The sequence below is a fragment of the Vespula vulgaris genome, chromosome 21 (genome assembly GCF_905475345.1).
Source record: "Vespula vulgaris chromosome 21, iyVesVulg1.1, whole genome shotgun sequence".
NCBI lineage: Eukaryota > Metazoa > Arthropoda > Insecta > Hymenoptera > Vespidae > Vespula > Vespula vulgaris.
In genome coordinates this window covers 3,370,414-3,594,944 of record NC_066606.1, presented here as the reverse complement: position 1 = coordinate 3,594,944, position 224,531 = coordinate 3,370,414, and the positions used below count along the sequence as shown (strand labels likewise).

At 29.0% G+C, this 224,531-nt stretch overlaps 11 long non-coding RNA genes across 24 annotated transcripts; 6 read left to right on the top strand and 5 right to left on the bottom strand.

The window, feature by feature from the left end:
- Nucleotides 1-10,334: 10,334 nt before the first annotated feature.
- LOC127071401 (uncharacterized) lies at nt 10,335-220,867 on the bottom strand. Of its 5 annotated transcripts, none has more exons than XR_007785015.1 (5): nt 202,351-202,853; nt 193,751-194,347; nt 186,442-187,036; nt 170,564-171,155; nt 10,335-10,354 (listed from the first exon to the last, which is right to left on the bottom strand). It is a non-coding gene; the product is annotated as an uncharacterized LOC127071401 (long non-coding RNA). The 5 variants fall into 5 exon arrangements; XR_007785016.1 differs by lacking the exon at nt 10,335-10,354 and adding an exon at nt 53,880-53,892; XR_007785014.1 differs by lacking the exons at nt 10,335-10,354; nt 202,351-202,853 and adding an exon at nt 220,255-220,867 and having other exon boundaries at nt 170,936-171,155.
- LOC127071406 (uncharacterized) lies at nt 11,303-22,297 on the bottom strand. The gene is made up of 3 exons (XR_007785033.1): nt 21,732-22,297; nt 14,271-16,661; nt 11,303-14,206 (listed from the first exon to the last, which is right to left on the bottom strand). It is a non-coding gene; the product is annotated as an uncharacterized LOC127071406 (long non-coding RNA).
- LOC127071404 (uncharacterized) lies at nt 27,943-39,595 on the bottom strand. 4 transcript variants are annotated; one of them, XR_007785026.1, is made up of 3 exons: nt 38,944-39,595; nt 37,962-38,224; nt 27,943-29,276 (listed from the first exon to the last, which is right to left on the bottom strand). It is a non-coding gene; the product is annotated as an uncharacterized LOC127071404 (long non-coding RNA). The 4 variants fall into 4 exon arrangements; XR_007785027.1 differs by lacking the exon at nt 37,962-38,224 and adding an exon at nt 29,355-29,617 and having other exon boundaries at nt 38,944-39,537; XR_007785025.1 differs by lacking the exons at nt 37,962-38,224; nt 38,944-39,595 and adding exons at nt 29,355-29,617; nt 30,337-30,888.
- LOC127071413 (uncharacterized) lies at nt 40,869-42,286 on the bottom strand. The gene is made up of 3 exons (XR_007785042.1): nt 42,136-42,286; nt 41,147-41,342; nt 40,869-40,986 (listed from the first exon to the last, which is right to left on the bottom strand). It is a non-coding gene; the product is annotated as an uncharacterized LOC127071413 (long non-coding RNA).
- LOC127071409 (uncharacterized) lies at nt 45,605-53,004 on the top strand. Its single transcript, XR_007785037.1, has 4 exons — nt 45,605-45,857; nt 46,863-47,186; nt 47,383-47,662; nt 52,866-53,004. It is a non-coding gene; the product is annotated as an uncharacterized LOC127071409 (long non-coding RNA).
- On the bottom strand, nt 67,153-70,280 carry LOC127071407 (uncharacterized). 2 transcript variants are annotated; one of them, XR_007785035.1, is made up of 3 exons: nt 69,172-70,280; nt 68,609-69,093; nt 67,153-68,501 (listed from the first exon to the last, which is right to left on the bottom strand). It is a non-coding gene; the product is annotated as an uncharacterized LOC127071407 (long non-coding RNA). The 2 variants fall into 2 exon arrangements; XR_007785034.1 differs by having other exon boundaries at nt 67,153-68,471.
- On the top strand, nt 115,169-121,737 carry LOC127071405 (uncharacterized). 5 transcript variants are annotated; one of them, XR_007785030.1, is made up of 5 exons: nt 115,169-115,523; nt 115,580-115,678; nt 115,748-116,121; nt 116,407-116,614; nt 116,684-121,737. It is a non-coding gene; the product is annotated as an uncharacterized LOC127071405 (long non-coding RNA). The 5 variants fall into 5 exon arrangements; XR_007785032.1 differs by having other exon boundaries at nt 115,169-115,678; nt 116,684-119,625; nt 120,944-121,737; XR_007785031.1 differs by having other exon boundaries at nt 115,169-115,678; nt 116,684-119,952; nt 120,944-121,737.
- LOC127071408 (uncharacterized) lies at nt 121,872-126,657 on the top strand. Its single transcript, XR_007785036.1, has 3 exons — nt 121,872-124,069; nt 124,128-124,466; nt 124,531-126,657. It is a non-coding gene; the product is annotated as an uncharacterized LOC127071408 (long non-coding RNA).
- On the top strand, nt 145,028-154,973 carry LOC127071410 (uncharacterized). Of its 2 annotated transcripts, none has more exons than XR_007785039.1 (3): nt 145,028-145,164; nt 145,299-145,999; nt 153,916-154,973. It is a non-coding gene; the product is annotated as an uncharacterized LOC127071410 (long non-coding RNA). The 2 variants fall into 2 exon arrangements; XR_007785038.1 differs by lacking the exon at nt 153,916-154,973 and adding an exon at nt 146,064-148,080.
- Nucleotides 176,315-207,252, top strand: LOC127071412 (uncharacterized). Its single transcript, XR_007785041.1, has 2 exons — nt 176,315-176,470; nt 206,958-207,252. It is a non-coding gene; the product is annotated as an uncharacterized LOC127071412 (long non-coding RNA).
- On the top strand, nt 212,914-214,166 carry LOC127071411 (uncharacterized). The gene is made up of 3 exons (XR_007785040.1): nt 212,914-213,074; nt 213,316-213,592; nt 213,834-214,166. It is a non-coding gene; the product is annotated as an uncharacterized LOC127071411 (long non-coding RNA).
- Nucleotides 220,868-224,531: the final 3,664 nt, after the last annotated feature.

Here is a 224,531-nt window from a genome sequence, read left to right as displayed (position 1 = left end):
TTTCGTTTTCATTCATTTTTCTATAAGACTACCAATAAATATTCTTGAAAAATTTAATATAGGCTGGGCCAAATATTCCTAAACGATTTTTCAAATAAATTACTCTTCGTCGAGATTTTTGTAACCTGATTTTAGTTCTCACATCACGGAAAGTTTATTAGACTCGTATTTTTACATATTAAAGAAAAGAAAATTAATATTACGTTTAGAACCTCGGAAAAGAGTAATAGATTTTTAATTTAGAGACTTGTTCCATCGTAAATTTATAATTCTTACATTTCTCATAGATCGAAGCAATATGTTTTTTTCATTTATTAATTAATAACAATTTGAATGAAATCGTGAGTTTCATTCGATCCAACTTAAAACAAAATAAAAAAAAAATAATTTCTACATCCAAAGAACAAGTAACAAATAATAAGACAATAGAGTTATACAGATATATTTAATTGAAAGCATTTGTTTCGATACGATACACTATTTTCGAATTCCCGATTGTTTGTATTTTAAATTCATAAAATATTTAATTCTCTGGATTTGATTATTGCCACGTATTATGAAATTCTACACAATAGTTACGTTCGTTTTTCACTTTTATACATTGGTCTCTATCATCACCGAATGTCCGATTTTTTGCGTCAGAACTAAGAAAAATAAACTTTACATTTTGAATCAATTTAAAATTGTAATGTGCGTCGCACTATGTATATATCATATGAAAGTTCATTATAAAATCTTTTTTTTTTGACAAGTTCAGACATTTCGGTAAAGTTAAATATATAATATTGAGAAATTATCCGTGAAAATAAGTCATAATAAATTTGTTAAGAATAATATATCCATACGCAGAGTTCGTTCCTGTACCTTGTAGAGAAATTTAGAGTAACCAAATTTTCAATGTAAATTTTCATGAAACATCGTAACTCATAGAAAATTTGAGAATGAGTTGAAAAATGCAATTTTCATCGATTATATGCCTTGATTGGCGGTTATAACTAAAAAGAAAAACCCAGAAGAACAGAGAGAAATAGCAGAGAGAGAGAGAGAGAGAGAAATAGAAGAGAGAGAGAGAGAAAGAGAGAAATAGAAGAGAGAGAGAGAGAGAGAGAGAGAGAGAACAGAAACAGACATGAAATTGCAAAATCGCTTGAATCAATATTTAAAGAACTCATACAAATAGGATGAGTGACTTTCCCGCGTTTATTTCTTTTCTCCTCTCTTGTTCTTTCATTTTACTTTATTTATCTAAATAGGATACCCTGCAACAATATTTTAAGACAAATCGATTAAAAATGCATATCCTTTATGATACCGTCTTTAAAATCTCACAAACATTCTTGATACAAATCCGTTGTATATCATTCTTCTTCATAATTTATCTCTTACTTGTACAAATTTCTCAACTAATATCTGACAATTTATTAAATGTTTACAATTTTTTTTCTGTATTTTTTACATACTATTTGATGAAAATATATAAATTATGTTAAAGAAACATATATTAATTAATTTTATATCACTTAATATTTTATATTAATAGATATTTAATATTTTATTATTGATTGCTTAATTGCTCCTTTTATAATACTTTAGAACACACCGTCGAATTTGGAATTGTGATGTTGACATGTTTGAAATTTTTTTTACATTAATTACATCACATTATTTGATAAAAATTTGTAAATTATGTTGAAAAAGTTAATGAATTATTTTATAACAATATTTTGGAAAATCAATAAACAAAAATCTTTCGTAATAATATTTATTCTTTATAATCTTATTCTTCTATTTTTTTTTTCTTTAAAAAGACATCGCTTATTTTCTTCTTTTGTTTCTACAGAAGAATCTCAATGAATCATTCTCTCATCTTAATTTTCGGCTTATTTGTTTTATTTGAACAAAGAATAGCATTTAATTATTCTTAAGCTAGCTCATTTACGTTCTCGTTTCTTTCTATTAGTCGTTTATTTTACATAATTCAAATGAAAATGGCTATTGAGTGAAGAAATATAAGTAAATATTGTTAAAAGGAATATAAATAAAATATTACAATATTTATACATATCTCTCTCTGTTAGTTATTAATAACGATGTTATCGAGCTTGCTATAAGACAAATAATGTATCTATAATTTCAAAATTTTATAGATCTTTAATAAAAGCACACAGTTCTTTCGATAAATTTCTGACTGTTCGTATTGTTAATAAACAATTAATAAAATATGAAAGACAGGTTAACTTTCAATCGAAGAGACCAAAGACAAGTCAGCTATTGGGCATTTCAAAAATTCCGCTCTACCGATATTGGTATTATACTCCATATCAAAGCTTACTAAAATCTACTTACTATGAAAACGCGACCATTAAAATCAATTTTAGCTAACGTGTCTACACAATGTATATTACTATGGATATGTATATTGCGATGGAACCTTAATTTAGTGAATTATAGAGTTGTAAAAACTTATCTTTGATTTTGTACCCTTACAAAAATGCGAGTGATAACAACGAGTGACGATTTGAAATGGAATGAAAGAGTGTGTGTTATGAACCAAAGGATTTAAGGGGAAATGCATCGCGAGGAAATGAACTTCTCGAGACTTGTGCCAGTAACGAAAGTCAGAAAATAAGATTATTGGTGTAAATATTTTCTCGGTTTTATTAACAATATTTGACTTTACAATCGAAGAATTGGATTATTTCAAATTGCCTGTGGTTGTTTTGTAAGTCATTCTACGTTTTGATTATTAATGTAGAATTTGCAATTGGACATCGAATTTATTCGAAGACGAAACCGGAGAGAAGGGACAAGATGATCAACTATGTTACGGTAAGCATGCATGCGGATAACTCGAAGGGTAATATGCTTTTCTATGAATCCAGATGGCCCGAGTTCGAAACTCGGTCAAGTAGAGACATATTTTATTTCCTAAATTTCAATTTCAAAAGGATTGAAAAAACTCACAAACAGAATTTTTTAAATACATAGGTGTAAACAAATTAAATTGAGTGTCTATAAGCGACATTATTGGATGTTTCAGAAAATATAACTTTAATATATATCGAAATTAAAGTAATAACATCATTAAAGACGAAAAATAGCATAAGTAATAATAAACAAATCTTTCATATCATGTTAAATTAATTCTTAATAAAACAATAATTCATTATGTATACATCATTTATAAAATGGGAATTGTTGAGGTTTCTCAATTAATGTATAACAGAACGTCATTTATGATTTGGAGTGAAACGAATGCTTGAATCATTCTTCAAAACTAATACAAAAATGTTTTTTTAATCATAAGATCCATTTTATTCCACGGAAAGCAATTTAGTAAATAATAATCCAATAATTACGTTATAACACATAATTTTAAAATGTCAGTTCTTAGAAATTCATTAGAGAAAAATTAAAAAATCCTAACAACATCAAGGTACGATACCATAAAAAAGTTCAAATCAGATTAAGATGCATATGTTGCATGATTATGATTAATTTTAAACGAAAGTGGGATTCGATATCAGTACAAATGGCATATCTCAGGAAAAAAAGGAGAATTAATTACTTAAAAGTTTAGTTATTATTTGCGAATATGAAACCAGTTCATAATATTATAGGTCAAGCTAACTGTGTTTTCAATGATTCACAAAATGCTTTACTATCATTACCTCCTTCATAAATGAATTAGAAGAGAAAAGCATTAAATATCATTGAGACAAAGTACAGAAGAAAACATTTCAATATACGTGGGGTCATTTATCCGATTCTGAAAAATTATGTACCATAGAAAATCTGTAACTTTTTGACAGATACTGAAATACAATCAGATATATGTAGAAATTGAATAGGAAGGGCGTCGTTGCGAGAAGATGTTGACAGTTGTTTGCTCTTAATTTTATAGATTAACAAGAAAACAACCAAGGAGAGTCAAATTATCGCTTATATGAATTGAAGGCATTGGCAATTGGTTGAAGGACGAAACATTTTCATGTCAGCTATATCGATTTTTATATTATGATTAAACATGTCTGTAATTCGCTTGAACTGTTTACATAAAAAAGAAATATGAATCTACGAGTAGGCCTTTGGTTCATTGAATTTAACGATTCAATGAATTCAACTATGATATAGATTAGTAGAAGGATAATGAAAGTTTCATTGATGAAGGATCAATGATAATCACGCTCAGAGTTAAATTGTAACTACATTGGTTTGTCTATCTGTGTTAAAAACAAGTATTAGTGCCGACATGGTTCGCTGCTACGCTGCGAATTAGTGATAAAATATTGAATTTTCACAATACTTGTGAAAAGAGACGAAGACGAACCAAATGAAAATTTTTAATGTATAATACCAGAGTATATCGTCTAGCTAAAGGTCATAAGAAGCTATACCAATCTGAATATTTGCTTCCCAAAATAATTTAAGAATTCTACAAAAATTTATGTCACGTTGAAATCAATGAGAATTCGATCAGTTTTATAAATATAAGGACAAAAAACATGCAATGACTGATATAGTAATATCGAGAATATACGAACAGTTTGACATACTACACCATATTTTGTTAAATTGCATGTCAAATATTTATGATTTAAATGGTAGCAATAGGGACATGCACGTTCGATTAACGGTTATTAACAAAGTAGATAGTCTAACAATGTATGATATTATTAATTACTCGATAATCGAAAGTCGTTCACATGAATTTCTTTCTTGACCACTTTAAAAGATAGTGATAATGAAGATTCACTTTTTTCCATGATGTTGGCTTTCCTCAGTTGCTGTATTATTTCCTCTTCCTCGTGATTTGCTTTATTTCAGTGGAATGTCGATAATCTTTTATTATCTAGAATTTCCAGAATTTACTGTACTTTCCTGCAGAAAAAAAATTATGTTTGTGTTAGTCATGTATATTTGCTCACCTTCGTTCGATCCTTACCATAATTTTTTGTGTTTTGAAGTGTTGTTCCCTTCCTTTGTTCGGTATACTTATAGCTTTGTCGCTATTTTTTGACACACTGCCTATTGATTCGTGTCCTCTAATGTTATTGACATTTGTTTGTTCATAGATTTCATTTGCTTACTTTGTTTATTCCTTGGCGTGTTCCTGTTGTCAAAAAGTTTCTTCCACATCGTTCACTTCTCTTATTTACAATTATTTAACCAGTACTTTACCAATATTTATACGTTTTTTACGACTCTTCTAATGTCAATACACCGTACTATTAACAATACGATGTACTAATAACCAACGAAATGATTTTACCATTCCGATCATTATCTTGTACACTATATTCATATATGTAATATAATGAGTTTCGCAGAATTTGCACTTCTGATAATTTGTTAAACTTTTCTTAAAATATAAAAAATCCTTGGAATATAATGGGAGATATAATGATTAATAGTTTAGTGTGTCTGTTTGGAGTGCCTAGTCACGACTGACTTCATCCTAAACGCTACACAGTATATTAGTTTTATCGCTACTCGCGGTTTTTGTATTGTCGCTACTTGCGGTTTTTGTTTGTAACTACTCGTGGTTTTTGTATTGTCGCTACCCGCATAATTTGATTATTACATATATAGAAATGAAAAAATTATAAAAAAAGTATATTCAATAAGAATCTACATCTTGTTTATTTATTATGCTGTATTCTCCCTCCCATATCATATTTATTGTTGTATTAGTATACTTCCTCGACAGACATAATAAACTGGTAATGTTTAAAAAACATTTCGTACTTTTTTTAAAAATAATATATCAAGCATTTGCACTACTTCATCATGTGTGATATTTGATGATACAAAGGGTAAAATAAAAATTTTGCCATTTGTTGGATCGGAGAAAGTGAACAAATTAAATAAAAACTGAACGTTCGAAAATCAAGAATTGCTGGAAATTAGAAAACGAATTTTTTTTTCAAGGTTAGCTGTTAAACCGAGATCGCCTTATCCATAAGATGTACATTGGCGTTGCACTATTCATATACATCTCGTTATCAGTCCCACAATTACCTTCTTCCGCACGTGCTGCTATTTTCTCGTTAGTTGTACATTAATCTAATGTTCATGCAAATTAAATAGCCTAAACTATCAGTTATAGCATAAGAAGTAATTATGCGAAAGTTCTTCGAGATAGGACAAAAAAAATAGTTTGAGAAAAATTATAAAGGCGTAGATTAAAACTTTCTATTAATAATAATATTACATCGTCAATTGATCATTGATTTTCTAGACTCGTTTGTTAATTTCTCATACGAATACATGCTGAGAAGAATTTCATTATTAGATTTTTCTCGATGTTCTGCCTTCACGTTCTAAGGCGGTAAGAACATTCCTGCAGAAGATTTCTTGAATGTTCTTATCTGGGATGATAAAACCTTTTTCTGATGTGCGAAATTTTAGTTCAAATTTTTCATGCACACTCTACCATATATCCTTATTATAGATCATTAGAGATTTATACTTGCCCTGTCCATGTGTTGTTCCTATAGTGATCACTGGTATCATCGCTGGGACCTACGCAGACAATATTTTCTTACAGTCGGCGTTAAACGATTCAGCATTTTTTATTAAGTTGAAGATCTAGCTTTGCGTATCCATCACTATATGTACTTCATTATACTATATATGTCCTGCTTTTAAATCGTTTTTGTTCATTTAACCAAAAAAACAACCAAATCAAAACTGGTGTGTCTTTTGTTATATTCAAACGTGGCGAAAATGCAGAAAAGATAAGATATCCCCATAAATGTCGACGTATTTTATTAAATCTCTATTACATCTTGTTGAAGGAATTAGATAAATGGCATTTTCAAAACAAATTTTCATTATCCTATTATATTTTCGACATTGTTGATATAATTCTTAGACCTTTAGGTCATTCGTGAGCTTGCTATAGGCTCTAGAAACATGAACAATCTAGGCCTTCAATTTCTTGTCTTATAAACATGCATTTCACGGAATTATACAAATTTTGAAGTCAGCCAAAGCTTGCTGGCAATAGACCTTTTGTTAATATATGGACCAATCAGCATTTTTGTGATAAAATTGTTATTTAGTAGCAAGTAAACTTTTACTCTCATTTCGTCTTTTTTGTAATAGATCTTTCAATTTACTATTTGCTTGGTTGTCTTGTCCTATTTATGGGTTTTCTTTGCTGCTATCTTTCTCAAAATGTTGTTTTGTATGTTAATATTTTCTTTTTTTGTTTCGTTAAAATAGCATATAGATGTTCTACAATTTTTCGGTGAAGGAGTAGATTCCCAAGCCGCTGTTTATATTGAGTGAGTGAAATGATCGATTGCATTATCTATTTTCTTTTGTTTTCAATGTTCTTTTTATTTTGAATTACATTTTCAAGATTTTTCTATATATTATTTACTTTACATAATTATCCAGTTATGTGTTTCCGTTATTGACAAGTTCTTTGTAGGTGAAATTCGACTGACAATAATCATTAAGTTCTAAATTTATTAGCATTATTTCTGTTATTATAGCTCTTCGGTCCCCCAATTATTATTATTATTTTTATTATTGTAACGTGATATTATATTATTATTATTATCACAATCGACGTTATCATCAATATTATTATTGATATGATTGTAAGAAGATTACTTCCTGTATAATCGTTTACATACCCCCATAACGCAGATATAAAATAAGAAGGCATTATAGGTACATTATTTTTATAACGGAGAATCATCAAATTTATCGATAATTATTAATTAATATATTTATTTAATTGTAAATATGAATACCTTAACCTGCGTGTTTATGATTTCTCTACAGAACTCGTACGTAAAAATTTCTTTTTTTACGAACACAAAGTCTTAATTAAATGAAAGGAAGAGATCAGATTACTGTGTTATTGAGGTGAAGATGAAGCGAGAGAAAGGAAGAGATAGTCAAGTATGTTAACACAGATACGAAGGATAATGCGGTTTTCTATGAATTTGAGGGTTTGAGTTCGAAACTTGGTCAGATAGAGATACATTTGATTTTCTAAATTTTAACGGTTTCTCAGTCGATAGACGACAGAATGTCACCTATTATCTAGAGTAATGCGAATGCTTGATCCCTTCTTTGAAAAAAGATAGTATAAAAATGTCTTTTTTAAACATAAGCTGTTCTTCGTATTTTATGGGAAATTTTTAGCAAGTAATAATCCAGTAATTGCATTACAAAATCAAGATATCAATCGATTAATTAAAAACGAAGATAATGTAGGATTTAAAATCAGTACAAATGGCATAGCTCAGGGAAAAGGGAAGCTTAATTGTTTAAAAGTTTAGTCATTATTTACGGATACGAAACTAGTTCGTAATGTCATAGATAGAACTAACTATTTTCAATGATTCATAAAATGCTTTACTGTCATTAGTTTCAAACGAATTAAAAAAAAAACCATCAAATATCATTGAGACAAAGTACAGGAGAAAACATTTCAACATATGTAACATTGAAAAATTATGTATCATATATTGAAAATTTATAACTCTTGGATGGGTACTAAATACACACAAATACGTATCAGGAATGAATAAGAAATCGCGGTGTTGCGATAAGATGTTGGCGATCATTTGTTCTCAATTCCATACATTAACAAGAGAATAATCAAGTAGAATAAAATTACCGCTTGTACGAATTGAAAACATTGGTAATCGGTTGTATCGGAACAATTCCGCGTCAATTAAATTTATTTTTATATTACGATTAAAACGTACTATCATAGTCTTGAATTGTTTGCATGAAAAATAAATACGAGAATACGAATATGCCGTTGGTTCAAACGATTATGTGAATTTAACTATTATATATATTATCAGAAAAATAAGGTACCTGATATTAATTATAAGCATAAATGCATCATTTCTAAAAAAATAAAATACTGTCATTGATTTTACTATTGCAACATAGAATGCATGTAATGTACATAAAAATTAAATATTTATTAATATTATTATTATAGTCATATTATTATATTATTACATTATATACATAATGGATCTAATAATTAAGTTTTTATTGAAATTATTATTATAACAGAGTTATCATTATAATATTACATTATATATTAGATTTTTTGTGCGGATGTATCTCGGAGTCTCTAATGTAGAAGATACGGAGAAAATCACGCTCGTTTAATTTATATCGAATATGATTAATTTTTCTTCATTTCGGTTTTCTTCTTCATTTCTTTTGCAGCGATAAAAATAAAACGGAATTTATAAATATACAACACCATTGGATTGAATTAAAAGTATAAAGGATATGTTTGTTTTCTAAGTACGTAGCGAATTAATATAAAGAAAGAAATTCTATTGTCGACATCAAGAATTATAAATATATCGATATATCGATCTATTGATCTCGTTGCTGTGTACCGTTACTGCAATAATTAATGTGTAATGCATTGTAATCGTGATTGCACATTCGCCATGTTACGTAATATAAAAAAAATTTATTAGAAATCATTTGAAAGAATCAAATAACAAATAGAAAAAAAAAGCAGATAAAAATCCGTGTATCTACTTATTAGCAAGCATGCAGATAAGATAGAAATGATAAGATATGTCTATATGAAGTTTATTGGAATTATTTAAATTTGAATCTTCCTTAAAGAATATATAGCAAAAATGACAAAACAAAAAAAAAATTAGATCTTCGCTTGATTCATACAAAGATTTTCGGGTGAATGCTCCTACCATCTGAGCTATCGAGGAACTTTCTCAACTAAATTTATCTATAGACAACTTCTATATTTATTCTAATTTGAGATGAAAGGATTGATCCCAATTTGTCGCTATTAATAAAGGACGAAGACGGATTGGAGATACGATATGAATGGTCTAAAGTAGAACTTTTCCATACTTCAACTATCTTTTTGGCTTTAAACCATTGTGGTTTCTTAAATCTTATTGCGTTGTTTTAATAACCCATTTTCTCTCTTTTTTTTTTGTTTACCTCCACAAACAGTCAAAGTCAAGTCCACCATTATTTTTTCTTTATTTTTTAATTAAAGGGTTGGTGTTTAAAAAATCCTTTCCATTATCAGATGCAAGGGTATTTTTAAATTCACGTTAGTAATATATAACTCTTATCAGGAATGCATTTTTGAAAATGACGATTATTTCAAAGAAGGAGTGGGGATGATAGAAAACGTTATATCAAAGGTGTGGGAGAGAGGGAAAGCTCTTCACATTTTAATCCGAGAAAAATCACTCGGATAAATCGGTTGCATGAGCACCAATTAAGGGAAAACGGGATGGCGAAGGGGGTGTCCTCCTTTGTGTTTCCCCCTGTTCTTTGTTCCTCGACCGGGACTCGAACCCGGGACCTTTCACTTGCCGAACAAACGCTGTACCATTTGAGCAACGAGACCTATATTTATATCTATACATAATCAAGTTTATATACCACATATATATATATATATATATATATATATATATATATATATATACATACAAAAGTATATAAAGTTCTATATAATTTCGAGAAAAATTATTTTTTTACAATCACGACTCTACATAATAATATATTCAACTTAGTAGTACATGTTTATCTTTTAACAATAAATTTTTAATCAATAATTTAGTAATGTAGAGTTACGTATACACTGTAAGAAGATTTGATTTAACTCAGGTACCAATTACGAACTCTTACGAAAAAAACCGAGTGCTTCCAAAGATTTCTGATATAAATCTATGGAAGGGATAAAGTCGTAGTTAGTTATCTTTTACGAAACTTGTTATATTTAGTGGAATTTTTAAGTCTTGTTTCTTTAATTTATTCTTAACAACATTAATCAATAATTAATTTACATCAAAATATTACATACAAAAAAAAAATATTCCTCCTCAACTTATTTATAAAATTCGAACCGTTAAATCTTCGAAAAGCGAGTTACTATCTCCTCGGTCATACAAATGAGCAGTTTAATTTACTTCATAATTCCTTCATTTTTCTTTCACCATACACGTTACGTCGTCGTAAGTACGTTGGCTTCCTCTCTCTTTTTCACTTATCTAAATTCTTGCAGATCGTTTTATAGTTGATACTTCCGCAAATTAAGTAGCCTAAGATGTCAATTATGACATAAGGAATAATTATACGGGATAAGACAAAAAAATAATTTAAAAAAAATTATGAACACATATATTAAAACTTTATATAAATAATGAGGATCTTCCATCGTCAATCGATCATAGATTTCCTAGATTCGTTTATTTATTTCTCATACGAATATGCAGAAACATGCATGCTCGAATATTTGAATAAGAATAAATAGAGATTCATACACATAAAATTAATATTTTGTACTTTTTGCACACAGAATGAAAAATTTCTTCTAATACAGATATAGTCTTGAGAATTAAATTTATTAGCGCAAAATATACATTTTTTATATATCGCTTATGACTCTGTTCTTATCATTAATTGTCGTGAGTTATCGACATTTTTTAAATTTCAAAAATGTAAAAATATATTGTTAATTAAATAAACACTTCTGTAAATATCAGAAGTCGTCAAGGTTACATTTTTTGAGAAACGCAACGCGATATGTGAACATTCCGAAAACTGAGCTTTACCTATATTCGTGTCATGTTCCATGTCAGAAACTTATTGAAATCCTTCTTATTATGAAAACACGACTTTTAAAGTGATAAATTTTAACCAACGTGTCTACATAACGTATATTACTATGGATATGTATATTGCGATGGAACCTTAATTCGGCGAATTATAGAGTTGTAAAAACTTATCTTTGATTTTGTATCCTTACAAAAATGCGCGTGATAACAACGAGCGACGATTTGAAATGGAATGAAAGAGTTCGTGTTATGAACCAAAGAATTTAAGGAGAAATGCATCGCGAGGAAATGAACTTCTCGAGACTCGTGCCAGTAACGAAAGCCAGAAAATAAGATTATTGGTGTAAATATTTTCTCGGTTTTATTAACAATATTTGGCTTTACAATCGAAGAAATGGATTATTTCAAATTGCCTGTGGTTGTTTTGTAAGTCATTCTACGTTTCGATTATTAATGTAGAATTTGCAATTGGACATCGAATTTATTCGAAGACGAAACCGGAGAGAAGGGACAAGATGATCAACTATGTTACGGTAAGCATGCATGCGGATAACTCGAAGGGTAATGTGCTTTTCTATGAATCCAGATGGCCTGAGTTTGAAACTCGGTCAAGTAGAGACATATTCTATTTCCTAAATTTCAATTTCAAACGATTTAAAAAACTCCTAAACACAACTTTTTAAATACATAAGTGTAACCAAATTAAATTGAGTGTCAACAAGCGACATTATTGGCTGTTGCAGAAAATATAACTTTAATACATATCGAAATTAAAGTAATAACATCATTAATGATGAGAAATAGCAGAAGTAATAATAAACAAATTTTTCATATCATGTTAAATTAATTCTTAATAAAACAATAATTCATTACGCATACACCATTTATGAAATGGGAATTGTCAAGGATTCTTAATTAATGGATAACAGAACGTCACCTATGATTCGGAGTAAAGCGAATGCTTGATCCATTCTTCGAAAAATGAAAGTACAAAAATGTTTTTTTTAAACTATCCGTTAAGCTGTCCGTTTTACTCCCAAGGAAATACTTCAGTAAGTAATAATCCAGTAATTGCATTACAAGAGTTGATTTCAAAATATCAGCTCTTACCACAAATTCATCCCGGTAAATTAAAAAATGCTGACAACATTAAGGTGCGATATTACAATGAAGCTTAAACAACTAAAAGGCATATCTTACAATTGAGAATGATGCAGTTTGAATGACTAGTTGAGAACAAAGATAGGACTTGAAATCAGTGCAGAGGGCTCTATGAGAATGAAAGTTTAATTATTTAAGAGTTTAACCATTATTTGGGGATACGAAATCAATTCGTACTGTCATTGATCTAGCTAACTCTTTTCAATGATTCATAAAATACTTTACTGTCTTTAACTTCAAACGAATTAGAAAAGAAAAAAATTAAATATCATTGAGACAAAGCACAGAAGAAAATATTTCAATATACGTGGGGTCATTTATCCGATTCTGAAAAATTATGTACCATAGAAAATCTGTAACTTTTTGACAGATACTGAAATACAATCAGATATATGTAGAAATTGAATAGGAAGGGCGTCGTTGCGAGAAGATGTTGACAGTTGTTTGCTCTTAATTTAATAGATTAACAAGAAAACAACCAAGGAGAGTCAAATTATCGCTTATATGAATTGAAGGCATTGGCAATTGGTTGAAGGACGAAACATTTTCATGTCAGCTATATCGATTTTTATATTATGATTAAACCTGTCTGTAATTCGCTTGAACTGTTTACATAAAAAAGAAATATGAATCTACGAGTAGGCCTTTGGTTCATTGAATTTAACGATTCAATGAATTCAACTATGATATAGATTAGTAGAAGGATAATGAAAGTTTCATTGATGAAGGATCAATGATAATCACGCTCAGAGTTAAATTGAAACTACATTGGTTTGTCTATCTGTGTTAAAAACAAGTATTAGTGCCGACATGGTTCGCTGCTACGCTGCGAATTAGTGATAAAATATTGAATTTTCACAATACTTGTGAAAAGAGACGAAGACGAACCAAATGAAAATTTTTAATGTATAATACCAGAGTATATCGTCTAGCTAAAGGTCATAAGAAGCTATAGCAATTTGAATATTTGCTTCCCGAAATAATTTAAGAATTCTACAAAAATTTATGTCACGTTGAAATCAATGAGAATTCGATCAGTTTTATAAATATAAGGACAAAAAACATGCAATGACTAATATGGTAATATCGAGAATATACGAACAGTTTGACATACTACACCATATTTTGTTAAATTGCATGTCAAATATTTATGATTTAAATGGTAGCAATAGGGACATGCACGTTCGATTAACGGTTATTAACAAAGTAGATAGTCTAACAATGTATGATATTATTAATTACTCGATAATCGAAAGTCGTTCACATGAATTTCTTTCTTGACCACTTTAAAAGATAGTGATAATGGAGATTCACTTTTTTCCATGATGTTGGCTTTCCTCAGTTGCTGTATTATTTCCTGTTCCTCGTGATTTGCTTTATTTCAGTGGAATGTCGATAATCTTTTATTATCTAGAATTTCCAGAATTTACTGTACTTTCCTGCAGAAAAAAAATTATGTTTGTGTTAGTCATGTATATTTGCTCACCTTCGTTCGATCCTTACCATAATTTTTTGTGTTTTGAAGTGTTGTTCCCTTCCTTTGTTCGGTATACTTATAGCTTTGTCGCTATTTTTTGACACACTGCCTATTGATTCGTGTCCTCTAATGTTATTGACATTTGTTTGTTCATAGATTTCATTTGCTTACTTTGTTTATTCCTTGGCGTGTTCCTGTTGTCAAAAAGTTTCTTCCACATCGTTCACTTCTCTTATTTACAATTATTTAACCAGTATTTTACCAATATCTATACGCTTTTTACGGCTTTCCGAATGTCAATACACCATACTATTAACAATACGATGTACTAATAACCGGCGAAATGATTTTACCATTCCAATCATTTTCTTGCACACTATACTCATATATGTAATATAATGAGTTTTGCTGAATTTGCATCCGTTTCAAACACACGTTCGTTTTCTTATGTAATATTCCACTTCTGATAATTTGTTAAACTTTTCTTAAAATATAAAAGATCCTTGGAATATAATGGAAGGTATAACGATTAATAGTTTAGTGTGCCTGTATCAAATGCCTAGTCACGACTGACTTTATCCTAAATGCTAGACAGTATATTCGTTTTATCGCTACTCGCGGGGTTCGTATTTTCCAGCATAATTCGATTAATATATATAGAAATGAGAAAATTATAAAAAAAGTATATTCAACAAGAATCTACATCTTGTTTATTCATTAGGACGCGTGTTATGATGTATTCTCCAACCCATATCATACTTATTGTTGTACTGGTATACTTCCTCGACAGACATAATAAATTGGTAATGCTTATAAAATATTTTGTACTTTTTTTAAAAATAATATATCAAGCATTTGCATTGCCTCATCATGTGTGATGTTTGATGATACGAAGTGTAAAATAAGAATTTTGCCAATTGTTGGATCGGAGAGAGTGAACAAATTAAATAAAAACTTGAACGTTCTAAAATAAAGAAATGTTGCAGATTAGGAAACGAATTTTTTTTTCAAGGTTAACTATTAAACCGAGATTGCTTTATCGATAAGATGTACATTAGCCTTGCACTATTCGTATACATCTCATTAGTGTTATCAGTTCCACAATTATCTCCTTTCGCACGCGCTGCTATTTTCTCGTTAATTGTACATCGATTTAATGTTCACGCAAATCAAATAGCCTAAACTATCAGTTGTAGCATAAGAAGTAATTATGCGAAAGTTTTTCGAGATAGTATAAAAAAAATAGTTTGAGAAAAATTATAAAGACGTAGACTAAAACTTTCTATTAATATTAATGATATTACCTCGTCAATTGATCGTTGATTTTCTAGATTCGTTTATTAATTTCTCATACGAATGCATGCATACTCGCATGGATGAGAATGAGTAGGAAATAATAAAGACTAATCATTATTTTATATTTTTTGCACAGTAATGCACAAATCATGAAAATTAAATTTATTAGCGTAAAATATACATTTTTTTATATATCTTTTACGACTCTGTTCTTATCTTTAAAAGTTGTGCTTTCAACATGTTTTAAATTTCAAAAATGTAAAAATATTTTGTTAATTCAACGAACTCTTCTGTAAATATCACGAATCCTCAATGTCGCATCTCTCGAGAAACAGAACATGACAATTCAACTATTGAGCATTCCAAAAACTGAGCTGCAGTTATACTTGTGTCATGTTCCATGTCAAAGACTTATTGAAGTCTATTTATAATGAAAAACACAGCCATTAAAATAGCATAATTTGGTCGCGATGTCTACGCAATGTATATCGAGATGGACTCTTAGATTAGGAAATTACAGAGTTGTGCAGATTTACCTTTGATTTTATACTCTTACAAAAGTGCGAGAGATGGCGAAGAGCGACGTTTTAAAATAGAATGAAAGAGTTTATGTCATGAATCGAAGGATTCGAGAAGCATAAGGAAATGAACTTTTGAAGATTCGTGTCTGTAACGGAAACCAGAAGACAATAGTGTGATTAGTGTAATAGCAACTAATAGCAATATTTTCTTGCTTTTATTAATAATGTATGGTTTTAAAATTGAGGAGTTGGATTATTTCAAATTGCCTCTGACTCTTGCAATTCACTATAGATTTAGATTATTAATGCAGAATTAATTATTGAACATCGAATTTGCTCCCGAATATATGAATCAGTTAATGGTTTGTAAACAGACCACACAGATCTATTGTTCGCTTTATGATACTAAAAATCTCGTTATTAGATTTTTCTCGATGTTCTGCCTCCACATTTTGACGGCGGTAAGAACATTCTTCCAGATCTCTCATACGTCCTTATTTTGGATGATAAAACACTTTTTTCTGATTGCGAAATTTTAGTTCAAACTTTCCACGCACGTAGCCTGTCCGTGTGTTGTTGGAAATAATTATGCCAGAGCAACTAAAGCAAAAAGTTTTTGTTTTATTTAAAAATAACGCCTGTAGCATAATGTACACAAGTTTCTAAACAAAAACAATATTATTCTTTGAAAGAGACAACAGAATGCACAATGATGTTGGATGGATTAAACACACTATTTCATTTATTCGTGCACGTGAACAAGCTCATGACTGAGTTGATATTCCACTTTTAAATCGTGTTAATCGGTCAAAAATCTACTGAGAAACAAACAAAATCTCACACAGTAAAATAAAAATTTAAAAATTCAAAAAGATCACACAGATGCGAATTTTGATAATTTAATATATGATATAAAACAAATAAATATATTATAACAATTAGAATAAGTAATTGGCAAAATAATATTATAAACAACAAAGAGCACCCTTTTTATATAATTCTGAGTACATTTACAATAAAAAAAAGATAGTATTTTAGATACAAAATATAAAAAAAAAACAAACGCGGAAGAGCATGTTCTTGGATAAATATAAATAATAGACAAGCGATAGTAGTTAGACAAGTGTTACTTTTTATACAATAATATTAAATATCTAGGATTTGAAAATAGTGATGACACAGTTGTAGGAAAAAGAAAACTGTTTTACTGCTTCTTAGCTATTTAAAAATTAATCAGTATTTTCACATACAAAACCCATTTGTAGTTTTAAAGATCTAGCTAATTATTTCCGAAGATTCATAAAATACTTTCCACCATTAACTTCAACCGAATTGTTAAAAAAAGAAATATTAAATATGGCTCATACGATTAAGTGAATTTATTCATTCACGTTATAACGTATTAAAAAGGTAATGAAAATACGATCGAATAAGTATTACATTCAGTAATTGATCATGGCGATAGAATCCTGATAGAATTTTCGACTTATTGATATCTCCGTCGTTGTTAATTATATCTATATCTTTTTTGCTGCTTCTCAGGAGTACAACATTGTTCTCTAATGCTATTAATGTTTATCATTCCTTAATAGATATAATTTACTTTATTTTCCTCCTTCTCGGTGTATTCAAATTGTTGGAATGTCCCGATACCATTTCTTTTACTCTTCGTATATACCATAGTTTAATCAACACTTTTCATATATTAATATTCTTTTTAAAACTATCGTATTATCGGTACACCACGTAATTAACAGTATTTTAACTACAGAAATAATTACATTTCCAACCATTTTAGCAACCTATATATTACATATTATGTAGCTTGCTATGTAAAATTTTTAATATGTTCCAACTACGCGTGTACTTTATTTGATATTTCACTTCCGATAATTTGTTAGATTTTAGTAGAAAAAGAATTGATATATTGAATATAATGATATATATGATAGAAGATAGACATATTTGTTTTGACTACTAATTACAACTTACTTGAACTCTTATGGATATGTCTACTTGTATTGTATTAAAATTATAAAGTGTTTCCTAATTACGAAATTAAATAATATTTAAACAAAGAAAATCTAATTTCGATATGAAGAATTATCAATATATCGATATATCGACTTCGTTGTCATATACAGCCACTTCGACTTGTATTTGTCATACATTTTTATCGTGATTACACATTTCCCATGTTATATAACGTAAAAAAAAAATTGTCGGGAACTATTTAAAAAAATTAAGTGACAAATGGAAAAAAAGTCACATAAAAATCTGTGCATCAGTAATTATTAACAATCATACAGAACAGACAGAAACGATAAAATATGTCAATAAGTACATCAACATATTTTATTAAACTCGTATATATTTTAAATATGATTGTTTCGAAAGAGAATACCACGGAAATGAAAAAACTGAAAAAAAATTAAGTCTTTGCTTCATTCTTACAAAGAATTTCGATTGAATGCTCTGCCATCTAAGCTATCGACAAAGTTTTAGCAAATTTCACGAACAATATCTATTTGCTACGATTCAAGATGAAAAAATTGATCCAATTTTCATCATTCAGCACAAGTTTAAATAAAACAAATAGTATTTGATTGTGGTTTTTCACCTGCAAAGCGTGACTTTTCTTTGCCAGAGGAAAATATATGTTAAAAGAGAATATGGTATGGTAACTGCGATAGGGGAAAATGAGCGATAGGGAATACAGTTTCACCATTTCATTTCATCCGAGAATGACATTGAGGTAAATGTTTAGGATGTTAAAATATATATATGTATATGATGTACTAAATAAATCAGTCGAAAAACACCTAGCTGAATTGAATGAAACAGAAGAAAAAAAAATGAAACAGATAAAAATCAGTGAATTTCTAATTATTAATCAACATATAGAACATATAAAAGATAAGTTACACCAAAATTATTTTACGTATTTTGTTAAATGCTGAAATATTTTAAATGTTAATATCATAAAAGATATCGTGGAAACTAAAAAATGGAAAGAAAAAAAATGTCTCCGCTTGATTTTCAAATCGGGCAATTTCTCTGACCATCTGAGATATCCAAGTTTCCTTAGGATATTTTTTTGTTACAGGAGAGTACACCGTCTGTCTAAAAAGTTCCAAGACTGGATTAATAAAAAATAGAAAAATTTAAGTTATTAGAGCAAACCAGAAAAACTAGTGATAATCCGTAAAAAATAAACATCTTTCATATCATATTCCAATTATATTTAAATTATTTTCGAAAAAATAAGGGGGCATTACGGTTACAGCAGTTTTAAAACGGGATTCGGTTAAATTATTGCATACAGATAATGTATTAATAACTATTAAATAATATAATAATTATTAATAAAAAAGCTTATTTTGTTATGTCCAAAAAGAATTCTTATCTATTTGGATGAAATTATATTCATGCTTGACAAGAAAATACCTTACGAACTACATAAATCCGATAATTATCTTACTACACAAAAACTCGGAAATACAAGCCCGTGAAAAAATAAGTCATGAAAATTATTGATACTGTAACTATTCGCATATTAGAACGATTTCTTCTTTATTGAAATTCATTTTTTGGAGGAAACAAGGAAATATATAAGAACTTCATGATGTATGAAATTAGATTACATAGTGGCGCTAAAAATAGTTACAGGCTAAACATTCATGAAAATTCAACTTGCATAATAATTACTATAATATGTTTAAATATTATATGCTAAATATAATATGCTAAACATTCATGAAAATTCAACTTGCATAATAATTACTATAATTACTGAAGAATTTATGTCCCATTTAAATCAAGAAGATTTTAATGGCAACAAAAGAAGGATGCTATTTGAGGAATAAACCGATGTATAAATTGCTTATATTATAAAACTCCATTGAATAAACAGTCAGGGTTGCAATATTCTCTAGAAAAGATAATAAAGCCTTTGCAGTTATTCATCTAAATTATTAGAGATCATTTATCACACCCAATCCGAAAACTAATATCACCTGAGATTATTTATCACATCCAAATGAAAATAAATATTTTATTGCCTCAATATGGAGCTATAACATTTATTCTGCGATCAAGGTAGTCAATTACCCTACCTTCAATAAAACTTCACTTTTCTTAAAAGAGATATTTCATATTATGGTCAACCTAAATGTATCATTAATAACTAATATCATTAATAACCTAAATATCATTAATAAAATAAACGAACGATCTAAGAAATCCAACCGATTGTTTTAAATTGCACAATAACTACTTATAATTTAAATGATGACGATTGGGATATGTATTTATCACAAACTCAGATTAATTTTGTGGAAAATAGTATAACAGAGGTATGTTGTCTAAAATTTAATATTCCTGTTTAGATGGTCTTTAAAGGGATAATGGAATATTAGACAAGAAAACTGATAAAAAATATTACAAATGACTCGGAAGTAAACTAGAGACAGAAAATTATTACATCACCGTATTGCCACTCCTTCACATTCGATATATTTTTCAATTAATTTCTCAAGATCAAAACCTGCTATAACGGGAATGAATAATATTGCTTCATCTATTAAAAATTTTGTGTTCCTACTGCATCTTCCTGCAAATAAAAAGATACATTTGGTCATGCTTATTATTGTTTGCTCAGCTTGGCTTCATTCCAACAATATTTTTTACTCTTAATATTGTTCTCTCTATTGTTATTGGTCGTATTTTTTTTTGATCAATACTGTTATTCAACATAGTTGTCTTTTAATGTTATTGACATTTGTTGTTCGTTTATAGATTTAATTTTTTTACATTTCTATCCAATTGGTGTGTTCAAGGAATATTTCTTAACCACCTCTATTGCTCCTCATATACATAAGTATTAAGATATGTTTAATACACGAACAAATTGATTTTCCTGATGAATGGTTATGCAAAAAGAAAAGAAAATCAAAGTAAATACTACCAAGTGCAAACATATCTCAAGGAAAAGTCAAATGTTGAAATTCAAGTTGAATAATAGGGAAAATCAAGTTAAATAATACGGAAATTCCGCAAACAAAAAAGGTTAAATATTTTAGGTTTCACCTGGATTCTAAATTAACATGTAAACAGTATACAAAATTACTAAAATCAGAAAAATCGATTAAAAAGAAAACAAATCACATACTAACTGGTAAGAAATCCTAAGTAGAGAAAAAAATTACAAATCTATATAACAAGAATCAAATTCATCTTGACATATAAAACATAGCCAAACTTGAACCACAACAATCTATTGTAATTCGCACAATCGTAAACGTTCCACGGTAGATGAAGTAATAAAGAAATAAGGAAGGATAAAAATATTTCTATAATACAAGAAGATAAAATTAAGGCAATAAGAGGTTATAAAAGAGGAATCGAAACACATATTAACCCGTTAAGTAATAATACTTCTAGACAATATATCCTGCGAAGACTCAAAACAATATACCTTGAAGAATTAATAAAAAATTAAATAATACGAATATATTGATTAATCTTACCACTAAAAACGTTGTTCTAATAAAGAGACGGTCGACATGTTACTTTTCATCAACACAACAATTTAACTAATGTTTATTATTGACAAATCATACAGAATATGGGATATATATAAAACAGTCATACTTATTACTTTTTGTTTACCTTTGCTCGATTTCAGCCATACTTCTCTGCTCTCTTTCAGGTTTTGTCAGTACATCATACTACTTTCGTATCGATTGCTTTGTCCTCTAATGTTATTCACGTTTCTGTTGGTCGCTCGTAGATCTATTTGTTTACTTTTCTTTCTCCTTGGTGTGTCCAAGAATTTTTCGAATGTTATTTCATTACACTCTTTATTACTCGTATTTATAAATGTTTAATCGCATTTCTCGAATATCGATGCTCTTTTTACGATTATCGGACTATCAATATACGACACAATTAACATTGCGTTATTTTAACAACTCTAGTAGTGATTACATGTTCCAACTATATTTATGCTATCTATATATATTATATAGCGATTTATATGGTCGTAAAATTTTTTTGCATTCCAACCACGAATCTATCTTCTTGTTTGGCATCATAATGCAGATAATTTGTTAGACTTTTATTAGGATGGAATTAATACAAAAAATGAATAATGAAACGTATAACGATCAATACAGAACTGCTTCTCTTCACTGTCGAATCGCGACTAACTTCGACTCTGGCTTTTATTGTACTTATTAGTTCTACGTGTCGCTACCAGGGATACTCATAGTGCCCCGCGTAACTTAGTCATTAGAATATAGTTATCAAAAAACTGTAAACATCTACGCTTAATGAGAATTTCTTGTTCTTTCATAAGGGGATTTATTACGATGATCTTCAACATCTACACCATTATTATATAACAAGCATGATGGATAACTAAGGTTTAAAACAACATTTTTATATTTACGTATTACGTATTGTACTTTCGTATTACGAAATAAAATTTTTATCCCAAGTCGGATATCGTACTCGTGCAATTGAATCGATAAGAAAACGTTTTTGCTTTGTAAACATATATACTTGATAATAACAGTAGTTGTATACATATATATACATAGGATTAACGAAGTATAAAATTATTTACGTTTATGTACTTATAGTATATATCGTAATAATAACTTCGTACTTATCTTATATGTAAGCTTAATCCAACGGTTGATACTTCTTATAAAATTAGGCAGTCTTATATTTATCCATAATTAGTTGTAGAAGTATCATATCGATATCTTTTATTTATGAGAAATATATTTATTATATATCTTATGAAATACACTGATCTTCTGTTTATTAGAAATATGTTTATGTATTTATAATATATTATATTATAAAAATATCTATAATATATTTCATAAATATATTTATGAAAATTACTGGTCTCAGTTTTTTTTAGATGAGTTATAGGCAACAAATTTAATTATTCAATTAAGTTTTATACGTTTTTGAGTTCTTTCTAAAAAACTCTTATTTTTGATAAGAAAATTTATGCTGAATTGGGAATAGTGCATTATTTCTTATTATGTTTAAGTTGTTTCTCCTTAAAACTAATGGATAGTTGTTTGATATATTCATCTATTGATCTGTAAGAAATTAATGTTGGTTTTGAATTTTCAAACTTTGATGTTTATGTTTGATGTAATAACTCAGTTATCTGTTTATTTATAATGCTATTTTATATATAATGCCACTCTCTATATATTAGTAAGTATGCTCTCTTTTTACTGTTAATTTGTATTTAATTCAAACTATTGACTTCAAGATGAGCAGGAAGCAAATTCCTATCATTTTCTTATATGAGTATAAACTTGGTCATAAAGTTATGGAAACAATTCTTGATATTAATCATGAATTTGGACAAAGTACAGAATAAACACAAAGTGCAACGTTGGTTTAAAAAATTTTGAAACGGAGGAGAGCCTTGAAGATGAACAAGCTTTCTGCCTTTAATAACAACATATTGGTTGATGTTGATTCATGCAAAATAATTTTAGCAACTTGCACAGGAAGTAGGTGTACGTCATCCAATTCACCACTTGAGACAGATAGGAAAGTTGAAGAAGCTTGACAAATGGAGTTTGCTCGACCATACATCGTACTACAAAAGTTGTACTTGAATTGAATTATGAAACTCTGTTTTATCCATCATATTCCCTAGACCTACTGTCAAACTGACTATCATCTTTTCCAACGCCTCGACCATTACTTACAATGGTAGATCTTCATCAACTAAGTTACTATCGAAAATATGAATGAATTAACAAATTCTATAACATTAGAATTTTACGCTAATGAGATCAAAAAACTTATTTCACGTTGGTAAAAATATATAGAATCAAATGGATCTTATTTTGATTAAAATTGATTATTTTGAGTTGAGATACATGATTTTAAAAATAAAGTTTGAAAATTGACATTAATTTCTTACCAACTTAACATATATGATATATTTGGTATGAATTTGTATCATTTTGAGGTTTGTTTGAACACATTATATTAATTGGGTCAACATGTGTAAGTGTTAGACTAATTATGATCTTGTATATCAACTTTTTGTTGGATACAAATAATTTAGATTCTGTCGCCGCTGAATACAATTTCTTTGTATATTCTATTTTATTTTCTGAATTCTATAATTAGTACATTTGTGGTTTTTCTTGAAAAATGTTATGGCTTTAGTTTTGTTTGTGTTAAAAATTATTCTATTTAGTGTAATAAAGTTCTATATAGTACAAGACTGTTTGGATTTGGCAGTCACTGTTACGTAGTATGAATGAGCATAAAATGATATATCATCTGCAAGGAGTGCTGATTAGTTTTTTCAAATATTGGAAAATCACTTATGTGCATAATACGAATAACATGAGTTTTCTATCGTTTAAATATGAATGTATAATTTTTATTAATATAGTCAGACATTTGTATTTGATTACATCTTCATCATTATAGTTTAGGAAATGTATTATATTTGGATTTTTTTTGAAAATTCTGATCATTTTTCATAGTGCATTGTCTTCAACGTTCAGTTTTCTTAGTTTTTCTATCCATTCTTTATTTTTGTCATTTGAGAATACAATTCTTATTGTTCTAATTAAGTTATTGTTATAATTAGGAGATATTATATTTAATCTTATTCTTTGCCAAGTTTTACTTAATCTATTTTTAGATTTCATTATATGTCTGATGCGATTGGTCTGCCTATCATCTTCTTATTAGTCTATCATCCTCAAATTAGTTTTCTGATGATTTGTTATATGTTGTTTTGTATTAAAGTGATATATTTAACCATTCTGTTCCATATGTTTTGATCAGTGCTGTTTATTACTTCTTATACTTCTTTGTTCTATAATTTATTATTAAATTTTAGTGCTAATTATATATCTAGTATTAGCACTAAAATGTAGTATTAGCTGCTACAAATTCAAATTGATTAGTATTTTCTATGCTTTGATGGTTTTGCATAGTTTTTATATGTTATCATAGCTACACATAGTGTGTTGGTGCACAGACAGAACTATTGTTTACTGAGTGTATTGCTTTGAAATATTCTAGTTAATTTTGATTTTGTTCTTGTTATTATTATTATTTTCATTACTATTATATTTGTAGAAAGACTGTATTCTGTATATTTGCATACACACGAACAAAATATACACTACTCAATCTAACTTTCACCATTCAAAATTGATTTTTTACAAAATAATTACTACGATGTTATTTTTGGTCGCAAATTTATATATCTTGTATACAATTGCAATCAAACAGATTTGTAGCGTTGCTACAAAAATATAATCTTTTCTACATAATACAGATCACTCTAATAGGGACGTTATCCTTAAAGAAAATAAATATGAAAAATAGAATAGCATAAGTTTATTCTAGCAACGTCTTAATAAACAAAGGAAGAACTTTTAAACAATTTTAACTTCCTATGTAAGAAATATGTAAAAATCTTACGCACTTCTTATTGTTTATTAACTTAAAATTTACAGCTTCATTGCTATATTTTACCACAATTTTAAAAAACTGAAAAAGATTTCTTTTTTAATTTTGGAATTATATAATATATAATTATATCCATCATAAATACCTAAAATTATTTTTCATCGAGTTTTGAAATTTTAATGATTTCATGTCTGTTTTGAACATGTTCCTGATATATTTTTAAGAAATTAATAAGATTACACACATTATTATTATTACTAAGATGTACAATAATAATATTTTTTTTATATACATAAATTTCACATAAATTTGATATTTTTAAATATATATGACCAGTATAGGGAATATGCCGTTCGTAATTTTGTCTTTAGCTTTTTTTTACCACTAATAAAATAGAAATACTAAGGAAAGATAAAATAAGAAGTGTAGTTTGTTAAGAAGAGCAAACATATTATCGTTAGGAAAACAATTATATATATATCATAATATCATTTACAGAGAATCATTGTTTTACATTTCTTTTGTATAAAATAGAGATTAAGTCTGCTTTTAAAACGGAAAGAAATCGATCGGTATATCGATCCATGACAAATGGACAAAAAAACAAATCAAAATCTGTGGATTTCTAATCATTAATCAACATATAAAGGATAAGATGCGCCAAAATAATTTTATGTATTTTATTAAATGTTGAAGTATTTTAAATTTTAATATCGTAAAAGATATTGTTGAAACTAAAATATAAAAACAAAAAATATAGATTTCCACTTCATTTTCAAATTGTTATTCTATTCATCTGATATTGAGAAACTTTCAGCAAATCTTCTTATTGGCACCCATTTGCTGTGACTTGAAATGAACAAATTGATCCAATATGAATGAAATACAGAGGCAATATTTTCTTTGAATTAACAAATCCGATTAACTTTTTGGCAAGAATCTTGTTAGAATATAATATTCTTAAGAAAAGTAAGGATAAACGATGTATAAGGTAACGCATGTATAAGGAATGGTTAAATGGCGTTTGAATGTACAATGTTTTGTTAATTTTAAGAAAATACGTTACCGGATTATTTTTTTAGTATTTATGACACAGGTGATTAACATAATCATACTTACAATCAGAAAACAGTTGATGGTTACATGTGACTACATACTAAAATCAATGGATTAAAGAAAAATTTATGATAAATGAGTATTCAAAATGCAGCATTACAAATTTTCTAAATAAAAGACATGGTATCTTTAAAAAAAATTATTGGGATTATAAATTTTTATTTTCCAAAAAGGAAAATATTATGGCTGTTCCACTAAAATCCACTACATTATTATTATTATTACATTTATTTATTATTTTATTATTATTATATAATATTATATATATTGTTATCATTATTATTATTTTTATTATTATTCTAATCATTTTCGCCATCATTTTCATTATTATTACAATTTTAAAAAGATTATATCCTCTATAATCATATACATACACACATACATAGAACATACATTACTATTATCCAAGGCCTAAGTTTCTCTAAAACTCGCCACTGTGACAAAACCTATAATAATCTCTCCTCCAGAATCCTACATCAATCACAATGTTTTTTATTTTTTGGAACCTTCGAGTTACGAAGAATGATCCTTAAAGAAGTCTTCTACTTCAACTTCAAAATCTATTCTCAGCACTTAAGAATTACTTTCCGATCTTACAACATCTCTGCATTAACACATAGTGAAATAAACAGAAATCATTTTATTAATTCAATGAAGAAAACATAAATGTCATGCAAGAAAGATCATCGTGTAGAAGTTGAAATAAAATCCACTCATTGCAAACAGTTTAATCATAATATTGTATCTACCTCAGTGAGTCGAAACAAAGGAAAAACACATAAAATTATCTTGCAGCTTTTATAAACAACAATGACCACATTTTTCATATCGTTCCGAATACATTTCTGCTACAACTTTTAATTCTTATAAGACGAAAGTAAGATAGTACATTTTTCACAAAATTATTTAAAAACTAGTAATAGTATAATAAAAATCTAATTAAATCTAATTAAACTAAGTGCTATAAAATTTATGACATTAGCCGGAAATTCTAAGAAAAAATAGAACCAGTAAATATCACGTTTAAAGTACATCATTAGAGCAAACCAGTAAAACTAGTGATAATCCGTGAAAAATAAACACATCTTTCATATCATATTCAAATTATATTTAAATTATTTTTGAAAAAATAAGGAGGCATTACAGTTACAGCAGTTTTAAAATGGGATTCTGAAATTATTGTATACGGATAATGCATTGATAACTATTATATATATATATATATATATATATATATATATATATATATATATATATATATATATATAAAAGGGAGAGAAAGTCCATTGACCACATTGTATTTAATTTCGTAAATTCCTACAGTCATTTTATGCTTTGCAAAAAAAAAACGTTATATATCAGATAAAACAATGCTAATCTTTGATATACTATTGCAAAAAAATAAGCACAAAAATGTTTTTAAACCATTAGTACAAATTAATAATACTGATAATAATCTGTAAGTATAAACATATCTTTCCTATCGTATTCAAAATATTTTCTATAAAATGAAGGGGCATTACAATTACACCATCTGTTCATCATGTTTGACAAGGGAATATCTTACAAACTACATAAATCCAATAATTATTTTATCAAACCAAAACTCAGAAATACAAGCTCGTGAAAAAATAACTCATGAAAATTGTAGATATTGACAACTATTCGCATATTAGAACGATTTCTTCTTTATTGAAATTCATTTTTTGGAGGAAATATATAAGAACTTCATGATGTATGAAATTAGACTACATAGTGTAGCTAAAAATAGTTACAGACAAAACATTCATGAAAATTCAACTTGCATAATAATTACTATAATTACTGAAGAATTTATGTCCCATTTAAATCAAGAAGATTTTAATGGCAACAAAAGAAGGATGCTATTTGAGGAATAAACCGATGTATAAATTGCTTATATTATAAAACTCCATTGAATAAACAGTCAGGGTTGCAATATTCTCTAGAAAAGATAATAAAGCCTTTGCAGTTATTCATCTAAATTATTAGAGATCATTTATCACACCCAATCCGAAAACTAATATCACCTGAGATTATTTATCACATCCAAATGAAAATAAATATTTTATTGCCTCAATATGGAGCTATAACATTTATTCTGCGATCAAGGTAGTCAATTACCCTACCTTCAATAAAACTTCACTTTTCTTAAAAGAGATATTTCATATTATGGTCAACCTAAATGTATCATTAATAACAGAGATATGGAAAAACTGTAACCAAATAAAAATCTAAGAAATCCAACTAATTGTTTTAAATTGCACAATAACTACTTGTAATTTAAATAATGACGATTGGGATATGTACTTATCACAAATTCAGATTAATTATGTGGAAAATAGTATAATGGAGGTATGTTGTCTAAAATTCCTTTTTAGATGGTTTTTAAAGGGATAATGGAATGTCAGAGAAGAAAGCTGCTAAAAAATATTGTAAATGACTCGGAAGTAAACTAGAGACAGAAAATTATTACATCACCGTATTGCCACTCCTTCACATTCGACATATTTTTCAATTAATTTCTCAAAATTGAATTTTGCTTTAATGGGATTAAATGTTGATAATATTTCTTCATCTCTTACAAATTTCATGTTCCTACAATTAAAATGATATGTTTATTTATGCTTATTATTATTTGCTCACCTTGGCTTCATTCCAACAATATTTTTTTACCTTTAATATTGTTCTCTCTATTGTTATTGGTTATATCTTTTCTCATCAATACTGTTATTCAACATAGTTGTCCTCTAATGTTATTGACACTTGTTGTTCGTTTATAGATTTAATTTTTTTACATTTCTATCCTCTTGATGTGTCCATATTGTGCCCATTATGTGTCCATATAGAATATTTCTTAACCACTTCTATTACTCCTCATATTCATAAGCATTAATATATATTCCATACAGGAACAAATCGACTCTCTTGATGAATTGCTATGCAAAGAGAAAAGAAAATCAAAGTAAATATTACCAAGTGCAAACATATCTCAAGTAAAAGTCAAATGCCGAAACTCAAGTTGAATAATATGAAAAATCATGTTAAGTAATACGGAAATTCTGCAGAGATAAAAGATATTTTAGGTTTAATCTGGATTCTAAACTAACATGTAAATGGTACATAAAACTACTAATATCAGAAAAGATTGATTAAAAAGAAACAAATGACATAACTAGCTGATAAAAAAAATACAAATCTATATAACAAGAATCAAATTCATCTTGACATATAAAACATAGCCAAACTTGAACCACAACAATCTATTGTAATTCGCACAATCGTAAACGTTCCACGGTAGATGAAGTAATAAAGAAATAAGGAAGGATAAAAATATTTCTATAATACAAGAAGATAAAATTAAGGCAATAAGAGGTTATAAAAGAGGAATCGAAACACATATTAACCCGTTAAGTAATAATACTTCTAGACAATATATCCTGCGAAGACTCAAAACAATATACCTTGAAGAATTAATAAAAAATTAAATAATACGAATATATTGATTAATCTTACCACTAAAAACGTTGTTCTAATAAAGAGACGGTCGACATGTTACTTTTCATCAACACAACAATTTAACTAATGTTTATTATTGACAAATCATACAGAATATGGGATATATATAAAACAGTCATACTTATTACTTTTTGTTTACCTTTGCTCGATTTCAGCCATACTTCTCTGCTCTCTTTCAGGTTTTGTCAGTACATCATACTACTTTCGTATCGATTGCTTTGTCCTCTAATGTTATTCACGTTTCTGTTGGTCGCTCGTAGATCTATTTGTTTACTTTTCTTTCTCCTTGGTGTGTCCAAGAATTTTTCGAATGTTATTTCATTACACTCTTTATTACTCGTATTTATAAATGTTTAATCGCATTTCTCGAATATCGATGCTCTTTTTACGATTATCGGACTATCAATATACGACACAATTAACATTGCGTTATTTTAACAACTCTAGTAGTGATTACATGTTCCAACTATATTTATGCTATCTATATATATTATATAGCGATTTATATGGTCGTAAAATTTTTTTGCATTCCAACCACGAATCTATCTTCTTGTTTGGCATCATAATGCAGATAATTTGTTAGACTTTTATTAGGATGGAATTAATACAAAAAATGAATAATGAAACGTATAACGATCAATACAGAACTGCTTCTCTTCACTGTCGAATCGCGACTAACTTCGACTCTGGCTTTTATTGTACTTATTAGTTCTACGTGTCGCTACCAGGGATACTCATAGTGCCCCGCGTAACTTAGTCATTAGAATATAGTTATCAAAAAACTGTAAACATCTACGCTTAATGAGAATTTCTTGTTCTTTCATAAGGGGATTTATTACGATGATCTTCAACATCTACACCATTATTATATAACAAGCATGATGGATAACTAAGGTTTAAAACAACATTTTTATATTTACGTATTACGTATTGTACTTTCGTATTACGAAATAAAATTTTTATCCCAAGTCGGATATCGTACTCGTGCAATTGAATCGATAAGAAAACGTTTTTGCTTTGTAAACATATATACTTGATAATAACAGTAGTTGTATACATATATATACATAGGATTAACGAAGTATAAAATTATTTACGTTTATGTACTTATAGTATATATCGTAATAATAACTTCGTACTTATCTTATATGTAAGCTTAATCCAACGGTTGATACTTCTTATAAAATTAGGCAGTCTTATATTTATCCATAATTAGTTGTAGAAGTATCATATCGATATCTTTTATTTATGAGAAATATATTTATTATATATCTTATGAAATACACTGATCTTCTGTTTATTAGAAATATGTTTATGTATTTATAATATATTATATTATAAAAATATCTATAATATATTTCATAAATATATTTATGAAAATTACTGGTCTCAGTTTTTTTTAGATGAGTTATAGGCAACAAATTTAATTATTCAATTAAGTTTTATACGTTTTTGAGTTCTTTCTAAAAAACTCTTATTTTTGATAAGAAAATTTATGCTGAATTGGGAATAGTGCATTATTTCTTATTATGTTTAAGTTGTTTCTCCTTAAAACTAATGGATAGTTGTTTGATATATTCATCTATTGATCTGTAAGAAATTAATGTTGGTTTTGAATTTTCAAACTTTGATGTTTATGTTTGATGTAATAACTCAGTTATCTGTTTATTTATAATGCTATTTTATATATAATGCCACTCTCTATATATTAGTAAGTATGCTCTCTTTTTACTGTTAATTTGTATTTAATTCAAACTATTGACTTCAAGATGAGCAGGAAGCAAATTCCTATCATTTTCTTATATGAGTATAAACTTGGTCATAAAGTTATGGAAACAATTCTTGATATTAATCATGAATTTGGACAAAGTACAGAATAAACACAAAGTGCAACGTTGGTTTAAAAAATTTTGAAACGGAGGAGAGCCTTGAAGATGAACAAGCTTTCTGCCTTTAATAACAACATATTGGTTGATGTTGATTCATGCAAAATAATTTTAGCAACTTGCACAGGAAGTAGGTGTACGTCATCCAATTCACCACTTGAGACAGATAGGAAAGTTGAAGAAGCTTGACAAATGGAGTTTGCTCGACCATACATCGTACTACAAAAGTTGTACTTGAATTGAATTATGAAACTCTGTTTTATCCATCATATTCCCTAGACCTACTGTCAAACTGACTATCATCTTTTCCAACGCCTCGACCATTACTTACAATGGTAGATCTTCATCAACTAAGTTACTATCGAAAATATGAATGAATTAACAAATTCTATAACATTAGAATTTTACGCTAATGAGATCAAAAAACTTATTTCACGTTGGTAAAAATATATAGAATCAAATGGATCTTATTTTGATTAAAATTGATTATTTTGAGTTGAGATACATGATTTTAAAAATAAAGTTTGAAAATTGACATTAATTTCTTACCAACTTAACATATATGATATATTTGGTATGAATTTGTATCATTTTGAGGTTTGTTTGAACACATTATATTAATTGGGTCAACATGTGTAAGTGTTAGACTAATTATGATCTTGTATATCAACTTTTTGTTGGATACAAATAATTTAGATTCTGTCGCCGCTGAATACAATTTCTTTGTATATTCTATTTTATTTTCTGAATTCTATAATTAGTACATTTGTGGTTTTTCTTGAAAAATGTTATGGCTTTAGTTTTGTTTGTGTTAAAAATTATTCTATTTAGTGTAATAAAGTTCTATATAGTACAAGACTGTTTGGATTTGGCAGTCACTGTTACGTAGTATGAATGAGCATAAAATGATATATCATCTGCAAGGAGTGCTGATTAGTTTTTTCAAATATTGGAAAATCACTTATGTGCATAATACGAATAACATGAGTTTTCTATCGTTTAAATATGAATGTATAATTTTTATTAATATAGTCAGACATTTGTATTTGATTACATCTTCATCATTATAGTTTAGGAAATGTATTATATTTGGATTTTTTTTGAAAATTCTGATCATTTTTCATAGTGCATTGTCTTCAACGTTCAGTTTTCTTAGTTTTTCTATCCATTCTTTATTTTTGTCATTTGAGAATACAATTCTTATTGTTCTAATTAAGTTATTGTTATAATTAGGAGATATTATATTTAATCTTATTCTTTGCCAAGTTTTACTTAATCTATTTTTAGATTTCATTATATGTCTGATGCGATTGGTCTGCCTATCATCTTCTTATTAGTCTATCATCCTCAAATTAGTTTTCTGATGATTTGTTATATGTTGTTTTGTATTAAAGTGATATATTTAACCATTCTGTTCCATATGTTTTGATCAGTGCTGTTTATTACTTCTTATACTTCTTTGTTCTATAATTTATTATTAAATTTTAGTGCTAATTATATATCTAGTATTAGCACTAAAATGTAGTATTAGCTGCTACAAATTCAAATTGATTAGTATTTTCTATGCTTTGATGGTTTTGCATAGTTTTTATATGTTATCATAGCTACACATAGTGTGTTGGTGCACAGACAGAACTATTGTTTACTGAGTGTATTGCTTTGAAATATTCTAGTTAATTTTGATTTTGTTCTTGTTATTATTATTATTTTCATTACTATTATATTTGTAGAAAGACTGTATTCTGTATATTTGCATACACACGAACAAAATATACACTACTCAATCTAACTTTCACCATTCAAAATTGATTTTTTACAAAATAATTACTACGATGTTATTTTTGGTCGCAAATTTATATATCTTGTATACAATTGCAATCAAACAGATTTGTAGCGTTGCTACAAAAATATAATCTTTTCTACATAATACAGATCACTCTAATAGGGACGTTATCCTTAAAGAAAATAAATATGAAAAATAGAATAGCATAAGTTTATTCTAGCAACGTCTTAATAAACAAAGGAAGAACTTTTAAACAATTTTAACTTCCTATGTAAGAAATATGTAAAAATCTTACGCACTTCTTATTGTTTATTAACTTAAAATTTACAGCTTCATTGCTATATTTTACCACAATTTTAAAAAACTGAAAAAGATTTCTTTTTTAATTTTGGAATTATATAATATATAATTATATCCATCATAAATACCTAAAATTATTTTTCATCGAGTTTTGAAATTTTAATGATTTCATGTCTGTTTTGAACATGTTCCTGATATATTTTTAAGAAATTAATAAGATTACACACATTATTATTATTACTAAGATGTACAATAATAATATTTTTTTTATATACATAAATTTCACATAAATTTGATATTTTTAAATATATATGACCAGTATAGGGAATATGCCGTTCGTAATTTTGTCTTTAGCTTTTTTTTACCACTAATAAAATAGAAATACTAAGGAAAGATAAAATAAGAAGTGTAGTTTGTTAAGAAGAGCAAACATATTATCGTTAGGAAAACAATTATATATATATCATAATATCATTTACAGAGAATCATTGTTTTACATTTCTTTTGTATAAAATAGAGATTAAGTCTGCTTTTAAAACGGAAAGAAATCGATCGGTATATCGATCCATGACAAATGGACAAAAAAACAAATCAAAATCTGTGGATTTCTAATCATTAATCAACATATAAAGGATAAGATGCGCCAAAATAATTTTATGTATTTTATTAAATGTTGAAGTATTTTAAATTTTAATATCGTAAAAGATATTGTTGAAACTAAAATATAAAAACAAAAAATATAGATTTCCACTTCATTTTCAAATTGTTATTCTATTCATCTGATATTGAGAAACTTTCAGCAAATCTTCTTATTGGCACCCATTTGCTGTGACTTGAAATGAACAAATTGATCCAATATGAATGAAATACAGAGGCAATATTTTCTTTGAATTAACAAATCCGATTAACTTTTTGGCAAGAATCTTGTTAGAATATAATATTCTTAAGAAAAGTAAGGATAAACGATGTATAAGGTAACGCATGTATAAGGAATGGTTAAATGGCGTTTGAATGTACAATGTTTTGTTAATTTTAAGAAAATACGTTACCGGATTATTTTTTTAGTATTTATGACACAGGTGATTAACATAATCATACTTACAATCAGAAAACAGTTGATGGTTACATGTGACTACATACTAAAATCAATGGATTAAAGAAAAATTTATGATAAATGAGTATTCAAAATGCAGCATTACAAATTTTCTAAATAAAAGACATGGTATCTTTAAAAAAAATTATTGGGATTATAAATTTTTATTTTCCAAAAAGGAAAATATTATGGCTGTTCCACTAAAATCCACTACATTATTATTATTATTACATTTATTTATTATTTTATTATTATTATATAATATTATATATATTGTTATCATTATTATTATTTTTATTATTATTCTAATCATTTTCGCCATCATTTTCATTATTATTACAATTTTAAAAAGATTATATCCTCTATAATCATATACATACACACATACATAGAACATACATTACTATTATCCAAGGCCTAAGTTTCTCTAAAACTCGCCACTGTGACAAAACCTATAATAATCTCTCCTCCAGAATCCTACATCAATCACAATGTTTTTTATTTTTTGGAACCTTCGAGTTACGAAGAATGATCCTTAAAGAAGTCTTCTACTTCAACTTCAAAATCTATTCTCAGCACTTAAGAATTACTTTCCGATCTTACAACATCTCTGCATTAACACATAGTGAAATAAACAGAAATCATTTTATTAATTCAATGAAGAAAACATAAATGTCATGCAAGAAAGATCATCGTGTAGAAGTTGAAATAAAATCCACTCATTGCAAACAGTTTAATCATAATATTGTATCTACCTCAGTGAGTCGAAACAAAGGAAAAACACATAAAATTATCTTGCAGCTTTTATAAACAACAATGACCACATTTTTCATATCGTTCCGAATACATTTCTGCTACAACTTTTAATTCTTATAAGACGAAAGTAAGATAGTACATTTTTCACAAAATTATTTAAAAACTAGTAATAGTATAATAAAAATCTAATTAAATCTAATTAAACTAAGTGCTATAAAATTTATGACATTAGCCGGAAATTCTAAGAAAAAATAGAACCAGTAAATATCACGTTTAAAGTACATCATTAGAGCAAACCAGTAAAACTAGTGATAATCCGTGAAAAATAAACACATCTTTCATATCATATTCAAATTATATTTAAATTATTTTTGAAAAAATAAGGAGGCATTACAGTTACAGCAGTTTTAAAATGGGATTCTGAAATTATTGTATACGGATAATGCATTGATAACTATTATATATATATATATATATATATATATATATATATATATATATATATATATATATATATATAAAAGGGAGAGAAAGTCCATTGACCACATTGTATTTAATTTCGTAAATTCCTACAGTCATTTTATGCTTTGCAAAAAAAAAACGTTATATATCAGATAAAACAATGCTAATCTTTGATATACTATTGCAAAAAAATAAGCACAAAAATGTTTTTAAACCATTAGTACAAATTAATAATACTGATAATAATCTGTAAGTATAAACATATCTTTCCTATCGTATTCAAAATATTTTCTATAAAATGAAGGGGCATTACAATTACACCATCTGTTCATCATGTTTGACAAGGGAATATCTTACAAACTACATAAATCCAATAATTATTTTATCAAACCAAAACTCAGAAATACAAGCTCGTGAAAAAATAACTCATGAAAATTGTAGATATTGACAACTATTCGCATATTAGAACGATTTCTTCTTTATTGAAATTCATTTTTTGGAGGAAATATATAAGAACTTCATGATGTATGAAATTAGACTACATAGTGTAGCTAAAAATAGTTACAGACAAAACATTCATGAAAATTCAACTTGCATAATAATTACTATAATTACTGAAGAATTTATGTCCCATTTAAATCAAGAAGATTTTAATGGCAACAAAAGAAGGATGCTATTTGAGGAATAAACCGATGTATAAATTGCTTATATTATAAAACTCCATTGAATAAACAGTCAGGGTTGCAATATTCTCTAGAAAAGATAATAAAGCCTTTGCAGTTATTCATCTAAATTATTAGAGATCATTTATCACACCCAATCCGAAAACTAATATCACCTGAGATTATTTATCACATCCAAATGAAAATAAATATTTTATTGCCTCAATATGGAGCTATAACATTTATTCTGCGATCAAGGTAGTCAATTACCCTACCTTCAATAAAACTTCACTTTTCTTAAAAGAGATATTTCATATTATGGTCAACCTAAATGTATCATTAATAACAGAGATATGGAAAAACTGTAACCAAATAAAAATCTAAGAAATCCAACTAATTGTTTTAAATTGCACAATAACTACTTGTAATTTAAATAATGACGATTGGGATATGTACTTATCACAAATTCAGATTAATTATGTGGAAAATAGTATAATGGAGGTATGTTGTCTAAAATTCCTTTTTAGATGGTTTTTAAAGGGATAATGGAATGTCAGAGAAGAAAGCTGCTAAAAAATATTGTAAATGACTCGGAAGTAAACTAGAGACAGAAAATTATTACATCACCGTATTGCCACTCCTTCACATTCGACATATTTTTCAATTAATTTCTCAAAATTGAATTTTGCTTTAATGGGATTAAATGTTGATAATATTTCTTCATCTCTTACAAATTTCATGTTCCTACAATTAAAATGATATGTTTATTTATGCTTATTATTATTTGCTCACCTTGGCTTCATTCCAACAATATTTTTTTACCTTTAATATTGTTCTCTCTATTGTTATTGGTTATATCTTTTCTCATCAATACTGTTATTCAACATAGTTGTCCTCTAATGTTATTGACACTTGTTGTTCGTTTATAGATTTAATTTTTTTACATTTCTATCCTCTTGATGTGTCCATATTGTGCCCATTATGTGTCCATATAGAATATTTCTTAACCACTTCTATTACTCCTCATATTCATAAGCATTAATATATATTCCATACAGGAACAAATCGACTCTCTTGATGAATTGCTATGCAAAGAGAAAAGAAAATCAAAGTAAATATTACCAAGTGCAAACATATCTCAAGTAAAAGTCAAATGCCGAAACTCAAGTTGAATAATATGAAAAATCATGTTAAGTAATACGGAAATTCTGCAGAGATAAAAGATATTTTAGGTTTAATCTGGATTCTAAACTAACATGTAAATGGTACATAAAACTACTAATATCAGAAAAGATTGATTAAAAAGAAACAAATGACATAACTAGCTGATAAAAAAAATACAAATCTATATAACAAGAATCAAATTCATCTTGACATATAAAACATAGCCAAACTTGAACCACAACAATCTATTGTAATTCGCACAATCGTAAACGTTCCACGGTAGATGAAGTAATAAAGAAATAAGGAAGGATAAAAATATTTCTATAATACAAGAAGATAAAATTAAGGCAATAAGAGGTTATAAAAGAGGAATCGAAACACATATTAACCCGTTAAGTAATAATACTTCTAGACAATATATCCTGCGAAGACTCAAAACAATATACCTTGAAGAATTAATAAAAAATTAAATAATACGAATATATTGATTAATCTTACCACTAAAAACGTTGTTCTAATAAAGAGACGGTCGACATGTTACTTTTCATCAACACAACAATTTAACTAATGTTTATTATTGACAAATCATACAGAATATGGGATATATATAAAACAGTCATACTTATTACTTTTTGTTTACCTTTGCTCGATTTCAGCCATACTTCTCTGCTCTCTTTCAGGTTTTGTCAGTACATCATACTACTTTCGTATCGATTGCTTTGTCCTCTAATGTTATTCACGTTTCTGTTGGTCGCTCGTAGATCTATTTGTTTACTTTTCTTTCTCCTTGGTGTGTCCAAGAATTTTTCGAATGTTATTTCATTACACTCTTTATTACTCGTATTTATAAATGTTTAATCGCATTTCTCGAATATCGATGCTCTTTTTACGATTATCGGACTATCAATATACGACACAATTAACATTGCGTTATTTTAACAACTCTAGTAGTGATTACATGTTCCAACTATATTTATGCTATCTATATATATTATATAGCGAGTTATATGGCCGTAAAATTTTTTTGCATTCCAACCACGAATCTATCTTCTTGTTTGGCATCGTAATTCAGATAATTTGTTAGACTTTTATAAGAATGATCAATAGAGAACTGTTTCCTTTTACTGTCGAATCGCGACTAACTTCGACTCTGGCTTTTATTGTACTTATTAGCTCTACGTATCGCTGCTAACGATACTCAGTGTCTCACGTAATTTGGTCATTAGAGATAACTTTATAAAAAAACTGTAAACATCTATGTTTAGTGAGAATTTTTTGTTCTTTCTTAAGGGGATTTATTACGATGATCTTCAACATCTACACCATTATTATATAACAAGCATGATGGATAACTAAGGTTTAAAACAACATTTTTATATTTACATATTACGTATTGTGCTTTCGTATTACGAAATATAAATGTGCTAATATAAAAAATTATATATATATATATATATATATATATATATATATATATATATACACAGTTGTGTACACATTATATACATACATATATTATATACATACATAGGTGTATGTATATATATAATTAATTTACCTTAATTTTTAACATAAATCTAACTACATAAGTTGTCTTTCTTTTAGTTTACAATATAATCAAAAATAATAGACATATATTAGAATGTTGTCTTATATAATTCTCCTAAAACAAAAGAAATATATATAATTTAATATTTGTAAGTTTATATACAAATAAAATATGTGTAATAATTATATATAATTGTATACAATATGTATACAATTTTTTAAATAGTATTATCAAATCCATAATCTATTATCTTCATAATCTATCTTATTAATATTTTGTAAGATATTAAACAAAAGACAAAGGAAATAAAAACGTATTTTAATTCGGACCAGTAGAATGCGAGCCTTTTTATATTTTATTATCTTTTTTTATATATATAATAATCTTTATTAATAATATAACAATAAAATTCACCTTGTTTATTCTTTTAGGACCACTGACTCGAAACTAAGTAAATGTTATGGGTATAGAATCTACGAATAAAATTTTAAAACCAATTGTCTTAGATACTAGAGATTGTGGCCTAAAAATTCCACTACTCTCAGAATAAATCTATAATATATAATATGTATTATCTATAATATAATTAAGACGCATCAAAATTTGTTTGTGATGGATGATGAGTCACATGACTCTTTTCCATAAATATTTAAGTGTTTTAAAAAAGGGTACAGTGTACAGTTTATACTATAATCAAAGGTAATATTTGATTCATAATCTGAACTAGAAATTTAATTTGTAATATTCTATGTGATATTTTGAAAGTTTTTTTATTTACAAAATTCCTGTTTTCTTCATGTTACATAATTTATCAAGAAATTGATAAATTGTTTAATTTTGAATTTTCAAAAAGTTACACGTGATTGAAGCTTGTTTCGTTATATGTTTTATCCTACGTATTTATACTATTTATACTAATTCTTTTTTCTATTTTGATCCTTTTCTTCCTTAATCTGGGAAAATATTCAAACTAGAAACACGAAAAATGCAAATCATATATTAGAGAAAATTTTATTAGCTCTGGTAGGTATATCTGAGAGTTTTTCTGAAGGAATGTTTTCACCAACTAACACTCAATACTGTACTGTATATGTAGAGTATCAAAGAAATCCGACGTTCTATCAACTAAACAACCTGAGAGATGACAAGAAATTTTCAGTTGTCAGTTTAAAAAGATAGCAAAATTGTACGTACATTTCTCCTAGGAAATGTTTCAAATCATAAAAATATTTTAGTTTGTATTTTTTATTAGAAATAAGGATTGTAAAGGTATTGTGAAAACAGATTAGCTTACCACATCTACTGTAAAGACAATGACTGTAAGTAAAATTGAGAATATATCTTATTTTAATCATGCGATTAGTCTCGTTTTAGACTCGGAGGAACGTTATCTACACCAATCTTGACAAGTTCATTCCTTCATCTTTCCCTTCTTCACGTTTAAGAAGTCTTTACAAATTTGTATTTTACCTCTATATTTTAAGGATTACCTACAATAAACGTTATGTAAGCAGTATGAACAAAATAAGTCGTTTTTTTAAAGGAAAAAGACTTAAAGAGTAAGTCTCTGACCTAGGACATGATGTAACAATTAGACCAAATAGATCTACTCGATAAATCTAGATATAACAAAGTGCTTAGCCAGGAGTATGAAACCTCAGATGCTTTAAAAAATATATAATTCATTAAATATTGATAGGTACCAGTTTATATATCTACAACAACGTTAGCTTTATAAAATTCATTACTTTGTTGTTCTCCATTCACATCTTGTATCATAAATTTATTGTTATCTACCTTCACACCTTTGCATGGTTCTTTATATTTCGATAAATTCTTACTTTAAGCTTGATTAATGTCAGTTAATCAAAATTAAGTCATCTGGTTATTAGAATTGAGAAATGCTTTTATCACTAATGCCCTATTAATAATATAAAACATAGAGTAATAAAGCAAAAATAATGAAATTATCTATATCTCTTTCGATAGTTTACGATGGAATAATGATATTGGTCAAATATATCATTGCAATAGTATATCGCATCTAAAACTATATTAACAGTCATTATCAACATTAGGCTCATTACAGAGTCCGAATACTATTCTAATAAATTGATTATATTGCATGTGCTAAACACTGTAATATGATAAAACCATCGCTATCTGATAATATCAACTGTAATATTCTACTTTATATCTCACAGTTTGTTTAATTAATCCTCTACTCTCACTGTAGGATATTATTGTTCAACTATTTTAGGATTTATGCTGGTTAGATCTTACCTATTCATTTGCCGCCTGTCTTTCTTTCTGATTCAATATCACTTGGATTGAAGACTTAAAAATCATTCTCTTGCATAATATCACTTTCCATTAGGTGCTATATTATTTATTGTCATTGCTGTTCTTGATGGAATACTCCATACAGTTAATAATGTACAAATATTGAATCCATCAATATTATATTTATTTCGGCTGTATGGGTATAATTTACTTGTTGAAAAGATTTGGCAATTAGATCTCCATATTTGCTCAGAATAATTACGATTCTATTACCTTATTCTTCAGAAAATTCGATGTTAACATCTTTCAATAAAATGGTATTTTATTCGTTCCACATTTTTAACAACTGTCTCTTCGTTGATCGGTTATTAATAAACATCTAGAAATTAATTATCATTATTCGGTTTATATGTTGTCGTATTTTCTTACTTTCTTATTTTTTTCACTATTGTGCTCATCAATAGTGAGATTTACAATAAAAATTCCCATAAGTATAATATAGTCGAACCTGCATTATAATAAAATCAACTACTTTCCAGATACATCAATTCTGCTTCATTGGCAATATTTTGCCTTAAAATTAGCTTTTTTATTTTTTAATTTTAAAATCAATGCAACACTTGAAACGAATGCCATTAATATATGTATCCTTATAAAATTTAAAGAGTATGTGTCATGATTTTCAATGCATAAAATACAATTTGAAAACTTGTCCCTCTCATGAAACTGTTGTTCTTGTTCTAACATTCATGTTCTAGTATCCTTCGCATAACGACCTAGTTGATTGAATTAAAAACATAAATTAATTTTTGTTTTTGCTCACTTATTAGTTATATTATCTTCTCATTTATATATGAAGTAAATCATTGTCATATCAATTCTGGTTTCATAGGATTGATCTTCTTTATTATGAGTAATTCTTATGAGTAATTTGCATAATAAATTAGTTAGTCTTTTTTCAATTGTTTAGCTGATTTTTTTGTATAACTGATTTTGCATACCTTGGGCAAAGCCACAAATAGTCTCGAAATTATTTCTTAAGCCTTAACTATCCATTCCTTGTCTAACATGCTTGCTGAAGACAATGATGTCATCATATTACTATTCCTTAAAAAATCTAGAGAGTGTTTGTTCTGATTCAATGCTATTGTTATATTTGTTTGCAACAATGATGTTATTGATGAGTCACATATTGATCGTACTTTTCAATTAATCTCTCAAGATTCAGATCTGCTCTAACTGAGTCGAATGTCAATAATATTTCTTTATTTCTTTTATAATTTCATACTACAACTTCGTCTTCATACGAATAAAAAGGTACGTTTGATCAATTATGCTGATTATCGTTTCTTCACCTTGACTCCATTCCAACCATATTTTTTTATTCTCAGTATTGTTATCTTTTTCATTGTTAATCACATCTTTATTTTCGTTATTACTTTTCTCGCCAACACTGCTTTTGTGTCGAATGTTTAGACCTCTAATGTTTTTCACGTATCTTGTTATCGTTCGTAAATACACTTTGTTTACTTTTCTTTCTGCTCCAAGAATTGCTTGAATGTTTTTCCAGCAACTCCTTTTTTTTCTCATATAATAATTGTTTAACAGAACCTTTCCGAATTTCGATGTTTCTTTTACAACTATTCAACTATCGATATATTATGTAGTTAAGAGTGTATTATTCTAACCATCGGATTCTAACTGTAAAGATCATATTGCTACGAGGATATTCTTAGAATCAGTATAGATATTGAATAGCGGAATTTGTAAAATATTTATGTGTTCCATCCATGCATGTGCTTTCTTGATTCATATTTCACTTCTGATAATTTGTAGAACTTCCATTAAAAAAAAATTGATACATAGAATATGATGACATATATAATGATTAATAAAAGTAAAATATACTTTCTTTGATTGCCTAGTCATAATTGACTTTAATCCTAATGGTTACACATTATGTTAATTTAATATATCGTTACTCGCTGTCTTCGTAGTGACGCATATAATTTGATTGTTGCACGTATAGCTACAAGAAGATTTTAAAAGATGCACCATTAGTAGGAGCTTCTGTCCTGGTTTTTCAAGGAGTAGCATGTTATCTTTTGCAACTTTTATCTCATTGGTGAAACTAATAATTAAAAAAATATATAATAATGTAAATTGGTGAAACTAATAATTAAAAAAAAGGCATCTTGACAATATATAATTTGTAAGTGCTATAGTAATATATTTAAACATAATATCTGTAATATACGTATATAATTTTATTGTTAAAAATATAACAAAATATATATAGAAGATTTCCTCTTCATAAAATGCCTGAAAGGTACCTGGAAAGGACTAAAAGAAAAAGGCTGTTTTTTTATTAATGTAAAAAATAGATTCAACTTTTTCATAAATCTCGTTAAAATAAAGATTGTCAAAAAAATAGGGAAAGAAAAAATCTCGTTCTCATTACTTTAGTAACACACGTACACAGAGTAAACAGTGATAGAATTTACAATGTTTTCTTCATTTTAAGAAAATATTTTGACAAACTAATGAATCCAAAAACAAGCTTTTTCTCCTATAATCGTCGTCATATTATTTGTTCTATGAATATAACGATGGTGTGAAAAGTGAGGATAATAGCATACCCAGTAATACCGTAAAATCCAGCGAATATATTCTAATTCGTTTGTTTACTGTTTATTGTGAAGCAAAAAGGAGAGTCTCGAGGAAGTCGGCTTATTGTAGACATTATTCTTACAATTCTTCTTTCTACTCTTCAAACATTTTTTTCATAATCCCATATTTACTTTTAGATAAAGTACATGACTTTTTTTCTTAAGCTCACAATTGTTTTTATAAAGGATGTATTAAATTTATGCTATAAATAGAAGTAATGTTCATTGTGTCATAATAATATTTTCATATATATTGTGATAAGAAATTAATTTTAAATTTATATTATTCTACATGTCTTATTGAAATCTCTAAAATTAACTACATATTGTCATATCATATATAAAGAGATGTTCTCTTATTTTTTTTTTTTTAGTTTATTGACAATAAAAGTCACTTGATAAGTCCATGATAAGTACATGAAGATAATTCAATAAAGTAGAATGACATATTTGCATTTAAAAGTATAAAAGTTTTGTCTAAATTCAAAAGAAAGTTGGTAACCAAACGGATTTCTTTCCAGGTTTGGTTTTAGCAAAATACCAAGTTGTTCAAATACAGTATAGAATGAGTAGATGTAGACAAGACAAAACATTAAAAAAGGAAACAGAAGTGAGAGGAAAAAACTGACATGGAAGAATGTGACATTTACAGGTCACAAGATCAGAGAGAATGAGATAATATATGTATATAACATTCCTTTTCATTTTGTTTGTGCGTAAGAAACAGAGAGGGCGTATGACAAAGAGTAAGAGAGAGTATAAGAAAAGAACAATCTTTGTACTCAGAAATAGATAGAGAGTTTAGTTTAGCACAAATAGCATTAGTATAGCGCAAGTTTATTACTTTCTATTTTGTTTTTTTTTTTTTGGATAAGAAAGTGATTGATAGTGAGAGAAAGAAAGATAGTGCATAAGCTACTGGTTTTTATGTTTTTTGAGAAAGAAAAGAATAGTAAGAGAAAGATAGATAAAAAAAGTAAGAAATGGAAATAGTATGTCGTCATATTATATAGTATGCGGTGTTCGTGAAGAAAAAAGATGATATTCTAAAAGGTATGTTTTAATGGTTTTATTTTGTAGTGATTGTTGTTTACTATCTGTGAAAATCATAAAAAATTTTTAAGCCCTTAATGTCTCTACGCTCACACATAATGAAATAAACATTAGTTATTTCTAAACAATAGAAACTATTTGTTCCCATACAAAATATTTTTTCTTCTCATGTATTATTTATTACTATTACAAGATGTAACAAAGCATTTATTGTTTTTCATTTAGTGTAAGGTTTCAAGATCATTTCGAGGTCAGCTTCATTTTTGTTTTTTTTAATTGGAACCAATATTTCATACAATGTGTCAAATAATAATTCTAACTAGATATTTCCATGATTTTATTTACTCACAAGATTACAATCTTTTAATCTTGTAATTGCCTAGACGGTATATTTACTCTTTTTCTTCTGCATATACAATAATGTTTATTAACTAATTATATATTTCAATTCGATCTTATCGGTAACTTCTTCCATTAATATTTAAAAGAAGGAGGTACTATATAGCGAATTTGCAATCACTTGTTTCATAAACATTTCTATTTTTCCTTTTAAGTACATTCCATGTACTCAAAATATAACATTTCTACTGTAATGAAATAAATAGAATTCTTTTGATCTGTGTAATAAAGACGAAATAAATATCATAGAATACAATAAATATCATAGATCGTTGCTTTCAGATCTTAGTAAGAAAATAAAAAAGAATTAATCAAATTAGTGACTCGTGTTAATTGTAGGCATTGGCAACCGTTTGAACGTTGGAACAATTTCCGATTTATTTCATTGATATTAATTTGACGATTTAAAACGGACTATAAATTTTAAATAGTTTTTATTAAAAAGAAATGTGGGTCTATAGATATGTCGTTGATTGGTAGAACTTAAGTGAATTCATCTATATGATAGAATAATGAAAATTCAATCTCTGACTTTCTAAGTTGTAATTTCCTTAAGAGTTCGGAAGAGAATTCACTGTTCCTTATTGATTAATTTAACTGTTTCAGTAATGATCTTTAAGAACTGGATTCAAGGATTGGAGAATAAATTTTAAACATTAGAGCAAAACTAGAAAAAACTACCTTTAAGTGGTCTACAATGTATAAATCCGAAGTATATCGTATAATGGAACGTCGTAGGATGTTATGTTCCTGAAGATTCACATTTCGAAATAGTTGTCAAAAATATTACACAATACTATACAATAGTAGTAAAATGATTATTTTTTCCAAGAATTTACGTCACGTTTGAATCGATGTGCATAAAACTCTAGCAGCAATAAATGAAGGATGCTAATATTGATGCACAAAATATTATATTATGAAACATCAGTAAGTAAACAGTCAGGATAGCTATATTCTTTAGAAAAGCTAGAGGATACTGTTATACATTTGAGTCATCTGAAATCATTTAGAACAAAAATACCATGAGATATATAATTGTCTTAATGTACAGCAAGTATTCTATGACCAAGTAATTTGTCATATTACCTATATAATATTTTTAAGAAAGTTTATCTAACATTAGGGTCCGCTTAAACGAATTATTCGTGAGAGAGAACGTCTATAGATGGATACATGTCGTGAGAAGTTTGCAACTGCTACTCTGAGAATAAAGAGACAAGAAGAGAGACTACATTGATTTTTGTCAACTTGTACACCAACAACAAATAATCTATATGGTGACGATTTGGATATGTACTTATTACAAGCTCAATGGACCATCAATAATGTGGAAAATGGTGTAATAGAGTGAACGTCGTAAAAAATTAACTACTCATTCTTCGACAATTTTTGATGAGATAATGGTATGTCAAAATATACCGTTGTAGCTAGTTATTGCAATTTATCTTTTTGAATCATCATAGAAACACTATGTATGTTACACTACCATACCAGAATAACATTCTAGTAATGTCCATTGGATAAGCTACACATGGTAAAAGACTTTTACAGTTATATTTATAAACCATGCCTACTTGATAATATCCACTACAGTAGTAGAATACTTGATATTTCACAAACCATTCAATGGGTCCTTTACTTCTGAAGGATATTGTTGTTTAACAGTTTTATGATTTTCTGCCATTCTGTAGTATATTTTGCTCGTTTTTTTCTTAACAAATATCATTGAATTACGGAATTGTGATTAATTTTCTTTGATGATGTTGATTTTCATCAGGTTTTTCACTATTTCTAGCTGTTATTGCTATTCGTGTTGAAATACTCAATACGGTTGATAATCTATAGGTCCTGAATCCATCAGTGTAATATTCATCTGGACCCTATCGGTATAAGATGTCGAAGAGATTTGGCTATTAGATATCCATATTTATTAGGAATACTTATGGTTCTATCGCTTTTTTCTTCAGAGAGTTCAGTATTAACACCTTTCAGTAGAATGGTTTATTTATTCACTTACCTCTTTACTTCTTATTTATTAGATATCTTCTCTTATGTTTAATTTGTTTACTTTTTTCTCCTTGGTGTGTTTGAGAATTACTCGAATGTTTCTTCACTACCTCTTCTACTTCTTTTATTCATAATTATTTTATTGAAATTTTTCATACAGCCATGGTCTTCTTACGAGTATCAGACTATTGGTAAATGAACATAATTAGCACTGCAGTTTTCTAACTGCAGGAAGAGTGATTACATCTTTCCAATTATATTTATGTCATCTATATATATTTCATAACGAGCAATACAGCCATGAAATGTTCATACCGCACATTTATCTTTCCATTTGATATACCACTTCTTATAATTTGTATGAACTTTATTATAAAATAATTGATAGATAGAGTATAAAATATGCAATTATTAATAGAAGTTATATTTGCTTGCTTTTACTAATCACGACTGAATTCGATTTTAACCGATACGTCTTATAAGTCAATACTAAGGTTAATGTATTGAAAGTTCGTATTAAATTGGTTGATATTTTTGGAACTCTAATTTTTTGTGGTCCTATCTCTTGTTACTACTCACTATTTACTCTCTATTTACTTTTCACTACTTAATCATCTTCATCGTCATCAATATATTATTATTATTATTATTATTATTATTATTATTATTATTATTATTATTATTATTATTATTATTATTATTATTATTATTATTATTATTATTATTATTATTATTATTATTATTATTATTATTATTATTATTATTATTATTATTATTATTATTATTATTATTATTATTATTATTATTATTATTATTATTATTATTATTATTATTATTATTATTATTATTATTATTATTATTATTATTATTATTATTATTATTATTATTATTATTATTATTATTATTATTATTATTATTATTATTATTATTATTATTATTATTATTATTATTATTATTATTATTATTATTATTATTATTATTATTATTATTATTATTATTATTATTATTATTATTATTATTATTATTATTATTATTATTATTATTATTATTATTATTATTATTATTATTATTATTATTATTATTATTATTATTATTATTATTATTATTATTATTATTATTATTATTATTATTATTATTATTATTATTATTATTATTATTATTATTATTATTATTATTATTATTATTATTATTATTATTATTATTATTATTATTATTATTATTATTATTATTATTATTATTATTATTATTATTATTATTATTATTATTATTATTATTATTATTATTATTATTATTATTATTATTATTATTATTATTATTATTATTATTATTATTATTATTATTATTATTATTATTATTATTATTATTATTATTATTATTATTATTATTATTATTATTATTATTATTATTATTATTATTATTATTATTATTATTATTATTATTATTATTATTATTATTATTATTATTATTATTATTATTATTATTATTATTATTATTATTATTATTATTATTATTATTATTATTATTATTATTATTATTATTATTATTATTATTATTATTATTATTATTATTATTATTATTATTATTATTATTATTATTATTATTATTATTATTATTATTATTATTATTATTATTATTATTATTATTATTATTATTATTATTATTATTATTATTATTATTATTATTATTATTATTATTATTATTATTATTATTATTATTATTATTATTATTATTATTATTATTATTATTATTATTATTATTATTATTATTATTATTATTATTATTATTATTATTATTATTATTATTATTATTATTATTATTATTATTATTATTATTATTATTATTATTATTATTATTATTATTATTATTATTATTATTATTATTATTATTATTATTATTATTATTATTATTATTATTATTATTATTATTATTATTATTATTATTATTATTATTATTATTATTATTATTATTATTATTATTATTATTATTATTATTATTATTATTATTATTATTATTATTATTATTATTATTATTATTATTATTATTATTATTATTATTATTATTATTATTATTATTATTATTATTATTATTATTATTATTATTATTATTATTATTATTATTATTATTATTATTATTATTATTATTATTATTATTATTATTATTATTATTATTATTATTATTATTATTATTATTATTATTATTATTATTATTATTATTATTATTATTATTATTATTATTATTATTATTATTATTATTATTATTATTATTATTATTATTATTATTATTATTATTATTATTATTATTATTATTATTATTATTATTATTATTATTATTATTATTATTATTATTATTATTATTATTATTATTATTATTATTATTATTATTATTATTATTATTATTATTATTATTATTATTATTATTATTATTATTATTATTATTATTATTATTATTATTATTATTATTATTATTATTATTATTATTATTATTATTATTATTATTATTATTATTATTATTATTATTATTATTATTATTATTATTATTATTATTATTATTATTATTATTATTATTATTATTATTATTATTATTATTATTATTATTATTATTATTATTATTATTATTATTATTATTATTATTATTATTATTATTATTATTATTATTATTATTATTATTATTATTATTATTATTATTATTATTATTATTATTATTATTATTATTATTATTATTATTATTATTATTATTATTATTATTATTATTATTATTATTATTATTATTATTATTATTATTATTATTATTATTATTATTATTATTATTATTATTATTATTATTATTATTATTATTATTATTATTATTATTATTATTATTATTATTATTATTATTATTATTATTATTATTATTATTATTATTATTATTATTATTATTATTATTATTATTATTATTATTATTATTATTATTATTATTATTATTATTATTATTATTATTATTATTATTATTATTATTATTATTATTATTATTATTATTATTATTATTATTATTATTATTATTATTATTATTATTATTATTATTATTATTATTATTATTATTATTATTATTATTATTATTATTATTATTATTTTTATTTTTTTTATTTTTATTTTTATTTTTATTGTCGTTATTTGATTTTAACATTTTATTTGTAATATTTATCATTTTATTTTTTATATATTTTTATTATTATATTATATTGCTATTATTCTTAGATATTACTCTCATTATTATTAGAATTATAAGAATATTGTTTCATGTAAATCGTAAATATACTCATACGTACAGACATATGGTATATAACATTTCATTTCGACCTGCTTTAAGCTGTAAGTTCCAGCATTTCAACCTCTGTTATGAGACTTACAATTGAACAAAATTGCTATCTCAATTATTTGTTTTTCATTTTTCCCAAATTTGTAATTACGAAACAAGATTCTCGAAGAAGACTTCCAAATCTATAATATTATCGACTCTTTAAAGATCACTTTTCGATCACACATATTTACTCCAATATCTCCTTTTTCATAGGGCATTAATTATTACGCATGCAAGATATAGTACAATAGTCTCCTGTATTCTGATAATTTTTTAGGAAATTGTCCGTCGATTTTAATTTGATATTGAAATTTGTAAGCAGAACTCTTAACTATTACCGGGCATAGTTGATGGTGGATAGTGGAACAATTTTATAAGATTGTATGGGATGTGATTGTATAAGATGCGGAAATCGTGTAATTCTAATAAGAATGCACTCAAAAATTTAGATTGCTTTCTTCTAAGAGAAAATACATCATTATTGAGAATATCCAATCCCTTGGGAATTTATTATTAAAAAATTGCTAAGAAAACTTGTGGATAAAGAATATATTGTTACTTTTATGCGGACTTTAGAATTTTTTGTCAAGCAAATAGTTTTTAACAATATGTTGAGCAGTGCAATAAATCAACGATGAAAGCAAACAAAAGAAGCCGTAGGTATTTTTGAGATTTCAAAGCAAAATTCAGAATTGTAAAATTCAAGAGTTCATAAAATCATTATGCAAAAGACCATGCGAAAGATTGTTTAAACATTTTGAAGGACCTATCCTCACATGATCAATAAGGATCTTGCTTTCCCTTTCATTCGCCATGAATTTTTTTCTTAAACTCCTTTTCTATTTTCTTTTCCTAATTCAATATTGCCTTTGCGAATAATTCGAGAAAAGTCATCAGTTAGTTGATATGAAGCGTTTGTATTCAACAGTAAGATAACTGATTTTTACCAACATCACTGGCCACGTCTCAATGGAAAGTATCTAGAAAAGTGTAATCGATATACTATCGTACTAAATCGATATTTTTCGTATTAAAATCAAGACCTTCGTTTCTTGCTAACGACACTGGGCATCCCTCCTTTTGAGATAGTTAACACGGCTAATGAAACACGCATATCACGATAACTGCATTTATTTTCTTTAAATTACATTGTTATCATTTCCATTTGCGTAGAATTCTTTATCGTGCATCTAGATCGCGAGCTCCTTTAAAGGAGGATCCACGAGATCCTTTAAAGAAATCACGTTCTCTTATTTATTGCAGGAACTGCACTTGTGGATCTACAATTCTGATGATTAGAAAAAAAGGTGCTAGATTCTCCATGCGAATTCATCATCATCACTAGCTTGGCGTAAGGAACGCAATTAAACGCTCTCTCGTACTTACTCTCTTTACAATACAACATCGGTCCAGTGGATTTTTAATTATTACGGGATATGCAAATCAGACGTTTTGTATGTGTATATATATATATATATATATATATATATATATATATATATATAGGATAAAGAATAAGAAGAAATATCTTAGAAATTAAAAGAGAGCGGATAGGGAAAAAAATTAGGTCTTCGCTTAATTTTCAAATATTTTCGGGCGAATGCTCTAACCATCTGAGCTACCGAGGAACTTCCAACTCAAATCTTTCTATGAATACAAGCTCTACCTATCTCTTATATTCAACTTATTAATTACGAAATAATTACGAGGTGAAAGAATCAATTCAATTCCGACATTTCCGTTAAAAGTACTCGGTCTCTTTGCAGTGTATATATAGTACACTTTGAACAAAGAAACTAGAAAGAAATAATACGAACATTGCACATGTGGCCAATAAATGGGTGAAGGGAGTCCGTCACACATCGTCAGAAGACTAAGGGGGTTTTTATACTCCACCACTTCCTTTTGTGTGTATAGCTGTTTTCTTATCTAAGATATATATCTAAGAAAATATATTAAATTTTGATAAGATTTTACACATTTTTCATGCAATTAAACACACGTAATAAATAAACAGTGTATTTACAATGCGAGGTTAGCGAGTAGTGTTATTTAGTAAATATTTTCACTATAGTTAAAAACAAACACAACTATTACAGGATGAAAGAGAGATTATTTTACAATAGATAAAGTTGGATAGAGAAAATACAAAGATTAGATTAAACGAGGAGAAGTTAAATAACATGCAGATCTCAAAAAATCCTATCGTCTCATTGATAGAATAATGTCTGCAAGAAAACTTTTGAAATCTTTTAGTTCCTCGACCGGGAATCGAACCTGGGACCTTTCACTTTCCAAACGAATGCTCTACCATCTGAGCTACGAAGACCTACGTTTAAATTGCATGTAAATATGTTTATATATATATATATATATATAATATATATATATAATATATATATATAATATATATATATATATATATATATATATATATATATATATATAATACAATTTCTTAATATCTATATTAAGTCGTATAGAATTAATTGAAATATTATTTTTCTTCGATTATGACTTAACGTAATAATATATATTTAATTTAGGATACACGTATTTATCTCATAAGAATTAATTTTTAATTAACATTAAATTAATATGTATAGTTACACGATACACTGTAAGATATACTTATGTTGAATCGTGTGCCTTTTACGAATAGTTACGGAAGAACTCGAGTTTTCAAAAATTTTGGTATGACGCGCGCAAAAATTATAAAGACACAGTTAGTGAATGATCTTTTACGATACACGTTATGTTAATTTAAATTCTTTAGTTATGTTTTTCTAATATGTTCTCATATATATATATATATATATATATATATAAGTACATCTATTTATATATTATAATCTACCGTTTAATTAATTTATATGATTTCTATAATGCTTCATTTTCATATCGTCAAAAGTATACTTCTCATACATATTTTTGATTTTATATTTCTGAACATATTTCTGAATTGATCTCATGTGATTTATCGAAAATCAACATAACATCAATTTAACATTTTTAATAATCAAATAAACATTTATAATATAGCGTCTATAAATATTATAAAAATGCATTCAAATAAAATATGTGTAATATATATATATATATATATATATATATATATATATATATATATGTAATTTTATTGTTGTAAATGTTACAGTTCAAGAGTAACTAGAATGAGTTCGTCTCTGAATACAATGATTATATCGGGGATTAATATGTTGAGATGTGTGTTTTATTATGTATCTATAGGTAATCATTGAAAAGATAGAGTAATCAAGATTAGAATTTGAAGTAATTTCTTATAATAGTAATTTAATTATATCGGAAATAGAAATGTATCTTTTGTGGGTTTATGGAAAATATGAGTAGAAAGCGTCCTTTGATGACAAAAGGGCAAAGAGGCGGTAGTAAAGGAGTCTTGCAGTATTGGAGAAGTATTTAGATTTAACAATTTTACAGCGATATGTACTACAGTAATAACAATAGTAATGATAATAATAATAATAATAATAATAATAATAATAATAATAATAATAATAATAATAATAATAATAATAATAATAATAATATTAGTAATAACGATAATAATACTAACATAATAATGATGATAATAATAATATAATAATGGTAATAGTATTAGTCATAAGAAAAGTGATAGTAGTAACAAAAGGAGGGTGACATTGAGTGGAATATAACAAAAGTATAAAAAATCGTATATAGAAATTTTTTTCTCCATACAATGTAGAAAAAGATAAGTGACTAAAACACTAAGGCAATCTTTTCTTTGATATAGAAAGTCGGTTCAAGTTTTTTGTAACAGTCTGTGTTAAAATAGAACGTTGTCAACAGAAATAATGAAATAAGAAAGATTCGTATCTTTTGTTTATACTCTTGGTAAAACGCGTATAAGAAGTAAACGTTCGATAGTTTTGTTTTGTTAATTTTGTGTATATACTTTGAACTTTTTCAATCACACGAATTCAGATGCACTATTTGCTTTCGAAGTTTGTTTCGCGACATAATTCATTTTATATATTTATAGTGCATATCGTGATCATTTGCGAAGAGATCTTTTTCTTAATTTCTTGTTTACTTTATTAAAGATAAAAATCGATATTTCTATAATAACTACTTTCAATAAAGTAAAAATAACACATTGGAAATATTTACATTTAATAAATATAAAAATGTATCAGTTTTGTTTAAATTAAAAAGAAAATTAATAACTAAATGGTTTTAAGAATAATATCAAACGTATCAAGTTATTTAAATGCAATATAAGACAGGTAAATTGTTGATAATATAAGACGTTAAAAGGTGAAATAGAAGTGAGAGGAAAAAATAATGAATATGATGAATTTCAGAACATGAAAGAGAGAGATGTATACAGACGTAAGATCGGAAAGAGTATAAGCTGCGTGTTTTTATTTTCCTCTTCGTCTTCCTTATGCGAAAGAGAGAAATAGAATGTTATTTTGAGCGAGATATAATCTAAGAAGAGAAAGAGATATATACTTAAAAATAGGAGAAGAGTGAGCGAGATAAATATTTATAAATTGTTTCTCTTGAACGTAAGATACAAAGAAGTAAGAACGTAAAGATAGTTACACAAAGAAAGAGACAGAGGACTATAGAACGAGAAGCCGTTTGCATAATATTGTAGTAATATAATCCTTGGTCGTAATTTCTTTAAGAATTCGATAGAAATTTCACTCTTATATCATGTCGTGCGCAACCTTAACAATTCCCTGTATTTTCTCCTAAGGGCCAGATATCATTACTTCGAATATTTGTCGGACTGAATTCATTGGATAATCGCTAAGAAAATATGTGGACAAAGAACACATCGCTACTTTTGTCGGCGCTCAGGTAGTTTTTGTCAAGTAGGTGATCTTTAACAATATGCTGCGCCGTACAATAAATCAACGGTGAAAGTAGATTGAAAAAAGGAGCAGTGGGTTTCTTTGGGGATACCCTTCAAAGATTAATGCAACACTTAGGAGTTCATAGGGTCGTTAGGACAAAAGACCACATAAAAGATTGTTCAAACATTTCAAACGACCTATTTTCACACGTCTACGACCAATAAGGTTCTTGCTTTTCCTTTCCATGTACTTTTTACCTAAACTCCTCCCTTTCCATTTCCCTTTCCTACTTTAATATTGCCTTCGCGGATAATTCCAGAGAAATCATCAGTCAGTTGACAAGAAGAGTTCAATAGTAAGGCAACCGAGTATTGCTAACATCACTAGTTATCCCTCCTTCTGAGGTAACCAATACAACTAACGAAACACGCAAATTGCAACAACTGTATTTTTTTTTCTTCAAAATACATTGTTATAATTTTCTTGTTTTTCATTGTCACAAAGCATTCCTCATCGCGCATTTACTTTACGAGTTGCATGGGATCCTTTAAAGAAATCGTATTCTCCTATTAATTTGCAGGATATAATAGGGTATGCTGTTGAGTAAACGTTCATGCACCCCCATTTCATGATGATTGTTCGCAACGAACAAATAATATGTATTAATTTTGTCAAAAACTCGGCTGTTCGTGTTCTGAAACCATCTACAAGATTCATAAAATATATGGCGATGAATCCATGAGTGATACACAGATTAAGGAGTGGTTTAAGCGATTTGAAAGTGGAAGTACATCGGTTGAAAGCAATCCTCCTTTTGGTAGTTCCGTAATACCTAAAACACCTGAAAATGTGGAATGAGTTTGAGTTTTAATTAATCGGAATCATCTTTTAATTGTTCAAGTGATAGAAGAAGACCTTGGAATTCCAAAAACAGTTATTTCAGAAATTATTAGTCAAGATTTGGGTATGAGTCATGTAGTAAAATTCGGTTCATGGCTCCTGACAGATAAATCAAAGAATTATCGGATGGAAACTTAGAACAATTTGGAACAAGCCGGAAATGTTCAGAAAGGTTATTACTGGATGTGAATTATGAATTTATGGTTTTCTAGGCAAAAGCTCATTCTTTGCTGTGGAAGATACCCAAAGAGCAACGACAAAATTAAGCGCTTCAGAGTCGAAACAACCAAGAAAAAGTTATTTATTGTGAATACACTCCAAAATGTCAGATGGTGAATAAAGAGGATTACAAAATAGTTTAGAAACGATTGTTTGACATAATGAAAAAAAAAACGACCAAATTTATGGAAATATGGGTACTGCACCATGATAACGCATCTGCCTATTCATTGCAACTTATCCAGCAATTTTTTGTGAAACGGCATTATTCAGCTTCGTCAACATTTATGTATAGTCCTGACCTGACTCGCTGTTCTGCCTGCTCCTCAAATTGAAAAATCCATTTAAGAGAAGAATATTCGATGACACGGAGGAAATAAAATGGAATACGACGAAGCAGCTGTTAGTTATTCCGAAAGCAATAAAGTAAGTGTTTTCAAAACGCTAAAAATGAATGTAGATCCCAAAGGGTAATATTTTGAAAGAGTATCCATCAGATTTAGCTTTTTCTTCTGATGTAGCATAAGGTCGGATATTTTTTTGGGCAAACTTCGTATAATAATTCGAATATTATGTTACAAGATCGCGTCGATAAAATTAGGTATATTATATGGTGCGTATGAATGAGGACATATAAAGTACTAATTGGTAAATCCAAGGGAAAAGAAGTAATTGGTTTTAGATCAATACGTAATGTAAATAATGTAAATAATTACATTATTTTTAAAATATAAATAATGAATTCATAATTAATATTTCTATTAAAGTTAAAAACAACTATTACAGATGAAAGATATTATTGTATAATAGATAAGCTTAGATAGAAAACACAAAGATGAGTGAGAATGGAAGAACAAAAGTCTTTCTGCTTTCATCTCGGAGATAGTATATGTTTATATGTAATATTCAATTTATTATTTATAAGAGATCGAGAGAAAAGGATCGTTACGATTTCGACATCCCTGCTAAAAGCACTCGGTCTCCTTGCAGTGTATATATAAATTTTGAACAAAGAAACTAGGAAGAAATAATATGAATATTGCACATATGGCTAATAAATGGATGAAGGGAGTCCGTCACACATCATCAAAAGACTATGGTTTTTTACTCCACCACTCTTCTGTATGTATAGATGTTTTCTTATTTAAGATATATATCTAAGAGAATATATTAAATTTTGATAAGATTTTACACATTTTTCATGCAATTAAATATACGTAATAAATAAACAGTGTATTTACAATGCGAGGTTAGGGAGTAAAGTGTTATTATTTAATAAATATTTTTACTAAAATTAAAAACAAACAAGTATTATAGATGAAAGAAAGATTATTTTACAATAGATAAAGTTGGATAATGAAAACGCAAAGATTAAACGAGGAGAAGTTAGAAAACATGTAGATCTCAAAAAATCTTTTCATCTCAGAGATACAATATGTCTGCAAGAAAACTTTTGAATCTTTTAAAAATTCCTCGATCGGGAATCGGATCTGGGATCTGTCGCTTTCCGAATGAATGATCTACCACCTGAGCTACGAAGACATACTTTTAAGCTTATGTCTAAACGCAAAAAAGTGTTAACATACATATTAATACAAAAAAGTTTTCTAATATGTATGTTAAATTCCATATAATTTAATAAAAAATTATTTTTCTGCTATCATAATTTAACTTAATTATACATTTCATTCAGCATTGCACGTCTATTTTTTAAGAATAAATTTTTAATGAATGTCACATTAATGAGCTCTGTTATAAATTGTACATTTGACTTGTCCCTTTTAACTCTTCCTTGAAAATCATATCTAGGGTAGATTCATGACCTTGACCACGTCCGCCTTCCCTCTTTTCGATTTTTTTCTTTTTGTTATTCTATTTTTCTTTTTTTTTCTTCCTGATTATAATATTCTTAGTTGCAAAAAAGACATATGAACCAGTCGATTTTTCCAAACAGTATATTCTGAAAGTATTTGTTTGAGTGAATTTATTATTAACATATTTGTTTCGTTTATTTTAATGATAAAATCGAATCACTTTGAATCTGATTCTCCCTCTTAAAAGTCTTGATCGTCAATTTATGTGTTTCAAAGATTTGAGAATTTCGATAGATTTTGAATGATTGATGAGTATTCAATATCTTTATCTTACAAACTTTTTAATTATTTTAATTAAAGCATTATCATTAATAATAAATATTTTAGAAAATCCATATTAGTAAAGTTGCATTTATTTACATTATTCGTTTTTTAATTTGTAATACAAATTAGGAATGTTGAAATGTAGGAAATGAGAGAAGGAAAATCAAATAAAGTGGAAAAAATAAGTTTATTACTTATGCATATTATTTGCTCAGTAACAAAATAAATGTAATATGTACAATAAAGTATAATATAATAAAATGTAATATAATATATATAAAATACAGAATATAGTAATTACATTTAAAGTTAAATAAGTTTTAAGACGATTTAAAAAATTCACAGGCTTTTTCATTTTTGACTTTTATGTTTCACTTTGACAATGAGATTTGTATATAGAAAAAAATTATTAGAATAAAAGATCCGAAATTGGATATTAAAATACTCGGATTCAAGTGCGAGTTTTCGGATACTCAGATATGGATTCTGAGCTATAATGAGTAATTCGAGTCCGCGGATAGTAGAGGCATTAATTATTAAAACATATCATTTAGAATATAATCTTGTTACTAAACAAATGATTCTGTTAAATTTTGTAGCACTATAAGATTCTGTTACATGATAGTTTTTTTATGAACATAGTCAAAAACAATGTCAAGGATTAGAAAATTATTAGTTAAGAATTAGAAAATATCGAAAGTTAGAAATCATTTCGAAATTTTTATTTGTTCTTAATGTATAAATTGTGTCAAGAGGATAGTTCTTTCTGAATGTGCTTTCTGGTTTTTATTTCTCTTTTTGTTAGATTTTTGCATAAAACAGAGAGAAGGACAGGTTTGAAGCTTCAACAATTACTCTATTCTTCAGAATCTTCAACATTTTCTCTGTTTTACTATCCCTGCAGATATTACTCGTTCACCCAGCAGAATCAACTAGAATGTATTACTGATATAAAATCTTAGATTTACTTTAACTATATACGTGAAAGTGTATAAAAAAAATGTGAATATTAAAGTTTGTGCTTTATTCCTTTTTTTTCACTAGAATATTTGAAATTTCAACTCTAAATGGAAGGCAAATTTCACGAAAGTATATTTCAATCGCTTTAAAATTTTGCTCTAAACATGAATAACATAACACTATTCTATATATATATATAATATATAACAATTAATATATAACAATAAATTCTTTATCACGAAAAATTTCATTGTAAATTCCGTTTCCAAGAAAATTTTACATTTTCTGTTAAATGCTGGAATACTAAAAATTTTAGTATCATAAGAGATATCATAAGAGAAACTAAGAAACAGAAAGAAAGAAAGTTAGGTCTTTGCTTGATTTTCAAATTGGACGATTGCTCTGTCTATTGGAGTTATCGGGAGAACTTTCATTTTAAGTTTTCTTAGGACTTTGTTACGGGAAAGTATATATTGGGAAAAAGAGTTGAAGGGCCATAGACGATAGAAGAAGATACAAAATCCGCTCATGATTTTGTTCACTGTTTTTTCGTCTCTCTATGGCGTGACTTCTGTTTGTTATAGAAGAGTTTATGTTGTGAAAGAGTATGGAATGGTGTTTTCGTAAATAGGAATTTTTTCGGGCGATAGAAAGAGGGAATATAAGTCGTTTTTCTTTTTATGCGAGAATGATATTGAGGTAACTGCTTTCAAAAAAACTTGGAAAAAGTTTCTCGTCCGGAACTCGACAATACGGAACTTTTCTCTTTTTAGAACAAACGCTTTGCTACTTGTGCTATGAAGACTTGTATTTTTATTTGTAATATGTAAACGTGTTTATATATGATAAAGAATTTCCTCGTATGCTTAATAAATTCTATGTAATTTAATGAAAAATTCTTTTTTTGCTATCATAACTTAACGTAATGATATATTTCATTATTATTACATGTTTATCTTTCAAGAATAAATTTATAATCAATATTATATTAATATTTATAGTTATACGGTATAAGATTGAGTCGTGTATCGTTTACGAATAGTTGTGGAAAAACTCGGTTGCTTCTAAACTGGAGAAAGAGATTTTCCAAGTTGAATTCAGCTTGTATTGATATCTCGGACAGTATAGTTAGATGCTTGCACTAATATAGTCTGAAAATCAAAAAAAGTACTATTCTTTTGATATATATCGTTTTCTGATTTTGTAATATATAATTGAAGATTTCCAATCCATTTATTCTTCCATTTTTTTATTAGAACAATGGCTAAATGTCCAAACACAAGTGAGTTTCATCATATAAACAGTAATGAAGACAAATTCCAAATAGACAGTTATATAGACGTGTTAGAAAAAATAAATATTAATCCGGAAGAAAACGATAGTAATGATAGCGATGAAAACGGTATAAAAGAGTTGCTTCAAAATTTATTATACTGCAGAAAATTATAAGGAATACAATTTCGATTTTTTTGCAAAAGAATATGTTTTTCGATGTTTACAAATTCATATAAATAAGATATCAAATAAATTATAATAATATATAATATGACGCGATTTGTAGATATTCACAATGATGTTTCATTGGTGTGTAAATGGTATCTTATTGGTTTTACATGCGTAATAGTTGTCTTGTCGATTACGAGAACTTTGTTATTAATATTTAATACATGTACGATCGCCATGATTTTGTTATCGGTCGTTATTAAATGTCTAGAAATTAAATGTCATTATACGGTTTGTATTCAGATTTTCTTGTCAAAAATTGATTTATCCGATTTACGATTATAATATGCTCCTGTTTGGTATAAGAATAATGCATGATAAAGGGATAGCTTGAAATTTAAACGGCGTGGATCTTCATTTTTTTATCCATTAACAATGAGATATGTAATCAAAATTCCCACAAATATAAGAAAGTCGCGTAGAAATTACTTTCCAAACGTGAATTCTACTTCATCGGCAATATTCTGTCTTAGTATTAAGCATGAGCTTTCAAAATCAAGGTAACACTTGACGACAATGCCATTAATGTATGCGTTCTTACAAAATTTAGAAAGTATTTGTCCTGATTCTCAATGCATAGAATATAATCTGAAGTAATTGTACTTATCCCTTATACGGAACTGCCATTCTTGTTCATAGATATTCATGTTCTGCTATTTTTCGCATAATGATCTAATTGATTGGATTAAAAACATAGATTAATTTTTGCTTTTGTTCACTTATTAGTTATATTATCTCCTCATTTATACCTGAAGTACGTTATTGTTATATCAATTCTGCGTTCATGGGCTTGATCTTCTTTATTATGATTGATTTGTTCGCGTAGTAAATTAGTTAGTTTTTTTTTTTTAAATCGTGTAGCTGATTTTGCATATTTTGGACAAGACTATAAATAGTCTCAGTATGATTTCCTAAGCCTCAACTATCCATTCCTAGTTTCCTTATCTGACATGTTACACATACTGAAAACTATGATGTCACCGTATTACAATTTCTTAAAAAATCTAGAGGGTGTCTGCCTTATTCAATATTGTTGCACTTGTTCGCAACAAAAAGTCGTCATTTTTCCTCGTACTTATTATCCCGCTCTATAGTCCTTTGCATAATAATTGCATTTAAAAACTTGCGTAACATTTTGATTTTTTTTTAATTTTACTTACTTATTAGCAACTAGTGACCGCATCCTTCGCATTTGAATCACATCATTGTCATACTAATCCTATTTTCATGGATACTATTCTTTCTATTATGATATGGTAGCTCTCGTACTAATGATTAGAGCTTTTTGAATTTGGTAGTTAGTATCCTTAAAAAGTATTTTTCTGTTCTATCCTCGTGCAACTAATCGTTAGCTGGTTGATAACATTTCTTTATTTCTTAAAAATTTCGTATTACTACTGCATCTACCTGCGAATGAAAAGATACTCTTGTGTCATGCTTATTACCGTTTGTTCATCTTGACTCGACTCCAAATATACTTTTTCCTCTCCGTATTGTTGTTTTCTTATCCGTTATTGGTCACATCTTTATTTTCGTTATTACTTTTCTCGCCAACACTGCTTTTGTATCGAATGTTTAGACCTCTAATGTTTTTCACGCCTCTTGTTGTCGTTCGTTCGTAAATCCACTTCGTTTACTTTTCTTTCTGCTCGAGGAGTCCAAGAATTGTTTGAATGTTTTTTTCAGCAACTCTTCTTTTCTCATATAATAAATGTTTAACAGAAACTTTTCGAAATTCGATGCTTTTTTTACAACTATTCAACTATCGATATATTATGTAGTTAAGAGTGCGTTATTATAACCATCGGATTCTAACTATGAAGATCATATTGCTAGGAGGATGTTCTTAGAACCAATATAGATATTGAATAGCGGAATTTGTAAAATATTTATACGTTCCATCCATGCATGTGCCTTCTTGATTCATATCTCACTTTTGATAATTTGTAGAACTTTCATTAAAAAAGAATTGATACATGGAATATGATGACATATATAATGATTAATAAAAGTTAGATATACTTTCTTTGACTGCCTATGATTGACTTTAATCCTAATGGTTACACATTATGTTAGTTTAATATATCGTTACTCACTGTCTTCGTAGTGACGCATATAATTTGATTGTTACACGTATTGCTACAAGAAGATTTTAAAAGATGCACACTTAGTAGGAGCCTCTGTCTTAGTTTTTCAAGGAGTGGCATGTTATCTTTTTGCAACTTTTATCTCATGTAAATTGGCGAAACTAATAATTAAAAAAAAAGGCATCTTGACAATATATAATTTGTAAGTGCTATAGTAATATATTTAAACATAATATGTGTAATATACGTATATAATTTTATTGTTAAAAATATAACAAAATATATATAGAAGATTTCCTCTTCATAAAATGCCTGAAAAGTACCTGGAAAGGACTGAAAGAAAAAGGCTGTTTTTTTATTCATGTAAAAAATCGATTCAACTTTTCCATAAATCTCGTTAAAATAAAACATTGTCAAAAAAATAGGGAAAGAAAAAATTTCGTTCTCATTACTTTGGTAAGACACGTACACAGAGTAAACAGTGATAGAATTTACAATGTTTTCTTAATTTTAAGAAAATATTTTGACAAACTAATGAATCCAAAAACAAGCTTTTTCTCCTATAATCGTCGTCATATTATTTGTTCTATGAATATAACGATGGTGTGAAAAGTGAGGATAATAGCATACTCAGTAATACCGTAAAATCCAGCGAATATATTCTAATTCGTTTGTTTACTGTTTATTGTGAAGCAAAAAGGAGAGTCTCGAGGAAGTCGGCTTATTGTAGACACTGTTCTTACAATTCTCCTTTCTACTCTTCAAACATTTTTTCATAATCCCATATTTACTTTTAGATAAAGTACATGACTCTTTTTCTTAAGCTCACAATTGTTTTTATAAAGGATGTATTAAATTTATGTTAAAAATAGAAGTAATATCCATTGTGTCGTAATAATACTTGTGATAAGAAATTAATTTTAAATTTATATTATTTTACATGTCTTAGTGAAATCTCAAAAATTATTCGATTCTTGATGTAACATAACAAATTATGTGATAATAATTTAATTATTATGTGATAATGATCTAAACAATTATGTGCTAATTCTTAAATTATTAGTATCTATAAATCTTCTTTTATGTCGAAATTTTTCGAAAATTTCATTTAATCAAATCTTGTTCGGTACATATCTCATTCGTCGAATTTATATTATATATCGTGATATTACATACAAAGGGATGTTCTCTTATTTTCTTTTCAGTTTATTGACAATAAAAGTTGCTAGTTCCATGATAATTACGTTCAATGAAGTAAAAGTAAAACATTGGAATATATTTGCATTGAAAAGTACAAAAGTTTTCAATGCGATATATTTTTACAAAAATTCAAAAGAAAATTGGTAACCAAACGGATTTCTTTTCAGATTTGGTTTTAGCAAAATACCCAGCTATTATTATAAATACAGTATAAAATGAGTAAATGTCGACAAGAAAAAACATTAAAAAATAAAACAGAAATGAGAGGAAAAAACTGACATGAAAGAATGTGACATATACAGGTAAGATCAGAGAGAGTGAAATAGTATGAAAGTTGGGTGATTTTGTTTTCCTTTTCATTTTACTTGAGCGTAAAAGATAAAGAGGCCGTATAACAAAGAATAAAAAAGATTATAAGGAGAGAAAAAGATTTACGCTTAGAAATATGTAGAGAATGTGATATAACACAAGTTTAGCGTAATGCTTTTTATTTTGTTTTTCTTGGGTAAGAAAGCGATAGATAGTGAGAGAAAGAGAGATAGTGCATAAGCTACTGGTTTTTATGTTTTTTGAGGAAGAAAAGAATAGTAAGAGAAAGATAGATAAAGAAAGTAAGAAATGAAAATAGTATGTCATCATATTATATAGTATGCGGTGTGCGTGAAGAAAAAAGATGATATTCTAAAAGGTACGTTTTAATGGTTTTATTTTGTAGTGATTGTTGTCTTTACTATCTGTGAAAATCATAAAAAATTTTTAAGCCCTTAATGTCTTTACGCTCACGCATAATAAAATAAACATTAGTTATTTCTAAACAATAAAAACAATTTGTTCCTATACAAAATATTTTTTCTTCTCACGGAATATTTATTACTATTACAAGACGTAACAAAGCATTTATTATTTTTCATTTAGTGTAAGGTTTCAAGATCATTTCGAGGTCAGGTTCGGTTTTGTTTTTTTTAATTGGAACCAATATTTCATACAATCTGTCAAAAAATAATTTTAACTAGATATTTCCGCGATTTTATCTACTCACAAGATTACAATCTTTTAATCTTCTAATTGCCTCGACAGTACGTTTATACTTTTCCTTTTACATATATACTAATTTCTGTTAAGCAATTGTATATTTTGATTCGATATTATCGGTAACTTGCTTTAATATTTACAAGAGGGAGGTACTATATAGCGCATTTGCAATCACTTGTTTCATAAACATTTCTATTTTTCTTTTGAAGTGTATTCTATGTACTGAAAATATAACATATCTACTATAATGAAATAAACAGAAGTCTTTTGACATATGTAATAAAGACAAAATCATAGAATATAATCATAGAATATAATAAATATGATAAATCGTTGCTTTCAGATCTTAGTAAGAAAATAAAAAAGAATTTTTTATTTGCAAAAACGATTTCGGATTTATTTTACTGATATTAATTTTACTATTTAAAACTGACTGCAAGTTTTAAATAGCTTTCATTAACAAGAAATATGTGTCTACGAATATCTCATTTGTTTGTAGGACATAAGTGAATTTAGCTATTATAGAATAATGAAAATTCAATCGCTGACGTTCTCAGTCGTAATTTCCTTAAGAGTTCGATAGAAAATTCGCTCTTTATATATATATATATATATATATATATATATATAAAACTGTTTCAGAGATGATCTTTAACGACTGGATTGAAGGATTGGAGAATAAATTTTAAAAGTTAGAACAAAACTACAAAAATCTATCCTTAAGTAGTCTACAATGTATAAATCTGAAGTATATCATGTAACGGAAAGTCGTAGGAAGTTATGTTCCTGAAGATTCACGTTTCGAAATAGTTGCTGAAAGTACTATAGAATACTATATAACGTATTAAAATGATTGTTTTTTTCAAGTAGTAAAATGATTGTTTTTTCCAAGAATTTACGTCACGTTGGACGAATCGATAAGACTGTAGTAGCAATAAATGAAGGATGCTGATATTGATGCACAAAATATTATATTATGAAACATCGGTAAGTAAACAGTCAGGATAGCTATATTCTTTAGAAAAGCTATAGGGTACTGTTGTACATTTGAGTCATCTGAAATCATTTAGAACAAAAATACCATGAGATATATAATTGTCTTAATGTACAGCAAGTATTCTATCATTAAGTAATTTGTCATACTATCTGCATAATATTTTTAAGAGAGTTTATCTAACATTAGGGTCGGCTTAAATGAATTATTCAGGAAAAAGAATGTCTATAGATGGGTACATAAGTTATGAGAAGTTCGCAACTGCTACTCCGAAAATAAAGAGACAAGAAAGACTGTATCGATTTTTGTAAACTTGCATAGCAACAACGAATAATTTATATGGTGATGATTTGGATATGCACTTATCACAAGCTCAATGGACCATGAATAATGTGGAAAATAGTGTAATAGAATGAATGTAAAAAATTAACTACTCGTTCTTCGACAATTTTTAACGAGATAATGATACGTCTAAATATATCGTTGTAGTTATTTATTGCAAATTATCTTATTCAATTATCATTGAAATACTATGTATGTCACACTATATTACCCGAATGACGTTTTAGTGATCTAATAATGTTCATTGGATAAGCTATATACGGTAATAGACTCTTTAACCATGCCTACCTGATAATACCCACTAGTAGTAATTACTTATTAGTATACTATTAATTACAGTAGTAGAATATTTGATATTTCGTAAACTATCCAATTGATCCTTTACTCCTTTTCAAGAATATTATTTGATAACAATTTTACGATTTTTTACCGTCCTGTAGTATATGTTGCTCGTGTTTTTCTTAGCAAACATTGTCGGACTGTGGAATTAAGATTAATTTTCTTCGATGATGTTGGTTTTCATCAAATTTTTCACTATTTCCAACTGTTATTGTTACTCGTGATGGAATACTTAATACGATTGATAATCTATAGATCCCAAATCCATTAGTGTTATATTCATCTGGACTCTATCGATATAACATGTTGAAGAGATTTAGCTATTAGATTTTTATATCCATTATGAATATTTACAGTTCTATCGCTTTCTTCTTAAGAAAATTAATTGTTATCACCTTTCAGTAGAATGGTTTATTTGTTTACTTACCTCTTTTCTTCTTTTTCATTAGATATTATCAGTCCTTCGTGTCACGTTTGTTTCTTTGTCGATTACGTGATCTCCTCTCTTATTATTTAATACAGATACGTTCGTCATGCTCTTATCTTCCATTATTATTAAGAATCTGAGAATTAATAGCCATTATTCAGTTTGTATCTAGATTTTAATAACTAATTTGGTCGGCTCACGATTACAATATATTCTTGTTGCCGATGTAAGTGCGTTTCAAAACATGGCTTGATATTTCATCTAAACGTCTTGGATCTTCATTTTCGTTTTGATTCCATTAATAGTGAAATTCACAGTTAACATATCCATAGATATAATACAGCTGTATTTAGAACCTGTTAATTTTTCGAAGTTATTTTCTAGGTATTTCAATTCAATTTCATCGATTATATTTCCTCTAAGCATTACGTGGATCTTTTAAAATTAACGCAGTACTCGATGCGAATATCATTAATGTATACCTCCTGAAATAATAATGTTCGCTTCTTGGTCTATCTGATTACATTAAAAACATGTATCATTATTCGTTTTTGTGTACTTACTTATCGTCAGTTGGCTTCTTTCACAATTGAACCCCATCATTCTCATACTTGTCCTACTTACATGGATATTACGATTAGTATGAGATATACATAATAAATGATTAGTGCTTTTGATATCATATGTCTGGTTTTTCATATATATGTCTGATATTTTATATCTCTATAACAAATTCTAAATAGACTTGGATTCGTATATTTCTTCATTCCTCAATTATTCATTCGATTATTTTCTTTTCTGATATACCTGCTTTTATACATTTGACTAACTTCTCGTTGGAATATTCACGTAATCGGTAGCTCATATGAAGACCATCATCCCATTGTGATCTTCCCATTTTAATAAATTTATAATGCTTCAGAACAGTGCGTTTTCATGCGTACAAATTCGTATATTCATCATATTTCCCAATTATTCTCTCGATATTCAGATCTGCTTTAATTAGTCGATCGTTTACAATATTTCATTTTTGTCACAAAAATTTGATGTCCTTTCCACGCTTTCTTGCGAATAAAATAATACCTTTATGTCATTTATACTTCTTATTGTTTCTTCACCTTTGTTCGATTCCGTCAACACTTTTTTGCTCTCAGTATTGTTGTCTTGGTTGTTACTTTATCTCTTTGTTTCTAATTTTTTCCAACTATTGACTATCGTTGTCCTGTAATGTTATTAACGTCTGTTGTTCCCTCGTATGTTTAATTTGCTTATTTTTCTTTCTCCTTGATGTGCTCTTTCTCCTTGTTGTGAGAATTACTCGAATGTTTCCTCATTACCTCTTCTACTTCTTATATTTATAATTATTTTATCGAAATTTTTCATATAGCCATACTCTTTTTTTTGAGTATCAGACTATCAGTCTATGAACACAATTAGCACTGCGGTTTTCTAACTACGATTACATCTTTTCAGTTACGTTTATGTCATCTATGTATATTATATAACAAGCAATATAGTCGTAAAATGTTTATACCGCACATTTATCTTTCCGTTTGATATCTCACTTCTTATAATTTGTAAGACCTTTACTATAAAATAATTGGTAGGGAGAGTATAAAATGTAATTATTAATAGATGTTATATGTGCTTGCTTTGACTGTCTAATCACGACTGACTTCGATCTTAACTGCTACGTCTTATATTAGTTTTACGTGTCGCTACTCGTTAAAGTCAATGCTAAGGTTAATGTACTGAAGGTTTGTATTAGATTGGTGGATATTTTTGGAACTCCAATTTTTTTTTGGTCCTATCCTCTGTTACGTTACTTTTCACTACCTCATCATCTTCATCATTACCAATCTTATTACTATTATTATTATTATTATTATTATTATTATTATTATTATTATTATTATTATTATTATTATTATTATTATTATTATTATTATTATTATTATTATTCAATTTTAAGATTTTATTTGTATTATTTATCATTTATTTTTTACATATTTTTATTATTATATCATATTACCGTATTTATGGTATATTACTCTGATTATAATTATAATAATGATAATAAAAATATTGCATTTTGTTCATGGTAAATGTATAGCAATTCATCTCGAGATCCATATCTAAACAATCGAGTTTCCGCAAATAGGTGTACACCTACAATAGATCAAAATTGCCCTTTGGATTGTTCAAATTTCATTTTCCACACCCTTCCAGTTACGAAATAAGATCCTTGAAGAAGTTCTCAAAATCTATAATACTTTCAACACATTAAAGATAATTTTTCGATTATACAACATCTTTTTATTCACATATAACGTAATAATTTATTATATTATAATTTTCTATATTTCTCTACAAAAAATCTCTTTTTTTACAGGGTATTAATTATTACTTGTGCAAGACGTAATAGCCTCCTATATTGTAACAATTTTCGAGGAAAGTATTCGTTGATTTCAATTTGATATTGAAATTTTTAAGCAGAGTTTTGAACTGCTACTCGACATAGTGTGTGGCGGATAGTGAAACGATTGTATAGGATACGATTGTAGAAGATGGAGTATCCTAGCAATTCTAATAAAAATGATGAATAGATGTAGGAGATGATATAACAGCAGTAATGTATAACACCGGACGGGATATGATATTCTTGAATATGATATTGATATGAAATATCGCAATGCCTATATACACTAATGAGTATTTATTTCCGATTATGCTCAGATTCCTTTTTTTAGAAAGAAAGACAATCTTTTTTTTCTTATAAAATGATCAAAAAATGAGTTCAAACAATTTTAATTTATAAATTTTTCAATAGAAAATATATGTTTTATATTTTTCGTATGCTTCTTTTTAATTTTTTGCTCGTCGGAAAAATGAAATGAGAGTTTTATCAAACAAATGTCAATATATTTAATATCAACTTCTGCTCGCAGTCTGGGATATTTAAAAATATAGAAACAACAAAGTGTAGATTTGTTGAAATGATTGATATAATTTATATCGAGTTCGATTACTGTTCGAAGACTCGTCCATATGAAGATTAATTTTTTCTGATTTCGTTTTCCAAACTATTATACGTTTTATAAAAAATAAAACGTATGTAGGACTACAGTATTAAATAAAAAATATAAAGTATATATAATTCTATGTAAAAGAAGAAAGAAAAAGAAAGAACAGTAGATGTAAAATATATACATGTAGCAAAAAAAGTATTTGTCTATGTAAAAGCATTATATGCACTTATGAATTGTGTCTAAGCAATATAATATTTAATTTATAAAGGAAATATGAAGTAAATACATGTAATATTTTCTGTTTACATAGTGATGTATAACATGAAGAAAGAAGTCGTTTATACAATAAACATATATGGATATAAAAATACATCTCGTAGGCAATGTTGTAACTTGCGTTTTAATCGTGATTACTTATCCCTTATGTTACTTAGCTTACAAAAAGATAGGTTAAAAATTATCTAGAAGAAATAAAGAACAAATAGAAATCAAAATTTTTTGTTGGCAGTATATTTTCCTAAGGACTATAAACCATTTTGCAGAATATTTGGCTTCGGGAAATTGCTAAAAAAACGCGTGGACAGAGAACACATGGCCATCTTTGTCCGAGCTTAGGTATTTTTTGTCAACCAGGTGTTCTTTAACAATGTATCGAGTCGTTCAATAAATCAACGATAAAAGTAGACTCCTAGACAAAAGCAGCCGTGGGTTTCTTCAGAAAGGGATACCCTTCAGAGATTAATGTAACACTTAGGAGTCTATCGGATCATCAGGACAAAGAACCACGCAAAAGATTGTTTAAACATTTCGAACGATCCATCCTGATACGTCCACGACTAACAAGAATTTTGCTTTTCCTTTCCATGCATTTATTACTTAAATTCCTCCCTTTCTATTTTCCTTTTCTAATTTAATATTGACTTTGCACAGTTCGAGAAAAATCATCAGTTAGTCGATAAGAAGAGTTTGTACTCAATAGTAAGGCAGCCGAGTATTGCTAACATCACTGGTCATCATCCCTCCTTCCTAGCTAACCAATATATTTAACGAAACACGCAAATCGCAACAATTGTATCTCTTTCTTTAAAAATGAAATTTTTCTTTTCCTGAGAATTATAACAATCAATCACAAAGCATTTTTTATGACATATCTATTTCACGAACTGCACGAGATCTTTCAAAGAAGTCGCGTTCTCCCATATATTTGCAGAAACACGATATTTTTTGAGAAGATTCAACTCTTTGCGAATCTTGTGCTATTATCCTTGTTCTTGGCGAAATGAAGGGCGAAAAGGTATTCTTTATTTAAGCGGAAACTTTTTGAGTGTCCTTGCAAAGCAGCATACTCCTTATAGACTTTTATTGACAACGTTATGGTGTTCTGCGGTAAACGTTAAATTTCGTACGCATCCGTTTCATGATGACTGAACGCATCGAACAAAAAGAATGCACTAAAGTTTGTCGAAAATTCAGCCATTCGTAATCGGAAACCATTCCTATAATTCGTAAAGTATATAGCAATGAATCCATGAATGATACACAGATTAAAGAGTAGTTTAAGTAATTTAAAAGTAGAAATACATTGATTGAAAGCAACTCTTGTTCTGGCAGGCTCGCAATGCTTAAAACTCCTGAAAATGTGGAATGAGTTCGAGTTTTAATTAATCAAAATTATCTTTTAACTGTTCAAGTGATAGAAGAAGACCTTGGAATTCCAAAAACAATTATTCCAGAATTTTTAGTCAAGATTTGGGGATGAGTCATGTGGCTGCAAAATTCGGTCCACGACTCCTGATAAATAAGTCAAAGAATTATCGAGTGTAAACTTAGAACAATTTGGAATGAATTAGGAACAAGCTAGAAATATTCAGAAAAGTTATTACTGGATATGAATCATAGATTTATGGTTTTCCAGATAAAAGCTCAGTCTTTGTTGTGGAAGATGCCCGAAGAGCAAGGACAAAATTAAGCGCGTTAGAGTCGGAGCTATTAGGAAGAAGTTATTCATTATGAATACACTCAAAAATGTCAGATGATAAATAAAGAAGATTACAAAGAAGTTTAGAAATGATTACTTGATGGAATGAAAAGGAAATAACCAAATTTACGAAAAAATGGTGACTGGGTATTGCACCACGACTATACACCTGTCTTTTTATCGCAACTTATCCAGCAATTTCTTATGAAACAGCGATATCCAGTTTCCTCAGCAACCTAGTTCTTAAGGCTTCAGCGCTTAAATGTTTAATATTTCTACTTATGTTTAAAAATATCTTTTATAACAAACGGATATTATTTTAGACAGATAAAGCCAGATATAAAATATAATGAATGAACGAGAAAGTAAGAACGGAAATCCTTTTTCTATCTCGGAGATAGAATACGTACGTAGGAAATGTTTGTATCTTTAATTTTTCAACCGAGAATCGAGTCTGGAACTTTAAGGAAAATAAACATTTATAATATAGCGTCTATAAATATAGAAATGTATTCAAATAAAATATGTGTGACATATGTAAGTTATTTTATTTTTGAAAATGTAACGTTCCTAGTTCAGAAATATCCAATATGAATTTGTTTTCGAATAAAACGAATATGTCAGGCATTAATATATCAAGATCTGTATTTTATTAGGTATCTGTAGATAATTGTTGAAAAGAAGATAGAATAGTTAAGTGTAGGATTTGAAGTGTAATTAAATCGGAGATAGATATATATTTTTTATGGGTTTTTGGAAAATGATAAGGAGGATAAATCGTTGACGAGATAAATCGTTAAAAAATGGAACAAAAATGAAAGGCAAAAAACGACATGAAAGAGAAAGACATTCAGAGGTAGGATCAAAGAGAGTGAGATAGTGTAAGCTGAGTGATTTGGTTTGCTCTTAGTCTTTTTTATACGTAAGAGAGAGATAGAATTAGTTAGTATGAGCGAGATATAATATAAGTAGAGTAAGAGATATATACTTAAAAATAAGAAAAAAGTAAGTCAGATAGGGCATAAATTATTTGTTATTGCTTCTTTTGAACGTAAGATAACAAAGAAATAAGAACGTAAAAAAAGCTACACGAAAAAAGAGACAGAGGACTATAGGACGTTCGCATAATATTGTATACGTTGTGTTCATTTCACTTTCTCACTCGTTCTTTACTCTTACTCTCTCATCTTTTCTTCATTTCTTTCTGACTCTCCATTTGTTTCTTGAATTCTTCTTGTCGTGTCTATCTTGTTTTGTCTTCAGCAAATGATACATTGGGATTACGATAAAATAATACTTTTATACAAATAAATTATTGTTAATATTTTTAATATACCTTTCAACTGATCAAAATCTGTTTCTGTTTTCTTGTCTTTAAATCTAGCCGATAGAAAATTAAAGCTGAGAAATTAAATTAAATTGAATTAAATTAATTAAAGAAGTTTCACTTTTATCATGTCATATCATTTGATAGCTATACAAGCAGTTATTTAGATCGTTATATGTGAGAAGTAAAATTTGGGTAGAGTTCTAAACCATGGTCCCATAGATTGTTAGATTCTAGCTTGATTCTAATCTGCCTGACAGTAAAGACTGAGCAGATGTGCTCTCCAATGAAACAGCTGCAGTTTACAGCTGTAGCTAATGATCGTATTTAAAAGGCTTCCAATCGTTTCGATCAGAAACATATGACGACAACTTTGTTCTTTTTGACGATAACTAAATTCAAATTTAATTGGACATTTTTAAATATTATAAGAACTTTGAGAAATCCAAACCAATACTTTCAAGTAGAACTCGAACTCAATAAAAATAGATTCGAAATTCTTATTCGTGAAAGTTTCGAAGTTTTTTAATATCGAATATCCTACAAGTAAATTTCGAGATTCTAGAGTTCAAAATCGACTTATATAATAAGATTATATTGCGAGTATACTGATTGAAATTTTATTGCTTATGAGTGATAATCAAAAATCGATAAAATGAAATTAGATTATTGAAATTAACTTGAATTCGATTATGTACATATTGATCTTGATCCAATCCTAATTTGATGATTTTGATCCATTCTTTTTTTATCGCCTATTTGCAACTTTATAACTTTTCCAAGCAGGCTATACCTGGAACAAAATTCCTATCACAGTCCTGTTTGATCCTTATCGTCCTTTTCATCTTTTCTATAAAAATCAAATTTGTGATAAAAACTTGACATTGATCATGTCCACTTTCCTTTTTTCCGATTTTTCCTTCATATTATTCTTTTTGTCCCTTTCTTTCTGCTACGTGGTTGTAATATCCTTGGAGAAAGACATATGAACCAGTCAATTTAAAAAAATGCATATTTAGAAGTATTATTTTTACAAAGAATTTGCTTGAAATAAATTTATTTTGTTTATTTTAATGATAAATTCGATTAACTTCGAACTTGATCATTAATTTAAAACTCTTAGAAGTCTTGATCGTTTATTCACACATTTCAAAGTTTTGAGAGTTTCGATATTTTACGGAAGCTTTATCATCATTGAATATATTACAAGTTTTATAATTACTTTTATCAAAGCATTATTAATATACAATATTGATGAAAGTACAGGAACTTAGAATTAGCGGAGATACATTTATTTACTTTTGGTTTTCCAAATTGTTATGTTATTGCTCTGATAACTAATAAAATGCAGACTGTAAAAATACTAGACTGAAGTATTGAATTATAAGAATTAAGTGTATGTAATGTGTTCTAAGTGCTGTGATTCTAAGTTTCTAAGTATTAATGTTCTCAAAGTAAATGGTAAGTACTAAATAAAAAAGAAAGTGTTATGTCCTGCGTATGGTTTTTTTAACTCATGCTTGACATTCTCTATATTAAAGTGTGAAAATGCTATCTAATGATGCAAACCTAGGAATGTAAACTAGTGACCCACTTGTGATGAACAGAAGATGGACAGATGGGTTCTACCATTCTCGAAACGAACTCTCGTTACTCTCATCAACCCTCTGTAGTTCTTAGAATCTCATGATTTATCTACGTTCACGATCGGTTACAGATAAACGATTTAGGTCTCTAGTTTCTTCCTTTCTAAACATGCACTTCGATGGTTCTATGATGATTTCTATAAATCTTGGGATCAGCCAGACCTCAGTTCTTGATGCAATAGATCTTACTTTAAAATATGGACTAATTAGAATCCTACTGCTAAAATTATTATCCAATAAAAATCAAACCTTCATTCTCGACAAGTTTCATAGGCAGTCTGCTAAATTTAACTAAAGGAAGGGAAAATTAGGAGGAGTTAGAGAAAAAGTGTAAAGTCAGTCAGTATCTGTTTTTCTGTAAAACTAGTCACCAAATAGCTAGTAAGTCCGTAATTAATTCTAAATCTATATTCTGTATTCGGTGAATCCGGCAATTAAGTAATAAGTTCGTATTCTGAAATTTGTAAAGTCCATATTCTGAAATATGTAAATTCAGTAATCAACTAATAATTCGGTATTCTGAATTCTGTAAAATTTGAAATTAAGTAATAAAGCCGTATTCTTAATGTCGTAAAACTAATAATAATTCTGTATTCCAAATATGATCAAGTGATTAATAAATTTATAAGACTATACCCAAGAATTTCTAGGTACAAAAATATTGGATTTCCCCGGATAGAAATATGCGTAACTAAATTGATTACGTTCTTTCAGATAAACGACGTCACACGAACTTACTCTATGTTAGGTTTTATAGGACGACAGATTGCGATTCAAATCACTTTTTTGTAATTGCTAAAATCAGGGAATGTCTTTCGAGAAAAAGATTAACAGACAGTTGACTGGAATTAAATATCTAAATGTACAAAGTCTTACGGAGGGAAATATACGCGGTCGAAGTAACAAAGGGGTTAGCGATTTTAGAAGAAATAGATGAATAGGATGATAACGCAGTTGACATCAATGTGTAATGTGGGAAATGTACACAACACAATAGTAAAATTGACGAAAACCACGCTTGGTTTTTGTAGAAAGCATAAAAACAAATCGTGGTTTGACAAAGAATATGTCAAAATTGATAAAATACGAAACGATATCACATAGCTGATTCAAAATATGAATGAAACTTGGAATCAGTTTTTTAATATTAGGCAAGCTGTTCATAATATGTTTAAGTATAAAAGGCGTCAATACCTAAAACGTAAAATAGAATAAATAAATGAACATTTGTGGCATGTATATAGGGATAAATAATTTTAGAAAGAGAGTCCAAGTTAGAATGGAAATGGTGAAAAACGAGAACGATAATTTAATTACTAATTCCAAAGCAATACTGAAAAATTATTTTAAATGGTTATTGAATGTCGATTTTGAAAATAACCGAGAAATAGGAAGTTTTGTATTTCATATTTGAATGATTAATGAACCGATGACTTTAGAAGTAAAAAGTGCGATTAAAAGATTAAAGAATCACAAAACACCAGGTATTGACTGCGAAGCATGTCATTATGATACAAGACGAGAAAAAAATTTAGAATATTCGAAAATAAGGTACTTCGAAAAATTATTGGGGCAAAAGGCGATAAAGAAACTGGTGAATGAAGGAACATACATAATGTAGAATTACATCCATTATACAATAATTCGAATACTATTAACATTATAAAATCGCATCGATTAAGATGGGCGTATATGGATAAGGATCAAACCGCATATAAAGTACCAATTGATAAATCCAATGGAAAAAACCATTGAATAGATTATAGAAGATAATATTAGAATGGATTGTAACGAAATGGGATACGAGGCTCGCGAATGAAAGGATCTTGTTCAGGGAGAGAAACATTTGCGAGATTTGGTATTTGTGGCAATGTGTTTTCGATTTCCTAATGTCATCTAATAATAATCTAAAAGTGTATAAAAAAAATAAAGAACAAGATACGCTTATACGTGCTGATACATTTCATAAAACAGAGCACTATGTTAAATTTGAGTGTTTAGTGAGAAATATATTAGAAATTAAAGGAACGGAAAAAAAATTAGGTCTTCGCTTAATTTTCAGAGATTTTTGAGCGACTGCTCTAGCCATTTGAGCTATCGAGGAATCTCTAAAGTCAAATATTTCTATGAACACAAGCTACCTTGTAATTATCCAACTAATTATTTACAAAAGACCGAAGTAAAAGTAATGTTTCAATTCCGACATCCCCCTTTTCATTAAGCGTGTTCGGTCTGCTTGTAGTATACAATACACCTCGAACAAATATTTAAGAATTAAATACGAGGAATATTGCAGAAGAGTCAATTCGATAGCGAAGGAAGACTGTCGATATCGTTAAACGATTTATGGCTTTTCCTCACCACCTTGTAGTTGGACTATGTGTTTTCTATTTCTAAAGAGAATATATATTCTGATATAGATTATTGCGAAGCAATTAAGCATATTCATAATAAATAATGTATTTACAATGCGAGGTTTAAGCCACTTAATGTATAATTTTTCCACTTATATGTTTAAAAACAGCTATTACAATAAACAGATATTATTTTAGACAGATAAAGCCAGATATAGAATACAACAATGGATGAACGAGAAAAAGTAAGAACGGAAGGTCTTCCTTGCTTTCATCTCGGAGATAGAATATGTACGTAAGAAATTTTTGTATCCTTAATTTCTCGACCGGAAAATGAACCAGGGATGTGTTAAAATAAAATGTCAAGAAAAATAGTGAAAGAAGAAAAGTTCGTATATTTGTTTATTCTCTCGGCAAGCATGCATAAGGGATAAACGTTCGAAAGTTTTGTTTTCTTAATTTCGAGCATATACATTGACGTGCAAATTTGCACAAATTCAGATGCATATTTTGTCTCCCACTATTAACATCGTATTACGTGATCTAGGAATATAACGAGAGAAGATAGCGGAGAGATGAGCACCACGGTAAAATCAAATTATTTGTTTCATGTTTACAGTAAAGCGTGAAGGAGAGTCGCGAGGGAGCCTGCGTATTGTTGACATTCCTTTCACAATTTTTCTTTCCTCTTCACGCTTTTAAACACTTCTCTATAATCCCATATTTATTTTCAAATAATATATATGGTTCTTTTTCTTAAACTCTCAAATCTTTTAAAAAAAGATTTATTAAATTTATGTTATAAATAGAGATAATATTTAATGTATCATAACAATACTCATGATGAGAAATTAATCTTAAATTTATTAAATTTATTTATAATATTCTACATGATTTATAGAAATCTCAAAAATCGTATTTTTCTTGACGTGACATAATTTATTAAACAATTAAAAAATTATATGTTTGCAAAATGTTTTCTTTATTTGAAATTTTCATTATATATTTCATCCCACGTATTTATGCCGCATATCGTGATATCATTAACGAAGGGATTTTTTCCTTAATTTTTTGTTCACTGATGAAAACACTATTTTGCTCACTAATCAATATTTCCATAATAATTACTTTCAATAAAATAAAAATGCCACGTTGATTATATATTTGCATTTGAAACGTATAAAAGCAAATTAGTTCCTTTAAATTAAAAAGAATATTAATATATAAATGGATTTGATTTTAATAAAAATACCACACTGTTATTTAAATGTAATTTCTATAAGAAAGGTAAATTATTAACGAGATAAAACGTTAAAAGATGAGCCAAAAGTGAAAGGTAAAAAACGACATGAAAGAGAGAGACATTTAGAGGTAGGATTAGAGAGAGTGAGATATAATGTAAGCTGAGTGATTTGGTTTGCTCTTAGTCTTCCTTATAGGTAAGAGAGAGATAGAATGTTAGTATGAGCGAGATATAATATAAGTAGAGAAGGAGATATATACTTATAAATAGGAAAAGAGTGAGTCAGAGCATAAATTAGTTGTTATTGTTTCTCTTGAACAAAAGATAACAAAGAAGTAAGAACGTAAGGATAGCTACACAAAGAAAGAGACAGAGGACTATAGGACGAGAAGCCGTTTGCGTAATATTGTATACATTGTGTTTATCTCACTTTCTCATTCGTTCTTCACTCTTACTCTCTCATCTTTTCTTAATTTCTTTCTGACTCTCCATTTGTTTCTTGAATTCTTTTTATCGTGCCTATCTTGTTTCGTTTTCAGCAAATGATATATTGACATTATGATAAAACGATACTTTTATACAAATAAATTATTGTTAATATTTTTAATATATCTTTTAGCTGATCAAAATCTGTTTCTCTGTTTCCTTGTCTTTAAATCTAGCCTAGATAAAGTAACTGAATACTGGAATAATAAAGCTGAGAAATTAAATTCAATTGAACTAAATTAATTAAAGAAGTTTCACTTCTATTATATTATATCGTTTGATAGCCACACAACTAGTTATTTAGATCGTTATATGTGAGAAGTAAGATTTGGGTAGGGTTCTAAACCATGGTCCCATAGATTGTTAGATCCTAGCTTGATTTTAATCTGCCTGACGGTAAAGACGGCCCTGAGCAGATGTGCTCTCCGATGAAACAATTGCAGATTATAGCTGTAGCTAGTGATCGTATCGATAAGGCTTTCAATCGCTTTAAGCAGAGATATAGGACGACAACTTTGTTCGTTTTGACGAAAACTAGATTCAGATTTCCTGAATAGTTTCGAATATTTGATAAGTATTTCAAGAAATGCAAATCAATACTTTCAAGTAAAACTCCAAATCAATAGAAATAGATTACAAACTTTTTGTAAGTATTTTGAGAGGCAAACACTGTACTTCCTAGTACGTTGGAATCTTGATCGATTTGATCAAAATCTTTTACAAATACTTCCATGGAATAATAAGACGATCGTCATCATAGCCTACAGCCTACGATATGCTTTTATTTTTTGATGTACTCAGTTTGTAGCAACCAACATCGAAATACGTTAAAAGTTAGAAATGCGATACAATGATTAAAGCTGCGATCAGCTACCAAAAATTTACTGACACTTAACATTTAAGTATTACTTGTAAAAGTTCCGAAACTTTCTAATATAGAATAACTTTCAAGTACATTTTCGAATCAATAGATACATTTTCTAGACTTCGAAACCAACTTATATACAAGGATTACATTACGAATATACTGATTGAAATTTGATTGTTTTTAAGAAATAATCAAAAATTGATAAAATGAAACTTGGTTGATAATCCCCATGCTTATCCTTTCAGTTTTTATCCCTTTCATTTAATCTTATTATTTTTTCAAGAAGACTATACCTGAAAGAAAATTCCTTTCTCCTTCCTGTTGGATTTCTAGGCCTATTTATCTTTTCTTTGAATATCATATCTAGAGTAGATTCCTGACTTTGATCACATTCCCTTTCCCATGTTTTCCTTGACGTTATCCTTTTCTCTTCTTTATTAGACCTTCCTAGGTGTAATATTTTTGATTTTAAAACAGACATACGAACTAATCAATTTTTACAAAGAACCGTGAATACTGTTTTATAGAATATAAATAAAGAATATATAATAATATCAGGGAAAAGTATTTTACAGAAAGAATATATTACAGGTTGATGATAATGTTTAGAAGATAGAAAGTATTATATGTTATATAGATTCTAAGTTTGAAATGTTAGTTAAAATTTGTCTAGAAAACCGTTGCAGTTTATATATATATATATATATATATATATATATATATATATATATATATATACACATTGCGGTATAACAAATAATAATCTCACACTTTTAAGAAAATTAGATAAATATATAATTAAATATTATGAACAAATAATATCAGTGCTATGTAGGTAAATTGCATTGGGTAAGGTCGGTAAAGGAAAAAAGAAACACGAATGGATGTTTATAAGGCGGTGAAAGGAGGAATGAAAGAGGAAATTTCAATTGAAAATTCCGCTTTATTTCTCTGAGAAATAAATGTTTCTATAAGAGAATTTTATTTCTTCGTTTCTCCACCGGCACTTGCACCCTGGATTTTTCACTTTCGGATCGAACACTGTAACACCTGAGTTACGAAGATCTATATTTGAACTCATATCTAAACACGTTTATATAGATAACAATGTCGTGACATGTATATTAAACTCTATTTTTTAAAAAATTATTTTTCTGTCATCATAACTTATCTTAATTATATAACTCATTTAGTATTAGATGTTTATATTTTATGAATAAATTTTTAATAAACGTTACATTAATGTGCTCTGTTATAAGTAATACATTTAAGTCGATTACCCTTTACGAAAACTTACGGAAGAACACAAGAGCTTGTGATTTGAAATTGGAGTATGTTAAAGTCATAAAAGCGTAACTGATAATGATCTATTATGGAGATCACTATGATATGTTAGGTTTTTACACATTCTAGAATTCAAAATTAAGTTATATAAAATGACCCCAAATATAATCATTGAAATTTTATTGCTTTTGTGTAGTAATCGGAAACCCAGGAAATGAGATTTGGTTATTGAAATTTACTCGAATTCATAAGTAAATATTGACCTTGTTCATCATACTAACCCTTTTTCTTATCTCTTTCTTTTATCCTTATGAAACCTTCGGGAAATACCTTGAATAAAATTCTTATCTCTTTCCTGTTTGACTTATATTTTTTTTTATTTTTTCTTGAAAAACCATATCTCAGATAAATTTCTGATCTTGACTACGTATATCTTTCCTTTTTCCTATTTTTTCTTTTCGTTATTCTGTTTCTTTCTTTTTTGCTACTTCCTAATTATAAAGTTCTTGGTTTTAAAAAAGATATGAAACAGTCGATTTTTCTAAACAGTACATTCTAAAAATATTTGTTTAAATGAATTTGTTGGAAACGTACTTGTTTCGTTTACTTTAATGATAAAATAACTCGAATTATTTTGAATCTGATTTTCTTGCTTATTAGTCTTAATCATCAATTTATATCTTTTAAGGATTTGAGAGTTTCGATAGGTTTTGAATACTTGATGAGTATTCAATATCTTACAAACTTTTGAATTATTTTAAATAAAGCATTATCATTAATAAGAAATATTTTAGAAAATCCACATTAGCAAAATGACATATCACTGTTGGCTATAAAATCTTTCTTATATACCACGTTCGAGAAAAATTGTCAGCCATGATGTTTAGTGAAACAAGAGCAGATCTAGTTAAAAAACTAGATAAGTTGATAGAATTTACGCAGGACAATGAAATTTGTTGATTGATTACATTCGAAACAACGATCCATGATTGGTGAGAGAGTGAAATCGCTATCGTATCTCTATCTGTACTCTTATTGCAGAGATAGTTCTATTACATGCATGATTCGGCCAAACTCGTGGTTAAATTGGAAAAGAGTTAAATATCAATTCGTATTATAACGAAGATAAGCATGCGGTGGGTATAACCATGAAATGAAAAAAAATGAGAGCAGTATACCGGTATCGATTGGGAATCCTATCTTATTTTGAGACTTTCAAATACAATTTCATGAAAAAATAAAGAAAGAATTAAATGCATAATTATTTATAAAATTACTTTTTCAACTGATGAAACTCATTGAATTCAACGGAAAAGTTAACTTTCATCAAATATTGTTTGTTAATTGTTAAACAATCAAAACGAGTGCACGGATAACTGATATAGGAAATAATTTGCATGTACATAATGTAAATACATTATTACAAATTTTCTCTATCTGCAATTTCAATATTCGTTTAGATATAGAACGTAAATTATTTTAAGAAAATGTTAAGTAGTTGCGTACACTTTTTTATTTTCATTATTACTAAGTTATATATTTACGTTATTAATAATTTTTTTAATAGGTGAAATTCGATTTATAGTATGTAATTATTAATTTGTACACTTTGTAACATTAACGCAAGGGACTCTCATTGGTTTGATCATCATAGTTGTCAACGGATTAAATTTATGATATACCAAGTATTTAAAGAAAACACGTTATTTATCTTTATCTCAGATACATGGCATTTTTGGAAAAATATTCAGATAAGTGTTATTTGACTTCAAGCAGAAACTATTATCGCCATTCCGTTTCACTCGAACCTAAGCAATATTATTATTATTGTTATTATTATTTGTCTCGCATTATTATTATTATTGTAAAATATCGTATCATTGCCATTATATATTATAATTATTATTACTATAATCATTCTTGTCATCATTGTCATTGTTATTATTTGTAGGATCCTGTATAATCGCATAGACATACACACATACACTATCTGAACTCATCTTATCCTAAATAAATTCTAAGTCATACTACTCTCACCTTCGCGACGAAACCTACAATCTTTTCCATTGGAATCTTTTAATCATGATTCCATTTTATACTTTTTCGAACCATGCAGTTACGAAAACCCTTGCAATACTTTGATTTGCACTTCAAAATATATTCTCCAATTTAAAAATCACTTTCAAATCTAAACATATCTTTAGACTTATACATACTGAAATAAACAGAAGTCGTTTGATCTATTCACGGAAGATAAAACGAATATCGTGCAAGGAAGATCGCAGAATAGGAATCAAATTAAAACTCAGTTATCCAGCATTCAAACAATTACTCATTCTAGTCTTCTGTTTATTGTATCTATTTGCTTATGCAAGTGTGTTGACACGAAATTATACAATTAACACACTTACATTACAATAGTAGCAGACTCTGATTTTCTTTTGATAAAATGAATATACCAGAGCAATCATCATAAAAATTTGCCACCCATTTAAAAATAATATTTATCGTACAAATATATATCAAGATAAATTTAACATTATTCAGTAAGAGTCTGCAGAATGCATACGAGTATAAGTTACGTCATTTATTCGTGGATTAGAAACATTTGAAGATCCGTGGAGAAGTAAACCTAAGCCGACATCATAGAGATAGAGATTTTTACGATATGAGTGGAAATAGCTAATCGAATCAGTCTTCGCAAAATTAAGATTCCTATTAAATTTTGGAAACAGGAATAAGTCAGTGAATTACGAAAAGAAACAAAATTGTTTATTGGGAAAAGCGCAAACCTCCCGTAATTCAGATAGAGAATAGGAAAGTATCAACAAACTGAATAAATAATAAAAAGAATGATGATATTTTTCAAGCTATCCGCGAAGATAATGTTGAAATTAGGAAAAGGAAAAAGAAAGAGAAAAAGAGGAGGTGTATGGAAAGGGTAATAATGATGATTATTGTTTGTCAGCGAGTCAGAATAGTCCCTTCGAAATAATTAAATAATCTCATGTGTGTTGTTTTAGAGACTGTATCGATTCTTGAATATTGAATTGATATCTTATATATAGATTGCAAATAACTCACGGCTCGCTGTGTCTGGCAGTTTAATTTCATTGTATTTTTATCGACTGGATTCAGTGCATTAATGAAGAACACGTTTTTGGGTAACAATTTCTAAGCTGGGACAATAGTAACAATATCTTTTTTTCAATCTAATAATTTTCTTAGAAAGTGTTCAATGATATCCTAAAGTAGATATTCTCAAGAATGCTATATAATCTGTTAGTTCTACGTATGGTTTTCTTAATTCACCCTCGCTATTTTCTATGCTGAAGTTTAGAAATCCGTAACCTAGGGACCCACTTAAATAGAAAATGGACAGATGGGTTCTATGTTTCTTGGAACTAATACTCGGTATCCTATTGTAACATCATCAACTCTCCCTAATTCTTTGTAATTTAGGATTGGCCTGCGTTCAGGATCAGCTACGGATTAGATCCCCAGTTTCTTCCTATACCAACATCTACTTCGAGATTTTCCAATAATCATGGAGCCAGTCAGACTCTGCTTCTTATACAATACACCTTTCATTAAAATAGGAACCAATCAGAATCATAGTGTTAAAATTATTATCCAATAGGAAGCAAATCTTCACCCTCGGTAAGTTTCGTAGGCGGTCTAAATGCATCTGCAGAGGGGGAAAGTTAGAAGGAGTCGGGCAGAGGAAAACTAAAATCAGTCAGTATTTGGTTCTCCGTAAAACCAGTCATTGAATAATTAGTAAGTCTGTAATGTGGAAAACATTGTAACGAAAAGTTGGTGGCTTCACCGAACAGAATATAGTGTTCGGTGAAGCCAAAAATTAATTAATACTTCTGTATTTTGAAATCTCTAAAATCAGTAATTAAATGATATTTCAATATGCCATATTTTATAAAGTCGGTAATCGGCAATCGACATTTTATAAGATCAATAATAAATTTGCATTATGAATTTGATCGAAAGCCTGATAAATTTATAAAAGTACGTAGAAAAATTGGTGAGTCTTTAATTGGTACAACGGCCAACAGCCAATAACAATACCAATTGGTACATCCCCTTGCCAGGCTTAATGAACATTGTTCTACAATTCCATTGAGATAAAAAGCCATATTAAAACACATTGAGATGTACTCCACTTGTAATCAAGGTAAGCAACGTGGAATAATTACTCTAATACTGTGTTTACTGATGCACTCCCTTCCCAGTCTATTAATTTATCAGATATCCTCCTATTTTATGCTATTTTTCTCTATTCCGTTTCTTAGTCTCTCATCTTCGAATATATGTTGTTTAAATTTTCCAATCATTGGTAAAGACTGCGCCTAATAGAAACTGAGCGATCTTGAATAGCACTAAAACGTAACAATCGTTAATAGATAACATCGAAGGTATGCAGTAGCAAAGATTGCTATAGCAAATATACTGTATGAAATGTGCATCAAATATCTTCAAGACTTCGTATGTTTATTTCGGTTTTAAGTTTTTACTTTGATCGGTGATAACTGTGCTTTTCTTAATCGAAGTAGATTCACTTGCTTGATATATTTTTAGTTTTCTACAATATAATAAATTTTCATCGATCCTAGATTTTTATTTATAAAGGCATATATTTAATTTTTCTTGTTTGTCGCATAATTTAATTGCTATTAATTTTAACTTAATTAAAGATTAATTAAAATTAAGGTAATTTTGCAGGTTTTTTTTTTTATATATGCTTACTATATTCTTACTAAAGTTAAATTTAGAAGACTTTTTGGTTGTAAGCGACAAATTAAACATTAAGATTACTTTTTACACAAAACAATTGAATATTTGGGATTTAAAAATGCAGAAGACGGTGCTCAGAGAAAAAGAAAACTCTCTAATTTAAGAGAGTATCTAATATGCTTATATACAAATCCGTTCGTTCACATTTGTTTTGTTATTTTTATCCATAGTAAGACCTTTAGTCAATATTCTTTCAGGTATGAGGATGATTCAAAAAGAAAGTTGCATTTGTACTAAAAAAAAAAAAATGAAGTAATGTGTATTTGAGGTTAAATTTTTATTTATTCGAAAGTGGAATCTAAAAATAAATTTGACTACTTTTCTACATAATCTCCATGCTTATTCAGACATTTATGATATAACGGTACCAATTTTTCTACTGTATTGTTAAAAAATTACCGTCCTATTTATGAGGATTATCTGAAAGAAATCCTTTTCAAGAAAGACGCGTTTAAAGTGTCAATAGTAAGTTATTCAAAAATGAAAATTCAAATTAATTAATTTACTGAATTTCCTCAGCAGCCTGGACCATATAAAAAATTCTTACCATTCGAATTTTAGTTTTCATCGTTATCACTGATTCATTTATCTATAAACGGCACTCGTACAGGTTTTCTCGTCCAGAATGCTCGAACTGGTTAATATGTTGTATATCCATTGTTGCACAATAATGATCTTCACCTTTTGCAACTAATATTCTTAAAACATTTAGAAGGTCTGGATATCCATCATTGAATAATATTGTGCTAATATTAGCAGCAATTTCTAATGAAGAAATAATGCTAAACGATGTCTTCATCGCAAACTTTCAAATAACGGTGCTAAACAATTGTTATAACTTTGATTGTAGACAAATAAATATCGCTCAAGAAGAATATTTTGAATTTCTTTATATGTTAATTTATAACTTCAATAATAATTACAGACAATTCGTTTTCATCCTTTTATTCAACCAGATTTTCTCTGGTTGTCTGATGCCACTATAATACTCAAAGCATTGAATTCCTGGTTTCTATAGAAGAGCATATAGCTTTACCAATTTTACAGATTTTTTACAGGAAAATTTCTGAGGATATTACTGAATGTATAACCGTCGAAATAAGTGATAACCGATAATTCAAATTTTTGAAAATATATTAGTGGCTGCAATTGTTATTTCGGGTAACTGATTTTGAAAGAAATGTCAAACACTCTTGAAATCGTATATTTTTTAGACGCTCGGAGATCTATTCTTTTGATATTCCTACTTCTGTACATTCGTCTAGTTTTTCGAGTGTTCATGTATCCTATTTTTCTATTCTATTCTGGTGCATCTAATTTTTGGCAAGAGGGAACATTATCATTTTTACCGTGTATTAAATTATCACCGTACTGCTTCTCCTCTCAATTTGGCAAATTTGTAGGAATTAAAAGTCGTATCGTCTAATGCATACAAAGTCGCATACTCGTTATATTTTTCAGTTAATCTTTCAATATGGATTAATAATACTTTTGCTTTAATTTATTTAGTTGAGTCGAATGTCGATAATATTTCATTTATGTCTTTAAAATTTTGTGTATTTACCACGCCTTTCTGAGAATAAAAAGATACGTTAATCTCAATCATGTTTATTATCGTTTACTCAACTTTCTATTCTTTTTTACTTTTAGCATTGATGTTACCATCGTTATTTGTTATTGTTTGTATCTGTATCTTTGTCCCTATTTTCTCACCAACATTGTTTTCATATTGATTATCGTCACCTTTTAATGTTATTGATTTCTGTTGTTCCTTCGTAGGTCTAATTTGTTCATTTTCTTCTTCCTTGGTGTATCAGAATTTTGCGGAAATGATTCTTCGTCGTATTCTTAATCATTTAAATCATAATTTTTCGTATAGTTATTAAAGTCATTTTAACAATAATCAGATTATCAACACACTACGCCATTAATAGTGCAGTATCCTGAATAATGGAATAGTATTTACACTATTCTGACGACGTTCTTGAAAGTTTTATTTATTTTATAAGGAACTTTCATGACATTTACATCTCATGTATTTTCTCGATTGATAATTCATTTTTGATGATTTGGAATACTTCTCTTAGGAAAGAGTTGATCTCTTAGGAAAGAGTGAAATTTAATGAAAGATATAAGGCTTAATGTGCTTGTTTTGACTATCTAATTACGATTGTCTTCCATTCTAGCGAATGTACGGAATATTAGTTATATGTGTGGATCATCATAATGCACCGTGTAATTTGATTATTACATATATAGATAAATTTCGTCTTTACTTCCTAGATCGCCACGTATTGGCGCCAAAGTGCAAAGTAACCCTATAACCAACATCTAGATATGAGTGATATGAGTGATAGATATGAGTGACAGCATGTTCCTGATCAGTTATGTTTTTGAAAAATTAATGAATAGTTTTGTATAAAAGTACAATATCTAATACAAAATAATAATATTATTTTATATATCTGTATCGAACATATTTGATATTTTTTAATAATATATGTTCGGCCATTTAGTTTCTTGCAATTTTGGCCTTGGAATTCCAATTTGTCAAATGAAAATATTCAGGAAAAATAGAGTAGGATATTAAGAATGATTATGATTACAATATTATCTATAGAGAACTGATTATATTCTTGTATCTTCTTTGGTGTAATATTATTTATTTAAATTTGCTTTCCTAAGTTACTATGGTTTAATTGCAAATAAAGAGTGAACTGTAAATATACTGGACTGGAATATTGAATTAGAAATATTAAGTGTATGTAGTGTTTTACAAGAACAAGGTAAATACTAATTAAAGAAAGAAAATCCATTTTCAAAATGAAGAAATATCGATATATAGATACATTGATCTTGTTGCTAAGTATCACCGCAAAGGTATGGTATTTATCGTGAATTTTAAATACATTTTGGTATCTTAGAGTAAAAATATTAATCAAACAAATCAAATGAAAAACAGAAAAAAAGCAGATTTTAAGCCGCAAATCTCTAATTATTAATCAACATACAGATTATATAAAGAAAAAAAATATGCTTATAAGTATTCCCGTATTTTATTAAATGCTGAAATATTTTAAATTTAGATATTTCATGCGAGATATTATAGAAATTAAAAAACAGAAAGAAAAAAAATTAAGTCTTCGCTCGATTTTTAGATTTACGGGCGACTGCTCTAGCCATCTGAGTTATCGAGGAACTACCAGTTCAAATTTTCCAATGGAAACAATTACTACAATTCCAGATGGAAGAAATTATGAATTTCCGATCCCCAGAATTGGATGAATGAGTTATGAATTCCATCTTTCCAAAGGACGATTGAATGAAAAAATTCTTTGTCACATATCTGTCTTATATCTATATCACAAGGAGGAGTAATAAATTAAAATAGAGATATATATTTTTTAAAATATAGATTATTATATTATAGATTCTCTGCATTTGCTAAACCCTGAAAATGGTTAGTTTCTTACAAGAGAGCCGCGTATTTCTTATAAAAATACTACGTATAAACAATAAACTCAATTTTACATACTAATCTCACTTTTAATAATCACCATTTTATAAACTAATATCTGAGATAGCTATAATATTTCAGAAATTTTTGTTAGAGGCACATATGGTATTTATTGCTACCTATAAGTAATGAATGATATGTGATGTAATTTGCTAGGATGGAGTTGGGGGATATATAAGCGGAAAGATCTAAATTAACTTTGCTCGAAATTTCGGTTCCGTATGAAAATTTTGAGCTTTAATTTTCTCGATTGGGATTTGAACCCAAAATCTTTCGCTTTCCTATCCGATTGAACAGTCTATCATCAAGCTACGTAAGTCTACATACAAAGATATGTTTAAACACGTTTATATATGAAACAATTTCAGATATGTAAATTAAATTCTATACTATCCAACGAAAAGTTATTTTTCTGTCTTCTTAATTTAACCTAATCATTTATTTCATTTAGTATTGCATGTTTATCTTACAAAAATAAATTTTTAATCAATTAAATGAATATTTGGAATATGCAAAAATGAATAAAATGTATAAATTTAATTGATTGCATTAATATGCCCCGGTCTCTTTCTAATCTTCAGAGCTGTAGACCCATGAGTCTCCATAAACAAGTGCGGCGTGATGAGAGTGGGATATAGTTGAATGTTTTCGGCAAAATACCGCATGCCGCATTTTCCCAAGTAAAATAGATATGCCGTAAAGAATGCTTCGTGAATAAAAATTATAACATTGTATTTTGCAGAAAAGAAATAAAGTTGATGTGATATGCGTGCTACGTTAGGTGTGTAGTTAGTCGTCTTGGTTATATCGGAATGACGGATGCCCAGTGATAGCAAGACACGGAGATCTTGATGATTGAGAGATATATATGGACAACACTTATTCCGATACCTCCGAGTAAGAGGTATAACCAGTGATGTTTGCTAAAATTCGGTTGTCTTACTGTTGAATACAAACGATTTTTATCGACTGATTTGATAATTTCTTAAAACTATCTGAAGAGGAAATGATGTATTAAGAAAACGAAATGGAATAGGAAAAGTTTAAATAAAAATGCATAGAAAGAAGAAGTTCCTTATTGGTCGAGGATATGTCAGAATATATCGGTCGAAATGTTTAAGCAATCTTTTGTGTGGTTTTTATCCTGATGATCCTATGAACACCTGAGTGTTGCATTGACATTTGAAGGATTGCCCCAGAGAATTCCATAAATCCTTTTTTCCAGGAATCTCTTTTCATCGTTGTTTTATCTCTCGATTTGTCACATTGTTGAAGATTACCTGCTTGACGGCAAATGCCTAAATTTGGACAAAAGTGGCAATGTATTCTTTATCCACGTGTTTTTTTAGTAACTGTCCAACGAATTTCCAAGGGCAGATATTCTCGACAATGATATATGGTCCTTAGGAGAAAGTACTGTGATTTCTTGAGGTTGCGCACATGTACGTTAACAATATGAAACATATGTATGTTATATAAGTTTATATTTGAGTCGCATGCCATTTGGGAACAGTTACGGAAGAAGTCGAGTTCTTACAAAAGTTTCGTTGAAGAAAGATGCTAAAATCGTAAAGATATAGTTAGTAAGTGATTTTTCATAATCGCGATATATTATGTTAGATTTTTAAGTAGTATTTTTCTAATTTTTGCTTATTAATATTTATGTGTATATATATATATATATATATATATATATATATATATATATACATTTGAAAGTTTTATTTCACGTAATTTGTTCGAATAATAATTAAATAGATATAATATGTATAATTTAATGTTTATGTATATAAGGAATACTATTTAAATACATGTATATATAATATGCGAAATACATATAATTTTTTCGTTGAAAGCATAATAACGGAATATGAAAGTTTCCCTTTTCACAGAAAAAACAAAGAGACAATGTTTCCTTGATGTAAAAATTTTCTAAATCAGACATTGCAGCAGAGAAATAAGAAAATGAAAAATGCATCATCGTGTCTTACATAGTTTTGTACATACGTCGTTTGTATTCCCGTAAGATTTGCTTGGTTCATTATCAGTGAGTCTAATATAATAAACTATGTTAAGGCTATGCATCTCTTTTTGTTCGAAGGATGCGTGATATTAGTGACACGTTTGGGCGAATTTGGACGAAATACAAGTGCATTCATTGTACCATTGCCTTCACCATGCACCTATCATAACTGCGTATATGTTATATCTCTCTCATGAGAATATATCGATCGAGTTCATATGGATTAAAGTAGTTAATGTTAGTAAGCTGCAAATATTTCTCGATATCTCATATTTATACCTTTTGTTGATGCTAGTAATCTACAGTGATAGTATTTTTTGCAGTGATACCACGTTGGTATAAATTTATTTCGGGTAAAATGTATAGGGATTAATAAAGATAATTGACATATATAATAATTTGTATATAAATATTGGTGCATACATATATATTATATTATTTTAATATAAATTATAACACACGACGTAACTATCAATTACAAGTGGAAATTGTCTATCTTCACCACGACATTGTAAACATCTAATAATGAAAATAGTGGTGGAGAATAGAAGTTCAGAGAATATTTCAGTAGAAAGAAATAATAATAGTACCATTAATATTCTAAGCAATAAAAATATTACTTCATTTTCGCTCATAAAGCATCTAAATAACAAATATACGATAAAATTTTAAATGTAATAATTTAAAACCATATGAAATACTTGGGAAGTATTTAAATCAATAATACGCATAATAGTGATATCTGAATAAAATAGGCAAGAGTCTGTTTATCCAAATTGATAAAATGCTGGAGATACATAAACGAACATTATAATGATAATAATCGACGAATTATATAATGATGCCACTACAATATCTTTATTATTAATATAAAAGTTTTAATCCCTTTTGTCTGTAATTTTTCAAAAACTTATACAAATTAAATGTACGTTAAAACAAAATAAATTTCTTGTTATTTTGGTCCAGTAGAAAATTTAAGTCACTTAATTTGAGGAGATATTAGTTATAAAACAACTGTGTTAACTGTTTAAACGAGTGAAAGAAAGAGAGAAAGTTGATATATGATCGATGTGGAACATGCAGCGAGGATGAATACAGGACATTGCAGAACTGCTTACATTAATAATATGCATACGAATAGTGCGATAACAGCTTCTTACACTTAAGGTGACCGGGGTTTAATATCCATTCTGGTAAAAAAATTTCATTTTGTAATTTCCACCGAAGAATTTCTGTTTATGGTGTATTTATGCACTTTTTTGAATCATTCAGTCAAATATCCTATTTTATACTTCGTATCATAGAACATCAAATTTGTTGAAACAGTGGGAATACTTCAAGTATTAGATCTAAAAAAAGGATGAACGAAATTGTTTTTTAAAGTTAACCTACTTGTTATGATTGACGAGATAGTATGCTAGTTCAACAATAAGAATACAACATAGCACGCATCCTAATGGAAAAATAAGATGTGATTGAATTTTTATAATTTTCTCATACTACGTGTGTAATAATCAAATTACGCGGGGAAATATGAAAACCGCGAACAGCGACACGTAAAGCTACCGTAAAACCAATATAAGGTGTAGTCGCTGAGATTCAAGTCAGTCGTGAGTAGACGTTCGAAGCAAGCACAATAAACTATCAATTTTTATACATTGCATTATATTCCAAGGATCATTTATTTTCTAATATAAGTTTAACAAATTACCAGAAATGTGAATTACACCGGCAGATAAAGGCGAGTATGAAACGAATGTAAAATCTACGAAGTTTATTATATTACATTGATACAGTATCGCATTGTTAATTAGATATTGATAATCGGATAGTCATAAAAAGCGTATCGACATTCGCATAGTGGATAAATAATTACAAATAACAGAACTAAAGTATGTGATATTGAGATGATCTATTTCGACAACTCGAATAAGTTAAGGAGTAAGCAAATAAAATCTACGAAAGAATAACAGACGTCAATAACATTAGAGGACAAAGATTATCAATACCAGATTTAGGTATATGAGAAATTAACGAGCTTTGAAAAATTAATGAGCTATTGAAATAACCTATTCAGAGATAACGAAAGTATGGGCGAACGAAGAGAACAATTCAGAGAAGAAGGAAATATTCGGAAACGAACGAAGATAAACGTACGGTAATAAGCATGCCTGAAACATACGTATATATTATTTGTAGGAAAGCAGAATAAGTGAAAGAAATGGTAATATTGGACGTTAAAAAATTGCATTGTAAAATGCTATACTGAAGGTCTGATAGTCATAAAAAAAGCACTGATGTTCCAAATTTGTCGATTAAATTATTACGAATAACGAAGAAGAAATGAGGTAGTGAAGAAACGTTCAAATAACTGTCGGATACACCAAAAGAAATAAAATAAGGAAATCAAATCTACGAACGATGGATATGGAGAGTACTAGAGAGCAAGGATAGAGAATACTATACAATAGATCAACGATAGAAGATAACAGTACTGAGGGCGAAAAAGGAATGTCCGAATGCAGGAGAAGTGGGTACGAAAGGTGAGGAAAATATTATTAACAAAGACGTACATTTTCAGGAAGGAGTGGTAACTGAAAGAATATTTTGAGATATAAATGAAATATTATGGACTAATATAATTTGATTAAATTAAAACTGACCTTTATATTTGGACGTTAATAGGAATATGACGCGAAAACCATATATTATCAACCGTATTGTGTATTTCATCCCGAACAGCATCGATAATTGGCATGGAATAATACAGCAACTGATCGAAAGCCGCATAATCGAAGAAGATACTTCTGAATTCTCCAGTACCGTGGTATTGGTCATAATAAGTAGGATTGTTCATGAACTATCCATGATAAAATAGTTTAGCGTTTATAATCTATAGCGTACGTAGAGAAATAAGTCGATAGAACGTGAGATATGAAGTATGGTGCTATATTATACTCAAGTAACGGATATTATCAAGTACCAATGCTGTTAGCGTGTTAGCATAACAGATATACGTTTACTAGAATGTAATACGAGCTTTAGAATATTGCTGTTGAATTCGAGTGCTCGTAGTTTCAGATAAAGTAACGTATGCTATTTCAATAGTATTTTTTGACAAAATTATTTTCCCGTTAAAAAAATATTAAGGAAGAGATGGTAACTTGTTTTTTGAAAAATTTTACAGTCCGAATTCCGAAAATAAGTAGAGAAGAAATGTATTTCATTTTATAAATAAATTGGATAAAATCCGATGGTTTCTCAGGACGATATAACGTCCCGTATAATTTCATGTGAAATGGAATCATAATTAATATATATTTCTTCGAAAAATGCAAGTACAAAAATGTTTATTTAATCAATATTTGTTCGTAAATTGTTTGTAAAATAGTTGCGTTGCAAATCTTCAAAACTTCTAAGCAACAATGGTGCGAACAAATGAACAATGTCTGAACTTCAGAACATAATTGGAGAATGGATACAAAAAAAGATGTAAGAAATTTACAATATATACATTTAAATTATATTGTGTAACTAAATGGCGTTGGAATCTATGAGTTCCTGAAGATTCTCGTTACGAAATAGTGGTCCAAATGTATATCCAAGGATTTATGTTACATTGAAGTAGATAATACACTTGCAGCAGCGAAGAAGATACATAATTTTATGTGGATAAAATATTTTGTTTTAAACTATATAAACCGATGTATAAATTGCTCTTATTAGGTAACTCCAGCAGGCAAATATTCACGGTTTTTACATTATCGAAATAAACCTAATTACACTTCTGCTGCTATACACTAAAATTATTTGAGGCCTTTTATCGCAACAGATGATAAAAATTTGATATATAATTGTCTTAATGCGAATAAATGACGTAGGGAGAATGTTTAATGCATGGAATATCATTCAACATTCTGCTGCTTCTCTTTACGGAATGATATTGTTTTTGTCTAGAGATTTGGACATATTGTACTGCAAGCATTATTCATAAATTTGAAATAAATTTTATCGTTAGTAATTACGGTATAATTATTTTATTTTATAAAATTTATAATTAAAATTATAAATTCGTTACTAATTTTGTAGTTTTGATTCATACCGGAGAAAGAAAGGGAAAGAGAGAGAGAGAGAGAGAAAGCGAGAGAGAGTGAGAGAGAGTGAGAGAGAGAGAGAGAGAGAGAGAGAGAGAGAGAGAGAGAGAGAGAGAGAGAGAGAGAGTGAGAAGAGAAATTTCGAAAAACAATTACAGTTAATATTAAAAAGTTTCCATGTCATTACATTTCAAAAACGCATGAAGGGATTGGTATTGGAGAAATAAAAGAAGAATTCAGGAAGCGAATAGTGGTAGGATTAGAAAAAGATGAACAAGAAAGAGCAAGAAAGGTGAATGTAGAAGGAACAGAACAACAAATGCAATATTACGTGTATATTTGTCATGCATTAAATTTTTCTCTTTCCCACTTTCATGCCCACTTGCGCACAAAAGAGACGACGACATGTAATTTATACTCTATTTCAATCTCTGTAATATCTTATCTCTAAGTTTCTCTCTTTTCTTTACTTTGATGGTTTTATTTCCATTTCACTTTGCTCTATTCTATCTCATCACCGATATTACATCCCTTTGAAAGCTACACTTTTAAATCATATTTGTTAAGATCAAGCGCGGAAATAACGGAAATTTAAATTTAACTGGTTTATATTTATACTTTTTAAAATGCAAATATATAAGTATATATATATATATTTACATTACAAAATATAGTATTATATAACAATGCCGACCTTTAATTTCAATAAACTAAAAACAACAGAATAAGATATCTATATAAATAAAATCACGATATTTAGTTTGAATATGTAAGATAAATTATATAACAAAGTAAATTTTCATCACGTTAACTTTTTCGGAAATTTTGGATTACAGAAATGATTTGTAATCAATTACATAACAAACTGTGTCTAGAAGAAATAGGTTTTAACGATATCATATATCACAATATATATCAATGAGACCTGTAGTGTAATATAAATTAACACTTAATTTCCGACCATGTGTGAAATATAACTATTTCTTTTAAACTAAATTAAATATGTCCTTTTTTAGGATATATAGGTTCGTAAGAAAAGGGTTATACATCTAATTAAAAAGTGAGTATTGGATCATTGCGTTATGTTCTAGACAGAGAACAATGTTCTGGAGGATGAAAACAAAGCCTTGCTGGTCTCCACGGCTCCTTAATATAACAAATAAACGTATATATAAAAGATATGTTCTTTCCTAAGTCGTAGCGAATTAATATAAAGGAAGAAATTCTCTTATCGACATCGAGAATTATCGACATATTAATATATCAATTTCGTTGTAGTGTACCGTTACTGCAATAATATATATGTAATGCGTTTTAATCGTGATTGCACATTTCCCATGTTACATAATACAAAAAAAAATTTATTAGAAATCATTTGAAAGAATCAAATGACAAATAGAAAAAAAAGCAGATCAAAATCCGTGGATCTCTATTGATTACCAAGTGTATAAATAAGATAGAAATAATAAGATATGTGTATATGAATCGACATATTTTATTGAATCCGTATATATTTTAAATTTGAATCTTCCTTTAAACATATCTCAAAAATAGAAAAGCAAAGAGGAAAAAAATTAGGTCTTCGGTTGATACTTTCAAAGATTTTTGGGTGCATGCTCTACTATCTGAGCTACCGAGAAACTTTTCGGCTAAATTTACCTACAGACAATATCTGAACATCTGTATTTGCTGACTCGAGATGAAAGGAGATTGGTCCAATTTGCACCATCAAGAATAACCGATTTCTGATATGAATAATATCTGGTAAGATAATATGATTCCCTTCTCTTTTTTAGTAGAAACTCTTGTACAGTGAATAAAAAACTCTCTCTAACGCTCTTTTCTTTTAATTGTGGTTTCCCAATTCTTAATGCATTTTGATTTAACAAATAATTTCTTCTCTTTTTCGCGGAGTCTCACAACAACATTAGTTACATCATTTATCTATGTTCCCCTAATTTTAATTGTAGTGTTTCAAATTCTTTTCTTTTTTCACATGTAGGGATACTAATAATATAATATATAATTTTGTCGAAAATACAATTTTGATAACGACGATTATTTCAAGGGATATGGGGGTCAGGTAATAGATGATATTAAAATGGGAAATATAAGGGGAGACATGATAGGAAAGCTCCATTTTTTATTTTTTATAAATTTAATCCGAAAATAATAGTCAGATAAATTGCTGTACGAGCCATCGAAAAAAGCCATTGTTGGATTGGGATTGGTGATTTTTCACTATTCGAGCAAGCGCTCTACCATCTGAGCCAAAAAGATCTACGTTCTTATTTAGACTTAGCTAAGTTCATATACCACATCCAATTTCCTGATATGTTTATAATGTTCTATATAATTTAAAGAAAAATTATTTTTCTATGATCACGACTTTATGTAATAAATATATTCAACTTAGTAGTACATGTTTATCTTTTAACAATAAATGTTTAATCGGCAATTTAGTAATGTTTAGAATTACTTGACACTCTAAAAATGCTTACGTTAAGGCAGAGGCCAATTACGGACACTTATGGAAGAAATCGAGTGCTTTTAAAGATTTTTGAATTAAACCTGCGGAAGGCTTAAAATCATAGTTACTTATCTTATACAAAATTTGTTCTGTTTAATAGAATTTTTAAGTTTTATTTCTGTCATTTGTGCTTAATAAGACTTACGTATACTTATATATGTATAACTACAATATATCGATATTGTACTCTATCTTTTTACATATGTTGTGCTTTTTCTATTATGTAATATTGAATAATAATAATTTCTTCTTAATTTGTCCAAACAAATATGTGATTGAAACGTAGAAATAATATATTTTTTGATTTAGAAAGACTACTTTTGTTAAGAATCATGATAAAATATATTGTTCTCAAAGAAAATAAACATGAATCGTCAAAACTCATATAAGGAGTGTTTAAACGGAGTCTGAATCGTAAAATGTTTTGTTATTTTAAAAAAAATATTAAATAAAAACATTGGGCTGATTTGCACGAAGTCGACAACATGTACTGTATTTTTAAAATTTTGTTTTATTTTTATCGCTGCAAAGGAAATGAAGAAAAAGATAACCAAAATAAAGGAAAATTATTCATTCTCAATCGTAAAAAACGTATTTCTGATACACTATTTTTAATTTTATATTTCTGAATATATCTCTGGATACAAATAATAATTATGGAAAATAAACATTTATGATATAGCGTCTAAAAATAATATAGAAATGTATTAGAATAAAATATGTGTAATGTGTGTGTGTAATTTTGTGGTTGAAAATGTTATTTGCCGATCTCAGGAGTAACGAGATTGCAATAGAAGTCCGTTTCCAAATAATATGTATAACTCGTGGTTCAGTATATTCAGATGTGTATTTTATTGTGTCTGTAGGTAGTCGTAGAAGAGAAGATAAAAAATAGTTAAGAATAGAATTTGAAGTGTAGTCAGATTGTAGATAGAAATTTATACTTTGCGGGTTTTTGAAAAATGTCTACAGAAAACAACTGTGGGAGAGAAATGCAAGAATAGAGCGTTTTGTTGTGTATTTGAGATATCTGGATTTAATAATTTTACGACAATGTGTAATACAGTACTTATAAAGTACTGTATTATAAATAATAAAAGTGATGATAATAATAATAATAATAATAATAATAATAATAATAATAATAATAATAATAATAATAATAATAATATCAATAACTATATTAATATAATAATGATAATAATTGTATGTTAATAATAACAATAATAATATAGTAATAATAATAATAATGATAATGGTATTAGTCATAAGAATGGTGATAATGGTAACGAAGGAAAGTTGACATAACAAAATTATAAAAAAACGTATATATAAATTTTCTTCTCCATACAATGTACCAAATAATAAGTAATTGAAGCAATGAGGCAATTTTTTCTTTGATATAGAAAGTCAGTTGAATTTTTTGGCAAAAATTTGTGTTAAAATACAACGTTGTCAGGGAAATAATGAAAGAAGAAAGATTAGTATCTTTTATTCATTCTCTCAGTAAAACGCGTGTAAGTGATAAACGCTGGAAAATACTGTATTGTTAATTTCAAACATAAACTTTGACATGCTAATTCGCATGTATTCAGATGCACATTTTCATCCCACTATTATCGTCATATTACTTGATATAGAAATACAGCGAAGTGAAGATAGTGGAGAGAGAAGCAGTACGGTAAAATTAAAGCATATTCAAATTATTTATTTAATATTTACAGTGAAGCATATATTTCAAATTATTTACTTAATGTTTACAGTGAAGCGTGAAGGAGAGTCGCGAGAAAGTTGGAGTATTGTTGGCACTGCTCTCACAATTTTTCTCTCTGCTGTCCACGTTTCATAACACTTATGTATTATCCCATATTTATTTTCAGATAATATGATTCTTTTTCTTGAACTCTCAAATCCTTTAAAAAAAGATTTATTAAATTTATGTTATAAATGGGGATAATATTTACTGTATCATAACAATACTCATGATGAGAAGTAAATCTTAAATTTTTTAAATTTATTTATAATATTCTATATGATTTATTGAAATCTCAAAAATCATTTCTTTTTTTCATGTGATATAATGTACTAAATGATTGAAAAATTATATATCTGTAAAACGTATTCTTCGTTCAAAATTTTTGAAAGATTTCATGGAATTAAAGCTCGTTTGGTGAAATATTTCATTCCACGTATTTATACTGCATGTCGTGATATCATTTAGGAAGAAGTATTTTCCTTCATTTTTTGTTCACTCTTATTGAAAATAAAAGTCAATATTTCCATAATAACTACTTTAATATCAATAAAATAAAAATGCCGCATTGACGTATATTTGCATTTAAAACGTGTAAAAGCAAATCAGATTCTTTAAATTAAAAAGAATATTAATATTTAAATGAATTTTTTTCAAGATTTTCTTTTGACAAAAATACTACACTGTTGTTTAAATGTAATATCGATAAGGAGAATAAATCGTTAAAAAATGGAACAAAAATGAAAGGCAAAAAACGACACGAAAGAAAAAGACATTTAGAGGTAGGATCAGAGAGAGTGAGATATAGTGTAAAATTGAGTGATTTGGTTTGCTCTTAGTCTTTTTTATACGTAAGAGAGAGAGATAGAATTAGTTAGTATGAGCGAGATATAATATAAGTAGAGTAAGAGATATATACTTAAAAATAAGAAAAGAGTGAGTCAGATAGGACATAAATTAGTTGTTATTGTTTCTCTTAAACATAAGATAACAAGGAACTAAGAACATAGAGACAGCTACACGAAAAAATAGATAGAGGACTATAGGACGAGAAACCGTTCACATAATATTGTATACGTTGTGTTCATCTCACTTTCTCACTCGTTCTTTACTCTTACTCTCTCATCTCTTCTTAATTTCTTTCTAATTCTCTATTTGTTTCTCGAATTCTTCTTGTCGTGTCTATCTTGTTTCGTCTTCAGCAAATGATATAATGGGATTATAATAAAACAATACGTTTATACAAATAAATTATTGTCAATATTTTTAATACATCTTTTAACTGATCAAAATCTGTTTCTGTTTCCTTGTCTTTAAATTTAGTCGATAAAGCAACTGGCATAATATGAAGAATTAAAGCTGAGAAATTAAATTAAATTGAATTAAATTAATTAAAGAAATTTTACTTCTATTATGTGATATCGTATGATAGCTGATTGTTAGTATAACATTCTTGGAAGTCATGAGTTAATTCTCATGTTTTAAAGTTTTCAGAGTTTCGATATTTTACGGAAGCTTTATCATCATTGAATGTATTACAAGTTAATCACTTTTATCAAAGCATTATTATTAACATACAATATTGAAGAAAGTATAGGAACTTAGAATTAGCGGAGATACATTTATTTACTTTTGGTTTTCCAAATTGTTATGTTATTGCTCTGATAACGAATAAAATGTAGACTATAAAAATACTAGACTGAAGTATTGAATTATAAGAATTAAGTGTATGTAATGTATTGTTAATATTTAATAAATTATAATAATAAGTGTTATGTTTCTAAGTTTCTAAGTATTAATGTTCTCAAAGTAAATGGTAAATACTAAGTAAAAAAGAAAGTGTTATGTCCTGCGTATGGTTTTTTTAACTCATGCTTGACATTCTTTATATTAAAGTGCGAAAATGCTATCTAATGATGCAAACCTAGGAATGTAAACTAGTGACCCACTTAAACAGAAGGTGGGTTCTACCATTCTTGAAACAAACGCTCGGTACCCTCGTCAACCCTCCCTAATTCTTAGTACTTTAGTGTTTACCTGAGCTCAGGATCAGCTACAGATAAACAATTTCGATCCCCAGTTCCTTCCCTTCTAAACATCCACTTCGAAGGTTTCTACCAATCGTGGAGCCATCCAGACCTCCGTTCTTGATGCAATAGACCTTCTGTTAAAATATGAATCAATCAGAATACTAGTGCGGAAATAATAATCTAATAGGAAGCAAACCTTCACCCATGACAAGTTTTGTAGGCGGTCTAAATGCATCTAAACATGAGGAAAGTTAGGAGTCAGTCAGAGGAAAACTGTAAAATCAGTCAGTATTTGTGTTTCTGTAAAACCGATCACTAAATAGCTAGTAGGTCCGTAATTTAACAAATTGTAACCAAAAATTGTTGACTTCACCGAATAGTCTGTATTCTGTTCGGTGAAGTCAACAATGAAGTAATAATATCGTATTTTGAAGTCTTTAAAATCAGTAATTAAGCAATAATTCAGTATGTTGTAAACTCGGAAATTAAGTAATACATCTGTATTCGACATTTTGTAAGACCGATAATAAGTCTGCTTTCCAAATTTGGTCGAAAGACAAGTTAAATTATAAGATTATATCAAAAATTACTGAATGTTTAATCAGTAAAATGGCCTGCATACTTTTATGACTACTGAATATTGTTGAACTATCCTATTAAGATAAGAAACCACCCTGATGCCGTACTTGAAAAGGTAAGCGACTTGAAATCGCTGCTTTAATATTGCATCTATTGAGACATTCTTTCCCAGCCTATTCATATACCAGGTATTCTCTTATTTCATCCAATTGTTCTCTGTCTCGTTTTCCAGTTGCTTGTTTTCGAATTCATCTTCTTCAAGTTAAATTCTTCGTAAAGACTTCACGGCCTGATCAGAAACTGACCAATCTTGAATTAAGCCAGAAGAAGTAACAAAAGTTTCCTTTTCAAGTTGAGTAATATGGATACATGGATCCATCGATTTTGTTGCTGTGCACCATTGTCTCAGTATGATAATTATCGTTTCAATGGTGATTGCACTTCCTGTATTTTAGTATAAAAAAAATTAGTCGAAATACACTTAAAAGAATCACATAGCAAACAGAAAAGACCAAATGAGAATCCATGAATCTTTAGTTAATAATCACCATATAGATCATATAAAGAATAAGATATACATTATAGATATGCCTCGTATAAAATATTTTATTGCACGCTGAAAGATTTTTAATTTGAATGTTTCGCACAAGATATCGTAGAAATTAGGAAACGGAAGGGAAAAAAATTAGGTCTTTTTTCGATTTCCAGAAATTTTCGGGCGATTGCTCTAGCCATTTGAGCTATCGAGCAACTTCCAGTACAAATTTTCTAATGGAAACACATTTAACTGCTACAACTCGAAATGAGAAGAATTTTAGACTTCGTTCCGACACCCCTACCACAACTAACTCAGTCTTTTTGACAGTGTACGAATATCACTCTCAACGTATAGTACATATATTGAGGGATATTGAAACACCTGGAAGTGTCCGCCTATTGTTAATTATGGGTTTCTTCCTCCACTGAACATTGTATTTATAAAATGACTATATAATATAATCTCAAGAGAGAATATATTATGGAAAGAGTATTTACAGGGTTCAGGTACAGATAGTTCTGGTTAAAGGTAGAAAATATTATATGTTATATTGATTCTCTCTGGCATTTGACTGTAAATCTGAAAATTTCAGTCTGACTAGAAGAATGTCGCAAGATATACTGCGTTATAACAAATAACAATCTCATACCTTTATAGATTTAATCTCACCTTTGCGGTAAAAGTTGAGAAAACTATAATTAAATGTCATGGATCGGATTATTTTATAACAGCCTCTATGGATGGATCAATTTACAGTGTGTAAGGTTGGTGAAGAAAGAAAGGGGCGCGCGGATGGATGTTCGTAAGGCGGCGAAAGGGGGAATAAACTCCGATTAAAAACTCTGCTTCATTTCTCCGAGAGATAAATGGTTCCGTCAGAAAATTTTCAGCCTTAAAGTTCCTCGACCGGGACTCGAACCCAGGATCTTTCGCTTTCCGATCGAACACTCTAACACTTGAGCAACGTAGACCTATATTTGAACCTATATCTAAACACGTTTATATAGATAACAATGTTCTGATATGTATATTAAGTTCCATATAATTTGTTAAAAAATTATTTTTCTGCCATCATAACTTACTTTTATTATATATGGCCTTTAATATTACATGTCTATTTTATATAAATAAATTTTTAATATACGTTACATTAATGCGCTATGTTATAAGTCATACATTTCAGTCGATTGACATTTACGAAAAATTACGGAAGAACACGAGCGTTTGCAAAGATTTGGGATTGGAGTATGTTAAAGTCATAAAAGCGTAGTTGATAATGATATCTTATGAAGCTTATTATACGTTAGATTTTTACACGTTTTAGAATTCAAAATCAAGTTATATAAAATGATCCCAAATATAGTCATTGAAATTTTATTGCTTTTGTGTAGTAATCGGAAATCCAGGAAATGAGATTTGGTTATTGAAATTTACTCGAATTCATGAGTAAATATTGATCTTGATCATCATACTAACCCTTTTTCTTATCTCTTTCTTTTATCCTTATGAAACCTTGGGGAAATACCTTGAATAAAATTCTTATCTCTTTCCTGTTTGACTTTTATTTTCTTTATTTTTTCTTGAAAAACCATATCTGAGATAAATTTCTGACCTTGACTACGTATATTTTTCCTTTTTCCGATTTTTTCTTTTCGTTATTCTGTTTCTTTCTTTTTTGCTACTTCCTAATTATAAAGTTCTTGGTTTTAAAAAAGATATGAAACAGTCGATTTTTCTAAACAGTACATTCTAAAAATATTTGTTTAAATGAATTTGTTGGAAACGTACTTGTTTCGTTTACTTTAATGATAAAATAACTCGAATTATTTTGAATCTGATTTTCTTGCTTATTAGTCTTAATCATCAATTTATATCTTTCAAGGATTTGAGAGTTTCGATAGGTTTTGAATACTTGATGAGTATTCAATATCTTACAAACTTTTGAATTATTTTAAATAAAGCATTATCATTAATAAGAAATATTTTAGAAAATCCACATTAGCAAAATGACATATCACTGTTGGCTATAAAATCTTTCTTATATACCACGTCCGAGAAAAATTGTCAGTCATAATGTTTAGTGAAACAAGACCAAATCAAGTTCATGCAAGTTCATGGAAAAGTAAACCTAACCTGAGGTCATATAGATAGGGATTTTTACGATATGAATGGAAATAACTAATCAAATCAGTCTTCGCAAGACTAAGATTCCTACGAAATTCTGGAAACAGGAATAACACAGTGAGTTAAGAACAGAAACGAAATTGTTTATTAGGAAAAGCGCAAATCTCCCGTTTTTAGGGATTTATAATTTAGGTATAGAATAGGAAAGTATCAACAAACTGAACAAACAATGAAGAGAAGTTTCTAAGAAGTGATTTTCCTTTTATCCGACAGTAACATTAAAACAACTAGATAATATATTTACATAGAAATGTTGAGATGTTCATATTTAATTATTGTCTGTTATTAGATATATTAGACGTTACATTCATTGAGAGATGGCTATTGATACTATCAAGAATCGGTTGTTTGAGAAATGCATCGATCGAATGAATAATGATTTCTTTCAAGCTATCCGCGAAGATAATGTTGACATTAGGAAAGGGAGAGAGAAAGAAAAAAAGAAGTTTAACTAGAGGCGTATGGAAAGAATAATAATAATGCTTATTATTTGTGAGCGTGTCAGAATTGTCCGTTCGAAATGATTAAATAATCTCATGTGTCGTTCTAATGACTGTATCGATTCCTGAACATTGAATTGATATATATAGATTACAAATAACTCACGGCTCACTGTGTCTGGCAATTTAATTTCAGTATATATTTATCGCCTGGATTCAGTGCATTAATGAAGAACATATTTTTGAGTAACAATTTCTAAGCTGGAACAATAGTAGCAATGTGTTTTTTTTAATCTAAGAATTTTTCTTAGAAAGTGTTCAACGATATTCTAAAGATAGATATTCTCAAGAATGCTATTTTATTTGTAAGGTTCTGCGTATGGTTTTTTTCATTTACCCTCGATATTTTCCATGCTGAAGTTTAGAAATCCGTAACCTAGGGACCCACTAAAATAGAAAATGGACAGATGGGTTCTACGATTCTCGGAACTAATATTCGGTATCCTATTGTAACATCGTCAACCCTCCCTAATTCTTTGTACTTTAGGATTTATCTGCCCTCAGGGTCAGCTACGGATAAACGATTTAGATCCCCAGTTTCTTCCCTTTCAAACATTTACTTCGAGGTTCTCCATTATTCATGGAGCCAGTCAGACCCCGCTTCTTACACAATAGACCTTTTGTTAAAGTAGGAACCAATCAGAATCCCAGTGTTCAAATTATTATCCAATAGGAAGCAAACCTTCACCCTCGATAAGTTTCGTAGGCGGTCTAAATGCATCTGCAGAGGGGGAAAGTTAGAAGGAGTCGGGCAGAGGAAAAATGTAAGATCAGTCAGTATTTGGTTCTCCGTAAAACCGATCGTTGAATAATTAGTAAGTCTGTAATGTGGAAAACATTATAACAAAAAGTTAGTGGCTTCACCGAACAGAACACAAACTGTTCGGTGAAGTCAAAAATTAAGTAATACTTCTATATTTTGAAATCTCTAAAATCAGTAATTAAGTGATATTTCAATATGCTGTATTTTATAAAGTCGGTAATCGGCAATCGGCATTTTATAAGATCAATAATAAGGCTGCATTATAAATTTGATCGAAAGCTTGACAAATTTATAAAAGTACATACAAAAATTGCTGAGTCTTTAGTTGGTACAACGGCCTGTATTCCTTTGCCAGGCCTAATGAACATTGTTTTACAATCCCATTGAGATGAAAAGCCACACTGGTACTGCACATGTAATCAAGGTAAGCAACTTGGAATAATTGCTCTAATAATGTGTTTATTGATGCACTCTCTTCTCAGTCTATTAAGATATCCTCCTATTTCATAAAAATATACCTAAAATTATTTACGTATTTTATTAACGACTGAAATATTTTTAATTTTTAATATTTCATGCGAGATATCGTTGAAATTAAAAAACGTAAAGAAAAAAATTAAGTCTTAATTCGATTTTCAGAGATATACGGGCGACTGCTCTAGCCATCTGAGCCTATCGAGGAACTACTAGCTCAGATTTTCCAATGGAAACAATCATTACAATTCCAGATGGAAGAAATTGTGAATTTCCGACCCCCCGGAATTAGATGAATGAATTATAGATTCCTTCTTGCCAAAGAACTATGAAAGAAAGGATTTTTTTTACATCTAAATCACAGAAATGAGTAATTGATTAAAATAGAGATATATATGTTCGAATATACAGAATATTATAATCTCACTCTTAATTATCACCATTTTACAAACTAATATCTCAGATAGCTATAATATCTCAGAAACTTTTGTTAGAGGCACGTATGGTGTTTATTGCTATCTTTCTACACGTAATTGGTTATATGTGATGTGATTTGGAGAGATGAAGGTGGGGGATATATAAGCGGAAAGATCTAAACTCCGCTCGAAATTTCGATTTCGTATGAAAATTTTGAGCCTTAGTTCTCTTGACTGGGACTCGAACTCAGAATCTTTCGCTTTCCGATCCGTTCGAATGCTCAAGCACTGAGCTACGAAAACCTAAAAACACAATTATGTATAAACACGTTTATGTACGAAACAATTTTATATATGTATATTAAATTCCATATAATGTAACAAAAATTTTTTTATTTTTCTGTCCTCCTAACTTAACCTAATCATATATTCAATTAAGTATTGCATGATAATCTTTTAAAGACTTTTAAAAATTTTTAATCAATGAAATTAATAGTTATAATAAGCAAAATTGGGCAAAACATATAAATTTAATCAATTGCATTAATATGCTATAAATTTTTTACGTTGTAAGAGTAAAAATTAGGAGATAGCTTTTTGTTGCGTTTCTCGCTGTAGACCAGCAATGATAATCAATTCGCACGGAGAATCTGGTCCTCCGGCTCTTCCTAGTCATTAGAAATGTACTATTCATAAAGAAGCGCAGCGACAAAGTCGAAAATAGCTGAATATTCTCAGTAAGATACCGCACGCCGCGTTTCCGGAAGAGAGATACATATGCCATAAAGAATGCTTTGTGAATGAAATTGTAAGAATGTATTTTGAAGAAAAGAAATAAACTTGTTGTTATATTGTGCTTCGTTAAGTGTAGTTGGTCGTTTTGGCTACATAGGAAGGAGGGTTGCTCAGTGATGTTGCAAGACACGGAGATCTGGATGATCGAAGGATGTATATGTATTGCACTTTTTTGGAAACCTCCGATTGAGGCATTACCAATGATATTGATAAGATTACGTTGTCTAATTGTTGAGTACAAATGCTTTTTTCGACTGATTTCATAATTTCTCGCAAATTATCCGAGGATGCAATAATGCATAAGGAAGGGAAATCAAAAGGAAAAAGTTTAAGTAAAAATGCATGGATTGGAGAAGATTCTTATTGGTCGAGGGCGTGTCAGAATAAGTCGTTCGAATTGTTTAAGCAATCTTTTGTGTGGTCTTTATCCTGATGATCTTATCCACGAGCGAAAGGAAGAGAGAGAGAGAGAGAGAAAGTAGGTTGATGTATGATCGACACAGAACACGCAGCGAGGATGAGTGCAGGACATTGCAGAACTGATCACATTAATAATATGCATACGAATAGTGCGATAACAGCGTGCTTCTTACACTTAAGCTGACCGGGGTTTAATATCCATTCTGGTAACAAAATTTCATTTTGTAATTTCCACCGAACGCATTTTTGTTTATGGCGTATTTATGCACTTTCTTGAATCATTCAGTTAAATATTCTATTTTGTACTTCGTATGATAGAACATCAAATTTGTTGAAATAGTGGGAATACTTCAAGTATTACATCTAGAAGAAGGATGAACGAAATTGTTTTTTAAAGCTAACCTGCCCGTTATGATTGACGAGGTAGTATGCTAGTATAACAATAAGAATACAACATAGCATGCATCCTAATGAAAAAACAAGATGTGATTGAATTTTTATAATTTTCTCATACTACGTGTGTAATAATCAAATTACGCGGGGAAATACGAAAACCGCAAACAGCGACACGTAAAACTACCATAAAACATAATATAGGGTGTAGTCGCTGGGATTTAAGTCAGTCGTGAGTAGACGTTCGAAGCAAGCACAGTAAACTATCAATTTTTATACCTTGTATTACATTCCAAGGATCATTTAACTTCTAATATAAGTGTGACAAATTACCAGAAATGTGAATTACACCGGCAGATAAAGGCGAGTATGAAACGAATAAGTTAAGATAATTAAATTACATGCAGATTGATAAAGTATAGCATTGTTATTTTTTTGATGTATTAATAATCGGATAATCGTAAAAAACGCATCGACATCCGAAAAGTGTTGGATAAATTATTACAAATATGAGTACTAATAGATAAGGTAATGGATGAGGAACTATTTAACAAGTTATGCTAATATGTTAGAAAATTAGGCGAATGAAATCTACGAAGGAACAACAGACGCCGATAACATTAGAGGGCTAATATTGTTAATACGATATTTGTATAAATGAAAAAGAAGTGAAAAAGATGCAGATACAGCAAATAACCAGTTGAGAGACAAGAAAGAATGCTCGGAGTCAAGGGAAGGTAAACCATCTGTAATAAGTATGAATATGTATAATATAATCATGTATATTTTTATCCGTAAGGAAGCATCGTAAGAAAAAAAAATCCTGTAATCATTATTCCAGTAATTAAAATATCCCATTGTTAATTGTATGATGTAATGAAAATTTAATAGCCAATAACGACATTCGAAATATTTTCGTTAAGTGAGGAGAAAAGCGAAGAGAAAAGGAGATGCTAAAGAATCATTCAAATAAGTGTTAGACCTATCAAAGAAAAAATAGTAAGCAAATGAAACCTATAATGAAAAATATTAGAAGACAATACTATAACATTAAAGGACAAGGATAGTCAATACAATATTGTTTTGATAAGAAAGGTACTGACAAAGACATAGTGTAGCGACGGAGACAACAATACTGAGGGCAAAAAATTTTCGAAATCGAAATGAAGTGAGTACTGTTAATGAGAACAGTAATTAGCATGACTAATAACGACATAAGTTATTATTCGCAGGAAGGTATAATAATCGAAAAAAAGCGACAAAGATGACAAGTCATATCTAAGACATAGTCACCCTATTGTCTTAAATATTCAGGATGGAAATCTCATAATCGACGAAGAAGAATAGCCACTATGCACAGACGATTGATAATACTTAATAAGAAAAATGCGATGATGAATGTGAATTCAGATCCCATTATATTGAAAGATGCTAACAATAGGAACTTTCATAGAACTTTCCGAAACAAGCCTTTAAAATCTTAAATATTTTTAGCAAATATCGAGATACAATTGCTAACAAGATACAAAAGTTAACTCACATAGATAGTTTATATCGACAGAAATGAGATGAAGATATTACTCTTGAATTCAATACTCCAGGTGAATATATTATCACCTGTACTGAATATTGCATCGCGAATAGCAATAATAGCAATAATAGTAGGGAGGAAATAATACAACAACTGATGGCACTCGACATCATCGATAGAACTACTGCGTTATCCAATCCGATGTAATTGTTCAAAAAATATACGAATGTTTATGGACTATCAAGCAGTAAATACAGAAACAAGTCGATAAACTAGGAAATACGAAGTATTGTAGTATATTTGACTCAAACAGCGGATCTTATCAAGTACCAATGGTTAAATGTTAGAATGTTACTATGTTCGGCATACTTGACAGACGTTTCATTAGAATATCGTACGGGCTTTAGAATGCTCCTGCCTTTTTCCAATGAATGTTGATGTCGTTTTAGATAACTAAACGATTCGGTATGCTTTTACAATTGCATTCGGTACGCTATTACAATTGCATATTTTGACGATATCATTATCTTGTGAAATAATGTCGAAGAGGAAATAGATGACCTCATACAATATTCGCTATGTTACACCATGATCGATATTATTAATGATCGCTTTATTAGAATTGCTTCTTTTGCAAGCGTAAGAATAGACAGGACACTTCAGATACCAAGAAGTGATTTTAGAAATATCGAATCAAGATTTTTATTATTTATAGGCGTAAAAGTCTGCCTAATTAAATTTAGCATTACGAAATCTGTAACATTAATTGATTTTTCAAAAACCAGATTAAAAAATCTCTTTTTTTAAAAGTTTTTGAATTTATCAATTTATCAAATTAAAATTAGCACTATCAGTCGAAATGATAGTGATATAATGGTTATCATTAATAACAATAAACTTATCTTTCATACCGTTTTATTTCTGAATGTCTGTGACATTTTTAAAACGGGTATCGATAAAATTATCGTATACAGATAATTTACTGAAGATTATAAATTATTATAATTAATTAATTATTGTTCAGTACAGATGAAATTTTGTTGAGTTGCTCTTGATGAATTGATAGAATATTTAAGTTACTTTACTGGCAAAGTTTACGTTTGTAAAGAGCACGGTCGTATAAGATTGTAACCTGCTTTTCGATAGATGAATTTCGAAATAATTTCGCGGTGAAATATATTTCATTTTGTAAATACTCCGGTGATTTATCACGATTCTATAACGTCCCTATATATATTTTGATGTAAAAGGAAGAAAGCGTTGATATATATTTCTTCGAAAAATGCAAGTACAATAATGTTTATTTAATCATTATTTGTTCGTAAGTCTTCTTAATTTTCAATTAGTTGCATTGCAAATCACCAAAACAAGTAGCAAAGGTGCGAACAAACGAACATTTTCTAAATCTCAGAACACAACTTGAGGATGGATACAAAAATGGATGTAAGAAATGTACAATGCATACAGTTAAATTATATCGTTTAACTAAATGGCGTTAGGATCTATACGTTCCTGAAGATTCACGTTAGGAAATTGTGATCGAAATATTTATGCAATAATTGATGTTACGTTGAAGTAGATAAGACTTTTGTAACAGCGAACGAATTGTACAATTTTATTTGTATTAAATATTTTGTTATAAACTATGTGAATCAATAAATTTCTTATATTATTTATATTCGGCGAGCAAATATTCAGGGTTTCTGCATGCGGTGAATAAAGCTAAGTAGATTTCTACTGCTGTGCACTTAGATTATTTCAAATTTTTTATCATTATAGAATGTGGAAATTTAGTATATAATTGTCTTGATTCCTACGAATAAATTATCTATGGAGAACATTTAATGCATGGAATATCATTGTATACTCTGCTGACTTTCTCACTGAATGATATTGTCAAGGATCAACCAAGGCTTTTTTTAAAAATTCTTTATTAACATATTTATTTTAATAATTATATTAATTGGATAAATTTAGAAAATGTTATGAAGGATGTATAAAAAATTGCACTAATAAATTTAATTCTCATGACCTGTCTATTATGATTACTGTGCATAATGTAGTCATGATTTTGCAAAAAATACAAAATATTAATTTGGTGTTTATTATTTCCTACTTATTCTCATCCGAATATGTGAATACGTATGTGCTTGCATATTCTGATGAGAAATTAATAAAGGAGTCTAGAAAATTTACGATCAATTGACGATGTAATATCATTATTATTAATATAAAGTTTTAATCTAGGTCTTTATAATTTTTCTTAAATTATTTTTTTTGTCCAACCCCGAAGAAATTTCGCATAATTACTCCTTATATTACAAATGATAGTTTAGGCTTTTAATTCGCGTAAACATTAGATTGAAGTACAATCAATGAAAAAATAGCAGCGAGTGCGGAAGGAGGAAATTATGGAACTGATAATACTAACGAGATGCATACGGATAGTGCAACGGTAATATACATTTTATGGATACGGCGACTTTGGTTTAATACTGAACCTCGAAAAAAAATTCGTCTTCTAATTTCCAACAATTCTTGATTTTCGAACGTTAAAGTTTTTCTTTGAAGAGTATTTGTGCACTCTCATCGATCCAATAAATAGGAAAATTCTTATTCTACACTTCATATCATCAAATGTCATATATAATGAAGCAATGCAAATGTTTGATATATTATTTCTAAAAATAGTACAAAATATTTTTTAAACATTATCAATTTATCGTGTCTGTCGAGAAAGCATATTAGTACAACAATAAGTATGATAAGGGTGGGAGAATACAGCATAACACGCCTTCTAATGAATAAACAAGATGTAGATTCTTGTTGAATATACTTTTTTTTTATAATTTTCTGATATCTATATATGTAATAATCAAATTATGCGGGAAAATACGAACACTGCGAGTAGCGACAATACATAATCGCGAGTAGCGATAAAACTAATATACTGTGTAGCGTTTAAGATGAAGTCAGTCGTGACTAGGCACTCCAAACAGACACACTAAACTATTAATCGTTATATCTCCCATTATATTCCAAGGATCTTTTATATTTTAAGAAAAGTTTAACAAATTATCAGAAGTGGAATATTACAAGAGTAAACAAACGTGTGTTTGAAACGGATGCAAATTTTGCGAAACTCATATTACATATAGTGTGCAAGAAAATGATTAGAATGGTAAAATCCTTTCGTCGGTAATTAGTACACCGTATTGTTAATAGTATGGTGTATTGACATTCGGATAATCGTAATAAGCGTATAGATATGGTTAAATAATTATAAATAAGAGAAGTGAACGATGTGGAAGAAACTTTTCAACGGCAGGAACACGCCAAAGGTTAAACAAAGTAAGCAAATAGAATTTACTATGTCTACAATAACTAACAAATGTTAATGACATTAGAGGACACCAATCAATAGGCAGTGTGTGAAAAAGTAGCGACAAAGCTATAGATATACCGAACAAAGAGAAAAACAACACTTCAAAAAGCAAAAAATTATGGTAGGGATCGAAGGAAGGTGAGCAAATGATAATACGCATGACTAACACAAACGTAATTTTTTTCCGCAGGAAAGTACGGTAAGTGCTGGAAATTATAGATAATACAAAATTATCGACATTCCACTGAAATAAAGCAAATCACGATGTTGAGTGTTACATTAAAAAATCCATAAATATGTGATTCTAAATGGGTAGGAAGATTTGACTTTGAACCATTATGCATTGACTAGATGAAGAAGAGTGGATAAAAAGTGATGTGGTAATATTCTACCGAGCTAATGATTAATTGCATAAAGATACATTAAAAATATAAGACACGTGTTATAGCACTACTTCGAGAAGTTACTAATATTACAGCAAGCATATCAAGAGAAATTAGTTGAATGGATAATTGAGGAAATCAGAAGCATACGATTTCGAGAATATTTAGAATTTGTTTCAAGGTACGCAAAATCAGTTATGTGAATTAAAGGATCTATAAACGTATGTAAGAAAATAACGTATTTCAAATATAAGGCAGTCGTTCACATAATAAAATACACAAAACCAGAGAATAATGTATGTAATGCTAAGACAAGATATTTCCAGAATATTGTAGCTAGAAAGTACACAAAAAGTAGCGTAAAAAGTTAATAGACTACACGGATATGATGTAGATGTGAGGACGGTGTTTGCAAATTTCATAATTAATGGAATCAATAAAAAAGTAAAGATTCATATTTTTCCAGTGAAATATCAAACCAGCATTTTGATCATGGATCATCCTTAGAGTGAACACCAGTGACTCGACCAAATAGATTAAAAAGCAGAAAATCTGTGCAGAGACCGTATAATGATGATTAATCTCAAACTGTTTAGTAACAAATGAAGATAAGCGTATGTCACAAATCGTATTGTACTGAAAGATGTTAACGCCAAACTTTTACAAATAAAATCGTAAGTATTTTAAAATAATATATAAACCCAATCGCTAAATATCTATAAAAAAACATGTTATACTGACAGAACCGAGATGAACAAAACATTCGCCGAGATAACGAATTTGACATTCGTACAATACGAACAATATACTATCAAAAACGAAAGGAGCAAAAAATAATACAACTGATGAAAATCAGCATTATGGAAAAAAGTAAATCTCCATTATCATGATCATTTTGTCAAAGTTGCCAAGAAAGAAATTCATGCGGGTGACTTACGAATAGATTACCGAGTGATTGATAATATTATACATCGTTCGCTTTGTTAGATCATTTGTTATGTTAATCTATCGTCAATCGAACTTGTGATAAGTGCATATCCCTATCGTCTCCATTTAAATTACAAGTATTTGCATATGAAATATAACAAAACACGGTGTAATATCTTAAACTGTCCCTTTATTCTCGATATTGCCGTAGCGGTCATTACATGTTCTATTTTCTTATATTTATATAACTGATCAAATTCAATGTCTAAAGGCTTATTGATTCCAACGTGATATAAATTTCTGTAGAATTCATAAGTTATTTCAGGACGTAAATCGTCATAAACGCAGTTTCTAACGAAAACTTTATTTATAGCTATACTCTAGCATTATATAATAGATTGTAAAATTTTCTTTTAGTTCGTCTTGATTTCTTTTCACAAGTATTGGTCTGATATTCAGAATTTTTTCACTACTTCGTAGCATAGTAGCGAACCATATCGGCACTAATAGTTGTTTTTAACACAGACAGACAAATCAATGTTGTTTCAATTCAAAGTAATTCTGAATGGGATTATCATTGATCCGTCATTAATGAAACTTTCATTGTTCTTCTGATAATCTATATCATAGCTGAATTCATCAACCGAATATGTACTCAGGGATTCATATTCCTTTTTATCTAATCAGCTCAAGCGAATTACAGACAGATTTAATCGTAATATGAAAATCGATATAGCTGACATGAAAATGTTTCGACCTTCAAATATTTGTCAATGTCTCCAATTCGATGATAGTTTGATTCTCTTTAGATGTTCTCCTATTAATCTATGAAATTCAGTCTTGAGTATATTTCAATACCCATTCAGGAGTTGTAAATTTTCAATATATAATACATAATTTTTCAGAATTGGATAAATGTCCCTACGTATATTGAAATATTTTCTCCTGTGCTTTGTCTCAATAATATTTGATGTTTTTCTCTTCTAATTCGTTTAAAGGTAATGATAGTAAAACATTTTATGAATCATTGAAAATAGTTACTTAGATCAATGACACTACGAATTGATTTCGTACCCCCAAATATAGCTAAACTCTTAAATAATTAAACTTTCATTCTCACAGAGTCACCTGCACTGATTTCAAATCATATCTTCGTTTTCAACTAATCCTGCAGGATATGCCTCTTAATCTTCATTATAATATCGTATTTTGATGTCGTCAGGATTTTTTAATTTGCCAGAATGAATTTTGCTAAGAGCTAGTATTTTGAAATCAAATTTTATAATGCAATTACTGGATTATTATATGCTAAAATATTTCCCCTGCAGCAAAACGGATAGTTTATGTTTAAAAAAAACATTTTTGTACTTTCATTTTTCGAAGAATAGATCAAGCATTCGCTTTACTCCGAATTATAGGTGACTATTAATTGAAAAACCTGGATAATTTCCGTTTTATAACGGTGTATACGTAATGAATTATTGTTTTATTAAGAAATAATTTAACAAGATATGAAAGATTTGTTTATTATTACTTACGCTATTTCTCGACTTTATCAAGAAATAATTTCACACGATGTGAAAGATTCGTTAATTATTACTTACGCTATTCTCGACTTTATTAAGAAATAATTTAACACTATGTGAAAGATTCGTTAATTCTTACTTCCTCTATTTCTCGACTTTATTAAGAAATAATTTAACACGATATGAAAGATTTGTTTATTATTACTTACGCTATTTCTCGACTTTATTAAGAAATTATTTAACACGATGTGAAAGATTCGTTTATTATTACTTACGCTATTCTCGATTTTATTAAGAGATAACTTAACACGTTGAGAAGGATTTGTTTATTATTACTCCCGCTATTTTTCGACTTTATTAAGAAATAATTTAACACGATATGAAAGATTTGTTAATTCTTACTTCCTCTATTTTTCGACTTTATTAAGAAATAATTTAACACGATATGAAAGATTTGTTTATTATTACTTACGCTATTTCTCGACTTTATTAAGAGATAACTTAACACGTTGAGAAGGATTTGTTTATTATTACTCCCGCTATTTCTCGACTTTATTAAGAAATAATTTAACACAATATGAAAGATTCGTTTATTATTACTTACGCTATTCTCGACTTTATTAAGAGATAACATAACACGTTGAGAAGGATTTGTTTATTATTACTCCCGCTATTTTTCGACTTTATTAAGAAATAATTTAACACGATATGGAAGATTCGTTTATTATTACTTCCGCTATTTCTGGACTTTATTAAGAAATAATTTAACACTATGTGAAAGATTCGTTAATTCTTACTTCCTCTATTTCTCGATCATTAAGAAATAATTTAACACGTTGTGAAAGATTTGTTTATTATTACTTACGCTATTTCTCGACTTTATTAAGAAATTATTTAACACGATGTGAAAGATTCGTTTATTATTACTTATGCTATTCTCGACTTTATTAAGAGATAACTTAACACGTTGAGAAGGATTTGTTTATTATTACTCCCCCTATTTCTCCACTTTATTAAGAAATAATTTAACACGATATGAAAGATTTGTTTATTATTACTTACGCTATTTCTCGACTTTATTAAGAAATTATTTAACACGATGTGAAAGATTCGTTTATTATTATTACTTACGCTACTTCTTGATTTTATTAAGAAATAATTTAACACGATGTGAAAGATTCGTTTATTATTACTTACGCTATTCTCGACTTTATTAAGAGATAACTTAACACGTTGAGAAGGATTTGTTTATTATTACTCCCCCTATTTCTCCACTTTATTAAGAAATAATTTAACACAATATGAAAGATTTGTTTATTATTACTTACGCTATTTCTCGACTTTACTAAGAAATAATTTAACACGTTGTGAAAGATTCGTTAATTCTTACTTCCTCTATTTCTCGATCATTAAGAAATAATTTAACACGTTGTGAAAGATTTGTTTATTATTACTTACGCTATTTCTCGACTTTATTAAGAAATTATTTAACACGATGTGAAAGATTCGTTTATTATTACTTACGCTATTCTCGACTTTATTAAGAGATAACTTAACACGTTGAGAAGGATTTGTTTATTATTACTCCCGCTATTTTTCGACTTTATTAAGAAATAATTTAACACGATATGGAAGATTCGTTTATTATTACTTCCGCTATTTCTGGACTTTATTAAGAAATAATTTAACACTATGTGAAAGATTCGTTAATTCTTACTTCCACTATTTCTCGATCATTAAGAAATAATTTAACACGTTGTGAAAGATTTGTTTATTATTACTTACGCTATTTCTCGACTTTATTAAGAAATTATTTAACACGATGTGAAAGATTCGTTTATTATTACTTATGCTATTCTCGACTTTATTAAGAGATAACTTAACACGTTGAGAAGGATTTGTTTATTATTACTCCCGCTATTTTTCGACTTTATTAAGAAATAATTTAGCACGATGTGAAAGATTCGTTTATTATTACTTACGCTATTCTCGACTTTATTAAGAGATAACTTAACACGTTGAGAAGGATTTGTTTATTATTACTCCCCCTATTTCTCCACTTTATTAAGAAATAATTTAACACGATATGAAAGATTTGTTTATTATTACTTACGCTATTTCTCGACTTTATTAAGAAATTATTTAACACGATGTGAAAGATTCGTTTATTATTATTACTTACGCTACTTCTTGATTTTATTAAGAAATAATATAACACGATGTGAAAGATTCGTTTATTATTACTTCCGCTATTTCTGGACTTTATTAAGAAATTATTTAACACTATGTGAAAGATTCGTTAATTCTTACTTCCTCTATTTCTCGACTTTATTAAGAAATAATTTAACACGATGTGAAAGATTTCTTAATTCTTACTTCCTCTATTTCTCGACTTTATTAAGAAATAATTTAACACGATGTGAAAGATTTGTTTATTATTATTACTTACGCTACTTTTTGATTTTATTAAGAAATAATTTAACACGATGTGAAAGATTCGTTTATTATTACTTACGCTATTCTCGACTTTATTAAGAGATAACTTAACAGGATGTGAAAGATTCGTTAATTCTTACTTCCTCTATTTCTCGACTTTATTAAGAAATTATTTAACACGATGTGAAAGATTCGTTTATTATTATTACTTACGCTACTTCTTGATTTTATTAAGAAATAATATAACACGATGTGAAAGATTCGTTTATTATTACTTCCGCTATTTCTGGACTTTATTAAGAAATAATTTAACACTATGTGAAAGATTCGTTAATTCTTACTTCCTGTATTTCTCGACTTTATTAAGAAATAATTTAACACGATGTGAAAGATTTTTTTATTATTATTACTTACGCTACTTTTTGATTTTATTAAGAAATAATTTAACACGATGTGAAAGATTCGTTTATTATTACTTACGCTATTCTCGACTTTATTAAGAGATAACTTAACACGATGTGAAAGATTCGTTAATTCTTACTTCCTCTATTTCTCGACTTTATTAAGAAATAATTTAACACGATGTGAAAGATTCGTTTATTATTACTTCCGCTATTTCTGGACTTTATTAAGAAATAATTTAACACGATGTGAAAGATTCGTTTATTATTATTACTTACGCTACTTCTTGATTTTATTAAGAAATAATTTAACACGATGTGAAAGATTCGTTTATTATTACTTACGCTATTCTTGACTTTATTAAGAGATAACTTAACACGTTGTGAAGGATTTGTTTATTATTACTCCCGCTATTTCTCGACTTTATTAAGAAATAATTTAACACGATGTGAAAGATTTGTTTATTATTATTACTTACGCTACTTTTTGATTTTATTAAGAAATAATTTAACACGATGTGAAAGATTTGTTTATTATTACTTACGCTATTCTCGACTTTATTAAGAGATAACTTAACACGATGTGAAAGATTCGTTTATTATTACTAGTATTATTTCTTGACAATAATGATGTTATTACTTTAATTTCGATATGTGTTAAAGTTATATTTTTTGAAACATTCAATAGTGTCGTACACTTGTTGATACTCAATTTAATTTTTACACCTATGTGTATTAAAAATTTTATTCGTGAATTTTTTACATCGTTTGAAAATGAAATTTAGGAAATAAAATATTTCTCTACTTGACCAAATTTCGTACTCAGACTGTCTGGATTCGTAGAAAAGCACATTACCCTTCGAGTTATGCGCATGCATGCTTACCGTAACATAGTTGATCATCTTGTCCCTTCTCTCCGGTTTCGTCTTCGAATAAATTCGTTGTCCAATTGCAAATTCTACATTAATAATCGAAACGTAGAATGACTTACAAAACAACCACAGGCAATTTGAAATAATCCAATTCTTCGATTGTAAAGCCAAATATTGTTAATAAAACCGAGAAAATATTTACACCAATAATCTTATTTTCTGGCTTTCGTTACTGGTACGAGTCTCGAGAAGTTTATTTCCTTGCGATGCATTTTTCCTTAAATTCTTTGGTTCATAACACGAACTCTTTCATTCCATTTCAAATCGTCGCTCGTTGTTATCACTCGCATTTTCGTAAGGGTACAAAATCAAAGATAAGTCTATACAACTCTATAATTCGCCGAATTAAGTTTCCATCGCATTATATATATATATATATATATATATATATATATATATATATGTCCATAATAATATGTTGTGTAGATATGTTGGTTAAAATTGATCATTTTAATAATCGTGTTTTCATAATGAGTAGATTTCAATAAGTCTCTGACATGGAACATGACACCAATATAGGTAAAACTCAGTTTTCGGAATGTTCACATATCGCGTTGCGTTTCTCAAAAAATGTAACCTTGACGACTTCTGATATTTACAGAAGTGTTTATTTAATTAACAATATATTGTTACATTTTTGAAATTTAAAAAATGTCGATAATTCACGACAGTTAATGATAAGAACAGAGTCATAAGCGATATATAAAAAGTGTATATTTTGCGTTAATAAATTTAATTCTCAAGACTATATCTGTATTAGAAGAAATTTTTCATTCTGTGCGCAAAAAGTACAAAATATTAATTTTATGTGTATGAATCTCTATTTATTCTTATTCAAATATTCGAGCATGCATGTTTCTGCATATTCGTATGAGAAATAAATAAACGAATCTAGGAAATCTATGATCGATTGACGATGGAAGATCCTCATTATTTATATAAAGTTTTAATATATGTGTTCATAATTTTTTTCGAATATTTTTATGTCTAATCCCGAAGATAGTTCGTATGATTATTCCTTATGTCACAACTGACAACTTAGGTTACTTAATTTGCAGAAAAATTGCGAGAATCAAACGGGTGCATGAAAAAAAGAGTGATTGGTATATGATCAACGAGAAATTAACAGCAAGGGAGGGAGAAGGAAATTGTGCAGCTCATAACACTCGATTTAATACCTAACGATAAAAGAATTCGTATCTTAATTTCTAGCAATTCTTGTTTTTCGAACGTACAAAGATCGGTTTCAAACGTATTTTTTCGAACTTATACATACAATAATCAAATTACGCGGGGAGAAACGAATACCACAGGTAGCGGAACACACGGTTAATATATATTATTGCCGCTACGATGAAATCAATCGTAGGTAGACACTCGAAGCAAACACAATAAACTATTAATCATTTGCATCGTATTCCAAGGATGATTTACGTTTCAATATAAATGTGATAAATTATCAATAGTGGAATATCACACGAGAAGATAAACGCGTGTTTGAAACGAATATAAATTATGGGAAACTCTATATATTACATACAGATTGCAAGGACATAGTTGTAACGGTATAATTATTTTTCCCATTGCTAATATACTGCACTGTTAATAGAGACATGTACTGCTAATGGGATAGTAATAAAATGTGCATTGATATTCCAAAGTGCTGTATAAATAATTATAAATATGAGGACTAAGGAATGTAGTGAAGGAATTATTAACAACTCGTATACGCCAAAGAGTAAACAACGAAAGGACTACAGGTGTCAATAACATTAAAGAACAAAGATTGTCAATACGTAGTTTGCGTATATAAAAAAATAGCGACAGAGCTATAGATAGAACGAACAACCTACTCAAGGACAATAAAAATATGGACGGACGGATACAACAATTCAGAGAACAACAAAGTATGTTCGGAATGGAGCGAAGTTAAACAAACAGTAATAAGTATCTTTTTATTTACAGGAAAGCACAATAAGTGAAAGAAACGGTATAATCATTATATCGAAAGTTAAAAAATCGCATTGTAAAATGCTGTACTGAAAGTCTGATAATCATAAAAAGAGCACTGATATTCCAAATCTATCGGTTAAATTATTACGAATAACGAAGAAGAAATGAGGTAGTGAAGAAACGTTCAAATAACTGTTGGATACACCAAAAGAAATAAAATAAGGAAATCGAATCTACGAACGACAGATATCAAGAGTACTAGAGAGCAAGGATAGACAATACTATACAATAGATCAACGATAGAAGACAACAGTACTGCGAGCAAAAAAGGAATCTTCGAATGCAGGAGAAGTGAGTATGAAAGGTAAGAAAAGTAATCAGCATTATTAACAAAGACGTACATTTTTATTCGCAGGAAGAAGTAATAACTGAAAGAAAATTTAGAGATATAATTAAAATAGAATCGACATTTAGCAAAATTAAAACTGATCTCGATATTTAGTTAATTGAAAAATATGACGACTATGCGAATATGCGAATAATAGCTAGATATAGTACCCGGAGCAGCATTTATAACAGGTAGGAAATAATATGGCAATTGATTGAAGAGCCTAGATTGTCGAAGAAGGTGCTTCTGAATTGTCCAAAAGAAATATGATTGTACTACAACTATCAAGCGGTAAATAGTAAAATAGTTAAGTAGCCATAATCTATAGAGTGCATACAAAAAAAGTCGATAGATCGTGAGATATAAAGTATTGTACTATACTTGACTCAAGTAGTGGATATTATCGAATACCAATAGTTAAATACTCTGAGCACATTTTTGTGTTTAGCATAACAGACAAACGTTTACTAGAATATCATACGAGATTTAAAGTGCTTCTGTCACATTTGAACGCTGATGTAGTTTCAAATAAGTTTATCGTAAACTATTCCAATAACATTTTTTGATGAAATCATTATCCCATAAAAAAATATCGAAGAAGGGAAATATAATTTTATGCAGCATCCGCTTTGTAACATTATATTCGTCATTATTAATAGTCGCAGTATGATTACCTCATATCAGTTCTTTCTTTTGCAACCGAAGGAAAAGACAGAACACACATAATCTAAATATCATGAAACGATTTTAAAAATACACAATCAAACTGATCAATACACACAGGCGTGCAACTCAATATAATTAAATTCAAGTATTAATCTAAAATAGTAACATCATTAACGCTAATTATTAAAAATGGCTAATGGTATTATAATTATCATCAACAACAATACACATATTTTTCATTTGGAATCATTTCGGAACATATATGACATTTTTTAAGTAATATTTAAATTATCCTATACAGGTAATTTATTGGCAATTATCAATTATTATAAATTATTATATTTAATTAATATTCAATATAAAATTATTAATTCACTTAAAATTTCCGAATGAAACTCCATCATTGTTCAATACGGATGATATTCTGTTTTACTGCTCTTTATGATTTGACAGAAAGCTCAGGCTTACAAAAGCATCAGCTATAAAACAAGAATTCAAAAAAGTAAAAAGAGAGAGGATGTCAACGTAGTTATAACGACGTAACCTGTATAGTGAGAGAAGAATGAAGGATTTATGAAGTAAGGCACACTGGTCATGTATACGGCGGACTAAATGGTAACTTGCTTTCCGAAGGATTCGATGGTTCGAATTTCAAAAATAAGTTGAGAAGAAATATATATCAATTTCTTTGAAAAAACCAAGTACAAAAGTGTTTATTTAACGATGGCTTGCTCGCTAGGAAGGGAAATATTTTAGAAAGTAATAATCAAATAATTGTGTTGCAAATCTTCAAAACTTCTGAGCAGGAATCGAGCGAACAAACGAACATTTTTTGAACCTTAGAACATAACATGAAGATGGATACAAAGAAACATATAAGAAATTTACAATGTATACAGTTAAAGTATATCGTGTGACTAAAGTGCGTTGGAATCTATGCATTTCTGAAGATTCTCGTTACAAAATAGTGGCCGTAATGTTTATAGAATAATTCATGTTACTTTGAATAGATAAGACTTTTGTAACAGAGAACGAAATGCAGAATATTTATTTGGATTAAATATTTTGTTATAAACTATGTAAACTGATGTATAAATTGCTTATATTTTGTAACTCCGGCGAGTGAGTAGGCAGGGTTCTTACATTTCCTAAATAAACTTAATAAGACTTCTGCTGCTATACAATTAGATTACTTGAAGCCTATTATCACAACAGAACGTGAAAATTTAATATATAATTGTCTTAATACGAATGAATGATACATGGAGAACGTTTAATGCATTGGATATCATTGTAAATTCTGCTGCCTCCCTTACCAAAAGATATTTTTTTTTTCTAGAGATTTGGACACATTATATGGCAGGGATTATTCATAAATTTGAAATAAACTTGAGGGCTAGTAATACCGCTATAGTTATTTCACTTTAAAAAATTTATAATACAAATTATTTATCTGTTACTAATTTTGTTGAATCAATTCATACCAGAAAAAAGAGAGAGCAAGAGAGGGAGGGGGGGGGGGGGGAGGGAGAGTGACAGAGAGGGAGAGTGACAGAGAGGGAGAGAAAAGAGATTTCTAAGAACAGTTATAGTAAAAAGAGTTATACAATTATAGCCAAAAAACCTTAAAAAGGTTCCATGTCATTATTTTTTAAAAACTCCACAGATTGGAATAGAAGGAAAGAGAAAAAGAATTTAAGAGGCAAATAATGAGTTAGAGATGAATTAGAAAAGGATGAATAAGAAAGACCAAAAAGGATTAATGTAGAAGGGAGAGAACAACAAATGTAATATTACGTGCATATTTATCGTCATATTGTGAACTAAATTTTTCTCTTTCCCGCTTTCCCGCCCTTGCGTATAAGAGAGACGATAATGTGTAATTTATATTGTATTTGAATCTCTCTCATATCCTATCTCTATAAGCTTCCCTCTTTCGTTTAGTTTGATTTATTTTATTTTCATTTTATTCTGCTCTATTCCATCTCATCAACGATATTATATATTTTTGAGTGCTATACTTCAAAAATAACTTAATATATTTGCTAAGATCAGAAAAAAAGTTATTATTGACTTTTCTATTAATTCAAATTTAACTGATTTATATATATATATATATATATATATATATATATACTTTTTTATATGCAAATATGTAAATATATATATATATATATTTATGTATATTGCAAAATATGAACATTATGTAACAATACCGACCTTTAATTTCAATAGACTAAAAAGAACAAAATAAGATATTTACGTAAATGAAATTACGATATTTAGTCTAAATATGTGAGATAAATCATATAACAAAACAAATTTTGATTATCTTATCCTTTTCAGAAATTTCGAATTGAGAAAGTGATTTGTAAGTATACAATATGTTAATTATGTGACAAACTGGGTTAAGAAAAAAAGGTTTTAGCGATATCAACAAGTCCTGTAGATTATTATAAATCAACGCTTAATTTTCCACCAATACCATGTATGAAATATTTTTGCTTGTAAAAATTACATTGCTTATAAAATAACTTAAATACGTCTTCTTATAGAACTTATGGACTCCTAAAGAATAGGATCATGTACATTATTAAAAGGTAAATAAAGGATCATTACCCTATGTTCTGGATAGAGGGTAGTATTCAGAAGAACAAAACCAAAGCCTACAATATGAGGTCATCCTCGCTGGTCTCCACGTTTCTTTAATATAGAAAATAAACATGCACGTTCGAATTAATGTGACGTTATCGTGCAACTGTATTGTTACGAATACTTTCTTTCCTTACTTGTCCGCTACATCTGTAGATCAGATAATACAATGATGATAACGGGAGGCAATGCATGAGGTCAATTTTGTGCGAATTAGCCCATCCATATTTTTATTTAATACTTTTTAAAAGTTAACAAAATATCCTATGTTTTGAAACCCGTTTAAACATTGCTTCCATGTTTTATCGTTTCGTGCTTTTTGTTACATATTTTCCTTGAGAACAATAGATTTTATCATGGCTCTTGACGAAAGTTGAGCCGACTTTCTAAATCAAAGAAAATATGACATTTATGTTTCACTCACATAATTATTTGGACACTTTATGCAGAGAAATACTTCTATATATATTTGTTATGCCTTCAGCGATATAATTATATATACACATATATTATTATTATTACACATGTTTTATATCACATATAGTTTTGATTGAATAAGTTACTATAATACTTATAGACGCTGAATAATAAATATTTCATTTGTTTAATTATTATTTTCGACAAATCATCAGAGATAAGATCAAAATTATGTTCTTCCCTATATTGTATAACAGAAGCTTTTAATAAGATGCAGGAAATGTAAATTAATTATCGATATATTGTAGTTATACATTTATAAGTATACATAAGTGTTATTAAGAACAAATTAGAGAAATAAAACTTAAAAATATCTCTAAATAGAACTAATTTCGTATAAAATAAGTAATTATAACTTTATGCCTTCGACAAACTTAATTGAGTAATCTATGGAAGCATTCGGTTTCTCCCGTAAGTGTTCGAAATTGACTCCTGACTTAACGCAACCATTCTTACAGTATTCACGTAACTTTACACATTACTAAATTGTTGATTAATAATTTATTGTTGCAAGATAAGCATGTACTACTAAGTTGAATATAATATAACATAGAGTTATGATCGCAGACAAATAATTTCTCTCTAATTATATAGAACTTTATAAACATCAAGAAATTGGATGTGATATATAAACTCAGTTACATATAGATTTCAACATAGGTCTTCGTGGCTCAGATGGTAGAGCGCTTGTTGTTCGGCAAGTGAAAGGTCCCGGGTTCGAAACCCGGTCGAGGAACGTGGCAACGTCGCGCAAGTCTTTTCAGTCCAATGACTCTTTTCGATTTGCTCGCGCAGCAATTTATCCGATTAATCATTCTCGCAGAAGATGAAACAGGAAAGTTTCGTGTCTCTTATACTTTCCGTTTTCCTATCACCCAACCCCCGCACCCCTTGAAATAATTCTCGTAACAAAAACACATTATATTCCTAACAAAATTATTATAATATTGATGTTATCTATCGAATGAAAAGAATTGAAATACCCACCTCAAATAATTGAGAAAATAGATTTGACTGAATCTTGTGGAAAAGAGACATTATGTGTTAAATTACGCATTTAAGAATTGAGAAAAACTACAATTAATTATACTCTTATTTCATTGTATTTTATTCATCATACAAGTTTCTACCAAAAAAGAGAAGAAAATCATATTATCTCATATCACACATATCCCTTATAAAAGTTTAAAAAACCCATAATTATAATTAACCGTTTTGCAATGAAATCTTTTTCCGAAGAGATTATCGTATCTGATAGCGGTTATCCTTTATGGTGGAAATTGGACCAATCCCCTTTCATTTCGAGTCACAGTAAATACAGATGTTTAAATGTGTCTGTAGATAAATTTAGCTAAAAGGTTCCTCGGTAGCTCAGATGGTAGAGCATTCACCCGAAAATCTTTGTAAGCATCAAGCGAAGACCTAATTTTTTTCTCTTTGTTTTTCCATTTGTGAGATATGTTTCAAGGAAGATTCAAATTTAAAATATATACGGATTCAATAAAATATGTCCATTCATATACACATATCTTATTATTTCTATCTTATTTGTATACTTGGTAATCAGTAGAGCTCCACGGGTTTTGATTTGTTTTTTGTTTTACTTGTCACTTGATTCTTCCAAATGAATTCCAATAAATTTTTTTTTGTATTATGTAACATGGGGAATGTGCAATCACGATTAAAACGCATTACATATATATTATCGCAGTAATGATACTCGAAAACGAGATCGATATATTGATATAATCGATGTCGACAACGGAATTTCTTTCTTCGTATTAATTTGCTACGACTTAGAAAATAAACGTATTCTTTATACGTTTGGTACAATCCAACGGTATGTTTATCCAGCTGTATGTTTATAAATTCTGTTTTATTTTTATCGTTGCAAAGGAAATGAAGAAAAAGAAAGCCGAAATAAAGAAAAATGATTCACTTTCGATCGTAAAAAGCGTATTTCTGATATATATTTTTGGTTTTATATTTCGGATATATCTCTACACAAATAATAATTAAGGAAAATAAACACTTATGATATAGCGTCTAAAAATAATATGGAAATGTATTAAAATAATATATGTGTAATATATATGTGTGTGTGTTTGTGTGTTTATTACCTTATTTCTAAAAATGTTATTTACCAATCTCAGGAATAACGAAACTGCAATAGGAATTTGTTTCAAAATAATATGCATATCTTGTGGATCAGTATGTTCAGATGTGTATTTTATTGTGTCTGTAGATAGTCGTAGAAGAGAAGATAAAAAATAGTTAAGAATAGAATTTGAAGTGTAGTCAGATCGTAGATAGAAATTTATATTTTGCGGGTTTTTGAAAAAATGTCCACAGAAAATACCTGAGAGTTTTGTTTTGTTAATTTCGAGCATATATTTTGACGTACTAATTCACACGAATTTAGATGGACATTTTACACTTTTACTTCAATCATGTGATATCATGTAATAGCCACACAACCAGATCTTTAGATCGTTATATGTGAGAAGTAAGATTTGGGGTACGGTTCTAAACCCTGGTTTCATAGGCTGTTAGATCCTAACTTGATTCTAATCTGTCTGATGGTAAATGTTACTCTGAGCAGATGTGCAGACGAAACAGCTGCAGTTTATAGCTGTAACTAGTGATCGTATCTAAAAGACTTCCAACAGAAATATATAATGAGTACTTTGTTCGTTTTGATGATAATTATATTCCAATTTAACTGAACAGTTTCGAATATTTGATTAGTATTTCGAGAAATGCAAAGCCATATTTTCAAATAGAACTCGAACCCAATAGAAATAGATTCAAAACTCTTCGTAAGTATTTCGAGAAACTACTTCCAAGTATGTTGGAAATTTAGTCGAATAGATTAAAATCTTTTACGAATACTATGATCAAATAATGAGACGATCGTCAGCTATAGTCTGTAGGCACATATAGCCGTCATTATATTTGAAGGCACGTATAGTTTATCATCACATAACTTATAGCTTGTGATATGCTTTTGTTTTTTATGAATTCAATTTTCAGCAACCAAGATCGAAATATGTTAAAAGTTAGGAACGCAATACAATGTTTAAAGCTATGATAAGCTATTAAAAATTTATTGATACTTAATATATAAGTATTGTGAAAGTTACGAAACTTTTTAACATATAACAACATACAAGTACATTTCCGGATCAACAGATACACTTAATAGAGTTAGAAACCAACTTATATATAAGGATAACATTACGAGTATACTGATTGAAATTTCATTGGTTTTGAATAATAATCAAAAATTGATGAAATGAAACTTAGTTATTGAAATTGATTCAGATTCGTAAGTACTTATTGACTTTAATCCAATCATTAATCTCCATACTCATTCTTTCAGTTCTTATTCCTTCCATTCAATCTCACAACTTTTATCTAAAAGAAATTTTCTTTCTTTTTTCTGTTGGACTTCTAGCCGTATTTATCTTTTCTTCGAATACTATTCGTGGGATAGATTCTTGACCTTGACCACATCCCCGTTCTCTTTATCCGACGTTTTCCTTGACGTTGTCCTTTTCTCTCTTTTCTTAGATCTTCCTACCTGTAATATTCTTAGTTTCGAAAAAGACATACGAACCATTCAATTTTTACAAAGAGCACATTCAGAAAATATCTGTTTGAAACAATTGGTTTGAGATAAAATTGTTTCGTTTATTTTAATGATAAATTCGAATAAGTTCGAATCAGCTTGTTAGTTTAAATCTCTTGCAAGTCTTGATCGTCAATTCACATATTTCAAAGTTTTGAGAGTTTTGATTTATTACGGAAGTTTTATTATCATTAAATATATTACAAGCTTTATAATTACTTTTATTGAAGCATTATAATTGACATACAATATTGAAGAAACTCCAGAAACTTCGAATTAGCGGAGATACATTTATTTACTTTTGGTTTTCCAATTTTATGCTATTGTTTTGATAATGTGTTTGAATAAAATGCAAACAGTAAATATATTTGACTAGAATATTAATATTAATAATAATAAGAATTAAATATATATATAATGTTTTCTAAGTACTGTGTTTCTAAGTTTCTAAGTATTAATATTCTCAAAGCTAAGTACTAAGTAAAAAAGAAAGTGTTATGTCCAGTGTATGGTTTTCTTCAGTTATGCTCGATATTTTCCATGTTGAAATTTAGGAATCTCTAACTTAAATAGAAAATGGACAGATGGATTCTACGATTTTCGAAATTAATACGCGGTATCTTATTGTGACATTGTCAACCCTTCCAAATTCTAAGTATTTTTGGATTTATTTATGCTCAGGATCAGCTATGGATAAACGATTTAGATTCCCAGTTTCTTCCCTTCTAAACATCCACTTCGAAAGTTTTTACCAATTGTGGAGACAGTCAGATCTCCATTCTTGATGCAATAGATCTTCCGTTAAAATATGAACTAATCAGAATACTAGTGCTGAAATTATTACTCAATAGGAAGTAAATCAATGGCTAGTAGGTCCGTAATTTAACAAATTGTAACCAAAAATTGTTGGCTTCACCGAATAGAATACAGACTATTCGGTGAAGTCAACAATTAAGTAATAATATCGTATCTAGAAGTCTTTGAAATCAGTACTTAAGCAATAATTCAGTATGTTGCAAAATCGGAAATTAAATAATACATCTCTATTCGACATTTTGTAAGACCAATAATAAGTCTGCTTTCCAAATTTGGTCGAAAGACAAATTAAATTATATTTAGAGATTATATCCAAAAATGAGTGAGTCTTTAATCAGTAGGATGACCTGTATACTTTTGATGACTACTGATTTTGTTCAACTATCCTATTGAGATGAGAAACCACCCTGATGCCACATTTGGAAAGGTAAGCAACTTCAAATTGCATCTATTGAGGCATTCTTTCCCAGCCTATTAATATACCAGGTATTCTCTTATTTCGTCCAATTGTTCTGTCTCGTTTTCCAGTCGCTTGTTTTCGAATTCATTTTCTTCAAGTTAAATTCTACGTAAAGACTTCACAGTCTGATCAGAAACTAATCAATCTTGAATTAAGCCAGAAGAAGTAACAAAAGTTCACTTTCCAAGTTGAGTGATATGGATATATGGATCCATCGATCTTGTTGCTGTGCACTACCGTTTCAGTATTGTAATTATCGTTTTATTGGTAATTTGTATTTTAGTATAAAAAAAAAAAATTAGTCAAAATATACTTAAAAGAATCACATAGCAAATAGAAAAGATCAAATAAAAATCCATGAATTTTTAGTTAATAATCACCATAGATTATATAAAGGATAAAATATGCCTTATAGATATGCCATGTATAAAAGAATTTATTGCATGCTGAAAGATTTTTAATTTGAATGTTTCATGAAATATTAGTAGAAGATATCGTAGAAATTAGGAAACGGAAGGGAAAAAAATTAGGTCTTTTTTCGATTTCCAGAAAATGTCGGGCGATTGCTCTAGCCATTTGAGCTATCGAGCAACTTCCAGCACAAATTTTCTAATGGAAACACATTTAACTGCTACAACTCGAAATGAGAAGAATTTTAGACTTCGTTCCGACACCCCTACCACAACTAACTCAGTCTTTTTGACAGTGTACGAATATCACTCTCAACGTATGGTACATATATTGAGGGATATTGAAACACATGGAGGGGCCCACCTATTGTTAATTATGGTTTCTTCCTCCACTGGACGTGAACACTGTATTTATATAATGTAAATAATGAATATATAATAATCTCAGGAAAGAGTATATTATGGAAAGAGTATATTATGGAAAGAGTATATTATGGAAAGAGTATATTATGGAAAGAGTATATTATGGAAAGAGTATATTATGGAAAGAGTATTTTACATTGGTTAAAGATAGAAAATATTGTTTGTTATATTGATTCTCCTGACATTTGACTGTAAATCTGAAAATTTCAATTAAAATCTGCCTACAAAAACATCGCGATATATATTACGTTATAACAAATAATAATCTTAAATGAACTAATCACAGTTTTGAGGTAGTTTGATAAATATATAATTACTTAAGTACCTTGGATTAAGTACTATAATATCAGCGTTATGTAGGTAAATTGCACTGGGTAAGATTGGCGAAGGAAGAAAGGAGTGCGGATAGATGTTTGTCAGGCGGCGAGATGAGGAATAATTCCAATAAAAAACTCTGCTTCATTTCTCCGAGAGATAAATGGTTCCATAAGAAAATTTTGAACCTTAAGTTCCTCGACCGGGATTCGAACCCAGGATCTTTCGCTTTCCGATCGAACACTCTAACACTCGAGCTACAAAGACCTATTTTTGAACTGATATCTAAACACCTTTATGTAGATAACAATGTCCTGATATGTATATTAAATTCTATATAATTTAATAAAAAATTATTTTTCTTCCATCATAATTTACCTTTATTATTTATGGCTTTTCGTATTACATATCTATTTTTTATAAATTAATTTTTAATATACATTATATTAATGTGCTCTGTTATAAGTTATACATTTAAGTCGATTGACATTTACGAAAAGTTGCGAAAAAACCCGAGCGCTTGCGAAAATTTGGGATTGGAGTATGTTAAAGTCATAAAAGCGTGGTTGATAATGATCTTTTATGAAGCTTACTATATGTTAGATTTTTACACATTTTAGAATTCAAAATCAAGTTATATAAAATGATCCCAAATATAGTCATTAAAATTTTATTGCTTTTGTGTAGTAATCGGAAATCTAGGAAATGAGATTTGGTTATTGAAATTTACACGACTTCGAATTACGAGAAGTAAATATTGACCTTGATCATCATGCTAACCCTTCCTTTTCTTATCTCTTTCTTTTAACTCTATAAAACCTTCGGGAAGACTATACCTTGAATAAAATTCTTATTTCTTTCTTGTTACGAACTTTTGAATTACTTTAAATAAACTATTATTATTATTGAGATATATTTCAGAAAATCCATAATAGCAAAATAGCATTATTCGTTTCTTTAACTTGTAATACAAATTACGAATGCTTATATGTAAGAAATGAGAAAAGGAAATAAGATAGAAAGAGTAAGTTTATTGCTTAGGCATATTCCTTGTTCACTAATAAAATCGTATTTTGTCAATATAATGTAATATAGTATACACAAAGTATAACAGATACAAAGTAGAGGGTAGTAATTATATTTAAAGTTAAATAAGTTCTAAGACCATTTGAATAATTCACAGATTTTTCTTCATTTTACATTCAAGACGTTTCACTTTGATAATGTAATTTGTACATAAAAAAGAATCATTAGAAAGAAAGATCTAAAATTAAATAATAAAATACTTGGACTCAAGTGCGAATTTTCGAATAGTCAGATACGGGTTCCGTGTTATAATATATAATTCAAATCCGCGGATGGTAGGGTAATTATTATTATTGAATTGAAATTAAACCATATCATTTTGAATATAATCTTGTTATCAAACAAATGATTCTGTTAAATTTTGTAGTGCTGTAAGATTCTGTTACGTGACGGTTACTCTATGAACATCATCAAGGATTAGAAAATTATTAGTTAAGAATTGGAAAATATCGGGGATTAGAAATTATTTCGAAATTTTTATTTTTTTCTAATGTATAAATTGTGTCAAGAGAATAGTTTTCTTTTGAATGCGCTTATTTGTTTTTTTTTCTCTTTTTATAAGATTGCATAGAACAGAGACAATGACCGGCATAAATCTTTAACAGTCACGTTTTTCTATTTCACTGTTCCTGTAGGCCTTGTTTGCAAATCGAGTAGTATAAATTAGTGAGAAGGTATTATTGATATAAAATCTTAGAATTAATTTAACTAACTGTATACGCGAAAATATTAAAATATAAAAAAAGAATATTAAATTATAAATACTAATTAGCATGAAGAGCTTCATGCTATTTAATAGAATATTCAGATACAGAAGTTTAAATACCATTTTAAACTATCTGTAACTAGTTTTCACAATATTTTATGGAAACAAATCGAAGTGATTAAAATCAATTTTTTTGCTACCACAAGTAATTATAGTTGCTTGCCACGAAATTTTCCTCGTATACCACTGTCGGCTATAAAATCTTTCTTATATGTCACGTTCGACTAAAATTGCCAGCCACGATGTTTAGTGAAAAACGATCAGATCGTGTTAAAGAACTGTAGATAAGCTGATAGAATTTACGCAAGATAATGAAATTTGTTGATCTATTAAATTTGAATCAACGACCCATGATTGGTTTTAACTTTATGATTTTCTTTTAATATAATGAATGCACCAAAGCAATCATCATAAAAATTAGCTTCCTTAAAAATAATATCTATCATACAAATGTATGTCAAAATAAAACCAATATTATTCAGTAAGAATCTGCAGAATGAATACATATATAAGGTACGTCATTTATTGGTATATTAGAAACATTAGAAGATCCGTGGAAAAGTAAATCTAAACGGAAGTCATACAGATTGGGATTTTTAAAATATCAATGGAAATAGCTAATCGAATCAAATCTTCGTAAAACTAGATTCCTATGAAATTCTGGAAACAGGAATAAGTCAGTGAATTACGAAAAGAAACGAAATAGTTTATTGGGAAAAGTGTAAATTTCCTGTAATTCAAGTAGAGAATAATAGAGAAAGTATCAAAAAACTGAATAAATAATAAAGAGAATGATGATATTTTTCAAGCTATCCGCGAAGATAATGTTGAAATTAGGAAAAGGAAAGAGAAAGAGAAAAAGAGGAGTTGTATGGAAAGGGTAATAACGATGATTATTGTTTATGAGCGAGTCAGAATAGTTCCTTCGAAATAATTAAATAATCTCATGTGTGTTCTTCTAGAGACTGTATCGATTCCTGGATATTGGATTGATATCTTATATATAGATTACAAATAACTCACGGCTCGATGTGAATTTAATTTCATTCTATATTTATCGTCTGGATTCAGAGCATTAATGACGAACATGTTTTTGAATAACAATTTCTAAGCTGGGACAATAGTAGCAATATCTTTTTTTCAATTTAAGAATTTTCTTAGAAAGTGTCCAACGATATCCTAAAGGTAGATACTCTCAAGAATGCTATTTTATTTGTAAGGTCTTGCGTATGGTTTTCTTCATTCACCCTCGATATTTTCCATGCTGAAGTTTAGAAATCCGTAGGGACCCACTTAAATAGAAAATGGACAGATGGGTTCTACGATTCTCGGAACTAATATTCGGTATCCTGTTGTAACATCGTCAACCCTCCCTAATTCTTTGTACTTTACGATATGCCTGCGCTCAGGATCAGCTACAGATAAACGACTTAGATCCCCAATTCCTTCCCTTTCAAACATTTACTTTGGGGTTCTCCACCACTCACAGAGTCAGTCAGACCCCACTTCTTATACAATAGACCTTTCGTTAAAGTAGCAACCAATCAGAATCCCAGTGTTAAAATTATTATCCAATAGGAAGCAAACCTTCACCCTCGGTAAGTTTCGTAGGCGGTCTAAATACATCTGCAGAGGGGGAAAGTTCGAAGGAGTCGAGCAGAGGAAAACTGTAAGATCAGTCAGTATTTGGTTCTCCGTAAAACCGGTCATTGAATAAATAGTAAGTCTGTAATATGGAAAACATTATAACGAAAAGTTAGTGGCTTCACCGAACAGAATACAGACTGTTCGGTGAAGTCAAAAATTAAATAATACTTCTTTATTTTGAAATATCTAAAATCAGTAATTAAGTGATATTTCAATATGCCGTATTTTATAAAATCGGTAATCGGCAATCTGCATTTTATAAGATCAATAATAAGTCTGCATTATAAATTTGATCGAAAGCTTGATAAATTTATAAAAATACATACAAAAATTGCTGAGTCTTTACTTGATACAACGGCCTGTATCCCTGCCAGGCGTAATGAACATTGTTCTACAATTCCATTGAGATGAAAAGTCACACTGGTACTGCACTTGTAATCAAGGTAAGCAACTTGAAATAATTGCTCTAGTACTGTATTTATTGATGCATTCCCTTCCCAGTTTATTAAGGTATCCTCCTATTTCATGCTATCTTCCTCTACTCCGTTTCTTAGTCTCTCATCTTCGAATATACGTTGTTTAAATTTTCATTTTAATAATGATTTTCACCTCTCGCAACAAATATTCTCAAAACATTTAAAATGTCCGAATATCCATCATTAAACAATATTGTGCTCATATTAGCAGTAATTTCTAATGAAGAAATGATGCTAAACGATGTCTTCATCGCAAATTTTCAAATAACGGTGCTAAACAATTGTTACAACTTTGATTGTAGACAAATAAATATCGCTCAAGAAGAATATCTTGAATTTCTTTATATGTTAATTTATAACTTCAATAACAATTACAGACAATTCGTTTTCATCCTTTTATTCAACCAGATTTTCTCTGGTTGCCTAATGCCACTATAATACTCAAAGCATTGAATTCTTGGTTTCTATCGAAGAGCATATAGCTTTACCAATTTTACAGATTTTTTACAGGAAAATTTCTGAGGATATTACTGCAATGTGTAACCCTCGAAATAAGTGATAACCGATAATTCACATCTTTGAAAATATATTAGTAGCTGGAATTGTTATCTCGGGTAACTGATTTTGAAAAAAATGTTAAACACTCTTGAAATCGTATATTTTTTAGACGCTCGGAGATCCATTCTTTTGATATTCCTGCTTCTGTACATTCGTCTAGTTTTTCGAGTTTTCATGTGTCCTATTTTTCTATTCTATTCTGGTTCATCTACTTTTTGTCAAGAAGGAAAATTATAATTTTCACCGTGTATTAAATTATCACCGTATTGCTTCTCCTCCCAATTTGGCAAATTTGTAGTACTTAAAAGTCGTATCGTCTAATACATGCAAAGTCGCATACTCATCATATTTTTCAGTTAATCTATCAATGTCGACTGATAATACCTTTGCTTTAATTTATTTAGTTGAATCAAATGCCGATAATATTTCATTTATGTCTTTAAAATTTCGTATACTTACCACGCCTTTCTGAGAATAAAAAGATACGTTACTCTCAATCAATGTATATTATTGTTTACTCACTTTTCTATTCTTTTGTTGTCAGTTTCCGTCGTTATTTCTTATTCGTTATGCCTATATCTTTGCCCTACTTTTTCATCAACATTGTTTTCGTATTGACTATCGTCGTCTTCTTATGTTATTGACTTCTGTTGTTCTTTAGTACATCTTATTTGTTTATTTTCTTTTTTCTTGGTGTGTCAGACTCTTACGCGATTGATTCTTCGTCGTATTCTTATTTTTCGTATATTTATTAACGTTATTTTAACAATAATCAGACTATCAGTACACTACGCCATTAATAATGCAGTATCCTGACTAATAAAATAGTATTTACACTTCCGACAACGTTCTTGAAATTTTTATTTATTATATAACGAACTTCCGTAAGAAATTTTCATACGTCCCATATATCTTCGTGATTGATATTCCATTTGTGATAATTTGTAATACTTTTATTAGGGAAGAGTTGATACATAGAATGTAATGAAAGATATAGGGATTAATGTTCTTGCTTTAACTTCCTAATTACGATTGTCTTCCATCCTTGCGGATATACCGAATATTAGTTGTATGTGTCACCATTTCAATATTCCGTGTAAGTTGAAGAGTTCCCATGTAAATATAGATAAACTTCGTCTTCATCTTCCAGATCGCTACGTATTGATGCCAAATTGCAAAATAATTGTTCGATCAATCTTTAGGCAAGTTAGAACATAATTCTGATCAGTTCTACTTTCGAAAAATTAATGAAATTTTGTATAAAAGTGCAAAAAACCAAACACAAAATGATAACATTTTTTTATATATGTCAATTTCGATCAAATTTGCTATTTTTTAAATATATACGTTTGGCCATTTAATCTCGCAATATTGGCCTCGGTATTCCAATTTGTGAAATGAAAATACTCAGGAAGAATATAATAAGATATTAAGAATGATTATTATTGCAATATTATTTATAACGAACTTATTATTTTTTTGCATCAATTTCGATGTAATATTATTTCTTTATGTTTGCTTTTCTAAGTTACTATGCTATTGCTGTATTTCCACGTATCGATATCTCATTCATCTTGTTGCCAAGTACTACAGCCACGGTATTTATCATGAGTTTTAATAGTACACTTTTCGTATGTTACTTATTGTAAAAACAATAATCGAAAAGCATATAGAACGATCAAATGAGCAATAGAAAAAAAACCAGAATAAAATCCGTGAACCTCTAATTATTAAACATACAGAATATATAAAGGAAAAAATATGCCTATAAGTATTTACGTATTTTATAAAATGCTGAAATATTTTAAATTTGAATATTTCATGTGAGATATCGTAGAAATTAAGAAATGGAAAGGAAAAAATTAAGTCTTCGCTCGATTTTCAGAGATATACGGGCGACTGCTCTAGCCATCTGAGCTATCGAGGAACTACTAGCTCAGATTTTGCAATGGAATTAATTATTGCAACTCCAGATGGAAAGAGTTGTGCATTTTTAATCCCCAGAATTGGATGGATGAATTATGGATCCTTTCTTGCCAAAGGACTATGAAAAGAAAGGATTTTTTCTATATCTAAATCACAGAAATGAGTAATAATTTAAAATAGAGATATATATGTCCGAAAATAGAGAATATTTTTATATAGATTACTCTGTATTTACTAGATCCGGAAATCTTTAGCCTAATACAAGAGAATAACGCGTTATTTATAAAAATACACGTAAATAATAAACTCAATTTTACATACTAATCTCACTCTTAATTATCACCATTTACAAACTAATATCTCAGATAGTTACATCTCAGCCATTTTTGTTAGAGGCACGTATGGTGTTTTATTGCTATTTACACGTAATGAATGACATGTGATGGGATTTGTTGAGATGGAGTTGGGGGATATATAGGCGGAAAGATCTAAAGTACTCCACACGAATGTTCGATTTCACATGAAAATTTTGAGCCTTAGTTCTCTCGACTGGGACTCGAACCCAGAATCTTTCGCTTTCCGATCCGTTCGAACGCTCAACCACCGAGCTACGAAGACCTACGTACACAATTATGTATAAACACGTTTATGTACGAAACAATTTTATATATGTATATTAAATTCCATAAAATGTAACGAAAATTTTTTTATTTTTCTGTCCTCCTAACTTAACCTAATCATATATTTCATTAAGTATTGCATGATTATCTTTTAAAAACAAATTTTTAATCAATGAAATTAATAATTATAAGCAAAAATGGACAAAACGTATAAATTTAATCGATTGCGTAAATATGCTATAAATTTTTTACGTTGAAGGGTAAAAATTAGAAGATGCGTTTCTCACGGTAGACCGGCAATAATAACCAATTCGCACGGAGAATTTGATTCTCCGGCTCTTCCTAGTCATTAGAAATGTAGACCCAGGAGTATCCATAAACAAGCGCAGCGTGACGAAAGTCGAAAATAGCTGAATATTCTCAGTAAGATACCGCACGCCGCGTTTCCGGAAGAGAGATACATATGCCATAAAGAATGCTTTGTGAATGAAATTGTAAGAATGTATTTTGAAGAAAAGAAATAAACTTGTTGTTATATTGTGCTTCGTTAAGTGTAGTTGGTCGTTTTGGCTACATAGGAAGGAGGGTTGCTCAGTGATGTTGCAAGACACGGAGATCTGGATGATCGAAGGATGTATATGTATTGCACTTTTTTGGAAACCTCCGATTGAGGCATAATCAATGATATTGATAAGATTACGTTGTCTAATTGTTGAGTACAAATGCTTTTTTCGACTGATTTGATAATTTCTCGCAAATTATCCGAGGATGCAATAATGCATAAGGAAGGGAAATCAAAAGGAAAAAGTTTAAGTAAAAATGCATGGATTGGAGAAGATCCTTATTGGTCGAGGGCGCGTCAGAATAAGTCGTTCGAATTGTTTAAGCAGTCTTTTGTGTGGTCTTTATCCTGATGATCCTATGGATACCTGAGTATTGCACTGACATTTGAAGGATTGCCCCAGAAAATTCCATAAATCCTTTTTTCCAGGAATCTCTTTTCATCGTTGATTTATCTGTCGGTTTGACACATTGTTGAAGATGACCTACTTGACGTCAAATGCCTAAGTTTGGACAAAAGTGGCAATGTATTCTTTATCCACGTGTTTTTTTAGTAACTGTCCAACGAATTTCCAAGGGCAGATATTCTCGACAATGATATATGGTCCTTAGGAGAAAGTACTGTGATTTCTTGAGGTTGCGCACATGTACGTTAACAAAATGAAACATATGTATGTTATATAAGTTTATATTTGAGTCGCATGCCATTTGGAAACAGTTACGGAAGAAGTCGAGTTCTTGCAAAACTTTCGTGGAAGAAACATTCTAAAATTATGAAGGTATACTTAATAAGGGATTTTTTATGATTCGCGCTATATTATATTAGAAGTTTAAGTAATACTTTTCTAATCTCTGCTTATTCATATTTATGTATACGTAACTTAATAAACTATCTAATTTTTCAAATAATATAATCTACAGTTTAATTAATTTACAAGCCATTTCCTACTAAATACATTTTTTGCCTTTATTTCATTCTCTGATATCGTCAAAGCCGATGAACATATTTTAAAGTTTTATTTCACATAATTTGTTCAAATAATAATTAAACACAAATAATGTGTATAATTTAATGATTACGTTAATACAAAACTGTTTAAATACATGTAACATATATAATTTTTTCGTTGAAGGCATAATAACTGAATAAGAAAGGTTCCCTTTTCGTAGAAAAATGGTTTTTTGAACAAAAAGAAATTTTTTATTGATGTAAAAATTTAAAAAATAAGATACTACCAACAGAGAAACAAGAAGATGAAAAACGCACCATTCTGTCTTACATAGTTTTATACATACGTCGTTTGTATTCCCGTAAGATTTGCTTGATTCGTTAAGAGTTAATTTAACATAATGGGCTATGTTAAGGCTATTCATTTCCTTTCGAAGGATGCGTGATATAAGTAACACGTTTGAACAAAAACAAGTCTATTCATGGTACATTGCCTCCACTATGCACCTATCGTATCGATATATAATTTATACACCTCTAATGAGAATATATCGATCGAGTACATATGTATAAAAGCGGTTAGTTTTACTAAGGTGCAAAATCTTTTCGATCTCTCATATTTATACCTCTTTTTGATGCTGGCGTATTTCTGGCAGTGATACGACGACGGTACAAATTTATTTCGGGAACAAAGCACAGAGATTGATAAAAAATAATTAGCACATATAATAACTAGTATATAAATTTTTGACAAAAAACAGGATTATATCGAATGTTTTATCAAAATTATTAATAAACACATATTATTAGTAAATACATATTATTAGTCAAAATTATTAGTAAATATATATTATATTATTTTAATATAAATTATAAAAAACGACGTAACTATCAATATCTAATCACGAGTGCAAATTGTTAACTTTCATCATAACATTATAGTGCAATGATGAAAAATAGGAATAGTATGAATAGGTGAGAAATAAATGGTCAGTGAATACTGTAGAGGAAAAAAGTAATGATAGTACCATTAATGTCATAGACAATTGAAATAACTACGTCTTTGCTCAGAAAGCACCCGATTAACAAGTACACAATAAAATTTTAAGTGTAATAATTTTAGACCATGTTAAATACTTCGGAAATCGTTAAATTAATAATACAATAATAGTAATATTTTAATAAAACAGGTAACAGTTTCTTCATCCATTATAAAATGCTGATCGAACATTATAACGATAATAATCGACAAACTATATAATGATGTCGCAAGAATATCTTTATTATTAATATAAAAGCTTTAATCCCTTTTGTCTATGATTTCTTCAAAACTTATATTAATTAAATAATTATTAAAATTATAGAAAATAAATTATGTATAAATGTGGTCCAATAGTAAATTTAAGCTACTTAAGTTGAGGAAATATTAGCTATAAAAGAATTGTGCTTAAAAGGAGTGAAAGAAAGAGAAAATGAAAGAAAGAAAAAACTTTGATGTATTGTCGATGCAGAACACGCAGTGAGAGTGAGTGCAGAACATTGCCGAACTAATCACACTAATATGAGTACGGATAGTGCGTTAGTAGCGTGCTTCTTACATCTAAGGTGATCCAGGTTTATTATCCATTCTGTCAAAAAAAATTATTTAGTAGTTTCCAACGACATTTAATCTTTCAGCGAATAGATTTCGGTTTGATACATATTTATGCACTTTCATAAATGATCCAGCCAATGATCCTATTTGACACTTCCCAGGATAGATCATCAAATTTAACGGAACGGTGCGAATACTTCAAATATTATATCTAAAAAAAGGATGAACGTAGTTGTTCTTTAAAACTAATCTGCTTGTTATGATTGATGTAGGAATATGCTAATATAACAATAAAAATGCAGCATATAATGAGAAAATTACGCACCTAATGACAAAAGAAATTTTAGTCTCTTATTGAACTTTTATAATTTTCTCATACCTGCGTTTATAATAATCAAATTACGCGGGGAAATACAAAAATCGCGAGCAGCGACACGTACGACTAATATATGTTCTCGCTGTTGGAATTCAAGTTAGTCGTGACTTGGCATTTGAAGGAAGCACAATGAACTATCAATTACTGTACCTTGCATCTTATTCCAGGGATCATTTACCTCCCAGTATAAATCTGACAAATTACCAGAAATGTTACATCACATCAGGAGATCTATGCATGTGCGAAACTAAAGTAAATTTTGTGAAATTTATTATATTACAAACAGATTGATAAAGTATCAGATTGTTAATTGTGTGATGTATTGATAATCGGATAGTTGTAAAAAGAGCATAGACATTCCCAAAGTGTTGCATAAATAATTACAGATATGATGACTAAGGGATGAGGTAATGGAATTGTTTAATAATTCAAACTTGCCAAGGAGCAAATAAATTACGCAAATGAAATCTACGAAGGATCAGAATAGTCAATAACATTAGAGGGCAAAGATGGTCAATACGAAGTTTCTATATATGAGTAAAAAGCGAAAATTATACAGATATAGGAAATAACGAATTCAGAGATAAAAAGATATGGATGGAAGGAGACAACGATTCAGAGAATAAGGAAGTACGCTTGGTATTAAAAACAATCGGTAATAACAATCGTTATCAAACGAAGATAAACAATCAGGTAATAAACATGTCCGTGAATAAAATAATCATGTATATTTTTATTCGTAAGGAAGCACAGTAAGAGAAAGAAAGTGTCTAATAGTTTTTCTAGTAGTTAAAATATTTCAGTGTTAATTATGTAGTGTCATAAAGATCTGATGATCGAAATATTTCGATTAAGTGAGGAGAAAGGCGAGGAGAAAAGGAGACGGTGAAGAAACATTTCAATAATTGTTACATCTACCAAGGAGAAAAAGTAAGCAAATGAAATCTATGACGAAAGATGTCGATAACATTAGAGGACAAAAATAGTCAACACAATATTGTGTTGATAAGTAAAGGACTGACAAAGACGTAGAGTAACGACGAAAATAAAAATACAGAAGACAAATAATTTTCGAAACAAGACTGACGTAAGTACTGTAGGTGAGAATAGTTATTAGTATAACTAATAAAGACATAAATTTTTATTCACAGGAAGGTGTAATAATCGAAAAATCCGATATAGATGTTAAAGGCTTAGTCATCGTATTTGTCTTAAATATTGAGTACGGAGATTATGTAATCTACGAAGAGACAATCATTACGTATAGAGATAATACTAAATAAGAAAAATGCGATGGGGAATGTGAATTCCATTGTCTTGAAAGCTGTTTACAATCGGAACTTTCATTGAATTTTCCGAAGCAAACCTTTAAAATCTTAAATATTCTTAGCAAATATGGCCAGTTGATTCACATAAATAGTTTATATCTATAGAAATAAGATGAAAATATTACTTGTGAATTAAATACTCCTACATTTGCACCTATACTGAATATTTCGTCACGAATGGCAATAATAGCAATAATAGTAGGGAGGAAATAATACAACAACTGATGGCATCCGACATCATCGATAGAACTACTGCGTTGTCCAATCCGATGTAATTGTTCAAAAAATATACGAATGTTTATGGACTATCAAGCAGTAAATACAGAAACAAGTCGATAAACTGGAAAATACGAAGTATTGTAGTATATTCGACTCAAACAGCGGATCTTATCAAGTACCGATGGTTAAATATTAGAATGTTACTATGTTCGGCATACTTGATAGACGTTTCATTAGAATATCGTCCGGGCTTTAGAATGCTCCTGCCTTTTTCCAATGAATGCTGATGTCGTTTTAGATAAGCTTCGGAACGCTATTACAATTACATATTTTGACGATATTATTATTTTCTGAAATAATATCGAAGAGGAAATAGATGACCTCATACAGTATTCGCTATGTTACACCATGATCGATATTATTAATGATCGCTTTATTAGAATTGCTTCTTTTGCAAGCGTAAGAATAGACAGGACACTTCAGATACCAAGAAGTGATTTTAGAAATATCGAATCAAGATTTTTATTATTTATAGGCGTAAAAGTCTGCCTAATTAAATTTAGCATTACGAAATCTGTAACATTAATTGATTTTTCAAAAACCAGATTAAAAAATCTCTTTTTTTAAAAGTTTTTGAATTTATCAATTTAAATTAAAATTGGCACTATCAGTCGAAATGATAGTGGTATAATGATTATTATTAATAACAATAAACTGATCTTTCATATCGAAGTAACGAGACTGCAATAGCAGTTCATCTCCAAATAATTTGTATAACATGTGGATCAGTATATTCAGATGTGTATTTTATTGTGTCAGTGGGTAGTCATAGTAGAGAAGATAAAGTAGTTAAGAGTGGAATTTGAAGTATAGTTAGATCGGAAATAGAAATGTATAGTTTGTGGGTTTTTGAAGAATATCCACAGGAAACAACTGTGGGAGAGAAAGCAAGTATAGGGTGTTTTATGGTGTAGTTGGGGTATCCGAGTTTAATAATTTTAAGATATGTAATACAGTTATAATAAAAGTGATAATAGTAATAATTACAATAATAGTAATAATAAAAATTATATTAATATAATAATGATAATAATTGTATGTTAATAATAACAATAATAATATAGTAATAATAATAATAATAATGATAATATAATGAAATATTAGTCATAAGAATGGTAGCAAAGGAAAGGTGACGTAACGAAAGTATAGTAAAACGTATATAAAAATTTTCTTGTGCATATAATGTACAAAAAGATAAGTGACTGAAACAATGCAGCAATTTTTTCTTTAATGTAGATAGTTAGTTTAATTTTTGGCAAAAGTCTGTGTTACAATAAAACGTTGTCAAAAGAAATAATGAAAGAAGAAAAACTCGTATCTTTTGTTCATCCTCTCGGCAAAAAACGTATAAGTGATAAACACTTGAAAGTTTTGTTTTGTTAATTTCGAGCATATACTTTGACGTTATAATTCGTACGAATTCAAGGGCACATTTTGCCTCCCACTATTATGTCATATTACTTGGTGTAGGAATATAACGAGATGGAGATGTTAGAAAGATGAGCAGTACGATAAAATTAAAGCAATATATTTCAAATTATTTCTTTAATGTTTACAGTGAAACGACAAGGAGAGCCGCGAAGAAGTCAGAGCATTGTTGACACTGTTCTCACAATTCTTTTCTCTGCTCTCTATGGTCTTCAAGACTTCTCTATAATCCCATATTTAATTTCAAATAACATATATGACTCTTTTTCTAAAGACTTGAATATTTTAGAAAAAGATTTATTAAATTTATGTTATATATAGAGATAATATTTAGTGTATCATAGCAATACTCGTGATGAGAAATTAATCATAAATTTATTAAATTTCTTTATTGTATTCTACACGACTTATTGAAATTTCAAAAATCGTTTCTTTTTTATGTGATCTAATTTATTAAATAATTAAAAAATTATGTATCTGTAAAACATTTTCTTCATTCAAAGTTGTCTAAAAGTTTCATAGAATCAAGCTCGTTTGGTTATATATTTCATCCTACTTATTTATACTGCATATCGTGATATCATTTGCAAAGAGATTTTTTCCTTAATTTTTTATTCACTTTATTGAAAATAAAAATCAATATTTCCTTAATAACTACTTTCAATAAAATAAAAATGCAACGTTGACATATATTTGCATTTAAAAAGTATAAAAACAACTCAGTTAGTTTAAATTAAAAACAATATTAAAATTTAAATGAATTTCTTTCCGGACTTGTCTTTGACAAAAATACGATACTGTTATTTAAATGTAATTTCGATAAAATGGGTAAATTGTTCATGAGATAAATCGTTAAAAGGTGAAAGGCAAAAAATAACATAAAAGAGAGGGACATTTAAAGGAAGGATCAGAGGGAATAAAATATAGTATAAGCTGAGTGTTTTTGTTTTGCTTTTAGTCTTCCTTATATGTAAAAGAGAAACAGAATGGTATGAGCGAGATATAATATAAGAAGAGAAAGAGATATATATTTAAATAGAAAAAGAGAGAATGAGATAGGACATAAATTAATTGTTATTGTATTGTTGAACGTAAGATAATGAAGATGTAAAGATAGCTATAAAGATAGTTAGGAAAAACAAGACAAAGAATTATAGGATGACAAGACGTTCGCGTTATATTGTATACATTGTGCTGGTCTTACATTCTCACTCATCCTTCTCTCTTTCTCTCTCATTTCTTTCTAATTTCTTTCTGACTCATCATTTGTTTCTCGAATTCTTCTTGTCGTGTTTACCTTGTTTCGTCTCCGGTAAATGATACAATGGGAATACAATAAAACAATACTTTTACGCAAATAAATTATTGTTAATATTTATAGTATATCTTTTAGCTGTTCAAAATCTGTTTCTCTGTTTCTTTATCTTTAAATTTAACCGATAAAGCAACTGAATACTGGAATAATATGAAGAGAAATTAAATTAAACTGAGCTAAATTAATTAAAAAAGTTTCTAATCTTGAAATTCTAATCATATGATATCGTGTGATAGTCTCACACCAGTTCTTTTTGTATAAGCAATGTCATTTATTCGTGCATTAGAAATATTTGAAGATCCATGGAGAAGTAAATCTAAGCTGAGGTTATACAGATTGGGATTTTTAAGATATCAATGGAAATAGCTAATCGAATCAGTCTTCGCAAAATTAAGATACCGATATGAAATTCGGGAAACGTGAATTAGACAGTAAATTACGAAAAAGAAACAAATTGTTGGAAAAGCGTAAATCTCCCGTAATTTAGGTAGATAATAGGAAACTATCATCAAATTGAACAAATAATAAACAGAAATTCGAAACTAGTAATACTAAAGTAAGTAGATAACGTATTTAATGTTGAGATGTTCATATGTAATTATTGCCTGTAATTAGATATACTAGACAATACATTGATTGAGGGATGATCATTGATGCTACTAAGAATCGGTTGTTCTACATTTTCAGAAACGCTTCGTTCGAAATAATTAAATAATCTCATATGTGTTGTTGTAATGACTGTATCGACTCCCAAATATTCAGTCGATATCTTAAAGATAGAATGTAAATAACTTATAGATCGATGAGTTATTTCGATCAATGAGCCTGGCAATCAAATTTCATTATGTATTTATTGCCTGGCTCGATGCATAAATGAAGAACACGTATTTGACTAACAACTCGTAAGCTGAGATAATAGTAGCAATGTTTTCTTTATAATCTATGAATTTTTTTAGAAAATGTCTAAAGATATCCTAAAAGTAGATATTTTCAATAATGCTATAAAATCTGTGTACAAGTTTCTTCACTAACGTTAGATATTTTCCATGTTAAAGTATAGGAATCCGTAAGCTAAGGATCCATTGAAATAGAAGATGGACAGATAGATTCTACAATTCTCGGGTTTAATACTCGATACCCTACAGTAACATCAGTAACCCTCCCTAATTCTTAATACTTTAGGATTTACCAGCGCTCAGTATACTACGCTCTTAATAGTATAGTATACTGACTAATGGAATAGAGGTAACATCACACCAACCAGGTCCTTAGAATATATGTTTGTTTTAGAAGTATATGGTAAGTATAAATTAAAAAAGTCAACTTTCAAAATGAAGAAATATCAATATATCGATACATTAATCTTGTTGCCAAGTACCACTGTCACGGTACGATATTTATCACGAGTTATAATAGTACACTTTTCGTATGTTACTTATTGTAAAAACAATAATCGAAAAGCATATAGAACGATCAAATGAGCAATAGAAAAAAAAACCAGAATAAAATCCGTGAACCTCTAATTATTAAACATACAGAATATATAAAGGAAAAAATATGCCTATAAGTATTTACGTATTTTATAAAATGCTGAAATATTTTAAATGTGAATATTTTATGAGATATCGTAGAAATTAAAAAATGGAAAGAAAAAAATTAAGTCTTCGCTCGATTTTCAGAGATATACGGGCGACTGCTCTAGCCATCTGAGCTATCGAGGAACTACCTGCTCAGATTTTCCAACTGAAACAATTACTACAACTCCAAGATGGAAAGAGTTGTGCACTTATAACCCCCAGAACTAGATGAATGAATTATGGATCCCTTCTTGTCAAAGTATGAAAGAAGGGATTTCTTTATATCTAAATCACAGAAATGAGTAATTAATTAAAATAGAGATATATATGTTCGAAAATAGAGAATATTATAATATATATTTCTCTGCGTTTGCTAGACCCGAAAAATGGCTAGCTTAACGCAAGAGAACAACGTATTATTTATAAAAATACTACGCGTGAATAATAAACTCAATTTTACATACTAATCTCACTCTTAATTATCACCATTTACAAACTAATATCTCAGATAGCTATAATATCTCAGAAACTTTTTTTAGAGGCACGTATGGTGTTTATTGCTATCTTTCTACACGTAATTGGTTATATGTGATGTGATTTGGAGAGATGAAGGTGGGGGATATATATATAAGCGGAAAGATCTAAACTTCGCTCGAAATTTCGGTTTCGTATGAAAATTTTGAGCCTTAGTTCTCTCGACTGGGACTCGAACCCAGAATCTTTCGCTTTCCGATCAGTTCGAACGCTCAACCACCGAGCTACGAAGACCTACGTACACAGTTATGTATAAACACGTTTATATACGAAACAATTTCATGTATGTATATTAAATTCCACATAATGTAACGAAATTTTTTTTATTTTTCTGTTCTCCTAACTTAAACTAATCATATATTTCATTAAGTATCAATATCTACTATCAATATTTGATCACGAGTGCAAATTGTTAACTTCCATCATAACATTATAGTGTAATGATGAAAAATAGGAATAGTGGTGAGAAATAAATGTTCAGTGAATACTGCAGCAGAAAAAGTAATGATAGTACCATTAATGTCTTAGGCAACTGAAATAATTCCATTTTTGTTTACAAAGCACTTAAATAACAAAACGCAATAAAATTTAAAGTGTAATAATTTTGAACCATGTGAAATACTTCGGAGATCCTTAAATCAATAATACACATAATAGTAATATTTTAATAAAACAGGCAACAGTTTCTTTATACATTATAGAATGCTGGACGAACATTATAACGATAATAATCGACGAACTATATAATGATGTCACTAGAATATAAAAGTTTTAATCTTAATCTAAACTTATATTAATTAAATAATTATTAAAATTATAGAAAATAAATTTTGTATAATTGCGGTCCAATAGAAAATTTAAGCTACTTAAGTTGAGGAAATATTAGCTATAAAAGAACTGTGCTTAAAAGGAGTGAAAGAAAGAGAAAATGAAAGAAAGAAAGCAGTTTGATGTATTGTCGATGCGGAACACGTAGTGAGAATAAGTGCAGAACATTGTCGAACTTATCACACTAATATGAGTACGGGTAGTGCGTTAGTAGCATGCTTTTTACATCTAAGGTGATCCAGGTTTATTATTCATTCTGTAAAAAAAATTATTTTGTAGTTTCCAACGACATCTAAACTTTCAGTGAACAGATTTCGGTTTGATGCATATTTATGCACTTTCATAAATGATCCAGTCAATGATCGTATTTGACACTTCGTATGATAGATCATCAAATTTAACGAAACAGTGCGAATATTTTAAATATTGCATCTAAAAAAAGGATGAACGTAGTTGTTCTTTAAAACTAATCTACTTATTATGATTGATGTAGGAATATGCTAATATAACAATAAAAATGCAGCACATAATGAAAAAATTACGCACCTGATGACAAAAGAAATTTTAGTCTCTTATTGAACTTTTATGATTTTCTCATACCTGCGTTTATAATAATCAAATTACGCGGGGAAATACAAAAATCGCGAGCAGCGACACGTACGACTAATATATGTTCTCGCTGTTGGAATTCAAGTTAGTCGTGACTTGGCATTTGAAGGAAGCACAATGAACTATCAATTACTGTACCTTGCATCTTATTTCAGGGATCATTTACCTCCCAGTATAAATCTGACAAATTACCAGAAATGTTACATCACATCAGGAGATCTATGCGTGTGTGAAACGAAAGTAAATTTTGTGAAATTCCTTATATTACAAACAGATTGATAAAGTATCAGATTATTAATTGTGTGATGTATTGATAATCGGATAGTTGTAAAAGGAGCATAGATATTCCCAAAGTGTTGGATAAATAATTACAGATATGATGACTAAGGGATGAAGTAATGGTACTGTTTAATAATTCAAATATGCCAAGGAGTAAGTACGTTAAGCAAATGAGATCTACGAAGGAACAATAGCCGTCAATAACATTAGAGGGCAAAGATGGTCAATACGAAGTTTATATATATGAGTAAAAAGCGAAAGTTATACAGATATAGCAAATAACGAATTCAGAGACAAGAAGGAGACAATAATTCTTCTCGAAAGAGAATAAGGAAGTACGCTCGGTATCAAATGAAGATATACAGTCGGTAATAAGCATATCCGTGAATAAAATAATCATGTATATTTTTATTCGTAAGGAAGCACAGTAAGAGAAAGAAACTGTCTAATAGTTTTTCTGGTAGTTAAAATACTCCAGTGTTAATTATGTGGTATCATAAAGATCTGATGATCGAAATATTTCGATTACGTAAGGAGAAAGGCGAGGAGAAAAGGAGACGGTGAAGAAACATTTCAATAATTGTTACATCTACCAAGGAGAAAAAATAAGCAAATGAAATCTATGACGACAGATGTCGATAACATTAGAGGACAAGAATAGTCAACACAATATTGTGTTGATAAGTAAAGGACTGACAAAGACGTAGAGTAACGACGAAAACAACAATACAGAGGACAAATAATTTTCGAAACAATACTGAGGTAAGTACTGTAGGTGAGAATAGTTATTAGTATAACTAATAAAGACATAAATTTTTATTCACAGGAAGGTGTAATAATCGAAAAATCCGATATAGATGTTAAAGGCTTAGTCATCGTATTTGTCTTAAATATTGAGTACGGAGATTATGTAATCTACGAAGAGACAATCATTACGTATAGAGATATTACTAAATAAGAAAAATGCGATGGGGAATGGAATTCCATTGTCTTGAAAGCTGCTAACAATTGGAACTTTCATTGAATTTTCCGAAGCAAACCTTTAAAATCTTAAATATTCTTAGCAAATATGGCCAGTTGATTCACATAAATAGTTTATATCTATAGAAATAAGATGAAAATATTACTTGTGAATTAAATACTCCTACATTTGCACCTATACTGAATATTTCGTCACGAATGGCAATAATAGCAATAATAGTAGGGAGGAAATAATACAACAACTGATGGCATCCGACATCATCGATAGAACTACTGCGTTGTCCAATCCGATGTAATTGTTCAAAAAATATACGAATGTTTATGGACTATCAAGCAGTAAATACAGAAACAAGTCGATAAACTGGAAAATACGAAGTATTGTAGTATATTCGACTCAAACAGCGGATCTTATCAAGTACCGATGGTTAAATATTAGAATGTTACTATGTTCGGCATACTTGATAGACGTTTCATTAGAATATCGTCCGGGCTTTAGAATGCTCCTGCCTTTTTCCAATGAATGCTGATGTCGTTTTAGATAAGCTTCGGAACGCTATTACAATTACATATTTTGACGATATTATTATTTTCTGAAATAATATCGAAGAGGAAATAGATGACCTCATACAGTATTCGCTATGTTACACCATGATCGATATTATTAATGATCGCTTTATTAGAATTGCTTCTTTTGCAAGCGTAAGAATAGACAGGACACTTCAGATACCAAGAAGTGATTTTAGAAATATCGAATCAAGATTTTTATTATTTATAGGCGTAAAAGTCTGCCTAATTAAATTTAGCATTACGAAATCTGTAACATTAATTGATTTTTCAAAAACCAGATTAAAAAATCTCTTTTTTTAAAAGTTTTTGAATTTATCAATTTAAATTAAAATTGGCACTATCAGTTGAAATGATAGTGATATAATGGTTATCATTAATAACAATAAACTTATCTTTCATACCGTTTTATTTCTGAATGTCTGTGACATTTTTAAAACGGGTATCGATAAAATTATCGTATACAGATAATTTACTGAAGATTATAAATTATTATAATTAATTAATTATTGTTCAGTACAGATGAAATTTTGTTGAGTTGCTCTTGATGAATTGATAGAATATTTAAGTTACTTTACTGGCAAAGTTTACGTTTGTAAAGAGCACGGTCGTATAAGATTGTAACCTGCTTTTCGATAGATAAATTTCGAAATAATTTCGCGGTGAAATATATTTCATTTTGTAAATACTCCGGTGATTTATCACGATTCTATAACGTCCCTATATATATTTTGATGTGAAAAGAAGAAAGCGTTGATATATATTTCTTCGAAAAATGCAAGTACAATAATGTTTATTTAATCATTATTTGTTCGTAATTCTTCTTAATTATCAATTAGTTGCGTTGCAAATCTCCAAAACTTATAAGTAGCAAAGGTGCGAATAAACGAACATTTTCTAAATCTCAGAACACAATTTGAGGATGGATACAAAAATGGATGTAAGAAATGTACAATGTATACTGTTAAATTATATCGTTTAACTAAATGGCGTTAGAATCTATACGTTCCTGAAGATTCACGTTAGAAAGTGGTGATCGAAATATTTATGCAATAATTGATATTACGTTGAAGTAGATAAGACTTTTGTAACAGCGAACGAATTGTACAATTTTATTTGTATTAAATATTTTGTTATAAACTATGTGAACCAATAAATTTCTTATATTATTTATATTCGACGGGCAAATATTCAGGGCTTCTGCATACGCTGAATAAAGCTAAGTAGATTTCTGCTGCTGTGCACTTAGATTATTTCAAATTTTTTATCATTATAGAATGTGGAAATTTAGTATATAATTGTCTTGATTCCTACGAATAAATTATCTATGGAGAACATTTAATGCATCGAATATCATTTTATACTCTGCTGACTTTCTCACTGAATGATATTATTTCTGTCTAGTGATTGTACGGCGATTATTATTCTTATATCTGAGATAACCTTTACCACTAGTAATTCCGGTATAATTACCTTCATTTATTAAATTTGGATAGTAATGAATATTTTAAATCTATTACTAATTTTATAATATGAATGAATATGTTGTATGAATGAAAGAGAGAAGAAAGAGATTTCGAACAGTTGTAGCTAATTAAAAATATTTCATATCGTTATTTTTAAAAACGTAAGAAGAGATTTGTTTAAGAGATACTGCACAAATAATTCAGATAACAAATGATAAGTCAGTCTTTTTTTTGTCGCTCTTACGTTCAAGAGAATATATATTATATATTCTTTATGTATAACTTATTTTCTATTTTACTCTCTATTTTATCCTATCTTTTAAGTTCCTCTCTTTTCTTTATTTTTTTCCTTCCATTTCCATTTCACTTTGCTCCATTCCGCCTCGTCACCGACTTGCTATGTCTTTGAAAGCTACACTTTGAAAAGCATAGTATATTTGCTAAAATCAATCGCGGAAAAAAAATCTGCTATTAATTTTTCTATCGATTTAAATGTAGTTGATTTATATTCATACTTTTTTAAATACAAATATATAGATATATCTGTATTTACATTATAAAATATGTAATTGCTATATTATGGAATAATAACTTTAATTCCAATATACTAAAAAAAAAACAAAATAAGATATCTTCGTAAATGAAATTCTGACATTTTGTATGAATAAGTGAAATAAAGTATGTAACCAAGGAAGTTTCGATTACGTTAAAATCTTCGAAAATTTGAAATTAAAAAAATCTTTATATAAATAAGTCTTACGGAATATTATAAATTAATTTTTAATTTGCGAGCATGAATGAAATCTTGTCATTGTATATGAAATAAATTCAATACGTTTTTTAATTGAACATACGGGCTCTTTAGGAAAAATATCATAAATGTTATTAAAAATGAAGTAAAGTATTATTGTGCAATGTTTTGGACAGAGACTATTGAAGAGGTAAACAGATTATACAATATAAAATCTTCCTGGCTGGTCTCCACAACTTTTTGACATAAAAGTAAACATGCACATTCGAATTAACGATTTTATCGTATTGTTCATTTTGAGGATATTCTAGTTCCTCACTTGTTCGCTATATCTGTAGATCAATGATGCATGTTTGCGATTTCGTACGAGTTAGCTTGTTAATATTGTTATTTAATATTTTCATATAATTAATAAAGTAAGTAAATAAAAATTGTATCAAGCGCCGTTTAAACTCTTTCTATACGTATCTTATAGATTCGTTTTAGCTTCCTTTAATTTTATTGACAAGATTTTATTTTAACATGACTTATTCTAGTATTGATCCGACATTATTATATGAGAATCATATAACGAAGTATTGCTTCTATGTTTCAGTTACATAATTTTTTGGTCACTTCTGATGAAATATATTTTTATATATATTTGTTATGCTTTTAGCAATATGAATATATGTAAATGTTGCACGAATTTTAATTGAATAGATTACTATAATACTTATAATCGCTGAATAATAAATATTTCATTTGTTTGATTATTATATTCGGCAAATCAAGTGAGTTAAGATCAAAACTATTTCCTCGATTTTATTAAACTTCTATTATGCGTTATAGAAGAAGGATGATATATGTAGCAAGCTGGAAGGATGATATATGTAGCAAGCAAATTAATTATCGATATACTGTAGTTATTCATAACATGAATAGATAAATGCTGTTCAGAACAGTTTAGAGAAATAAAGCTTAAATATTCCACTACACATAACAAATTTCGTAAAAGATAACTAACTGCGACTTAATGCCTTCCACGGACTTCTTTCAGAAACCTTCGAAAGCACTCGATTTCTTCCGTAAGTGTTTGTAAATGACACTTGAAACGCAAGCATTCTTATAATATATACGTAACTCCATATGTTACTAAATTATTGATTAATAATTTATTGTTAAAAGATGAACATGTACTAATAAATCGGATATATTATTACGTAGAGTCGTGATCGCAAAAAAACTTTATAGTTTTATTTTAATGTCATTTACAGATAAATTATAATGATCATATCGTACTGTTTCCAAATATTGTATACTACTATGCTGGGAGAAAAAAGTCAGTCACGTCATGGCAGTCGAGAAACTACAATTGTATAAAACGCTTGAACTTTACATAACTCTTACATTCCTCCACATATGCTGCAATATGTGAATACAAATATTGTGAGTTTCTACAATGGATGGTCGATATCAGGCGAATCCTTTCATCCGGAGTCGCAGGAGGCAGGTGCAGTTCGTACGTAAGTATAATAGCCGAAAGATCCTTGGTAGCTAGATGTAAGAGTTCGTGATCATAATGCCAAGAATAATTTGTTTCGTTTTTCCATTTTTCAGTTTGGATTATATTTCTCACGAATAAATTTGAAATATTTTCTGGTATTTCGTTTTGCGGCTTTATTCAAGATTGTATCGAAAACGAGCGTAGACAGATCGATCGAATAAAATAGGATATCTGATAAATTAATAGGAAAAATTATGATTATTATGCCTAGATGCCTACAATAGAAGGCCATCCATATAGATTTCCATGGTTCATTAATATAAAAAATAAATATGCACATTTAAATTGATGTTACTTTATCGTGATGTTTACTTAGCAGATATTTTCGTATCTCATTTATACAATATATCTATAGATCAGCTACTACAATGATGATGGTGACAATGCACGTTTTCGATTTAGTGCGAGTTAGCCCATGAATATTTTTATTTTATATTTTCTTAAAATTGACAAACTTTCTATGGTTCGAGGCCCGTTTAAACATTTCTTATTCGTGTTTTATCGGTCTTACCGTTATTATCGCTTTCTTTATATATTTTCCTTGAGAACATTATATTTAATCACAACTCTTGACAACAGTTGACCCGCTTTTCTAAATCAAAGAAAGTATGACTGCTTTTCACTTACATAATTATTTGAATACTTTATGGAGAGAAATACTTCTATATATATTTGTTATACCTTCAGTGATATAATTATATATACACATATATTATTTTTCTTACACATATTTTAATTGAATAGGTTATTACAATACTTATAGACGCTAAATAATAAATTTTTTCATTTGTTTGATTATTATATTCGACAAATCATTAGAGATAAGATCAAAACTATGACCTTCGCTTTTAATAAGCTTCTATTATACAATGTTACATAATAGAAAAAGAATGACTTATGCAGCAAGGTGCAGGGAATGTAAATTAATTATCGATATATTGTAATTATACATTTATAAGTATACATAAATGTTATTAGGAACAAATTAGAGAAATAAAACTTATAAATGTCTTTAAATAGAACTAATTTCGTATAAAATAAGTAATTATAACTTTATGCCTTCGACAAACTTAATTGAGTAATCTATGGAAGCATTCGGTTTCTCCCGTAAGTGTTCGAAATTGGCTCCTGACTTAACGCAACCATTCTTACAGTATTCACGTAACTTTACACATTACTAAATTGTTGATTAATAATTTATTGTTGAAAGATAAGCATGTACTACTAAGTTGAATATAATATAACATAGAGTTATGATCGCAGAAAAATAATTTCTCTCTAATTATATAGAACTTTATAAACATCAAGAAATTGGATGTGATATATAAACTCAGTTACATATAGATTTCAACATAGGTCTTCGTGGCTCAGATGGTAGAGCGCTTGTTGTTCGGCAAGTGAAAGGTCCCGGGTTCGAAACCCGGTCGAGGAACGTGGCAACGTCGCGCAAGTCTTTTCAGTCCAATGACTCTTTTCGATTTGCTCGCGCAGCAATTTATCCGATTAATCATTCTCGCAGAAGATGAGTTTCGTGTCTCTTATACTTTCCGTTTTCCTATCACCCAACCCCCGCACCCCTTGAAATAATCCTCGTAACAAAAACACATTATATTCCTAACAAAATTATTATAATATTGATGTTATTTATCGAATGAAAAGAATTGAAATACCCACCTCAAATAATTGAGAAAATAGATTTGACTGAATCTTGTGGAAAAGAGACATTATGTGTTAAATTACGCATTTAAGAATTGAGAAGAACTACAATTAATTACTCTTATTCGTTGTTTACTCATTAATTACTCTTATTTCATTATATTTTATTCATCATACAAGTTTCTACCAAAAAAGAGAAGAAAATCATATTATCTCATATCACACATATCCCTTATAAAAGTTTAAAAAACCCATAATTATAATTAACCGTTTTGCAATGAAATCTTTTTCCGAAGAGATTATCGTATCTGATAGCGGTTATCCTTTATGGTGGAAATTGGACCAATCCCCTTTCATTTCGAGTCACAGTAAATACAGATGTTTAAATGTGTCTGTAGATAAATTTAGCTAAAAGGTTCCTCGGTAGCTCAGATGGTAGAGCATTCACCCGAAAATCTTTGTAAGCATCAAGCGAAGACCTAATTTTTTTCTCTTTGTTTTTCCATTTGTGAGATATATTTCAAGGAAAATTTAAATTAAAAATATTTACGGATTCAATAAAATATGTCGATTCATATACACATATCTTACGATTTCTATCTTGTTTGTACACTTGGTAATCAATAGAGATCCACAGATTTTGATTTGCTTTTTTTTTCTATTTGTCACATGTACCTTCCAAATGATTCACAATAAATCTTATAATTACTAATTTTTTGATATTGTGTAACATGGAAAATGTGCAACCACGATTAAATCGCAGTACATATACATTATTGCTGTAACAGTATATAAAAATGAGATTTACATATCGATATATCGGTAATTCTCGGTAGAGACAACGGAATGTCTTTCTTCTCTATTATATTAATTATTATAGTAATCGCTATTATTTTAACTAATTATATAAAGTCGCTACGTACTTAGAAAAGAAACATAATTTTCTATATAATAAAATATAACAGTGCTATATGTTTACAAGATCCGTTTTATTTTTATCATTGCAAAGGAAATGAAGAAGAAAAAAGCTGAGATAGAGAAAGATTAATTGTACTAGATATGAATTAAACGAGCTTGATTTTCTCCGTATTTTCTATATTTTACGTATATTTAGATTTAAGAGCCTCCGAGATACATATGACCGTACCCGCACGAAAAATCTAGTATGTAAAGTAATAATATAATAATACGACTATAGTAGTAGTATTAATAAAAATTTAATTTCTATATACACTACGTACATTCTATATAGCAATAGTAAAGTCAATAACAGTATCTTATTTTTTGCAAATGTTGCCTTCACGATCATAAGTATCAAGTACCTATGAATTCATGTAATCGTGTGAACCAATAACATTCACATAATATTTTTCATGCAAATAACTTAAGTTTATGACAATCCGTTTTAATCGTAATACACAAAAAAATTTATTTCACGTGAAATTGTTTCGACGGGCAACAAATTTTCAAACTCATTAATTGGTAGAAACGATAATTTGACTAATTTTGTTTATTCTCTTATTAATTTATGGAATTGAAATCAAAGGACTCTTAATATATCACAACTGTGTCTTTTTTATTCTACCTTAATATGTGTCTATGTGTATTTTAGTACCCGTTCAAGAAATATAAATTTTCAATATAGCATACATAATTTTCCAAAACTGGACAAATGACCCTACATATATTGAAATATTTTCTCCTGTACTTTGTCCCAATGACATTTTTTGTTTATCTTCTTAATTCGTTCTAATATAATGACAGTAATGCATTTTATGAATTATTGCAAATAAATAGTACGACCTATGGTACTACAAACTAATTTCATATATGCAAATAATGGATAAACTCTTAAACAATTAATCTTTCCTTTTCCCTCATTTATGCCATATCCAGTGATTTCAAATCCTAGATATTTCCTGAAGTAGAAAGTAATCCTGGTCTTCCTTTAATAGGACATTCGACGTTTGCAAAAAATCCCACCAATTTCTTAAGAGAGGAACAGTTACAGATGGAAAACCGTTAATGTAAGAAATTAAAGATTTAAATAAGCATTTACACAGCAATGAAGTAGATAAATTGAAACTAATAAAAAGTTATTATTTTGAACAGCATAATTTTGTCAAGGAAATGAATTATATTATAGCGTTAACTTCTTCTATAACTGTACTCTTTTTATCCAAAGTTTAAATGTATGTATATAAACATACTTCAGCACCAGCCGTAATGCTAGAAACTTGGAATATAGGCAAATTCGACAAATGATACTACATATTTAAAATGTTTTCTCTTATGTTTCATCCCAATGATATTTGAAGTCTTTTTTAATGATTTGGTTGGAGCCAATTAGGAAAAGCATTCGACAAATTTTCAAAAATCGTTACCTATACCTATAAGACTACGTACGGATTTATATACGAAAATATTAAACTATTTTTTGCAATATAATACAATCTCCAGTGTATATTCTAATGCAGACACTATTTTTTAAGGAAGGAAATATTATTGCTTTACCTTCTCTGTTACAGTCATTTATAACAATGTAAAGTAAGTGATTCATTTGCTTAATATATTCTTTTCTTTTTGACTCACCGAGGTAGAATCGATATTTTCTCCGATATTCGTCTTGTCTTCGCTGAATAGATTAATCGACTTCTGTTTCTTTCTGCCTACGTGATAGTGTAGAGATACTAGAAGCTTGGGAAATGATATTCGAGTATCCAGAACAGATTTCGTAGCCCAAATCGAAGTGTCCTTCTCTCGTCGTAACACAAAGGTTCGTGAAAATGAAAAACGGAAGAGGTGGGGGGAAAATTCTGACCAATTGGAGGTTTCGTCGTGAAGCTGGAATAGTGGTGTTTATAGTTTAAGGCTAGTCGGAAAAGGTGGGTTTGTGTATGCTATTCTGTAGGAAGCAGTTTTGTTACAATTATAATAATAGTAATTAAACCGATGATATCGATGATGATAAGAAGAATATATAATGATAATATTATTATTAAATGATAATAAGTAACAAAAAGATCACATAATAATAATTATAATCATAATATGAATATTTCAGTAGAACATATACAGTAAATATAAGTTTTTGGACGTAAAATAAACTTCATATTTTTTTAGATTAGACGTAACGATAAGAACTTAAGGAAATAGTGTTCAACGTTTTTGCTTGAATAATATGGGCATACAATATCATAAAAATCTGTGCTTTATTCACATTCAGTCATTGGCCAATAATTCCATGACAATAGTTAAAAAACACGTTTCTAAGTTTCATTTCCTTGAATACTTCATTTTTCCTTTCTGTATAAACGTTCGATAGATACACGAGATCTGTCCAAGAACTCTTCGATCAGGGTAGGGTCTTGGTTACTAGGTAACCGCTACGAGTATCCGGGGCAACCTGATATATATATATATATATATATATATATATATATATATATGTATATATATGTATGTATGTATAGAAACTTTTTCGAATGCCCTTGCCAAGTCCTTGCTACAGTCGACAACAAAGAGCACACTTAATCAATAAGGATGACAGCGCCTTCGAAATAGTCCCCTTCAAGCCACACCCTTATATTAGCAACACTCCTACATTTTCAGATATAGCTGGAGCTCAGTTTTCGAAATATCAAACAGCTAATTTTTTTATATACATTCCGATTATATATTAAAAGATAAAGGATTTTCTGACTCAGCCTTATATTTTTAATTCTATAAGTCGGAACATGATATTGTAGATAAATGTGTGATATGAACTGTAAGGAATGTTATTATGTCTTAAATACATGCAACCTAGCTGAAATAAAATTTTCTTCTAATGGAATAGATAATAATCGTATTATCTAGAGCATTCGCTTTTTCAGTTTTCGCAAAAGTAGGCGAGAAAGAGAGTCGCTCTTCGTATGATTAATTAGGAGAAAGAGATCGAAGAAGAGGGAAAAATAAAAAGATGGAAAAAAGAGTAACAAAGTTACTCTATATTCCATTAACTTATAACAATGAAAATCGTTATTCCTCATTTGATTCGAGACTCTTTCGTCAACGATGCACAATGAAATGTAGATTCATATCCTCTTGAATCTGCTGCAATATTGTTCATGATTCAATTAATTATCAGAAATCGTAATAATAAAAGTGTAGCAACGAAACAAATTAAAATATGCAACAAAATTTTGTATATTGCTATATACATACATACATACATACATATATATATATATATATATATATATATATATATATATATATATATATGTTCTGATGTAGGTGAATTCAATTTTATTGAGAACGTTATAAATAGATACTTAAACATTTTATCAAATAATTTAAAGAAATAGTACCGCAAATGTGGAGCCTGGAGATTCATTTAAATTTTCTCAATTTAAATGTCACCATAAATGTTACAAGCACAAAGCTCGGATAATGCAAGAACATTTGCTTTAAAATTGCAAAAAAGTGCTTCAATTGTCTACACAATCACGTCATTTAAATCTTATAAAGGATCTGAGATAAAGTAGTGCGTAAAGTGTAATATATATAAAAAACGTGTTAAAAAATCGTTTAGTATAAGAATAACAAAAAATCAAGTAAGATTGTTTGTAAAAAATAGTTCATAACGCGTAAAACCGTTTATATCATGTTATTCAAAACGAGCTGTTTCCGTCAACATATTACATAATAATAAATAAAAATAATTCCGTTCTATAATTTCTATTTGTAAAATGCCCGGTATTTTCATGAGAAAAAAATTCGCGCTTCTTCAGGTTTTTCTACAATATTTAAATAATCATAAGTAAAAAATCAACAATATTATATTTTTGTCTATTTACTATACTGCAATATGCTGTAATAGTTTTTTGTTACTCGTTGTACATTTGTTTCCAATATCGAGAACAAAACATTAATTTGTATTGGTATACAAATATTTTTGTTATAGATTACATTCAGATATATGTCTGCATATCTATACATATGTCTAGACATGTAGACGCTGTAAACATATACCTAAATGTACAATATCTCATGCTTGACTAGTTGTTCGTGAATATTATAAACAAAGTAGAAGATTCACGCGGTTTATCTTACCAACGATTTTTCCCATTTTTAATTACTCTATTCTATCCTGGCTTAGGAGTGATATTTAACACATATATATACTCGTATGCGTGTATATAAGAATAGAATCAAAAGACAAGAAAAAGAGAAAATGAAAATAATAATTGCTTTCGAGCTTTTTGCATTTCTTCGATATTTTTCTATTAAAATACTTTTCTCTAATATCTCGTATATTAAGCAAACCTGAAGATACCATTTCAGTTACCGTATATTCACATATTACTAAAATTAAATATGTTTGTGTACGTGTGTGCATACATATATATATATATACATATGTACACACACACAGATTTATATATATATATATATATATATATATATATATATATATTTATGTATAAATATAGCTTATCTTGTTTTTATGGGTTGATATGTTTATTACTTACAGACTAGGTTATAGATTATTAATATTATATAATTTTCATTGTTTTTATCTAATAGTTTCTAACTGATTGTAAAACGATAAGTAGATTGATATAATGTAGGATTGTACACATAATGATTATATGTGTTCTGACAAATGTACATAAAATATAGAATATAGTGAATTTATGAGAAACCGAGTAGTTATTATGCGTAACTTAAAAACAATAAGAAAGAAAGAGAAAAAAAAGAATAAAAGGACAAGAAATAACCTGTTGACATTTATTAAACGGACGGTGTTAGGTTTATTTCATGAATTTCCGTTTACAATCAGTTTATTTATGAGTTATTCTGTAGTTGTGAATTCAGTGGATATATATACATACACACACACACACACACACACACACATACATGATACACATGATCTAATGACCTGTATTAAATAGTACACATTGAAAAAATAAAAAACAATTAAACTTCCTCTGTTCTTATTATTATTGTTTTTCAAATTGAAAAAAAATTATATTATTTATAAATATTAATCATTTCCTCTTCGACCTCTTATTCATTTGTGTATAGATCGTCTAATAAGTAATACCGAAATTTTGAATATTGACCAGGCCGAATGTTCCTAAATGTTTTTTCAAATCAATTATTCTTCTTCCACATATTTTAGGCTTACTTTGGCTATCAAATTGCGAAATGTTTCCTATTTTCTTATATATTGGAAACTTTTTGACATATTTAAAAAAAAAACAAAAATTACCATCGAAAGTATCATTGAAATTAAAATCACCTAGTCACTCTTGTCTTACCACGTATTTAAAATAATGGTTGGAATGAAATCGTGAGTTGCAACAGTTTCAATTTAAAAGTTAATAACAGAAAAAATAAATTTCTTTATGGAAAATTCAAGAGAGAAAGGACGAAATAAACTATAATATTTCTTCTACGATAAACATACGTCGTTCTTCATTTTCCCAATTATCTACTGTTCTCAATTTGAAATCATAGATTCATTAATTCTATGGACGTAACGGTTTTAAGGTATTATGTAATATTACACAATAATTTCACTCGTTTCGCTTTTACATAAAAGTTACGATCGTTATTGAATACCAATTTCTTGTGGTAGCAAAAGTTAAATTCACTGTTTTCACATTCCGTATCAATCCAAAATTATAATCATTATTCCATTACATACATATTATATGAAAGTAATTGAAGACACACATATTACTGAATTACGTCGCTTAATATTTTAATAATAGACATTTAACTTGTTTCTATTAATTATCTATTTATCCATTTCTTTAGCTATATATACATTAATAGCAGTATACAAAATTCTGATGTATATTTTAATTTGTTTCGAAGTATCACATTTATTATTATAATCTTTTATAATTAATACAGTCATGAATGATATCGTGGCAGATTTATGAGGGAGTGAATGTACATGGATATGAGATTCCGCAATCAAACTCGGAGGAAAATCCATTTCAACTGTTATAAGCGGATGTAATATAAGGTAAATTTGTTCCTTTCTCTCTATCTCTCTCTCTCTCTCTCTCTTTCCCTATATCTCTCTCTCACTCTCTCTCTCTCTCTTTCCCTCTTTCTCTCTCACTCCACTCTATCACTCATTCCCTCTCTCACTCACTCTCTCTCTCTCTCTCTCTCTCTCTCTCTCACTCTTCATTTCTTTCCCTTTCATTTTATTGATTATACGATGAGCTGCTATTTTCTTCGTTTACCGTGCGGAAACTGAGGAAGTTATTGCTTTCGATAATACGATTATTACCTATGCTGCTACAAGAAAATGACATTTAAGGGGAGTAGCATGTAGTTACACCATAATGATGTCCCGACAAGTTCATATGCACGTTTCTGTACAATATCTTACTCCGGCTTGAATCATCAAAAAAATTAGTCTCAGTTAAAAAACCCGCTATTATTTGATATATAATCGGTAATTTTTTATGTGATTTAATGAAAGATCGAAAATGGATACAGGAAACTAGCTATTTGATATTTCGAAAGCTGAGTCCCAGCTATATCTGAAAAAGTAGGAGCATTGCTCAGTGCTAAGGGCGTGGCTCGAAGGGGACTATTCCGAAGACGCCGTCGTCGTTATTGATCGACTGCGTTCTGTTGTCGACCATAGCAGGGACTTGGGAAGGGCATTGTGAAAAATGTCCAGTCATATTGTACGTGTGTTTGTGTGTGTGTATATACATATTATAAACACTCAACGCAGAGATATATAAGTTGCCTCGAATACTCCGATCGGTTACGAAGATATAGTTACGAAGATCATTACTTCGATGAAAAATTTTTGGACCAATCTCGTTTATCTAAGAGGGTTTATAAACTACCTATTACGTAATACTATTATCATTGTGTTTTCTTTTTATTACCATCAACATCATCGGCTTTATTATTATCATTACAATTGTACAAGCTAATTCATATTATATAACATACACATACAAACATAATATGCGTCATTCCACTATACCCGACTAGCTATAAATCATAAGCTCCACTATTCCCACTTCCTCGACGAAACTTCCAATTGGTCAGAAATCTTCCCCCACTTCTTCCGTTTTTTACTTTTAGGAACCCTCGTGTTACGAAAGAAGATTCTCGAAGAACACTTCCATTTCGACTGCGTAACCTGCTCTTTACTCTTATATATCTCTTCACAATCTTGCAACATCTTTGAACTTTCACATAGAGAAAAATAAACTTAAGTCGTTTAACCGATTCAGTGAAGACTAATCAGATATCGTAGAAGAGAGTGCCATCGTTTCTATCTTGGTGAGTCAATAAGAATGGAGCACATTCAACAAATCTCACCCTTATAAATGACTGTAACAGAGTAAGTATTGCAATAATTTTTCCTGTGTTAAAAAGTAGTGGCTGCATAATAATCTACACACGAATAGAAAACAGGAGATGACACTATTTCGCGAGAAAGAGAGCTTAGTAGTTTAATGTATTTGTCAGTATTTTCGTATACAAAAGTCATTCGTGGTCTTACATGGCTAGGTAACGATTTTCGAAAATACATAAAATCCCCGATTAGCTTCAATCGAATCGTTCAAAGAAACGACAAATATCATTAGGATGAAATATAAGCGAAAGCATTTTAAAATATGTAGTATCCTATATTCAATGTTTCAAGTAGTACGGCTGAAGTATATATAGATACATACATTTAAATATTCGATAAGATTCTGTGGTTACGAGAGGACGTTGACGCTGTAATATAATTCATCGTGAAACAATTATGATGATCACGATAATAACTTTTCATTACTTTCTGTTCTCTATTTAGCAATTTATATACTTATGTTGCGTTAATGATCGTTTAAATCTGTAATTTTTTACATTAACGGTTGTCCATGTTACTGTCTTATTGAATTTGGAAAGATTCTTTACAAAGTCGAGATGAGGTATTAAACTGAGAGAAGAGATACTTTTTACGTCTAGAACATCCGGGATTTGACATCATGGAATCAAGACATGGTTTATTGTTGAAGGGTTTAGCTTTTATTTACGGATACGAAACCTGCTCGTAGTGTCATAGGTCTGATTATTTTCAATTATTCATAAAATTACCGTCGTAACCTTCATTACGAATTAACAACGGAAAACATGAAATATCAATGGGATAAAGCACAGGAAAAAACATTTCAACATATAAAGGATCATTGGTCGAATTTTGAAAAATTATGTATTATATATCGCAAATTTTTAACTCTGGAACAAGTTCTGAAATACACACTGCCTCCTGTCAAGAATGAATAAGAAAGACGGCATTGATAAGCTGTTGACTGTCGCTTGCTTTTAGTTTTGCACATTAATAGGAGAATATCTCAGGAAAGTCGAATTGTCGCTTGTACGAATTCAACGCATTGGGCATCGGTTGTCCGTCGGAACAATTCCGCTTAGATTAAATTTATTTTTATATTACGATTAAAACGGACAGTCATAATCTTAAGTTATTTGCATGAAAAATATATACAAGAATACAAATGTGCCGTTGTATCCCCCGATAATAAGGTTTTAACTGTGCTGTATATTACCAGAATAATAAAGTACAAGATATTTATAAACATAAATGTAATATTTCCCAAAAATAAAATATTCTCATTGACGTTACTATTGCAAAATAGAATGAATAGTAATGTACTTGAAAATTTAATTTTTATTAAGCGACCTTAGATATTTTATTAATTTTTATTAATTAACATAAAGAATTGAATATTTATTAATAATATAATCGTAGTTATTATTACAATATATACACTATGGACATAACAATTACGTTTTTATTACTAATGTTATTATAGGAGTTTATATCATTATATTTTATACTAGCTTTTTCGTGCTGATATGTTTACATATATCTCAGAGTCTGTGTCCGAAAATACGTAAAATGTATAAAATACGGAAACAATCACGCTAGTTTAATTTATATCGAGTACGATTTAGTTATCTTTACTTCGGCTATCTACTTCTTCATTTCTCATGTAACGGTAAAAATGAAGGAGAATCTGTAAAAATACAGAACCTGGATTGTACTAAATGTATATAGAACATGTTGTTTTTCCAACATAGTATATTAATGTAGTGAAAGATATTCCATTGCCGATATCTGGAATTATGTATATATCCGTATATCGATTTCATTGTCGTATATCGATATTGCGATACAGGTGCAATGCGTCGTAATTGTACATTCCCCATTTTACATAATATAAAAAAGAATATATAGGAAATCGTTTGGAAGAATCAAATGACAAATAGAAAACAAAGCAAATTGAAATTTTGTATTCGTTAACAATCATGCAAATAAGTTTGAAAGTAAGTACGATATTTCTATACGAATTGACGTAATTTATTGAATCCGTATACATTTTAAATTTGAATCTTTCTTGAATCATATCACAAAAATTAAAAAAAGAAGAGAAAAAAATTAGGTCTTCGCTAGTTGCCTACAAACATTTTCGGGTGAATGCTCTACCATCTGAGCTATCGAGGAACTTTCTGGCTAAATTTACTTACATAGATAGATCTAAAACATTTGTAATTGCTGTAACTCGATATACATGTATTGGTGTCGGATTTGAACCATAAACTGTAACCGATTTCTGATACGAATAAACCACCTTTTAACATGCGATGCATCATTGATTGTGATTTTTTTATTCTTAATACGTTGATTTTTTGCATTGAAACAATGCGTTTGTATTTCCTAAATACTTTTTTCTTTTGTCAAATAATAGGGGTAGGAACAGTCATATTTTCTACATATAAATTTCATCACGTGCGTCGCGAAACAACTACTCGTTAAGGTGTGGGGTACAATGGTGATAAGAAAATGGTTTTCATATACTTTGATGGGGTGTGTGGGGAAGGGGGACAGAGCAGAAAGAGCACTGTTTCATTTATCCAGAATACAATAAATCGCTGCTCAGAAAGATAAGAAGTGAAACAAGCCTGAATGTAACGTTTTTTCTTGCAACGAGAGTAGGAGTCGTGGATGAGGTTTTTCGCTGCGTGCCTCGACCGGGGCTCGAACCCGGGACCTTTCACTTGCCGAACAAGCACTCTGCCATCTGAGCCACGAAGACCTACGATTACACATCTATGTAATTGAGTTTATATACTACATCCAATTTCTTGCTATGTTTATCGTTTTATATATATTAGAGAAATTATTCTTTATTAGTGAAATTATATTTTTCACACATACAGAGAAATTATATATCTATGCCCATAATGCTACGTATACTATATATAACTTAGTAGTACATATAACTTAGTTTACGTTTTAACAATAAATATTTAATCAACTATTTAGTAATGTGTAGAGTTACGTGTACACTTTAAGAATACTTCCGGTAAGTCAGACGCCGATTACGAATACTTACGGTAGAAACCGAGCGCTTCCGAAATATTTCCAAAGTAATAAAATATTTAATTTTTTCTCCTTTCTTTCTCTCGATTTCATTTTCCTATTACATACTCATCTACGTAAATAAATGTAGCTAACTCTGCAGTTGATATAGAGTAAAGTAAAAAAAATATTAAAGTACATTAAGATGAAGCGTCTGAATTTCCTTTGTCTTTATTAGTCACGAACAAGCAGTTAAATGAAATATTGTATCTTTGTCAACGTGTGCATATTACGATGAGTGTATTTTTATAGACACGTATGTATTCCACATATACTTTATACATATACATACATCTGTATGTGTATGATGTAAACAGTTCGCATTCGTCCTTGCAGCTTATAAGAAGAGTAACGCTATAAATTCTACATATGTATTCAAACGTATCGTGTTTATGTTGATATTTACACCGAACATAAAGGATTACACAGTACTGTATGGAATGTTTACATAAAAGAATAGCCATGAAAGTCATATCCTTATTCCAGCGATATTGCCACTTTGTCTAGCATGGGTAGAACTTACATTTCGGTATACCCAACAGTCGATTCGGCATAAATTGTTTGAGAGAAATGCTACCCTGACGAGATTCTGCACTTACTCAACTATGCATTTTGTTAACTATATATTTTTGGACTTTTGGAATTGAGAATAATTGATAACCGGAATCTTTGACAGAAATCATATGAGATACAAACTCTTCACTTCGTTTGAATAAATTTAATTCTCTTCATCTGTAAATTATTGAGTATGAAACACAATGATTTTAATTATTGTCTATTTTTTTCTACTTCTTCCTATGCGAGTATTCATGCATTATTTACATACATAATTATTTTCGAAACGCGTACGATAAATCATCGTAAATAATTTGATAGATATTCAAACACTTTTTTATCTGTTCCACTTTACTCAAAAGCTGCGATGCGTCTTGTTAATTATTCCAGTAAATTTAAAATAGAGAAGAAAAATCTCGGAGAAAGATTACTATCTTTCTTTGTAGAATCTCTCTTTGTTTAATCTATCTCTCTTTATAGGTCGGTTAAGTGCGAGTGAAAGGATGAGAGTTGAAAGTGTGAATTTAGCAACTATGCTCGAGATAGGGAATTAGCAAAACATCAATGTGGTTATATAAGAAAAATCAGGAACCTTCGAAAGAATACATAAGGAAACAAGAGCTCTACATTTAGAACGAACAAAATGAAATGTTTATTTCATATTATTTCCAACGATATCACAGAAAGGAGGTTCTTATAAAGAAAAAGGAGAGATTGAAATGACCTTGAAATCTTTCATTAAAGGAAAAGCAATAAATTCTATCGTTACGTTTCGGAAGTGTAACAAATATACCGTGAAAGAAAACGAAATTTTTCGTACAATATTTTCCAAATAATTCAGAAGAGTCGAATTATTGTTTGTATGAATTGTGGACATTGGTAAACTGTTGTACGTTTGAACAATTCTGAGTTGATTAAGTTTATTTTTATATTACTATTAAAACGGACTGTCATAATCTTCTTATTCGTATGAGAGGTTAAGATGAGAACGCAAAAATGCTATTGTTTCACACGATTTTATGGATTTACCTATACTATATATTAAGAGAAAGTCATATTCGTTTAATTCATATCAGTACAGTTTATTTTTTTTATATTGGTTTACTTTTTCTTGATATCTTTTGCAACGATAAAAATAAAACAGAATTTGTAATCCTATTATGTACCGTTGGATTATATTACATGTATAGAGGATATGTTTGTTTTCTAAGTACGTAGCGAATTAAGATGAAGAGACAAATTCCGTTATCGACAACGAGAATTACCAATATATCGGTATATCGAACTCGTTTTTATGTACCATTATTGCAATAATATATATGTAATGCGTTTTAATCATGATTGATCATTCCCCATGCTATATAGTATAAAAAGAATCTTTTTCAAATCACTTGGAAGAAACAAATCACAAATAGAAAAAAAGAATACATCATATCCCGTATGTCTCTATTGATTACCAATTCTATAAATACCATAGAAATGATAAAATATGTATGTCTAAATAACATATTGAATCCGTATATATTTTAAATATATATGTTCGTTGAAACATTTCTCAAAAATGATTAAGCAGAAAGAGAAAAAATTAAGTCTTCGTTTGATGCTTACAAAGATATTCGGGTGAATGCTCTACCATCTGAGCTACAGAGGAAATTTCCGGCTAAATTTACATACAGACATTTCTGAAGGTCTGTGATTGATGTAACTCGAGATTAAATGGGTATTGGTTCCAATTTGCACCATCAAGAATAACCGATTTCTGATACGAATAAACGTCTCTTTTATACCAAGGCTGTGTTCAACTATGATTTTTTTATTCTTAATAAGTTGGTTTTGTGCGTTGATTTAAAGCATTCGTATTCTCCAAATCCTTTTTTCTTTTGTCAGAGAGAAAAGGGATAAGGAATTATCATTTTTTTCATAATAATTTTGTAACGTGCGTTGCGACAAAACTACTAATTCAAGGTGATGTACAATGGGGATAGGAAAATTAGTTATAAATTGCAGGATGGGAGCAGAAAAGAAGAGCTCTGTTAAATTTTTCCGCGACTAAACTCATATACGAATCGCGTTGTTACATTGCAAAGATAATTTGAAAGAAAACCTGAAACTCTATAACATTTTTGTTCCGGTTTGGTGCGATGTGGGGGGTTTGTGTTTCGCCGTTCCTCGACCGGGGCTCGAACCCGGGACCTTTCACTTGCCGAACAAGCATCCTGCCATCTGAGCCACGAGGACCTACGTTTAAACATCTATGTAATTGAGTTTATATACTAGATCCAATTTCTTGCTATGTTTATCGTTTTATATATATTAGAGAGAAATTATTTTTCTGTGATTATAACTTTACGTATACTATATATATAAAACTTAGTAGTACATATTTATTTTTCAACAATAAATATTTTATGAACTATTTAGTAACGTATAGAGTTACGTGTACAATGTTTTAGAATATTTCCGATCAGGCAGATGCCGATTACGAATACATACGATGATAATCGAGAGCTTCTTTAGATTTTTTATGTAAATCAGCGGCAGTCTCAAAATAGACGTTAATTATCTTATACAAACTAGTTCTGTTGCGTAGAATTTTGAAGTTTTCTTTCTCTCATATGTTCTTAATAACACTAACGAACACATGAAATTTATAAATACAATTATCTGTAATTACTTTACATTTTCTCCACCTTGCTATGTATATATTCTTTTTTTATAATGTAGTATTACATAACAGAAGCTCAAAATGACCGAAGGACATAGTTTTGACCTAATATCACATTTTTTATGAATATAATAATTAAACAAATGTAATATTCATTATTCAGGGTTTATATGTATTATAATAATCTATTCAATTCAAATATGTGTAATATATACCTATAATTATATAGCTAAGTTAGAATTATAAACAAATGTATATAGAAGTATTTCTCTCCTGTTTAAATAATTATATGAGTGATATGTCAATGTCATATCTTTTTTGATACAGAAATTCTGATAAGCTTTTGTTATGATCCATTGTAAAGTGTAGTGTACTCAATAAACATTTGTGCAGAAAACACGAATCCATAAAGCACATATAACTAGGCCTTGTGAAATTAATGACCAATTCAGCTCATGCCTTGTATGATGGCTTGTATTTACGGTTAAAAATGTGAAAAAAAAAGACAGAGAAAGAAATAGAATGAGAGGGAGTGTGTGGGAGAGAAAGAGAGAGAGAGAGAGAGTGAGAGAGAGAGTGAGAGTGAGAGAGAGAGAGAAAGAGAGAGAGAGAGAGAAAATATAAAAACGAGCATCGATGTAAGAAAAGCTTGATGAAATAGTGGTCATACGAGTAAGAAAAGAAAAAGAAACATGTCAATAACTCGAACGCACCGAGGAGAAAGAAAGGTAAGCGAAACAAATCTAAGATCGAAAACAGCCAATAACATTACAGTATAACGATCGTCATTGCGAAGGATGGATTTGAGAAAAGCGAACGGACTTAAAAAAGGACAAAGGTACGGTGATAAACAACAAAAACATAAAGACCAGTACTAATAGAAGGAAAGTAGGTTTGTGATTAAATGAAGGTAAACACTCTCTATTAACTATAGCTGACAAACTGTGTATTATCAGATCAACTGTTTATTATAAGAAAAGCGCGGTAAGAGCAGTGCGTTTTACAGAAATGATAGGAATTTTACTAATATTCGAGCAGATTATTGAAGATTTCGACATTAGGAAATAAATTCGAACTTATTTGTAAGTGAATAAAATCGACAGTAACAGGTTTGATAAAATAATATATGATTGAAATGTAAAAGTAGAGTGTATCACTTAGTATATCACTCAGTTAATAAGTCTAGGTAACCAACAAAACGCTAAGGCAAGATATTGTCGGGAAATTGTTCCGAGAAGATAGTGTCGAAAAGATAATGTACTTCATATATTGATAAACTATAGCTGTTGGAATATTAATTGTATCATTATTAATTGTATCATATAATATGTATCACGATTGATAAAATTAAAGCAAAAGTGAAGATAGCAATTATTTGGATGAAATATCTTGCAATCGGTTTGATCGTCGACCATACTTATATTAAGCATGGGCAAATTTTCCAAAAATGTGGGCATATCTGCAGTTATAGATTCAGTACGCTAAAATAAACAAAATTCGGAGGAATATGCATTTCCACTGTTATAAACGGATGAAATGTAAGGTAACTTTGTATTTTTTCTTTTTAATTTTGAACTTTCACATAGAGAAAAATAAACTGAAGTCGTTTAACCGATTCAGTGAAGACTAATCAGATATCGTAGAAGAGAGTGTCATCGTTTCTATCTTGGTGAATCAATAACAAAGGAGCACATTAAACAAATCGCACACTTATAAATGACTGTAACAGAGTAAGTAATGCAATAATTTTTCCTGTGTTAAAAAGCAGTGTCTGCATAATAATCTACACACGAATAGAAAACAGGAGATGACACTATTTCGTGAGAAAGAGAGCTTAGTAGTTTAATGTATTTGTCAGTATTTTCGCATAGAAAAGTCATTCGTGGTCTTACATGGCTAGGTAACGATTTTCGAAAATACATAAAATCCCCGATTAGCATCAATCGAATCTTTCAAAAAAATAACAAATATCATTGGGACGAAACATAAGAGAAAGCATTTTAAAATATCTAGTATCCTATATTCAATGTTTCAAATAGTAGGGCTGAAGTATATATAGATACATACATTTAAATATTCGATAAGATTGTGTGGTTACAAGAGGACGTTGACGCTGTAATATAAATCATCGTGAAACAATTATGATGATCACGATAACAACTTTTCATTACTTTCTGTTCTCTATTTAGCAATTTATCTACTTTATGTTGCTTTAATGATCGTTTAAATCTGTAATTTTTTACATTAATAGTTGTCCATCTGTACATGTTCCTGTCTTATTGAATTTGGAAAGATTCTTTACAAAGTCGAGATGATGTATTAAACTGAGAGAAGAGAAACTTTTTACGTCTGGGACATCCGGGATTTGACATCATGGCATCAAGACATGGTTTATTGTTGAAGAGATTAGCTTTTATTTGCGGATACGAAACCTGCTCGTAGTGTTATAGGTCTGATTATTTTAAATTATTCATAAAATTACCGTCGTCAACTTCATTACGAATTAACAACGGAAAACATGAAATATCATTGGGATAAAGCACAGGAAAAAACATTTCAACATATAAAGGATCATTTGTCGAATTTTGAAAAATTATGTATTATATATCGCAAATTTATAACTCTGAAAAAAGTTCTGATATACACACTGCCTCCTCTCAAGAATGAATAAGAAAAACGGCATTGATAAGGTGTTGACTGTCGCTTGTTTTTAGTTTTGCACATTAATAGGGGAATATCTCAGGAAAGTCGAATTGTCGCTTGTACGAATTCAACGCATTGGGCATCGGTTGTCCGTCGGAACAATTCCGCTTTGATTAAATTTATTTTTATATTACGATTAAAACGGACCGTCATAATCTTAAGTTATTTGCATGAAAAATAAATACAAGAATACAAATGTGCCGTTGTATCCCCCGATTATAAGGTTTTAACTGTGCTGTACATTACCAGAATAATAAAGTACATGATATTTATAAACATAAATGTAATATTTCCCAAAAAAAAATATTCTCATTGACGTTACTATTGCAAAATAGAATGAGTGTAATGTACTTGAAAATTTAATTTTTATTAAGAGACCTTAGATATTGTATTAATTTTTATTAATTAACATAAAGAATTATTATAAGCATCAATGCATTATTATAATCATTATTCTTCTATATTCACCATTTTTTGTGCCAGAAAATGTTAAATTTACTGTTTTCATATTCCGTTACAATCCATTATTATAATCATTATTCTACTACTTACATATTACATGAAAGTCATCGAAGACACACATACACATATTACGTCTCTTAATATTTTATTAATACATATTTAACTTGTTTCTATTTATTATCCATTTATCTATTTATTTAGCTATATACATATATACGCATGTATATATCTATATATGTATATATATGCGTATACATGTGTGTGTATGTGTGTGTCTATATATATATATATATATATAATATAGAAAATTTTGTTGTATATTTTAGTTCGTTTTCGTTTTTGTTATTATGATTTATATTATGATCTCTTATAGTTAATTCAGCCATGAACGATGTTATGGCAGCTTCACGAAGAAGAAAATGTACATAAACATGAGATCCTCGAATCGAACTCGAAGGAATATCAATTTTCACTTTCATGAATGGATGGAATATAAGATAATTTTATATCTCTTTCTAAATATCTCCCTCTCTCTCTCTTCTCTCTCTCTCTCTCTCCTTCTCACTCTCTTTTTGGCTCTTCTATTAATTATTGTAACAGCAATTCGCTTCCTTCTCTACTTTTGACAAAACTGAAGAAACTATTGCTGATTATTATATACGCTGTTAGAAGAAAATTTCGTTTCAACCAAGTTGCATGTCGCTGAATTATAATGATATTCCACATAGTTCATGTAAAACCTTTCTCTACAAAATTATTTTATGGCTTCTACAAGAAAAATATAAGGCTAAGTTATAAAACCCGTTATCTGTTCACATATAATCGAAATGGGTATCATTTAGGTGCTTGATATTTCGAAAACTGAGTTCGAACTATATCTAAAAACGTCGCTGCACTGCTATAATAAGGGTGTGGTTTGAAGGGAACTATTTCGAAGACGCTGTCGTCCTTATTGATCAAGTGGATGGACTGTGGCAAGGACTTGGCAAGGGCATTCGAAAAAGTTCCTATACACACACACACACACACACACACACACACATATAAATATAAGGTTGCCCCGAACACTCGTAGCGGTTACCTAGTTACCAAGACCCTCCCTTGATCGAAGAGTTTACGGACAGATCTTGTGTATCTGACCAGGCTTTACAAAGATAAGGAAACCGAAATATCCGTAAAAGTGAAACTTGAAAATGTATTTTTTAACTATTCGTCATCATAGGATTACTGGCCGATGAATGTGAATAAAGCGTACTTTATTATAATATTGTATACCGATAAAGCACATTTATCACGCAAAAACGTTGAACATCGTTTTCTATCATGGCAAGGGTAAGTCCTTAGCCTTACGTGAAATCTTAAAATTATGAAGTTCATTTTTTGTCCAAAAATTTATATTTACTGTATACATTCCACTCAAATATCCACATTATGATCATCATTATTATGTAACCTTTTCGATATTATTACTATCATTTAATATTACTATTATCATTGTATATTCTTCTTATCATTATCAACATCATCGGGTTAATTATTATCATTATAATTGTAACAAAATTGCTTTCTGCAGAATAGCATACACAAAGAAACATAACATATGTTAACCCACATTATCCTGCTAGCCTTAAACACAAGCTCCACTACTCCAGCTTTCACGACGAAACCTCCAGCTGGTTCGAAGGACATTTCGATTTGGACCACGAAATCTATTCTCCACACTCGCATACAACTTCTCAATCTTATAACATTTCTATATTATCAATGGGAGATAGAAACACAAGTCTATTAACCTATTAAATGGAGACAAAACGAATATCGGGGAAGAAAGTGCTATCGTCTCTATCTCGGTGAGTCAAAAAGAAAGAGCATAATAAACAAATGGATCACTTGCGTTACATGGTTATAAATGACTGTAATAGAGAAAGTAAAGCAATAATTCTTCCTTCGTTAAAAAATAGTGTTCGCAGTATAATATATGCAGGAATACAACATTGGAGATTGTACTATTTGACGAAAAAGAAAGCTTAGTAGTTTACTGTATTTGTCAGCATTTTCGTAAATATACAAAAGTTTTCTTTCATTTTATAGGTCTAGGTAACAACTTTTAAGGATTTATAAAATTCTTTCATCGATTAGCTTGAATCGAATTGTTAAAAAGAACGAAAAATAATATAGGGACAAAAAGTAAGATAAAGCATTTTAAAATATATGATTTCCTATATTCAAAGTTTCAAATAGTACGGCGTGTGCTGAAGTATATATGAATCCATACATTTAATGATTCCATACAAAGTATGCGGTTATGAAAAAACGTTGACGCTACAATATAATTCATCTTCTTGATACAATAATGATCTTCACTGTAATCACTTTTCATTAGTTTTCGATCTCTACTTAACAATTTATCTACTTCATTTTTGGTAAAATGCCCATTTAAATTCATAATTTTTTACATTAACGGTTGTACATCTGTACCTGTTCCTTTCTGATTGAATTTGAAAAGATTTTTTTGCAATGTTGAAATGAGCTATTAAACTCAGAAAACTTTCTATTTCTGGGAATACCCGAGATTTGAAATCAGTGAAGATGGCATAGTTTACAGAAAATGAAAGCTTAATTGTTTAAGGGTTTAGCTTTTATTTGCTGATACGAAACTTGCTCGTAGTGTTATAGGTCTAACTATTTTCAATGATTCATAAAATTACTCGTTGTTACCTTAAAAGAACTTAAAATAGAAAACATGAAGTATCATTTGAGCAAAGCACAAAAGAGAATATTTCAACTTATAAAGAGTCATTTGTTGATATTTGAAAAATTATGTATCATGTATTGCAAATTTATAATTCTTGGACGGATATTCAGCTTTGTATTATGAATGAATAAGAAGAGCCACGTTGATAAGATGTGGCTTGCTTTCAATTTTGCAAAGTAATAGGAATATTATCATGAAGAGTCAAATAATCCCTTGTATGAATTGAAGGCATTGATCATCAGTCTGTCTCATCAGAATAATTCGATTAAATTTATTTTTATATTATTATATTAGATATTAGATTTTTCGTGTAGATATTCTCACAGATATCTCTAAGTCTCTACATATTGAAACGTAAGACTTAGAAGATACGGAGAATACCATCCTCGTTTAATTCATATCGAGTACGATTTATTTTTCCTTATTTCGGTTTTCTTTTTTTTCATTTTCTTTGCAGTGATAAAAATAGAATAAAATTTATAAATGTATAGTACCGTTGAATTGTATTAAATATATAGAGGATATCTTATTTTTCCAAGTACGTAGCGAATTAAGATGAAAAAAAAATTCCGTTATCCACAACGAGAATTAACGATATATCAATCTATGGATCTCGTACTATACGTTCTTCAGTGCAATAATGTATGTGTAATGTGTTTTAATCGTAGTTGTACATTTCTTATTTTACACAGTATAAAAAAAATGTTGTGAAAATCATTTGGAAGAAACAAATGACAAAAAGAAAAAAAGAACAGATCAAAATCTTTACTTATTTTCAAGTCTACAAATACGATAGAAAAGATAGGATATGTATGTCTAGAAAATAATATATTTTATTCAATCCGTATATATTTTAAATTTATATGTTCCTTGAAACATATCTCAAAAATGAATAAACAAAAAGAAAAAAAATTAAGTCTTCGTTTGTTGAATGCTTGCAAAGTTATTCAGGTGAATGCTCTACCATTTGAGCTACCGAGGAGATTTCCGGCGAGATTTACATGCAGACACGTAATTACATCTGTGATTGATGTAATTCAGGATTAAAGGGTATTGGGTCCAATTTGTTTCATCAAGAATAACCGATTTCTGATATCAGCAAACATCTTTTCATGCTTTAAATATATTGCGTTGCTCGTTTATTGTGGTTTTTCTATTCTTAATACATTGATTTTTTGCGTTGATTTAACGCGTTTGTATTCCAAAATCCTTTTTTCTTTTGTCAGAGAATAAGGGTGGTATGGAATTATTATTTTCCACATAATATTTTTGTCACGTGCGTTGCGACACAACTACTCGTTCAAGGTGAGGTATAATTGGTGATAGGAAAATGGGTTATCGAGTACACTGTATCGGTAATTGGGGTGGGGGGGGGGGTGGCAGAACAGAAAGAGGATTGTTACATTTATTTGAGACTAGTAATACTCGCACAATAAATCGATGCTTAGACGAATTGAAAGAAGCCTGATATATTCTTTCTAATTCACCCGTTTTTCTTGTATTGGTTGATTGAACTGGTGGGGAGAGTTTTTCGCTGCGTGCCACGACCGGGGATCGAACCCGGGACCTTTCACTTGCCGAACAAGCACTCTGCCATCTGAGCCACGAAGACCTATATTTACGTATCTATGTAATTGAGTTTATATATTTCATCCAATTTTTTGCTATGTTTATAGTTTTATATATATTAGAGAAAAATTATTTTTCTGTGATTATAACTTTACGTGTACTATATATATATATATATATATATATATATATATATATATATATAAGTTAGTAGTACATATTTATTTTTCAACAATAAATATTTTATCAACTACTTAGTAATGTATAGAGTTACGTGTACAATGTAAGAATATTTCCGGTAAGGCAGATGCCGATTACGAATATTTACGGTGGAAATCGAGTGCTTCCTTAGATTTTTTTTGTAAATCAACGGCAGTCCCAAAATAGACGTTAATTATCTTATACAAAACTAGTTCTGTTACGTAGAATTTTGAAGGTTTATTTCTCTCATATGTTCTCAATAACACTAATGTACACATCAAATCTAGAAATACAATTATCGGTAATTACTTTACATTTCCTCCACTTTGCTGTGTATATATTCTTTTTTTATTACGTAATATTATATAATAGAAGCTTAATAGGACATAGTTTTGACCTTATATCACATTTTTTATGAATATAATAATCAAACAAATGTAATATTTATTATTCAGGCTTTATATGTATTATAATAATCTATTCAACTAAAATATGTGTAATATATACCTATAATTATATAGCTAAGTTAGAATTATAAACAAATGTATATAGAAGTATTTCTTTCCTGTTTAAATAATTATATGAGTGATATGTCAATGTCATATCGTTTTGATACAGAAATTCGGATAAACTTTTGTTATGATCCATTGTAAAGTGTAGTGTACTCAATAAACATTTGTAAAGAAAACACGAATTCATAAAGCACATATAACTAGGCCTTGTGAAATTAATGACCAATTCAGCTCATGCCTTGTATGATGGCTTGTATTTACGGTTAGAAATGTGAAAAAAAAGAGACAGAGAAAGAAATAGAATGAGAGGGAGTGTGTGGGAGAGAGAGAGAGAGAGAGAGAGAGAGAGAGAGAGAAAGAGAGAGAGAGAGAAAATATAAAAGCGAGCATCGATATAAGAAAAGCGTGATGAAATAGTGGTCATACGAGTAAGAAAAGGAAAAGGAAAATGTCAAGAACTCGAACGCACTGAGGAGAAAGAATAGGTTTGATAAAATAATATATGATTAAAAAATATAAAAGACCAGTATATCACTTAGTATATCAATCAGTTGATAAGTATAGGTAACCAACAAAACGCTAAGGCAAGATATTGTCGCGAAATTGTGCCGAGAAGATACTGTCGAAAAGATAATATACTTCATATATTGATAAACTATAGCTGTTGGAATATTAATTGTATGTATCACTATTGATAAAATTAAAGCAAAAGTGAAGGTAGCAATTATTTGGATGAAATATCTTACAATCGGTTTGATCGTGGACGATACTTATATTAAACATGGGCAAATATTTCCAAAAATGTGGGCGTATCTGCAGTTATAGATTCAGTACGATCAAATAAACAAAATTCGGAGGAATATTTATTTCCAGTGTTATAAATGGATGAAATGTAAGGTAACTTTGTATTTTTTCTGTTTAATTTCTGTTTTTCACTCTCCCTCTCTTTTTCTCGTCCTGTCTCACTCTCACCCTGTCTTCCACTCTCTCTTTTTTTTCTTTTCCCTCTCTCTGTCCCTTAATTTATTATGCGAAGGACGGTCCTTTATTTTCTATTCTGTTAGAAGAAAATTTTAATTCAGCCGAATTGCATGTAGATAGTCCTTAATGATGTTCCTCCGAGTTCATATGACACGTTTCTGTACAATATCCTGATCCGGCTTGTATCATCAAAAAAATTAGTCTCAGTTAAAAAACCCGTTATTATTTGATATATAATCGGTAATTTTTTATGTGATTTAATGAATGATCAAAAATGGATACAGAAAACTAGCTATTTGATATTTCGAAAGCTGAGTCCCAGTTATATCTAAAAAAGTAGGAGCATTGCTCAGTACTAAGGATGTGGCTCGAAGGGGACTATTCCGAAGACGCCGTCATCGTTATTGATCGACTGCGTTCTGTTGTCGACCATAGCAGGGACTTGGGAAGGGCATTGTGAAAAATGTCCTGTCATATTGTACGTGTGTGTGTGTGTATATATACATATTATAAACAGTCAACGCACAGATATATAAGTTGCCTCGAATAATCCGATCGGTTACGAAGATATAGTTACGACGTTCATTACTTAGATGAAAATTTTTTGAAGCAGTCTCGTTTATCTGATGAGGGTTTATAAACAACTTATTACTTAATATTATTATTATCATTGTGTATTCTTTTTATTACCATCAACATCATCGGCTTTATTATTATCATTATAATTGTACAAGCTGATTCATATTATATAACATACACATACAAACATAATATGCGTCATTCCACAATACCCGACTAGCTATAAATCATAAGCTTCACTATTCCCACTTCCACGACGAAACTTCCAATTGGTCAGAAATTTTACCCCACTTCTTCCGTTTTCTACTTTTAGGAACCTTCGTGTTACGAAAGAAGATTCTCGAAGAACACTTCCATTTCGACTGCGTAACCTGCTCTTTACTCTTATATATCTCTTCACAATCTTGCAACATCTTTGAACTTTCACATAGAGAAAAATAAACTTAAGTCGTTTAACCGATTCAGTGAAGACTAATCAGATATCGTAGAAGAGAGTGTAATCGTTTCTATATTGGTGAATCAATAACAAAGGAGCACATTAAACAAATCGCACACTTATAAATGACTGTAACAGAGTAAGTAATGCAATAATTTTTCCTGTGTTAAAAAGCAGTGTCTGCATAATAATCTACACACGAATAGAAAACAGGAGATGACACTATTTCGCGAGAAAGAGAGCTTAGTAGTTTAATGTATTTGTCAGTATTTTCGCATACAAAAGTCATTCGTGGTCTTACATGGCTAGGTAACGATTTTCGAAAATACATAAAATCCCCGATTAGCTTCAATCGAATCTTACAAAAAAATAACAAATATCATTGGGACGAAACATAAGAGAAAGCATTTTAAAATATGTAGTATGCTATAGTCAATGTTTCAAATAGTACGGCTGAAATATATATAGAAAAATTTAAGGATTCGATAGGATTGTGTGGTTACGAGAAGACGTTGACGCTGTAATATAATTCATTTTGAAACAATTATGGTGATCACGATAACAACTTTTCATTAGTTTCTGTTCTCTATGTAGCAATTTATATACTTATGTTGCGTTAATGATCGTTTAAATCTGTAATTATTTACATTAACTGTTGTCCATCTGTACATGTTCCTTTCTTATTTCATTTGGAAAATTCTTTACAACGTCGAAATTAAACTGAGAGAAGTAATACTTGTACTATTTTTATTGATAATATAGTCGTAGGTATTATTATATTATTACAATATGTACATAATGGACGTAATAATTACGTTTTTATTACTATTATTAATATAAGAGTTTATACCGTTATATTATCATATTATATCCTAGCTTTTTCATGCTGATATGTTTACATATATCTCAGAGTCTGTGTCCGAAAATACGTAAAATGTATAAAATACGGAAACAATCACGCTAGTTTAATTTATATCGAGTACGATTTAGTTATCTTTACTTCGGCTATCTACTTCTTCATTTCTCATGTAACGGTAAAAATGAAGGAGAATCTGTAAAAATACAGAACCTGGATTGTACTAAATGTATATAGAACATGTTGTTTTTTCAACATAGTATATTAATGTAGTGAAAGATATTCCATTGCCGATATCTGGAATTATGTATATATCCGTATATCGATTTCATTGTCGTATATCGATATTGCGATACAGGTGCAATGCGTTGTAATTGTACATTCCCCATTTTACATAATATAAAAAAGAATATATAGGAAATCGTTTGGAAGAATCAAATGACAAATAGAAAAGAAAGCAAATTGAAATTTTGTATTCGTTAACAATCATGCAAATAAATTTGAAAATAAGTACGATATTTCTATACGAATTGACATAATTTATTGAATTCGTATACATTTTAAATTTGAATCTTCCTTGAATCATATCACAAAAATTAAAAAAAGAAAGGAGAAAAAAATTAGATCTTCGCTAGTTGCCTACAAACATTTTCGGGTGAATGCTCTACCATCTGAGCTATCGAGGAACTTTCTGGCTAAATTTACTTACATAGATAGATCTAAAACATTTGTAATTCCTGTAACTCGATGTACATGTTGTTGGGGTCCGATTTGCACCGTAAAGTGTAACCGATTTCTGATACGAATAAACATCTTTTAATGTACACGACTATATCGTTGATTGTGATTTTTTTATTCTTAATACGTTGATTTTTTGCATTGAAACAATGCGTTTGTATTTCCTAAATACTTTTTTCTTTTGTCAAATAATAGGGGTATGAAAGAGTCATATTATCTACATATAAATTTCATCACGTGCGTCGCGAAACAACTACTCGTTAAGGTTGGGGTACAATGGCGATAAGAAAATGGTTTTCATGTACTTTGGGTGGGGTATGTGGGGGAGGGGACAGAGCAGAAAGAGCACTGTTTCATTTATCAATAATACAATAAACCGCTGCTCAGAAAGATAAGATGTGAAAGAAGCCTGAATGAAATGTTTTTTCTTGCAACGAGAGAAGGAGTCATGGATGAGGTTTTTCGCTGCGTGCCTCGACCGGGGCTCGAACCCGGGACCTTTCACTTGCCGAACAAGCACTCTGCCATCTGAGCCACGAAGACCTACGTTTACACATCTATGTAATTGAGTTTATATAATACATCCAATTTCTTGCTATGTTTATCGTTTTATATATATTAGAGAAATTATTTTTCATTAGTGAAATTATATTTGTCATACATACAAAGAAATTATATATCTATGCCCATAATGCTACGTATACTATATATAACTTAGTAGTACATATAACTTAGTTTACGTTTTAACAATAAATATTTAATCAACTATTTAGTAATGTGTAGAGTTACGTGTACACTTTAAGAATACTTCCGGTATGTCAGACGCCGATTACGAATACTTACGGTAGAAACCGAGCGCTTCCGAAATATTTCCAAAGTAATAAAATATTTAATTTTTTCTCCTTTCTTTCTCTCGATTTCATTTTCCTATTACACACTCATCTACGTAAATAAATGTAGCTAACTCTCCAGTTGATATAGAGTAAAGTAAAAAAAATATTAAAGTACATTAAGATGAAGCGTCTGAATTTCCTTTGTCTCTATTAGTCACGAACAAGCAGTTAAATGAAATATTGTATCTTTGTCAACGTGTGCATATTACGATGAGTGTATTTTTATAGACACGTATTTATTCCACATATACTTTATACATATACATACATCTGTATGTGGACAATATAAACACTTCGCATTCATCCTTACAGCTTATAAGAAGAGTAACGCTATAAATTCTACATATGTATTCAAACGTATCGTGTTTATGTTGATATTTACACCGAACATAAAGGATTACACAGTACTGTATGGAATGTTTACATAAAAGAATAGCCATGAAAGTCATATCCTTATTCCAGCGATATTGCCACTTTGTCTAGCATGGTTAGAACTCAAATTTCGGTATATCCAACAGTCGATTCCGCATAAATTGTTTGAGAGAAATGCTACCCTGACGAGATTCTGCACTTACTCAACTATGCATTTTGTTAACTATATATTTTTGGATTTTTAGAAGTGAGAAAAATTGATAACCGGAATCTTTGACAGAAACCATATGAGATACAAACTCTTCACTTCGTTTGAATAAATTTAATTCTCTTCATCTGTAAATTATTGAGTATGAAACACAATGATTTTAATTATTGTCTATTTTTTTCTACTTCTTCCTATGCGAGTATTCATGCATTATTTACATACATAATTATTTTCGAAACGCGTACGATAAATCATCGTAAATAATTTGATAGATATTCAAACACTTTTTTATCTGTTCCACTTTACTCAAAAGCTGCGATGCGTCTTGTTAATTATTCCAGTAAATTTAAAATAGAGAAGAAAAATCTCGGAGAAAGATTACTATCTTTCTTTGTAGAATCTCTCTCTGTTTAATCTATATCTTTTTATATGTCGGTTAAGTGCGAGTGAAAGGATGAGAGTTGAAAGTGTGAATTTAGCAACTATGCTCGAGATAGGGCATTAGCAAAACATCAATGTGGTTACATAAGAAAAATCAGGAACCTTCAAAAGAACACATAAGGAAACAAGAGGTCTACATTAAGTACGAACAAAATGAAATGTTTATTTCATATTATCTCCAACGATATCACAGAAAGGAGGTTCTTATGAAGAAAAAGGATAGATTGAAATGACCTTGAAATCTTTCATTAAAGGAAAAGCAATAAATTCTATCGTTACGTTTCGGAAGTGTAACAAATATACCGTGAAAGAAAACGAAATTTTTCGTACAATATTTTTCAAATAATTCAGAAGAGTCGAATTATTGTTTGTATGAATTGTGGACATTGGTAAACTGTTGTACGTTTGAACAATTCTGAGTTGATTAAGTTTATTTTTATATTACTATTAAAACGGACTGTCATAATCTTCTTATTCGTATGAGAGGTTAAGATGAGAACGCAAAAATGCTATTGTTTCACACGATTTTATGGATTTACCTATACTATATATTAAGAGAAAGTCATATTCGTTTAATTCATATCAGTACAGTTTATTTTTTTTATATTGGTTTACTTTTTCTTGATATCTTTTGCAACGATAAAAATAAAACAGAATTTGTAATCATATTATGTACCGTTGAATTTTATTAAATGTATAGAGGATATCTTTGTTTTCTAAGTACGTAGCGAATTAAGATGAAGAGACAAATTCCGTTATCGACAACGAGAATTACCAATATATCGGTATATCGATCTCGTTTTTATGTACCATTATTGCAATAATATATATGTAATGCGTTTTAATCATGATTGATCATTCCCGATGCTATATATTATAAAAAGAATCTTTGTCAAATCACTTGGAAGAAACAAATCACAAATAGAAAAAAAGAATAGATCAAAACCCGTATGTCTCTATTGATTACCAATTCTATAAATACCATAGAAGTGATAAAATATGTATGTCTAAATAACATATTGAATCCGTATATATTTTAAATATATATGTTCGTTGAAACATTTCTCAAAAATGATTAAGCAGAAAGAGAAAAAATTAAGTCTTCGTTTGATGCTTACAAAGATATTCGGGTGAATGCTCTACCATCTGAGCTACAGAGGAAATTTCCGGCTAAATTTACATACAGACATTTCTGAAGGTCTGTGATTGATGTAACTCGACATTAAATGGGTATTGGGTCCAATTTGCACCATCAAGAATAACCGATTTCTGATACGAATAAACGTCTCTTTTATACCAAGGCTGTGTTCAAGTATGATTTTTTTATTCTTAATAAGTTGATTTTGTGCGTTGATTTAAAGCGTTTGTATTCTCCAAATCCTTTTTTCTTTTGTCAGAGAGATAAGGGATAAGGAATTATCATTTTTTTCATAATAATTTTGTAACGTGCGTTGCGACAAAACTACTAATTCAAAGTGATGTACAATGGGGATAGGAAAATTAGTTATAAATTGCAGGATGGGAAGCAGAAAAGAAGAGCTCTGTTAAATTTTTCCGCGACTAAACTCATATACGAATCGCGTTGATACATTGCAAAGATAACTTGAAAGAAAACCTGAAACTCTATAACATTTTTGTTCTGGCGTGGTGCGATGTGGGGGGTTTGTGTTTCGCCGTTCCTCGACCGGGGCTCGAACCCGGGACCTTTCACTTGCCGAACAAGCATCCTGCCATCTGAGCCACGAAGACTTACGTTTACACATCTATGTAATTGAGTTTATATACTAGATCCAATTTCTTGCTATGTTTATCGTTTTATATATATTAGAGAGAAATTATTTTTCTGTGATTATAACTTTACGTATACTATATATATAAAACTTAGTAGTACATATTTATTTTTCAACAATAAATATTTAATCAACTATTTAGTAACGTATAGAGTTACGTGTACAATGTTTTAGAATATTTTCGATAAAGCAGATGCCGATTACGAATACATACGATGTTAATCGAGAGCTTCTTTAGATTTTTTATGTAAATCAGCGGCAGTCCCAAAATAGACGTTAATTATCTTATACAAAACTAGTTCTGTTGCGTAGAATTTTGAAGTTTTATTTCTCTCATATGTTCTTAATAACACTAACGTACACATCAAATTTATAAATACAATTATCTGTAATTACCTTACATTTTCTCCACCTTGCTATGTATATATTCTTTTTTTATTATGTAGTATTACATAACAGAAGCTTAAAATGACCGAAGGACATAGTTTTGACCTTATATCACATTTTTTATGAATATAATAATTAAACAAATGTAATATTTATTATTCAGGGTTTATATGTATTATAATAATCTATTCAACTCAAATATGTGTAATATATACCTATAATTATACAGCTAACGTATATGTATAAACAAATGTATTTGGAAGTATTTCTCTCCTATTTAAATAATTATATGAGTGATATGTCAATGTCATATCTTTTTTGATACAGAAATTCGGATAAACTTTTGTTATGATCCATTGTAAAGTGTAGTGTACTCAATAAACATTTGTAAAGAAAACACGAATCCATAAAGCACATATAACTAGGCCTTGTGAAATTAATGACCAATTCAGCTCATGCCTTGTATGATGGCTTGTATTTACGGTTAAAAATGTGAAAAAAAAAAGACAGAGAAAGAAATAGAATGAGAGGGAGTGTGTGGGAGAGAGAGAGAGAGAGAGAGAGTGAGAGTGAGAGAGAGAGAGAATGAGAGAGAGAGAGAGAGAGAAAATATAAAAACGAGCATCGATATAAGAAAAGCGTGATATATTTATTATGCGATGGACGGTCCTTTATTTTATATGCTGTTAGAAGAAAATTTTAATTCAGCCGAATTGCATGTAGTTAGTCCTTAATGATGTTCCTCCGAGTTCATATGACACGTTTCTGTACAATATTCTGCATCTGCTTGTATCATCAAAAAAATTAGTATCAGTTAAAAAACCCGTTATTAGTTGATATATAATCGGTAATTTTTTATGTGATTTAATGAATGATCGAAAATGGATACAGAAAACTAGCTATTTGATATTTCGAAAGCTGAGTCCCAGCTATATCTGAAAAAGTAGGAGCATTGCTCAGTACTAAGGGTGTGGCTCGAAGGGGACTATTCCGAAGACGCCGTCATCGTTATTGATCGACTGCGTTCTGTTGTCGACCATAGCAGGGACTTGGGAAGGGCATTGTGAAAAATGTCCTGTCATATTGTACGTGTGTTTGTGTGTGTGTATATACATATTATAAACACTCAACGCACAGATATATAAGTTGCCTCGAATACTCCGATCAGTTACGAAGATATAGTTACGACGATCATTACTTAGATGAAAATTTTTTGAACCAGTCTCGTTTATCTGATGAGGGTTTATAAACTACTTATTACTTAATATTATTATTATCATTGTGCGTTCTTTTTATTACCATCAACATCATCGGCTTTATTATTATCATTAGAATTGTACAAGCTGATTCATATTATATAACATACACAAACAAACATAATATGCGTCATTCCACTATACCCGACTAGCTATAAATCATAAGCTTCACTATTCCCACTTCCACGACGAAACTTCCAATTGGTCAGAAATCTTCCCCCACTTCTTCCATTTTCTACTCTTAGGAACCATCGTGTTACGAAAGAAGATTCTCGAAGAACACTTCCATTTCGACTGCGTAACCTGCTCTTTACTCTTATATATCTCTTCACAATCTTGCAGCATCTTTGAACTTTCACATAGAGAAAAATAAACTTAAGTCGTTTAACCGATTCAGTGAAGACTAATCAGATATCGTAGAAGAGAGTGTCATCGTTTCTATCTTGGTGAATCAATAACAAAGGAGCACATTAAACAAATCGCACACTTATAAATGACTGTAACAGAGTAAGTAATGCAATAATTTTTCCTGTGTTAAAAAGCAGTGTCTGCATAATAATCTACACACGAATAGAAAACAGGGGATGACACTATTTCGCGAGAAAGAGAGCTTAGTAGTTTAATGTATTTGTCAGTATTTTCGCATACAAAAGTCATTCGTGGTCTTACATGGCTAGGTAACGATTTTCGAAAATACATAAAATCCCCGATTAGCTTCAATCGAATCTTTCAAAAAAATAACAAATATCATTGGGACGAAACATAAGAGAAAGCATTTTAAAATATGTAGTATCCTATATTCAATGTTTCAAATAGTACGGCTGAAATATATATAGAAAAATTTAAAGATTCGATAGGATTGTGTGGTTACGAGAAGACGTTGACGCTGTAATATAATTCATCGTGAAACAATTATGATGATCACGATAACAACTTTTCATTAGTTTCTGTTCTCTATTTAGCAATTTATATACTTATGTTGCGTTAATGATCGTTTAAATCTGTAATTTTTTACATTAACGGTTGTCCATCTGTACATGTTCCTTTCTTATTTCATTCGGAAAATTCTTTACAACGTCGAAATTAAACTGAGAGAAATAATACTTGTACTATTTTTATTGATAATATAGTCGTAGGTATTATTATATTATTACAATATGTACATAATGGACATAATAATTACGTTTTTATTACTATTATTATTATAAGAGTTTATAGCATTATATTATCATATTATATACTAGCTCTTTCATGCTGATATGTTTACATATATCTCAGAGTCTGTGTCCGAAAATACGTAAAATGCATAAAATACGGAAACAATCACGCTAGTTTAATTTATATCGAGTATGATTTAGTTATCTTTACTTCGGCTATCTACTTCTTCATTCCTCATGTAACGATAAAACTGAAACAGAATCTGTAAAAATACAGAACATGGATTGTACTAAATGTATATAGAACATGTTCTTTTTCCAACATAGTATATTAATGTAGTGAAAGATATCCCATTGCCGATATCTGGAATTATTTATATATCCGTATATCGATTTCATTGTCGTATATCGATATTGCGATACAGGTGCAATGCGTCGTAATTGTACATTCCCCATTTTACATAATATAAAAAAGAATATATAGGAAATCGTTTGGAAGAATCAAATGACAAATAGAAAACAAAGCAAATTGAAATTTTGTATTCGTTAACAATCATGCAAATAAGTTTGAAAGTAAGTACGATATTTCTATACGAATTGACGTAATTTATTGAATCCGTATACATTTTAAATTTGAATCTTCCTTGAATCATATCACAAAAATTGAAAAAAGAAAAGAGAAAAAAATTAGGTCTTCGCTCGTTGCCTACAAACATTTTCGGGTGAATGCTCTACCATCTGAGCTATCGAGGAACTTTCTGGCTAAATTTACTTACATAGATAGATCTAAAACATTTGTAATTGCTGTAACTCGATGTACATGTTATTGGGGTCCGATTTGCACCATAAACTGTAACCGATATCTGTTACGAATAAACCACCTTTTAACATTCCGTCTATACAACTAATTGTGATTTTTTTATTCTTAATACGTTGTTTTTTTGCATTGAAACAATGCGTTTGTATTTCCTAAATACTTTTTTCTTTTGTCAAATAATAGGGGTACGAACAGTCATATTTTCTACATATAAATTTCATCATCACGTGCCTCGCGAAACAACTATTCGTTAAGGTGTGGGGTACAATGGTGATAAGAAAATGGTTTTCATATACTTAGGTGTGGTGTGTGGTGGAGGGGACAGAGCAGAAAGAGCACTGTTTCATTTATCCACATTACAATAAATCGCTGCTCAGAAAGATAAGAAGTGAAACAAGCCTGAATGTAACGTTTTTTCTTGCAACGAGAGTAGGAGTCGTGGATGAGGTTTTTCGCTGGGTGCCTCGACCGGGGCTCGAACCCGGGACCTTTCACTTGCCGAACAAGCACTCTGCCATCTGAGCCACGAAGACCTACGATTACACATCTATGTAATTGAGTTTATATACTACATCCAATTTCTTGCTATGTTTATCGTTTTATATATATTAGAGAGAAATTATTTTTCTGTGATTATAACTTTACGTATACTATATATATAATACTTAGTAGTACATATTTATTTTTCAACAATAAATATTTTATGAACTATTTAGTAACTTATAGAGTTACGTGTACAATGTTTTAGAATATTTCCGATAAGACAGATGCCGATTACGAATACATACGATGTTAATCGAGTTTGTGGGAGAGAGGGAGAGAGAGAGAGAGAGAGCGAGAGAGAGAGAGAGCGAGAAAAAGAGAGAGAGAGTGAAATGAAGAGAAAGACCCGTCGCGCGGAATCAATATGGGATATTGAGAACGGAAATTTTTGGTTTCTTTTTTATATTAAAATGTACATTGCACTTTGTAAAAAGACAGTTATACGCATATACCTATATTTGGTTATATAATACTATTGGCTTGCTCCTAGAAAGGAATTAGATAAATAGGAATTTCATATAATAATTAGAGAATGACGAGTCCTATTAATGAGAAATATCATTCTGTTTCATTTCGGACAAGTTACCATATAGCACGTATAATCGAAATATTTTCACGATCAAGGTACTCTCGAACCGTGAAAAGTTTGTAATATGTTATCGAAATTATATAGGAGGAATTTTATAATTTAAATATTTCCCGAAAAAGTTTCGCATGTTCACTCAGTTTGATTGTATAATAATCTTGTTACTATATAAATTATAAGATAACAATATATGTAACAAACTATTTTCAAAATGACAAAAAATTACTTAAACCTATGATTTTGTGATCTTTATTTTATAAAATATTTACCAATCGATGAAACGACTCATTATTCATAAAAATCATGAATTAATTAATTAGTACAAATATTAATACTACCAATCGACAGTCACATTTTAAGCTTATTATTCTACAGGGATCTTTCAAATCAATAATTCTGATTGAATCGTTTCTTTAGATTTCAATATTTCAGAAAATGGTGATGAAAAGATAAGATCTACTACTGCAGACTTTATAATTTTTTTTACTTTGTACAATTCAAATCAAAAACATCGTTGCATCGAAAAGATTAACCGAATAGCGACTTGATAAGGGCAACCGAATATTGAATAAGAAGTTGATTGATAATAAAAACACAGAAGGACAACACTTTATCATTGTAAGTTTATAATAATGAAAGTCTAACTAACAATTCGATGGTAAGATTTAGAGTGGCTCACGAGAATGTTCGAACGCTCGCTATTAAGACTTTAAATAATAAAAGTATATATGTTAGTTTTAAGTTCAGAAAGGGGTGTCGCTACTACTAGAAGGCCCAACTATCGAATTTATGTATACGAGATTTGAAGCGAATGTAATAATATTTATAGAAGTTAAAAAACATTTATTACAAGGATATATTGAAACAAAGTCACAAAAGTATTCGAACGCTATTAATTATATGTATTTTATTTTATTTTATATTAAGTTGGATCACCCTTGTCTCTGTTATAGCTTTGAGAGGATATTGCAGGTTGTGTAATAACTTCTCAATTGCAGATTCGAAAATTTTGAAAATTTCCTCTTAATCAACGTGTAAAATAAGAACAATTAAAAATTCATTTGACAAAATAAAGAGAAGTACTTCCAAAGTAATAAATTATTTAATTTTTTCTCCTTTCTTTTTCTCTATTTCATTTTCATATTACACACGCATCTACGTAAATAAATGTAGCTAACTCTACAGTTGATGTAGAGTAAAGTAATAAAAAATATTAAAGTACATTAAGATGAAGCGTCTGAATTTCCTTTGTCTCTATTAGTCACGAACAAGCAGTTAAATGAAATATTGTATCTTTGTCAACGTGTGCATATTACGATGAGTGTATTTTTATAGACACGTATGTTTCCACATATACTTTATACATGTACATACATCTGTATGTGTATGATGTAAACAGTTCGCATTCGTCCTTGCAGCTTATAAGAAGAGTAACGCTATAAATTCTACATATGTATTCAAACGTATCGTGTTTATGTTGATATTTACACCGAACATAAAGGATTTCACAGTACTGTATGGAATGTTTACATAAAAGAATAGCCATGAAAGTCATATCCTTATTCCAGCGATATTGCCACTTTGTCTAGCATGGGTAGAACTTACATTTCGGTATACCCAACAGTCGATTCGGCATAAATTGTTTGAGAGAAATGCTACCCTGACGAGATTCTGCACTTACTCAACTATGCATTTTGTTAACTATATATTTTTGGACTTTTGGAATTGAGAATAATTGATAACCGGAATCTTTGACAGAAATCATATGAGATACAAACTCTTCACTTCGTTTGAATAAATTTAATTCTCTTCATCTGTAAATTATTGAGTATGAAACACAATGATTTTAATTATTGTCTATTTTTTTCTACTTCTTCCTATGCGAGTATTCATGCATTATTTACATACATAATTATTTTCGAAACGCGTACGATAAATCATCGTAAATAATTTGATAGATATTCAAACACTTTTTTATCTGTTCCACTTTACTCAAAAGCTGCGATGCATCTTGTTAATTATTCCAGTAAATTTAAAATAGAGAAGAAAAATCTCGGAGAAAGATTACTATCTTTCTTTGTAGAATCTCTCTTTGTTTAATCTATCTCTTTTTATATGTCGGTTAAGTGCGAGTGAAAGGATGAGAGTTGAAAGTGTGAATTTATCAACTATGCTCGAGATAAGGAATTAGCAAAACAACAATGCGGTTATATAAGAAAAATCAGGAACCTTCGAAAGAACACATAAGGAAACAAGATGTCTACATTAAGAACGAACAAAATGAAATGTTTATTTCATATTATCTCCAACGATATCACAGAAAGGAGGTTCTTATAAAGAAAAAGGAGAGATTGAAATGACCTTGAAATCTTTCATTAAAGGAAAAGCAATAAATTCTATCGTTAAGTTTCGGAAGTGTAACAAATATACCGTGAAAGAATACGAAATTTTTCGTACAATATTTTTCAAATAATTCAGAAGAGTCGAATTATTGTTTGTATGAATTGTGGACATTGGTAAACTGTTGTACGTTTGAACAATTCTGAGTCGATTAAATTTATTTTTATATTACTATTAAAACGGACTATCATAATCTTGTTATTCGTATGGGAGGTTAAGATGAAAACGCAAATATGCTATTGTTTCACACGATTTTATGGATTTACCTATACTATATATTAAGAGAATGTCATATTCGTTTAATTCATATCAGTACAGTTTATTTTTTTTATATTGGTTTACTTTTTCTTGATATCTTTTGCAACGATAAAAATAAAACACAATTTGTAATCCTATTTTGTACCGTTGAATTATATTAAATGTATAGAGGATATCTTTGTTTTCTAAGTACGTAGCGAATTAAGATGAAGAGACAAATTCCGTTATCGACAACGAGAATTACCAATATATCGGTATATCGATCTCGTTTTTATGTACCATTATTGCAATAATATATACGTAATGCGTTTTAATCATGATTGACCATTCCCCATGCTACATGGTATAACAATGTCTTTATTAATTACCAATATGATTGAAATAATAAAATATGTATGGCCAAATGACATATTGAATCCGTATATATTTTAAATATATATGTCCCTTGAAATATATCTCAAAAATGAATAAAAGTTAATGAAAAAAATTAGTTCTTCGATTGATGAATGCTTACAAAGTTATTCGGGTGAATGCTCTACCATTTGAGCTACCGAGGAGATTTCCGGCGAGATTTACATGCAGACACGTAATTACATCTGTGATTGATGTAATTCAGGATTAAAGGGTATTGGGTCCAATTTGTTTCATCAAGAATAACCGATTTCTGATATCAGCAAACATCTTTTCATGCTTTAAATATATTGTGTTGCTCGTTTATTGTGGTTTTTCTATTCTTAATACATTGATTTTTTGCGTTGATTTAACGCGTTTGTATTCCAAAATCCTTTTTTCTTTTGTCAGAGAAAAAGGGGGGTATGGAATTATTATTTTTCACATAATAATTTTGTCACGTGCATTGCGACACAACAACTACTCGGTCAATGTGGGTATCAAGCACACAGAATCGCGTGGGTGCGGGGCGGGGGGGGGGGCAGAGCAGAAAGAGCATTGCTACATTTATTCGAGACTAACAATACTCGATAATAAACCGATGATTAGATGAATTGAAAGAAGCCTGATTCTTTCTAATCACATGTTTTTCTTGTGTTGGTTGAGAGATTTGGTGCGGGGAAGTTTTTGCTACATACCTCCTCGACCGGGACTCGAACCCGGGACCTTTCACTTGCCGAACAAGCACTCTGCCACCTGAGCCACGAAGACCTATATTTCCGTATCTATGTGATTGAGTTTATATACTTCATCCAATTTCTTGCTATGTTTATCGTTTTGTATATATTAGAGAGAAATTATTTTTCTGTGATTATAACTTTACGTGTACTACACATATAAAACTTAGTAGTACATATTTATTTTTCAACAATAAATATTTTATGAATTATTTAGTAACGTATAGAGTTACGTGTACAATGTTTTAGAATATTTCCGATAAGGCAGATGCCGATTACGAATACATACGATGTTAATCGAGAGCTTCTTTAGATTTTCTATGTAAATCAGCGGCAGTCTCAAAATAGACGTTAATTATCTTATACAAAACTAGTTCTGTTGCGTAGAATATTGAAGTTTTATTGCTCTCATATGTTCTTAATAACACTAACGTACACATCAAATCTAGAAATACAATTATCGATAATTACTTTCCATTTCCTCCAGTTTGCTGTGTATATATTCTTTTTTTATAACGTAATATTATATAATTGAAGCTTAATAGGACATAGTTTTGACCTTATATCACATTTTTTATGAATATAATAATCAAACAAATGTAATATTTATTATTCAGGCTTTATATGTATTATAATAATCTATTCAACTAAAATATGTGTAATATATACCTATAATTATATAGCTAAGTTAGAATTATAAACAAATGTATATAGAAGTATTTCTTTCCTGTTTAAATAATTATATGAGTGATATGTCAATGTCATATCGTTTTGATACAGAAATTCGGATAAACTTTTGTTATGATCCATTGTAAAGTGTAGTGTACTCAATAAACATTTGTAAAGAAAACACGAATTCATAAAGCACATATAACTAGGCCTTGTGAAATTAATGACCAATTCAGCTCATGCCTTGTATGATGGCTTGTATTTACGGTTAGAAATGTGAAAAAAAAGAGACAGAGAAAGAAATAGAATGAGAGGGAGTGTGTGGGAGAGAGAGAGAGAGAGAGAGAGAGAGAGAGTGAGAGTGAGAGAGAGAGAGAGAAAGAGAGAGAGAGAGAGAAAATATGAAAACGAGCATCGATATAAGAAAAGCGTGATTTATTTATTATGCGAAGGACGGTCCTTTATTTTCTATGCTGTTAGAAGAAAATTTTAATTCAGCCGAATTGCATGTAGTTAGTCCTTAATGATGTTCCTCCGAGTTCATATGACACGTTTCTGTACAATATCCTGCACCGGCTTGTATCATCAAAAAAATTAGTCTCAGTTAAAAAACCCGTTATTATTTGATATATAATCGGTAATTTTTTATGTGATTTAATGAATGATCGAAAATGGATACAGAAAACTAGCTATTTGATATTTCGAAAGCTGAGTCCCAGCTATATCTGAAAAAGTAGGAGCATTGCTCAATACTAAGGGTGTGGCTCGAAGGGGACTATTCCGAAGACGCCGTCATCGTTATTGATCGACTGCGTTCTGTTGTCGACCATAGCAGGGACTTGGGAAGGGCATTGTGAAAAATGTCCTGTCATATTGTACGTGTGTTTGTGTGTATGTATATACATATTATAAACACTCAACGCACAGATATATAAGTTGCCTCGAATACTCCGATCAGTTACGAAGATATAGTTACGACGATCATTACTTAGATGAAAATTTTTTGAACCAGTCTCGTTTATCTGATGAGGGTTTATAAACTACTTATTACTTAATATTATTATTATCATTGTGCATTCTTTTTATTACCATCAACATCATCGGCTTTATTATTATCATTATAATTGTACAAGCTGATTCATATTATATAACATACACAAACAAACATAATATGCGTCATTCCACTATACCCGAATAGCTATAAATCATAAGCTTCACTATTCCCACTTCCACGACGAAACTTCCAATTGGTCAGAAATCTTCCCCCACTTCTTCCGTTTTCTACTCTTAGGAACCTTCGTGTTACGAAAGAAGATTCTCGAAGAACACTTCCATTTCGACTGCGTAACCTGCTCTTTACTCTTATATATCTCTTCACAATCTTGCAACATCTTTGAACTTTCACATAGAGAAAAATAAACTTAAGTCGTTTAACCGATTCAGTGAAGACTAATCAGATATCGTAGAAGAGAGTGTCATCGTTTCTATCTTGGTCAATCAATAACAAAGGAGCACATTAAACAAATCGCACCCTTATAAATGAATGTAACAGAGTAAGTATTGCAATAATTTTTCCTGTGTTAAAAAGCAGTGGCTGCATAATAATCTACACACGAATAGAAAACAGGAGATGACACTATTTCGCGAGAAAGAGAGCTTAGTAGTTTAATGTATTTGTTAGTATTTTCGTATACAAAAGTCATTCGTGGTCTTACATGGCTAGGTAACGATTTTCGAAAATACATAAAATCCCCGATTTGCTTCAATCGAATCGTTCAAAAAAACGACAAATATCATTTGGACGAAACATAAGAGAAAGCATTTTAAAATATGTAGTATCCTATATTCAATGTTTCAAATAGTACGGCTGAAATATATATAGAAAAATTTAAAGATTCGATAGGATTGTGTGGTTACGAGAAGACGTTGACGCTGTAATATAATTCATCTTGAAACAATTATGATGATCACGATAACAACTTTTCATTAGTTTCTGTTCTCTATTTAGCAATTTATATACTTATGTTGCGTTAATGATCGTTTAAATCTGTAATTTTTTACATTAACGGTTGTCCATCTGTACATGTTCCTTTCTTATTTCATTCGGAAAATTCTTTACAACGTCGAAATTAAACTGAGAGAAGTAATACATGTACTATTTTTATTGATAATATAGTCGTAGGTATTATTATATTATTACAATATGTACATAATGGACATAATAATTACGTTTTTATTACTATTATTATTATAAGAGTTTATAGCATTATATTATCATATTATATACTAGCTCTTTCATGCTGATATGTTTACATATATCTCAGAGTCTGTGTCCGAAAATACGTAAAATGCATAAAATACGGAAACAATCACGCTAGTTTAATTTATATCGAGTATGATTTAGTTATCTTTACTTCGGCTATCTACTTCTTCATTCCTCATGTAACGATAAAACTGAAACAGAATCTGTAAAAATACAGAACATGGATTGTACTAAATGTATATAGAACATGTTCTTTTTCCAACATAGTATATTAATGTAGTGAAAGATATTCCATTGCCGATATCTGGAATTATTTATATATCCGTATATCGATTTCATTGTCGTATATCGATATTGCGATACAGGTGCAATGCGTCGTAATTGTACATTCCCCATTTTACATAATATAAAAAAGAATATATAGGAAATCGTTTGGAAGAATCAAATGACAAATAGAAAACAAAGCAAATTGAAATTTTGTATTCGTTAACAATCATGCAAATAAGTTTGAAAATAAGAACGATATTTCTATACGAATGACGTAATTTATTGAATCCGTATACATTTTAAATTTGAATCTTCCTTGAATCATATCACAAAAATTAAAAAAAGAAGAGAAAAAAATTAGGTCTTCGCTAGTTGCCTACAAACATTTTCGGGTGAATGCTCTACCATCTGAGCTATCGAGGAACTTTCTGCCTAAATTTACTTACATAGATAGATCTAAAACATTTGTAATTGCTGTAACTCGATATACATGTATTGGGGTCGGATTTGAGCCATAAACTGTAACCGATTTCTGATACGAATAAACCACCTTTTAACATGCGATGCATCATTGATTGTGATTTTTTTATTCTTAATACGTTGATTTTTTGCATTGAAACAATGCGTTTGTATTTCCTAAATACTTTTTTCTTTTGTCAAATAATAGGGGTACGAACAGTCATATTTTCTACATATAAATTTCATCACGTGCGTCGCGAAACAACTACTCGTTAAGGTGTGGGGTACAATGGTGATAAGAAAATGGTTTTCATATACTTTGATGGGGTGTGTGGGGAAGGGGGACAGAGCAGAAAGAGCACTGTTTCATTTATCCAGAATACAATAAATCGCTGCTCAGAAAGATAAGAAGTGAAACAAGCCTGAATGTAAAGTTTTTTCTTGCAACGAGAGTAGGAGTCGTGGATGAGGTTTTTCGCTGCGTGCCTCGACCGGGGCTCGAACCCGGGACCTTTCACTTGCCGAACAAGCACTCTGCCATCTGAGCCACGAAGACCTACGATTACACATCTATGTAATTGAGTTTATATACTACATCCAATTTCTTGCTATGTTTATCGTTTTATATATATTAGAGAGAAATTATTTTTCTGTGATTATAACTTTATACGTACTATATATATAAAACTTAGTAGTACATATTTATTTTTCAACAATAAATATTTTATGAACTATTTAGTAACGTATAGAGTTACGTGTACAATGTTTTAGAATATTTCCGATAAGACAGATACCGATTACGAATACATACGATGTTAATCGAGAGCTTCTTTAGATTTTTTATGTACATCAGCGGCAGTCTCAAAATATATGTTAATTATCTTATACAAAACTAGTTCTGTTGCGTAGAATTTTGAAGTTTTATTTCTCTCATATGTTCTTAATAACACTAACGTACACATCAAATTTATAATTATCGGTAATTACTTTACATTTTCTCCACTTTGCTATGTATATATTCTTTTTTTATTATGTAGTATTACATAACAGAAGCTTAAAATGAAGGACATAGTTTTGACCTTATATCACATTTTTTATGAATATAATAATCAAACAAATGTAATATTTATTATTCAGGGTTTATATGTATTATAATAATCTATTCAACTCAAATATGTGTAATATATACCTATAATTATATAGCTAAAGTATAATTATAGACAAATGTATATAGAAGTATTTCTCTCCTGTTTAAATAATTATATGAGTGATATGTCAATGTCATATCGTTTGGATACAGAAATTCGGATAAACTTTTGTTATGATCCATTGTAAAGTGTAGTGTACTCAATTAACATTTGTAAAGATAACACGAATCCATAAAGCACATATAACTAGGCCTTGTGAAATTAATGACCAATTCAGTTCATGCCTTGTATGATGGCTTGTATTTACGGTTAGAAATGTGAAAAAAAAAAGACAGAGAAAGAAATAGAATGAAAGGATGTGTGTGGGAGAGAGAGAGAGAGAGAGAGAGAGAGAGAGAGAAAAAATATAAAAACGAGCATCGACGTAAGAAAAGCTTGATGAAATAGTGGTCATACGAGTAAGAAAAGAAAAAGAAACATGTCAATAACTCGAACGCACCGAGGAGAAAGAAAGGTAAGCGAAACAAATCTAAGATCGAAAACAGGCAATAACATTACAGTATAATGATCGTCATTGCGAAGGATGGATTTGAGAAAAGAGAACGGACTTAAGAAAAGACAAAGATATGAAGATAAACAACAAAAACGTAAAGATCAATACTAAGAGAAGGAAAGTAGGTTTGTGATTAAGTGAAAGTAAACACTCTCTATTAACCATAGCTGACAAACTGTTTATTATCAGGTCAACCGTTCATTATAAGAAAAGGGCGGTAAGAGCAGGGCGTTTTACAGAAATCATAGGAATATTACCAATATTCGAGTGGATTATTGAAGATTTAGAGATTAGAAAATAAATTCGAATTTATTTGTAAGTGAACAAAATCGACAGTAACAGGTTTGATAAAATAATATATGATTGAAATATAAAAGAACAGTATATCACTTAGTATATCACTCAGTTCATAAGTATAGGTAACCAACAAAACGCTAAGGCAAGATATTGTCGGGAAATTGTGCCGAGAAGATAGTGTCGAAGAGATAATATACTTCATATATTGATAAACTATAGCTGTTGGAATATTAATTGTATGTATCACTATTGATAAAATTAAAGCAAAAGTGAAGATAGCAATTATTTGGATGAAATATCTTGCAATCGGTTTGATCGTGGACGATACTTATATTAAGCATGGGCAAATATTTCCAAAAATATGGGCATATCTGCAGTTATAGATTCAGTACGATAAAATAAACAAAATTCGGAGGAATATGTATTTCCAGTGTTATAAATGGATGAAATGTAAGGTAACTCTGTATTTTTTCTTTTTAATTTTTATTTTTCCTTCTCCCTCTCTTTTTCTCGTCCTGTCTCACTCTCACCCTGTCTTCCACTCTCTCTTTTTTTTCTTTTCCCTCTCTCTTTCCCTTTATTTATTATGCGAAGGACGGTCCTTTATTTTCTATGCTGTTAGAAGAAAATTTTAATTCAGCCGAATTGCATGTAGTTAGTCCTTAATGATGTTCCTCCGAGTTCATATGACACGTTTCTGTACAATATCCTGCTCCGGCTTGTATCATCAAAAAAATTAGTCTCAGTTAAAAAACCCGTTATTATTTGATATGTAATCGGTAATTTTTTATGTGATTTAATGAAAGATCGAAAATGGATACAGAACACTAGCTATTTGATATTTCGAAAGCTGAGTCCCAGCTATATCTGAAAAAGTAGGAGCATTGCTCAGCACTAAGGGTGTGGCTCGAAGGGGACTATTCCGAAGACGCCGTCATCCTTATTGATCAACTGCGTCTGTTGTCGACCATGGCAGAGACTTGGCAAGGGCATTGAAAGATCATCCTGTCATATTATGTATGTGTGCGTGTGTGTATTATAAGAGCCAACGTACAGATATATAAGGTTGCCTCGAATACTCAGATCGGTTACGTATTTACGAAGACCAGCCCTTCGATGAAAAGTTTTTGGACCAATCTCGTTTATCTAAGAGGATTTATAAACTGCCTATTACGTAATATTATTATCATTGTGTTTTCTTTTTATTACCATCAACATCATCGGCTTTATTATTATCATTATAATTGTACAAGCTGATTCATATTATATAACATACACATACAAACATAATATGCGTCATTCCACTATACCCGACTAGCTATATAACCCGCTACTTCCACTTCCACGACGAAACTTCTAATTAGTGAAAATTCTTCCCTCTTCTTCTGTTTTTTACTTTTAGGAAGCTTCGTGTTACGAAGGAAAATTCTCGAAGAACACTTCCATTTCGACTGCGTAACCTGCTCTTTACTCTTATATATCTCTTCACAATCTTGCAACATCTTTGAACTTTCACATAGAGAAAAATAAACTTAAGTCGTTTAACCGATTCAGTGAAGACTAATCAGATATCGTAGAAGAGAGTGTCATCGTTTCTATCTTGGTCAATCAATAACAAAGGAGCACATTAAACAAATCGCACCCTTATAAATGACTGTAACAGAGTAAGTATTGCAATAATTTTTCCTGTGTTAAAAAGCAGTGGCTGCATATTAATCTACACACGAATAGAAAACAGGAGATGACACTATTTCGCGAGAAAGAGAGCTTAGTAGTTTAATGTATTTGTTAGTATTTTCGTATACAAAAGTCATTCGTGGTCTTACATGGCTAGGTAACGATTTTCGAAAATACATAAAATCCCCGATTTGCTTCAATCGAATCGTTCAAAAAAACGACAAATATCATTTGGACGAAACATAAGAGAAAGCATTTTAAAATATGTAGTATCCTATATTCAATGTTTCAAATAGTACGGCTGAAATATATATAGAAAAATTTAAAGATTCGATAGGATTGTGTGGTTACGAGAAGACGTTGACGCTGTAATATAATTCATCTTGAAACAATTATGATGATCACGATAACAACTTTTCATTAGTTTCTCTTCTCCATTTTGCAATTTATCTACTTCATGTTACGTTAATGATCGTTTAAATCTGTAATTTTTTACATTAACGGTTGTCCATCTGTACATGCTCCTGTCTTATTGAATTTGGAAAGATTCTTTACAAAGTCGAGATGAGGTATTAAACTGAGAGAAGAGATACTTTTTACGTCTGGAACATCCGGGATTTGACATCATGGAATCAAGACATGGTTTATTGTTGAAGAGTTTAGCTTTTATTTGCGGATACGAAACCTGCTCGTAGCGTTATAGGTCTGATTATTTTCAAGTATTCATAAAATTACCGTCGTTACCTTCATTACGAATTAAAAACGGAAAACATGAAATATCATTGGAATAAAGCACAGGAAAAAACATTACAACATATAAAGGATCATTTGTTGAATTTTGGAAAATTATGTATCAGATATCGCAAATTTATAACTCTTAAACGAGTTCTGGAATACACACAACCTCCTGCCAAGAATGAATAGGAAAGACGGCATTGATAAGCTGTTGACTGTCGCTTGCTTTTAGTTTTGCACATTAATAGGAGAATATCTCAGGAAAGTCGAATTGTCGCTTGTACGAATTCAACGCATTGGGCATCGGTTGTCCGTCGGAACAATTCCGCTTTGATTAAATTTATTTTTATATTACGATTAAAACGGACCGTCGTAATCTTAAGTTATTTGCATGAAAAATAAATACAAGAATACAAATGTGCCTTTGTTTCCCCCGATTATAAGGTTTTAACTGTGCTGTATATTACCAGAATAATAAAGTACATGATATTTATAAACATAAATGTAATATTTCCCAAAAATAAAATATTCTCATTGACGTTACTATTGCAAAATAGAAAGTATGTAATGTACTTGAAAATTTAATTTTTATTAAGAGACCTTAGATATTTTATTAATTTTTATTTATTAACATAAAGAATTAAATTTTTATTAATAATATAATCTTAATTATTATTATATTATTACAATATATACACAATGGACATAACAATTACGTTTTTATTACTAATATTATTATAGGAGTTTATATCATTATATTTTATACTAGATTTTTCGTACTGATATGTTTACATATATCTCAGGGTCTCTATCCGATAATCCGTAAAATATATAAAATACGGAAACAGTCAAGCTAGTTTAATTTATATCGAGTACGATTTAGTTATCTTTACTTCGGCTATCTACTTCATTTCTAATGTAACGGTAAAAATGAAGGAGAATCTATAAAAATACAGAACCTGGATTGTACTAAATGTATATAGAACATGTTCTTTTTCTAACATAGCAAATTAATATAGTGAAAGATATTCCATTGCCGATATCTGGAATTATCTATATATTCGTGCATTGATTTTTTTGTCGTATATCGTTATTGCGATACAGGTGTATTGAGTTTCAATTGTACATTCCCCATTTTATAATACAATATATATAGTATATAATAATATAATATCTATAATTATAAATATAATATAATATATATAATTATAATATATATAAATATAAAAAAGAATATATTGGAAATCATTTGGAAGAATCACATGACTAATAGAAAAAAAAAACAAATTAAAATTTTGTATTCGTTAACAATCATGCAAATAAGTTTGAAAATAAGTATGATATTTCTATACGAATTGACATAATTTATTGAATCCGTATATATTTTAAATTTGAATCTTCCTTGAAACATATCACAAAAATTAAAAAAAAAAAGAAAAAAAATTAGGTCTTCGCTAGTTGCCTACAAACATTTTCGGGTGAATGCTCTACCATCTGAGCTATCGAGGAACTTTCTGCCTAACTTTACTTACAGATGAATCTAAACATCTGTAATTGCTATAACTCGATACGAAAGGGGATTTGGTTCAATTTTCATCGTCAGGAATAAGGCATTTCAGATACGATACTTTCTATACAAAGACTCTTTTTAATTTTCTCTATTTTGCTAATTATTTTATCGTGATTTTTTACATATTCTTAAATGCGTTTGTGTAAATTTATATATGTCCTTTTTGATTCCACACAATCGGTTGTATTTAGAATTTCACTTTAATTGTGGTGATTTTCTAATTTTTTTCATTTGTCGGGTAGAAGGGTATTGATAATATATTATTAGTCAGGAATTCGGTGGACAAATAATGTTTATTTCAAGGGGCGTGGTGAAGGTGATTGAAAAATGGAAAGTATACGATTTCCTCAACAAATCATTTTATATAATTGTGGTTTTTCTAATCCTTAATACGAGATATAGCACATGAAAACTCTTCTTTTGGGTTTCACACAAACTAATCGTATTTTTTTTTTGTTCAATAGTTATTGAAATGTTTAATCTTTTTTTTTTCTCAAACTTCAGAGGGGGGTATTTAAATATTACATAAAGTGGTCGTCACCTATGTTCGTTTTGAGATATCTATGAGACGATTATTTCATCAAAGGGTGCGTATGGTAAAGTGATAGGAAAAGCGGAAATATAGGGGGACTCAATACGGGGAATCAGAATTTACAATTTAACCCGAAATGATCTTGGATAAATTCGTAGAATCAACAACGTACAAAACGAGTTCAGTTGGAAAAGTTGCAAAGAGTTCCTCGACCAGGATTCGAACCTGAAACCTTTCACTCGCCGAACAAGCGTCCTAACACCTGAGCTACGAAGACCTATGGCTTCGTCTTTATATAAATATGTTTATATACCACATCCAATTTATCTGTATGTTTATCAAATATTATATATATCATAGAGAAATTATTTTTCTGCGATCATATATCTATGTAATACTATATTCAACTTAGTAATACATGCTTATCTTTTAACAATAAACTTTTAATGAATTATTTAGTAATATATAGATATATGTAACGCTTTAAGAATACTTGTGTTAAATCAAGTGCCGATTACGAACAGTTACGGAAGAAACCAAGTGCTTCCGAAGATTTCTTAAAAAAGGCTGCGGAAAGTATAAAGTAGAAGTTAATTATTTTACACGAAATCTTGTTCTGTTTAGTGGAATTTTTAAGTTTTATTTTTCTAAAACGTTCTTGATAACACTTACGTATATATCTAAAGGTATAAATACAGTATATCGATAATTAATTTACATCTCCTCCATTGTACGTATGTCTTCCTTTTTTTATTATGTAATATTGTATAATAGAAGCTTAAATAAAATCGAGAGACGTAGTTTTGATCTTACATTTTTTATGAATATAATAATTAAAAAATGAAATATATATTATTCAGCATCTATAAGTATTATAGTAATATATTCAATTAAAATATGTTTAATATATCTGTGTAATTATTTCGCTGAAGGCATAACAAATGTGGATAGAAGTATTTCTCTCTATAAAGTCTCCTTATAATTATGTGGGTGAAACGTAGAAGTTATATTTTCTTTGATTTAGAAAGTTGGATGAATTTTTGTTATGTGCAATGGTAAAGTGTACTGTTATCAAGGAAAATATGCAAAGAAAACACAAATCGATATAACACATATGAGGAATGTTTAAACCATAGAATAATTTGTTAATTTTAAAAAAATATTAAATAAAAATATTGATGGTCTAACTGGCACCAAGTCGACAGTATCGATTACCTTTCCATCACCATTATAGTATTAGTTGGTACAGATATATGAACAAGTGAGGGAGGAAAATATCTGCAAAGTAAATAGTACGATAAAGTCACATCAATTTAAATGTGCATATTTTTTTATATTATAAAAGAAACGTGGAGAACAGCGAGGATGGTCTTATATTGAAGACTTCGATTTCATAATAGATACTATCCTCTATCCAGAATATAGCGCTATGACCTTATCCTTACTTTTTAATAACATACGTAATTCTTTTCCTTAATAGCCCGTATAAAAAGAAGTATGCAATTTAGTTTATAAGCAATGGTAATATTTCCTTCATGTTCGTAATTTTATATACATCGTAATTGACATATTGTATATTTATAAATAATTTTCTCAATCCGAAATTTTCGAAAGGGATAACATATATATATATATACATATACACATAGATTTATATATATATATATATATATATATATATATATATTTATATCTTATTATTGCTTTGTTTGTTTATTACTCATAGATTACGTTATAAATTATTAATATTATATAATTTTAATTTTTTTCATGTATCTAACTGATTGTAATACATATATATCAATAAGAAGATAGATATAACGTATTATTATACACATAATGTTCACATGTGTTCTGACAATGTATATATAGCAAGATATTATGAATTTTTGAGATACCGAGTAGTTATGAGTAGAACATAAAGAAAATAAAAAAGAATAGGGAAGTAAAAGTAAAAGGTCAATAATAAATCTGTTGATTTGTATTATTTCGGACGGTAGTACCTTTATTTCATGAATTTCCCTTTTGAATAGGTTCATTTCTGACCTATTCTGTACACGTAAAATCTACATTAAAAATATAAAGAACAAATATACTTCTTCTATTCTTATTATTATTGCTTATTGTAATTGTAGAGAAATTGTATTACTCATAAATAATAATTTTCTCTTCGTCCTCTTACACATTTGTATATAGATCATCCTATAAGCAATATCGGAATTTTGAATACGGACCAAGCCAAACGTTGTAAATGTTTTCTCAAGTCAATTATTCTACTTGGAGGTATTTTAGGCTTACCTAGGTTTACAAATTGCCAAAAGTTTTCTATTTTCTTACACATTAAAAAATTCTTTACATATTGAAAAAATGAAAATTAGCCTCAATACTAGACTCGAAAAAGTGTAGTTGATATTAAAATTCTATAGTCACTCTTTTAACTAAATCCCGTATTTAAGATAACAGTTTAATTGAAATTGTGTAACCGAGTAACAATTGTTTCAACTTAAGAGATAATAACAGAAAAAATACATTATTCAAGAAATACAAAATTCAAGAAAGAAATAACGAAACAAAATATAATATTTATTCTTGTATAAACATACGTCTTTCTTCCTTTTCCAATTTCCTATCTTCAACTGGATATCATTGAACTATTAATTCTGTTCATGTGACGATTGTCACGCGTTATGTAATATTACACAATAGCTTCAAGGGTTTGGCTTTTACGTATTAAGTTACGATCAATATTGAATACACCATTTTTTGTGCCAGAAAAAGTTAAATTTACTGTTTTCATATTCCGTATCAATCCATTATTATAATCATTATTCTACTACTTACATATTACATGAAAGTCATCGAAGACACACAAACACATATTACGTCACATAATATTTTATTAATACATATTTAACTTGTTTCTATTTATTGTCCATATATGTATTTATTTAGCTATATACATACATACGCATGTATATATATATGTATATATATGCGTATACATGTGTGTGTATGTGTCTGTATATATATATATATATATATATATATATATATATATATATATATATATATATATATATAATATAGAAAATTTTGTTGTATATTTTAGTTCGTTTTCGTTTTTGTTATTATGATTTATATTATGATCTCTTATAGTTAATTCAGCCATGAACGATGTTATGGCAGCTTCACGAAGAAGAAAATATACATAAACATGAGATCCTCGAATCGAACTCGAAGGAATATCAATTTTCACTTTCATGAATGGATGGAATATAAGATAATTTTATATCTCTTTCTAAATATCTCCCTCTCCCTCTCTCTCTCTCTCTCTCTCTCTCTCTCTCTCTTTCTCTCTCTCTCTCTGTCTCTTTCTAACTCCTCTATTAATTATTGTAACAGCAATTCTCTTCCTTACCTACTTTTGACAAAACTGAAGAAACTATTGCTGATTATTATATACGCTGCTAGAAGAAAATTTCGTTTCAACCAAGTTGCATGTAGCTAGACTATAATGATAGTCCACATAGTTCATATAAAACATTTATCTACAAAATCATGTTCTGGCTTCTACAATTAAAAATATAATGCTAAGTCATAAAACCCGTTATCTGTTAACATATAATCAAAATGGGTATCAAAATATTAGTTGCTTGATATTTCGAAAACTAAGTTCCAGCTATATCTGAAAACGTGGGAGCAATGCTATATTAAGGGTGTGGTTTGAAGGGGACTATTTCGAAGACGCTGTCGTCCTTATTGATCAAGTGGATGGACTGTGGCAAGGACTTGGCAAGGGCATTCGAAAAAGTTCCTATACACACACACACACACACACACACACACATATAAATATAAGGTTGCCCCGAACACTCGTAGCGGTTACCTAGTTACCAAGACCCTCCCTTGATCGAAGAGTTTACGGACAGATCTTGTGTATCTGACCAGGCTTTACAAAGATAAGGAAACCGAAATATCCGTAAAAGTGAAACTTGAAAATGTATTTTTTAACTATTCGTCATCATAGGATTACTGGCCGATGAATGTGAATAAAGCGTACTTTATTATAATATTGTATACCGATAAAGCACATTTATCACGCAAAAACGTTGAACATCGTTTTCTATCATGGCAAGGGTAAGTCCTTAGCCTTACGTGAAATCTTAAAATTATGAAGTTCATTTTTTGTCCAAAAATTTATATTTACTGTATACATTCCACTCAAATATCCACATTATGATCATCATTATTATGTAACCTTTTCGATATTATTACTATCATTTAATATTACTATTATCATTGTATATTTTTCTTATCATTATCAACACCATCGGGTTAATTATTATCATTATAATTGTAACAAAATTGCTTTCTACAGAATAGCATACACAAAGAAACATAACATATGTTAACCCACATTATCCTGCTAGCCTTAAACACAAGCTCCACTACTCCAGCTTTCACGACGAAACCTCCAGCTGGTTCGAAGGACATTTCGATTTGGACCACGAAATCTATTCTCCACACTCGCATACAACTTCTCAATCTTATAACATTTCTATATTATCAATGGGAGATAGAAACACAAGTCTATTAACCTATTAAATGGAGACAAAACGAATATCGGGGAAGAAAGTGCTATCGTCTCTATCTCGGTGAGTCAAAAAGAAAGAGCATATTAAACAAATGGATCACTTGCGTTACATGGTTATAAATGACTGTAATAGAGAAAGTAAAGCAATAATTCTTCCTTCGTTAAAAAATAGTGTTCGCAGTATAATATATGCAGGAATACAACATTGGAAATTGTACTATTTGACGAAAAAGAAAGCTTAGTAGTTTACTGTATTTGTCAGCATTTTCGTAAATATACAAAAGTTTTCTTTCATTTTATAGGTCTAGGTAACAACTTTTAAGGATTTATAAAATTCTTTCATCGATTAGCTTGAATCGAATTGTTAAAAAGAACGAAAAATAATATAGGGACAAAAAGTAAGATAAAGCATTTTAAAATATATGATTTCCTATATTCAAAGTTTCAAATAGTACGGCGTGTGCTGAAGTATATATGAATCCATACATTTAATGATTCCATAGAAAGTATGCGGTTATGAAAAAACGTTGACGCTACAATATAATTCATCTTCTTGATACAATAATGATATTCACTGTAATCACTTTTCATTAGTTTTCGATCTCTACTTAACAATTTATCTACTTCATTTTTGGTAAAATGCCCATTTAAATTCATAATTTTTTACATTAACGGTTGTACATATGCATCTGTTCCTTTCTGATTGAATTTGAGAAAATTTTTTTGCAATGTTGAAATGAGCTATTAAACTCAGAAAACTTTCTATTTCTGGGAATACCCGAGATTTGAAATCAGTGAAGATGGCATAGTTTACAGAAAATGAAAGCTTAATTGTTTAAGGGTTTAGCTTTTATTTGCTGATACGAAACTTGCTCGTAGTGTTATAGGTCTAACTATTTTCAATGATTCATAAAATTACTCGTTGTTACCTTAAAAGAACTTAAAATAGAAAACATGAAGTATCATTTGAGCAAAGCACAAAAGAGAATATTTCAACTTATAAAGAGTCATTTGTTGATATTTGAAAAATTATGTATCATGTATTGCAAATTTATAATTCTTGGACGGATATTCAGCTTTGTATTATGAATGAATAAGAAGAGCCACGTTGATAAGATGTGGCTTGCTTTCAATTTTGCAAAGTAATAGGAATATTATCATGAAGAGTCAAATAATCCCTTGTATGAATTGAAGGCATTGATCATCAGTCTGTCTCGTCAGAATAATTCGATTAAATTTATTTTTATATTATTATATTAGATATTAGATTTTTCGTGTAGATATTCTCACAGATATCTCTAAGTCTCTACATATTGAAACGTAAGACTTAGAAGATACGGAGAATACCATCCTCGTTTAATTCATATCGAGTACGATTTATTTTTCCTTATTTCGGTTTTCTTTTTTTTCATTTTCTTTGCAGTGATAAAAATAGAATAAAATTTATAAATGTATAGTACCGTTGAATTGTATTAAATGTATAGAGGATATCTTCGTTTTCCAAGTACGTAGCGAATTAAGATGAAAAAAAAATTCCGTTGTCCTCGACGAGAATTACCGATATATCAATGTATGGATCTCGTTCTATACGTTCTTCAGTGCGATAATATATGTGTAATGTGTTTTAATCGTAGGTGTACATTTCTTATTTTACACAGTATAAAAAAAATGTTGTGGAAATCATTTGGAAGAAACAAATGACAAAAAGAAAAAAAGAACAGATCAAAATCTTTACTCATTTTCAAGTCTACAAATACGATAGAAAAGATAGGATATGTATGTCTAGAAAATAATATATTTTATTCAATCCGTATATATTTTAAATTTATATGTTCCTTGAAACATATCTCAAAAATGAATAAACAAAAAGAAAAAAAATTAAGTCTTCGTTTGTTGAATGCTTGCAAAGTTATTCAGGTGAATGCTCTACCATTTGAGCTACCGAGGAGATTTCCGGCGAGATTTACATGCAGACACGTAATTACATCTGTGATTGATGTAATTCAGGATTAAAGGGTATTGGGTCCAATTTGTTTCATCAAGAATAACCGATTTCTGATATCAGCAAACATCTTTTCATGCTTTAAATATATTGCGTTGCTCGTTTATTGTGGTTTTTCTATTCTTAATACATTGATTTTTTGCGTTGATTTAACGCGTTTGTATTCCAAAATCCTTTTTTCTTTTGTCAGAGAATAAGGGGGGTATGGAATTATTATTTTCCACATAATATTTTTGTCACGTGCGTTGCGACACAACTACTCGTTCAAGGTGAGGTATAATTGGTGATAGGAAAATGGGTTATCGAGTACACTGTATCGGTAGTTGGGGGGGGGGGGGGGAGGTGGCAGAACAGAAAGAGCATTGTTACATTTATTTGAGACTAGTAATACTCGCACAATAAATCGATGCTTAGACGAATTGACAGAAGAAGCCTGATATATTCTTTCTAATTCACCCGTTTTTCTTGTATTGGTTGATTGAACTGGTGGGGAGAGTTTTTCGCTGCGTGCCACGACCGGGGATCGAACCCGGGACCTTTCACTTGCCGAACAAGCACTCTGCCATCTGAGCCACGAAGACCTATATTTACGTATCTATGTAATTGAGTTTATATATTTCATCCAATTTTTTGCTATGTTTAAAGTTTTATATATATTAGAGAAAAATTATTTTTCTGTGATTATAACTTTACGTGTACTATATATATATATATATATATATATATATATATATATATATAAAAGTTAGTAGTACATATTTATTTTTCAACAATAAATATTTTATCAACTACTTAGTAATGTATAGAGTTACGTGTACAATGTAAGAATATTTCCGGTAAGGCAGATGCCGATTACGAATATTTCCGGTGGAAATCGAGTGCTTCCTTAGATTTTTTTTGTAAATCAACGGCAGTCCCAAAATAGACGTTAATTATCTTATACAAAACTAGTTCTGTTACGTAGAATTTTGAAGGTTTATTTCTCTCATAAGTTCTCAATAACACTAATGTACACATCAAATCTAGAAATACAATTATCGGTAATTACTTTACATTTCCTCCACTTTGCTGTGTATATATTCTTTTTTTATTACGTAATATTATATAATAGAAGCTTAATAGGACATAGTTTTGACCTCATCTCACATTTTTTATGAATATAATAATTAAACAAATGTAATATTTATTATTCAGGGTTTATATGTATTATAGTTATCTATTCAACTAAAATATGTGTAATGTATACCTATAATTCTATAGCTAAGTTAGAATTATAAACAAATGTATATGGAAGTATTTCTCTCCTGCTTAAATAATAATATGAGTGATATGTCAATGTCTTATCTTTTTTGATACAGAAATTCGGATAAACTTTTGTTCTGATCCATTGTAAAGTGTAGTGTACTCAATAAACATTTGTAAAGAAAACACGAATCCATAAAACACATATAACTAGGCCTTGTGAAATTAATGACCAATTCAGCTCATACCTTGTATGATGGCTTGTATTTACGGTTAGAAATGTGAAAAAAAAAGACAGAGAAAGAAATAGAATGAGAGGGTGTGTGTGGGAGAGAGAGAGAGAGAGATAGAGAGAAAGAGAGAGAGAGAGAAAATATAAAAACGAGCATCGATATAAGAAAAGCGTGATGAAATAGTGGTCATACGAGTAAGAAAAGGAAAAGGAAAATGTCAAGAGTTCGAACGCACTGAGGAGAAAAAACAGGTTTTATAAAATAATATATGATTGAAATATAAAAGAACAGTATATCACTTAGTATATCAATCAGTTGATAAGTATAGGTAACCAACAAAACGCTAAGGGAAGATATTGTCGGGAAATTGTGCCGAGAAGATACTGTCGAAAAGATAATATACTTCATATATTGTTAAAGTAAAGCTGTTGGAATATTAATTGTATGTATCACTATTGATAAAATTAAAGCAAAAGTGAAGATAGCAATTATTTGGATGAAATATCTTACAATCGGTTTGATCGTGGACGATACTTATATTAAACATGGGCAAATATTTCCAAAAATGTGGGCATATCTGCAGTTATAGATTCAGTACGATTAAATAAACAAAATTCGGAGGAATATGTATTTCCAGTGTTATAAATGGATGAAATGTAAGGTAACTTTGTATTTTTTCTTTTTAATTTCTGTTTTTCCCTCTACCCCTCTTTTTCTCATCCTGTCTCACTCACACCTTGTCTTCCACTCTCTCTCTTTTTTCTTTTCCCTCTCTCTGTCCCTTTATTTATTATGCGAAGGACGGTCCTTTATTTTCTATTCTGTTAGAAGAAAATTTTAATTCAGCCGAATTGCATGTAGTTAGTCCTAAATGATGTTCCTCCGAGTTCATATGACACGTTTCTGTACAATATCCTGCTCCGGCTTGTATCATCAAAAAAATTAGTCTCAGTTAAAAAACCCGTTATTATTTCTTATATAATCGGTAATTTTTTATGTGATTTAATGAATGATCAAAAATGGATACAGAAAACTAGCTATTTCATATTTCGAAAGCTGAGTCCCAGTTATATCTAAAAAAGTAGGAGCATTGCTCAGTACTAAGGGTGTGGCTCGAAGGGGACTATTCCGAAGACGCCGACATCGTTATTGATCGACTGCGTTCTGTTGTCGACCATAGCAGGGACTTGGGAAGGGCATTGTGAAAAATGTCCTGTCATATTGTACGTGTGTGTGTGTGTGTGTATATATACATATTATAAACACTCAACGCACAGATATATAAGTTGCCTCGAATAATCCGATCGGTTACGAAGATATAGTTACGAAGATCATTACTTAGATGAAAATTTTTTGAACCAGTCTCGTTTATCTGATGAGGGTTTATAAACAACTTATTACTTAATATTATTATTATCATTGTGTATTCTTTTTATTACCATCAACATCATCGGCTTTATTATTATCAATATAATTGTACAAGCTGATTCATATTATATAACATACACATACAAACATAATATGCGTCAATCCACTATACCCGACTAGCTATAAATCATAAGCTTCACTATTCCCACTTCCACGACGAAACTTCCAATTGGTCAGAAATCTTCCCCCACTTCTTCCGTTTTCTACTCTTAGGAACCTTCGTGTTACGAAAGAAGATTCTCGAAGAACACTTCCATTTCGACTGCGTAACCTGCTCTTTACTCTTATATATCTCTTCACAATCTTGCAACATCTTTGAACTTTCACATAGAGAAAAATAAACTTAAGTCGTTTAACCGATTCAGTGAAGACTAATCAGATATCGTAGAAGAGAGTGTAATCGTTTCTATATTGGTGAATCAATAACAAAGGAGCACATTAAACAAATCGCACACTTATAAATGACTGTAACAGAGTAAGTAATGCAATAATTTTTCCTGTGTTAAAAAGCAGTGTCTGCATAATAATCTACACACGAATAGAAAACAGGAGATGACACTATTTCGCGAGAAAGAGAGCTTAGTAGTTTAATGTATTTGTCAGTATTTTCGCATACAAAAGTCATTCGTGGTCTTACATGGCTAGGTAACGATTTTCGAAAATACATACAATCCCCGATTAGCTTCAATCGAATCTTTCAAAAAAATAACAAATATCATTGGGACGAAACATAAGAGAAAGCATTTTAAAATATGTAGTATCCTATATTCAATGTTTCAAATAGTACGGCTGAAATATATATAGAAAAATTTAAAGATTCGATAGGATTGTGTGGTTACGAGAAGACGTTGATGCTGTAATATAATTCATCTTGAAACAATTATGATGATCACGATAACAACTTTTCATTAGTTTCTGTTCTCTATTTAGCAATTTATATACTTATGTTGCGTTAATGATCGTTTAAATCTGTAATTTTTTACATTAACGGTTGTCCATCTGTACATGTTCCTTTCTTATTTCATTCGGAAAATTCTTTACAACGTCGAAATTAAACTGAGAGAAGCAATACTTGTACTATTTTTATTGATAATATAGTCGTAGGTATTATTATATTATTACAATATGTACATAATGGACATAATAATTACGTTTTTATTACTATTATTATTATAAGAGTTTATACCATTATATTATCATATTATATACTAGCTGTTTCATGCTGATATGTTTACATAAATCTCAAAGTCTGTGTCCGAAAATACGTAAAATGCATGAAATACGGAAACAATCACGCTAGTTTAATTTATATCGAGTATGATTTAGTTATCTTTACTTCGGCTATCTACTTCTTCATTTCTCATGTAACGATAAAACTGAAACAGAATCTGTAAAAATACAGAACATGGATTGTACTAAATGTATATAGAACATGTTCTTTTTCCAACATATTATATTAATGTAGTGAAAGATATTCCATTGCCGATATCTGGAATTATTTATATATCCGTATATCGATATTGCGATACAGGTGCAATGCGTCGTAATTGTACATTCCCCATTTTACATAATATAAAAAAGAACATATAGGAAATCGTTTGGAAGAATCAAATGACAAATAGAAAACAAAGCAAATTGTAATTTTGTATTCGTTAACAATTATGCAAATAAGTTTGAAAATAAGTACGATATTTCTATACGAATTGACGTAATTTATTGAATCCGTATACATTTTAAATTTGAATCTTCCTTGAATCATATCACAAAAATTAAAAAAAGAAGAGAAAAAAATTAGGTCTTCGCTAGTTGCCTACATACATTTTCGGGTGAATGCTCTACCATCTGAGCTATCGAGGAACTTTCTGGCTAAATTTACTTACAAAGATAGATCTAAAACATTTGTAATTGCTGTAACTCGATATACATGTATTGGGGTCCGATTTGAACCATAAACTGTAACCGATTTCTGATACGAATAAACCACCTTTTAACGTCGCTTGTATCATTGATTGTGATTTTTTTATTCTTAATACGTTGATTTTTTGCATTGAAACAATGCGTTTGTATTTCCTAAATACTTTTTTCTTTTGTCAAATAATAGGGGTAGGAACAGTCATATTTTCTACATATAAATTTCATCACGTGCGTCGCGAAACAACTACTCGTTAAGGTGTGGGGTACAATGGTGATAAGAAAATGGTTTTCTTATACTTAGGTGGGGTGTGTGGGGTAGGAGTGGGACAGAGCAGAAAGAGCACTGTTCCATTTATCCACAATACAATAAATCGCTGCTCAGAAACATAAGAAGTGAAACAAGCCTGAATGTAACGTTTTTTCTTGCAACGAGAGAATGAGTCGTGGATGAGGTTTTTCGCTGCGTGCCTCGACCGGGGCTCGAACCCGGGATCTTTCACTTGCCGAACAACCACTCTGCCATCTGAGCCACGAAGACCTATATTTCCGTATCTATGTGATTGAGTTTATATACTACATCCAATTTCTTGCTATGTTTATCGTTTTATATATATTAGAGAAATTATTTTTTATTAGTGAAATTATATTTTTCACACATACAGAGAAATTATATATCTATGCCCATAATGCTACGTATACTATATATAACTTAGTAGTACATATAACTTAGTTTACGTTTTAACAATAAATATTTAATCAACTATTTAGTAATGTGTAGAGTTACGTGTACACTTTAAGAATACTTCCGGTAAGTCAGACGCCGATTACGAATACTTACGGTAGAAACCGAGCGCTTCCGAAATATTTCCAAAGTAATAAAATATTTAATTTTTTCTCCTTTCTTTCTCTCGATTTCATTTTCCTATTACACACTCATCTACGTAAATAAATGTAGCTAACTCTGCAGTTGATATAGAGTAAAGTAAAAAAAAATATTAAAGTACATTAAGATGAAGCGTCTGAATTTCCTTTGTCTCTATTAGTCACGAACAAGCAGTTAAATGAAATATTGTATCTTTGTCAACGTGTGCATATTACGATGAGTGTATTTTTATAGACACATATGTATTCCACATATACTTTATACATATACATACATCTGTATGTGTATGATGTAAACAGTTCGCATTCGTCCTTGCAGCTTATAAGAAGAGTAACGCTATAAATTCTACATATGTATTCAAACGTATCGTGTTTATGTTGATATTTACACCGAACATAAAGGATTACACAGTACTGTATGGAATGTTTACATAAAAGAATAGCCTTGAAAGCAATATTCTTATTCCAGCGATATTGCCACTTTGTCTAGCATGGGTAGAACTTACATTTCGGTATACCCAACAGTCGATTCGGCATAAATTGTTTGAGAGAAATGCTACCCTGACGAGATTCTGCACTTACTCAACTATGCATTTTGTTAACTATATATTTTTGGATTTTTAGAAGTGAGAAAAATTGATAACCGGAATCTTTGACAGAAACCATATGAGATACAAACTCTTCACTTCGTTTGAATAAATTTAATTCTCTTCATCTGTAAATTATTGAGTATGAAACACAATGATTTTAATTATTGTCTATTTTTTTCTACTTCTTCCTATGCGAGTATTCATGCATTATTTACATACATAATTATTTTCGAAAGGCGTACGATAAATCATCGTAAATAATTTGATAGATATTGAAACACTTTTTTTATCTATTCCACTTTACTCAAAAGCTGCGATGCGTCTTGTTAATTATTCCAGTAAATTTAAAATAGAGAAGAAAAATCTCGGAGAAAGATTACTATCTTTCTTTGTAGAATCTCTCTTTGTTTAATCTATCTCTTTTTATATGTCGGTTAAGTGCGAGTGAAAGGATGAGAGTTGAAAGTGTGAATTTAGCAACTATGCTCGAGATAGGGAATTAGCAAAACAACAATGCGGTTATATAAGAAAAATCAGGAACCTTCGAAAGAACACATAAGGAAACAAGAGGTCTACATTAAGAACGAACAAAATGAAATGTTTATTTCATATTATCTCCAACGATATCACAGAAAGGAGGTTCTTATGAAGAAAAAGGAGAGATTGAAATGACCTTGAAATCTTTCATTAAAGGAAAAGCAATAAATTCTATCGTTATGTTTCGGAAGTGTAACAAATATACCGTGAAAGAAAACGAAATTTTTCGTACAATATTTTTCAAATAATTCAGAAGATTCGAATTATTGTTTGTATGAATTGTGGACATTGGTAAACTGTTGTACGTTTGAACAATTCTGAGTCGATTAAATTTATTTTTATATTACTATTAAAACGGACTGTCATAATCTTGTTATTCGTATGAGAGGTTAAGATGAAAACGCAAAAATGCTATTGTTTCACACGATTTTATGTATTTACCTATACTATATATTAAGAGAAAGTCACATTCGTTTAATTCATATCAGTACAGTTTATTTTTTTTATATTGGTTTACTTTTTTTTGATATCTTTTGCAACGATAAAAGTAAAACAGAATTTGTAATCATATTATGTACCGTTGAATTATATTAAATGTATAGAGGATATCTTTGTTTTCTAAGTACGTAGCGAATTAAGATGAAGAGACAAATTCCGTTATCGACAACGAGAATTACCAATATATCGGTATATCGATCTCGTTTTTATGTACCATTATTGCAATAATATATATGTAATGCGTTTTAATCATGATTGATCATTCCCCATGCTATATAGTATAAAAAGAATCTTTTTCAAGTCACTTGGAAGAAACAAATCACAAATAGATAAAAAGAATAGATCAAAACCCGTATGTCTCTATTGATTACCAATTCTATAAATACCATAGAAATGATAAAATATGTATGTCTAAATAACATATTTAATCCGTATATATTTTAAATATATATGTTCGTTGAAACATTTCTCAAAAATGATTAAGCAGAAAGAAAAAAAATTAAGTCTTCGTTTGATGCTTACAAAGATATTCGGGTGAATGCTCTACCATCTGAGCTACAGAGGAAATTTCCGGCTAAATTTACATACAGACATTTCTGAAGGTCTGTGATTGATGTAACTCGAGATTAAATGGGTATTGGGTCCAATTTGCACCATCAAGAATAATCGATTTCTGATACGAATAAACGTCTCTTATATACGATGGCTGTGATAAACTATGATTTTTTTATTCTTAATAAGTTGATTTTGTGCGTTGATTTAAAGCGTTCGTATTCTCCAAATCCTTTTTTCTTTTGTCAGAGAGATAAGGGATAAGGAATTATCATTTTTTTCATAATAATTTTGTAACGTGCGTTGCGACAAAACTACTAATTAAAGGTAATGTTACAATGGGGATAGGAAAATTAGTTATAAATTGCAGGATGGGAAACAGAGAAGAAGAGCTCTGTTAAATTTTTCCGCGACTAAACTCATATACGAATCGCGTTGATACATTGCGAAAATAGTGTGAAAGAAAACCTGAAACTCTACAACATTTTTATTGGGTTGTGGTGCGATGTGGGGGGGTTGTGTTTCGCCGTTCCTCGACCGGGGCTCGAACCCGGGACCTTTCACTTGCCGAACAAGCATCCTGCCATCTGAGCCACGAGGACCTACGTTTACACATCTATGTAATTGAGTTTATATACTAGATCCAATTTCTTGCTATGTTTATCGTTTTATATATATTAGAGAGAAATTATTTTTCTGTGATTATAACTTTACGTATACTATATATATAAAACTTAGTAGTACATATTTATTTTTCAACAATAAATATTTTTTGAACTATTTAGTAACGTATAGAGTTACGTGTACAATGTTTTAGAATATTTCCGATAAGGCAGATGCCGATTACGAATATATACGATGTTAATCGAGAGCTTCTTTAGATTGTTTATGTAAATCAGCGGCAGTCTCAAAATAGACGTTAATTATCTTATACAAACTAGTTCTGTTGCGTAAAATTTTGAAGTTTTATTTCTCTCATATGTTCTTAATAACACTAACGTACACATCAAATTTATAAATACAATTATCGGTAATTACTTTACATTTTCTCCACCTTGCTATGTATATATTCTTTTTTTATTATGTAGTATTACATAACAGAAGCTTAAAATGACCGAAGGA